This window comes from Lissotriton helveticus, chromosome 1_2 (genome assembly GCF_964261635.1).
Source record: "Lissotriton helveticus chromosome 1_2, aLisHel1.1, whole genome shotgun sequence".
Lineage (NCBI taxonomy): Eukaryota > Metazoa > Chordata > Amphibia > Caudata > Salamandridae > Lissotriton > Lissotriton helveticus.
This window is the reverse complement of record NC_136058.1, coordinates 324,920,364-325,147,720: the sequence shown is the minus strand read 5'-3', so window position 1 is coordinate 325,147,720 and position 227,357 is coordinate 324,920,364. Positions and strand designations below refer to the sequence as shown.

Genomic DNA, 227,357 nt, shown 5'->3' with positions numbered 1-227,357 from the left:
TCTTCCTGCACTACACCAACGGGAAGCCCAGCAGCCTGAGATGCTTCTTGCTGCACTACACCACCGGGAAACCCAGCAGGCCCAGATGCCTCTTGCCGCTCTACACCAATGGGAAGCCTAACAGCCCCAGATGCCTCTTGCTGCACTACACCAGCAGGAAGACGAAAAGCACCAGATGCCCCTTTGCGCACCACAGCAATGTGAAGCCTTTTGGGTGCAGGCTCCAGCCCACATGCCTCTTGCCGACGTAAAAAGAAAGGAAACCTTGCGGCCCTAGGCAGCAGCACAGGTGCCTCTTGGCCCACTACCGGCAACACAATGTCCTCCTGTACCATAGGCCCTTCATCAGCACTAGAAGAAGAGTCATCATCCGATGATGATGATTCCATTCGAAGAGAAAACTCACTGCCTGAATCTTCTGCCGCTTCCTGGGAGTCCGAATCGGACTCAGACTCTGAACCATGGTCCGAGGAAGACTCAAAAAGCAAACCAAGAACCTGCTGAGCAGCAATCCTGCGACTAGCCATTATCCTTACAAAGCAAGAAGACTGCACACACAAGTGAACAACAACCTACACTGTGCAAAGTAAGAAGTAAACAAGGTAAGGCTTTCACTAAAAGATAACTACAATCCAAAACATTTTCACTCTTACAAAATATAGCTACACTCACCAGCACCTACTCTGTTGAGACACAGCGAAAAGAAATGAAATCCCACTAGAAAGAAAAAAAGAAATGACATTAGAAAACAAAGTGCACATCAAACACTAATGCTGAAAAAAAAACACAGAGCCACACAAACTGCTAGAAGTACAACCTTTTTCAAAAAGACAAACATCAAGGGGAAGTAGTACAAAATACATTCACTTACCAAGCACAAGCAACTACACAAGCTGCAAACAGACACGCAACCTACAACAATCCAAACAGCAAAAGCCTGGAACAAGACAAAAATAGAGAAGAAAAAAAAATTACTACCACATTTCACAAACAATATAACAATTAAAAAAATAACACACAAATTTGCCCCCCAAATAAAAATTCGGCCAGATGGGCCATCAATTAGGGCTTAGACCAAATGAGATTAGATGAGGTTTAACATCAAGACACTGGATAATTTTTTGAATTTTTTTAAAGTGCCTGACCACTTTGGTGCCAGTCAGTCTTTTGCTACTACCAGTACCCATATCACACAGGGGCAGTAAGGACATTCATACACCTTTTGTACGTGTGACACATACAAAACATTCACACCGCCAGCCGCCCATCACTTTCACACACCCACATATCTGACACAGCAACTACAGAAAATGATGGACTGCGTAGAGTGTCACTCAACTAGCAGTGTGTGTAGTGACCAACAGAAAGTAACTACTCACACACCGCCAGCAGAGTTCCAGTCCACCCACACCACCATCCAAGCACCAGACCATGCACACCGCCAGCCAAACCCCACTCAGCGCACACCGACAGCCAAGTACCACTCCACGCACACCATCCAGCCAAGTACCACTCCCCACACACCACCAGCCAAACACCACTCCCCACACACCGCCAGCCAAACACCACTCCACACACACCACGAGCCAAACACCACTCCGTGCACAGACAACCAAGCAGCACTCCACGCACACCACCAGCCAAGCGCCACTCAACACACACCGCCAGCCAAGCAGCACTCCGTGCACAGACAGCAAAGTAGCACTCCACGCACACCACCAGCCAAGCGCCACTCCACACACACCGCCAGCCAAGCAGCACTCCGTGCACAGACAGCAAAGTAGCACTCCACGCACACCACCAGCCAAGCGCAACTCCACACACACCGCCAGCCAAGCAGCACTCCGTGCACAGACAGCAAAATAGCACTCCACGCACACTAACAGCCAAGCGCCACTCCACACACACCGCCAGCCAAGCACCACTCCGTGCACAGACAGCAAAGTAGCACTCCACGCACACCACCTGCCAAGCGCCACTCCACAAGCACCACCAGCCAAGCACCACTCACCGCCAGCCAAGCACCATCCAGCCAAGCGCCACTCCACACACACCGCCAGCCAAGCGCCACTCCACACACACCGCCAGCCAAGCAGCACTCTGTGCACAGACAGCAAAGTAGCACTCCACGCACACCACCAGCCAAGCGCCACTCCACACACACCGCCAGCCAAGCAGCACTCCGTGCACAGACAGCAAAGTAGCACTCCACGCACACCACCAGCCAAGCGCCACTCCACACACACCGCCAGCCAAGCAGCACTCCGTGCACAGACAGCAAAGTAGCACTCCACGCACACCACCAGCCAAGCGCCACTCCACACACACCGCCAGCCAAGCAGCACTCCGTGCATAGACAGCAAAGTAGCACTCCACACACACCACCAGCCAAGCGCCACTCAACACACACCGCCAGCCAAGCAGCACTCCGTGCACAGACAGCAAAGTAGCACTCCACGTACACCACCAGCCAAGCGCCACTCCACACACACCGCCAGCCAAGCAGCACTCCGTGCACAGACAGCAAAGTAGCACTCCACGCACACCACCAGCCAAGCGCCACTCCACACACACCGCCAGCCAAGCAGCACTCCGTGCACAGACAGCAAAGTAGCACTCCACGCACACCACCAGCCAAGCGCCACTCCACACACACCGCCAGCCAAGCAGCACTCCATGCACAGACAGCAAAGTAGCACTCCACGCACACCACCAGCCAAGCGCCACTCCACACACACCGCCAGCCAAGCAGCACTCCGTGCACAGACAGCAAAGTAGCACTCCACGCACACCACCAGCCAAGCGCCACTCCACACACACCGCCAGCCAAGCAGCACTCCGTGCACAGACAGCAGAGTAGCACTCCACGCACACTAACAGCCAAGCGCCACTCCACACACACCGCCAGCCAAGCACCACTCCGTGCACAGACAACAAAGTAGCACTCCACGCACACCACCTGCCAAGTGCCACTCCACAAGCACCACCAGCCAAGCACCACTCACCGCCAGCTAAGCACCATCCAGCCAAGCGCCACTCCACACACACCGCCAGCCAACCGCCACTCCACACACACCGCCAGCCAAGCAGCACTCCGTGCACAGACAGCAAAGTAGCACTCCACGCACACCACCAGCCAAGCGCCACTCCACACACACCGCCAGCCAAGCAGCACTCCGTGCACAGACAGCAAAGTAGCACTCCACGCACACCACCAGCCAAGCGCCACTCCACACACACCGCCAGCCAAGCAGCACTCCGTGCACAGACAGCAAAGTAGCACTCCACGCACACCACCAGCCAAGCGCCACTCCACACACACCAGCAGCCAAGCAGCACTCCGTGCACAGACAGCAAAGTAGCACTCCACGCACACCACCAGCCAAGCGCCACTCCACACACACCGCCAGCCAAGCACCACTCCGTGCACAGACAGCCAAGTACCACTCTACACACACCACCAGCCAAGCGCCACTCCACACACACCGCCAGCCAAGCACCACTCCGAGCATAGATAGCCAAGTACCCCTCCACGCACACCGCCAGCCAAACACCACTCAGCGCACACCGACAGCCAAGTACCACTCCACACACACCGCCAGCCAAGCACCGCTCCACGCACACCATCCAGCCAAGTACCACTCCCCACACACACCACCAGCAAACATGCCCAAGGGGTCGCTTCCTAAAAACTTTGTGTTAGTGGGCATTTTCCGCCCCCCCTGGGGGCAAAATGGCAAGAAAAACAGGCCGATTTGCCCCCAGGGTGGACAGAAAAACAAAAACACAATCATGTCCACCTGGAAGCGACCCTTACCCAAGGGGTCGCTTCCCAAAACAAACACATTGCCCCAACAAAAATCCCTGGTTCTAGTGGGTAATTTCTGCCCCCCCTGGGGGCAAAACGGCCGAAAAACGGGCCGACTTCCCCCCAGGGGGGGCAGAAAAACAAAAACATACTCAGACCCCGCCTGGAAGCGACCCTTGCCCAAGGGGTCGCTTCCTAAAAACTAAAATTACATCCCTGGTGTCTAGTGGGCATTTTCTGTCCCCCCTGGGGGCAAAACGGCAAAAAAAACGGGCCGATTTGCCCCCAGGGGGGACAGAAAAACATAAACAAAAGCAATGGCCGCCATCTTGGCTATAATCAATATCCCTGGTGCTAGTGGGGAATTTCTGCCCCCCTGGGGGCAAAACGGCCGAAAAAACGGGCCGATTTCCCCCCAGGGGAGGCAGAAAAACGAAAACATATTGCCAGCCCGCCTGGAAGCGACCCTTGCCCAAGGGGTCACTTCCTAAAAACTAAAATTATATCCCTGGTGTCTAGTGGGGGCATTTCCGCCGCACAATCGCGACGCTGTGCGCGATCGTGAGGCAGAAATGCCCTGCAAAGAGACATCAGGGGAAAGGAAAATCTCTTTCCTCTCCCCTGATGCCTCTTCGCTGCCCCAAACCCCCGCCGAAGTCCAGAAAACCTACCTTCTTCTCCGGCGCTCAGGAAGCAAATGGCTTCCCGAGCGCTGGGAATCCCTGATGATGTCAGCGCGCGCTGTGCGCGCTGACGTCATCAGGGATTACCATGGGGGGGGCGGGGATGCGGCAGCGGAAGCTCTTCCGCTGCCGCCCCCATTGAAAAAACGAAGATCAGAGAGCCTCGGGGGGAGCGCCAGCGCTTCCCCCGAGGGTGGGGCTGATGACGAGCTGGCCTTGTCATCCGCGTAGGACAGGTAAGCGCGATGACGAGCCCAGCTCGTCATTAGCCCCGAAGGGGTTAAAGGGGAAAAGGTTTTTACGGGACACCTTATCATTTGAGGATTGGTTACCACAATCACTGAGATGGTGATGAAGTATGATTGTTTTGGGCCAAATTATGGTGGAAAAACATTTCAATGTACCACTACAATTCGGTATTTGGAAGGTACACCCAAACACCCCTTTCGAATACCTTCCATTTAATACATCAGAAAAAGCCATTTTGCGTTTGCAAATGGCCTGATTCTTCAGACCAGCCTTCTTGCAACTGCAATGATAGTTCGTACATCTTGCACGTAGGCAGAGCTTTTAAGGAGAAATTAAATAGTTCCTACGTTGCACAAAAATGAAGTGCTTCAAACAAACACATACTTTGCATGCACAGAGAAGAGGTAGAATACATGTAAGACTGAAGACACAGGTGAAATGAGAAATAGATTGACTGCTTCGCTGCCAAGTTTTATACGCCATTTCTTCAGTGCAATACAAGAAAGCACCAAACAGTATAACAAAGTTGTCAATTGGTTTCATAGTCCATTCCCTTTGTTTAGTGCTGTGAAAGGAAGAGCCGAATTCCAAAATTGATCAATGATGTTTCAGAAATTTCCCAAAGGGAATACCAAGCAGAGTGTTAAAAACTGCCTTTACTCACAGGTTTTGAGCAGGAAACACTGAAATGCTATTAAAGTGCAATATCTAAGGGAACACTGACTCTGTCAAAGATGATCCAAATAGAATTGATGAAAATCCCAATTACAAACAACAGAATCAAAATAGGGTGAGGGGACACCCGGAGTTGAACCAGGGACCTCTTGATCTGCAGTCAAATGCTATACCACTGAGCTATATCCCCAGCTTTTCAGTAAAATCAGAATGACAAAATATCAGTACATCATGAAAGAGTGTGAGGATCATACTAAGTTGTGCCAGAAAGTACAACCTTGAAACTGTGGAACAGGAGAAGTAGTCCTTAATATTATTTATTAAAGGAAAACTGGATCATTTAAAAAACAGATATTTGTTTCATTGTTATTTTATTTGAATAGGCAGTCGTGCATTGGACCAATGCCTCTACATACAATGATTGTTTTGAAACATTCTTAAAGGGGAAGAGGTTTTTACGGGACAACTTATCATTTGAGGATTGGTTACCACAATCACTGAGATGGTGATGAAGTATGATTGTTTTGGGCCAAATTATGGTGGAAAAACATTTGTACGTACCACTACAATTCGGTATTTGGAAGGTACACCCAAACACCCCTTTCGAATACCTTCCATTTAATACATCAGAAAAAGCCACTTTGCGTTTGCAAATAGCCTGATTCTTCAGACCAGCCTTCTTGCAACTGCAAAGATAGTTCGTACATCTTGCACGTAGGCAGAGCTTTTAAGGAGAAATTAAATAGTTCCTAGGTTGCACAAAAAGTGAAGGGCTTCAAACAAACACATACTTTGCATGCACAGAGAAGAGGTGGAATATATGTAAGACTGAAGATAAAGGTGAAATGAGAAATAGATTGACTGCTTCGCTGCCAAGTTTTATACGCCATTTCTTCAGTGCAATACAAGAAAGCACCAAACAGTATAACAAAGTTGTCAATTGGTTTCATAGTCCATTCCCTTTGTTTAGTGCTGTGAAAGGAAGAGCCGAATTCCAAAATTTATCAATGATGTTCCAGAAATTTCCCAAAGGGAATACCAAGCCGAGTGTTAAAAACTGCATTTACTCACAGGTTTTGAGAAGCAAACACTGTAATGCCATTAAAATGCAATATCCAAGGGAACACTGACTCTGTCAAAGATGATCCAAATGGAATTGATGGAAAGTCCCAATTACAAACAACAGAATCAAAATAGGGTGAGGGGACACCAGGATTTGAACCAGGTACCTCTTGATCTGCAGTCAAATGCTCTACCACTGAGCTATATCCCCAGCTTTACAGTAAAATTAGAATGACAAAATATCAGTACATCATGAAAGAGTGAGAGGATCATACTGAGTTGTTCCGGAAAGTACAACCTTGAAACTGTGGAACAGGAGAAGTAGTCCTTAATATTATTTATTAAAGGAAAACTGGATCATTCAAAAAACAGATACTTGTTTCATTGTTATTTTATTTGAATAGGCAGTGGAACATAGGACCAATGCCTCTACATACAATGATTGTTTTGAAACATTCTTAAAGGGAAAGAGGTTTTTACGGGACACCTTATCATTTGAGGATTGGTTACCACAATCACTGAGATGGTGATGAAGTATGATTGTTTTGGGCCAAATTATGGTGAAAAAACATTTCTACGTACTACTACAATTCGGTATTTGGAAGGTACACCCAAACACCCCTTTCGAATACCTTCCATTTAATACATCAGAAAAAGCCATTTTGTGTTTGCAAATGGCCTGATTCTTCAGACCAGCCTTCTTGCAACTGCAATGATAGTTCGTACATCTTGCACGTAGGCAGAGCTTTTAAGGAAAAATTAAATAGTTCCTACGTTGCACAAAAATGAAGTGCTTCAAACAAACACATACTTTGCATGCACCGAGAAGAGGTGGAATATATGTAAGACTGAAGACACAGGTGAAATGAGAAATAGATTGACTGCTTCGCTGCCAAGTTTTATACGCCATTTCTTCAGTGCAATACAAGAAAGCACCAAACAGTATAACAAAGTTGTCAATTGGTTTCATAGTCCATTCCCTTTGTTTAGTGCTGTGAAAGGAAGAGCAGAATTCCAAAATTGATCAATGATGTTTCAGAAATTCCCCAAAGGGAATACCAAGCCGAGTGTTAAAAACTGCATTTACTCACAGGCTTTGAGCAAGAAACACTGTAATGCTATTAAAGTGCAATATCCAAGGGAACACTGACTCTGTCAAAGATGATCCAAATGGAATTGATGAAAAGTCCAAATTACAAACAACAGAATCAAAATAGGGTAAGGGGACAACCGGATTTGAACCAGGGACCTTTTTATCTGCAGTCAAATGCTCTACCACTGAGCTATATCCCCAGCTTTTCAGTAAAATCAGAATGACAAAATATCAGTACATATTGAAAGAGTGTGAGGATCATACTAAGTTGTGCCAGAAAGTACAACCTTGAAACTGTGGAACAGGAGAAGTAGCCCTTAACATTATTTATTAAAGGAAAACTGGATCATTTAAAAAACAGATTTATTTGTTTCATTGTTATTTTATTTGAATAGGCAGTGGTACATAGGACCAATGCCTCTACATACAATGATTGTTTTGAAACATTCTTAAAGTGGAAGAGGTTTTTACGGGACACCTTATCATTTGAGGATTGGTTACCACAATCACGGAGATGGTGATGGAGTATGATTGTTTTGGGCCAAATTATGGTGGAAAAACATTTCTACGTACCACTAAAATTCGGTATTTGGAAGGTGCACCCAAACACCCCTTTCGAATACCTTCCATTTAATACATCAGAAAAAGCCATTTTGCGTTTACAAATGGCCTGATTCTTCAGACCAGCCTTCTTGCAACTGCAATGATAGTTCGTACATCTTGCACGTAGGCAGAGCTTTTAAGGAGAAATTAAATAGTTCCTACATTGCACAAAAATGAAGTGCTTCAAACAAACACATACTTTGCATGCACAGAGGAGAGGTGGAATATATGTAAGCCTGAAGACACAGGTGAATTGGGAAATAGATAGACTGCTTCGCTGCCAGGTTTTATACGCCATTTCTTCAGTGCAATACAAGAAAGCACCAAACAGTATAACAAAGTTGTCAATTGGTTTCATAGTCCATTCCCTTTGTTTAGTGCTGTGAAAGGAAGAGCCGAATTCCAAAATTGATCAATGATGTTTCAGAAATTTCCCAAAGGGAATACCAAGCCGAGTGTTAAAAACTGCATTTACTCACAGGTTTTGAGCAGGAAACACTGAAGTGCTATTAAAGTGCAATATCCAAGGGAACACTGACTCTGTCAAAGATGATCCAAATTGAATTGATGAAAAGTCCCAATGACAAACAACAGAATCAAAATAGGGTGAGGGGACACCAGGATGTGAACCAGGGACCTCTTGATCTGCAGTCAATATAGCTCTACCACTGAGCTATATCCTCAACTTTACAGTAAAATCAGAATGACAAAATATCAGTACATCATGAAAGAGTGAGTGGATCATACTAAGTTGTTCCGGAAAGTACTACCTTGAAACTGTGGAACAGGAGAAGTAGTCCTTAATATTATTTATTAAAGGAAAACTGGATCATTTAAAAAACAGATATTTGTTTCATTGTTATTTTATTTGAATAGGCAGTGGAACATAGGACCAATGCCTCTACATACAATGATTGTTTTGAAACATTCTTAAAGGGGAAAAGGTTTTTACGGGACACCTTATCATTTGAGGATTGGTTACCACAATCGCTGAGATGGTGATGAAGTATGATTGTTTTGGGCCAAATTATGGTGGAAAAACATTTCCCACTACAATTCGGTATTTGGAAGGTACACCCAAACACCCCTTTCGAATACCTTCCATTTAATACATCAGAAAAAGCCATTTTGCGTTTGCAAATGGCCTGATTCTTCAGACCAGCCTTCTTGCAACTGCAATGATAGTTCGTACATCTTGCACGTAGGCAGAGCTTTTAAGGAGAAATTAAATAGTTCCTACGTTGCACAAAAATGAAGTGCTTCAAACAAACACATACTTTGCATGCACAGAGAAGAGGTGGAATACATGTAAGACTGAGGACACAGGTGAAATGAGAAATAGATTGACTGCTTCGCTGCCAAGTTTTATACGCCATTTCTTCAGTGCAATACAAGAAAGCACCAAACAGTATAACAAAGTTGTCAATTGGTTTCATAGTCCATTCCCTTTGTTTAGTGCTGTGAAAGGAAGAGCCGAATTCCAAAATTGATCAATGATGTTTCAGAAATTTCCCAAAGGGAATACCAAGCCGAGTGTTAAAAACTGCCTTTACTCACAGGTTTTGAGCAGGAAACACTGAAATGCTATTAAAGTGCAATATCTAAGGGAACACTGACTCTGTCAAAGATGATCCAAATGGAATTGATGAAAAGTCCCAATTACAAACAACAGAATCAAAATAGGGTGAGGGGACACCCTGATTCGAACCAGGGACCTCTTGATCTGCAGTCAAATGCTATACCACTGAGGTATATCCCCAGCTTTTCAGGAAAATCAGAATGACAAAATATCAGTACATCATGAAAGAGTGTGAGGATCATACTAAGTTGTGCCAGAAAGTACAACCTTGAAACTGTGGAACAGGAGAAGTAGTCCTTAATATTATTTATTAAAGGAAAACTGGATCATTTAAAAAACAGATATTTGTTTCATTGTTATTTTATTTGAATAGGCAGTCGTACATTGGACCAATGCCTCTACATACAATGATTGTTTTGAAACATTCTTAAAGGGGAAGAGGTTTTTACGGGACAACTTATCATTTGAGGATTGGTTACCACAATCACTGAGATGGTGATGAAGTATGATTGTTTTGGGCCAAATTATGGTGGAAAAACATTTGTACGTACCACTACAATTCGGTATTTGGAAGGTACACCCAAACACCCCTTTCGAATACCTTCCATTTAATACATCAGAAAAAGCCACTTTGCGTTTGCAAATAGCCTGATTCTTCAGACCAGCCTTCTTGCAACTGCAAAGATAGTTCGTACATCTTGCACGTAGGCAGAGCTTTTAAGGAGAAATTAAATAGTTCCTAGGTTGCACAAAAAGTGAAGTGCTTCAAACAAACACATACTTTGCATGCACAGAGAAGAGGTGGAATATATGTAAGACTGAAGATAAAGGTGAAATGAGAAATAGATTGACTGCTTCGCTGCCAAGTTTTATACGCCATTTCTTCAGTGCAATATAAGAAAGCACCAAACAGTATAACAAAGTTGTCAATTGGTTTCATAGTCCATTCCCTTTGTTTAGTGCTGTGAAAGGAAGAGCCGAATTCCAAAATTTATCAATGATGTTCCAGAAATTTCCCAAAGGGAATACCAAGCCGAGTGTTAAAAACTGCATTTACTCACAGGTTTTGAGAAGCAAACACTGTAATGCCATTAAAATGCAATATCCAAGGGAACACTGACTCTGTCAAAGATGATCCAAATGGAATTGATGGAAAGTCCCAATTACAAACAACAGAATCAAAATAGGGTGAGGGGACAGCAGGATTTGAACCAGGTACCTCTTGATCTGCAGTCAAATGCTTTACCACTGAGCTATATCCCCAGCTTTACAGTAAAATTAGAATGACAAAATATCAGTACATCATGAAAGAGTGAGAGGATCATAATGAGTTGTTCCGGAAAGTACAACCTTGAAACTGTGGAACAGGAGAAGTAGTCCTTAATATTATTTATTAAAGGAAAACTGGATCATTCAAAAAACAGATACTTGTTTCATTGTTATTTTATTTGAATAGGCAGTGGAACATAGGACCAATGCCTCTACATACAATGATTGTTTTGAAACATTCTTAAAGGGGAAGAGGTTTTTACGGGACACCTTATCATTTGAGGATTGGTTACCACAATCACTGAGATGGTGATGCAGTATGATTGTTTTGGGCCAAATTATGGTGAAAAAACATTTCTACGTACTACTACAATTCGGTATTTGGAAGGTACACCCAAACACCCCTTTCGAATACCTTCCATTTAATACATCAGAAAAAGCCATTTTGTGTTTGCAAATGGCCTGATTCTTCAGACCAGCCTTCTTGCAACTGCAATGATAGTTCGTACATCTTGCACGTAGGCAGAGCTTTTAAGGAAAAATTAAATAGTTCCTACGTTGCACAAAAATGAAGTGCTTCAAACAAACACATACTTTGCATGCACCGAGAAGAGGTGGAATATATGTAAGACTGAAGACACAGGTGAAATGAGAAATAGATTGACTGCTTCGCTGCCAAGTTTTATACGCCATTTCTTCAGGGCAATACAAGAAAGCACCAAACAGTATAACAAAGTTGTCAATTGGTTTCATAGTCCATTCCCTTTGTTTAGTGCTGTGAAAGGAAGAGCAGAATTCCAAAATTGATCAATGATGTTTCAGAAATTTCCCAAAGGGAATACCAAGCCGAGTGTTAAAAACTGCATTTACTCACAGGCTTTGAGCAGGAAACACTGTAATGCTATTAAAGTGCAATATCCAAGGGAACACTGACTCTGTCAAAGATGATCCAAATGGAATTGATGAAAAGTCCAAATTACAAACAACAGAATCAAAATAGGGTAAGGGGACAACCGGATTTGAACCAGGGACCTTTTGATCTGCAGTCAAATGCTCTACCACTGAGCTATATCCCCAGCTTTTCAGTAAAATCAGAATGACAAAATATCAGTACATATTGAAAGAGTGTGAGGATCATACTAAGTTGTGCCAGAAAGTACAACCTTGAAACTGTGGAACAGGAGAAGTAGCCCTTAACATTATTTATTAAAGGAAAACTGGATCATTTAAAAAACAGATTTATTTGTTTCATTGTTATTTTATTTGAATAGGCAGTGGTACATAGGACCAATGCCTCTACATACAATGATTGTTTTGAAACATTCTTAAAGTAGAAGAGGTTTTTACGGGACACCTTATCATTTGAGGATTGGTTACCACAATCACGGAGATGGTGATGGAGTATGATTGTTTTGGGCCAAATTATGGTGGAAAAACATTTCTACGTACCACTAAAATTCGGTATTTGGAAGGTGCACCCAAACACCCCTTTCGATTACCTTCCATTTAATACATCAGAAAAAGCCATTTTGCGTTTATCAATGGCCTGATTCTTCAGACCAGCCTTCTTGCAACTGCAATGATAGTTCGTACATCTTGCACGTAGGCAGAGCTTTTAAGGAGAAATTAAATAGTTCCTACATTGCACAAAAATGAAGTGCTTCAAACAAACACATACTTTGCATGCACAGAGAAGAGGTGGAATATATGTAAGACTGAAGACACAGGTGAATTGAGAAATAGATAGACTGCTTCGCTGCCAGGTTTTATACGCCATTTCTTCAGTGCAATACAAGAAAGCACCAAACAGTATAACAAAGTTGTCAATTGGTTTCATAGTCCATTCCCTTTGTTTAGTGCTGTGAAAGGAAGAGCCGAATTCCAAAATTGATCAATGATGTTTCAGAAATTTCCCAAAGGGAATACCAAGCAGAGTGTTAAAAACTGCATTTACTCACAGGTTTTGAGCAGGAAACACTGAAATGCTATTAAAGTGCAATATCCAAGGGAACACTGACTCTGTCAAAGATGATCCAAATTGAATTGATGAAAAGTCCCAATGACAAACAACAGAATCAAAATAGGGTGAGGGGACACCAGGATGTGAACCAGGGACCTCTTGATCTGCAGTCAATATAGCTCTACCACTGAGCTATATCCCCAACTTTACAGTAAAATCAGAATGACAAAATATCAGTACATCATGAAAGAGTGTGAGGATCATACTAAGTTGTGCCAGAAAGTACAACCTTGAAACTGTGGAACAGGAGAAGTAGTCCTTAATATTATTTATTAAAGGAAAACTGGATCATTTAAAAAACAGATATTTGTTTCATTGTTATTTTATTTGAATAGGCAGTCGTACATTGGACCAATGCCTCTACATACAATGATTGTTTTGAAACATTCTTAAAGGGGAAGAGGTTTTTACGGGACAACTTATCATTTGAGGATTGGTTACCACAATCACTGAGATGGTGATGAAGTATGATTGTTTTGGGCCAAATTATGGTGGAAAAACATTTGTACGTACCACTACAATTCGGTATTTGGAAGGTACACCCAAACACCCCTTTCGAATACCTTCCATTTAATACATCAGAAAAAGCCACTTTGCGTTTGCAAATAGCCTGATTCTTCAGACCAGCCTTCTTGCAACTGCAAAGATAGTTCGTACATCTTGCACGTAGGCAGAGCTTTTAAGGAGAAATTAAATAGTTCCTAGGTTGCACAAAAAGTGAAGTGCTTCAAACAAACACATACTTTGCATGCACAGAGAAGAGGTGGAATATATGTAAGACTGAAGATAAAGGTGAAATGAGAAATAGATTGACTGCTTCGCTGCCAAGTTTTATACGCCATTTCTTCAGTGCAATACAAGAAAGCACCAAACAGTATAACAAAGTTGTCAATTGGTTTCATAGTCCATTCCCTTTGTTTAGTGCTGTGAAAGGAAGAGCCGAATTCCAAAATTTATCAATGATGTTCCAGAAATTTCCCAAAGGGAATACCAAGCCGAGTGTTAAAAACTGCATTTACTCACAGGTTTTGAGAAGCAAACACTGTAATGCCATTAAAATGCAATATCCAAGGGAACACTGACTCTGTCAAAGATGATCCAAATGGAATTGATGGAAAGTCCCAATTACAAACAACAGAATCAAAATAGGGTGAGGGGACACCAGGATTTGAACCAGGTACCTCTTGATCTGCAGTCAAATGCTCTACCACTGAGCTATATCCCCAGCTTTACAGTAAAATTAGAATGACAAAATATCAGTACATCATGAAAGAGTGAGAGGATCATAATGAGTTGTTCCGGAAAGTACAACCTTGAAACTGTGGAACAGGAGAAGTAGTCCTTAATATTATTTATTAAAGGAAAACTGGATCATTCAAAAAACAGATACTTGTTTCATTGTTATTTTATTTGAATAGGCAGTGGAACATAGGACCAATGCCTCTACATACAATGATTGTTTTGAAACATTCTTAAAGGGGAAGAGGTTTTTACGGGACACCCTATCATTTGAGGATTGGTTACCACAATCACTGAGATGGTGATGCAGTATGATTGTTTTGGGCCAAATTATGGTGAAAAAACATTTCTACGTACTACTACAATTCGGTATTTGGAAGGTACACCCAAACACCCCTTTCGAATACCTTCCATTTAATACATCAGAAAAAGCCATTTTGTGTTTGCAAATGGCCTGATTCTTCAGACCAGCCTTCTTGCAACTGCAATGATAGTTCGTACATCTTGCACGTAGGCAGAGCTTTTAAGGAAAAATTAAATAGTTCCTACGTTGCACAAAAATGAAGTGCTTCAAACAAACACATACTTTGCATGCACCGAGAAGAGGTGGAATATATGTAAGACTGAAGACACAGGTGAAATGAGAAATAGATTGACTGCTTCGCTGCCAAGTTTTATACGCCATTTCTTCAGGGCAATACAAGAAAGCACCAAACAGTATAACAAAGTTGTCAATTGGTTTCATAGTCCATTCCCTTTGTTTAGTGCTGTGAAAGGAAGAGCAGAATTCCAAAATTGATCAATGATGTTTCAGAAATTTCCCAAAGGGAATACCAAGCCGAGTGTTAAAAACTGCATTTACTCACAGGCTTTGAGCAGGAAACACTGTAATGCTATTAAAGTGCAATATCCAAGGGAACACTGACTCTGTCAAAGATGATCCAAATGGAATTGATGAAAAGTCCAAATTACAAACAACAGAATCAAAATAGGGTAAGGGGACAACCGGATTTGAACCAGGGACCTTTTGATCTGCAGTCAAATGCTCTACCACTGAGCTATATCCCCAGCTTTTCAGTAAAATCAGAATGACAAAATATCAGTACATATTGAAAGAGTGTGAGGATCATACTAAGTTGTGCCAGAAAGTACAACCTTGAAACTGTGGAACAGGAGAAGTAGCCCTTAACATTATTTATTAAAGGAAAACTGGATCATTTAAAAAACAGATTTATTTGTTTCATTGTTATTTTATTTGAATAGGCAGTGGTACATAGGACCAATGCCTCTACATACAATGATTGTTTTGAAACATTCTTAAAGTAGAAGAGGTTTTTACGGGACACCTTATCATTTGAGGATTGGTTACCACAATCACGGAGATGGTGATGGAGTATGATTGTTTTGGGCCAAATTATGGTGGAAAAACATTTCTACGTACCACTAAAATTCGGTATTTGGAAGGTGCACCCAAACACCCCTTTCGAATACCTTCCATTTAATACATCAGAAAAAGCCATTTTGCGTTTATCAATGGCCTGATTCTTCAGACCAGCCTTCTTGCAACTGCAATGATAGTTCGTACATCTTGCACGTAGGCAGAGCTTTTAAGGAGAAATTAAATAGTTCCTACATTGCACAAAAATGAAGTGCTTCAAACAAACACATACTTTGCATGCACAGAGAAGAGGTGGAATATATGTAAGACTGAAGACACAGGTGAATTGAGAAATAGATAGACTGCTTCGCTGCCAGGTTTTATACGCCATTTCTTCAGTGCAATACAAGAAAGCACCAAACAGTATAACAAAGTTGGCAATTGGTTTCATAGTCCATTCCCTTTGTTTAGTGCTGTGAAAGGAAGAGCCGAATTCCAAAATTGATCAATGATGTATCAGAAATTTCCCAAAGGGAATACCAAGCCGAGTGTTAAAAACTGCATTTACTCACAGGTTTTGAGCAGGAAACACTGAAATGCTATTAAAGTGCAATATCCAAGGGAACACTGACTCTGTCAAAGATGATCCAAATTGAATTGATGAAAAGTCCCAATGACAAACAACAGAATCAAAATAGGGTGAGGGGACACCAGGATGTGAACCAGGGACCTCTTGATCTGCAGTCAATATAGCTCTACCACTGAGCTATATCCCCAACTTTACAGTAAAATCAGAATGACAAAATATCAGTACATCATGAAAGAGTGAGTGGATCATACTAAGTTGTTCCGGAAAGTACTACCTTGAAACTGTGGAACAGGAGAAGTAGTCCTTAATATTATTTATTAAAGGAAAACTGGATCATTTAAAAAACAGATATTTGTTTCATTGTTATTTTATTTGAATAGGCAGTGGAACATAGGACCAATGCCTCTACATACAATGATTGTTTTGAAACATTCTTAAAGGCGAAAAGGTTTTTACGGGACACCTTATCATTTGAGGATTGGTTACCACAATCGCTGAGATGGTGATGAAGTATGATTGTTTTGGGCCAAATTATGGTGGAAAAACATTTCAATGTACCACTAAAATTCGGTATTTGGAAGGTACACCCAAACACCCCTTTCGAATACCTTCCATTTAATACATCAGAAAAAGCCATTTTGCTTTTGCAAATGGCCTGATTCTTCAGACCAGCCTTCTTGCAACTGCAATGATAGTTCGTACATCTTGCACGTAGGCAGAGCTTTTAAGGAGAAATTAAATAGTTCCTACGTTGCACAAAAATGAAGTGCTTCAAACAAACACATACTTTGCATGCACAGAGAAGAGGTGGAATACATGTAAGACTGAGGACACAGGTGAAATGAGAAATAGATTGACTGCTTCGTTGCCAAGTTTTATACGCCATTTCTTCAGTGCAATACAAGAAAGCACCAAACAGTATAACAAAGTTGTCAATTGGTGTCATAGTCCATTCCCTTTGTTTAGTGCTGTGAAAGGAAGAGCCGAATTCCAAAATTGATCAATGATGTTTCAGAAATTTCCCAAAGGGAATACCAAGCCGAGTGTTAAAAACTGCCTTTACTCACAGGTTTTGAGCAGGAAACACTGAAATGCTATTAAAGTGCAATATCTAAGGGAACACTGACTCTGTCAAAGATGATCCAAATGGAATTGATGAAAAGTCCCAATTACAAACAACAGAATCAAAATAGGGTGAGGGGACACCCAGATTCGAACCAGGGACCTTTTGATCTGCAGTCAAATGCTCTACCACTGAGCTATATCCCCAGCTTTTCAGTAAAATCAGAATGACAAAATATCAGTACATCATGAAAGAGTGTGAGGATCATACTAAGTTGTGCCAGAAAGTACAACCTTGAAACTGTGGAACAGGAGAAGTAGTCCTTAATATTATTTATTAAAGGAAAACTGGATCATTTAAAAAACAGATATTTGTTTCATTGTTATTTTATTTGAATAGGCAGTCGTACATTGGACCAATGCCTCTACATACAATGATTGTTTTGAAACATTCTTAAAGGGGAAGAGGTTTTTACGGGACAACTTATCATTTGAGGATTGGTTACCACAATCACTGAGATGGTGATGAAGTATGATTGTTTTGGCCAAATTATGGTGGAAAAACATTTCTACGTACCACTACAATTCGGTATTTGGAAGGTACACCCAAACACCCCTTTCGAATACCTTCCATTTAATACATCAGAAAAAGCCATTTTGCGTTTGCAAATGGCCTGATTCTTCAGACCAGCCTTCTTGCAACTGCAATGATAGTTCGTACATCTTGCACGTAGGCAGAGCATTTAAGGAGAAATTAAATAGTTCCTACGTTGCCCAAAAATGAAGTGCTTCAAACAAACACATACTTTGCATGCACAGAGACGAGGTGGAATATATGTAAGACTGAAGACACAGGTGAAATGAGAAATAGATTGACTGCTTCGCTGCCAAGTTTTATACGCCATTTCTTCAGTGCAATACAAGAAAGCACCAAACAGTATAACAAAGTTGTCAATTGGTTTCATAGTCCATTCTCTTTGTTTAGTGCTGTGAAAGGAAGAGCCGAATTCCAAAATTGATCAATGATGTTTCAGAAATTTCCCAAAGGGAATACCAAGCCGAGTGTTTAAAACTGCATTTACTCACAAGTTTTGAGCAGGAAACACTGAAATGCTATTAAAGTGCAATATCCAAGGGAACACTGACTCTGTCAAAGATGATCCAAATGGAATTGATGAAAAGTACCAATTACAAACAACAGAATCAAAATAGGGTGAGGGGACACCCGGATTTGAACCAGCGACCTCTTGATCTGTAGTCAAATGCTCTACCACTGAGCTATATCCCCAGCTTTTCAGTAAAATCAGAATGATAAAATATCAGTACATCATGAAAGAGTGTGAGGATCATACTAAGTTGTGCCAGAAAGTACAACCTTGAAACTGTGGAACAGGAGAAGTAGTCCTTAATATTATTTATTAAAGGAAAACTGGATCATTTAAAAACAGATTTATTTGTTTCATTGTTATTTGATTTGAATAGGCAGTAGTACATAGGACCAATGCCTCTACATACAATGATTGTTTTGAAACATTCTTAAAGGGGAAGAGGTTTTTACGGGACACCTTATCATTTGAGGATTGGTTACCACAATCACTGACATGGTGATGAAGTATGATTGTTTTGGGCCAAATTATGGTGGAAAAACATTTCTACGTACCACTACAATTCGGTATTTGGAAGGTACACCCAAACACCCCTTTCGAATACCTTGCATTTAATACATCAGAAAAAAGCCATTTTGCGTTTGCAAATGGCCTGATTCTTCAGACCAGCCTTCTTGCAACTGCAATGATAGTTCGTGCATCTTGCACGTAGGCAGAGCTTTAAAGGAGAAATTAAATAGTTCCTATGTTGCACAAAAATGAAGTGCTTCAAACAAACACATACTTTGCATGCACAGAGAAGAGGTGGAATATATGTAAGACTGAAGACACAGGTGAAATGAGAAATAGATTGACTGCTTCGCTGCCAAGTTTTATACGCCATTTCTTCAGTGTAATACAAGAAAGCACCAAACAGTATAACAAAGTTGTCAATTGGTTTCATAGTCCATTCCCTTTGTTTAGTGCTGTGAAAGGAAGAGCCGAATTCCAAAATTGATCAATGATGTTTCAGAAATTTCCCAAAGGGAATACCAAGCCGAGTGTTAAAAACTGCATTTACTCACAGGTTTTGAGCAGGAAACACTGAAATGCTATTAAAGTGCAATATCCAAGGGAACACTGACTCTGTCAAAGATGATCCAAATGGAATTGATGAAAAGTCCCAATTACAAACAACAGAATCAAAATATGGTGAGGGGACGCCCGGAGTTGAACCAGGGACCTCTTGATCTGCAGTCAAATGCTCTACCACTGAGCTATATCCCCAACTTTTCAGTAAAATCAGAATGACAAAATATCAGTACATCATGAAAGAGTGTGAGGATCAATCTAAGTTGTGCCACAAAGTACAACCTTGAAACTGTGGAACAGGAGAAGTAGTCCTTAATATTATTTATTAAAGGAAAACTGGATCATTTAAAAAATAGATATTTGTTTCATTGTTATTTTATTTGAATAGGCAGTCGTACATTGGACCAATGCTACTACATACAATGATTGTTTTGAAACATTCTTAAAGGGGAAGAGGTTTTTACGGGACAACTTATCATTTGAGGATTGGTTACCACAATCACTGAGATGGTGATGAAGTATGATTGTGTTTGCCAAATTATGGTGGAAAAACATTTCTACGTACCACTACAATTCGGTATTTGGAAGGTACACCCAAACACCCCTTTCGAATACCTTCCATTTAATACATCAGAAAAAGCCATTTTGCGTTTGCAAATGGCCTGATTCTTCAGACCAGCCTTCTTGCAACTGCAATGATAGTTCGTACATCTTGCACGTAGGCAGAGCATTTAAGGAGAAATTAAATAGTTCCTACGTTGCCCAAAAATGAAGTGCTTCAAACAAACACATACTTTGCATGCACAGAGACGAGGTGGAATATATGTAAGACTGAAGACACAGGTGAAAGGAGAAATAGATTGACTGCTTCGCTGCCAAGTTTTATACGCCATTTCTTCAGTGCAATACAAGAAAGCACCAAACAGTATAACAAAGTTGTCAATTGGTTTCATAGTCCATTCTCTTTGTTTAGTGCTGTGAAAGGAAGAGCCGAATTCCAAAATTGATCAATGATGTTTCAGAAATTTCCCAAAGGGAATACCAAGCCGAGTGTTTAAAACTGCATTTACTCACAAGTTTTGAGCAGGAAACACTGAAATGCTATTAAAGTGCAATATCCAAGGGAACACTGACTCTGTCAAAGATGATCCAAATGGAATTGTTGAAAAGTACCAATTACAAACAACAGAATCAAAATAGGGTGAGGGGACACCCGGATTTGAACCAGCGACCTCTTGATCTGTAGTCAAATGCTCTACCACTGAGCTATATCCCCAGCTTTTCAGTAAAATCAGAATGACAAAATATCAGTACATCATGAAAGAGTGTGAGGATCATACTAAGTTGTGCCAGAAAGTACAAACTTGAAACTGTGGAACAGGAGAAGTAGTCCTTAATATTATTTATTAAAGGAAAACTGGATCATTTAAAAACAGATTTATTTGTTTCATTGTTATTTGATTTGAATAGGCAGTGGTACATAGGACCAATGCCTCTACATACAATGATTGTTTTGAAACATTCTTAAAGGGGAAGAGGTTTTTACGGGACACCTTATCATTTGAGGATTGGTTACCACAATCACTGACATGGTGATGAAGTATGATTGTTTTGGGCCAAATTATGGTGGAAAAACATTTCTACGTACCACTACAATTCGGTATTTGGAAGGTACACCCAAACACCCCTTTCGAATACCTTGCATTTAATACATCAGAAAAAAGCCATTTTGCGTTTGCAAATGGCCTGATTCTTCAGACCAGCCTTCTTGCAACTGCAATGATAGTTTGTGCATCTTGCACGTAGGCAGAGCTTTAAAGGAGAAATTAAATAGTTCCTATGTTGCACAAAAATGAAGTGCTTCAAACAAACACATACTTTGCATGCACAGAGAAGAGGTGGAATATATGTAAGACTGAAGACACAGGTGAAATGAGAAATAGATTTGTAGTGTAGCTCCTATTTTCCCAATAGGCTCTGCGCATTGGAATAGTACCTACAGCAGTAAAGGCCTAGGCCAGACGTTAACTAGGTCTACTACTGTCGATGCTAGACTTAATTTTTGGGTTTGCCAGCTAAGCTCAGAGTTCGCTAGAAACTTTCTCGAATGTTCAAGGAAGGATTAACTCCCCTGATTAGACAAGAAGGGATTTAGTTTCTGACAACCATAGAACATGACAACTTTGCTCTCCCCTAATCAAGAGTCAATCTCAAGAGTCATGTGAGCACAAGGCAATTATTTTACTCAGTCAGTACGTGCATTCTTAGTCTCATCAGAATGTAGAGAAAAGGAAGAGACGGGCGTGTTCAATAAAAGATGTTATTTATTGATCAGTCTCTTTTCTCGTACAAGAGAAATGGATCGATATTATTGCAATACTTATAGTTAAGTAAAGTGCATACATTAAAAGCAATAGTATAAAATAATACTGTAAAAACATTGATATGGTTTCTGAGCCATATGATGTTTTAAAATGATTAAAATATATTTACATACACATATACATTTGACTAAACGTGCTCAACTGGTGTTTCTAAATACGCCTACCCCGTGTACCTGACCTAAGTCTAATACGTGGGCGGGAATAGAAAGTTACAGTTTAAGTTAAGTTTGTTTTTGCCAAGTGAATAACTAAAGAATTCTCTAAGAGGGGTTATTCAGTTCTGTACCTGGAATTTAGGATGAATGAGGAATGGTATCTCTTTCTCTGCTCTCGATATTCCAGGCTGCCTGCGAGGGCTGCCCAGAAGCGCCGGTGCTGGGTCTCTCGGCTTGAGATAGCAGCGCGTCTCTCAGCGCGTCAGGAAGGCGGGGCTGCTGCCTGCGGGGTCTGCTTCTGCTCTCGGCTTCGGCAAGTATGGCTGCTCCGTCTTGTCACCACGCGTGTGTTTTGCATAGGGCAAGGTCGGCAATATTTATACCTTAAAGGTGCCGGGATTGACGTAAGGATGGACATAGGTACGTCAATAAAGATGTCATACGACTTGCTCGTTAGCACATTCTTTACTAAAGTTCTCTGTGAAATCAAAACAATGGCCGCACGGATTATCCAGGTTGTCATAGGTTTGATTTGTTATGAGAACGTCGTATGCCTTATCAGGGGCTGGAGGAATGTCGCTTGTCTAATTAGATCTCAAGCGTTATGACCTAATCAGATAACACGTTCCTGTGCCGTAGTGTGACTGCGTCAGATAACGGTATCTGCATCATGGGGGATTTCTTGCCTCATGGGCTGACTGTTAGTTAACTAGCTAGGTAGTTTAACCAGAATAGGGTCAGGAATAGGGGGATCGATTCAGAACCTATAGAAATACACGACACCCACTCCACGCTAACTATGGTCATATCTACTAATCTATGCATAGTATAACATAGTACAACATACTATAGAGTATAGTGTATACCTTACCACCCCAAAATACATAAATGCATTTTGAAATTTTCAAATATACTGAAAAATTGCAGTCATATATATTGTATGCACTTAAGCTATGAATTAAATGCAAAAGTAAACACGCATTGTTATGCATTATTGCTTGTTGGTATATGAGAAATACACATGAAATGGCTCTTAATATGGCTATACAGAAAAAAAGTCGAAACCATTTCATCACATAAAATATAGTGTGAACATACCAGCGGGCAGCTAAAGTCTATATAAAGTCTATAAAGTATCTAAAAAAATAGAAATCTTAGTTCTCTAGGAATAGTTTCTTACTTTAAGCAGAAGGTCAGTGTCCCGGGGAAAAAATATATAGAAAAATATTTTAAGGGCTTGCTGAAAAAGGTTGCTGTCCGTGAACTGGATTGTAATTGTTCATGTGACTTTATTTTTTAAGTTGAAGGCCGGATTCAGGGAACGCCGTGTGCGAGTTTACTCAAAAGTCTCTATTTCTGTTCCGGAGAGAACATCATATCATTCAGGCTTTCGAAAAAACTGTCAACAGCTTCATGGGAAAGTTCCACTAAGTCGGAAATAGGGGTAACCATGCATTCATGCGCATGATTGTCTGCATTGACATTCTGATTTGCATTGCTGACAGAAGGTCGTACCTGTTCGATGTTGCTTTCATCTTGAACTTCACTACTCTTCAATCGCAGTGGTGAAGATTCCAGGAATGCCGTCATCAGAATTGGCAGCCTTTGAGGGCAGCACAAAGCGTGAACCTTGGTAGGAACCAGCAGTGTATCTGCATCCACCGGCGCATCCGATTGTAGTGTCAGACAGGTGTCTAACACGCATTCTTCTCCGCATAGCAGACACCTTAGTACAGGTAAAACACACCTTTGCCACATTGGTCGAAATGATAGAAACCAAGTCATGTTCAGGTCTCTAAGCCGGGAGAGTCCCAGGATTTTTGATATCCGGTCCCGGTATCCAATGGCTAGGATCGTATCTTCCATTGTCGCGAGAGTTTGATCTGTGACATGGGTTGCCATAACGAAAAATAAGGACTAGGAATAGGATTCCTGCAATTAGTCCCAGGATCAAGGGAAGTCCGCCAAAAATCGAATGGACGAAATCTGGAAAAATACCCAGTATGGCTTTGAATGGTGTTAATGCCATCGAAAATACTGTCTTAAATACCTTTGAGACCCCAGTGGTATCAGAAATATTTAAGATTTCGCTCAGGATTTCCGCGAAATGTACGGGGGAATTGGTTGATAATAATGTATGTATCTCTGCAGTCGTCCTTGCGACTTGTAGATCATACGTTTCTTTTGATGACGTGAGCCTTGTAGGCGTCTGAAGAAGCACTGTTTTCATTCTGCTTAAAGTGTCTATTCGAATAGAAGTAATTTTCAAACCGGGCCATGCCCTTGCCTCCCTGTCTGGAAAGGAGCTGGGGAACAAAGAACGTCCACAGCACTTGACCTTCGCCGTCGTAGTGACGAGATAAGGAGTCCCGGGCATAAGACTACAACATCTGCGGTCTACAATAAGAATGTAACTCCCATTATAGAGTCTTTGAAAGAATGGTTCTATTTCAGTTGCAGGTGCGCCTTGCTGGTGACATGAAAGGTTGTATGAATTCCCTTCACAGGCTCCGTGCAAACTAATACCGTTACACAGAAGCGTGCCGCTTAGTGACATAGCACAATTGTTGCCACTAAGAAACACTTTCTGTCCTTTGTTACTGACACATGCATGTGAATAGGGCAGGTTCCAAGTTGTTTTAAGGTACCCCTTTCCCAATTTCTCGTACATGCCAGCCTGTATATATTTTTGGCAGTATTGAAACCTGAAGGTTGAGATTGGAATATTTATGATTCCGTGGATTATCCATTCACTGACAGGTCGTTCTGACATTGTCAACGGTAATCTTTCTAGTTTTTCAATGCTCAAGATTGTATAATCAGCACCCTTCTGCGCCATACCGATTTGTCTATCAGTAAGGTTAAAGATTTGGAATAGTGACGTAGTGTTGATTAAACGCCAAGGCACATAGCCTGAACGCAGATTTTGTAACGTCCAGCCAAGCTGTACGATAGAACGCAATTGTGACTGACCATGTTGTAATAACAGTAAGTCTTGCGATAATATATCGATTGCTGAAGACACAATGCTGTCCAATGAAAATATTCTGGAGGACAGAGTCATTAACCCATTGTCCACTACAGAAAGTGATTTTTCCAAATTAATACGATCAATTTCACGTATTCTCTCTGCTGTTTCAATTTGAGTAACCTTCCAGGCCTCATTGTATGCTGCATATACAGAGGCTGCTATGAAACGCTTTTGACGCTGTTTGCGTGGTCCCATTATGAAATCACGCAAGTCAGCACCATCAGTAAGTAAAGTTAGGTGTTGCTTAATTTCAGGCAGTGTGGAAGACTGTAGCCATTGAAGGCATAATTTGCCCACACTGTAGGTTGTTATTATCCCTGGGTGATGTCTTTGGGGATATCTAGGGTCTGGCCTGGTCATTTTGAAACCCTGTGTTTTATTCAGGAATCTATCTTGACAGTTATTAGTATCTGTGGGCCAGATCAACCATTGTTTCCAATCAGGATGTGTTCTGTTTTGGTTAAGTATATGGTTTATGTCTATTCCTTCATCTGTATCAGAGTTATTGCTAAACATTGTTGGCTTTGGAATAGACGGGTTATTTAAATCTTTGATTTTGGCTAAGCCAAGACAGGTGGTTTGTTGAACAGTGTCATTTAAAAATATCATTTGTTCTGGGATCATGCAGGCTCTAAACAAAGCTTCTATACCCTGTACTTGCCATTCTTTTGTACCCCAAACACTTTTCAAATCAACATTTTTGTCCCAATAATCGAATCCAAAAGTATTCATTTTTTCAAAGAATGAATCAGAATAAATCAATTTTGTGTTGGTTATCATGGTTTTGGTCCCTGTCTTGTTTGACAATTTATAATAAAATGTTTCAGCATTACTAGTGTTAAAACCTTGAAAGTATGAATATTTGTCATAAACGGTTCTAGAGCTCCCTTTTGGAGGTGTAGCACAATGTTCCCATTGATTAAAATTTAAAACATTTCTAGGTTGTGCAGATTTATGCAAGAAATGGTTACCATAGTGGTTATAGCAATACATACTATCATAATTTGTAGAACCTTGCAAATAATCATGTTTTGTAAATTTAGCAGACATTACTAAGTCAGACATCATATTGTTTATACTTTCAAAGTCCCAATCATCAGCAAATGAGTTTGGTTTTGCAAAGTCACTCAAAGAGATCTTAATTTGGTGTGGATATTTCAGGATCTCGACCGGACCATAAATTTCATAGTCAGTGTTGTCCCAGGCTACCCCACCAGGTATTGGAATTGCTGTGAAGTTGGCTGAAGAAAGTTCTGAAGAAAGTTCTCGTTTCTCGACGTGTGAAGATGTGTGTGGTTTGAGGACCAAGTTGATGTTCTGACTTGCTGTGTCCATTTTAGCATATTTTCCCTCAATGAAGCGTCCCAAAGTAAATACCATGATGAGCCAAAGTATGAGGATAAATGCACCAAAACCCACCCAAAATTCAATCCATGGGGAAACCAGATATGTTTCTTTTAGTTGTTTCAAAAGTTCCTTCGCTTTGTCTTTAAAGGATTTTGATGATGGCTGTGTCTTTTGTTCGCTGAAGCCTTCAGAGGAATCATCGAAGTTGATGAAGTAACCGGATGCAGTTCTGTCAATTGTTCCAATTGGTTCAGGATTTTTGTTTCTTGCATTTTCACTTGGTACTTCAGTATAGATTGGTGTGTCTCTGCTAAATGTCTTTATTTGGGTTTTCAGAGGTCTAAGTTCTATTGCATTGTTGCATAGTCCTTGTTGTTCTTCTGTAGGCGTTTCGAATGTGATGAGCCTCTTTGTTAGGACCTCTGTACTGGTAGCAAACCTTGGTGTTCTGCTACTTATTGGGAGTCCACTTGGCCTACTGTTTGTTATCAGCCACATGTTGTGGTTTTACCAGGTCGATGGATACAACTCGGTTCTCCTTTTTTCCAGCAAGTGGCGGTAGTACAACTGATCTTGTCCCGTTGACAGACAAGACAGGAACTGCTTTTCTGTAAGAAGGCCCAAATTCCTTCTTTACCGCGATCTTCTCCCTGACTAGATCCCCGACTTTTGGAATCCAGACAGGTCTTGCTGGGACAGGTGGTGATTCTTCAGTGGTTGTTGGCTGTTGTTTCAACTGTATGTTGCTCAAGTCTTTCCTTTTTTTGGTTAAGTCCTGCAAAATAGCCAAACGGTCTTTGACATCAAAGCTTTTTTCTGTTACCACTGAAGTCTGACTATCAAGGTCAGAGATCAACATCCTAGTTCCGAATAATAATTTGTACGGACTGAATCCCTTCAGAGAATTTCTTGGCAAGTTATTTAGACTACGTTGGACACTTATTAGATGTTTGACCCACCCAGCTCCCGAACCTAATATCCTTTCTATTATAGATTGCTTTCTGTCTTGGTTTTTTCTTTACACCATCCCATACCCTCAGGAAGGAAGTGAGAAGATTCCCGCTGGGCTGTGCTCATTTGGCCATTCTTTCCCCCCCCAGGCTGGATTGCCTGAGAAAAAGAAAAAAAAATGGTCGAACGTAGCATGCTCTTAGCGTATATGCCATTTAGACTCGCAAATCTTGTATAACAGTCCGGACGTCAGCTGAGTGCTGTGGATCTACATTATAAGTGGGAACTAGCCTGTATATGTTAATCGCAAGCCATTCTTTTTGCTGGTAATATTATCTGCCTTGATACGACGAGGTATTAAATTGCTTCTCTCCCCACTGCGATCTCTGTTGCAGTTTGGGCAGTTTTTTACAAAGATGGTAAGATGGAGGCTCATGCCTGGCCACCAGTACCGTGATTGTAAATCTTCCAGAGAATCTTTTAATTTAAGGTGTCTGTGACCCTCGCCCATGTGTGCGTCTGCGATTAACAAGTTTCTCCTGTCCATGTTTGGAATCACTCTATCCCCCACTCCAGGGATTCGAGCAAAAGGGACGGAGTTTGCATCGATTATGTATGTATAATTGAGTGGATAGTTGATCGGTAACGCTGAGCAGTCGCCTTTTGATGACGTTTTCACCGCCAGCAATGTTTCACCGTCAATATATTTTAATGTACGCTTTTTTCGATCTACGGGAGCCGATTTAGTGGCTGCCGCTGCGGCTGTCTCAGCCAATGAATTCCCCACAACGTGAACGCCATCACGTTGATGACTCAGTGAGTGAGTCACGTGAGTCTTTGGTAGTTCTTTCTTCAAAAGAGCTACTTGTTCCCAGAGAAGTCTCTGCTTTATTGGTGCATCTGTGTCATCTTTGTAACCGTTCTGAATCCATGTCTGCAAATCCTTGTTATATGCTTTGACGCAGAAATATGAATCTGACACTATAAGTGTCGGGAATTCGCGATCCGCATTATCTAGCGCCATTATCAAAGCTATTATTTCAGTTTGCAGTTCTGAATTTGTTTCTACTGAGTGTGATTTTGTTAATAGAGGTCTTAGTTTACCTCCGCGCCACACTTCTTTTGTGATCTCACATGTGGGATTGTATGCATGTTCTCCCCAAACGGAGGGTTGAGCATGTCCGTCTGTATAGATTACACAGGCGTAATGTCGTAGAGGCAGAATGTCGATTGGCAGAGGGTACGTCCTTTCATATTTTAGATTTTTTAATTCTTCTAGTTCTGGATCAAAGAAGTAGTGTACTTTGTCCGTTGTGATTGAATTTACCCATTGTAACCATTCTGGATCCAATGTTGTTGTTGGTAAATTACACGGTGTTGTTAATGCCTCAAAGGCTGATTCAGCTGTTCTGACTGTGATATGTCTACCGTCAGCTATGTCTTTTTCTCTAGCTATTGCGGTTTGAACTGCTTGAACAATTTTTCCTTTGTTGCTGAATCTCTGTTCAGCTTTTGTGTACAAGTGTGATCTGAATGCAATTGGTACCTTTTCTCCCTCATTAGAGGTCAGGTATGTGAATCCGCATCTCCCTGGGATGACTCGGATCACAAGGTTGCGTGTATTATCACGTGTTTCTAATTTTGTCTTAATTAGCATGTCTGTTTGTAAGGATCTCAAAATTTCTGTGTGTGTTTGAGTCCAATTGGATCTTTTAAAGTCTGGTTTAATTAGATCATAAAGGGGTTTGACCCTTTCTGCGTAATTTGCAATGTAAGTTCTTCCGAAATTTAGGAAGCCTAGAATTGACTGTAGGTTTTTTAGTGTTTTAGGAGCTTGGATTACGGCACATTTCTCTAGGAAATTGTCTGCCAGGCTTTTGCCTTCACTTGATAACTCATATCCTAAGAATAGGACTGTCAGATGGGCAATTCTGGACTTTTTAAAGTTGAATTTGTAACCCTCTGCTGCGAACCCAAGTATTATGGTGTTCACTCTTTTCAAGTGAGTCTCCAAGTCATCATCTGTTAAGTAAATGTCATCGACCTAAGATAATGCTTCATCATCATATAGTTGTAGTAATTCTGTTACTCTTGCTGAGAATACCCCCGGGCTGTTCTTGTACCCCTGGGCTAACCGACAGAATTGTTTTTGAGTGCCATTTACTGAGAAAGCTGTTAAATATCTGCTCTCTGGTGCTATGTTTTGACAAAAGAATCCGTTGGAGATGTCCAAGGTAGTTTTGTATTTTTTGCGCACTATGTTATTCATTAATGCAGCACTGTGTGAGTTTTGCACTGCAAAAGTTTTGCAACATGTGTTAAGGTGTCGGTAATCCAAAACTAGACGATATGAATTGTCTGGTTTGGAGACCGGAAACAAAGGATTGTTCATTTGTGAGGTGCAAGTTTCAATCACCCCCTGGTATTCTAGCTGATCTAGTATTTCATTTACTTGTTTTTTAGCTTCTTGCTTAATTGGGTACTGCCTTTGTGCAGTTGGTTGTGATTTTAACTGGACTTTGTGAGGAGGAGAATCCTCATCCCATCCTACATGATTTTTATATAAAGCAGGTGCTAAGGCCACTGCCCACTTTCTAGCAAGTGTGTATTTTTTATGAATCGGGATTTGATTCGAGAAGGCAGGCATAATTACTTCTTCGCCATGAGGGCACTCCCTGACAAACTCTGGTGGCCAGTCTTTTTCAGCTAAAAGGATGTCATAACCCTTTGAGAGGTTATCCCAAAATAGTCCCCTTATTTTCCTAGTCTTATCTCCCTCTATACGTAATGTTATCTCGTATATTTTGTGGGGCTTGCTAACTCTGGTATCTGCAGTTTCCACTTGAAGGTATTCATTCGTGTCCACTGTCTCCAGATGATTCATAAGGACTTTGCGAGCTATGCTCACCTCTGCTGCGCTGTCTAGCATTGTCTGAGCCCACTCTCCGTTTTTCAGTTGTGTCCTCAGTATTCTCGGCATTGTTAACTACCTTGATACTGGCTACCTTCTTTTTTGGAAATTGTGATTTCTTTTTCAGTTGAGCAGGTTCCTTGTCTTTGGACTTGGCGTGCTCTTCTGATCGTCCTCTTCTTTCCGATTTCTGCAAGGAATTCTGAAAAGATTGAGAGGGACGTGTATCAATGTCTTGATATCTATCAGGTTTTTTAATATTATCCCTATTTCTAAGGTTATATCTATTCCCAGAGGGTTCACTCTGGGGTGACCTTTGTCTCGGGTTTGGAGATTTCTCTCTTCGCCTAGGAGACCTTCCTCTGGACTGGAATTTCTTTTCTTTGGGATTGGATTGTTTGTTCCCATCCCAGTTCTTTTTTGGTGAATTATTATTATTATTAAAAAACATTTTTTCTGGACTTGTAGTCAGTTGCGGTTTTACTGGTATTCCACCTAGACTATCTCTGCCTAGTTCTTCATAGGATTTTTCTATGATTCTGGCAATTTCAGCTGGTTGGTCTGCTATATCTGTCTCTTTTAACCTCTGGCGGATCGCCACGTTTGCTGCTTCACCCTTTATGTTGGCTAGTAATATAGCCGAGACCTGCTTGAAGTCTTTTAGTAATTTCATACCAAGAGTTAAAGCAGGTTCTGGACCGTATTCATCTTGAATTTGTTTTAGCACATCTGGTATTACCGAAATGGATGGAACACCGTGCGTTTTTGTGTAGATGGAAGCAAAGACTGTACCCCAAGTGTCACAGTCCTCAATGTGTGGTGCGATTCCCATTGGGAGACATATAGTCAGAATCCTGTGTTTTTCCAGCGGGGTGGTGTCAGGAAACACCGCCTCTATTTGGGTAATTTTCTGTGCCAACCAGAATGGTATCTGTTCCCGTTTAGCTGGAACTTTACCTAGGCAGGATTGGATGTTCTGTGGTGTAATTTTATTTGTGTTCCCCTGGTGAGGGGTCAGCTGTGGAAGTTTAATCGCTGGCTGAATTGTTGAAGTCCGCATTACATACTGAACTAATTGTCTGTGAATTTTTAGTAGTTGTTTTAGCTGTATTAACAGCTCTGCTGCAGGCATTCTTTCGATGTCTGGATATGGTGTGTATCCGGCTAGGACCGGCCACGTTGCTCCTGGTCTTCCTAAAGGACCGAGCCTTGTAATGTGATTATTATGTTTTAGGGCGCCATCAAATAAGAGCAAATGCTCTTGGAATTTGAGTGGTACTTCCACCTCCTCGAAAGGAGTGTACTCATTAGGAGGTTCCTCTACTTTGTAATAGTGGAAGTACTTTGTTATAGTATTAGCTGCTGGAAAATGTATCCATGTATAGTATACCTCTGTCTGCCGATATTCGTGTGCCTCGATTACGAATATGACTGTGCCACCTCTAGGTGTCAGTCCATTTTCTATAAGTTTTAAGGTTATAGATCTCCTTTTGGCGACCGTAATGAGTATTATATCCGCGTCTGCTGCTTGCATGGTAGCATCAGCATCTGCTATTTCAGTAGCTAATCTAGTAACCTCTCGTTCTTCATCGCTGTCCATTTTGCTGACAGGATGGTATTATGTTTATTTGCAGATCAGGTTTCTTTATGGAAACAGAGATTAGATGCACAATATTTTGGAACTGTTTTATCCTTCAACGTTGACTAGACCAAGAACCATACATAGGAGTTCCATCCTGCGAGGTTTTGGAGGATATTATAACCTTTCACCCACTCCAGACGTCTTTGGAGTATTTGGGAAAAGGGGTCTGAGTGAGAAAGCACGACTGAGTTACTCTAAATGTCTTACGTTAGTTTTATCGCCCTTTCCAAACGCGTTGGGCGCCATGTAGTGTAGCTCCTATTTTCCCAATAGGCTCTGCGCATTGGAATAGTACCTACAGCAGTAAAGGCCTAGGCCAGACGTTAACTAGGTCTACTACTGTCGATGCTAGACTTAATTTTTGGGTTTGCCAGCTAAGCTCAGAGTTCGCTAGAAACTTTCTCGAATGTTCAAGGAAGGATTAACTCCCCTGATTAGACAAGAAGGGATTTAGTTTCTGACAACCATAGAACATGACAACTTTGCTCTCCCCTAATCAAGAGTCAATCTCAAGAGTCGTGTGAGCACAAGGCAATTATTTTACTCAGTCAGTACGTGCATTCTTAGTCTCATCAGAATGTAGAGAAAAGGAAGAGACGGGCGTGTTCAATAAAAGATGTTATTTATTGATCAGTCTCTTTTCTCGTACAAGAGAAATGGATCGATATTATTGCAATACTTATAGTTAAGTAAAGTGCATACATTAAAAGCAATAGTATAAAATAATACTGTAAAAACATTGATATGGTTTCTGAGCCATATGATGTTTTAAAATGATTAAAATATATTTACATACACATATACATTTGACTAAACGTGCTCAACTGGTGTTTCTAAATACGCCTACCCCGTGTACCTGACCTAAGTCTAATACGTGGGCGGGAATAGAAAGTTACAGTTTAAGTTAAGTTTGTTTTTGCCAAGTGAATAACTAAAGAATTCTCTAGGAGGGGTTATTCAGTTCTGTACCTGGAATTTAGGATGAATGAGGAATGGTATCTCTTTCTCTGCTCTCGATATTCCAGGCTGCCTGCGAGGGCTGCCCAGAAGCGCCGGTGCTGGGTCTCTCGGCTTGAGATAGCAGCGCGTCTCTCAGCGCGTCAGGAAGGCGGGGCTGCTGCCTGCGGGGTCTGCTTCTGCTCTCGGCTTCGGCAAGTATGGCTGCTCCGTCTTGTCACCACGCGTGTGTTTTGCATAGGGCAAGGTCGGCAATATTTATACCTTAAAGGTGCCGGGATTGACGTAAGGATGGACATAGGTACGTCAATAAAGATGTCATACGACTTGCTCGTTAGCACATTCTTTACTAAAGTTCTCTGTGAAATCAAAACAATGGCCGCACGGATTATCCAGGTTGTCATAGGTTTGATTTGTTATGAGAACGTCGTATGCCTTATCAGGGGCTGGAGGAATGTCGCTTGTCTAATTAGATCTCAAGCGTTATGACCTAATCAGATAACACGTTCCTGTGCCGTAGTGTGACTGCGTCAGATAACGGTATCTGCATCATGGGGGATTTCTTGCCTCATGGGCTGACTGTTAGTTAACTAGCTAGGTAGTTTAACCAGAATAGGGTCAGGAATAGGGGGATCGATTCAGAACCTATAGAAATACACGACAGATTGGCTGCTTCGCTGCCAAGTTTTATACGCCATTTCTTCAGTGTAATACAAGAAAGCACCAAACAGTATAACAAAGTTGTCAATTGGTTTCATAGTCCATTCCCTTTGTTTAGTGCTGTGAAAGGAAGAGCCGAATTCCAAAATTGATCAATGATGTTTCAGAAATTTCCCAAAGGGAATACCAAGCCGAGTGTTAAAAACTGCATTTCCTCACAGGTTTTGAGCAGGAAACACTGAAATGCTATTAAAGTGCAATATCCAAGGGAACACTGACTCTGTCAAAGATGATCCAAATGGAATTGATGAAAGGTCCCAATTACAAACAACAGAATCAAAATAGGGTGAGGGGACGCCCGGAGTTGAACCAGGGACCTCTTGATCTGCAGTCAAATGCTCTACCACTGAGCTAAATCCCCAACTTTTCAGTAAAATCAGAATGACAAAATATCAGTACATCATGAAAGAGTGTGAGGATCATACTAAGTTGTGCCAGAAAGTACAACCTTGAAACTGTGGAACAGGAGAAGTAGTCCTTAATATTATTTATTAAAGGAAAACTGGATCATTTAAAAAACAGATATTTGTTTCATTGTTATTTTATTTGAATAGGCAGTCGTACATTGGACCAATGCCACTACATACAATGATTGTTTTGAAACATTCTTAAAGGGGAAGAGGTTTTTACGGGACAACTTATCATTTGAGGATTGGTTACCACAATCACTGAGATGGTGATGAAGTATGATTGTTTTGGCCAAATTATGGTGGAAAAACATTTCTACGTACCACTACAATTCGGTATTTGGAAGGTACACCCAAACACCCCTTTCGAATACCTTCCATTTAATACATCAGAAAAAGCCATTTTGCGTTTGCAAATGGCCTGATTCTTCAGACCAGCCTTCTTGCAACTGCAATGATAGTTCGTACATCTTGCACGTAGGCAGAGCATTTAAGGAGAAATTAAATAGTTCCTACGTTGCCCAAAAATGAAGTGCTTCAAACAAACACATACTTTGCATGCACAGAGACGAGGTGGAATATATGTAAGACTGAAGACACAGGTGAAATGAGAAATAGATTGACTGCTTCGCTGCCAAGTTTTATACGCCATTTCTTCAGTGCAATACAAGAAAGCACCAAACAGTATAACAAAGTTGTCAATTGGTTTCATAGTCCATTCTCTTTGTTTAGTGCTGTGAAAGGAAGAGCCGAATTCCAAAATTGATCAATGATGTTTCAGAAATTTCCCAAAGGGAATACCAAGCCGAGTGTTTAAAACTGCATTTACTCACAAGTTTTGAGCAGGAAACACTGAAATGCTATTAAAGTGCAATATCCAAGGGAACACTGACTCTGTCAAAGATGATCCAAATGGAATTGATGAAAAGTACCAATTACAAACAACAGAATCAAAATAGGGTGAGGGGACACCTGGATTTGAACCAGCGACCTCTTGATCTGTAGTCAAATGCTCTACCACTGAGCTATACCCCCAGCTTTTCAGTAAAATCAGAATGACAAAATATCAGTACATCATGAAAGAGTGTGAGGATCATACTAAGTTGTGCCAGAAAGTACAACCTTGAAACTGTGGAACAGGAGAAGTAGTCCTTAATATTATTTATTAAAGGAAAACTGGATCATTTAAAAACAGATTTATTTGTTTCATTGTTATTTGATTTGAATAGGCAGTGGTACATAGGACCAATGCCTCTACATACAATGATTGTTTTGAAACATTCTTAAAGGGGAAGAGGTTTTTACGGGACACCTTATCATTTGAGGATTGGTTACCACAATCAATGACATGGTGATGAAGTATGATTGTTTTGGGCCAAATTATGGTGGAAAAACATTTCTACGTACCACTACAATTCGGTATTTGGAAGGTACACCCAAACACCCCTTTCGAATACCTTGCATTTAATACATCAGAAAAAAGCCATTTTGCGTTTGCAAATGGCCTGATTCTTCAGACCAGCCTTCTTGCAACTGCAATGATAGTTCGTGCATCTTGCACGTAGGCAGAGCTTTAAAGGAGAAATTAAATAGTTCCTATGTTGCACAAAAATGAAGTGCTTCAAACAAACACATACTTTGCATGCACAGAGAAGAGGTGGAATATATGTAAGACTGAAGACACAGGTGAAATGAGAAATAGATTGACTGCTTCGCTGCCAAGTTTTATACGCCATTTCTTCAGTGTAATACAAGAAAGCACCATACAGTATAACAAAGTTGTCAATTGGTTTCATAGTCCATTCCCTTTGTTTAGTGCTGTGAAAGGAAGAGCCGAATTCCAAAATTGATCAATGATGTTTCAGAAATTTCCCAAAGGGAATACCAAGCCGAGTGTTAAAAACTGCATTTACTCACAGGTTTTGAGCAGGAAACACTGAAATGCTATTAAAGTGCAATATCCAAGGGAACACTGACTCTGTCAAAGATGATCCAAATGGAATTGATGAAAAGTCCCAATTACAAACAACAGAATCAAAATAGGGTGAGGGGACACCCGGAGTTGAACCAGGGACCTCTTGATCTGCAGTCAAATGCTCTACCACTGAGCTATATCCCCAACTTTTCAGTAAAATCAGAATGACAAAATATCAGTACATCATGAAAGAGTGTGAGGATCATACTAAGTTGTGCCAGAAAGTACAACCTTGAAACTGTGGAACAGGAGAAGTAGTCCTTAATATTATTTATTAAAGGAAAACTGGATCATTTAAAAAACAGATATTTGTTTAATTGTTATTTTATTTGAATAGGCAGTCGTACATTGGACCAATGCCACTACATACAATGATTGTTTTGAAACATTCTTAAAGGGGAAGAGGTTTTTACGGGACAACTTATCATTTGAGGATTGGTTACCACAATCACTGAGATGGTGATGAAGTATGATTGATTTGGGCCAAATTATGGTGGAAAAACATTTGTACGTACCACTACAATTCGGTATTTGGAAGGTACACACAAACACCCCTTTCGAATACCTTCCATTTAATACATCAGAAAAAGCCACTTTGCGTTTGCAAATAGCCTGATTCTTCAGACCAGCCTTCTTGCAACTGCAAAGATAGTTCGTACATCTTGCACGGAGGCAGAGCTTTTAAGGAGAAATTAAATAGTTCCTAGGTTGCACAAAAAGTGAAGTGCTTCAAACAAACACATACTTTGCATGCACAGAGAAGAGGTGGAATATATGTAAGACTGAAGACAAAGGTGAAATGAGAAATAGATTGACTGCTTCGCTGCCAAGTTTTATACGTCATTTCTTCAGTGCAATACAAGAAAGCACCAAACAGTATAACAAAGTTGTCAATTGGTTTCATAGTCCATTCCCTTTGTTTAGTGCTGTGAAAGGAAGAGCCGAATTCCAAAATTGATCAATGTTTCAGAAATTTCCCAAAGGGAATACCAAGCCGAGTGTTAAAAACTGCATTTACTCACAGGCTTTGAGCAGGAAACACTGAAATGCTATTAATATCCAAGGGAACACTGACTCTGTCAAAGATGATCCAAATGGAATGATGAAACGTCCCAATTACGAACAACAGAATCAAAATAGGGTGAGGGGACACCCGGATTAGAACCAGGGACCTCTCGATCTGCAGTCAATTGCTCTACCACTGAGCTATATCCCCAGATTATCAGTATAATCAGAATGACAAAATATCAGTACATCATGAAAGAGTGTGAGGATCATACTAAGTTGTGCCAGAAAGTACAACCTTGAAACTGTGGAACAGGAGAAGTAGTCCTTAATATTATTTATTAAAGGAAAACTGGATCATTTAAAAACAGATTTATTTGTTTCATTGTTATTTTATTTGAATAGGCAGTGGTACATAGGACCAATGCCTCTACATACAATGATTGTTTTGAAACATTCTTAAAGGGGAAGAGGTTTTTACGGGACACCTTATCATTTGAGGATTGGTTACCACAATCACAGAGATGGTGATGAAGTATGATTGTTTTGGCCAAAATATGGTGGAAAAACATTTCTACGTACCACTACAATTCGGTATTTGGAAGGTACACCAAAACACCCCTTTCGAATACCTTCCATTTAATACATCAGAAAAAGCCATTTTGCGTTTGCAAATGGCCTGATTCTTCAGACCAGCCTTCTTGCAACTGCAATGATAGTTCGTACATCTTGCACGTAGGCAGAGCTTTTAAGGAGAAATTAAATAGTTCCTACGTTGCACAAAAATGAAGTGCTTCAAACAAACACATACTTTGCATGCACAGAGAAGAGGTGGAATATATGTAAGACTGAAGACACAGGTGAAATGAGAAATAGATTGACTGCTTCGCTGCCAAGTTTCATACGCCATTTCTTCAGTGCAATACAAGAAAGCACCAAACAGTATAACAAAGTTGTCAATTGGTTTCATAGTCCATTCCCTTTGTTTAGTGCTGTGAAAGGAAGAGCCGAATTCCAAAATTGATCAATGATGTTTCAGAAATTTCCCAAAGGGAATACCAAGCCGAGTGTTAAAAACTGCATTTACTCACAGGCTTTGAGCAGGAAACACTGAAATGCTATTAAAGTGCAATATCCAAGGGAACACTGACTCTGTCAAAGATGATCCAAATGGAATTGATGAAAAGTCCCAATTACAAACAACAGAATCAAAATAGGGTGAGGGGACACCCGGATTTGAACCAGGGACCTCTTGATCTGCAGTCAAATGCTCTACCACTGAGCTATATCCCCAGCTTTTCACTAAAATAAGAATGACAAAATATCAGTACATCATGAAAGAGTGTGAGGATCATACTAAGTTGTGCCAGAAAGTACAACCTTGAAACTGTGGAACAGGAGAAGTAGTCCTTAATATTATTTATTAAAGGAAAACTGGATCAGTTAAAAAACAGATTTATTTGTTTCATTGTTATTTTATTTGAATAGGCAGTGGTACATATGACCAATGCCTCTACATACAATGATTGTTTTGAAACATTCTTAAAGGGGAAGAGGTTTTTACGGGACACCTTATTATTTGAGGATTGGTTACCACAATAACAGAGATGGTGATGAAGTATGATTGTTTTGGCCAAAATATGGTGGAAAAACATTTCTACTTACCACTACAATTCGGTATTTGGAAGGTACACCAAAACACCCCTTTCGAATACCTTCCATTCAATACATCAGAAAAAGCCATTTTGCGTTTGCAAATGGCCTGATTCTTCAGACCAGCCTTCTTGCAACTGCAATGATAGTTCGTACATCTTGCACGTAGGCAGAGCTTTTAAGGAGAAATTAAATAGTTCCTACATTGCACAAAAATGAAGTGCTTCAAACAAACACATACTTTGCATGCACAGAGAAGAGGTGGAATATATGTAAGACTGAAGACACAGGTGAATTGAGAAATAAATAGACTGCTTCGCTGCCAGGTTTTATACGCCATTTCTTCAGTGCAATACAAGAAAGCACCAAACAGTATAACAAAGTTGTCAATTGGTTTCATAGTCCATTCCCTTTGTTTAGTGCTGTGAAAGGAAGAGCCGAATTCCAAAATTGATCAATGATGTTTCAGAAATTTCCCAAAGGGAATACCAAGCCGAGTGTTAAAAACTGCATTTACTCACAGGTTTTGAGCAGGAAACACTGAAATGCTATTAAAGTGCAATATCCAAGGGAACACTGACTCTGTCAAAGATGATCCAAATTGAATTGATGAAAAGTCCCAATTACAAACAACAGAATCAAAATAGGGTGAGGGGACACCCGGATTCGAACCAGGGACCTCTAGATCTGCAGTCAAATGCTATACCACTGAGCTATATCCCCAGATTTTCAGTAAAATCAGAATGACAAAATATCAGTACATCATGAAAGAGTGTGAGGATCATACTAAGTTGTGCCAGAAAGTACAACCTTGAAACTGTGGAACAGGAGAAGTAGTCCTTAATATTATTTATTAAAGGAAAACTGGATCATTTAAAAAACAGATATTTGTTTCATTGTTATTTTATTTGAATAGGCAGTGGTACATAGGACCAATGCCTCTACATACAATGATTGTTTTGAAACATTCTTAAAGGGGAAGAGGTTTTTACGGGACACCTTATCATTTGAGGATTGGTTACCACAATCACGGAGATGGTGATGAAGTATGATTGTTTTGGCCAAATTATGGTGGAAAAACATTTCTACGTACCACTACAATTCGGTATTTGGAAGGTACACCCAAACACCCCTTTCGAATACCTTCCATTTAATACATCAGAAAAAGCCATTTTGCGTTTGCAAATGGCCTGATTCTTCAGACCAGCCTTCTTGCAACTGCAATGATAGTTCGTACATCTTGCACATAGGCAGAGCATTTAAGGAGAAATTAAATAGTTCCTACTTTGCACAAAAATGAAGTGCTTCAAACAAACACATACTTTGCATGCACAGAGACGAGGTGGAATATATGTAAGACTGAAGACACAGGTGAAATGAGAAATAGATTGACTGCTTCGCTGCCAAGTTTTATACGCCATTTCTTCAGTGCAATACAAGAAAGCACCAAACAGTATAACAAAGTTGTCAATTGGTTTCATAGTCCATTCTCTTTGTTTAGTGCTGTGAAAGGAAGAGCCGAATTCCAAAATTGATCAATGATGTTTCAGAAATTTCCCAAAGGGAATACCAAGCCGAGTGTTTAAAACTGCATTTACTCACAAGTTTTGAGCAGGAAACACTGAAATGCTATTAAAGTGCAATATCCAAGGGAACACTGACTCTGTCAAAGATGATCCAAATGGAATTGATGAAAAGTACCAATTACAAACAACAGAATCAAAATAGGGTGAGGGGACACCCGGATTTGAACCAGCGACCTCTTGATGTGTAGTCAAATGCTCTACCACTGAGCTATATCCCCAGCTTTTCAGTAAAATCAGAATGACAAAATATCAGTACATCATGAAAGAGTGTGAGGATCATACTAAGTTGTGCCAGAAAGTACAACCTTGAAACTGTGGAACAGGAGAAGTAGTCCTTAATATTATTTATTAAAGGAAAACTGGATCATTTAAAAACAGATTTATTTGTTTCATTGTTATTTGATTTGAATAGGCAGTGGTACATAGGACCAATGCCTCTACATACAATGATTGTTTTGAAACATTCTTAAAGGGGAAGAGGTTTTTACGGGACACCTTATCATTTGAGGATTGGTTACCACAATCACTGACATGGTGATGAAGTATGATTGTTTTGGGCCAAATTATGGTGGAAAAACATTTCTACGTACCACTACAATTCGGTATTTGGAAGGTACACCCAAACACCCCTTTCGAATACCTTGCATTTAATTCATCAGAAAAAAGCCATTTTGCGTTTGCAAATGGCCTGATTCTTCAGACCAGCCTTCTTGCAACTGCAATGATAGTTCATGCATCTTGCACGTAGGCAGAGCTTTAAAGGAGAAATTAAATAGTTCCTATGTTGCACAAAAATGAAGTGCTTCAAACAAACACATACTTTGCATGCACAGAGAAGAGGTGGAATATATGTAAGACTGAAGACACAGGTGAAATGAGAAATAGATTGACTGCTTCGCTGCCAAGTTTTATACGCCATTTCTTCAGTGTAATACAAGAAAGCACCAAACAGTATAACAAAGTTGTCAATTGGTTTCATAGTCCATTCCCTTTGTTTAGTGCTGTGAAAGGAAGAGCCGAATTCCAAAATTGATCAATGATGTTTCAGAAATTTCCCAAAGGGAATACCAAGCCGAGTGTTAAAAACTGCATTTACTCACAGGTTTTGAGCAGGAAACACTGAAATGCTATTAAAGTGCAATATCCAAGGGAACACTGACTCTGTCAAAGATGATCCAAATGGAATTGATGAAAAGTCCCAATTACAAACAACAGAATCAAAATAGGGTGAGGGGACGCCCGGAGTTGAACCAGGGACCTCTTGATATGCAGTCAAATGCTCTACCACTGAGCTATATCCCCAGCTTTTCAGTAAAATCAGAATGACAAAATATCAGTACATCATGAAAGAGTGTGAGGATCATACTAAGTTGTGCCAGAAAGTACAACCTTGAAACTGTGGAACAGGAGAAGTAGTCCTTAATATTATTTATTAAAGGAAAACTGGATCATTTAAAAAACAGATATTTGTTTCATTGTTATTTTATTTGAATAGGCAGTCGTACATTGGACCAATGCCACTACATACAATGATTGTTTTGAAACATTCTTAAAGGGGAAGAGGTTTTTACGGGACAACTTATCATTTGAGGATTGGTTACCACAATCACTGAGATGGTGATGAAGTATGATTGATTTGGGCCAAATTATGGTGGAAAAACATTTGTACGTACCACTACAATTCGGTATTTGGAAGGTACACACAAACACCCCTTTCGAATACCTTCCATTTAATACATCAGAAAAAGCCACTTTGCGTTTGCAAATAGCCTGATTCTTCAGACCAGCCTTCTTGCAACTGCAAAGATAGTTCGTACATCTTGCACGTAGGCAGAGCTTTTAAGGAGAAATTAAATAGTTCCTAGGTTGCACAAAAAGTGAAGTGCTTCAAACAAACACATACTTTGCATGCACAGAGAAGAGGTGGAATATATGTAAGACTGAAGACAAAGGTGAAATGAGAAATAGATTGACTGCTTCGCTGCCAAGTTTTATACGTCATTTCTTCAGTGCAATACAAGAAAGCACCAAACAGTATAACAAAGTTGTCAATTGGTTTCATAGTCCATTCCCTTTGTTTAGTGCTGTGAAAGGAAGAGCCGAATTCCAAAATTGATCAATGTTTCAGAAATTTCCCAAAGGGAATACCAAGCCGAGTGTTAAAAACTGCATTTACTCACAGGCTTTGAGCAGGAAACACTGAAATGCTATTAATATCCAAGGGAACACTGACTCTGTCAAAGATGATCCAAATGGAATGATGAAACGTCCCAATTACGAACAACAGAATCAAAATAGGGTGAGGGGACACACGGATTAGAACCAGGGACCTCTCGATCTGCAGTCAAATGCTCTACCACTGAGCTATATCCCCAGATTATCAGTATAATCAGAATGACAAAATATCAGTACATCATGAAAGAGTGTGAGGATCATACTAAGTTGTGCCAGAAAGTACAACCTTGAAACTGTGGAACAGGAGAAGTAGTCCTTAATATTATTTATTAAAGGAAAACTGGATCATTTAAAAACAGATTTATTTGTTTCATTGTTATTTTATTTGAATAGGCAGTGGTACATAGGACCAATGCCTCTACATACAATGATTGTTTTGAAACATTCTTAAAGGGGAAGAGGTTTTTACGGGACACCTTATTATTTGAGGATTGGTTACCACAATCACAGAGATGGTGATGAAGTATGATTGTTTTGGCCAAAATATGGTGGAAAAACATTTCTACGTACCACTACAATTCGGTATTTGGAAGGTACACCAAAACACCCCTTTCAAATACCTTCCATTTAATACATCAGAAAAAGCCATTTTGCGTTTGCAAATGGCCTGATTCTTCAGACCAGCCTTCTTGCAACTGCAATGATAGTTCGTACATCTTGCACGTAGGCAGCGCTTTTAAGGAGAAATTAAATAGTTCCTACGTTGCACAAAAATGAAGTGCTTCAAACAAACACATACTTTGCATGCACAGAGAAGAGGTGGAATATATGTAAGACTGAAGACACAGGTGAAATGAGAAATAGATTGACTGCTTCGCTGCCAAGTTTTGTACGTCATTTCTTCAGTGCAATACAAGAAAGCACCAAACAGTATAACAAAGTTGTCAATTGGTTTCATAGTCCATTCCCTTTGTTTAGTGATGTGAAAGGAAGAGCCGAATTCCAAAATTGATCAATGATGTTTCAGAAATTTCCCAAAGGGAATACCAAGCCGAGTGTTAAAAACTGCATTTACTCACAGGTTTTGAGCAGGAAACACTGAAATGCTATTAAAGTGCAATATCCAAGGGAACACTGACTCTGTCAAAGATGATCCAAATGGAATTGATGAAAAGTACCAATTACAAACAACAGAATCAACATAGGGTGAGGGGAGACCCGTATTTGAACCAGGGACCTCTTGATCTGCAGTCAAATGCTCTACCACTGAGCTATATCCCCAGCTTTTCAGTAAAATCAGAATGACAAAATATCAGTACATCATGAAAGAGTGTGAGGATCATACTAAGTTGTGCCAGAAAGTACAATCTTGAAACTGTGGAACAGGAGAAGTAGTCCTTAATATTATTTATTAAACGAAAACTGGATCATTTAAAAACAGATTTATTTGTTTCATTGTTATTTTATTTGAATAGGCAGTGGTACATAGGACCAATGCCTCTACATACAATGATTGTTTTGAAACATTCTTAAAGGGGAAGAGGTTTTTACGGGACACCTTATCATTTGAGGATTGGTTACCACAATCACGGAGATGGTGATGAAGTATGATTGTTTTGGCCAAATTATGGTGGAAAAACATTTCTACGTACCACTACAATTCGGTATTTGGAAGGTACACCCAAACACCCCTTTCGAATACCTTCCATTTAACCCATCAGAAAAAGCCATTTTGCGTTTGCAAATGGCCTGATTCTTCAGATGAGCCTTCTTGCAACTGCAATGATAGTTCGTACATCTTGCAAGTAGGCAGAGCTTTTCAGGAGAAATTAAATAGTTCCTACGTTGCACAAAAATGAAGTGCTTCAAACAAACACATACTTTGCATGCACAGAGAAGAGGTGAAATATATGTAAGACTGAAGACAGAGGTGAAATGAGAAATAGATTGACTGCTTCGCTGCCAAGTTTTATACGCCATTTCTTCAGTGCAATACAAGAAAGCACCAAACAGTATAACAAAGTTGTCAATTTGTTTCATAGTCCATTCCCTTTGTTTAGTGCTGTGAAAGGAAGAGCCGAATTCCAAAATTGATCAATGATGTTACAGAAATTTCCCAAAGGGAATACCAAGCCGAGTGTTAAAAACTGCATTTACTCACAGGTTTTGAGCAGGAAACACTGAAATGCTATTAAAGTGCAATATCCAAGGGAACACTGACTCTGTCAAAGATGATCCAAATGGATTTTATGAAAAGTCCCAATTACAAACAACAGAATCAAAATAGGGTGAGGGGACACCCGGATTTGAACCAGGGACATCTTGATCTGCAGTCAAATGCTCTACCACTGAGCTATATCCCCAGCTTTTCAGTAAAATAAGAATGAAAAAATATCAGTACATCATGAAAGAGTGTGAGGATCATACTAAGTTGTGCCAGAAAGTACATCCTTGAAACTGGGGAACAGGAGAAGTAGTCCTTAATATTATTTATTAAAGGAAAACTGGATCAGTTAAAAAACAGATGTATTTGTTTCATTGTTATTTTATTTGAATAGGCAGTGGTACATAGGACCAATGCCTCTACATACAATGATTGTTTTGAAACATTCTTAAAGGGGAAGAGGTTTTTACGGGACACCTTATTATTTGAGGATTGGTTACCACAATCACAGAGATGGTGATGAAGTATGATTGTTTTGGCCAAAATATGGTGGAAAAACATTTCTACGTACCACTACAATTCGGTATTTGGAAGGTACACCAAAACACCCCTTTCGAATACCTTCCATTTAATACATCAGAAAAAGCCATTTTGCGTTTGCAAATGGCCTGATTCTTCAGACCAGCCTTCTTGCAACTGCAATAATAGTTCGTACATCTTGCACGTAGGCAGAGCTTTTAAGGAGAAATTAAATAGTTCCTACGTTGCACAAAAATGAAGTGCTTCAAACAAACACATACTTTGCATGCACAGAGAAGAGGTGGAATATATGTAAGACTGAAGACACAGGTGAAATGAGAAATAGATTGACTGCTTCGCTGCCAAGTTTTATACGCCATTTCTTCAGTGCAATACAAGAAAGCACCAAACAGTATAACAAAGTTGTCAATTGGTTTCATAGTCCATTCCCTTTGTTTAGTGCTGTGAAAGGAAGAGCCGAATTCCAAAATTGATCAATGATGTTTCAGAAATTTCCCAAAGGGAATACCAAGCCGAGTGTTAAAAACTGCATTTACTCACAGGCTTTGAGCAGGAAACACTGAAATGCTATTAAAGTGCAATATCCAAGGGAACACTGACTCTGTCAAAGATGATCCAAATGGAATTCATGAAAAGTCCCAATTACAAACAACAGAATCAAAATAGGGTGAGGGGACACCCGGATTTGAACCAGGGACCTCTTGATCTGCAGTCAAATGCTCTACCACTGAGCTATATCCCCAGCTTTTCACTAAAATAAGAATGACAAAATATCAGTACATCATGAAAGAGTGTGAGGATCATACTAAGTTGTGCCAGAAAGTACAACCTTGAAACTGTGGAACAGGAGAAGTAGTCCTTAATATTATTTATTAAAGGAAAACTGGATCAGTTAAAAAACAGATTTATTTGTTTCATTGTTATTTTATTTGAATATGCAGTGGTACATAGGACCAATGCCTGATTGTTTTGAAACATTCTTAAAGGGGAAGAGGTTTTTACGGGACACCTTATTATTTGAGGATTGGTTACCACAATCACAGAGATGGTGATGAAGTATGATTGTTTTGGGCAAAATATGGTGGAAAAACATTTCTACGTACCACTACAATTCGGTATTTGGAAGGTACACCAAAACACCCCTTTCGAATACCTTCCATTTAATACATCAGAAAAAGCCATTTTGCGTTTGCAAATGGCCTGATTCTTCAGACCAGCCTTCTTGCAACTGCAATGATAGTTCGTACATCTTGCACGTAGGCAGAGCTTTTAAGGAGAAATTAAATAGTTCCTACGTTGCACAAAAATGAAGTGCTTCAAACAAAAACATACTTTGCATGCACAGAGAAGAGGTGGAATATATGTAAGACTGAAGACACAGGTGAAATGAGAAATAGATTGACTGCTTCGCTGCCAAGTTTTGTACGTCATTTCTTCAGTGCAATACAAGAAAGCACCAAACAGTATAACAAAGTTGTCAATTGGTTTCATAGTCCATTCCCTTTGTTTAGTGCTGTGAAAGGAAGAGCCGAATTCCAAAATTGATCAATGATGTTTCAGAAATTTCCCAAAGGGAATACCAAGCCGAGTGTTAAAAACTGCATTTACTCACAGGTTTTGAGCAGGAAACACTGAAATGCTATTAAAGTGCAATATCCAAGGGAACACTGACTCTGTCAAAGATGATCCAAATGGAATTGATGAAAAGTACCAATTACAAACAACAGAATCAAAATAGGGTGAGGGGACACCCGGATTTGAACCAGGGACCTCTTGATCTGCAGTCAAATGCTCTACCACTGAGCTATATCCCCAGCTTTTCAGTAAAATCAGAATTACAAAATATCAGTACATCATGAAAGAGTGTGAGGATCATACTAAGTTGTGCCAGAAAGTACAACCTTGAAACTGTGGAACAGGAGAAGTAGTCCTTAATATTATTTATTAAAGGAAAACTGGATCATTTAAAAACAGATTTATTTCTTTCATTGTTATTTTATTTGAATAGGCAGTGGTACATAGGACCAATGACTCTACATACAATGATTGTTTTGAAACATTCTTAAAGGGGAAGAGGTTTTTACGGGACACCTTATCATTTGAGGATTGGTTACCACAATCACGGAGATGGTGATGAAGTATGATTGTTTTGGCCAAATTATGGTGGAAAAACATTTCTACGTACCACTACAATTCGGTATTTGGAAGGTACACCCAAACACCCCTTTCGAATACCTTCCATTTAATACATCAGAAAAAGCCATTTTGCGTTTGCAAATGGCCTGATTCTTCAGACCAGCCTTCTTGCAACTGCAATGATAGTTCGTACATCTTGCATGTAGGCAGAGCTTTTAAGGAGAAATTAAATAGTTCCTACGTTGCACAAAAATGAAGTGCTTCAAACAAACACATACTTTGCATGCACAGAGAAGAGGTGAAATATATGTAAGACTGAAGACAGAGGTGAAATGAGAAATAGATTGACTGCTTCGCTGCCAAGTTTTATACTCCATTTCTTCAGTGCAATACAAGAAAGCACCAAACAGTATAACAAAGATGTCAATTTGTTTCATAGTCCATTCCCTTTGTTTAGTGCTGTGAAAGGAAGAGCCGAATTCAAAATTGATCAATGATGTTACAGAAATTTCCCAAAGGGAATACCAAGCCGAGTGTTAAAAACTGCATTTACTCACAGGTTTTGAGCAGGAAACACTGAAATGCTATTAAAGTGCAATATCCAAGGGAACACTGACTCTGTCAAAGATGATCCAAATGGATTTTATGAAAAGTCCCAATTACAAACAACAGAACCAAAATAGGGTGAGGGGACACCCGGATTTGAACCAGGGACCTCTTGATCTGCAGTCAAATGCTCTACCACTGAGCTATATCCCTAGCTTTTCAGTAAAATAAGAATGACAAAATATCAGTACATCATGAAAGAGTGTGAGGATAATACTAAGTTGTGCCAGAAAGTACATCCTTGAAACTGTGGAACAGGAGAAGTAGTCCTTAATATTATTTATTAAAGGAAAACTGGATCAGTTAAAAAACTGATTTATTTGTTTCATTGTTATTTTATTTGAATAGGCAGTAGTACATAGGACCAATGCCTCTACATACAATGATTGTTTTGAAACATTCTTAAAGGGGAAGTGGTTTTTACGGGACACCTTATCATTTGAGGATTGGTTACCACAATCACTGACATGGTGATGAAGTATGATTGTTTTGGGCCAAATTATGGTGGAAAAACATTTCTACGTACCACTACAATTCGGTATTTGGAAGGTACACCCAAACACCCCTTTCGAATACCTTGCATTTCATACATCAGAAAAAAGCCATTTTGCGTTTGCAAATGGCCTGATTCTTCAGACCAGCCTTCTTGCAACTGCAATGATAGTTTGTGCATCTTGCACGTAGGCAGAGCTTTAAAGGAGAAATTAAATTGTTCCTATGTTGCACAAAAATGAAGTGCTTCAAACAAACACATACTTTGCATGCACAGAGAAGAGGTGGAATATATGTAAGACTGAAGACACAGGTGAAATGAGAAATAGATTGACTGCTTCGCTGCCAAGTTTTATACGCCATTTCTTCAGTGTAATACAAGAAAGCACCAAACAGTATAACAAAGTTGTCAATTGGTTTCATAGTCCATTCCCTTTGTTTAGTGCTGTGAAAGGAAGAGCCGAATTCCAAAATTGATCAATGATGTTTCAGAAATTTCCCAAAGGGAATACCAAGCCGAGTGTTAAAAACTGCATTTACTCACAGGCTTTGAGCAGGAAACACTGAAATGCTATTAAAGTGCAATATCCAAGGGAACACTGACTATGTCAAAGATGATCCAAATGGAATTCATGAAAAGTCCCAATTACAAACAACAGAATCTAAATACGGTGAGGGGACACCCGGATTTGAACCAGGGACCTCTTGATCTGCAGTCAAATGCTCTACCACTGAGCTATATCCCCAGCTTATCAGTAAAATCAGAATGACTAAATATCAGTACATCATGAAAGAGTGTGAGGATCATACTAAGTTGTGCCAGAAAGTACAACCTTGAAACTGTGGAACAGGAGAAGTAGTCCTTAATATTATTTATTAAAGGAAAACTGGATCAGTTAAAAAACAGATTTATTTGTTTCATTGTTATTTTATTTGAATAGGCAGTGGTACATAGGACCAATGCCTCTACATACAATGATTGTTTTGAAACATTCTTAAAGGGGAAGAGGTTTTTACTGGACACCTTATCATTTGAGGATTGGTTACCACAATCACTGAGATGGTGATGAAGTATGATTGATTTGGGCCAAATTATGGTGGAAAAACGTTTGTACGTACCACTACAATTCGGTATTTGGAAGGTACACACAAACACCCCTTTCGAATACCTTCCATTTAATACATCAGAAAAAGCCACTTTGCGTTTGCAAATAGCCTGATTCTTCGGACCAGCCTTCTTGCAACTGCAAAGATAGTTCGTACATCTTGCACGTAGGCAGAGCTTTTAAGGAGAAATTAAATAGTTCCTAGGTTGCACAAAAAGTGAAGTGCTTCAAACAAACACATACTTTGCATGCACAGAGAAGAGGTGGAATATATGTAACACTGAAGACAAAGGTGAAATGAGAAATAGATTGACTGCTTCGCTGCCAAGTTTTATACGTCATTTCTTCAGTGCAATACAAGAAAGCACCAAACAGTATAACAAAGTTGTCAATTGGTTTCATAGTCCATTCCCTTTGTTTAGTGCTGTGAAAGGAAGAGCCGAATTCCAAAATTGATCAATGATGTTTCAGAAATTTCCCAAAGGGAATACCAAGCGGAGTGTTAAAAACTGCATTTACTCACAGGCTTTGAGCAGGAAACACTGAAATGCTATTAAAGTGCAATATCCAAGGGAACACTGACTCAGTCAAAGATGATCCAAATGGAATTGATGAAAAGTCCCAATTACAAACAACAGAATCATAATTGGTGTGAGGGGACACCCGGATTTGACCCAGGGACCTCTTGATCTGCAGTCAAATGCTCTACCACTGAGCTTTATCCCCAGCTTTTCAGTAAAATAAGAATGACAAAATATCAGTACATCATGAAAGAGTGTGAGGATCATACTAAGTTGTGCCAGAAAGTACAACCTTGAAACTGTGGAACAGGAGAAGTAGTCCTTAATATTATTTATTAAAGGAAAACTGGATCAGTTAAAAAACAGATTTATTTGTTTCATTGTTATTTTATTTGAATAGTCAGTGGTACATAGGACCAATGCCTCTACATACAATGATTGTTTTGAAACATTCTTAAAGGGGAAGAGGTTTTTACGGGACACCTTATTATTTGAGGATTGGTTACCACAATCACAGAGATGGTGATGAAGTATGATTGTTTTGGCCAAAATATGGTGGAAAAACATTTCTACGTACCACTACAATTCGGTATTTGGAAGGTACACCAAAACACCCCTTTCGAATACCTTCCGTTTAATACATCAGAAAAAGCCATTTTGCGTTTGCAAATGGCCTGATTCTTCAGACCAGCCTTCTTGCAACTGCAATGATAGTTCGTACATCTTGCACGTAGGCAGAGCTTTTAAGAAGAAATTAAATAGTTCCTACGTTGCACAAAAATGAAGTGCTTCAAACAAACACATACTTTGCATGCACAGAGAAGAGGTGGAATATATGTAAGTCTGAAGACACAGGTGAAATGAGAAATAGATTGACTGCTTCGCTGCCAAGTTTTATACGCCATTTCTTCAGTGCAATACAATAAAGCACCAAACAGTATAACAAAGTTGTCAATTGGTTTCATAGTCCATTCCCTTTGTTTAGTGCTGTGAAAGGAAGAGCCGAATTCCAAAATTGATCAATAATGTTTCAGAAATTTCCCAAAGGGAATACCAAGCCGAGTGTTAAAAACTGCATTTACTCACAGGTTTTGAGCAGGAAACACTGAAATGCTATTAAAGTGCAATATCCAAGGGAACACTGACTCTGTCAAAGATGATCCAAATGGAATTGATGAAAAGTACCAATTACAAACAACAGAATCAAAATAGGATTGAGGGGACACCCGGATTTGAACCAGGGACCTCTTGATCTGCAGTCAAATGCTCTACCACTGAGCTATATCCCCAGCTTTTCAGTAAAATCAGAATGACAAAATATCAGTACATCATGAAAGAGTGTGAGGATCATACTAAGTTGTGCCAGAAAGTACAACCTTGAAACTGTGGAACAGGAGAAGTAGTCCTTAATATTATTTATTAAAGGAAAACTGGATCATTTAAAAACAGATTTATTTGTTTCATTGTTATTTTATTTGAATAGGCAGTGGTACATAGGACCAATGCCTCTACATACAATGATTGTTTTGAAACATTCTTAAAGGGGAAGAGGTTTTTACGGGACACCTTATTATTTGAGGATTGGTTACCACAATCACAGAGATGGTGATGAAGTATGATTGTTTTGGCCAAAATATGGTGGAAAAACATTTCTACGTACCACTACAATTCGGTATTTGGAAGGTACACCAAAACACCCCTTTCAAATACCTTCCATTTAATACATCAGAAAAAGCCATTTTGCGTTTGCAAATGGCCTGATTCTTCAGACCAGCCTTCTTGCAACTGCAATGATAGTTCGTACATCTTGCACGTAGGCAGCGCTTTTAAGGAGAAATTAAATAGTTCCTACGTTGCACAAAAATGAAGTGCTTCAAACAAACACATACTTTGCATGCACAGAGAAGAGGTGGAATATATGTAAGACTGAAGACACAGGTGAAATGAGAAATAGATTGACTGCTTCGCTGCCAAGTTTTGTACGTCATTTCTTCAGTGCAATACAAGAAAGCACCAAACAGTATAACAAAGTTGTCAATTGGTTTCATAGTCCATTCCCTTTGTTTAGTGATGTGAAAGGAAGAGCCGAATTCCAAATTTGATCAATGATGTTTCAGAAATTTCCCAAAGGGAATACCAAGCCGAGTGTTAAAAACTGCATTTACTCACAGGTTTTGAGCAGGAAACACTGAAATGCTATTAAAGTGCAATATCCAAGGGAACACTGACTCTGTCAAAGATGATCCAAATGGAATTGATGAAAAGTACCAATTACAAACAACAGAATCAACATAGGGTGAGGGGACACCCGTATTTGAACCAGGGACCTCTTGATCTGCAGTCAAATGCTCTACCACTGAGCTATATCCCCAGCTTTTCAGTAAAATCAGAATGACAAAATATCAGTACATCATGAAAGAGTGTGAGGATCATACTAAGTTGTGCCAGAAAGTACAACCTTGAAACTGTGGAACAGGAGAAGTAGTCCTTAATATTATTTATTAAAGGAAAACTGGATCATTTAAAAACAGATTTATTTGTTTCATTGTTATTTTATTTGAATAGGCAGTGGTACATAGGACCAATGCCTCTACATACAATGATTGTTTTGAAACATTCTTAAAGGGGAAGAGGTTTTTACGGGACACCTTATCATTTGAGGATTGGTTACCACAATCACGGAGATGGTGATGAAGTATGATTGTTTTGGCCAAATTATGGTGGAAAAACATTTCTACGTACCACTACAATTCGGTATTTGGAAGGTACACCCAAACACCCCTTTCGAATACCTTCCATTTAACCCATCAGAAAAAGCCATTTTGCGTTTGCAAATGGCCTGATTCTTCAGATGAGCCTTCTTGCAACTGCAATGATAGTTCGTACATCTTGCAAGTAGGCAGAGCTTTTCAGGAGAAATTAAATAGTTCCTACGTTGCACAAAAATGAAGTGCTTCAAACAAACACATACTTTGCATGCACAGAGAAGAGGTGAAATATATGTAAGACTGAAGACAGAGGTGAAATGAGAAATAGATTGACTGCTTCGCTGCCAAGTTTTATACGCCATTTCTTCAGTGCAATACAAGAAAGCACCAAACAGTATAACAAAGTTGTCAATTTGTTTCATAGTCCATTCCCTTTGTTTAGTGCTGTGAAAGGAAGAGCCGAATTCCAAAATTGATCAATGATGTTACAGAAATTTCCCAAAGGGAATACCAAGCCGAGTGTTAAAAACTGCATTTACTCACAGGTTTTGAGCAGGAAACACTGAAATGCTATTAAAGTGCAATATCCAAGGGAACACTGACTCTGTCAAAGATGATCCAAATGGATTTTATGAAAAGTCCCAATTACAAACAACAGAATCAAAATAGGGTGAGGGGACACCCGGATTTGAACCAGGGACCTCTTGATCTGCAGTCAAATGCTCTACCACTGAGCTATATCCCCAGCTTTTCAGTAAAATAAGAATGAAAAAATATCAGTACATCATGAAAGAGTGTGAGGATCATACTAAGTTGTGCCAGAAAGTACATCCTTGAAACTGGGGAAAAGGAGAAGTAGTCCTTAATATTATTTATTAAAGGAAAACTGGATCAGTTAAAAAACAGATTTATTTGTTTCATTGTTATTTTATTTGAATAGGCAGTGGTACATAGGACCAATGCCTCTACATACAATGATTGTTTTGAAACATTCTTAAAGGGGAAGAGGTTTTTACGGGACACCTTATTATTTGAGGATTGGTTACCACAATCACAGAGATGGTGATGAAGTATGATTGTTTTGGCCAAAATATGGTGGAAAAACATTTCTACGTACCACTACAATTCGGTATTTGGAAGGTACACCAAAACACCCCTTTCGAATACCTTCCATTTAATACATCAGAAAAAGCCATTTTGCGTTTGCAAATGGCCTGATTCTTCAGACCAGCCTTCTTGCAACTGCAATAATAGTTCGTACATCTTGCACGTAGGCAGAGCTTTTAAGGAGAAATTAAATAGTTCCTACGTTGCACAAAAATGAAGTGCTTCAAACAAACACATACTTTGCATGCAGAGAGAAGAGGTGGAATATATGTAAGACTGAAGACACAGGTGAAATGAGAAATAGATTGACTGCTTCGCTGCCAAGTTTCATACGCCATTTCTTCAGTGCAATACAAGAAAGCACCAAACAGTATAACAAAGTTGTCAATTGGTTTCATAGTCCATTCCCTTTGTTTAGTGCTGTGAAAGGAAGAGCCGAATTCCAAAATTGATCAATGATGTTTCAGAAATTTCCCAAAGGGAATACCAAGCCGAGTGTTAAAAACTGCATTTACTCACAGGCTTTGAGCAGGAAACACTGAAATGCTATTAAAGTGCAATATCCAAGGGAACACTGACTCTGTCAAAGATGATCCAAATGGAATTGATGAAAAGTCCCAATTACAAACAACAGAATCAAAATAGGGTGAGGGGACACCCGGATTTGAACCAGGGACCTCTTGATCTGCAGTCAAATGCTCTACCACTGAGCTATATCCCCAGCTTTTCACTAAAATAAGAATGACAAAATATCAGTACATCATGAAAGAGTGTGAGGATCATACTAAGTTGTGCCAGAAAGTACAACCTTGAAACTGTGGAACAGGAGAAGTAGTCCTTAATATTATTTATTAAAGGAAAACTGGATCAGTTAAAAAACAGATTTATTTGTTTCATTGTTATTTTATTTGAATATGCAGTGGTACATAGGACCAATGCCTGATTGTTTTGAAACATTCTTAAAGGGGAAGAGGTTTTTACGGGACACCTTATTATTTGAGGATTGGTTACCACAATCACAGAGATGGTGATGAAGTATGATTGTTTTGGCCAAAATATGGTGGAAAAACATTTCTACGTACCACTACAATTCGGTATTTGGAAGGTACACCAAAACACCCCTTTCGAATACCTTCCATTTAATACATCAGAAAAAGCCATTTTGCATTTGCAAATGGCCTGATTCTTCAGACCAGCCTTCTTGCAACTGCAATGATAGTTCGTACATCTTGCACGTAGGCAGAGCTTTTAAGGAGAAATTAAATAGTTCCTACGTTGCACAAAAATGAAGTGCTTCAAACAAAAACATACTTTGCATGCACAGAGAAGAGGTGGAATATATGTAAGACTGAAGACACAGGTGAAATGAGAAATAGATTGACTGCTTCGCTGCCAAGTTTTGTACGTCATTTCTTCAGTGCAATACAAGAAAGCACCAAACAGTATAACAAAGTTGTCAATTGGTTTCATAGTCCATTCCCTTTGTTTAGTGCTGTGAAAGGAAGAGCCGAATTCCAAAATTGATCAATGATGTTTCAGAAATTTCCCAAAGGGAATACCAAGCCGAGTGTTAAAAACTGCATTTACTCACAGGTTTTGAGCAGGAAACACTGAAATGCTATTAAAGTGCAATATCCAAGGGAACACTGACTCTGTCAAAGATGATCCAAATGGAATTGATGAAAAGTACCAATTACAAACAACAGAATCAAAATAGGGTGAGGGGACACCCGGATTTGAACCAGGGACCTCTTGATCTGCAGTCAAATGCTCTACCACTGAGCTATATCCCCAGCTTTTCAGTAAAATCAGAATTACAAAATATCAGTACATCATGAAAGAGTGTGAGGATCATACTAAGTTGTGCCAGAAAGTACAACCTTGAAACTGTGGAACAGGAGAAGTAGTCCTTAATATTATTTATTAAAGGAAAACTGGATCATTTAAAAACAGATTTATTTGTTTCATTGTTATTTTATTTGAATAGGCAGTGGTACATAGGACCAATGCCTCTACATACAATGATTGTTTTGAAACATTCTTAAAGGGGAAGAGGTTTTTACGGGACACCTTATCATTTGAGGATTGGTTACCACAATCACGGAGATGGTGATGAAGTATGATTGTTTTGGCCAAATTATGGTGGAAAAACATTTCTACGTACCACTACAATTCGGTATTTGGAAGGTACACCCAAACACCCCTTTCGAATACCTTCCATTTAATACATCAGAAAAAGCCATTTTGCGTTTGCAAATGGCCTGATTCTTCAGACCAGCCTTCTTGCAACTGCAATGATAGTTCGTACATCTTGCACGTAGGCAGAGCTTTTAAGGAGAAATTAAATAGTTCCTACGTTGCACAAAAATGAAGTGCTTCAAACAAACACATACTTTGCATGCACAGAGAAGAGGTGAAATATATGTAAGACTGAAGACAGAGGTGAAATGAGAAATAGATTGACTGCTTCGCTGCCAAGTTTTATACTCCATTTCTTCAGTGCAATACAAGAAAGCACCAAACAGTATAACAAAGATGTCAATTTGTTTCATAGTCCATTCCCTTTGTTTAGTGCTGTGAAAGGAAGAGCCGAATTCAAAATTGATCAATGATGTTACAGAAATTTCCCAAAGGGAATAACAAGCCGAGTGTTAAAAACTGCATTTACTCACAGGTTTTGAGCAGGAAACACTGAAATGCTATTAAAGTGCAATATCCAAGGGAACACTGACTCTGTCAAAGATGATCCAAATGGATTTTATGAAAAGTCCCAATTACAAACAACAGAATCAAAATAGGGTGAGGGGACACCCGGATTTGAACCAGGGACCTCTTGATCTGCAGTCAAATACTCTACCACTGAGCTATATCCCTAGCTTTTCAGTAAAATAAGAATGACAAAATATCAGTACATCATGAAAGAGTGTGAGGATAATACTAAGTTGTGCCAGAAAGTACATCCTTGAAACTGTGGAACAGGAGAAGTAGTCCTTAATATTATTTATTAAAGGAAAACTGGATCAGTTAAAAAACAGATTTATTTGTTTCATTGTTATTTTATTTGAATAGGCAGTAGTACATAGGACCAATGCCTCTACATACAATGATTGTTTTGAAACATTCTTAAAGGGGAAGTGGTTTTTACGGGACACCTTATCATTTGAGGATTGGTTACCACAATCACTGACATGGTGATGAAGTATGATTGTTTTGGGCCAAATTATGGTGGAAAAACATTTCTACGTACCACTACAATTCGGTATTTGGAAGGTACACCCAAACACCCCTTTCGAATACCTTGCATTTAATACATCAGAAAAAAGCCATTTTGCGTTTGCAAATGGCCTGATTCTTCAGACCAGCCTTCTTGCAACTGCAATGATAGTTTGTGCATCTTGCACGTAGGCAGAGCTTTAAAGGAGAAATTAAATTGTTCCTATGTTGCACAAAAATGAAGTGCTTCAAACAAACACATACTTTGCATGCACAGAGAAGAGGTGGAATATATGTAAGACTGAAGACACAGGTGAAATGAGAAATAGATTGACTGCTTCGCTGCCAAGTTTTATACGCCATTTCTTCAGTGTAATACAAGAAAGCACCAAACAGTATAACAAAGTTGTCAATTGGTTTCATAGTCCATTCCCTTTGTTTAGTGCTGTGAAAGGAAGAGCCGAATTCCAAAATTGATCAATGATGTTTCAGAAATTTCCCAAAGGGAATACCAAGCCGAGTGTTAAAAACTGCATTTACTCACAGGCTTTGAGCAGGAAACACTGAAATGCTATTAAAGTGCAATATCCAAGGGAACACTGACTATCTCAAAGATGATCCAAATGGAATTCATGAAAAGTCCCAATTACAAACAACAGAATCTAAATACGGTGAGGGGACACCCGGATTTGAACCAGGGACCTCTTGATCTGCAGTCAAATGCTCTACCACTGAGCTATATCCCCAGCTTATCAGTAAAATCAGAATGACTAAATATCAGTACATCATGAAAGAGTGTGAGGATCATACTAAGTTGTGCCAGAAAGTACAACCTTGAAACTGTAGAACAGGAGAAGTAGTCCTTAATATTATTTATTAAAGGAAAACTGGATCAGTTAAAAAACAGATTTATTTGTTTCATTGTTATTTTATTTGAATAGGCAGTGGTACATAGGACCAATGCCTCTACATACAATGATTGTTTTGAAACATTCTTAAAGGGGAAGAGGTTTTTACTGGACACCTTATCATTTGAGGATTGGTTACCACAATCACTGAGATGGTGATGAAGTATGATTGATTTGGGCCAAATTATGGTGGAAAAACGTTTGTACGTACCACTACAATTCGGTATTTGGAAGGTACACACAAACACCCCTTTCGAATACCTTCCATTTAATACATCAGAAAAAGCCACTTTGCGTTTGCAAATAGCCTGATTCTTCGGACCAGCCTTCTTGCAACTGCAAAGATAGTTCGTACATCTTGCACGTAGGCAGAGCTTTTAAGGAGAAATTAAATAGTTCCTAGGTTGCACAAAAAGTGAAGTGCTTCAAACAAACACATACTTTGCATGCACAGAGAAGAGGTGGAATATATGTAAGACTGAAGACAAAGGTGAAATGAGAAATAGATTGACTGCTTCGCTGCCAAGTTTTATACGTCATTTCTTCAGTGCAATACAAGAAAGCACCAAACAGTATAACAAAGTTGTCAATTGGTTTCATAGTCCATTCCCTTTGTTTAGTGCTGTGAAAGGAAGAGCCGAATTCCAAAATTGATCAATGATGTTTCAGAAATTTCCCAAAGGGAATACCAAGCGGAGTGTTAAAAACTGCATTTACTCACAGGCTTTGAGCAGGAAACACTGAAATGCTATTAAAGTGCAATATCCAAGGGAACACTGACTCAGTCAAAGATGATCCAAATGGAATTGATGAAAAGTCCCAATTACAAACAACAGAATCATAATTGGTGTGAGGGGACACCCGGATTTGACCCAGGGACCTCTTGATCTGCAGTCAAATGCTCTACCACTGAGCTTTATCCCCAGCTTTTCAGTAAAATAAGAATGACAAAATATCAGTACATCATGAAAGAGTGTGAGGATCATACTAAGTTGTGCCAGAAAGTACAACCTTGAAACTGTGGAACAGGAGAAGTAGTCCTTAATATTATTTATTAAAGGAAAACTGGATCAGTTAAAAAACAGATTTATTTGTTTCATTGTTATTTTATTTGAATAGTCAGTGGTACATAGGACCAATGCCTCTACATACAATGATTGTTTTGAAACATTCTTAAAGGGGAAGAGGTTTTTACGGGACACCTTATTATTTGAGGATTGGTTACCACAATCACAGAGATGGTGATGAAGTATGATTGTTTTGGCCAAAATATGGTGGAAAAACATTTCTACGTACCACTACAATTCGGTATTTGGAAGGTACACCAAAACACCCCTTTCGAATACCTTCCGTTTAATACATCAGAAAAAGCCATTTTGAGTTTGCAAATGGCCTGATTCTTCAGACCAGCCTTCTTGCAACTGCAATGATAGTTCGTACATCTTGCACGTAGGCAGAGCTTTTAAGGAGAAATTAAATAGTTCCTACGTTGCACAAAAATGAAGTGCTTCAAACAAACACATACTTTGCATGCACAGAGAAGAGGTGAAATATATGTAAGACTGAAGACAGAGGTGAAATGAGAAATAGATTGACTGCTTCGCTGCCAAGTTTTATACTCCATTTCTTCAGTGCAATACAAGAAAGCACCAAACAGTATAACAAAGATGTCAATTTGTTTCATAGTCCATTCCCTTTGTTTAGTGCTGTGAAAGGAAGAGCCGAATTCAAAATTGATCAATGATGTTACAGAAATTTCCCAAAGGGAATAACAAGCCGAGTGTTAAAAACTGCATTTACTCACAGGTTTTGAGCAGGAAACACTGAAATGCTATTAAAGTGCAATATCCAAGGGAACACTGACTCTGTCAAAGATGATCCAAATGGATTTTATGAAAAGTCCCAATTACAAACAACAGAATCAAAATAGGGTGAGGGGACACCCGGATTTGAACCAGGGACCTCTTGATCTGCAGTCAAATGCTCTACCACTGAGCTATATCCCTAGCTTTTCAGTAAAATAAGAATGACAAAATATCAGTACATCATGAAAGAGTGTGAGGATAATACTAAGTTGTGCCAGAAAGTACATCCTTGAAACTGTGGAACAGGAGAAGTAGTCCTTAATATTATTTATTAAAGGAAAACTGGATCAGTTAAAAAACAGATTTATTTGTTTCATTGTTATTTTATTTGAATAGGCAGTAGTACATAGGACCAATGCCTCTACATACAATGATTGTTTTGAAACATTCTTAAAGGGGAAGTGGTTTTTACGGGACACCTTATCATTTGAGGATTGGTTACCACAATCACTGACATGGTGATGAAGTATGATTGTTTTGGGCCAAATTATGGTGGAAAAACATTTCTACGTACCACTACAATTCGGTATTTGGAAGGTACACCCAAACACCCCTTTCGAATACCTTGCATTTAATACATCAGAAAAAAGCCATTTTGCGTTTGCAAATGGCCTGATTCTTCAGACCAGCCTTCTTGCAACTGCAATGATAGTTTGTGCATCTTGCACGTAGGCAGAGCTTTAAAGGAGAAATTAAATTGTTCCTATGTTGCACAAAAATGAAGTGCTTCAAACAAACACATACTTTGCATGCACAGAGAAGAGGTGGAATATATGTAAGACTGAAGACACAGGTGAAATGAGAAATAGATTGACTGCTTCGCTGCCAAGTTTTATACGCCATTTCTTCAGTGTAATACAAGAAAGCACCAAACAGTATAACAAAGTTGTCAATTGGTTTCATAGTCCATTCCCTTTGTTTAGTGCTGTGAAAGGAAGAGCCGAATTCCAAAATTGATCAATGATGTTTCAGAAATTTCCCAAAGGGAATACCAAGCCGAGTGTTAAAAACTGCATTTACTCACAGGCTTTGAGCAGGAAACACTGAAATGCTATTAAAGTGCAATATCCAAGGGAACACTGACTATCTCAAAGATGATCCAAATGGAATTCATGAAAAGTCCCAATTACAAACAACAGAATCTAAATACGGTGAGGGGACACCCGGATTTGAACCAGGGACCTCTTGATCTGCAGTCAAATGCTCTACCACTGAGCTATATCCCCAGCTTATCAGTAAAATCAGAATGACTAAATATCAGTACATCATGAAAGAGTGTGAGGATCATACTAAGTTGTGCCAGAAAGTACAACCTTGAAACTGTAGAACAGGAGAAGTAGTCCTTAATATTATTTATTAAAGGAAAACTGGATCAGTTAAAAAACAGATTTATTTGTTTCATTGTTATTTTATTTGAATAGGCAGTGGTACATAGGACCAATGCCTCTACATACAATGATTGTTTTGAAACATTCTTAAAGGGGAAGAGGTTTTTACTGGACACCTTATCATTTGAGGATTGGTTACCACAATCACTGAGATGGTGATGAAGTATGATTGATTTGGGCCAAATTATGGTGGAAAAACGTTTGTACGTACCACTACAATTCGGTATTTGGAAGGTACACACAAACACCCCTTTCGAATACCTTCCATTTAATACATCAGAAAAAGCCACTTTGCGTTTGCAAATAGCCTGATTCTTCGGACCAGCCTTCTTGCAACTGCAAAGATAGTTCGTACATCTTGCACGTAGGCAGAGCTTTTGAGGAGAAATTAAATAGTTCCTAGGTTGCACAAAAAGTGAAGTGCTTCAAACAAACACATACTTTGCATGCACAGAGAAGAGGTGGAATATATGTAAGACTGAAGACAAAGGTGAAATGAGAAATAGATTGACTGCTTCGCTGCCAAGTTTTATACGTCATTTCTTCAGTGCAATACAAGAAAGCACCAAACAGTATAACAAAGTTGTCAATTGGTTTCATAGTCCATTCCCTTTGTTTAGTGCTGTGAAAGGAAGAGCCGAATTCCAAAATTGATCAATGATGTTTCAGAAATTTCCCAAAGGGAATACCAAGCGGAGTGTTAAAAACTGCATTTACTCACAGGCTTTGAGCAGGAAACACTGAAATGCTATTAAAGTGCAATATCCAAGGGAACACTGACTCAGTCAAAGATGATCCAAATGGAATTGATGAAAAGTCCCAATTACAAACAACAGAATCATAATTGGTGTGAGGGGACACCCGGATTTGACCCAGGGACCTCTTGATCTGCAGTCAAATGCTCTACCACTGAGCTTTATCCCCAGCTTTTCAGTAAAATAAGAATGACAAAATATCAGTACATCATGAAAGAGTGTGAGGATCATACTAAGTTGTGCCAGAAAGTACAACCTTGAAACTGTGGAACAGGAGAAGTAGTCCTTAATATTATTTATTAAAGGAAAACTGGATCAGTTAAAAAACAGATTTATTTGTTTCATTGTTATTTTATTTGAATAGTCAGTGGTACATAGGACCAATGCCTCTACATACAATGATTGTTTTGAAACATTCTTAAAGGGGAAGAGGTTTTTACGGGACACCTTATTATTTGAGGATTGGTTACCACAATCACAGAGATGGTGATGAAGTATGATTGTTTTGGCCAAAATATGGTGGAAAAACATTTCTAGGTACCACTACAATTCGGTATTTGGAAGGTACACCAAAACACCCCTTTCGAATACCTTCCGTTTAATACATCAGAAAAAGCCATTTTGAGTTTGCAAATGGCCTGATTCTTCAGACCAGCCTTCTTGCAACTGCAATGATAGTTCGTACATCTTGCACGTAGGCAGAGCTTTTAAGGAGAAATTAAATAGTTCCTACGTTGCACAAAAATGAAGTGCTTCAAACAAACACATACTTTGCATGCACAGAGAAGAGGTGGAATATATGTAAGTCTGAAGACACAGGTGAAATGAGAAATAGATTGACTGCTTCGCTGCCAAGTTTTATACGCCATTTCTTCAGTGCAATACAAGAAAGCACCAAACAGTATAACAAAGTTGTCAATTGGTTTCATAGTCCATTCCCTTTGTTTAGTGCTGTGAAAGGAAGAGCCGAATTCCAAAATTGATCAATGATGTTTCAGAAGTTTCCCAAAGGGAATACCAAGCCGAGTGTTAAAAACTGCATTTACTCACAGGTTTTGAGCAGGAAACACTGAAATGCTATTAAAGTGCAATATCCAAGGGAACACTGACTCTGTCAAAGATGATCCAAATGGAATTGATGAAAAGTACCAATTACAAACAACAGAATCAAAATAGGGTTGAGGGGACACCCGGATTTGAACCAGGGACCTCTTGATCTGCAGTCAAATGCTCTACCACTGAGCTATATCCCCAGCTTTTCAGTAAAATTAGAATGACAAAATATCAGTACATCATGAAAGAGTGTGAGGATCATACTAAGTTGTGCCAGAAAGTACAACCTTGAAACTGTGGAACAGGAGAAGTAGTCCTTAATATTATTTATTAAAGGAAAACTGGATCATTTAAAAACAGATTTATTTGTTTCATTGTTATTTTATTTGAATAGGCAGTGGTACATAGGACCAATGCCTCTACATACAATGATTGTTTTGAAACATTCTTAAAGGGGAAGAGGTTTTTACGGGACACCTTATTCTTTGAGGATTGGTTACCACAATCACGGAGATGGTGATGAAGTATGATTGTTTTGGCCAAGTTATGGTGGAAAAACATTTCTACGTACCACTACAATTCGGTATTTGGAAGGTACACCCAAACACCCCTTTCGAATACCTTCCATTTAACACATCAGAAAAAGCCATTTTGCGTTTGCAAATGGCCTGATTCTTCAGATCAGCCTTCTTGCAACTGCAATGATAGTTCGTACATCTTGCAAGTAGGCAGAGGTTTTCAGGAGAAATTAAATAGTTCCTACGTTGCACAAAAATGAAGTGCTTCAAACAAACACATACTTTGCATGCACAGAGAAGAGGTGAAATATATGTAAGACTGAAGACAGAGGTGAAATGAGAAATAGATTGACTGCTTCGCTGCCAAGTTTTATACGCCATTTCTTCAGTGCAATACAAGAAAGCACCAAACAGTATAACAAAGTTGTCAATTGGTTTCATAGTCCATTCCCTTTGTTTAGTGCTGTGAAAGGAAGAGCCGAATTCCAAAATTGATCAATGATGTTACAGAAATTTCCCAAAGGGAATACCAAGCCGAGAGTTAAAATCTGCATTTACTCACAGGTTTTGAGCAGGAATCACTGAAATGCTATTAAAGTGCAATATCCAAGGGAACACTGACTCTGTCAAAGATGATCCAAATGGAATTGATGAAAAGTCCCAATTACAAACAACAGAATCAAAATAGGGTGAGTGGACACCCGGATTTGAACCAGGGACCCCTTGATCTGCAGTCAAATGCTCTACCACTGAGCTATATCCCCAGCTTTTCAGTAAAATAAGAATGACAAAATATCAGTACATCATGAAAGAGTGTGAGGATCATACTAAGTTGTGCCAGAAAGTACAACCTTGAAACTGTGGAACAGGAGAAGTAGTCCTTAATATTATTTATTAAAGGAAAACTGGATCAGTTAAAAAACAGATTTATTTGTTTCAATGTTATTTTATTTGAATAGGGAGTGGTACATAGGACCAATGCCTCTACATACAATGATTGTTTTGAAACATTCTTAAAGGGGAAGAGGTTTTTACGGGACACCTTATGATTTGAGGATTGGTTACCACAATCACTGACATGGTGATGAAGTATGATTGTTTTGGGCCAAATTATGGTGGAAAAACATTTCTACGTACCACTACAATTCGGTATTTGGAAGGTACACCCAAACACCCCTTTGGAATACCTTGCATTTAATACATCAGAAAAAAGCCATTTTGCGTTTGCAAATGGCCTGATTCTTCAGACCAGCCTTCTTGCAACTGCAATGATAGTTCGTGCATCTTGCACGTAGGCAGAGCTTTAAAGGAGAAATTAAATAGTTCCTATGTTGCACAAAAATGAAGTGCTTCAAACAAACACATACTTTGCATGCACAGAGAAGAGGTGGAATATATGTAAGACTGAAGACACAGGTGAAATGAGAAATAGAGTGATTGCTTCGCTGCCAAGTTTTATACGCCATTTCTTCAGTGTAATACAAGAAAGCACCAAACAGTATAACAAAGTTGTCAATTGGTTTCATAGTCCATTCCCTTTGTTTAGTGCAGTGAAAGGAAGAGCCGAATTCCAAAATTGATCAATGATGTTTCAGAAATTTCCCAAAGGGAATACCAAGCCGAGTGTTAAAAACTGCATTTACTCACAGGCTTTGAGCAGGAAACACTGAAATGCTATTAAAGTGCAATATCCAAGGGAACACTGACTCTGTCAAAGATGATCCAAATGGAATTGATGAAAAGTCCCAATTACAAACAACAGAATCAAAATAGGGTAAGGGGACACCCGGATTTGAACCAGGGACCTCTTGATCTGCAGTCAAATGCTCTACCACTGAGCTATATCCCCAGCTTATCAGTAAAATCAGAATGACTAAATATCAGTACATCATGAAAGAGTGTGAGGATCATACTAAGTTATGCCAGAAAGTACAACCTTGAAACTGTGGAACAGGAGAAGTAGTCCTTAATATTATTTATTAAAGGAAAACTGGATCAGTTAAAAAACAGATTTATTTGTTTCATTGTTATTTTATTTGAATAGGCAGTGGTACATAGGACCAATGCCTCTACATACAATGATTGTTTTGAAACATTCTTAAAGGGGAAGAGGTTTTTACGGGACACCTTATCATTTGAGGATTGGTTACCACAATCACGGAGATGGTGATGAAGTATGATTGTTTGGCCAAATTATGGTGGAAAAACATTTCTACGTACCACTACAATTCGGTATTTGGAAGGTACACCCAAACACCCCTTTCGAATACCTTCCATTTAATACATCAGAAAAAGTCATTTTGCGTTTGCAAATGGCCTGATTCTTCAGACCAGCCTTCTTGCAACTGCAATGATAGTTCGTAGATCTTGCACGTAGGCAGAGCTTTTAAGGAGAAATTAAATAGTTCCTACGTTGCACAAAAATGAAGTGCTTCAAACAAACACATACTTTGCATGCACAGAGAAGAGGTGGAATATATGTAAGACTGAAGACACAGGTGAAATGAGAAATAGATTGACTGCTTCGCTGCCAAGTTTTATACGCCATTTCTTCAGTGCAATACAAGAAAGCACCAAACAGTATAACAAAGTTGTCAATTGGTTTCATAGTCCATTCCCTTTGTTTAGTGCTGTGAAAGGAAGAGCCGAATTCCAAAATTGATCAATGATGTTACAGAAATTTCCCAAAGGGAATACCAAGCCGAGAGTTAAAATCTGCATTTACTCACAGGTTTTGAGCAGGAAACACTGAAATGCTATTAAAGTGCAATATCCAAGGGAACACTGACTCTGTCAAAGATGATCCAAATGGAATTGATGAAAAGTCCCAATTACAAACAACAGAATCAAAATAGGGTGAGTGGACACCCGGATTTGAACCAGGGACCTCTTGATCTGCAGTCAAATGCTCTACCACTGAGCTATATCCCCAGCTTTTCAGTAAAATCAGAATGACAAAATATCAGTACATCATGAAAGAGTGTGAGGATCATACTAAGTTGTGCCAGAAAGTACAACCTTGAAACTGTGGAACAGGAGAAGTAGTCCTTAATATTATTTATTAAAGGAAAACTGGATCAGTTAAAAAACAGATTTATTTGTTTCATTGTTATTTTATTTGAATAGGCAGTGGTACATAGGACCAATGCCTCTACATAAAATGATTGTTTTGAAACATTCTTAAAGGGGAAGAGGTTTTTACGGGACACCTTATCATTTGAGGATTGGTTACCACAATCACTGACATGGTGATGAAGTATGATTGTTTTGGGCCAAATTATGGTGGAAAAACATTTCTACGTACCACTACAATTCGGTATTTGGAAGGTACACCCAAACACCCCTTTCGAATACCTTGCATTTAATACATCAGAAAAAAGCCATTTTGCGTTTGCAAATGGCCTGATTCTTCAGACCAGCCTTCTTGCAACTGCAATGATAGTTCGTGCATCTTGCACGTAGGCAGAGCTTTAAAGGAGAAATTAAATAGTTCCTATGTTGCACAAAAATGAAGTGCTTCAAACAAACACATACTTTGCATGCACAGAGAAGAGGTGGAATATATGGAAGACTGAAGACACAGGTGAAATGAGAAATAGATTGACTGCTTCGCTGCCAAGTTTTATACGCCATTTCTTCAGTGTAATACAAGAAAGCACCAAACAGTATAACAAAGTTGTCAATTGGTTTCATAGTCCATTCCCTTTGTTTAGTGCTGTGAAAGGAAGAGCCGAATTCCAAAATTGATCAATGATGTTTCAGAAATTTCCCAAAGGGAATACCAAGCCGAGTGTTAAAAACTGCATTTACTCACAGGCTTTGAGCAGGAAACACTGAAATGCTATTAAAGTGCAATATCCAAGGGAACACTGACTCTATCAAAGATGATCCAAATGGAATTGATGAAAAGTCCCAATTACAAACAACAGAATCAAAATAGGGTGAGGGGACACCCATATTTGAACCAGGGACCTCTTGATCTGCAGTCAAATGCTCTACCACTGAGCTATATCGCCAGCTTATCAGTAAAATCAGAATGACTAAATATCAGTACATCATGAAAGAGTGTGAGGAGCATACTAAGTTATGCCAAAAAGTACAACCTTGAAACTGTGGAACAGGAGAAGTAGTCCTTAATATTATTTATTAAAGGAAAACTGGATAAGTTAAAAAACAGATTTATTTGTTTCATTGTTATTTTATTTGAATAGGCAGTGGTACATAGGACCAATGCCTATACATACAATGATTGTTTTGAAACATTCTTAAAGGGGAAGAGGTTTTTACGGGACACCTTATCATTTGAGGATTGGTTACCACAATCACGGAGATGGTGATGAAGTATGATTGTTTTGGCCAAATTATGGTGGAAAAACATTTCTACGTACCACTACAATTCGGTATTTGGAAGGTACACCCAAACACCCCTTTCGAATACCCTCCATTTAATACATCAGAAAAAGTCATTTTGCGTTTGCAAATGGCCTGATTCTTCAGACCAGCCTTCTTGCAACTGCAATGATAGTTCGTACATCTTGCACGTAGGCAGAGCTTTTAAGGATAAATTAAATAGTTCCTACGTTGCACAAAAATGAAGTGCTTCAAACAAACACATACTTTGCATGCACAGAGAAGAGGTGGAATATATGTAAGACTGAAGACACAGGTGAAATGAGAAATAGATTGACTGCTTCGCTGCCAAGTTTTATACGCCATTTCTTCAGTGCAATACAAGAAAGCACCAAACAGTATAACAAAGTTGTCAATTGGTTTCATAGTCCATTCCCTTTGTTTAGTGCTGTGAAAGGAAGAGCCGAATTCCTAAATTGATCAATGAGGTTTCAGAAATTTCCCAAAGGGTATACCATGCCGAGTGTTAAAAACTGCATTTACTCACAGGTTTTGAGCAGGAAACACTGAAATGCTATTAAAGTGCAATATCCAAGGGAACACTGACTCTGTCAAAGATGATCCAAATGGAATTGATGAAAAGTCCCAATTACAAACAACAGAATCAAAAAAGGGTGAGGGGGCACCCGGATTTGAACCAGGGACCTCTTGATCTGCAGTCAAATGCTCTACCACTGAGCTATATCCCCAGCTTTTCAGTAAAATCAGAATGACAAAATATCAGTACATATTGAAAGAGTGTGAGGATCATACTAAGTTGTGCCAGAAAGTACAACCTTGAAACTGTGGAACAGGAGAAGTAGTCCTTAATATTATTTAATAAAGGAAAACTGGATCATTTAAAAAACAGATATTTGTTTCATTGTTATTTTATTTGAATAGGCAGTCGTACATTGGACGAATGCCTCTACATACAATGATTGTTTTGAAACATTCTAAAAGGGGAAGAGGTTTTTATGGGACAACTTATCATTTGAGGATTGGTTACCACAATCACTGAGATGGTGATGAAGTATGATTGATTTGGGCCAAATTATGGTGGAAAAACATTTGCACGTACCACTACAATTCGGTATTTGGAAGGTACACACAAACACCCCTTTCGAATACCTTCCATTTAATACATCAGAAAAAGCCACTTTGCGTTTGCAAATAGCCTGATTCTTCAGACCAGCCTTCTTGCAACTGCAAAGATAGTTCGTACATCTTGCACGTAGGCAGAGCTTTTAAGGAGAAATTAAATAGTTCCTAGGTTGCACAAAAAGTGAAGTGCTTCAAACAAACACATACTTTCCATGCACAGAGAAGAGGTGGAATATATGTAAGACTGAAGACAAAGGTGAAATGAGAAATAGATTGACTGCTTCGCTGCCAAGTTTTATACGTCATTTCTTCAGTGCAATACAAGAAAGCACCAAACAGTATAACAAAGTTGTCAATTGGTTTCATAGTCCATTCCCTTTGTTTAGTGCTGTGAAAGGAAGAGCCGAATTCCAAAATTGATCAATGTTTCAGAAATTTCCCAAAGGGAATACCAAGCCGAGTGTTAAAAACTGCCTTTACTCACAGGCTTTGAGCAGGAAACACTGAAATGCTATTAATATCCAAGGGAACACTGACTCTGTCAAAGATGATCCAAATGGAATTGATGAAACGTCCCAATTACAAACAACAGAATCAAAATAGGGTGAGGGGACACCCGGATTAGAACCAGGGACCTCTCGATCTGCAGTCAAATGCTCTACCACTGAGCTATATCCCCAGCTTTTCAGTAAAATCAGAATGACAAAATATCAGTACATCATGAAAGAGTGTGAGGATCATACTAAGTTGTGCCAGAAAGTACAACCTTGAAACTGTGGAACAGGAGAAGTAGTCCTTAATATTATTTATTAAAGGAAAACTGGATCATTTAAAAACAGATTTATTTGTTTCATTGTTATTTTATTTGAATAGGCAGTGGTACATAGGACCAATGCCTCTACATACAATGATTGTTTTGAAACATTCTTAAAGGGGAAGAGGTTTTTACTGGACACCTTATCATTTGAGGATTGGTTAACACAATCACTGAGATGGTGATGAAGTATGATTGATTTGGGCCAAATTATGGTGGAAAAACGTTTGTACGTACCACTACAATTCGGTATTTGGAAGGTACACACAAACACCCCTTTCGAATACCTTCCATTTAATACATCAGAAAAAGCCACTTTGCGTTTGCAAATAGCCTGATTCTTCGGACCAGCCTTCTTGCAACTGCAAAGATAGTTCGTACATCTTGCACGTAGGCAGAGCTTTTAAGGATAAATTAAATAGTTCCTACGTTGCACAAAAATGAAGTGCTTCAAACAAACACATACTTTGCATGCACAGAGAAGAGGTGGAATATATGTAAGACTGAAGACACAGGTGAAATGAGAAATAGATTGACTGCTTCGCTGCCAAGTTTTATACGCCATTTCTTCAGTGCAATACAAGAAAGCACCAAACAGTATAACAAAGTTGTCAATTGGTTTCATAGTCCATTCCCTTTGTTTAGTGCTGTGAAAGGAAGAGCCGAATTCCTAAATTGATCAATGAGGTTTCAGAAATTTCCCAAAGGGTATACCATGCCGAGTGTTAAAAACTGCATTTACTCACAGGTTTTGAGCAGGAAACACTGAAATGCTATTAAAGTGCAATATCCAAGGGAACACTGACTCTGTCAAAGATGATCCAAATGGAATTGATGAAAAGTCCCAATTACAAACAACATAATCAAAATAGGGTGAGGGGACACCCGGATTTGAACCAGGGACCTCTTGATCTGCAGTCAAATGCTCTACCACTGAGCTATATCCCCAGCTTTTCAGTAAAATCAGAATGACAAAATATCAGTACATATTGAAAGAGTGTGAGGATCATACTAAGTTGTGCCAGAAAGTACAACCTTGAAACTGTGGAACAGGAGAAGTAGTCCTTAATATTATTTAATAAAGGAAAACTGGATCATTTAAAAAACAGATATTTGTTTCATTGTTATTTTATTTGAATAGGCAGTCGTACATTGGACGAATGCCTCTACATACAATGATTGTTTTGAAACATTCTAAAAGGGAAAGAGGTTTTTATGGGACAACTTATCATTTGAGGATTGGTTACCACAATCACTGAGATGGTGATGAAGTATGATTGATTTGGGCCAAATTATGGTGGAAAAACATTTGCACGTACCACTACAATTCGGTATTTGGAAGGTACACACAAACACCCCTTTCGAATACCTTCCATTTAATACATCAGAAAAAGCCACTTTGCGTTTGCAAATAGCCTGATTCTTCAGACCAGCCTTCTTGCAACTGCAAAGATAGTTCGTACATCTTGCACGTAGGCAGAGCTTTTAAGGAGAAATTAAATAGTTCCTAGGTTGCACAAAAAGTGAAGTGCTTCAAACAAACACATACTTTGCATGCACAGAGAAGAGGTGGAATATATGTAAGACTGAAGACAAAGGTGAAATGAGAAATAGATTGACTGCTTCGCTGCCAAGTTTTATACGTCATTTCTTCAGTGCAATACAAGAAAGCACCAAACAGTATAACAAAGTTGTCAATTGGTTTCATAGTCCATTCCCTTTGTTTAGTGCTGTGAAAGGAAGAGCCGAATTCCAAAATTGATCAATGTTTCAGAAATTTCCCAAAGGGAATACCAAGCCGAGTGTTAAAAACTGCCTTTACTCACAGATTTTGAGCAGGAAACACTGAAATGCTATTAATATCCAAGGGAACACTGACTCTGTCAAAGATGATCCAAATGGAATTGATGAAACGTCCCAATTACAAACAACAGAATCAAAATAGGGTGAGGGGACACCCGGATTAGAACCAGGGACCTCTCGATTTGCAGTCAAATGCTCTACCACTGAGCTATATCCCCAGCTTTTCAGTAAAATAAGAATGACAAAATATCAGTACATCATGAAAGAGTGTGAGGATCATACTAAGTTGTGCCAGAAAGTACAACCTTGAAACTGTGGAACAGGAGAAGTAGTCCTTAATATTATTTATTAAAGGAAAACTGGATCACTTAAAAAACAGATTTATTTGTTTCAATGTTATTTTATTTGAATAGGCAGTGGTACATTGGACCAATGCCTCTACATACAATGATTGTTTTGAAACATTCTTAAAGGGGAAGAGGTTTTTACGGGACACCTTATTATTTGAGGATTGGTTACCACAATCACAGAGATGGTGATGAAGTATGATTGTTTTGGCCAAAATATGGTGGAAAAACATTTCTACGTACCACTACAATTCGGTATTTGGAAGGTACACCAAAACACCCCTTTCGAATACCTTCCATTTAATACATCAGAAAAAGCCATTTTGCGTTTGCAAATGGCCTGATTCTTCAGACCAGCCTTCTTGCAACTGCAATGATAGTTCGTACATCTTGCACGTAGGCAGAGCTTTTAAGGAGAAATTAAATAGTTCCTACGTTGCACAAAAATGAAGTGCTTCAAACAAACACATACTTTGCATGCACAGAGAAGAGGTGGAATATATGTAAGTCTGAAGACACAGGTGAAATGAGAAATAGATTGACTGCTTCGCTGCCAAGTTTTATACGCCATTTCTTCAGTGCAATACAAGAAAGCACCAAACAGTATAACAAAGTTGTCAATTGGTTTCATAGTGCATTCCCTTTGTTTAGTGCTGTGAAAGGAAGAGCCGAATTCCAAAATTGATCAATGATGTTTCAGAAATTTCCCAAAGGGAATACCAAGCCGAGTGTTAAAAACTGCATTTACTCACAGGTTTTGAGCAGGAAACACTGACATGCTATTAAAGTGCAATATCCAAGGGAACACTGACTCTGTCAAAGATGATCCAAATGGAATTGATGAAAAGTACCAATTACAAACAACAGAATCAAAATAGGGTTGAGGGGACACCCGGATTTGAACCAGGGACCTCTTGATCTGCAGTCAAATGCTCTACCACTGAGCTATATCCCCAGCTTTTCAGTAAAATCAGAATGACAAAATATCAGTACATCATGAAAGAGTGTGAGGATCATACTAAGTTGTGCCAGAAAGTACAACCTTGAAACTGTGGAACAGGAGAAGTAGTCCTTAATATTATTTATTAAAGGAAAACTGGATCATTTAAAAACAGATTTATTTGTTTCATTGTTATTTTATTTGATTAGGCAGTCGTACATTGGACCAATGCCTCTACATACAATGATTGTTTTGAAACATTCTTAAAGGGGAAGAGGTTTTTACGGGACACCTTATCCTTTGAGGATTGGTTACCACAATCACGGAGATGGTGATGAAGTATGATTGTTTTGGCCAAGTTATGGTGGAAAAACATTTCTACGTACCACTACAATTCGGTATTTGGAAGGTACACCCAAACACCCCTTTCGAATACCTTCCATTTAACACATCAGAAAAAGCCATTTTGCGTTTGCAAATGGCCTGATTCTTCAGATCAGCCTTCTTGCAACTGCAATGATAGTTCGTACATCTTGCAAGTAGGCAGAGGTTTTCAGGAGAAATTAAATAGTTCCTACGTTGCACAAAAATGAAGTGCTTCAAACAAACACATACTTTGCATGCACAGAGAAGAGGTGAAATATATGTAAGACTGAAGACAGAGGTGAAATGAGAAATAGATTGACTGCTTCGCTGCCAAGTTTTATACGCCATTTCTTCAGTGCAATACAAGAAAGCACCAAACAGTATAACAAAGTTGTCAATTGGTTTCATAGTCCATTCCCTTTGTTTAGTGCTGTGACAGGAAGAGCCGAATTCCAAAATTGATCAATGATGTTACAGAAATTTCCCAAAGGGAATACCAAGCCGAGAGTTAAAATCTGCATTTACTCACAGGTTTTGAGCAGGAATCACTGAAATGCTATTAAAGTGCAATATCCAAGGGAACACTGACTCTGTCAAAGATGATCCAAATGGAATTGATGAAAAGTCCCAATTACAAACAACAGAATCAAAATAGGGTGAGTGGACACCCGGATTTGAACCAGGGACCCCTTGATCTGCAGTCAAATGCTCTACCACTGAGCTATATCCCCAGCTTTTCAGTAAAATAAGAATGACAAAATATCAGTACATCATGAAAGAGTGTGAGGATCATACTAAGTTGTGCCAGAAAGTACAACCTTGAAACTGTGGAACAGGAGAAGTAGTCCTTAATATTATTTATTAAAGGAAAACTGGATCAGTTAAAAAACAGATTTATTTGTTTCAATGTTATTTTATTTGAATAGGGAGTGGTACATAGGACCAATGCCTCTACATACAATGATTGTTTTGAAACATTCTTAAAGGGGAAGAGGTTTTTACGGGACACCTTATGATTTGAGGATAGGTTACCACAATCACTGACATGGTGATGAAGTATGATTGTTTTGGGCCAAATTATGGTGGAAAAACATTTCTACGTACCACTACAATTCGGTATTTGGAAGGTACACCCAAACACCCCTTTGGAATACCTTGCATTTAATACATCAGAAAAAAGCCATTTTGCGTTTGCAAATGGCCTGATTCTTCAGACCAGCCTTCTTGCAACTGCAATGATAGTTCGTGCATCTTGCACGTAGGCAGAGCTTTAAAGGAGAAATTAAATAGTTCCTATGTTGCACAAAAATGAAGTGCTTCAAACAAACACATACTTTGCATGCACAGAGAAGAGGTGGAATATATGTAAGACTGAAGACACAGGTGAAATGAGAAATAGATTGATTGCTTCGCTGCCAAGTTTTATACGCCATTTCTTCAGTGTAATACAAGAAAGCACCAAACAGTATAACAAAGTTGTCAATTGGTTTCATAGTCCATTCCCTTTGTTTAGTGCAGTGAAAGGAAGAGCCGAATTCCAAAATTGATCAATGATGTTTCAGAAATTTCCCAAAGGGAATACCAAGCCGAGTGTTAAAAACTGCATTTACTCACAGGCTTTGAGCAGGAAACACTGAAATGCTATTAAAGTGCAATATCCAAGGGAACACTGACTCTGTCAAAGATGATCCAAATGGAATTGATGAAAAGTCCCAATTACAAACAACAGAATCAAAATAGGGTAAGGTGACACCCGGATTTGAACCAGGGACCTCTTGATCTGCAGTCAAATGCTCTACCACTGAGCTATATCCCCAGCTTATCAGTAAAATCAGAATGACTAAATATCAGTACATCATGAAAGAGTGTGAGGATCATACTAAGTTATGCCAGAAAGTACAACCTTGAAACGGTGGAACAGGAGAAGTAGTCCTTAATATTATTTATTAAAGGAAAACTGGATCAGTTAAAAAACAGATTTATTTGTTTCATTGTTATTTTATTTGAATAGGCAGTGGTACATAGGACCAATGCCTCTACATACAATGATTGTTTTGAAACATTCTTAAAGGGGAAGAGGTTTTTACGGGACACCTTATCATTTGAGGATTGGTTACCACAATCACGGAGATGGTGATGAAGTATGATTGTTTTGGCCAAATTATGGTGGAAAAACATTTCTACGTACCACTACAATTCGGTATTTGGAAGGTACACCCAAACACCCCTTTCGCATACCTTCCATTTAATACATCAGAAAAAGTCATTTTGCGTTTGCAAATGGCCTGATTCTTCAGACCAGCCTTCTTGCAACTGCAATGATAGTTCGTACATCTTGCACGTAGGCAGAGCTTTTAAGGAGAAATTAAATAGTTCCTACGTTGCACAAAAATGAAGTGCTTCAAACAAACACATACTTTGCATGCACAGAGAAGAGGTGGAATATATGTAAGACTGAAGACACAGGTGAAATGAGAAATAGATTGACTGCTTCGCTGCCAAGTTTTATACGCCATTTCTTCAGTGCAATACAAGAAAGCACCAAACAGTATAACAAAGTTGTCAATTGGTTTCATAGTCCATTCCCTTTGTTTAGTGCTGTGAAAGGAAGAGCCGAATTCCAAAATTGATCAATGATGTTACAGAAATTTCCCAAAGGGAATACCAAGCCGAGAGTTAAAATCTGCATTTACTCACAGGTTTTGAGCAGGAAACACTGAAATGCTATTAAAGTGCAATATCCAAGGGAACACTGACTCTGTCAAAGATGATCCAAATGGAATTGATGAAAAGTCCCAATTACAAACAACAGAATCAAAATAGGGTGAGGGGACACCCGGATTTGAACCAGGGACCTCTTGATCTGCAGTCAAATGCTCTACCACTGAGCTATATCCCCAGCTTTTCAGTAAAATCAGAATGACAAAATATCAGTACATCATGAAAGAGTGTGAGGATCATACTAAGTTGTGCCAGAAAGTACAACCTTGAAACTGTGGAACAGGAGAAGTAGTCCTTAATATTATTTATTAAAGGAAAACTGGATCAGTTAAAAAACAGATTTATTTGTTTCATTGTTATTTTATTTGAATAGGCAGTGGTACATAGGACCAATGCCTCTACATAAAATGATTGTTTTGAAACATTCTTAAAGGGGAAGAGGTTTTTACGGGACACCTTATCATTTGAGGATTGGTTACCACAATCACTGACATGGTGATGAAGTATGATTGTTTTGGGCCAAATTATGGTGGAAAAACATTTCTACGTACCACTACAATTCGGTATTTGGAAGGTACACCCAAACACCCCTTTCGAATACCTTGCATTTAATACATCAGAAAAAAGCCATTTTGCGTTTGCAAATGGCCTGATTCTTCAGACCAGCCTTCTTGCAACTGCAATGATAGTTCGTGCATCTTGCACGTAGGCAGAGCTTTAAAGGAGAAATTAAATAGTTCCTATGTTGCACAAAAATGAAGTGCTTCAAACAAACACATACTTTGCATGCACAGAGAAGAGGTGGAATATATGGAAGACTGAAGACACAGGTGAAATGAGAAAAAGATTGACTGCTTCGCTGCCAAGTTTTATACGCCATTTCTTCAGTGTAATACAAGAAAGCACCAAACAGTATAACAAAGTTGTCAATTGGTTTCATAGTCCATTCCCTTTGTTTAGTGCTGTGAAAGGAAGAGCCGAATTCCAAAATTGATCAATGATGTTTCAGAAATTTCCCAAAGGGAATACCAAGCCGAGTGTTAAAAACTGCATTTACTCACAGGCTTTGAGCAGGAAACACTGAAATGCTATTAAAGTGCAATATCCAAGGGAACACTGACTCTATCAAAGATGATCCAAATGGAATTGATGAAAAGTCCCAATTACAAACAACAGAATCAAAATAGGGTGAGGGGACACCCATATTTGAACCAGGGACCTCTTGATCTGCAGTCAAATGCTCTACCACTGAGCTATATCGCCAGCTTATCAGTAAAATCAGAATGACTAAATATCAGTACATCATGAAAGAGTGTGAGGAGCATACTAAGTTATGCCAAAAAGTACAACCTTGAAACTGTGGAACAGGAGAAGTAGTCCTTAATATTATTTATTAAAGGAAAACTGGATCAGTTAAAAAACAGATTTATTTGTTTCATTGTTATTTTATTTGAATAGGCAGTGGTACATAGGACCAATGCCTATACATACAATGATTGTTTTGAAACATTCTTAAAGGGGAAGAGGTTTTTACGGGACACCTTATCATTTGAGGATTGGTTACCACAATCACGGAGATGGTGATGAAGTATGATTGTTTTGGCCAAATTATGGTGGAAAAACATTTCTACGTACCACTACAATTCGGTATTTGGAAGGTACACCCAAACACCCCTTTCGAATACCCTCCATTTAATACATCAGAAAAAGTCATTTTGCGTTTGCAAATGGCCTGATTCTTCAGACCAGCCTTCTTGCAACTGCAATGATAGTTCGTACATCTTGCACGTAGGCAGAGCTTTTAAGGATAAATTAAATAGTTCCTACGTTGCACAAAAATGAAGTGCTTCAAACAAACACATACTTTGCATGCACAGAGAAGAGGTGGAATATATGTAAGACTGAAGACACAGGTGAAATGAGAAATAGATTGACTGCTTCGCTGCCAAGTTTTATACGCCATTTCTTCAGTGCAATACAAGAAAGCACCAAACAGTATAACAAAGTTGTCAATTGGTTTCATAGTCCATTCCCTTTGTTTAGTGCTGTGAAAGGAAGAGCCGAATTCCTAAATTGATCAATGAGGTTTCAGAAATTTCCCAAAGGGTATACCATGCCGAGTGTTAAAAACTGCATTTACTCACAGGTTTTGAGCAGGAAACACTGAAATGCTATTAAAGTGCAATATCCAAGGGAACACTGACTCTGTCAAAGATGATCCAAATGGAATTGATGAAAAGTCCCAATTACAAACAACAGAATCAAAATAGGGTGAGGGGACACCCGGATTTGAACCAGCGACCTCTTGATCTGCAGTCAAATGCTCTACCACTGAGCTATATCCCCAGCTTTTCAGTAAAATCAGAATGACAAAATATCAGTACATATTGAAAGAGTGTGAGGATCATACTAAGTTGTGCCAGAAAGTACAACCTTGAAACTGTGGAACAGGAGAAGTAGTCCTTAATATTATTTAATAAAGGAAAACTGGATCATTTAAAAAACAGATATTTGTTTCATTGTTATTTTATTTGAATAGGCAGTCGTACATTGGACGAATGCCTCTACATACAATGATTGTTTTGAAACATTCTAAAAGGGAAAGAGGTTTTTATGGGACAACTTATCATTTGAGGATTGGTTACCACAATCACTGAGATGGTGATGAAGTATGATTGATTTGGGCCAAATTATGGTGGAAAAACATTTGCACGTACCACTACAATTCGGTATTTGGAAGGTACACACAAACACCCCTTTCGAATACCTTCCATTTAATACATCAGAAAAAGCCACTTTGCGTTTGCAAATAGCCTGATTCTCCAGACCAGCCTTCTTGCAACTGCAAAGATAGTTCGTACATCTTGCACGTAGGCAGAGCTATTAAGGAGAAATTAAATAGTTCCTAGGTTGCACAAAAAGTGAAGTGCTTCAAACAAACACATACTCTGCATGCACAGAGAAGAGGTGGAATATATGTAAGACTGAAGACAAAGGTGAAATGAGAAATAGATTGACTGCTTCGCTGCCAAGTTTTATACGTCATTTCTTCAGTGCAATACAAGAAAGCACCAAACAGTATAACAAAGTTGTCAATTGGTTTCATAGTCCATTCCCTTTGTTTAGTGCTGTGACAGGAAGAGCCGAATTCCAAAATTGATCAATGATGTTACAGAAATTTCCCAAAGGGAATACCAAGCCGAGAGTTAAAATCTGCATTTACTCACAGGTTTTGAGCAGGAATCACTGAAATGCTATTAAAGTGCAATATCCAAGGGAACACTGACTCTGTCAAAGATGATCCAAATGGAATTGATGAAAAGTCCCAATTACAAACAACAGAATCAAAATAGGGTGAGGGGACACCCGGTTTTTAACCAGGGACCTCTTGATCTGCAGTCAAATGCTCTACCACTGAGCTATATCCCCAGCTTTTCAGTATAATAAGAATGACAAAATATCAGTACATCATGAAAGAGTGTGAGGATCATACTAAGTTGTGCCAGAAAGTACAACCTTGAAACTGTGGAACAGGAGAAGTAGTCCTTAATATTATTTATTAAAGGAAAACTGGATCAGTTAAAAAACAGATTTATTTGTTTCATTGTTATTTTATTTGAATAGGGAGTGGTACATAGGACCAATGCCTCTACATACAATGATTGTTTTGAAACATTCTTAAAGGGGAAGAGGTTTTTACGGGACACCTTATGATTTGAGGATTGGTTACCACGATCACTGACATGGTGATGAAGTATGATTGTTTTGGGCCAAATTATGGTGGAAAAACATTTCTACGTACCACTACAATTCGGTATTTGGAAGGTACACCCAAACACCCCTTTCGAATACCTTGCATTTAATACATCAGAAAAAAGCCATTTTGCGTTTGCAAATGGCCTGATTCTTCAGACCAGCCTTCTTGCAACTGCAATGATAGTTCGTGCATCTTGCACGTAGGCAGAGCTTTAAAGGAGAAATTAAATAGTTCCTATGTTGCACAAAAATGAAGTGCTTCAAACAAACACATACTTTGCATGCACAGAGAAGAGGTGGAATATATGTAAGACTGAAGACACAGGTGAAATGAGAAATAGATTGACTGCTTCGCTGCCAAGTTTTATACGCCATTTCTTCAGTGTAATACAAGAAAGCACCAAACAGTATAACAAAGTTGTCAATTGGTTTCATAGTCCATTCCCTTTGTTTAGTGCAGTGAAAGGAAGAGCCGAATTCCAAAATTGATCAATGATGTTTCAGAAATTTCCCAAAGGGAATATCAAGCCGAGTGTTAAAAACTGCATTTACTCACAGGCTTTGAGCAGGAAACACTGAAATGCTATTAAAGTGCAATATCCAAGGGAACACTGACTCTGTCAAAGATGATCCAAATGGAATTGATGAAAAGTCCCAATTACAAACAACAGAATCAAAATAGGGTAAGGGGACACCCGGATTTGAACCAGGGACCTCTTGATCTGCAGTCAAATGCTCTACCACTGAGCTATATCCCCAGCTTATCAGTAAAATCAGAATTACTAAATATCAGTACATCATGAAAGAGTGTGAGGATCATACTAAGTTATGCCAGAAAGTACAACCTTGAAACTGTGGAACAGGAGAAGTAGTCCTTAATATTATTTATTAAAGGAAAACTGGATCAGTTAAAAAACAGATTTATTTGTTTCATTGTTATTTTATTTGAATAGGCAGTGGTACATAGGACCAATGCCTCTACATACAATGATTGTTTTGAAACATTCTTAAAGGGGAAGAGGTTTTTACGGGACACCTTATCATTTGAGGATTGGTTACCACAATCACGGAGATGGTGATGAAGTATGATTGTTTTGGCCAAATTATGGTGGAAAAACATTTCTACGTACCACTACAATTCGGTATTTGGAAGGTACACCCAAACACCCCTTTCGAATACCTTGCATTTAATACATCAGAAAAAAGCCATTTTGCGTTTGCAAATGGCCTGATTCTTCAGACCAGCCTTCTTGCAACTGCAATGATAGTTCGTGCATCTTGCACGTAGGCAGAGCTTTAAAGGAGAAATTAAATAGTTCCTATGTTGCACAAAAATGAAGTGCTTCAAACAAACACATACTTTGCATGCACAGAGAAGAGGTGGAATATATGGAAGACTGAAGACACAGGTGAAATGAGAAATAGATTGACTGCTTCGCTGCCAAGTTTTATACGCCATTTCTTCAGTGTAATACAAGAAAGCACCAAACAGTATAACAAAGTTGTCAATTGGTTTCATAGTCCATTCCCTTTGTTTAGTGCTGTGAAAGGAAGAGCCGAATTCCAAAATTGATCAATGATGTTTCAGAAATTTCCCAAAGGGAATACCAAGCGGAGTGTTAAAAACTGCATTTACTCACAGGCTTTGAGCAGGAAACACTGAAATGCTATTAAAGTGCAATATCCAAGGGAACACTGACTCAGTCAAAGATGATCCAAATGGAATTGATGAAACGTCCCAATTACAAACAACAGAATCAAAATAGGGTGAGGGGACACCCGGATTAGAACCAGGGACCTCTCGATCTGCAGTCAAATGCTCTACCACTGAGCTATATCCCCAGCTTTTCAGTAAAATCAGAATGACAAAATATCAGTACATCATGAAAGAGTGTGAGGATCATACTAAGTTGTGCCAGAAAGTACAACCTTGAAACTGTGGAACAGGAGAAGTAGTCCTTAATATTATTTATTAAAGGAAAACTGGATCATTTAAAAACAGTTTAATTTGTTTCATTGTTATTTTATTTGAATAGTCAGTGGTACATAGGACCAATGCCTCTACATACAATGATTGTTTTGAAACATTCTTAAAGGGGAAGAGGTTTTTACGGGACACCTTATTATTTGAGGATTGGTTACCACAATCACAGAGATGGTGATGAAGTATGATTGTTTTGGCCAAAATATGGTGGAAAAACATTTCTACGTACCACTACAATTCGGTATTTGGAAGGTACACCAAAACACCCCTTTCGAATACCTTCCATTTAACACATCAGAAAAAGCCATTTTGCGTTTGCAAATGGCCTGATTCTTCAGATCAGCCTTCTTGCAACTGCAATGATAGTTCGTACATCTTGCAAGTAGGCAGAGGTTTTCAGGAGAAATTAAATAGTTCCTACGTTGCACAAAAATGAAGTGCTTCAAACAAACACATACTTTGCATGCACAGAGAAGAGGTGAAATATATGTAAGACTGAAGACAGAGGTGAAATGAGAAATAGATTGACTGCTTCGCTGCCAAGTTTTATACGCCATTTCTTCAGTGCAATACAAGAAAGCACCAAACAGTATAACAAAGTTGTCAATTGGTTTCATAGTCCATTCCCTTTGTTTAGTGCAGTGACAGGAAGAGCCGAATTCCAAAATTGATCAATGATGTTACACAAATTTCCCAAAGGGAATACCAAGCCGAGAGTTAAAATCTGCATTTACTCACAGGTTTTGAGCAGGAATCACTGAAATGCTATTAAAGTGCAATATCCAAGGGAACACTGACTCTGTCAAAGATGATCCAAATGGAATTGATGAAAAGTCCCAATTACAAACAACAGAATCAAAATAGGGTGAGGGGACACCCGGTTTTGAACCAGGGACCTCTTGACCTGCAGTCAAATGCTCTACCACTGAGCTATATCCCCAGCTTTTCAGTAAAATAAGAATGACAAAATATCAGTACATCATGAAAGAGTGTGAGGATCATACTAAGTTGTGCCAGAAAGTACAACCTTGAAACTGTGGAACAGGAGAAGTAGTCCTTAATATTATTTATTAAAGGAAAACTGGATCAGTTAAAAAACAGATTTATTTGTTTCATTGTTATTTTATTTGAATAGGGAGTGGTACATAGGACCAATGCCTCTACATACAATGATTGTTTTGAAACATTCTTAAAGGGGAAGAGGTTTTTACGGGACACCTTATGATTTGAGGATTGGTTACCACAATCACTGACATGGTGATGAAGTATGATTGTTTTGGGCCAAATTATGGTGGAAAAACATTTCTACGTACCACTACAATTCGGTATTTGGAAGGTACACCCAAACACCCCTTTCGAATACCTTGCATTTAATACATCAGAAAAAAGCCATTTTGCGTTTGCAAATGGCCTGATTCTTCAGACCAGCTTTCTTGCAACTGCAATGATAGTTCGTGCATCTTGCACGTAGGCAGAGCTTTAAAGGAGAAATTAAATAGTTCCTATGTTGCACAAAAATGAAGTGCTTCAAACAAACACATACTTTGCATGCACAGAGAAGAGGTGGAATATATGTAAGACTGAAGACACAGGTGAAATGAGAAATAGATTGACTGCTTCGCTGCCAAGTTTTATACGCCATTTCTTCAGTGTAATACAAGAAAGCACCAAACAGTATAACAAAGTTGTCAATTGGTTTCATAGTCCATTCCCTTTGTTTAGTGCAGTGAAAGGAAGAGCCGAATTCCAAAATTGATCAATGATGTTTCAGAAATTTCCCAAAGGGAATACCAAGCCGAGTGTTAAAAACTGCATTTACTCACAGGCTTTGAGTAGGAAACACTGAAATGCTATTAAAGTGCAATATCCAAGGGAACACTGACTCTGTCAAAGATGATCCAAATGGAATTGATGAAAAGTCCCAATTACAAACAACAGAATCAAAATAGGGTAAGGGGACACACGGATTTGAACCAGAGACCTCTTGATCTGCAGTCAAATGCTCTACCACTGAGCTATATCCCCAGCTTATCAGTAAAATCAGAATGACTAAATATCAGTACATCATGAAAGAGTGTGAGGATCATACTAAGTTATGCCAGAAAGTACAACCTTGAAACTGTGGAACAGGAGAAGTAGTCCTTAATATTATTTATTAAAGGAAAACTGGATCAGTTAAAAAACAGATTTATTTGTTTCATTGTTATTTTATTTGAATAGGCAGTGGTACATAGGACCAATGCCTCTACATACAATGATTGTTTTGAAACATTCTTAAAGGGGAAGAGGTTTTTACGGGACACCTTATCATTTGAGGATTGGTTACCACAATCACGGAGATGGTGATGAAGTATGATTGTTTTGGCCAAATTATGGTGGAAAAACATTTCTACGTACCACTACAATTCGGTATTTGGAAGGTACACCCAGACACCCCTTTTGAATACCTTCCATTTAATACATCAGAAAAAGTCATTTTGCGTTTGCAAATGGCCTGATTCTTCAGACCAGCCTTCTTGCAACTGCAATGATAGTTCGTACATCTTGCACGTAGGCAGAGCTTTTAAGGAGAAATTAAATAGTTCCTACGTTGCACAAAAATGAAGTGCTTCAAACAAACACATACTTTGCATGCACAGAGAAGAGGTGGAATATATGTAAGACTGAAGACACAGGTGAAATGAGAAATAGATTGACTGCTTCGCTGCCAAGTTTTATACGCCATTTCTTCAGTGCAATACAAGAAAGCACCAAACAGTATAACAAAGTTGTCAATTGGTTTCATAGTCCATTCCCTTTGTTTAGTGCTGTGAAAGGAAGAGCCGAATTCCAAAATTGATCAATGATGTTACAGAAATTTCCCAAAGGGAATACCAAGCCGAGAGTTAAAATCTGCATTTACTCACAGGTTTTGAGCAGGAAACACTGAAATGCTATTAAAGTGCAATATCCAAGGGAACACTGACTCTGTCAAAGATGATCCAAATGGAATTGATGAAAAGTCCCAATTACAAACAACAGAATCAAAATAGGGTGAGGGGACACCCGGATTTGAACCAGGGACCTCTTGATCTGCAGTCAAATGCTCTACCACTGAGCTATATCCCCAGCTTTTCAGTAAAATCAGAATGACAAAATATCAGTACATTGTTATTGTTATTGTTAGTTCCGGCTTTTATAGCGCCAACTCACCGGCAGGTCTCAGGGCGCTTGTGACCGAAGGGCAACAACTACATCATTATCGGAAAGAAGGGAGCAACAGGAAGTTTAAGCTGAGCTTAGCGCATCCCTAAACAGGAAGGTTTTCAAACTTTTTCTGAAGCGAAGGAGATTACCTTCTTTTCGGAGGGTCTCAGGAAGTTTATTCCAAAATTTTGGGATCAGAGCAGAAAAGGATCTCCCCCCTTTTGTGGCCAGCCTAAACCGGGGGCACACCAACAGCTGTGCGTCTGAAGACCTTAATCTCCGTTCTGGTTTGTATATCTCCAACCTTTCCTTTATGTAAGCGGGAGCTTGCCCGTAGATTGCCTTATGGGCTATACACAAACTTTTAAAAACAGATCTTTGCCCAATAGGCAACCAATGAAGGTTCTGCAGCAATGGAGAAGCATGAGATCTTCTTGGAAGTTTAAAAATAAGACGTGCGGCGTCATTTAGGACCACCTGCAATCTACTGATCAAGGACTTTGGAAGGCCCAAGTAAAGGGCATTTCCGTAGTCCAGCCTTGAGATTATCGTGGCAGAGACTACAGTGCAAAGCATAGACTGGGATAGGAGAGGGACTAACTTTCGCAGTTGTCTAATTAGCCCATTGCAGGTGCCGACTATAGAGGAGATCTGGCTACACATTGACAGTTCGCTGTCAATCTTAATCCCCAGGCTTTTCACCTTGTCCACTGGTGTAGGTGTTGGACCTAATTCCTGGGGCCAGTACAAATCACTCCATGGGGAACCTATAGATGATACAACTAGAACCTCTGTTTTTTCAGGGTTGATTTTCAGAAGGTTCATAGTCATCCAATTCACTGTGAATCTTAGAACATCTTGCGCATAAGTCTGCGCCAGCGCTGTGTTCTCTATGCTCAGCAACAGTTGGGTGTCGTCAGCGTAATTGAATACGCGACATCCCATCTTTGCCAAGGAGCTTATCAGTGGTTGCAGGTATAGGTTGAAGAGGAGTGGAGACAATGCGGAGCCTTGAGGGACCCCGCATGTCAGATTTCCCACCTCCGATACCTTATCCCCCAACTGAATCCTCTGTGTTCTCCCTACTAAGAAAGATTCCAGCCACCTATAGGCCGTGTCTCGAATCCCGAAACTAGCCAATCTATCCAGGAGCAGGGTATGGCTGACAGTATCGAACGCCGCCGACAGATCTAAAAGTATCAGGGCGCTCGGTTTCTTACTGTCAGCCATCCTTCTAAGCTCATCCAGCACCGAGAGCATCACCAGCTCGGTGCTGTGATGTGCACGAAACCCCGCCTGCAGATCGTGGAGAGAATGATGTGACTCCAGGAACGCGGACAGGGACTTCAGTACATGTTGCTCAAGGATTTTTGCCAGGAACGGGAGTTGAGAGATGGGCCTATAATTTTTCAGAATCTTAGGGTTTGCTCCTGACTTCTTCACTAGCGGCTTCACTCGAGCTTCTTTGAAGTTAGCTGGTAGCCGTCCTGTGTTTAGTGAGTTATTCAGGAGAGAGAGGATGTGGTCTTCCAAGGTAGGGCGTGCTAAACGAAAGACACTAGGGGGGCAGGGGTCCGCCGGGGAGCCAGATTTAACTTTATTCATGAGTTGCTCAAGACTCATCGCATCCATCGATGGAAAATTTGAGATGTGGGTTTGGATTTCCATAGAAATCTGGACATCCTGCGGCTTGATGGACTCAGTCACAGTACCATTCCCAATGTCCTGTAAGATGGTCTCTACCTTCTCTAGAAAGTAGTTTTGGAAAGTATCGCAGCTGATTGCTACTTCCATATTTTCGGATTTTTTGCTCAGTTCAGTTAATATTTTGAAGGTTTCCTTCTGGACATTTTCAGCTTGTTTTATACGCTTTTCGTAGTATTTAGCTTTAGTGTCCAGGATGAGCTTTTTATGGATGTTGAGCAAGGATTTATATTGCTCTCGACTTTCCTCATTTTTCTGTCTCCGCCAATTTCGTTCTATATTTCTAAGTTTCCGCCTATGCTCCCTTAGGTCAGATGTAAACCATGGAGCTCCCCTTCCAGCTTCTTTTACCCTTTGCTGCTTTTCTGGTACAATCCGATCAATTGCTCTGATCAGATTGCTAGTAATGTCCCCATACTCCTGGTCGAGGTCAGTATTAGGGGCAATTGGGTAAGCCAGTGCCGAAAGGGTAGAGGACAAAGTTTGTAAGTCAACTTTCTTCCATTGACGGACCTTCTTCATTTTGGGTGGCAGTTGTATCGGCTTTGCATTGATGGGTACCTCACAGTAGATTAGGTGGTGGTCTGACCAAATGCAGGGTGAAACCCTCAGGAGTGCTACTTTGGGATCTAGCGTCCAAATGAGATCAAGGATATGTCCTTTTATATGTGTAGGGGTTTCTATCAGCTGTCGAAAACCCAATGAGAACATGAAAGAGTGTAAGGATCATACTAAGTTGTTCCGGAAAGTACAACCTTGAAACTGTGGAACAGGAGAAATAGTCCTTAATATTATTTATTAAAGGAAAACTGGATCAGTTAAAAAACAGATGTATTTGTTTCATTGTTATTTTATTTGAATAGGCAGTGGTACATAGGACCAATGCCTCTACATAAAATGATTGTTTTGAAACATTCTTAAAGGGGAAGAGGTTTTTACGGGACACCTTATCATTTGAGGATTGGTTACCACAATCACTGACATGGTGATGAAGTATGATTGTTTTGGGTCAAATTATGGTGGAAAAACATTTCTACGTACCACTACAATTCGGTATTTGGAAGGTACACCCAAACACCCCTTTCGAATACCTTGCATTTAATACATCAGAAAAAAGCCATTTTGCGTTTGCAAATGGCCTGATTCTTCAGACCAGCCTTCTTGCAACTGCAATGATAGTTCGTGCATCTTGCACGTAGGCAGAGCTTTAAAGGAGAAATTAAATAGTTCCTATGTTGCACAAAAATGAAGTGCTTCAAACAAACACATACTTTGCATGCACAGAGAAGAGGTGGAATATATGGAAGACTGAAGACACAGGTGAAATGAGAAATAGATTGACTGCTTCGCTGCCAAGTTTTATACGCCATTTCTTCAGTGTAATACAAGAAAGCACCAAACAGTATAACAAAGTTGTCAATTGGTTTCATAGTCCATTCTCTTTGTTTAGTGCTGTGAAAGGAAGAGCCGAATTCCAAAATTGATCAATGATGTTTCAGAAATTTCCCAAAGGGAATACCAAGCCGAGTGTTAAAAACTGCATTTACTCACAGGCTTTGAGCAGGAAACACTGAAATGCTATTAAAGTGCAATATCCAAGGGAACACTGACTCTATCAAAGATGATCCAAATGGAATTGAAGAAAAGTCCCAATTACAAACAACAGAATCAAAATAGGGTGAGGGGACACCCATATTTGAACCAGGGACCTCTTGATCTGCAGTCAAATGCTCTACCACTGAGCTATATCCCCAGCTTATCAGTAAAATCAGAATGACTAAATATCAGTACATCATGAAAGAGTGTGAGGATCATACTAAGTTATGCCAAAAAGTACAACCTTGAAACTGTGGAACAGGAGAAGTAGTCCTTAATATTATTTATTAAAGGAAAACTGGATCAGTTAAAAAACAGATTTATTTGTTTCATTGTTATTTTATTTGAATAGGCAGTGGTACATAGGACCAATGCCTATACATACAATGATTGTTTTGAAACATTCTTAAAGGGGAAGAGGTTTTTACGGGACACCTTATCATTTGAGGATTGGTTACCACAATCACGGAGATGGTGATGAAGTATGATTGTTTTGGCCAAATTATGGTGGAAAAACATTTCTACGTACCACTACAATTCGGTATTTGGAAGGTACACCCAAACACCCCTTTCGAATACCCTCCATTTAATACATCAGAAAAAGTCATTTTGCGTTTGCAAATGGCCTGATTCTTCAGACCAGCCTTCTTGCAACTGCAATGATAGTTCATACATCTTGCACGTAGGCAGAGCTTTTAAGGAGAAATTAAATAGTTCCTACGTTGCACAAAAATGAAGTGCTTCAAACAAACACATACTTTGCATGCACAGAGAAGAGGTGGAATATATGTAAGACTGAAGACACAGGTGAAATGAGAAATAGATTGACTGCTTTGCTGCCAAGTTTTATACGCCATTTCTTCAGTGCAATACAAGAAAGCACCAAACAGTATAACAAAGTTGTCAATTGGTTTCATAGTCCATTCCCTTTGTTTAGTGCTGTGAAAGGAAGAGCCGAATTCCTAAATTGATCAATGAGGTTTCAGAAATTTCCCAAAGGGTATACCATGCCGAGTGTTAAAAACTGCATTTACTCACAGGTTTTGAGCAGGAAACACTGAAATGCTATTAAAGTGCAATATCCAAGGGAACACTGACTCTGTCAAAGATGATCCAAATGGAATTGATGAAAAGTCCCAATTACAAACAACAGAATCAAAATAGGGTGAGGGGACACCCGGATTTGAACCAGGGACCTCTTGATCTGCAGTCAAACGCTCTACCACTGAGCTATATCCCCAGCTTTTCAGTAAAATCAGAATGACAAAATATCAGTACATCATGAAAGAGTGTGAGGATCATACTAAGTTGTGCCAGAAAGTACAACCTTGAAACTGTGGAACAGGAGAAGTAGTCCTTAATATTATTTAATAAAGGAAAACTGGATCATTTAAAAAACAGATATTTGTTTCATTGTTATTTTATTTGAATAGGCAGTCGTACATTGGACGAATGCCTCTACATACAATGATTGTTTTGAAACATTCTAAAAGGGGAAGAGGTTTTTATGGGACAACTTATCATTTGAGGATTGGTTACCACAATCACTGAGATGGTGATGAAGTATGATTGATTTGGGCCAAATTATGGTGGAAAAACATTTGCACGTACCACTACAATTCGGTATTTGGAAGGTACACACAAACACCCCTTTCGAATACCTTCCATTTAATACATCAGAAAAAGCCACTTTGCGTTTGCAAATAGCCTGATTCTTCAGACCAGCCTTCTTGCAACTGCAAAGATAGTTCGTACATCTTGCACGTAGGCAGAGCTTTTAAGGAGAAATTAAATAGTTCCTAGGTTGCACAAAAAGTGAAGTGCTTCAAACAAACACATACTTTGCATGCACAGAGAAGAGGTGGAATATATGTAAGACTGAAGACAAAGGTGAAATGAGAAATAGATTGACTGCTTCGCTGCCAAGTTTTATACGTCATTTCTTCAGTGCAATACAAGAAAGCACCAAACAGTATAACAAAGTTGTCAATTGGTTTCATAGTCCATTCCCTTTGTTTAGTGCTGTGAAAGGAAGAGCCGAATTCCAAAATTGATCAATGTTTCAGAAATTTCCCAAAGGGAATACCAAGCCGAGTGTTAAAAACTGCCTTTACTCACAGGCTTTGAGCAGGAAACACTGAAATGCTATTAATATCCAAGGGAACACTGACTCTGTCAAAGATGATCCAAATGGAATTGATGAAACGTCCCAATTACAAACAACAGAATCAAAATAGGGTGAGGGGACACCCGGATTAGAACCAGGGACCTCTCGATCTGCAGTCAAATGCTCTACCACTGAGCTATATCCCCAGCTTTTCAGTAAAATCAGAATGACAAAATATCAGTACATCATGAAAGAGTGTGAGGATCATACTAAGTTGTGCCAGAAAGTACAACCTTGAAACTGTGGAACAGGAGAAGTAGTCCTTAATATTATTTATTAAAGGAAAACTGGATCATTTAAAAACAGTTTAATTTGTTTCATTGTTATTTTATTTGAATAGGCAGTGGTACATAGGACCAATGCCTCTACATACAATGATTGTTTTGAAACATTCTTAAAGGGGAAGAGGTTTTTACGGGACACCTTATCATTTGAGGATTGGTTACCACAATCACGGAGATGGTGATGAAGTATGATTGTTTTGGCCAAATTATGGTGGAAAAACATTTCTACGTACCACTACAATTCAGTATTTGGAAGGTACACCCAAACACCCCTTTCGAATACCTTCCATTTAATACATCAGAAAAAGCCATTTTGCGTTTGCAAATGGCCTGATTCTTCAGACCAGCCTTCTTGCAACTGCAATGATAGTTCGTACATCTTGCACGTAGGCAGAGCTTTTAAGGAGAAATTAAATAGTTCCTACGTTGCACAAAAATGAAGTGCTTCAAACAAACACATACTTTGCATGCACAGAGAAGAGGTGGAATATATGTAAGACTGAAGACACAGGTGAAATGAGAAATAGATTGACTGCTCCGCTGCCAAGTTTTATACGCCATTTCTTCAGTGCAATACAAGAAAGCACCAAACAGTATAACAACGTTGTCAATTGGTTTCATAGTCCATTCCCTTTGTTTAGTGCTGTGAAAGGAAGAGCCGAATTCCAAAATTGATCAATGATGTTTCAGAAATTTCCCAAAGGGAATACCAAGCCGAGTGTTAAAAACTGCATTTACTCACAGGTTTTGAGCAGGAAACACTGAAATGCTATTAAAGTGCAATATCCAAGGGAACACTGACTCTGTCAAAGATAATCCAAATGGAATTGATGAAAAGTCCAAATTACAAACAACAGAATCAAAATAGGGTAAGGGGACAACCGGATTTGAACCAGGGACCTCTTGATCTGCAGTCAAATGCTCTACCACTGAGCTATATCCCCAGCTTTGCAGTAAAATCAGAATGACAAAATATCAGTACATATTGAAAGAGTGTGAGGATCATACTAAGTTGTGCCAGAAAGTACAACCTTGAAACTGTGGAACAGGAGAAGTAGTCCTTAACATTATTTATTAAAGGAAAACTGGATCATTTAAATAACAGATTTATTTGTTTCATTGTTATTTTATTTGAATAGGCAGTGGTACATAGGACCAATGCCTCTACATACAATGATTGTTTTGAAACATTCTTAAAGGGGTAGAGGTTTTTACGGGACACCTTATCATTTGAGGATTTGTTACCACAATCACGGAGATGGTGATGAAGTATGATTGTTTTGGCCAAATTATGGTGGAAAAACATTTCTACGTACCACTACAATTCAGTATTTGGAAGGTACACCCAAACACCCCTTTCGAATACCTTCCATTTAATACATCAGAAAAAGCCATTTTGCATTTGCAAATGGCCTGATTCTTCAGACCAGCCTTCTTGCAACTGCAATGGTAGTTCGTACATCTTGCACGTAGGCAGAGCTTTTAAGGAGGAATTAAATAGTTCCGACTTTGCACAAAAATGAAGTGCTTCAAACAAACACATACTTTGCATGCACAGAGAAGAGGTGAAATAGATGTAAGACTGAAGACAGAGGTGAAATAAGAAATAGATTGACTGCTTCGCTGCCAAGTTTTATACACCATTTCTTCAGTGCAATACAAGAAAGCACCAAACAGTATAACAAAGTTGTCAATTGGTTTCATAGTCCATTCCCTTTGTTTAGTGCTGTGAAAGGAAGAGCCGAATTCCAAAATTGATCAATGATGTTTCAGAAATTTCCCAAAGGGAATACCAAGCCGAGTGTTAAAAACTGCATTTACTCACAGGCCTTGAGCAGGAAACACTGAAATGCTATTAAAGTGCAATATCCAAGGGAACACTGACTCTGTCAAAGATGATCCAAATGGAATTGATGAAAACTCCCAATTACAAACAACAGAATCAAAATAGGGTGAGGGGACACACAGATTTGAACCAGGGACCTCTTGATCTGCAGTCAAATGCTCTACCACTGAGCTATATCCCCAGCTTATCAGTAAAATCAGAATGACTAAATATCAGGACATCATGAAAGAGTGTGAGGATCATACTAAGTTATGCCAAAAAGTACAACCTTGAAACTGTGGAACAGGAGAAGTAGTCCTTAATATTATTTATTAAAGGAAAACTGGATCAGTTAAAAAACAGATTTATTTGTTTCATTGTTATTTTATTTGAATAGGCAGTGGTACATAGGACCAATGCCTATACATACAATGATTGTTTTGAAACATTCTTAAAGGGGAAGAGGTTTTTACGGGACACCTTATCATTTGAGGATTGGTTACCACAATCACTGAGATGGTGATGAAGTATGATTGTTTTGGCCAAATTATGGTGGAAAAACATTTCTACGTACCACTACAATTCGGTATTTGGAAGGTACACCCAAACACCCCTTTCGAATACCTTCCATTTAATACATCAGAAAAAGTCATTTTGCGTTTGCAAATGGCCTGATTCTTCAGACCAGCCTTCTTGCAACTGCAATGATAGTTCGTACATCTTGCACGTAGGCAGAGCTTTTAAGGAGAAATTAAATAGTTCCTACGTTGCACAAAAATGAAGTGCTTCAAACAAACACATACTTTGAATGAACAGAGAAGAGGTGGAATATATGTGAGACTGAAGACACAGGTGAAATGAGAAATAGATTGACTGCTTCGCTGCCAAGTTTTATACACCATTTCTTCAGTGCAATACAAGAAAGCACCAAACAGTATAACAAAGTTGTCAATTGGTTTCATAGTCCATTCCCTTTGTTTAGTGCTGTGAAAGGAAGAGCCGAATTCCAAAATTGATCAATGATGTTTCAGAAATTTCCCAAAGGGTATACCAAGCCGAGTGTTAAAAACCGCATTTACTCACAGGTTTTGAGAAGGAAACACTGAAATGCTATTAAAGTGCAATATCCAAGGGAACACTGACTCTGTCAAAGATGATCCAAATGGAATTGATGAAACGTCCCAATTACAAACAACAGAATCAAAATAGGGTGAGGGGACACCCGGATTAGAACCAGGGACCTCTCGAACTGCAGTCAAATGCTCTACCACTGAGCTATATCCCCAGCTTTTCAGTAAAATCAGAATGACAAAATATCAGTACATCATGAAAGAGTGTGAGGATCATACTAAGTTGTGCCAGAAAGTACAACCTTGAAACTGTGGAACAGGAGAAGTAGTCCTTAATATTATTTATTAAAGGAAAACTGGATCAGTTAAAAACAGATTTATTTGTTTCATTGTTATTTTATTTGAATAGGCAGTGGTACATAGGACCAATGCCTCTACATACAATGATTGTTTTGAAACATTCTTAAAGGGGAAGAGGTTTTTACGGGACACCTTATCATTTGAGGATTGGTTACCACAATCACGGAGATGGTGATGAAGTATGATTGTTTTGGCCAAATTATGGTGGAAAAACATTTCTACGTACCACTACAATTCGGTATTTGGAAGGTACACCAAAACACCCCTTTCGAATACCTTCCATTTAATACATCAGAAAAAGCCATTTTGCGTTTGCAAATGGCCTGATTCTTCAGACCAGCCTTCTTGCAACTGCAATGATAGTTCGTACATCTTGCACGTAGGCAGAGCTTTTAAGGAGAAATTAAATAGTTCCTATGTTGCACAAAAATGAAGTGCTTCAAACAAACACATACTTTGCATGCACAGAGAAGAGGTGGAATATATGTAAGACTGAAGACACAGGTGAAATGAGAAATAGATTGACTGCTTCGCTGCCAAGTTTTATACGCCATTTCTTCAGTGTAATACAAGAAAGCACCAAACAGTATAACAAAGTTGTCAATTGGTTTCATAGTCCATTCCCTTTGTTTAGTGCTGTGAAAGGAAGAGCCGAATTCCAAAATTGATCAATGATGTTTCAGAAATTTCCCAAAGGGAATACCAAGCCGAGTGTTAAAAACTGCATTTACTCACAGGCTTTGAGCAGGAAACACTGAAATGCTATTAAAGTGCAATATCCAAGGGAACACTGACTCAGTCAAAGATGATCCAAATGGAATTGATGAAAAGTCCCAATTACAAACAACAGAATCAAAATAGGGTGAGGGGACAACCGGATTTGAACCAGGGACCTCTTGATCTGCAGTCAAATGCTCTACTACTGAGCTATATCCCCAGCTTTTCAGTAAAATAAGAATGACAAAATATCAGTACATCATGAAAGAGTGTGAGGATCATACTAAGTTGTGCCAGAAAGTACAACCTTGAAACTGTGGAACAGGAGAAGTAGTCCTTAATATTATGTATTAAAGGAAAACTGGATCAGTTAAAAAACAGATTTATTTGTTTCATTGTTATTTTATTTGAATAGGCAGACCAATGCCTCTACATACAATGATTGTTTTGAAACATTCTTAAAGGGGAAGAGGTTTTTACGGGACACCTTATTGAGGATTGGTTACCACAATCACAGAGATGGTGATGAAGTATGATTGTTTTGGCCAAAATATGGTGGAAAAACATTTCTACGTACCACTACAATTCGGTATTTGGAAGGTACACCAAAACACCCCTTTCGAATACCTTCCATTTAATACATCAGAAAAAGCCATTTTGCGTTTGCAAATGGCCTGATTCTTCAGACCAGCCTTCTTGCAACTGCAATGATAGTTCGTACATCTTGCACGTAGGCAGAGCTTTTAAGGAGAAATTAAATAGTTCCTACGTTGCACAAAAATGAAGTGCTTCAAACAAACACATACTTTGCATGAACAGAGAAGAGGTGGAATATATGTAAGACTGAAGACACAGGTGAAATGAGAAATAGATTGACTGCTTCGCTGCCAAGTTTTATACGCCATTTCTTCAGTGCAATACAAGAAAGCACCAAACAGTATAACAAAGTTGTCAATTGGTTTCATAGTCCATTCCCTTTGTTTAGTGCTGTGAAAGGAAGAGCCGAATTCCAAAATTGATCAATGATGTTTCAGAAATTTCCCAAAGGGAATACCAACCCGAGTGTTAAAACTGCATTTACTCACAGGTTTTGAGCAGGAAACACTGAAATGCTATTAAAGTGCAATATCCAAGGGAACACTGACTCTGTCAAAGATGATCCAAATGGAATTTATGAAAAGTACCAATTACAAACAACAGAATCAAAATAGGGCGAGGGGACACCCGGATTTGAACCAGGGACCTCTTGATCTGCAGTCAAATGCTCTACCACTGAGCTATATCCCCAGCTTTTCAGTAAAATCAGAATGACAAAATATCAGTACATCATGAAAGAGTGTGAGGATCATACTAAGTTGTGCCAGAAAGTACAACCTTGAAACTGTGGAACAGGAGAAGTAGTCCTTAATATTATTTATTAAAGGAAAACTGGATCATTTAAAAACAGATTTATTTGTTTCATTGTTATTTTATTTGAATAGGCAGTGGTACATAGGACCAATGCCTCTACATACAATGATTGTTTTGAAACACTCTTAAAGGGGAAGAGGTTTTTACGGGACACCTTATCATTTGAGGATTGGTTACCACAATCACGGAGATGGTGATGAAGTATGATTGTTTTGGCCAAATTATGGTGGAAAAACATTTCTACGTACCACTACAATTCGGTATTTGGAAGGTACACCCAAACACCCCTTTCGAATACCTTCCATTTTACACATCAGAAAAAGCCATTTTGCGTTTGCAAATGGCCTGATTCTTCAGATCAGCCTTCTTGCAACTGCAATGATAGTTCGTACATCTTGCAAGTAGGCAGAGCTTTTCAGGAGAAATTAAATAGTTCCTACTTTGCACAAAAATGAAGTGCTTCAAACAAACACATACTTTGCATGCACAGAGAAGAGGTGGAATATATGTAAGACTGAAGACACAGGTGAAATGAAAAATAGATTGACTGCTTCGCTGCCAAGTTTTATACGCCATTTCTTCAGTGTAATACAAGAAAGCACCAAACAGTATAACAAAGTTGTCAATTGGTTTCATAGTCCATTCCCTTTGTTTAGTGCTGTGAAAGGAAGAGCCGAATTCCAAAATTGATCAATGATGTTTCAGAAATTTCCCAAAGGGAATACCAAGCCGAGTGTTAAAAACTGCATTTACTCACAGGCTTTGAGCAGGAAACACTGAAATGCTATTAAAGTGCAATATCCAAGGGAACACTGACTCAGTCAAAGATGATCCAAAGAGAATTGATGAAAAGTCCCAATTACAAACAACAGAATCAAAATAGGGTGAGGGGACACCCGGATTTGAACCAGGGACCTCTTGATCTGCAGTCAAATGCTCTACCACTGAGCTACATCCCCAGCTTTACAGTAAAATCAGAATGACAAAATATCAGTACATCATGAAAGAGTGAGTGGATCATACTAAGTTGTTCCGGAAAGTACAACCTTGAAACTGTGGAACAGGAGAAATAGTCCTTAATATTATTTATTAAAGGAAAACTGGATCATTTAAAAAACAGATTTATTTGTTTCATTGTTATTTTAGTTGAATAGGCAGTGGTACATAGGACTAATGCCTCTACATACAATGATTGTTTTGAAACATTCTTAAAGGGGAAGAGGTTTTTACGGGACACCTTATCATTTGAGGATTGGTTACCACAATCACTGAGATGGTGATGAAGTATGATTGTTTTGGGCCAAATTATGGTGGAAAAACATTTCTACGTACCACTACAATTCAGTATTTGGAAGGTACACCCAAACACCCCTTTCGAATACCTTCCATTTAATACATCAGAAAAAGCCATTTTGCGTTTGCAAATTTCCTGATTCTTCAGACCAGCCTTCTTGCAACTGCAATGATAGTTCGTACATCTTGCACGTAGGCAGAGCTTTTAAGGAGAAATTAAATAGTTCCTACGTTGCACAAAAATGAAGTGCTTCAAACAAACACATACTTTGCATGCACAGAGAAGAGGTGGAATATATGTAAGACTGAAGACACAGGTGAAATGAGAAATAGATTGACTGCTCCGCTGCCAAGTTTTATACGCCATTTCTTCAGTGCAATACAAGAAAGCACCAAACAGTATAACAACGTTGTCAATTGGTTTCATAGTCCATTCCCTTTGTTTAGTGCTGTGAAAGGAAGAGCCGAATTCCAAAATTGATCAATGATGTTTCAGAAATTTCCCAAAGGGAATACCAAGCCGAGTGTTAAAAACTGCATTTACTCACAGGTTTTGAGCAGGAAACACTGAAATGCTATTAAAGTGCAATATCCAAGGGAACACTGACTCTGTCAAAGATAATCCAAATGGAATTGATGAAAAGTCCAAATTACAAACAACAGAATCAAAAGAGGGTAAGGGGACAACCGGATTTGAACCAGGGACCTCTTGATCTGCAGTCAAATGCTCTACCACTGAACTATATCCCCAGCTTCTCAGTAAAATCAGAATGACAAAATATCAGTACATATTGAAAGAGTGTGAGGATCATACTAAGTTGTGCCAGAAAGTACAACCATGAAACTGTGGAACAGGAGAAGTAGTCCTTAACATTATTTATTAAAGGAAAACTGGATCATTTAAATAACAGATGTATTTGTTTCATTGTTATTTTATTTGAATAGGCAGTGGTACATAGGACCAATGCCTCTACATACAATGATTGTTTTGAAACATTCTTAAAGGGGTAGAGGTTTTTACGGGACACCTTATCATTTGAGGATTTGTTACCACAATCACGGAGATGGTGATGAAGTATGATTGTTTTGGCCAAATAATGGTGGAAAAACATTTCTACGTACCACTACAATTCAGTATTTGGAAGGTACACCCAAACACCCCTTTCGAATACCTTCCATTTAATACATCAGAAAAAGCCATTTTGCATTTGCAAATGGCCTGATTCTTCAGACCAGCCTTCTTGCAACTGCAATGGTAGTTCGTACATCTTGCACGTAGGCAGAGCTTTTAAGGAGAAATTAAATAGTTCCGACGTTGCACAAAAATGAAGTGCTTCAAACAAACACATACTTTGCATGCACAGAGAAGAGGTGAAATAGATGTAAGACTGAAGACAGAGGTGAAATAAGAAATAGATTGACTGCTTCGCCGCCAAGTTTTATACGCCATTTCTTCAGTGCAATACAAGAAAGCACCAAACAGTATAACAAAGTTGTCAATTGGTTTCATAGTCCATTCCCTTTGTTTAGTGATGTGAAAAGAAGAGCCGAATTCCAAAATTTATCAATGATGTTTCAGAAATTTCCCAAAGGGAATACCAAGCCGAGTGTTAAAAACTGCATTTACTCACAGGCTTTGAGCAGGAAACACTGAAATGCTATTAAAGTGCAATATCCAAGGGAACACTGACTCTGTCAAAGATGATCCAAATGGAATTGATGAAAAGTCCCAATTACAAACAACAGAATCAAAATAGGGTGAGGGGACACCCGGATTTGAACCAGGGACCTCTTGATCTGCAGTCAAATGCTCTACCACTGAGCTATATCCCCAGCTTATCAGTAAAATCAGAATGACTAAATATCAGTACATCATGAAAGAGTGTGAGGATCATACTAAGTTGTGCCAGAAAGTACAACCTTGAAACTGTGGAACAGGAGAAGTAGTCCTTAATATTATTTATTAAAGGAAAACTGGATCAGTTAAAAAACAGATTTATTTGTTTCATTGTTATTTTATTTGAATAGGCAGTGGTACATAGGACCAATGCCTCTACATACAATGATTGTTTTGAAACATTCTTAAAGGGGAAGAGGTTTTTACGGGACACCTTATTATTTGAGGATTGGTTACCACAATCACAGAGATGGTGATGAAGTATGATTGTTTTGGCCAAAATATGGTGGAAAAACATTTCTACGTACCACTACAATTCGGTATTTGGAAGGTACACCAAAACACCCCTTTCGAATACCTTCCATTTAATACATCAGAAAAAGCCATTTTGCGTTTGCAAATGGCCTGATTCTTCAGACCAGCCTTCTTGCAACTGCAATGATAGTTCGTACATCTTGCACGTAGGCAGAGCTTTTAAGGAGAAATTAAATAGTTCCTACGTTGCACAAAAATGAAGTGCTTCAAACAAACACATACTTTGCATGCACAGAGAAGAGGTGGAATATATGTAAGACTGAAGACACAGGTGAAATGAGAAATAGATTGACTGCTTCGCTGCCAAGTTTTATACGCCATTTCTTCAGTGCAATACAAGAAAGCACCAAACAGTATAACAAAGTTGTCAATTGGTTTCATAGTCCATTCCCTTTGTTTAGTGCTGTGAAAGGAAGAGCCGAATTCCTAAATTGATCAATGAGGTTTCAGAAATTTCCCAAAGGGTTTACCATGCTGAGTGTTAAAAACTGCATTTACTCACAGGTTTTGAGCAGGAAACACTGAAATGCTATTAAAGTGCAATATCCAAGGGAACACTGACTCTGTCAAAGATGATCCAAATGGAATTGATGAAAAGTCCCAATTACAAACAACAGAATCAAAATAGGGTGAGGGGACACCCGGATTTGAACCAGGGACCTCTTGATCTGCAGTCAAATGCTCTACCACTGAGCTATATCCCCAGCTTTTCAGTAAAATCAGAATGACAAAATATCAGTACATCATGAAAGAGTGTGAGGATCATACTAAGTTGTGCCAGAAAGTACAACCTTGAAACTGTGGAACAGGAGAAGTAGTCCTTAATATTATTTAATAAAGGAAAACTGGATCATTTAAAAAACAGATATTTGTTTCATTGTTATTTTATTTGAATAGGCAGTCGTACATTGGACGAATGCCTCTACATACAATGATTGTTTTGAAACATTCTAAAAGGGGAAGAGGTTTTTATGGGACAACTTATCATTTGAGGATTGGTTACCACAATCACTGAGATGGTGATGAAGTATGATTGATTTGGGCCAAATTATGGTGGAAAAACATTTGCACGTACCACTACAATTCGGTATTTGGAAGGTACACACAAACACCCCTTTCGAATACCTTCCATTTAATACATCAGAAAAAGCCACTTTGCGTTTGCAAATAGCCTGATTCTTCAGACCAGCCTTCTTGCAACTGCAAAGATAGTTCGTACATCTTGCACGTAGGCAGAGCTTTTAAGGAGAAATTAAATAGTTCCTAGGTTGCACAAAAAGTGAAGTGCTTCAAACAAACACATACTTTGCATGCACAGAGAAGAGGTGGAATATATGTAAGACTGAAGACAAAGGTGAAATGAGAAATAGATTGACTGCTTCGCTGCCAAGTTTTATACGTCATTTCTTCAGTGCAATACAAGAAAGCACCAAACAGTATAACAAAGTTGTCAATTGGTTTCATAGTCCATTCCCTTTGTTTAGTGCTGTGAAAGGAAGAGCCGAATTCCAAAATTGATCAATGTTTCAGAAATTTCCCAAAGGGAATACCAAGCCGAGTGTTAAAAACTGCCTTTACTCACAGGCTTTGAGCAGGAAACACTGAAATGCTATTAATATCCAAGGGAACACTGACTCTGTCAAAGATGATCCAAATGGAATTGATGAAACGTCCCAATTACAAACAACAGAATCAAAATAGGGTGAGGGGACACCCGGATTAGAACCAGGGACCTCTCGATCTGCAGTCAAATGCTCTACCACTGAGCTATATCCCCAGCTTTTCAGTAAAATCAGAATGACAAAATATCAGTACATCATGAAAGAGTGTGAGGATCATACTAAGTTGTGCCAGAAAGTACAACCTTGAAACTGTGGAACAGGAGAAGTAGTCCTTAATATTATTTATTAAAGGAAAACTGGATCATTTAAAAACAGATTTATTTGTTTCATTGTTATTTTATTTGAATAGGCAGTGGTACATAGGACCAATGCCTCTACATACAATGATTGTTTTGAAACATTCTTAAAGGGGAAGAGGTTTTTACGGGACACCTTATCATTTGAGGATTGGTTACCACAATCACGGAGATGGTGATGAAGTATGATTGTTTTGGCCAAATTATGGTGGAAAAACATTTCTACGTACCACTACAATTCAGTATTTGGAAGGTACACCCAAACACCCCTTTCGAATACCTTCCATTTAATACATCAGAAAAAGCCATTTTGCGTTTGCAAATGGCCTGATTCTTCAGACCAGCCTTCTTGCAACTGCAATGATAGTTCGTACATCTTGCACGTAGGCAGAGCTTTTAAGGAGAAATTAAATAGTTCCTACGTTGCACAAAAATGAAGTGCTTCAAACAAACACATACTTTGCATGCACAGAGAAGAGGTGGAATATATGTAAGACTGAAGACACAGGTGAAATGAGAAATAGATTGACTGCTCCGCTGCCAAGTTTTATACGCCATTTCTTCAGTGCAATACAAGAAAGCACCAAACAGTATAACAACGTTGTCAATTGGTTTCATAGTCCATTCCCTTTGTTTAGTGCTGTGAAAGGAAGAGCCGAATTCCAAAATTGATCAATGATGTTTCAGAAATTTCCCAAAGGGAATACCAAGCCGAGTGTTAAAAACTGCATTTACTCACAGGTTTTGAGCAGGAAACACTGAAATGCTATTAAAGTGCAATATCCAAGGGAACACTGACTCTGTCAAAGATAATCCAAATGGAATTGATGAAAAGTTCAAATTACAAACAACAGAATCAAAATAGGGTAAGGGGACAACCGGATTTGAACCAGGGACCTCTTGATCTGCAGTCAAATGCTCTACCACTGAGCTATATCCCCAGCTTTGCAGTAAAATCAGAATGACAAAATATCAGTACATATTGAAAGAGTGTGAGGATCATACTAAGTTGTGCCAGAAAGTACAACCTTGAAACTGTGGAACAGGAGAAGTAGTCCTTAACATTATTTATTAAAGGAAAACTGGATCATTTAAATAACAGATTTATTTGTTTCATTGTTATTTTATTTGAATAGGCAGTGGTACATAGGACCAATGCCTCTACATACAATGATTGTTTTGAAACATTCTTAAAGGGGTAGAGGTTTTTACGGGACACCTTATCATTTGAGGATTTGTTACCACAATCACGGAGATGGTGATGAAGTATGATTGTTTTGGCCAAATTATGGTGGAAAAACATTTCTACGTACCACTACAATTCAGTATTTGGAAGGTACACCCAAACACCCCTTTCGAATACCTTCCATTTAATACATCAGAAAAAGCCATTTTGCATTTGCAAATGGCCTGATTCTTCAGACCAGCCTTCTTGCAACTGCAATGGTAGTTCGTACATCTTGCACGTAGGCAGAGCTTTTAAGGAGGAATTAAATAGTTCCGACTTTGCACAAAAATGAAGTGCTTCAAACAAACACATACTTTGCATGCACAGAGAAGAGGTGAAATAGATGTAAGACTGAAGACAGAGGTGAAATAAGAAATAGATTGACTGCTTCGCCGCCAAGTTTTATACGCCATTTCTTCAGTGCAATACAAGAAAGCACCAAACAGTATAACAAAGTTGTCAATTGGTTTCATAGTCCATTCCCTTTGTTTAGTGCTGTGAAAGGAAGAGCCGAATTCCAAAATTGATCAATGATGTTTCAGAAATTTCCCAAAGGGAATACCAAGCCGAGTGTTAAAAACTGCATTTACTCACAGGCCTTGAGCAGGAAACACTGAAATGCTATTAAAGTGCAATATCCAAGGGAACACTGACTCTGTCAAAGATGATCCAAATGGAATTGATGAAAACTCCCAATTACAAACAACAGAATCAAAATAGGGTGAGGGGACACCCAGATTTGAACCAGGGACCGCTTGATCTGCAGTCAAATGCTCTACCACTGAGCTATATCCCCAGCTTATCAGTAAAATCAGAATGACTAAATATCAGGACATCATGAAAGAGTGTGAGGATCATACTAAGTTATGCCAAAAAGTACAACCTTGAAACTGTGGAACAGGAGAAGTAGTCCTTAATATTATTTATTAAAGGAAAACTGGATCAGTTAAAAAACAGATTTATTTGTTTCATTGTTATTTTATTTGAATAGGCAGTGGTACATAGGACCAATGCCTATACATACAATGATTGTTTTGAAACATTCTTAAAGGGGAAGAGGTTTTTACGGGACACCTTATCATTTGAGGATTGGTTACCACAATCACGGAGATGGTGATGAAGTATGATTGTTTTGGCCAAATTATGGTGGAAAAACATTTCTACGTACCACTACAATTCGGTATTTGGAAGGTACACCCAAACACCCCTTTCGAATACCTTCCATTTAATACATCAGAAAAAGTCATTTTGCGTTTGCAAATGGCCTGATTCTTCAGACCAGCCTTCTTGCAACTGCAATGATAGTTCGTACATCTTGCACGTAGGCAGAGCTTTTAAGGAGAAATTAAATAGTTCCTACGTTGCACAAAAATGAAGTGCTTCAAACAAACACATACTTTGAATGAACAGAGAAGAGGTGGAATATATGTGAGACTGAAGACACAGGTGAAATGAGAAATAGATTGACTGCTTCGCTGCCAAGTTTTATACACCATTTCTTCAGTGCAATACAAGAAAGCACCAAACAGTATAACAAAGTTGTCAATTGGTTTCATAGTCCATTCCCTTTGTTTAGTGCTGTGAAAGGAAGAGCCGAATTCCAAAATTGATCAATGATGTTTCAGAAATTTCCCAAAGGGTATACCAAGCCGAGTGTTAAAAACCGCATTTACTCACAGGTTTTGAGCAGGAAACACTGAAATGCTATTAAAGTGCAATATCCAAGGGAACACTGACTCTGTCAAAGATGATCCAAATGGAATTGATGAAACGTCCCAATTACAAACAACAGAATCAAAATAGGGTGAAGGGACACCCGGATTAGAACCAGGGACCTCTCGAACTGCAGTCAAATGCTCTATCACTGAGCTATATCCCCAGCTTTTCAGTAAAATCAGAATGACAAAATATCAGTACATCATGAAAGAGTGTGAGGATCATACTAAGTTGTGCCAGAAAGTACAACCTTGAAACTGTGGAACAGGAGAAGTAGTCCTTAATATTATTTATTAAAGGAAAACTGGATCAGTTAAAAACAGATTTATTTGTTTCATTGTTATTTTATTTGAATAGGCAGTGGTACATAGGACCAATGCCTCTACATACAATGATTGTTTTGAAACATTCTTAAAGGGGAAGAGGTTTTTACGGGACACCTTATCATTTGAGGATTGGTTACCACAATCACGGAGATGGTGATGAAGTATGATTGTTTTGGCCAAATTATGGTGGAAAAACATTTCTACGTACCACTACAATTCGGTATTTGGAAGGTACACCCAAACACCCCTTTCGAATACCTTCCATTTAATACATCAGAAAAAGCCATTTTGCGTTTGCAAATGGCCTGATTCTTCAGACCAGCCTTCTTGCAACTGCAATGATAGTTCGTACATCTTGCACGTAGGCAGAGCTTTTAAGGAGAAATTAAATAGTTCCTATGTTGCACCAAAATGAAGTGCTTCAAACAAACACATACTTTGCATGCACAGAGAAGAGGTGGAATATATGTAAGACTGAAGACACAGGTGAAATGAGAAATAGATTGACTGCTTCGCTGCCAAGTTTTATACGCCATTTCTTCAGTGTAATACAAGAAAGCACCAAACAGTATAACAAAGTTGTCAATTGGTTTCATAGTCCATTCCCTTTGTTTAGTGCTGTGAAAGGAAGAGCCAAATTCCAAAATTGATCAATGATGTTTCAGAAATTTCCCAAAGGGAATACCAAGCCGAGTGTTAAAAACTGCATTTACTCATAGGCTTTGAGCAGGAAACACTGAAATGCTATTAAAGTGCAATATCCAAGGGAACACTGACTCAGTCAAAGATGATCCAAATGGAATTGATGAAAAGTCCCAATTACAAACAACAGAATCAAAATAGGGTGAGGGGACAACCGGATTTGAACCAGGGACCTCTTGATCTGCAGTCAAATGCTCTACTACTGAGCTATATCCCCAGCTTTTCAGTAAAATAAGAATGACAAAATATCAGTACATCATGAAAGAGTGTGAGGATCATACTAAGTTGTGCCAGAAAGTACAACCTTGAAACTGTGGAACAGGAGAAGTAGTCCTTAATATTATTTATTAAAGGAAAACTGGATCAGTTAAAAAACAGATTTATTTGTTTCATTGTTATTTTATTTGAATAGGCAGTGGTACATAGGACCAATGCCTCTACATACAATGATTGTTTTGAAACATTTTTAAAGGGGAAGAGGTTTTTACGGGACACCTTATTATTTGAGGATTGGTTACCACAATCACAGAGATGGTGATGAAGTATGATTGTTTTGGCCAAAATATGGTGGAAAAACATTTCTACGTACCACTACAATTCGGTATTTGGAAGGTACACCAAAACACCCCTTTCGAATACCTTCCATTTAATACATCAGAAAAAGCCATTTTGCGTTTGCAAATGGCCTGATTCTTCAGACCAGCCTTCTTGCAACTGCAATGATAGTTCGTACATCTTGCACGTAGGCAGAGCTTTTAAGGAGAAATTAAATAGTTCCTACGTTGCACAAAAATGAAGTGCTTCAAACAAACACATACTTTGCATGCACAGAGAAGAGGTGGAATATATGTAAGACTGAAGACACAGGTGAAATGAGAAATAGATTGACTGCTTCGCTGCCAAGTTTTATACGCCATTTCTTCAGTGCAATACAAGAAAGCACCAAACAGTATAACAAAGTTGTCAATTGGTTTCATAGTCCATTCCCTTTGTTTAGTGCTGTGAAAGGAAGAGCCGAATTCCAAAATTGATCAATGATGTTTCAGAAATTTCCCAAAGGGAATACCAACCCGAGTGTTAAAACTGCATTTACTCACAGGTTTTGAGCAGGAAACACTGAAATGCTATTAAAGTGCAATATCCAAGGGAACACTGACTCTGTCAAAGATGATCCAAATGGAATTTATGAAAAGTACCAATTACAAACAACAGAATCAAAATAGGGCGAGGGGACACCCGGATTTGAACCAGGGACCTCTTGATCTGCAGTCAAATGCTCTACCACTGAGCTATATCCCCAGCTTTTCAGTAAAATCAGAATGACAAAATATCAGTACATCATGAAAGAGTGTGAGGATCATACTAAGTTGTGCCAGAAAGTACAACCTTGAAACTGTGGAACAGGAGAAGTAGTCCTTAATATTATTTATTAAAGGAAAACTGGATCATTTAAAAACAGATTTATTTGTTTCATTGTTATTTTATTTGAATAGGCAGTGGTACATAGGACCAATGCCTCTACATACAATGATTGTTTTGAAACATTCTTAAAGGGGAAGAGGTTTTTACGGGACACCTTATCATTTGAGGATTGGTTACCACAATCACGGAGATGGTGATGAAGTATGATTGTTTTGGCCAAATTATGGTGGAAAAACATTTCTACGTACCACTACAATTCGGTATTTGGAAGGTACACCCAAACACCCCTTTCGAATACCTTCCATTTAACACATCAGAAAAAGCCATTTTGCGTTTGCAAATGGCCTGATTCTTCAGATCAGCCTTCTTGCAACTGCAATGATAGTTCGTACATCTTGCAAGTAGGCAGAGCTTTTCAGGAGAAATTAAATAGTTCCTACTTTGCACAAAAATGAAGTGCTTCAAACAAACACATACTTTGCATGCACAGAGAAGAGGTGGAATATATGTAAGACTGAAGACACAGGTGAAATGAGAAATAGATTGACTGCTTCGCTGCCAAGTTTTATACGCCATTTCTTCAGTGTAATACAAGAAAGCACCAAACAGTATAACAAAGTTGTCAATTGGTTTCATAGTCCATTCCCTTTGTTTAGTGCTGTGAAAGGAAGAGCCGAATTCCAAAATTGATCAATGATGTTTCAGAAATTTCCCAAAGGGAATACCAAGCCGAGTGTTAAAAACTGCATTTACTCACAGGCTTTGAGCAGGAAACACTGAAATGCTATTAAAGTGCAATATCCAAGGGAACACTGACTCAGTCAAAGATGATCCAAATGGAATTGATGAAAAGTCCCAATTACAAACAACAGAATCAAAATAGGGTGAGGGGACACCCGGATTTGAACCAGGGACCTCTTGATCTGCAGTCAAATGCTCTACCACTGAGCTACATCCCCAGCTTTACAGTAAAATCAGAATGACAAAATATCAGTACATCATGAAAGAGTGAGTGGATCATACTAAGTTGTTCCGGAAAGTACAACCTTGAAACTGTGGAACAGGAGAAATAGTCCTTAATATTATTTATTAAAGGAAAACTGGATCATTTAAAAAACAGATTTATTTGTTTCATTGTTATTTTAGTTGAATAGGCAGTGGTACATAGGACTAATGCCTCTACATACAATGATTGTTTTGAAACATTCTTAAAGGGGAAGAGGTTTTTACGGGACACCTTATCATTTGAGGATTGGTTACCACAATCACTGAGATGGTGATGAAGTATGATTGTTTTGGCCAAATTATGGTGGAAAAACATTTCTACTTACCACTACAATTCGGTATTTGGAAGGTACACCCAAACACCCCTTTCGAATACCTTCCATTTAATACATCAGAAAAAGTCATTTTGCGTTTGCAAATGGCCTGATTCTTCAGACCAGCCTTCTTGCAACGGCAATGATAGTTCGTACATCTTGCACGTAGGCAGAGCTTTTAAGGAGAAATTAAATAGTTCCTACGTTGCACAAAAATGAAGTGCTTCAAACAAACACATACTTTGCATGCACAGAGAAGAGGTGGAATATATGTAAGACTGAAGACACAGGTGAAATGAGAAATAGATTGACTGCTTCGCTGCAAAGTTTTATACGCCATTTCTTCAGTGCAATACAAGAAAGCACCAAACAGTATAACAAAGTTGTCAATTGGTTTCATAGTCCATTCCCTTTGTTTAGTGCTGTGAAAGGAATAGCCGAATTCCAAAATTGATCAATGATGTTTCAGAAATTTCCCAAAGGGAATACCAAGCCGAGTGTTAAAAACTGCATTTACTCAACGGTTTTGAGCAGGAAACACTGAAATGCTATTAAAGTGCAATATCCAAGGGAACACTGACTCTGTCAAAGATGATCCAAATGGAATTGATGAAAAGTCCCAATTACAAACAACAGAATCAAAATAGGGTGAGGGGACACCCGGATTTGAACTAGGGACCTCTTGATCTGCAGTCAAATGCTCTACCACTGAGCTATATCCCCAGCTTTTCAGTAAAATCGGAATGACAAAATATCAGTACATCATGAAAGAGTGTGAGGATCATACTAAGTTGTGCCAGAAAGTACAACCTTGAAACTGTGGAACAGGAGAAGTAGTCCTTAATATTATTTAATAAAGGAAAACTGAATCTTTTAAAAAACAGATATTTGTTTCATTGTTATTTTATTTGAATAGGCAGTCGTACATTGGACCAATGCCTCTACATACAATGATTGTTTTGAAACATTCTTAAAGGGGAAGAGGTTTTTACGGGACAACTTATCATTTGAGGATTGGTTACCACAATCACTGAGATGGTGATGAAGTATGATTGATTTGGGCCAAATTATGGTGGAAAAACATTTGTACGTACCACTACAATTCGGTATTTGGAAGGTACACACAAACACTCCTTTCGAATACCTTCCATTTAATACATCAGAAAAAGCCATTTTGCGTTTGCAAATGGCCTGATTCTTCAGACCAGCCTTCTTGCAACTGCAATGATAGTTCGTACATCTTGCACGTAGGCAGAGCTTTTAAGGAGAAATTAAATAGTTCCTACGTTGCACAAAAATGAAGTGCTTCAAACAAACACATACTTTGCATGCACAGAGAAGAGGTGGAATATATGTAAGACTGAAGACACAGGTGAAATGAGAAATAGATTGACTGCTCCGCTGCCAAGTTTTATACGCCATTTCTTCAGTGCAATACAAGAAAGCACCAAACAGTATAAAAACGTTGTCAATTGGTTTCATAGTCCATTCCCTTTGTTTAGTGCTGTGAAAGGAAGAGCCGAATTCCAAAATTGATCAATGATGTTTCAGAAATTTCCCAAAGGGCATACCAAGCCGAGTGTTAAAAACTGCATTTACTCACAGGTTTTGAGCAGGAAACACTGAAATGCTATTAAAGTGCAATATGCAAGGGAACACTGACTCTGTCAAAGATAATCCAAATGGAATTGATGAAAAGTCCAAATTACAAACAACAGAATCAAAATAGGGTAAGGGGACAACCGGATTTGAACCAGGGACCTCTTGATCTGCAGTCAAATGCTCTACCACTGAGCTATATCCCCAGCTTTTCAGTAAAATCAGAATGGCAAAATATCAGTGCATATTGAAAGAGTGTGAGGCTCATACTAAGTTGTGCCAGAAAGTACAACCTTGAAACTGTGGAACAGGAGAAGTAGTCCTTAACATTATTTATTAAAGGAAAACTGGATCATTTAAAAAACAGATTTATTTGTTTCATTGTTATTTTATTTGAATAGGCAGTGGTACATAGGACCAATGCCTCTACATACAATGATTGTTTTGAAACATTCTTAAAGGGGTAGAGGTTTTTACGGGACACCTTATCATTTGAGGATTTGTTACCACAATCACGGAGATGGTGATGAAGTATGATTCTTTTGGCCAAATTATGGTGGAAAAACATTTCTCCGTACCACTACAATTCGGTATTTGGAAGGTACACCCAAACACCCCTTTCGAATACCTTCCATTTAATACATCAGAAAAAGCCATTTTGCATTTGCAAATGGCCTGATTCTTCAGACCAGCCTTCTTGCAACTGCAATGGTAGTTCGTACATCTTGCACGTAGGCAGAGCTTCTAAGGAGAAATTAAATAGTTCCGACGTTGCACAAAAATGAAGTGCTTCAAACAAACACATACTTTGCATGCACAGAGAAGAGGTGAAATATATGTAAGACTGAAGACAGAGGTGAAATAAGAAATAGATTGACTGCTTCGCCGCCAAGTTTTATACGCCATTTCTTCAGTGCAATACAAGAAAGCACCAAACAGTATAACAAAGTTGTCAATTGGTTTCATAGTCCATTCCCTTTGTTTAGTGCTGTGAAAGGAAGAGCCGAATTCCAAAATTTATCAATGATGTTCCAGAAATTTCCCAAAGGGAATACCAAGCCGAGTGTTAAAAACTGCATTTACTCACAGGTTTTGAGAAGCAAACACTGTAATGCCATTAAAATGCAATATCCAAGGGAACACTGACTCTGTCAAAGATGATCCAAATGGAATTGATGGAAAGTCCCAATTACAAACAACAGAATCAAAATAGGGTGAGGGGACACCAGGATTTGAACCAGGTACCTCTTGATCTGCAGTCAAATGCTCTACCACTGAGCTATATCCCCAGCTTTACAGTAAAATTAGAATGACAAAATATCAGTACATCATGAAAGAGTGTGAGGATCATACTAAGTTATGCCAGAAAGTACAACCTTGAAACTGTGGAACAGGAAAAGTAGTCCTTAATATTATTTATTAAAGGAAAACTGGATCAGTTAAAAAACAGATGTATTTGTTTCATTGTTATTTTATTTGAATAGGCAGTGGTACATAGGACCAATGCCTCTACATACAATGATTGTTTTGAAACATTCTTAAAGGGGAAGAGGTTTTTACGGGACACCTTATCATTTGAGGATTTGTTACCACAATCACGGAGATGGTGATGAAGTATGATTGTTTTGGCCAAATAATGGTGGAAAAACATTTCTACGTACCACTACAATTCAGTATTTGGAAGGTACACCCAAACACCCCTTTCGAATACCTTCCATTTAATACATCAGAAAAAGCCATTTTGCATTTGCAAATGGCCTGATTCTTCAGACCAGCCTTCTTGCAACTGCAATGGTAGTTCGTACATCTTGCACGTAGGCAGAGCTTTTAAGGAGAAATTAAATAGTTCCGACGTTGCACAAAAATGAAGTGCTTCAAACAAACACATACTTTGCATGCACAGAGAAGAGGTGAAATAGATGTAAGACTGAAGACAGAGGTGAAATAAGAAATAGATTGACTGCTTCGCCGCCAAGTTTTATACGCCATTTCTTCAGTGCAATACAAGAAAGCACCAAACAGTATAACAAAGTTGTCAATTGGTTTCATAGTCCATTCCCTTTGTTTAGTGATGTGAAAAGAAGAGCCGAATTCCAAAATTTATCAATGATGTTTCAGAAATTTCCCAAAGGGAATACCAAGCCGAGTGTTAAAAACTGCATTTACTCACAGGTTTTGAGAAGCAAACACTGTAATGCCATTAAAATGCAATATCCAAGGGAACACTGACTCTGTCAAAGATGATCCAAATGGAATTGATGGAAAGTCCAAATTACAAACAACAGAATCAAAATAGGGTGAGGGGACTCCAGGATTTGAACCAGGTACCTCTTGATCTGCAGTCAAATGCTCTACCACTGAGCTATATCCCCAGCTTTACAGTAAAATTAGAATGACAAAATATCAGTACATCATGAAAGAGTGAGAGGATCATACTGAGTTGTTCCGGAAAGTACAACCTTGAAACTGTGGAACAGGAGAAGTAGTCGTTAATATTATTTATTAAAGGAAAACTGGATCATTTAAAAAACAGATATTTGTTTCATTGTTATTTTATTTGAATAGGCAGTGGAACATAGGACCAATGCCTCTACATACAATGATTGTTTTGAAACATTCTTAAAGGGGAAAAGGTTTTTACGGGACACCTTATCATTTGAGGATTGGTTACCACAATCACTGAGATGGTGATGAAGTATGATTGTTTTGGCCAAATTATGGTGGAAAAACATTTCTACGTACCACTACAATTCGGTATTTGGAAGGTACACCCAAACGTCCCTTTCGAATACCTTGCATTTAATACATCAGAAAAAAGCCATTTTGCGTTTGCAAATGGCCTGATTCTTCAGACCAGCCTTCTTGCAACTGCAATGATAGTTCGTGCATCTTGCACGTAGGCAGAGCTTTAAAGGAGAAATTAAATAGTTCCTATGTTGCACAAAAATGAAGTGCTTCAAACAAACACATACTTTGCATGCACAGAGAAGAGGTGGAATATATGTAAGACTGAAGACACAGGTGAAATGAGAAATAGATTGACTGCTTCGCTGCCAAGTTTTATACGCCATTTCTTCAGTGCAATACAAGAAAGCACCAAACAGTATAACAAAGTTGTCAATTGGTTTCATAGTCCATTCCCTTTGTTTAGTGCTGTGAAAGGAAGAGCCGAATTCCAAAATTGATCAATGATGTTTCAGAAATTTCCCAAAGGGAATACCAAGCCGAGTGTTAAAAACTGCATTTACTCACAGGCTTTGAGCAGGAAACACTGAAATGCTATTAAAGTGCAATATCCAAGGGAACACTGACTCTGTCAAAGATGATCCAAATGGAATTGATGAAAAGTCCCAATTACAAACAACAGAATCAAAATAGGGTGAGGGGACACCCGGATTTGAACCAGGGACCTCTTGATCTGCAGTCAAATGCTCTACCACTGAGCTATATCCCCAGCTTATCAGTAAAATCAGAATGACTAAATATCAGTACATCATGAAAGAGTGTGAGGATCATACTAAGTTGTGCCAGAAAGTACAACCTTGAAACTGTGGAACAGGAGAAGTAGTCCTTAATATTATTTATTAAAGGAAAACTGGATCAGTTAAAAAACAGATTTCTTTGTTTCATTGTTATTTTATTTGAATAGGCAGTGGTACATAGGACCAATGCCTCTACATACAATGATTGTTTTGAAACATTCTTAAAGGGGAAGAGGTTTTTACGGGACACCTTATCATTTGAGGATTGGTTACCACAATCACGGAGATGGTGATGAAGTATGATTGTTTTGGCCAAATTATGGTGGAAAAACATTTCTACGTGCCACTACAATTCGGTATTTGGAAGGTACACCCAAACACCCCTTTCGAATACCTTCCATTTAATACATCAGAAAAAGTCATTTTGCGTTTGCAAATGGCCTGATTCTTCAGACCAGCCTTCTTGCAACGGCAATGATAGTTCGTACATCTTGCACGTAGGCAGAGCTTTTAAGGAGAAATTAAATAGTTCCTACGTTGCACAAAAATGAAGTGCTTCAAACAAACACATACTTTGCATGCACAGAGAAGAGGTGGAATATATGTAAGACTGAAGACACAGGTGAAATGAGAAATAGATTGACTGCTTCGCTGCAAAGTTTTATACGCCATTTCTTCAGTGCAATACAAGAAAGCACCAAACAGTATAACAACGTTGTCAATTGGTTTCATAGTCCATTCCCTTTGTTTAGTGCTGTGAAAGGAATAGCCGAATTCCAAAATTGATCAATGATGTTTCAGAAATTTCCCAAAGGGAATACCAAGCCGAGTGTTAAAAACTGCATTTACTCAACGGTTTTGAGCAGGAAACACTGAAATGCTATTAAAGTGCAATATCCAAGGGAACACTGACTCTGTCAAAGATGATCCAAATGGAATTGATGAAAAGTCCCAATTACTAACAACAGAATCAAAATAGGGTGAGGGGACACCCGGATTTTAACTAGGGACCTCTTGATCTGCAGTCAAATGCTCTACCACTGAGCTATATCCCCAGCTTTACAGTAAAATCAGAATGACAAAATATCAGTACATCATGAAAGAGTGAGTGGATCATACTAAGTTGTTCCGGAAAGTAGTACCTTGAAACTGTGGAACAGGAGAAGTAGTCCTTAATATTATTTATTAAAGGAAAACTGGATCATTTAAAAAACAGATATTTGTTTCATTGTTATTTTATTTGAATAGGCAGTGGAACATAGGACCAATGCCTCTACATACAATGATTGTTTTGAAACATTCTTAAAGGGGAAAATGTTTTTACGGGACACCTTATCATTTGATGATTGGTTACCACAATCACTGAGATGGTGATGAAGTATGATTGTTTTGGGCCAAATTATGGTGGAAAAACATTTCTATGTACCACTACAATTCGGTATTTGGAAGGTACACCCAAACACCCCTTTCGAATACCTTCCATTTAATACATCAGAAAAAGCCATTTTGCGTTTGCAAATGGCCTGATTCTTCAGACCAGCCTTCTTGCAACTGCAATGATAGTTCGTACATCTTGCAAGTAGGCAGAGCTTTTAAGGAGAAATTAAATAGTTCCTACGTTGCACAAAAATGAAGTCCTTCAAACAAACACATACTTTGCATGCACAGAGAAGAGGTGAAATATATGTAAGACTGAAGACAGAGGTGAAATGAGAAATAGATTGACTGCTTCGCTGCCAAGTTTTATACGCCATTTCTTCAGTGCAATACAAGAAAGCACCAAACAGTATAACAAAGTTGTCAATTGGTTTCATAGTCCATTCCCTTTGTTTAGTGCTGTGAAAGGAAGAGGCGAATTCCAAAATTGATCAATGATGTTACAGAAATTTCCCAAAGGGAATACCAAGCCGAGTGTTAAAAACTGCATTTACTCATAGGTTTTGAGCAGGAAACACTGAAATGCTATTAAAGTGCAATATCCAAGGGAACACTGACTCTGTCAAAGATGATCCAAATGGAATTGATGAAAAGTCCCAATTACAAACAACAGAATCAAAATAGAGTGAGGTGACACACGGATTTGAACCAGGGACCTCTTGATCTGCAGTCAAATGCTCTACCACTGAGCTATAACCCCCGGCTTTATAGTAAAATCAGAATGACAAAATATCAGTACATCATGAAAGAGTGAGTGGATCATACTAAGTTGTTCCGGAAAGTACAACCTTGAAACTGTGGAACAGGAGAAATAGTCCTTAATATTATTTATTAAAGGAAAACTGGATCATTTAAAAAACAGATATTTGTTTCATTGTTATTTTATTTGAATAGGCAGTGGTACATAGGACCAATGCCTCTACATACAATGATTGTTTTGAAACATTCTTAAAGGGGAAGAGGTTTTTACGGGACACCTTATCATTTGAGGATTGGTTACCACAATCAGTGAGATGGTGATGAAGTATGATTGTTTTGGGCCAAATTATGGTGAATGAATGAATGAATGATGGGAATCTTATATCGCGCAACTTAGCCCAAGGGCATCAAGGCGCCTATTGTATTTTGTAATTTGTACTAATGTATTAAATTTCAAATAAAGATAGTTTTAAGCAGTTAAAAAGGTTTGATTTTGAGGGATAATACTATATCTGTAGTAAAATGGAAAGTGTAGAGGGAAGTTGAGAGGAGAGAATGAAGAGCTACATGGATAAAAAGTTTGGGGGGATGTCAGCATCTCTTGAAAAAAAAAAAAAAAACAGTTTAGAAAAATCTATGCAAAGGAGACAAAGGTCTGGCGAAGAGGAGAACTTCTGGACCACTGAGGAAAGGAATGTGGTTGCAGGAGGATCTAGCCAGGGGAAGAAAAGAACTCAGAAAAGAAAGTATATTGACACAGTAAAGAAAGGAAAAGAACGTAAGGTTCTGAAGGAGTCCGCAACAAAGGCGAAAGAGAGCTCAATAAAGGCGCTTTAAGTTAAGCACACAGCGGTGGCCTGTGATTCAAGTTTATCTAGTGGTGATGTTGAACTTACTTGTAGCTCAAGTATAGTTGAGTCAGATGTGGAGGAGGTTCCACTTAAGAGGAGAAAGGTGAGAGAGAGGGAGATTAAGATTGAGGAAAATGACACTGTTGATCCGCAAGGGGAAGAAATGTTCAACCCTCTTATGATACAACATCCACTTTCTCCGCAATGGTCTCCGGTGGAGCACGTAGCAACATACGTTAGGTATTGGATTAGAAGGGAAATACCGAAGGATGTGAGGACTAGGATGAGGAGCGAATGTCCTAGACCAAGTCTGAAAAGCAAGGTTGCATATACACCTGAGCTGGACCAGAAATGATGGCATTTATAAACAAGTCTGGGAAAGACCCTAGAAGAGGTCTTGAAAAAGGAATGAAGGGGTGTCAGGATAGACTTCTGGACGTTTAGGGGCCACTGACAAACATTTTTGACATGTGCGAAGAGGCGCATTCAAACAATACAGGAATTGACGTATCTGAAATGCGTCAATGGGTCCAAAGGGCTATATGCCTTCTAGGTAATTCAAACACTGCGCTATGCATAGAAAGAAGGAAAAGTATTCTTTTTAAAATAGATTTGAAGTTGGCAGATCTTGCACGTAAGGAGCCAGGGGAACAGTGATAGATTACTTTTTGGTGGAAAAACATTTCTATGTACCACTACAATTCAGTATTTGGAAGGTACACCCAAACACCCCTTTCGAATACCTTCCATTTAATACATCAGAAAAAGCCATTTTGAGTTTGCAAATGGCCTGATTCTTCAGACCAGCCTTCTTGCAACTGCAATGATAGTTCGTACATCTTGCACGTAGGCAGAGCTTTTAAGGAGAAATTAAATAGTTCCTACGTTGCACAAAAATGAAGTGCTTCAAACAAACACATACTTTGCATGCACAGAGAAGAGGTGGAATATATGTAAGACTGAAGACACAGGTGAAATGAGAAATAGATTGACTGCTCCGCTGCCAAGTTTTATACACCATTTCTTCAGTGCAATACAAGAAAGCACCAAACAGTATAACAACGTTGTCAATTGGTTTCATAGTCCATTCCCTTTGTTTAGCGCTGTGAAAGGAAGAGCCGAATTCCAAAATTGATCAATGATGTTTCAGAAATTTCCCAAAGGGAATACCAAGCCGAGTGTTAAAAACTGCATTTACTCAGAGGTTTTGAGCAGGAAACACTTAAATGCTATTAAAGTGCAATATCCAAGGGAACACTGACTCTGTCAAAGATAATCCAAATGGAATTGATGAAAAGTCCAAATTACAAACAACAGAATCAAAATAGGGTAAGGGGACAACCGGATTTGAACCAGGGACCTCTTGATCTGCAGTCAAATGCTCTACCACTGAGCTATATCCCCAGCTTTTCAGTAAAATCAGAATGACAAAATATCAGTACATATTGAAAGCGTGTGAGGATCATACTAAGTTGTGCCAGAAAGTACAACCTTGAAACTGTGGAACAGGAGAAGTAGTCCTTAACATTATTTATTAAAGGAAAACTGGATCATTTAAAAAACAGATTTATTTGTTTCATTGTTATTTTATTTGAATAGGCAGTGGTACATAGGACCAATGCCTCTACATACAATGATTGTTTTGAAACATTCTTAAAGGGGTAGAGGTTTTTACGGGACACCTTATCATTTGAGGATTTGTTACCACAATCACGGAGATGGTGATGAAGTATGATTGTTTTGGGCCAAATTATGGTGGAAAAACATTTCTACGTACCACTACAATTCGGTATTTGGAAGGTACACCCAAACACCCCTTTCGAATACCTTCCATTTAATACATCAGAAAAAGCCATTTTGCATTTGCAAATGGCCTGATTCTTCAGACCAGCCTTCTTGCAACTGCAATGGTAGTTCGTACATCTTGCACGTAGGCAGATCTTTTAAGGAGAAATTAAATAGTTCCGACGTTGCACAAAAATGAAGTGCTTCAAACAAACACATACTTTGCATGCACAGAGAAGAGGTGAAATATATGTAAGACTGAAGACAGAGGTGAAATAAGAAATAGATTGACTGCTTCGCCGCCAAGTTGTATACGCCATTTCTTCAGTGCAATACAAGAAAGCACCAAACAGTATAACAAAGTTGTCAATTGGTTTCATAGTCCATTCCCTTTGTTTAGTGCTGTGAAAGGAAGAGCCGAATTCCAAAATTTATCAAAGATGTTTCAGAAATTTCCCAAAGGGAATACCAAGCCGAGTGTTAAAAACTGCATTTACTCACAGGTTTTGAGCAGGAAACACTGAAATGCTATTAAAGTGCAATATCCAAGGGAACACTGACTCTGTCAAAGATGATCCAAATGGAATTGATGAAAAGTCCCAATTACAAACAACAGAATCAAAATAGATTGAGGTGACACACGGATTTGAACCAGGGACCTCTTGATCTGCAGTCAAATGCTCTACCACTTAGCTATATCCCCAGCTTTACATTAAAATCAGAATGACAAAATATCAGTACATCATGAAAGAGTGAGTGGATCATACTAAGTTGTTCCGGAAAGTACAACCTTGAAACTGTGGAACAGGAGAAATAGTCCTTAATATTATTTATTAAAGGAACACTGGATCATTTAAAAAACAGATATTTGTTTCATTGTTATTTTATTTGAACAGGCAGTGGTACATAGGACCAATGCCTCTACATACAATGATTGTTTTGAAACATTCTTAAAGGGGAAGAGGTTTTTACGGGACACCTTATCATTTGAGGATTGGTTACCACAATCAGTGAAATGGTGATGAAGTATGATTGTTTTGGGCCAAATTATGGTGGAAAAACATTTCTACGTACCACTACAATTCAGTATTTGGAAGGTACACCCAAACACCCCTTTCGAATACCTTCCATTTAATACATCAGAAAAAGCCATTTTGAGTTTGCAAATGGCCTGATTCTTCAGACCAGCCTTCTTGCAACTGCAATGATAGTTCGTACATCTTGCACGTAGGCAGAGCTTTTAAGGAGAAATTAAATAGTTCCTACGTTGCACAAAAATGAAGTGCTTCAAATGTGGTAAATAAATAAATATTACCAGATCTATTTTTGACTGGATTCAATATAAACAGGTAGCTCAATAAATAAGAGTCAAGATTCGAGGTAGCTGAAGTTTACAGGCTTTAATCAGGCATAAAGGACAGGAACAGGACAGCCTGCATGGGAATAGGATGGCAAGGCCCGGCAGCTGCCGGGGACAGGATCTGGGAATGATGCGCATAACTTTTAATAACAGTGCATTAGTATTTATAGTTAAACAAAATACATTTCATTCAATACAGTAGGCGTAGCAGTAGGCGTGGTTTGTAACAGTCGCGAAAGATAAGGGCAAAATGGGTGTAACAAAAGGCGTATACATAGACATGTGATGCAAACGTAACAGAATATGTCATAAACGGGGCGGAAACATGGAGGGGGCTACCTGAGCAGCTGGGACCTCTAACCTAGTGGTGCGCGCAAACTGGCAATGACGTGTTACCAGGGAGAACTGGGGGCTATGACTTCTGCGCTAGAAGAGGAGACTAAAGTCTGGAGTGTCAGAGCGACATGTACCCAGGCATATCTAGTATCTGATGTTTAGAGAACATGTTGATAGAATCCAAAAGTTATCAGGGCAAAGGCTAACAGACGCTAAGACTGGTGCATGCATTATTCCATATGTAGTGCGGGTGCGAGGAATATTCTATGAATATTAATACAGTATTTCTCTTACATGGAGACATAAAGGCTAGACCATGACGGAAACTTTGATGCGATTCAGTAGCTTAGGAATGCAGAGAAGGAGGGCTGGACTGATAACTAGAAACATAACATACTCTTGGCAGACTGGGAGGCAGAGCCAGGCCGAGCCGGGCACTGCGAGGCAGGAAGTAAGTGAAGGGTCAGGGATACAGGTGGGGGCTGTATCGCTCCTCGGAGAGGGTTCAGAAGACAGGAGCTGAATCTGAGTCCGGGCCCTTTTGAGGCCTAGAAACGGGGACAATTCAATGAATTAACGTGCACACTGTAAAATGTGGCAACGTAGGTTTACATAGGCCTAATATTCGTTGCTTTCACGAGAACTGGAAACTGGCATACTAGAGATGGACACAACTGTAATTGCGTCTTTAATCGATCAGAGGGGAATACATGCATATCGATCATGCACATATAACATAAGATGGGGAACACGTAGGCACATATAACATGGCAAAATTTACTTTTCCACATTCCCTCCTTGTGCCCTACGTTTCCATCAGGAAACATCAATATTCATGATACCATCTATCATTTCATATAGCATCATTTGCTCGTCTCGAATTGTCTTGGAACGGGATTTAGGACTAGGAATACAAGAGGTAGCGCAAATGCCGCAAATCGCAGGGCCACATTGTATACAGAGGCAGCAACTGAATATGATCATTACTGCAATACCTAGGAATGACAATACTTTCCATCCCCAGGCAGATATAATACTCCAGAGCCAACCGGACCATGTCCAGGTGCCTGGATTCTGGTGTAACTGATGGGCAATTTTATGAAGTCTGGTTATAGCTGAATAAACAGACGGCGCGTTATTAGGAATGAAAATGCAGCAACTAGATCCGATGACTCTACATGCTCCTCCTCTATCGGCCAGTATGACGTCAAGAACGAGACGATTTTGGAGCACGACAAATCTCATAGCAGATTGCTCTTCGGTTAAGTTACCTAGAGCACAAGTAGTCTCATTCACTACTGCTTCAAGGGTTCTGGTTAACCTACGTATTAACTTACTATTCTGGACAGGTCCTATAAAGAAGAAAAAACCTTTATTGAAGTCTTGATACTGTTCTAGAGTAGTTTCAGTTTGATCGACAATTGGGGACTCGATCTCCCTTCTATGTCTGACGTGTACTAGATGTGTGTTTCTGTGATAATCAGATGGGGCTAGAAAAACTGGTGGCAGTAGGAAGGCAATGTAACATGTTCCATCCCAATCGAGGGGCAGACGAACATATGCGGTCTGACCACAAATAAAATAAGAATGACGTGAGGCTTTGAAAATAGACTTCCTACTGTCCCTATACTCGACAGTAGTAGTACAATCACTATGTCCTACATGTGCGGAACCATTCTTTCTGACACATAATTCGCCTTTGACTGGTAGTACTGAAATAGCAGGTAAATCCGGAGTAGTATCAGACTGAACATTCAGGACCATAAAATTCGAAGAATAATTACCTAAATTGTAAACTTCATTTTATAGATCTGACCCTGTTCTATGGGAGAGACCTTGCTTGTCTGTAAAACATGTCCTATTCAGAAGGGACATATCATTGGAAGATGACGTTAACGTGGACCATGCTCCACATGAACCATTATGTGAAAATGGATAAGGAAAGAGTGGCAGAACTCCCTTCGGTGTCTGGAAAGGGGGGAGTCGACCACACACCCAACAATTAGTAGCATTGCTGGTCTGGTGTGAATAGTGTAACATTCTAATGAATGTATTGTTGCGCATAGCAAGACGATAGGATAGCTCGTGAGGAGGCAGATCACTAAACGTGTGCTCTACTGTAGCATTAGAAAACTTATTTACATGAGAAATTGGAAAACATTAATGTAATGCATAACTTGTGCAGGTAACCATTAAACTTACATATAAGACAAAACTTAGAATGATGATACATCGTATAGAGTTGTGACTAACTCTCTCACTATGGGGGTCTATCTCATACATGTCAGAAACCTGTCTAACCGTTTCACCCGAGAGGGACTTAGACAATTAAACTGGCTGACTTATTTTACTAGACCGGAGCTTCAACTTATACTCCTGTTGCGGAGTTTTCTCTAACAGAGGAACTTTCAGTTCCAAATCAATTTCAGAGTCTGGTTTCAGGCAGTCTTTAAAATTTTGGCAGTCCTTTTCGAATGTCTTTTCACGAAGTCCATGGAATTTTTTGACGGTAGTGGTACATAGGACCAATGCCTCTACATACAATGATTGTTTTGAAACATTCTTAAAGGGGAAGAGGTTTTTACGGGACACCTTATCATTTGAGGATTGGTTACCACAATCACGGAGATGGTGATGAAGTATGATTGTTTAGGCCAAATTATGGTGGAAAAACATTTCTACGTACCACTACAATTCGGTATTTGGAAGGTACACCCAAACACCCCTTTCGAATACCTTCCATTTAATACTTCAGAAAAAGCCATTTTGCGTTTGCAAATGGCCTGATTCTTCAGACCAGCCTTCTTGCAACTGCAATGATAGTTCGTACATCTTGCAAGTAGGCAGAGCTTTTAAGGAGAAATTAAATAGTTCCTACGTTGCACAAAAATGAAGTCCTTCAAACAAACACATACTTTGCATGCACAGAGAAGAGGTGAAATATATGTAAGACTGAAGACAGAGGTGAAATGAGAAATAGATTGACTGCTTCGCTGCCAAGTTTTATACGCCATTTCTTCAGTGCAATACAAGAAAGCACCAAACAGTATAACAAAGTTGTCAATTGGTTTCATAGTCCATTCCCTTTGTTTAGTGCTGTGAAAGGAAGAGGCGAATTCCAAAATTGATCAATGATGTTACAGAAATTTCCCAAAGGGAATACCAAGCCGAGTGTTAAAAACTGCATTTACTCATAGGTTTTGAGCAGGAAACACTGAAATGCTATTAAAGTGCAATATCCAAGGGAACACTGACTCTGTCAAAGATGATCCAAATGGAATTGATGAAAAGTCCCAATTACAAACAACAGAATCAAAATAGAGTGAGGTGACACACGGATTTGAACCAGGGACCTCTTGATCTGCAGTCAAATGCTCTACCACTGAGCTATAACCCCCGGCTTTATAGTAAAATCAGAATGACAAAATATCAGTACATCATGAAAGAGTGAGTGGATCATACTAAGTTGTTCCGGAAAGTACAACCTTGAAACTGTGGAACAGGAGAAATAGTCCTTAATATTATTTATTAAAGGAAAACTGGATCATTTAAAAAACAGATATTTGTTTCATTGTTATTTTATTTGAATAGGCAGTGGTACATAGGACCAATGCCTCTACATACAATGATTGTTTTGAAACATTCTTAAAGGGGAAGAGGTTTTTACGGGACACCTTATCATTTGAGGATTGGTTACCACAATCAGTGAGATGGTGATGAAGTATGATTGTTTTGGGCCAAATTATGGTGAATGAATGAATGAATGATGGGAATCTTATATCGCGCAACTTAGCCCAAGGGCATCAAGGCGCCTATTGTATTTTGTAATTTGTACTAATGTATTAAATTTCAAATAAAGATAGTTTTAAGCAGTTAAAAAGGTTTGATTTTGAGGGATAATACTATATCTGTAGTAAAATGGAAAGTGTAGAGGGAAGTTGAGAGGAGAGAATGAAGAGCTACATGGATAAAAAGTTTGGGGGGATGTCAGCATCTCTTGAAAAAAAAATAAAAAACAGTTTAGAAAAATCTATGCAAAGGAGACAAAGGTCTGGCGAAGAGGAGAACTTCTGGACCACTGAGGAAAGGGATGTGGTTGCAGGAGGATCTAGCCAGGGGAAGAAAAGAACTCAGAAAAGAAAGTATATTGACACAGTAAAGAAAGGAAAAGAACGTAAGGTTCTGAAGGAGTCCGCAACAAAGGCGAAAGAGAGCTCAATAAAGGCGCTTTAAGTTAAGCACACAGCGGTGGCCTGTGATTCAAGTTTATCTAGTGGTGATGTTGAACTTACTTGTAGCTCAAGTATAGTTGAGTCAGATGTGGAGGAGGTTCCACTTAAGAGGAGAAAGGTGAGAGAGAGGGAGATTAAGATTGAGGAAAATGACACTGTTGATCCGCAAGGGGAAGAAATGTTCAACCCTCTTATGATACAACATCCACTTTCTCCGCAATGGTCTCCGGTGGAGCACGTAGCAACATACGTTAGGTATTGGATTAGAAGGGAAATACCGAAGGATGTGAGGACTAGGATGAGGAGCGAATGTCCTAGACCAAGTCTGAAAAGCAAGGTTGCATATACACCTGAGCTGGACCAGAAATGATGGCATTTATAAACAAGTCTGGGAAAGACCCTAGAAGAGGTCTTGAAAAAGGAATGAAGGGGTGTCAGGATAGACTTCTGGACGTTTAGGGGCCACTGACAAACATTTTTGACATGTGCGAAGAGGCGCATTCAAACAATACAGGAATTGACGTATCTGAAATGCGTCAATGGGTCCAAAGGGCTATATGCCTTCTAGGTAATTCAAACACTGCGCTATGCATAGAAAGAAGGAAAAGTATTCTTTTTAAAATAGATTTGAAGTTGGCAGATCTTGCACGTAAGGAGCCAGGGGAACAGTGATAGATTACTTTTTGGTGGAAAAACATTTCTATGTACCACTACAATTCAGTATTTGGAAGGTACACCCAAACACCCCTTTCGAATACCTTCCATTTAATACATCAGAAAAAGCCATTTTGAGTTTGCAAATGGCCTGATTCTTCAGACCAGCCTTCTTGCAACTGCAATGATAGTTCGTACATCTTGCACGTAGGCAGAGCTTTTAAGGAGAAATTAAATAGTTCCTACGTTGCACAAAAATGAAGTGCTTCAAACAAACACATACTTTGCATGCACAGAGAAGAGGTGGAATATATGTAAGACTGAAGACACAGGTGAAATGAGAAATAGATTGACTGCTCCGCTGCCAAGTTTTATACGCCATTTCTTCAGTGCAATACAAGAAAGCACCAAACAGTATAACAACGTTGTCAATTGGTTTCATAGTCCATTCCCTTTGTTTAGCGCTGTGAAAGGAAGAGCCGAATTCCAAAATTGATCAATGATGTTTCAGAAATTTCCCAAAGGGAATACCAAGCCGAGTGTTAAAAACTGCATTTACTCAGAGGTTTTGAGCAGGAAACACTGAAATGCTATTAAAGTGCAATATCCAAGGGAACACTGACTCTGTCAAAGATAATCCAAATGGAATTGATGAAAAGTCCAAATTACAAACAACAGAATCAAAATAGGGTAAGGGGACAACCGGATTTGAACCAGGGACCTCTTGATCTGCAGTCAAATGCTCTACCACTGAGCTATATCCCCAGCTTTTCAGTAAAATCAGAATGACAAAATATCAGTACATATTGAAAGCGTGTGAGGATCATACTAAGTTGTGCCAGAAAGTACAACCTTGAAACTGTGGAACAGGAGAAGTAGTCCTTAACATTATTTATTAAAGGAAAACTGGATCATTTAAAAAACAGATTTATTTGTTTCATTGTTATTTTATTTGAATAGGCAGTGGTACATAGGACCAATGCCTCTACATACAATGATTGTTTTGAAACATTCTTAAAGGGGTAGAGGTTTTTACGGGACACCTTATCATTTGAGGATTTGTTACCACAATCACGGAGATGGTGATGAAGTATGATTGTTTTGGGCCAAATTATGGTGGAAAAACATTTCTACGTACCACTACAATTCGGTATTTGGAAGGTACACCCAAACACCCCTTTCGAATACCTTCCATTTAATACATCAGAAAAAGCCATTTTGCATTTGCAAATGGCCTGATTCTTCAGACCAGCCTTCTTGCAACTGCAATGGTAGTTCGTACATCTTGCACGTAGGCAGAGCTTTTAAGGAGAAATTAAATAGTTCCGACGTTGCACAAAAATGAAGTGCTTCAAACAAACACATACTTTGCATGCACAGAGAAGAGGTGAAATATATGTAAGACTGAAGACAGAGGTGAAATAAGAAATAGATTGACTGCTTCGCCGCCAAGTTTTATACGCCATTTCTTCAGTGCAATACAAGAAAGCACCAAACAGTATAACAAAGTTGTCAATTGGTTTCATAGTCCATTCCCTTTGTTTAGTGCTGTGAAAGGAAGAGCCGAATTCCAAAATTTATCAAAGATGTTTCAGAAATTTCCCAAAGGGAATACCAAGCCGAGTGTTAAAAACTGCATTTACTCACAGGTTTTGAGCAGGAAACACTGAAATGCTATTAAAGTGCAATATCCAAGGGAACACTGACTCTGTCAAAGATGATCCAAATGGAATTGATGAAAAGTCCCAATTACAAACAACAGAATCAAAATAGATTGAGGTGACACACGGATTCGAACCAGGGACCTCTTGATCTGCAGTCAAATGCTCTACCACTTAGCTATATCCCCAGCTTTACATTAAAATCAGAATGACAAAATATCAGTACATCATGAAAGAGTGAGTGGATCATACTAAGTTGTTCCGGAAAGTACAACCTTGAAACTGTGGAACAGGAGAAATAGTCCTTAATATTATGTATTAAAGGAACACTGGATCATTTAAAAAACAGATATTTGTTTCATTGTTATTTTATTTGAATAGGCAGTGGTACATAGGACCAATGCCTCTACATACAATTATTGTTTTGAAACATTCTTAAAGGGGAAGAGGTTTTTACGGGACACCTTATCATTTGAGGATTGGTTACCACAATCAGTGAAATGGTGATGAAGTATGATTGTTTTGGGCCAAATTATGGTGGAAAAACATTTCTACGTACCACTACAATTCAGTATTTGGAAGGTACACCCAAACACCCCTTTCGAATACCTTCCATTTAATACATCAGAAAAAGCCATTTTGAGTTTGCAAATGGCCTGATTCTTCAGACCAGCCTTCTTGCAACTGCAATGATAGTTCGTACATCTTGCACGTAGGCAGAGCTTTTAAGGAGAAATTAAATAGTTCCTACGTTGCACAAAAATGAAGTGCTTCAAATGTGGTAAATAAATAAATATTACCGGATCTATTTTTGACTGGATTCAATATAAACAGGTAGCTCAATAAATAAGAGTCAAGATTCGAGGTAGCTGAAGTTTACAGGCTTTAATCAGGCATAAAGGACAGGAACAGGACAGCCTGCATGGGAATAGGATGGCAAGGCCCGGCAGCTGCCGGGGACAGGATCTGGGAATGATGCGCATAACTTTTAATAACAGTGCATTAGTATTTATAGTTAAACAAAATGCATTTCATTCAATACAGTAGGCGTAGCAGTAGGCGTGGTTTGTAACAGTCGCGAAAGATAAGGGCAAAATGGGTGTAACAAAAGGCGTATACATAGACATGTGATGCAAACGTAACAGAATATGTCATAAACGGGGCGGAAACATGGAGGGGGCTACCTGAGCAGCTGGGACCTCTAACCTAGTGGTGCGCGCAAACTGGCAATGACGTGTTACCAGGGAGAACTGGGGGCTATGACTTCTGCGCTAGAAGAGGAGACTAAAGTCTGGAGTGTCAGAGCGACATGTACCCAGGCATATCTAGTATCTGATGTTTAGAGAACATGTTGATAGAATCCAAAAATTATCAGGGCAAAGGCTAACAGACGCTAAGACTGGTGCATGCATTATTCCATATGTAGTGCGGGTGCGAGGAATATTCTATGAATATTAATACAGTATTTCTCTTACATGGAGACATAAAGGCTAGACCATGACGGAAACTTTGATGCGATTCAGTAGCTTAGGAATGCAGAGAAGGAGGGCTGGACTGATCAGTAGAAACATAACATACTCTTGGCAGACTGGGAGGCAGAGCCAGGCCGAGCCGGGCACTGCGAGGCAGGAAGTAAGTGAAGGGTCAGGGATACAGGTGGGGGCTGTATCGCTCCTCGGAGAGGGTTCAGAAGACAGGAGCTGAATCTGAGTCCGGGCCCTTTTGAGGCCTAGAAACGGGGACAATTCAATGAATTAACGTGCACACTGTAAAATGTGGCAACGTAGGTTTACATAGGCCTAATATTCGTTGCTTTCACGAGAACTGGAAACTGGCATACTAGAGATGGACACAACTGTAATTGCGTCTTTAATCGATCAGAGGGGAATACATGCATATCGATCATGCACATATAACATAAGATGGGGAACACGTAGGCACATATAACATGGCAAAATGTACTTTTCCACACAAACAAACACATACTTTGCATGCACAGAGAAGAGGTGGAATAAATGTAAGACTGAAGACACAGGTGAAATGAGAAATAGATTGACTGCTCCGCTGCCAAGTTTTATACGCCATTTCTTCAGTGCAATACAAGAAAGCACCAAACAGTATAACAACGTTGTCAATTGGTTTCATAGTCCATTCCCTTTGTTTAGTGCTGTGAAAGGAAGAGCCGAATTCCAAAATTGATCAATGATGTTTCAGAAATTTCCCAAAGGGAATACCAAGCCGAGTGTTAAAAACTGCATTTACTCACAGGTTTTGAGCAGGAAACACTGAAATGCTATTAAAGTGCAATATCCAAGGGAACACTGACTCTGTCAAAGATAATCCAAATGGAATTGATGAAAAGTCCAAATTACAAACAACAGAATCAAATTACGGTAAGGGGACACCCGGATTTGAACCAGGGACCTCTTGATCTGCAGTCAAATGCTCTACCACTGAGCTATATCCCCAGCTTTTCAGTACAATCAGAATGACAAAATATCAGTACATATTGAAAGAGTGTGAGGATCATACTAAGTTGTGCCAGAAAGTACAACCTTGAAACTGTGGAACAGGAGAAGTAGTCCTTAACATTATTTATTAAAGGAAAACTGGATCATTTAAAAAACAGATTTATTTGTTTCATTGTTATTTTATTTGAATAGGCAGTGGTACATAGGACCAATGCCTCTACATACAATGATTGTTTTGAAACATTCTTAAAGGGGTAGAGGTTTTTACGGGACACCTTATCATTTGAGGATTTGTTACCACAATCACGGAGATGGTGATGAAGTATGATTGTTTTGGCCAAATTATGGTGGAAAAACATTTCTACGTACGACTACAATTCGGTATTTGGAAGGTACACCCAAACACCCCTTTCGAATACCTTCCATTTAATACATCAGAAAAATCCATTTTGCATTTGCAAATGGCCTGATTCTTCAGACCAGCCTTCTTGCAACTGCAATGGTAGTTCGTACATCTTGCACGTAGGCAGAGCTTTTAAGGAGAAATTAAATAGTTCCGACGTTGCACAAAAATGAAGTGCTTCAAACAAACACATACTTTGCATGCACAGAGAAGAGGTGGAATACATGTAAGACTAAAGACACAGGTGAAATGAGAAATAGATTGACTGCTTCGCTGCCAAGTTTTATACGCCATTTCTTCAGTGCAATACAAGAAAGCACCAAACAGTACAACAAAGTTGTCAATTGGTTTCATAGTCCATTCCTTTTGTTTAGTGCTGTGAAAGGAAGAGCCGAATTCCAAAATTTATCAATGATGTTTCAGAAATTTCCCAAAGGGAATACCAAGCCGAGTGTTAAAAACTGCATTTACTCACAGGTTTTGAGAAGCAAACACTGTAATGCCATTAAAATGCAATATCCAAGGGAACACTGACTCTGTCAAAGATGATCCAAATTGAATTGATGGAAAGTCCCAATTACAAACAACAGAATCAAAATAGGGTGAGGGGACTCCAGGATTTGAACCAGGTACCTCTTGATCTGCAGTCAAATGCTCTACCACTGAGCTATATCCCCAGCTTTACAGTAAAATTAGAATGACAAAATATCAGTACATCATGAAAGAGTGAGAGGATCATACTGAGTTGTTCCGGAAAGTACAACCTTGAAACTGTGGAACAGGAGAAGTAGTCCTTAATATTATTTATTAAAGGAAAACTGGATCATTTAAAAAACAGATATTTGTTTCATTGTTATTTTATTTGAATAGGCAGTGGAACATAGGACCAATTCCTCTACATACAATGATTGTTTTGAAACATTCTTAAAGGGGAAATGGTTTTTACGGGACACCTTATCATTTGAGTATTGGTTACCAAAATCACTGAGATGGTGATGAAGTATGATTGTTTTGGGCCAAATTATGGTGGAAAAACATTTCTATGTACCACTACAATTCGGTATTTGGAAGGTACACCCAAACACCCCTTTCGAATACCTTCCATTTAATACATCAGAAAAAGCCACTTTGCGTTTGCAAATAGCCTGATTCTTCAGACCAGCCTTCTTGCAACTGCAAAGATAGTTCGTACATCTTGCACGTAGGCAGAGCTTTTAAGGAGAAATTAAATAGTTCCTAGGTTGCACAAAAAGTGAAGTGCTTCAAACAAACACATACTTTGCATGCACAGAGAAGAGGTGGAATATATGTAAGACTGAAGACAAAGGTGAAATGAGAAATAGATTGACTGCTTCGCTGCCAAGTTTTATACGCCATTTCTTCAGTGCAATACAAGAAAGCACCAAACAGTATAACAAAGTTGTCAATTGGTTTCATAGTCCATTCCCTTTGGTTAGTGCTGTGAAAGGAAGAGCCGAATTCCAAAATTGATCAATGTTTCAGAAATTTCCCAAAGGGAATACCAAGCCGAGTGTTAAAAACTGCATTTACTCACAGGCTTTGAGCAGGAAACACTGAAATGCTATTAAAGTGCAATATCCAAGGGAACACTGACTCAGTCAAAGATGATCCAAATGGAATTGATGAAAAGTCCCAATTACAAACAACAGAATCAATATAGGGTGAGGGGACACCCAGATTTGAACCAGGGACCTCTTGATCTGCAGTCAAATGCTCTACCACTGAGCTATATCCCCAGCTTTGCAGTAAAATAAGAATGACAAAATATCAGTACATCATGAAAGAGTGTGAGGATCATACTAAGTTGTGCCAGAAAGTACAACCTTGAAACTGTGGAACAGGAGAAGTAGTCCTTAATATTATTTATTAAAGGAAAACTGGATCATTTAAAAAACAGATTTATTTGTTTCATTGTTATTTTATTTGAATAGGCAGTGGTACATAGGACCAATGCCTCTACATACAATGATTGTTTTGAAACATTCTTAAAGGGGAAGAGGTTTTTAAGGGACACCTTATCATTTGAGGATTGGTTACCACAATCACGGAGATGGTGATGAAGTATGATTGTTTTGGGCCAAATTATGGTGGAAAAACATTCCTACGTACCACTACAATTCAGTATTTGGAAGGTACACCCAAACACCCCTTTCGAATACCTTCCATTTAATACATCAGAAAAAGCCATTTTGCGTTTGCAAATGGCCTGATTCTTCAGACCAGCCTTCTTGCAACTGCAATGATAGTTCGTACCTCTTGCACGTAGGCAGAGCTTTTAAGAAGAAATTAAATAGTTCCTACGTTGCACAAAAATGAAGTGCTTCAAACAAACACATACTTTGCATGCACAGAGAAGAGGTGGAATATATGTAAGACTGAAGACACAGGTGAAATGAGAAATAGATTGACTGCTCCACTGCCAAGTTTTATACGCCATTTCTTCAGTGCAATACAAGAAAGCACCAAACAGTATAACAACATTGTCAATTGGTTTCATAGTCCATTCCCTTTGTTTAGTGCTGTGAAAGGAAGAGCCGAATTCCAAAATTGATCAATGATGTTTCAGAAATTTCCCAAAGGGAATACCAAGCAGAGTGTTAAAAACTGCATTTACTTACAGGTTTTGAGCAGGAAACACTGAAATGCTATTAAAGTGAAATATCCAAGGCAACACTGACTCTGTCAAAGATAATCCAAATGGAATTGATGAAAAGTCCAAATTACAAACAACAGAATCAAAATAGGGTAAGGGGACAACCTGATTTGAACCAGGGACCTCTTGATCTGCAGTCAAATACTCTACCACTGAGCTATATCCCCAGCTTTTCAGTAAAATCAGAATGACAAAATATCAGTACATATTGAAAGAGTGTGAGGATCATACTAAGTTGTGCCAGAAAGTACAACCTTGAAACGGTGGAACAGGAGAAGTAGTCCTTAACATTATTTATTAAAGGAAAACTTGATCATTTAAAAAACAGATTTATTTGTTTCATTGTTATTTTATTTGAATAGGCAGTGGTACATAGGACCAATGCCTCTACATACAATGATTGTTTTGAAACATTCTTAAAGGGGTAGAGGTTTTTACGGGACACCTTATCATTTGAGGATTTGTTACCACAATCACGGAGATGGTGATGAAGTATGATTGTTTTGGCCAAATTATGGTGGAAAAACATTTCTACGTACCACTACAATTCGGTATTTGGAAGGTACACCCAAACACCCCTTTCGAATACCTTCCATTTAATACATCAGAAAAAGTCATTTTGCGTTTGCAAATGGCCTGATTCTTCAGACCAGCCTTCTTGCAACTGCAATGATAGTTCGTACATCTTGCACGTAGGCAGAGCTTTGAAGGAGAAATTAAATAGTTCCTACGTTGCACAAAAATGAAGTGCTTCAAACAAACACATACTTTGCATGCACAGAGAAGAGGTGGAATATATGTAAGACTGAAGACACAGGTGAAATGAGAAATAGATTGACTGCTTCGCTGCCAAGTTTTATACGCCATTTCTTCAGTGCAATACAAGAAAGCACCAAACAGTATAACAAAGTTGTCAATTGGTTTCCTAGTCCATTCCCTTTGTTTAGTGCTGTGAAAGGAAGAGCCGAATTCCAAAATTGATCAATGATGTTTCAGAAATTTCCCAAAGGGAATACCAAGCCGAGTGTTAAAAACTGCATTTACTTACAGGTTTTGAGCAGGAAACACTGAAATGCTATTAAAGTGCAATATCCAAGGGAACACTGACTCTGTCAAAGATAATCCAAATGGAATTGATGAAAAGTCCAAATTACAAACAACAGAATCAAAATAGGGTAAGGGGACAACCTGATTTGAACCAGGGACCTCTTGATCTGCAGTCAAATGCTCTATCACTGAGCTATATCCCCAGCTTTTCAGTAAAATCAGAATGACAAAATATCAGTACATATTGAAAGAGTGTGAGGATCATACTAAGTTGTGCCAGAAAGTACAACCTTGAAACGGTGGAACAGGAGAAGTAGTCCTTAACATTATTTATTAAAGGAAAACTGGATCATTTAAAAAACAGATTTATTTGTTTCATTGTTATTTTATTTGAATAGGCAGTGGTACATAGGACCAATGCCTCTACATACAATGATTGTTTTGAAACATTCTTAAAGGGGTAGAGGTTTTTACGGGACACCTTATCATTTGAGGATTTGTTACCACAATCACGGAGATGGTGATGAAGTATGATTGTTTTGGCCAAATTATGGTGGAAAAACATTTGTACGTACCACTACAATTCGGTATTTGGAAGGTACACCCAAACACCCCTTTCGAATACCTTCCATTTAATACATCAGAAAAAGTCATTTTGCGTTTGCAAATGGCCTGATTCTTCAGACCAGCCTTCTTGCAACTGCAATGATAGTTCGTACATCTTGCACGTAGGCAGAGCTTTTAAGGAGAAATTAAATAGTTCCTACGTTGCACAAAAATGAAGTGCTTCAAACAAACACATACTTTGCATGCACAGAGAAGAGGTGGAATATATGTAAGACTGAAGACACAGGTGAAATGAGAAATAGATTGACTGCTTCGCTGCCAAGTTTTATACGCCATTTCTTCAGTGCAATACAAGAAAGCACCAAACAGTATAACAAAGTTGTCAATTGGTTTCATAGTCCATTCCCTTTGTTTAGTGCTGTGAAAGGAAGAGCCGAATTCCAAAATTGATCAATGATGTTTCAGAAATTTCCCAAAGGGAATACCAAACCGAGTGTTAAAAACTGCATTTACTCACAGGTTTTGAGCAGGAAACACTGAAATGCTATTAAAGTGCAATATCCAAGGGAAAACTGACTCTGTCAAAGATGATCCAAATGCAATTGATGAAAAGTCCCAATTACAAACAACAGAATCAAAATAGGGTGAGGGGCCACCTGGATTTGAACCAGGGACCTCTTGATCTGCAGTCAAATGCTCTACCACTGAGCTATATCCCCAGCTTTTCAGTAAAATCAGAATGACAAAATATCAGTACATCATGAAAGAGTGTGAGGATCATACTAAGTTGTGCCAGAAAGTACAACCTTGAAACTGTGGAACAGGAGAAGTAGTCCTTAATATTATTTAATAAAGGAAAACTGGATCACTTAAAAAAACAGATATTTGTTTCATTGTTATTTTATTTGAATAGGCAGTCGTACATTGGACCAATGCCTCTACATACATGGATTGTTTTGAAACATTTTTAAAGGGGAAGAGGTTTTTACGGGACAACTTATCATTTGAGGATTGGTTACCACAATCACTGAGATGGTGATGAAGTATGATTGATTTGGGCCAAATTATGGTGGAAAAACATTTGTACGTACCACTACAATTCGGTATTTATAAGGTACACACAAACACCCCTTTCGAATACCTTCCATTTAATACATCAGAAAAAGCCACTTTGCGTTTGCAAATAGCCTGATTCTTCAGACCAGCCTTCTTGCAACTGCAAAGATAGTTCGTACATCTTGCATGTAGGCAGAGCTTTTAAGGAGAAATTAAATAGTTCCTAGGTTGCACAAAAAGTGAAGTGCTTCAAACAAACACATACTTTGCATGCACAGAGAAGAGGTGGAATATATGTAAGACTGAAGACAAAGGTGAAATGAGAAATAGATTGACTGCTTCCATGCCAAGTTTTATACGTCATTTCTTCAGTGCAATACAAGAAAGCACCAAACAGTATAACAAAGTTGTCAATTGGTTTCATAGTCCACTCCCTTTGTTTAGTGCGGTGAAAGGAAGAGCCGAATTCCAAAATTGATCAATGTTTCAGAAATTTCCCAAAGGGAATACCAAGCCGAGTGTTAAAAACTGCATTTACTCACAGGCTTTGAGCAGGAAACACTGAAATGCTATTAATATCCAAGGGAACACTGACTCTGTCAAAGATGATCCAAATGGAATTGATGAAACGTCCCAATTACAAACAACAGAATCAAAATAGGGTGAGCGTACACCCGGATTAGAACCAGGGACCTCTCGATCTGCAGTCAAATGCTCTACCACTGAGCTATATCCCCAGCTTTTCAGTAAAATCAGAATGACAAAATATCAGTACATCATGAAAGAGTGTGAAGATCATACTAAGTTGTGCCAGAAAGTACAACCTTGAAACTGTGGAACAGGAGAAGTAGTCCTTAATATTATTTATTAAAGGAAAACTGGATCATTTAAAAACAGATTTATTTGTTTCATTGTTATTTAATTTGAATAGGCAGTGGTACATAGGACCAATGCCTCTACATACAATGATTGTTTTGAAACATTCTTAAAGGGGAAGAGGTTTTTACGGGACACCTTATCATTTGAGAATTGGTTACCACAATCACGGAGATGGTGATGAAGTATGATTGTTTTGGCCAAATTATGGTGGAAAAACATTTCTACGTACCACTACAATTCGGTATTTGGAAGGTACACCCAAACACCCCTTTCGAATACCTTCCATTTAATACATCAGAAAAAGCCATTTTGCGTTTGCAAATGGCCTGATTCTTCAGACCAGCCTTCTTGCAACTGCAATGATAGTTCGTACATCTTGCACGTAGGCAGAGCTTTTAAGGAGAAATTAAATAGTTCCTATGTTGCACAAAAATGAAGTGCTTCAAACAAACACATAATTTGCATGCACAGAGAAGAGGTGGAATATATGTAAGACTGAAGACACAGGTGAAATGAGAAATAGATTGACTGCTTCGCTGCCAAGTTTTATACGCCATTTATTCAGTGTAATACAAGAAAGCACCAAACAGTATAACAAAGTTGTCAATTGGTTTCATAGTCCATTCCCTTTGTTTAGTGCTGTGAAAGGAAGAGCCGAATTCCAAAATTGATCAATGATGTTTCAGAAATTTCCCAAAGGGAATACCAAGCCGAGTGTTAAAAACTGCATTTACTCACAGGCTTTGAGCAGGAAACACTGAAATGCTATTAAAGTGCAATATCGAAGGGAACACTGACTCAGTCAAAGATGATCCAAATGGAATTGATGAAAAGTCCCAATTACAAACAACAGATTCAAAATAGGGTGAGGGGACACCCGGATTTGAACCAGGGACCTCTTGATCTGCAGTCAAATGCTCTACCACTGAGCTATATCCCCAGCTTTTCAGTAAAATAAGAATGACAAAATATCAGTACATCATGAAAGAGTGTGAGGATCATACTAAGTTGTGCCAGAAAGTACAACCTTGAAACTGTGGAACAGGAGAAGTAGTCCTTAATATTATTTATTAAAGGAAAACTGGATCATTTAAAAACAGATTTATTTGTTTCATTGTTATTTTATTTGAATAGGCAGTGGTACATAGGACCAATGCCTCTACATACAATGATTGTTTTGAAACATTCTTAAAGTGGAAGAGGTTTTTACGGGACACCTTATCATTTGAGGATTGGTTACCACAATCACGGAGATGGTGATGAAGTATGATTGTTTTGGCCAAATTATGGTGGAAAAACATTTCTACGTACCACTACAATTCGGTATTTGGAAGGTACACCCAAACACCCCTTTTGAATACCTTCCATTTAATACATCAGAAAAAGCCATTTTGCGTTTGCAAATGGCCTGATTCTTCAGATCAGCCTTCTTGCAACTGCAATGATAGTTCGTACATCTTGCAAGTAGGCAGACCTTTTCAGGAGAAATTAAATAGTTCCTACGTTTCACAAAAATGAAGTGCTTCAAACAAACACATACTTTGCATGCACAGAGAAGAGGTGAAATATATCTAAGACTGAATACAGAGGTGAAATGAGAAATAGATTGACTGCTTCGCTGCCAAGTTTTATACGCCATTTCTTCAGTGCAATACAAGAAAGCACCAAACAGTATAAGAAAGTTGTCAATTGGTTTCATAGTCCATTCCCTTTGTTTAGTGCTGTGAAAGGAAGAGCCGAATTCCAAAATTGATCAATGATTTTACAGAAATTTCCCATAGGGAATACCAAGCCGAGTGTTAAAAACTGCATTTACTCACAGGTTTTGAGCAGGAAACACTGAAATGCTATTAAAGTGCAATATCCAAGTGAACACTGACTCTGTCAAAGATGATCCAAATGGAATTGATGAAAAGTCCCAATTACAAACAACAGAATCAAAATAGGGTGAGGGGACACCCGGATTTGAACCAGGGACCTCTTGATCTGCAGTCAAATGCTCTACCACTGAGCTATATCCCCAGCTTTACAGTAAAATCAGAATGACAAAATATCAGTACATCATGAAAGAGTGAGTGGATCATACTGAGTTGTTCCGGAAAGTACAACCTTGAAACTGTGGAACAGGAGAAGTAGTCCTTAATATTATTTATTAAAGGAAAACTGGATCATTTAAAAAACAGATATTTGTTTCATTGTTATTTTATTTGAATAGGCAGTGGAACATAGGACCAATGCCTCTACATACAATGATTGTTTTGAAACATTCTTAAAGGGGAAGAGGTTTTTACGGGACACCTTATCATTTGAGGATTGGTTACCACAATCACTGAGATGGTGATGAAGTATGATTGTTTTGGGCCAAATTATGGTGAAAAAACATTTCTACGTACTACTACAATTCGGTATTTGGAAGGTACACCCAAACACCCCTTTCGAATACCTTCCATTTAATACATCAGAAAAAGGCATTTTGGGTTTGCAAATGGCCTGATTCTTCAGACCAGCCTTCTTGCAACTGCAATGATAGTTCGTACATCTTGCACGTAGGCAGAGCTTTTAAGGAGAAATTAAATAGTTCCTACGTTGCACAAAAATGAAGTGCTTCAAACAAACACATACTTTGCATGCACAGAGAAGAGGTGAAATATATCTAAGACTGAATACAGAGGTGAAATGAGAAATAGATTGACTGCTTCGCTGCCAAGTTTTATACGCCATTTCTTCAGTGCAATACAAGAAAGCACCAAACAGTATAAGAAAGTTGTCAATTGGTTTCATAGTCCATTCCCTTTGTTTAGTGCTGTGAAAGGAAGAGCCGAATTCCAAAATTGATCAATGATTTTACAGAAATTTCCCATAGGGAATACCAAGCCGAGTGTTAAAAACTGCATTTACTCACAGGTTTTGAGCAGGAAACACTGAAATGCTATTAAAGTGCAATATCCAAGTGAACACTGACTCTGTCAAAGATGATCCAAATGGAATTGATGAAAAGTCCCAATTACAAACAACAGAATCAAAATAGGGTGAGGGGACACCCGGATTTGAACCAGGGACCTCTTGATCTGCAGTCAAATGCTCTACCACTGAGCTATATCCCCAGCTTTACAGTAAAATCAGAATGACAAAATATCAGTACATCATGAAAGAGTGAGTGGATCATACTGAGTTGTTCCGGAAAGTACAACCTTGAAACTGTGGAACAGGAGAAGTAGTCCTTAATATTATTTATTAAAGGAAAACTGGATCATTTAAAAAACAGATATTTGTTTCATTGTTATTTTATTTGAATAGGCAGTGGAACATAGGACCAATGCCTCTACATACAATGATTGTTTTGAAACATTCTTAAAGGGGAAGAGGTTTTTACGGGACACCTTATCATTTGAGGATTGGTTACCACAATCACTGAGATGGTGATGAAGTATGATTGTTTTGGGCCAAATTATGGTGAAAAAACATTTCTACGTACTACTACAATTCGGTATTTGGAAGGTACACCCAAACACCCCTTTCGAATACCTTCCATTTAATACATCAGAAAAAGGCATTTTGGGTTTGCAAATGGCCTGATTCTTCAGACCAGCCTTCTTGCAACTGCAATGATAGTTCGTACATCTTGCACGTAGGCAGAGCTTTTAAGGAGAAATTAAATAGTTCCTACGTTGCACAAAAATGAAGTGCTTCAAACAAACACATACTTTGCATGCACAGAGAAGAGGTGGAATATATGTAAGACTGAAGACACAGGTGAATTGAGAAATAGATAGACTGCTTCGCTGCCAAGTTTTATACGCCATTTCTTCAGTGCAATACAAGAAAGCACCAAACAGTATAACAAAGTTGTCAATTGGTTTCAAAGTCCATTCCCTTTGTTTAGTGCTGTGAAAAGAAGAGCCGAATTCCAAAATTGATCAATGATGTTTCAGAAATTTCCCAAAGGGAATATGTTATGTTATGTTATGTTAAAATGGTTTTTATAGAGCGCACGGCTACTCAAAAAGAGTGTCCCGGCGCTTTTATTTGAGGTAGGCTGCAGTAAACTAACATAACACATTAAGAGAAAAAGTGTCATAGACAGAAAGAAAACAACAAACTAAAAAAGACCTACTGGGTAAACAACCAGGTTTTGAGGTCCTTTCTAAAAGCTAGTAGGCTAGTGGCTCCCCGAAGAATAAGAGGCAGAGAGTTCCACAATTGTGGCGCCAGTAGTCCAAAGGAGCGACCTCCCAAGCGCGCTCTCTTCACTCGTGGAACAGTCGCCAAAAATAAAGATTCTGACCTCAGAGAACGAGCCGGTCGGTAGAAGGCAAGTCTCCTTTGGAGGTACTTTGCTCCCGTCGCGTGGAGGGCCTTGTATGTCAGGGTCAAAGCCTTAAAGGCGATCCGCTTGCGGATTGGGAGCCAGTGCAAGGTCTGGAGCAAGCCCGCAGCACTGGCGCGTCTGTTCAATCCATAAATCGCTCTCGCCGCAGCATTCTGCACAACTTGGAGCCGCTGTAACAGGTACCCTGGCAGGCCCAGGTATAGAACGTTGGAATAATCCAACCTAGAGCCTATTAGGGCCTGCACAGTCAGCTTCCTGTGCTCCTCCGATAATAGGGGAAGGAACCTCCGAAGCATCCGGAGGAGGCCGAAGCACATGCCCGACACCCCCAGGATCTGGGACTTCATGGTCAACCCCTTGTCCATCTTAACACCCAAGTTCTTAGCCATTTGGGATGAACACGTTGGGGGGAACATGTTGGTAGGCCACCAAGCCTGCCAGTCTGGCTCTGTGTCACACCCAAAGAAGAGTACCTCGGACTTATCGGAATTGCACTTGAGGCTGTTCAGTTGGAACCATTGAAACACAGCCCCAAGGCAATCCCGGATACTCTCCCCCTCAAAGTCTCCTCCTCTCTTACACGAGAAGAGGAGCTGGGTGTCATCTGCGTAGGATACGATCCGGGCCCCAAACGACTCCGCCAACGCCGCCAAAGGGGTCATGAAGATATTAAAGAGGGTCGGGCTCAATACCAAGCCGAGTGTTAAAAACTGCATTTACTCACAGGTTTTAAGCAGGAAACACTGAAATGCTATTAAAGTGCAATATCCAAGGGAACACTGACTCTGTCAAAGATGATCCAAATGGAATTGATGAAAAGTCCCAATGACAAACAACAGAATCAAAATAGGGTGAGGGGACACCAGGATGTGAACCAGGGACCTCTTGATCTGCAGTCAATATAGCTCTACCCCTGAGCTATATCGCCAGCTTTACAGTAAAATCAGAATGACAAAATATCAGTACATCATGAAAGAGTGAGTGGATCATACTAAGTTGTTCCGGAAAGTACTACCTTGAAACTGTGGAACAGGAGAAGTAGTCCTTAATATTATTTATTAAAGGAAAACTGGATCATTTAAAAAACAGATATTTGTTTCATTGTTATTTTATTTGAATAGGCAGTGGAACATAGGACCAATGCCTCTACATACATTGATTGTTTTGAAACATTCTTAAAGGGGAAAATGTTTTTACGGGACACCTTATCATTTGAGGATTGGTTACCACAATCACTGAGATGGTTATGAAGTATGATTGTTTTGGGCCAAATTATGGTGGAAAAACATTTCTATGTACCACTACAATTCGGTATTTGGAAGGTACACCCAAACACCCCTTTCGAATACCTTCCATTTAATACATCAGAAAAAGCCATTTTGCGTTTGCAAATGGCCTGATTCTTCAGACCAGCCTTCTTGCAACTGCAATGATAGTTCGTACATCTTGCACGTAGGCAGAGCTTTTAAGGAGAAATTAAATAGTTCCTACGTTGCACAAAAATGAAGTGCTTCAAGCAAACACATACTTTGCATGCACAGAGAAGAGGTGGAATATATGTAAGACTGAAGACACAGGTGAAATGAGAAATAGATTGACTGCTTCGCTGCCAAGTTTTATACGCCATTTCTTCAGTGCAATACAAGAAAGCACCAAACAGTATAACAAAGTTGTCAATTGGTTTCATAGTCCATTCCCTTTGTTTAGTGCTGTGAAAGGAAGAGCCGAATTCCAAAATTGATCAATGATGTTTCAGAAATTTCCCGAAGGGAATACCAAGCCGAGTGTTAAAAACTGCCTTTACTCACAGGTTTTGAGCAGGAAACACTGAAATGCTATTAAAGTGCAATATCTAAGGGAACACTGACTCTGTCAAAGATGATCCAAATGGAATTGATGAAAAGTCCCAATTACAAACAACAGAATCAAAATAGGGTGAGGGGACACCCAGATTCGAACCAGGGACCTCTTGATCTGCAGGCAAATGCTCTACCACTGAGCTATATCCCCAGCTTTTGTGTAAGATCAGAATGACAAAATATCAGTACATCATGAAAGAGTGTGAGGATCATACTAAGTTGTGCCAGAGAGTACAACCTTGAAACTGTGGAACAGGAGAAGTAGTCCTTAATATTATTTATTAAAGGAAAACTAGATCATTTAAAAAACAGATATTTGTTTCATTGTTATTTTATTTGAATAGGCAGTGGTACATAGGACCAATGCCTCTACATACAATGATTGTTTTGAAACATTCTTAAAGGGGAAGAGGTTTTTACGGGACACCTTATCATTTGAGGATTGGTTACCACAATCACGGAGATGGTGATGAAGTATGATTGTTTTGGCCAAATTATGGTGGAAAAACATTTCTACGTACCACTACAATTCGGTATTTGGAAGGTACACCCAAACACCCCTTTTGAATACCTTCCATTTAATACATCAGAAAAAGCCATTTTGCGTTTGCAAATGGCCTGATTCTTCAGATCAGCCTTCTTGCAACTGCAATGATAGTTCGTACATCTTGCAAGTAGGCAGACCTTTTCAGGAGAAATTAAATAGTTCCTACGTTTCACAAAAATGAAGTGCTTCAAACAAACACATACTTTGCATGCACAGAGAAGAGGTGAAATATATCTAAGACTGAATACAGAGGTGAAATGAGAAATAGATTGACTGCTTCGCTGCCAAGTTTTATACGCCATTTCTTCAGTGCAATACAAGAAAGCACCAAACAGTATAAGAAAGTTGTCAATTGGTTTCATAGTCCATTCCCTTTGTTTAGTGCTGTGAAAGGAAGAGCCGAATTCCAAAATTGATCAATGATTTTACAGAAATTTCCCATAGGGAATACCAAGCCGAGTGTTAAAAACTGCATTTACTCACAGGTTTTGAGCAGGAAACACTGAAATGCTATTAAAGTGCAATATCCAAGTGAACACTGACTCTGTCAAAGATGATCCAAATGGAATTGATGAAAAGTCCCAATTACAAACAACAGAATCAAAATAGGGTGAGGGGACACCCGGATTTGAACCAGGGACCTCTTGATCTGCAGTCAAATGCTCTACCACTGAGCTATATCCCCAGCTTTACAGTAAAATCAGAATGACAAAATATCAGTACATCATGAAAGAGTGAGTGGATCATACTGAGTTGTTCCGGAAAGTACAACCTTGAAACTGTGGAACAGGAGAAGTAGTCCTTAATATTATTTATTAAAGGAAAACTGGATCATTTAAAAAACAGATATTTGTTTCATTGTTATTTTATTTGAATAGGCAGTGGAACATAGGACCAATGCCTCTACATACAATGATTGTTTTGAAACATTCTTAAAGGGGAAGAGGTTTTTACGGGACACCTTATCATTTGAGGATTGGTTACCACAATCACTGAGATGGTGATGAAGTATGATTGTTTTGGGCCAAATTATGGTGAAAAAACATTTCTACGTACTACTACAATTCGGTATTTGGAAGGTACACCCAAACACCCCTTTCGAATACCTTCCATTTAATACATCAGAAAAAGGCATTTTGGGTTTGCAAATGGCCTGATTCTTCAGACCAGCCTTCTTGCAACTGCAATGATAGTTCGTACATCTTGCACGTAGGCAGAGCTTTTAAGGAGAAATTAAATAGTTCCTACGTTGCACAAAAATGAAGTGCTTCAAACAAACACATACTTTGCATGCACAGAGAAGAGGTGGAATATATGTAAGACTGAAGACACAGGTGAATTGAGAAATAGATAGACTGCTTCGCTGCCAAGTTTTATACGCCATTTCTTCAGTGCAATACAAGAAAGCACCAAACAGTATAACAAAGTTGTCAATTGGTTTCAAAGTCCATTCCCTTTGTTTAGTGCTGTGAAAAGAAGAGCCGAATTCCAAAATTGATCAATGATGTTTCAGAAATTTCCCAAAGGGAATATGTTATGTTATGTTATGTTAAAATGGTTTTTATAGAGCGCACGGCTACTCAAAAAGAGTGTCCCGGCGCTTTTATTTGAGGTAGGCTGCAGTAAACTAACATAACACATTAAGAGAAAAAGTGTCATAGACAGAAAGAAAACAACAAACTAAAAAAGACCTACTGGGTAAACAACCAGGTTTTGAGGTCCTTTCTAAAAGCTAGTAGGCTAGTGGCTCCCCGAAGAATAAGAGGCAGAGAGTTCCACAATTGTGGCGCCAGTAGTCCAAAGGAGCGACCTCCCAAGCGCGCTCTCTTCACTCGTGGAACAGTCGCCAAAAATAAAGATTCTGACCTCAGAGAACGAGCCGGTCGGTAGAAGGCAAGTCTCCTTTGGAGGTACTTTGCTCCCGTCGCGTGGAGGGCCTTGTATGTCAGGGTCAAAGCCTTAAAGGCGATCCGCTTGCGGATTGGGAGCCAGTGCAAGGTCTGGAGCAAGCCCGCAGCACTGGCGCGTCTGTTCAATCCATAAATCGCTCTCGCCGCAGCATTCTGCACAACTTGGAGCCGCTGTAACAGGTACCCTGGCAGGCCCAGGTATAGAACGTTGGAATAATCCAACCTAGAGCCTATTAGGGCCTGCACAGTCAGCTTCCTGTGCTCCTCCGATAATAGGGGAAGGAACCTCCGAAGCATCCGGAGGAGGCCGAAGCACATGCCCGACACCCCCAGGATCTGGGACTTCATGGTCAACCCCTTGTCCATCTTAACACCCAAGTTCTTAGCCATTTGGGATGAACACGTTGGGGGGAACATGTTGGTAGGCCACCAAGCCTGCCAGTCTGGCTCTGTGTCACACCCAAAGAAGAGTACCTCGGACTTATCGGAATTGCACTTGAGGCTGTTCAGTTGGAACCATTGAAACACAGCCCCAAGGCAATCCCGGATACTCTCCCCCTCAAAGTCTCCTCCTCTCTTACACGAGAAGAGGAGCTGGGTGTCATCTGCGTAGGATACGATCCGGGCCCCAAACGACTCCGCCAACGCCGCCAAAGGGGTCATGAAGATATTAAAGAGGGTCGGGCTCAATACCAAGCCGAGTGTTAAAAACTGCATTTACTCACAGGTTTTAAGCAGGAAACACTGAAATGCTATTAAAGTGCAATATCCAAGGGAACACTGACTCTGTCAAAGATGATCCAAATGGAATTGATGAAAAGTCCCAATGACAAACAACAGAATCAAAATAGGGTGAGGGGACACCAGGATGTGAACCAGGGACCTCTTGATCTGCAGTCAATATAGCTCTACCCCTGAGCTATATCGCCAGCTTTACAGTAAAATCAGAATGACAAAATATCAGTACATCATGAAAGAGTGAGTGGATCATACTAAGTTGTTCCGGAAAGTACTACCTTGAAACTGTGGAACAGGAGAAGTAGTCCTTAATATTATTTATTAAAGGAAAACTGGATCATTTAAAAAACAGATATTTGTTTCATTGTTATTTTATTTGAATAGGCAGTGGAACATAGGACCAATGCCTCTACATACATTGATTGTTTTGAAACATTCTTAAAGGGGAAAATGTTTTTACGGGACACCTTATCATTTGAGGATTGGTTACCACAATCACTGAGATGGTTATGAAGTATGATTGTTTTGGGCCAAATTATGGTGGAAAAACATTTCTATGTACCACTACAATTCGGTATTTGGAAGGTACACCCAAACACCCCTTTCGAATACCTTCCATTTAATACATCAGAAAAAGCCATTTTGCGTTTGCAAATGGCCTGATTCTTCAGACCAGCCTTCTTGCAACTGCAATGATAGTTCGTACATCTTGCACGTAGGCAGAGCTTTTAAGGAGAAATTAAATAGTTCCTACGTTGCACAAAAATGAAGTGCTTCAAGCAAACACATACTTTGCATGCACAGAGAAGAGGTGGAATATATGTAAGACTGAAGACACAGGTGAAATGAGAAATAGATTGACTGCTTCGCTGCCAAGTTTTATACGCCATTTCTTCAGTGCAATACAAGAAAGCACCAAACAGTATAACAAAGTTGTCAATTGGTTTCATAGTCCATTCCCTTTGTTTAGTGCTGTGAAAGGAAGAGCCGAATTCCAAAATTGATCAATGATGTTTCAGAAATTTCCCGAAGGGAATACCAAGCCGAGTGTTAAAAACTGCCTTTACTCACAGGTTTTGAGCAGGAAACACTGAAATGCTATTAAAGTGCAATATCTAAGGGAACACTGACTCTGTCAAAGATGATCCAAATGGAATTGATGAAAAGTCCCAATTACAAACAACAGAATCAAAATAGGGTGAGGGGACACCCAGATTCGAACCAGGGACCTCTTGATCTGCAGGCAAATGCTCTACCACTGAGCTATATCCCCAGCTTTTGTGTAAGATCAGAATGACAAAATATCAGTACATCATGAAAGAGTGTGAGGATCATACTAAGTTGTGCCAGAGAGTACAACCTTGAAACTGTGGAACAGGAGAAGTAGTCCTTAATATTATTTATTAAAGGAAAACTAGATCATTTAAAAAACAGATATTTGTTTCATTGTTATTTTATTTGAATAGGCAGTCGTACATTGGACCAATGCCTCTACATACAATGATTGTTTTGAAACATTCTTAAAGGGGAAGAGGTTTTTACGGGACAACTTATCATTTGAGGATTGGTTACCACAATCATTGAGATGGTGATGAAGTATGATTGTTTTGGGCCAAATTATGGTGGAAAAACATTTGTACGTACCACTACAATTCGGTATTTGGAAGGTACACCCAAACACCCCTTTCGAATACCTTTCCGATTTGCAAATAGCCTGACTTCAGACCAGCCTTGCTTGCAACTGCAATGATAGTTCGTACCAACTTGCAACTGCAATGATAGTCTACAACTTGCCGTAGCAGGTTAGAAATTAAATAGTTCCTACGTAGCACAAAAATTAAGTGCTTCAAACAAACACATACTTTGCATGCACAGAGAAGAGGTGGAATATATGTTAGACTGAAGACACAGGTGAAATGAGAAATAGATTGACTGCTTCGCTGCCAAGTTTTATACGCCATTTCTTCAGTGCAATACAAGAAAGCACCAAACAGTATAACAAAGTTGTCAATTGGTTTCATAGTCCATTCCCTTTGTTTAGTGCTGTGAAAGGAAGAGCTGAATTCCAAAATTGATCAATGATGTTGCAGAAATTTCCCAAAGGGAATACCAAGCCGAGTGTTAAAATCTCCATTTACTCACAGGTTTTGAGCAGGAAACACTGAAATGCTATTAAAGTGCAATATCCAAGGGAACACTGACTCTGTCAAAGATGATCCAAGTGGAATTGATGAAAAGTACCAATTACAAACAACAGAATCAAAATAGGGTGAGGGGACACCCGGATTTGAACCAGGGACCTCTTGATCTGCAGTCAAATGCTCTACCACTGAGCTATATCCCCAGCTTTTCAGTAAAATCAGAATGACAAAATATCAGTACATCATGAAAGAGTGAGAGGATCATACTAAGTTTGCCAGAAAGTACAACCTTGAAACTGTGGAACAGGAGAAGTAGTCCTTAATATTATTTATTAAAGGAAAACTGGATCATTTAAAAACAGATTTATTTGTTTCATTGTTATTTTATTTGAATAGGCAGTGGTACATAGGACCAATGCCTCTACATACAATGATTGTTTTGAAACATTCTTAAAGGGGAAGAGGTTTTTACGGGACACCTTATCGTTTGAGGATTGGTTACTACAATCACGGAGATGGTGATGAAGTATGATTGTTTTGGCCAAATTATGGTGGAAAAACATTTCTACGTACCGCTACAATTCGGTATTTGGAAGGTACACCCAAACACCCCTTTCGAATACCTTCCATTTAATACTTCAGAAAAATCCATTTTGCGTTTGCAAATGGCCTGATTCTTCAGACCAGCCTTCTTGCAACTGCAATGATAGTTCGTACATCTTGCAAGTAGGCAGAGCTTTTAAGGAGAAATTAAATAGTTCCTACGTTGCACAAAAATGAAGTGCTTCAAACAAACACATACTTTGCATGCACAGAGAAGAGGTGAAATATATGTAAGACTGAAGACAGAGGTGAAATGAGAAATAGATTGACTGCTTCGCTGCCAAGTTTTATACGCCATTTCTTCAGTGCAATACAAGAAAGCACCAAACAGTATAACAAAGTTGTCAATTGGTTTCATAGTCCATTCCCTTTGTTTAGTGCTGTGAAAGGAAGAGCCGAATTCCAAAATAGATCAATGATGTTACAGAAATTTCCCAAAGGGAATACCAAGCCGAGTGTTAAAAACTGCATTTACTCAAAGGTTTTGAGCAGGAAACACTGAAATGCTATTAAAGTGCAATATCCAAGGGAACACTGACTCTGTCAAAGATGATCCAAATGGAATTGATGAAAAGTCCCAATTACAAACAACAGAATCAAAATAGAGTGAGGTGACACCCCGATTTGAACCAGGTACCTCTTGATCTGCAGTCAAATGCTCTACCACTGAGCTATATCCCCAGCTTTACAGTAAAATCAGAATGACAAAATATCAGTACATCATGAAAGAGTGAGTGGATCATACTAAGTTGTTCTGGAATTGTTCTGGAAAGTACAACCTTGAAACTGTGGAACAGGAGAAATAGTCCTTAATATTATTTATTAAAGGAAAACTGGATCATTTAAAAAACAGATATTTGTTTCATTGTTATTTTATTTAAATAGACAGTGGTACATAGGACCAATGCCTCTACATACAATGATTGTTTTGAAACATTCTTAAAGGGGAAGAGGTTTTTACGGGACACCTCATCATTTGAGGATTGGTTACCACAATCAGTGAGATGGTGATGAAGTATGATTGTTTTGGGCCAAATTATGGTGGAAAAACATTTCTACGTACCACTACAATTCAGTATTTGGAAGGTACACCCAAACACCCCTTTCGAATACCTTCCATTTAATACATCAGAAAAAGCCATTTTGCGTTTGCAAATGGCCTGATTCTTCAGACCAGCCTTCTTGCAACTGCAATGATAGTTCGTACATCTTGCACGTAGGCAGAGCTTTTAAGGAGAAATTAAATAGTTCCTACGTTGCACAAAAATGAAGTGCTTCAAACAAACACATACTTTGCATGCACAGAGAAGAGGTGGAATATATGTAAGACTGAAGACACAGGTGAAATGAGAAATAGATTGACTGCTCCGCTGCCAAGTTTTATACGCCATTTCTTCAGTGCAATACAAGAAAGCACCAAACAGTATAACAACGTTGTCAATTGGTTTCATAGTCCATTCCCTTTGTTTAGTGCTGTGAAAGGAAGAGCCGAATTCCAAAATTGATCAATGATGTTTCAGAAATTTCCCAAAGGGAATACCAAGCCGAGTGTTAAAAACTGCATTTACTCACAGGTTTTGAGCAGGAAACACTGAAATGCTATTAAAGTGCAATATCCAAGGGAACACTGACTCTGTCAAAGATAATCCAAATGGAATTGATGAAAAGTCCAAATTACAAACAACAGAATCAAAATAGGGTAAGGGGACAACCGGATTTGAACCAGGGACCTCTTGATCTGCAGTCAAATGCTCTACCACTGAGCTATATCTCCTGCTTTTCAGTAAAAATCAGAATGACAAAATATCAGTACATATTGAAAGAGTGTGAGGATCAAACTACGTTCTGCCAGAAAGTACAACCTTGAAACTGTGGAACAGGAGAAGTAGTCCTTAACATTATTTATTAAAGGAAAACTGGATCATTTAAAAAACAGATTTATTTGTTTCATTGTTATTTTATTTGAATAGGCAGTGGTACATAGGACCAATGCCTCTACATACAATGATTATTTTGAAACATTCTTAAAGGGGTAGAGGTTTTTACCGGACACCTTATCATTTGAGGATTTGTTACCACAATCACGGAGATGGTGATGAAGTATGATTGTTTTGGCCAAATTATGGTGGAAAAACATTTCTACGTACCACTACAATTCGGTATTTGGAAGGTACACCCAAACACCCCTTTCGAATACCTTCCATTTAATACATCAGAAAAAGACATTTTGCATTTGCAAATGGCCTGATTCTTCAGACCAGCCTTCTTGCAACTCCAATGGTAGTTCGTACATCTTGCACGTAGGCAGAGCTTTTAAGGAGAAATTAAATAGTTCCGACGTTGCACAAAAATGAAGTGCTTCAAACAAACACATACTTTGCATGCACAGAGAAGAGGTGAAATATATGTAAGACTGAAGACAGAGGTGAAATAAGAAATAGATTGACTGCTTCGCCGCCAAGTTTTATCGCCATTTCTTCAGTGCAATACAAGAAAGCACCAAACAGTATAACAAAGTTGTCAATTGGTTTCATAGTCCATTCCCTTTGTTTAGTGCTGTGAAAGGAAGAGCCGAATTCCAAAATCTATCAATGATGTTTCAGAAATTTCCCAACGGGAATACCAAGCCGAGTGTTAAAAACTGCATTTACTCACAGGTTTTGAGAAGCAAACACTGTAATGCCATTAAAATGCAATATCCAAGGGAACACTGACTCTGTCAAAGATGATCCAAATGGAATTGATGGAAAGTCCCAATTACAAACAACAGAATCAAAATATGGTGAGGGGACTCCAGGATTTGAACCAGAGACCTCTTGATCTGCAGTCAAATGCTCTACCACTGAGCTATATCCCCAGCTTTACAGTAAAACTAGAGTGACAAAATATCAGTACATCATGAAAGAGTGAGAGGATCATACTGAGTTGTTCCGAAAGTACAACCTTGAAACTGTGGAACAGGAGAAGTAGTCCTTAATAGTATTTATTAAAGGAAAACTGGATCATTTAAAAAACAGATATTTGTTTCATTGTTATTTTATTTGAATAGGCAGTGGAACATAGGACCAATGCCTCTACATACAATGATTGTTTTGAAACATTCTTAAAGGGGAAGAGGTTTTTACGGGACACCTTATCATTTGAGGATTGGTTACCACAATCACTGAGATGGTGATGAAGTATGATTGTTTTGGGCCAAATTATGGTGGAAAAATATTCCTACGTACCACTACAATTCAGTATTTGGAAGGTACACCCAAACACCCCTTTCGAATACCTTCCATTTAATACATCAGAAAAAGCCATTTTGCGATTGACAATGGCCTGATTCTTCAGACCATCCTTCTTGCAACTGCAATGATAGTTTGTACATCTTGCACGTAGGCAGAGCTTTTAAGGAGAAATTAAATAGTTCCTATGTTGCACAAAATTGAAGTGCTTCAAACAAACACATACTTTGCATGCACAGAGAAGAGGTGGAATATATGTAAGACTGAAGACACAGGTGAAATGACAAATAGATTGACTGCTTCGCTGCCAAATTTTATACGCCATTTCTTCAGTGTAATACAAGAAAGCACCAAACAGTATAACAAAGTTGTCAATTGGTTTAATAGTCCATTCCCTTTGTTAAGTGCTGTGAAAGGAAGAGCCGAATTCCAAAATTGATCAATGATGTTTCAGAAATTTCCCAAAGGGAATAACAAGCCGACTGTTAAAAATTGCATTCACTCACAGGTTTTGAGCAGGAAACACTGAAATGCTATTAAAGTGCAATATCCAAGGGAACACTGACTCTGTCAAAGATGATCCAAATAGAATTGATGAAAAGTCCCAATTACAAACAACAGAATCAAAATAGGGTGAGAGGACACCCGGATTTGAACCAGGGACCTCTTGATCTGCAGTCAAATGCTCTACCACTGAGCTATATCCCCAGCTTTGCAGTAAAATCAGAATGACAAAATATCAGTACATCATGAAAGAGTGTGAGGATCATACTAAGTTGTTCCGGAAAGTACAACCTTGAAACTGTGGAACAGGAGAAGTAGTCCTTAATATTATTTATTAAAGGAAAACTGGATCATTTAAAAAACAGATTTATTTGTTTCATTGTTATTTTATTTGCATAGGCAGTGGTACATAGGACCAATGCCTCTACATACAATGATTGTTTTGAAACATTCTTAAAGGGGAAGAGGTTTTTACGGGACACCTTATCATTTGAGGATTGGTTACCACAATCACGGAGATGATGATGAAGTATGATTGTTTTGGGCCAAATTATGGTGGAAAAACATTTCTACGTACCACTACAATTTGGTATTTGGAAGGTACACCCAAACACCCCTTTCGAATACCTTCCATTTAATACATCAGAAAAAGCCATTTTGCGTTTGCAAATGGCCTGATTCTTCAGACCAGCCTTCTTGCAACTGCAATGCTAGTTCGTACATCTTGCACGTAGGAAGAGCTTTTGAGGAGAATTTAAATAGTTCCTACGTTGCACAAAAATGAAGTGCTTCAAACAAACACATACTTTGCATGCACAGAGAAGAGGTGGAATATATGTAAGACTGAAGACACAGGTGAAATGAGAAATAGATTGACCGCTTCGCTGCCAAGTTTTATACGCCATTTCTTCAGCGCAATACAAGAAAGCACCAAACAGTATAACGAAGTTGTCAATTGGTTTCATAGTCCATTCCCTTTGTTTAGTGCTGTGAAAGGAAGAGCCGAATTCCAAAATTGATCAATGATGTTTCAGAAATTTCCCAAAGGGAATACTAAGCCGAGTGTTAAAAACTGCATTTACTCACAGGCTTTGAGCAGGAAACACTGAAATGCTATTAAAGTGCAATATCCAAGGGAACACTGACTCTGTCAAAGATGATCCAAATGGAATTGATGAAAAGTCCAAATTGCAAACAACAGAATCAAAATAGGGTGAGGGGACACCCGGATTTGAACCAGGGACCACTTCATCTGCAGTCAAATGCTCTACCACTGAGCTATATCCCCAGCCTTTCAGTAAAATCAGAATGACAACATATCGGTATATCATGAAAGAGTATGAGGATCATACTAAGTTGTGCCAGAAAGTACAACCTTGAAACTGTGGAACAGGAGAAGTAGTCCTTAATATTATTTATTAAAGGAAAACTAGATCATATAAAAAACAGATTTATTTGTTTCATTGTTATTTTATTTGAATATGCAGTGGTACATAGGACCAATGCCTCTACATACAATGATTGTTTTGAACCATTCTTAAAGGGGAAGAGGTTTTTATGGGACACCTTATCATTTGAGGATTGGTTACCACAATCACGGAGATGGTGATGAAGTATGATTGTTTTGGGCCAAATTATGGTGGAAAAACATTTCGACTTACCACTACAATTCGGTATTTGGAAGGTACACCCAAACACCCCTTTCGAATACCTTCCATTTAATACATCAGAAAAAGCCATTTTGCGTTTGCAAATGGCCTGATTCTTCAGACCAGCCTTCTTGCAACTGCAATGCTAGTTCGTACATCTTGCACGTAGGCAGAGCTTTTAAGGAGAAATTAAATAGTTCCTACGTTGCACAAAAATGAAGTGCTTCAAACAAACACATACTTTGCATGCACAGAGAAGAGGTGGAATATATGTAAGACTGAAGACACAGGTGAAATGAGAAATAGATTGACTGCTTCGCTGCCAAGTTTTATACGCCATTTCTTCAGTGCAATACAAGAAAGCACCAAACAGTATAACAAAGTTGTCAATTGGTTTCATAGTCCATTCCCTTTGTTTAGTGCTGTGAAAGGAAGAGCCGAATTCCAAAATTGATCAATGATGTTTCAGAAATTTCCCAAAGGGAATAACAAGCCGAGTGTTAAAAACTGCATTTACTCACAGGTTTTGAGCAGGAAACACTGAAATGCTATTAAAGTGCAATATCCAAGGGAATACTGACTCTGTCAAAGATGATCCAAATGGAATTGATGAAAAGTCCCAATTACAAACAACAGAATCAAAATAGGGTGAGGGTACACCCGGATTTGAACCAGGGACCTCTTGATCTGCAGTCAAATGCTCTACCACTGAGCTATATCCCCAGGTTGTCAGTAAAATCAGAATGACAAAATATCAGTACATCATGAAAGAGTGTGAGGATCATTCTAAGTTGTGCCAGAAAGTACAACCTTGAAACTGTGGAACAGGAGAAGTAGTCCTTAATATTATGTATTAAAGGAAAACTGGATCATTTAAAAAACATATATTTGTTTCATTGTTATTTTATTTGAATAGGCAGTGGTACATAGGACCAATGCCTCTACATACAATGATTATTTTGAAACATTCTTAAAGGGGAAGAGGTTTTTACGGGACACCTTATCATTTGAGGATTGGTTACCACAATCACAGAGATGATGATGAAGTATGATTATTTTGGGCCAAATTATGGTCGTAAAACATTTCTAAGTACCACTACAATTCGGTATTTGGAAGGTACACCCAAACACCCCTTTCGAATACCTTCCATTTAATACATCAGAAAAAGCCATTTTGCGTTTGCAAATGGCCTGATTCTTCAGACCAGCCTTCTTGCAACTGCAATGCTAGTTCGTACATCTTGCACGTAGGCAGAGCTTTTAAGGAGAAATTAAATAGTTCCTACGTTGCACAAAAATGAAGTGCTTCAAACAAACACATACTTTGCATGCACAGAGAAGAGGTGGAATATATGTAAGACTGAAGACACAGGTGAAATGAGAAATAGATTGACTGCTTCGCTGCCAAGTTTTATACGCCATTTCTTCAGTGCAATACAAGAAAGCACCAAACAGTATAACAAAGTTGTCAATTGGTTTCATAGTCCATTCCCTTTGTTTAGTGCTGTGAAAGGAAGAGCCGAATTCCAAAATTGATCAATGATGTTTCAGAAATTTCCCAAAGGGAATAACAAGCCGAGTGTTAAAAACTGCATTTACTCACAGGTTTTGAGCAGGAAACACTGAAATGCTATTAAAGTGCAATATCCAAGGGAATACTGACTCTGTCAAAGATTATCCAAATGGAATTGATGAAAAGTCCCAATTACAAACAACAGAATCAAAATAGGGTGAGGGTACACCCGGATTTGAACCAGGGACCTCTTGATCTGCAGTCAAATGCTCTACCACTGAGCTATATCCCCAGGTTGTCAGTAAAATCAGAATGACAAAATATCAGTACATCATGAAAGAGTGTGAGGATCATTCTAAGTTGTGCCAGAAAGTACAACCTTGAAACTGTGGAACAGGAGAAGTAGTCCTTAATATTATGTATTAAAGGAAAACTGGATCATTTAAAAAACATATATTTGTTTCATTGTTATTTTATTTGAATAGGCAGTGGTACATAGGACCAATGCCTCTACATACAATGATTATTTTGAAACATTCTTAAAGGGGAAGAGGTTTTTACGGGACACCTTATCATTTGAGGATTGGTTACCACAATCACAGAGATGATGATGAAGTATGATTATTTTGGGCCAAATTATGGTCGTAAAACATTTCTAAGTACCACTACAATTCGGTATTTGGAAGGTACACCCAAACACCCCTTTCGAATACCTTCCATTTAATACATCAGAAAAAGCCATTTTGCGTTTGCAAATGGCCTGATTCTTCAGACCAGCCTTCTTGCAACTGCAATGATAGTTCGTACATCTTGCACGTAGGCAGAGCTTTTAAGGAGAAATTAAATAGTTCCTACGTTGCACAAAAATGAAGTGCTTCAAACAAACACATACTTTGCATGCACAGAGAAGAGGTGGAATATATGTAAGACTGAAGACACAGGTGAAATGAAAAATAGATTGACTGCTTCGCTGCCAAGTTTTATATGCCATTTCTTCAGAGCAATACAAGAAAGCACCAAACAGTATAACAAAGTTGTCAATTGGTTTCATAGTCCATTCCCTTTGTTTAGTGCTGTGAAAGGAAGAGCCGAATTCCAAAATTGATCAATGATGTTCCAGACATTTCCCAAAGGGAATAACAAGCCCAGTGTTAAAAACTGCATTTACTCACAGGTTTTGAGAAGCAAACACTGTAATGCCATTAAAGTGCAATATCCAAGGGAACACTGACTGTTAAAGATGATCCAAATGGAATTGATGGAAAGTCCCAATTACAAACAACAGAATCCAAACAGGGTGAGGGGACACCAGGATTTGAACCAGGGACCTCTTGATCTGCAGTCAAATGCTCTACCACTGAGCTATATCCCCAGCTTTAAAGTACAACCAGAATGACAAAATATCAGTACATCATGAAAGAGTGAGAGGATCATACTAAGTTGTTCCGGAAAGTACAACCTTGAAACTGTGGATGAGGAGAAGTAGTCCTTAATATTATTTATTAAAGGAAAACTGGATCATTTAAAAAACAGATATTTGTTTCATTGTTATTTTATTTGAATAGGCAGTGGTACATAGGACCAATGCCTCTACATACAATGATTGTTTTGAAACATTCTTAAAGGGGAAGAGGTTTTTACGGGACACCTTATCATTTGAGGATTGGTTACCACAATCACTGAGATGGTGATGAAGTATGATTGTTTTCGGCCAAATTATGGTGGAAAAACATTTCTACGTACCACTACAATTCGGTATTTGGAAGGTACACCCAAACACCCCTTTCGAATACCTTCCATTTAATACATCAGAAAAAGCCATTTTGCGTTTGCAAATGGCCTGATTCTTCAGACCAGCCTTCTTGCAACTGCAATGATAGTTCGTACATCTTGCATGTAGGCAGAGCTTTTAAGGAAAAATTAAATAGTTCCTACGTTGCACAAAAATGAAGTGCTTCAAACAAACACATACTTTGCATGCACAGACAAGAGGTGGAATATATGTAAGACTGAAGACACAGGTGAAATGAGAAATAGATTGACTGCTTCGCTGCCAAGTTTTATACGCCATTTCTTCAGTGCAATACAAGAAAGAACCAAACAGTATAACAAAGTTGTCAATTGGTTTAATAGTCCATTCCCTTTGTTTAGTGCTGTGAAAGGAAGAGCCGAATTCCAAAATTGATCAATGATGTTTCAGAAATTTCCCAAAGGGAATAACAAGCCCAGTGTTAAAAACTGCACTTACTCACAGGTTTTGAGCAGGAAACACTGAAATGCTATTAAAGTGCAATATCCAAGGGAACACTGACTCTGTCAAATATGATCCAAATGGAATGGTGAAAAGTCCCAATTACAAACAACAGAATCAAAATAGGGTGAGGGGACACCCGGATTTGAACCAGGGACCTCTTGATCTGCAGTCAAATGCTCTACCACTGAGCTATACCCCAGCTTTTCAGTAAAATCAGAATGACAAAATATCAGTACATCATGAAAGAGTGTGAGGCTCATACTAAGTTGTGCCAGAAAGTACAACCTTGAAACTGTGGAGCAGGAGAAGTAGTCCTTAATATTATTTATTAAAGGAAAACTGGATCATTTGAAAAACAGATTTATTTGTTTCATTGTTATTTTATTTGAATAGGCAGTGGTACATAGGACCAATGCCTCTACATACAATGATTGTTTTGAAACATTCTTAAAGTTGAAGAGGTTTTTATGGGACACCTTATCATTTGAGGATTGGTTACCACAATCACAGAGATGATGATGAAGTAAGATTGTTTTGGGCCAAATTATGGTGGAAAAACATTTCTACGTACCACTACAATTCGGTATTTGGAAGGTACACCCAAACACCCCTTTCGAATACCTTCCATTTAATACATCAGAAAAAGCCATTTTGCGTTTGCAAATGGCCTGATTCTTCAGACCAGCCTTCTTGCAACTGCAATGAGAGTTCGTACATCTTGCACGTAGGCAGAGCTTTTAAGGAGAAATTAAATAGTTCCTACGTTGCACAAAAATGAAGTGCTTCAAACAAACACATACTTTGCATGCACAGAGAAGAGGTGGAATATATGTAAGACTGAAGACACAGGTGAAATGAGAAATAGATTGACTGCTTCGCTGCCAAGTTTTATATGCCATTTCTTCAGTGCAATACAAGAAAGCACCAAACAGTATAACAAAGTTGTCAATTGGTTTCATAGTCCATTCCCTTTGTTTAGTGCTGTGAAAGGAAGAGCCGAATTCCAAAATCTATCAATGATGTTTCAGAAATTTCCCAACGGGAATACCAAGCCGAGTGTTAAAAACTGCATTTACTCACAGGTTTTGAGAAGCAAACACTGTAATGCCATTAAAATGCAATATCCAAGGGAACACTGACTCTGTCAAAGATGATCCAAATGGAATTGATGGAAAGTCCCAATTACAAACAACAGAATCAAAATATGGTGAGGGGACTCCAGGATTTGAACCAGAGACCTCTTGATCTGCAGTCAAATGCTCTACCACTGAGCTATATCCCCAGCTTTACAGTAAAACTAGAGTGACAAAATATCAGTACATCATGAAAGAGTGAGAGGATCATACTGAGTTGTTCCGAAAGTACAACCTTGAAACTGTGGAACAGGAGAAGTAGTCCTTAATAGTATTTATTAAAGGAAAACTGGATCATTTAAAAAACAGATATTTGTTTCATTGTTATTTTATTTGAATAGGCAGTGGAACATAGGACCAATGCCTCTACATACAATGATTGTTTTGAAACATTCTTAAAGGGGAAGAGGTTTTTACGGGACACCTTATCATTTGAGGATTGGTTACCACAATCACTGAGATGGTGATGAAGTATGATTGTTTTGGGCCAAATTATGGTGGAAAAATATTCCTACGTACCACTACAATTCAGTATTTGGAAGGTACACCCAAACACCCCTTTCGAATACCTTCCATTTAATACATCAGAAAAAGCCATTTTGCGATTGACAATGGCCTGATTCTTCAGACCATCCTTCTTGCAACTGCAATGATAGTTTGTACATCTTGCACGTAGGCAGAGCTTTTAAGGAGAAATTAAATAGTTCCTATGTTGCACAAAATTGAAGTGCTTCAAACAAACACATACTTTGCATGCACAGAGAAGAGGTGGAATATATGTAAGACTGAAGACACAGGTGAAATGACAAATAGATTGACTGCTTCGCTGCCAAATTTTATACGCCATTTCTTCAGTGTAATACAAGAAAGCACCAAACAGTATAACAAAGTTGTCAATTGGTTTAATAGTCCATTCCCTGTGTTAAGTGCTGTGAAAGGAAGAGCCGAATTCCAAAATTGATCAATGATGTTTCAGAAATTTCCCAAAGGGAATAACAAGCCGACTGTTAAAAATTGCATTCACTCACAGGTTTTGAGCAGGAAACACTGAAATGCTATTAAAGTGCAATATCCAAGGGAACACTGACTCTGTCAAAGATGATCCAAATAGAATTGATGAAAAGTCCCAATTACAAACAACAGAATCAAAATAGGGTGAGAGGACACCCGGATTTGAACCAGGGACCTCTTGATCTGCAGTCAAATGCTCTACCACTGAGCTATATCCCCAGCTTTGCAGTAAAATCAGAATGACAAAATATCAGTACATCATGAAAGAGTGTGAGGATCATACTAAGTTGTTCCGGAAAGTACAACCTTGAAACTGTGGAACAGGAGAAGTAGTCCTTAATATTATTTATTAAAGGAAAACTGGATCATTTAAAAAACAGATTTATTTGTTTCATTGTTATTTTATTTGCATAGGCAGTGGTACATAGGACCAATGCCTCTACATACAATGATTGTTTTGAAACATTCTTAAAGGGGAAGAGGTTTTTACGGGACACCTTATCATTTGAGGATTGGTTACCACAATCACGGAGATGATGATGAAGTATGATTGTTTTGGGCCAAATTATGGTGGAAAAACATTTCTACGTACCACTACAATTTGGTATTTGGAAGGTACACCCAAACACCCCTTTCGAATACCTTCCATTTAATACATCAGAAAAAGCCATTTTGCGTTTGCAAATGGCCTGATTCTTCAGACCAGCCTTCTTGCAACTGCAATGCTAGTTCGTACATCTTGCACGTAGGAAGAGCTTTTGAGGAGAATTTAAATAGTTCCTACGTTGCACAAAAATGAAGTGCTTCAAACAAACACATACTTTGCATGCACAGAGAAGAGGTGGAATATATGTAAGACTGAAGACACAGGTGAAATGAGAAATAGATTGACCGCTTCGCTGCCAAGTTTTATACGCCATTTCTTCAGCGCAATACAAGAAAGCACCAAACAGTATAACGAAGTTGTCAATTGGTTTCATAGTCCATTCCCTTTGTTTAGTGCTGTGAAAGGAAGAGCCGAATTCCAAAATTGATCAATGATGTTTCAGAAATTTCCCAAAGGGAATACTAAGCCGAGTGTTAAAAACTGCATTTACTCACAGGCTTTGAGCAGGAAACACTGAAATGCTATTAAAGTGCAATATCCAAGGGAACACTGACTCTGTCAAAGATGATCCAAATGGAATTGATGAAAAGTCCAAATTGCAAACAACAGAATCAAAATAGGGTGAGGGGACACCCGGATTTGAACCAGGGACCACTTCATCTGCAGTCAAATGCTCTACCACTGAGCTATATCCCCAGCCTTTCAGTAAAATCAGAATGACAACATATCGGTATATCATGAAAGAGTATGAGGATCATACTAAGTTGTGCCAGAAAGTACAACCTTGAAACTGTGGAACAGGAGAAGTAGTCCTTAATATTATTTATTAAAGGAAAACTAGATCATATAAAAAACAGATTTATTTGTTTCATTGTTATTTTATTTGAATATGCAGTGGTACATAGGACCAATGCCTCTACATACAATGATTGTTTTGAACCATTCTTAAAGGGGAAGAGGTTTTTATGGGACACCTTATCATTTGAGGATTGGTTACCACAATCACGGAGATGGTGATGAAGTATGATTGTTTTGGGCCAAATTATGGTGGAAAAACATTTCGACTTACCACTACAATTCGGTATTTGGAAGGTACACCCAAACACCCCTTTCGAATACCTTCCATTTAATACATCAGAAAAAGCCATTTTGCGTTTGCAAATGGCCTGATTCTTCAGACCAGCCTTCTTGCAACTGCAATGCTAGTTCGTACATCTTGCACGTAGGCAGAGCTTTTAAGGAGAAATTAAATAGTTCCTACGTTGCACAAAAATGAAGTGCTTCAAACAAACACATACTTTGCATGCACAGAGAAGAGGTGGAATATATGTAAGACTGAAGACACAGGTGAAATGAGAAATAGATTGACTGCTTCGCTGCCAAGTTTTATACGCCATTTCTTCAGTGCAATACAAGAAAGCACCAAACAGTATAACAAAGTTGTCAATTGGTTTCATAGTCCATTCCCTTTGTTTAGTGCTGTGAAAGGAAGAGCCGAATTCCAAAATTGATCAATGATGTTTCAGAAATTTCCCAAAGGGAATAACAAGCCGAGTGTTAAAAACTGCATTTACTCACAGGTTTTGAGCAGGAAACACTGAAATGCTATTAAAGTGCAATATCCAAGGGAATACTGACTCTGTCAAAGATGATCCAAATGGAATTGATGAAAAGTCCCAATTACAAACAACAGAATCAAAATAGGGTGAGGGTACACCCGGATTTGAACCAGGGACCTCTTGATCTGCAGTCAAATGCTCTACCACTGAGCTATATCCCCAGGTTGTCAGTAAAATCAGAATGACAAAATATCAGTACATCATGAAAGAGTGTGAGGATCATTCTAAGTTGTGCCAGAAAGTACAACCTTGAAACTGTGGAACAGGAGAAGTAGTCCTTAATATTATGTATTAAAGGAAAACTGGATCATTTAAAAAACATATATTTGTTTCATTGTTATTTTATTTGAATAGGCAGTGGTACATAGGACCAATGCCTCTACATACAATGATTATTTTGAAACATTCTTAAAGGGGAAGAGGTTTTTACGGGACACCTTATCATTTGAGGATTGGTTACCACAATCACAGAGATGATGATGAAGTATGATTATTTTGGGCCAAATTATGGTCGTAAAACATTTCTAAGTACCACTACAATTCGGTATTTGGAAGGTACACCCAAACACCCCTTTCGAATACCTTCCATTTAATACATCAGAAAAAGCCATTTTGCGTTTGCAAATGGCCTGATTCTTCAGACCAGCCTTCTTGCAACTGCAATGATAGTTCGTACATCTTGCACGTAGGCAGAGCTTTTAAGGAGAAATTAAATAGTTCCTACGTTGCACAAAAATGAAGTGCTTCAAACAAACACATACTTTGCATGCACAGAGAAGAGGTGGAATATATGTAAGACTGAAGACACAGGTGAAATGAAAAATAGATTGACTGCTTCGCTGCCAAGTTTTATATGCCATTTCTTCAGAGCAATACAAGAAAGCACCAAACAGTATAACAAAGTTGTCAATTGGTTTCATAGTCCATTCCCTTTGTTTAGTGCTGTGAAAGGAAGAGCCGAATTCCAAAATTGATCAATGATGTTCCAGACATTTCCCAAAGGGAATAACAAGCCCAGTGTTAAAAACTGCATTTACTCACAGGTTTTGAGAAGCAAACACTGTAATGCCATTAAAGTGCAATATCCAAGGGAACACTGACTGTTAAAGATGATCCAAATGGAATTGATGGAAAGTCCCAATTACAAACAACAGAATCCAAACAGGGTGAGGGGACACCAGGATTTGAACCAGGGACCTCTTGATCTGCAGTCAAATGCTCTACCACTGAGCTATATCCCCAGCTTTAAAGTACAACCAGAATGACAAAATATCAGTACATCATGAAAGAGTGAGAGGATCATACTAAGTTGTTCCGGAAAGTACAACCTTGAAACTGTGGATGAGGAGAAGTAGTCCTTAATATTATTTATTAAAGGAAAACTGGATCATTTAAAAAACAGATATTTGTTTCATTGTTATTTTATTTGAATAGGCAGTGGTACATAGGACCAATGCCTCTACATACAATGATTGTTTTGAAACATTCTTAAAGGGGAAGAGGTTTTTACGGGACACCTTATCATTTGAGGATTGGTTACCACAATCACTGAGATGGTGATGAAGTATGATTGTTTTCGGCCAAATTATGGTGGAAAAACATTTCTACGTACCACTACAATTCGGTATTTGGAAGGTACACCCAAACACCCCTTCGAATACCTTCCATTTAATACATCAGAAAAAGCCATTTTGCGTTTGCAAATGGCCTGATTCTTCAGACCAGCCTTCTTGCAACTGCAATGATAGTTCGTACATCTTGCATGTAGGCAGAGCTTTTAAGGAAAAATTAAATAGTTCCTACGTTGCACAAAAATGAAGTGCTTCAAACAAACACATACTTTGCATGCACAGACAAGAGGTGGAATATATGTAAGACTGAAGACACAGGTGAAATGAGAAATAGATTGACTGCTTCGCTGCCAAGTTTTATACGCCATTTCTTCAGTGCAATACAAGAAAGAACCAAACAGTATAACAAAGTTGTCAATTGGTTTAATAGTCCATTCCCTTTGTTTAGTGCTGTGAAAGGAAGAGCCGAATTCCAAAATTGATCAATGATGTTTCAGAAATTTCCCAAAGGGAATAACAAGCCCAGTGTTAAAAACTGCACTTACTCACAGGTTTTGAGCAGGAAACACTGAAATGCTATTAAAGTGCAATATCCAAGGGAACACTGACTCTGTCAAATATGATCCAAATGGAATGGTGAAAAGTCCCAATTACAAACAACAGAATCAAAATAGGGTGAGGGGACACCCGGATTTGAACCAGGGACCTCTTGATCTGCAGTCAAATGCTCTACCACTGAGCTATACCCCAGCTTTTCAGTAAAATCAGAATGACAAAATATCAGTACATCATGAAAGAGTGTGAGGCTCATACTAAGTTGTGCCAGAAAGTACAACCTTGAAACTGTGGAGCAGGAGAAGTAGTCCTTAATATTATTTATTAAAGGAAAACTGGATCATTTGAAAAACAGATTTATTTGTTTCATTGTTATTTTATTTGAATAGGCAGTGGTACATAGGACCAATGCCTCTACATACAATGATTGTTTTGAAACATTCTTAAAGTTGAAGAGGTTTTTATGGGACACCTTATCATTTGAGGATTGGTTACCACAATCACAGAGATGATGATGAAGTAAGATTGTTTTGGGCCAAATTATGGTGGAAAAACATTTCTACGTACCACTACAATTCGGTATTTGGAAGGTACACCCAAACACCCCTTTCGAATACCTTCCATTTAATACATCAGAAAAAGCCATTTTGCGTTTGCAAATGGCCTGATTCTTCAGACCAGCCTTCTTGCAACTGCAATGAGAGTTCGTACATCTTGCACGTAGGCAGAGCTTTTAAGGAGAAATTAAATAGTTCCTACGTTGCACAAAAATGAAGTGCTTCAAACAAACACATACTTTGCATGCACAGAGAAGAGGTGGAATATATGTAAGACTGAAGACACAGGTGAAATGAGAAATAGATTGACTGCTTCGCTGCCAAGTTTTATATGCCATTTCTTCAGTGCAATACAAGAAAGCACCAAACAGTATAACAAAGTTGTCAATTGGTTTAATAGTCCATTCCCTTTGTTTAGTGCTGTGAAAGGAAGAGCCGAATTCCAAAATTGATCAATGATGTTTCAGAAATTTCCCAAAGGGAATACCAAGCCGAGTGTTAAAAACTGCATTTACTCACAGGTTTTGAGAAGCAAACACTGTAATGCCATTAAAGTGCAATATCCAAGGGAACACTGACTCTGTCAAAGATGATCCAAATGGAATTGATGGAACGTCCCAATTACAAACAACAGAATCAAAATAGGGTGAGGGGACACCAGGATTTGAACCAGGGACCTCTTGATCTGCAGTCAAATGCTCTACCACTGAGCTATATCCCCAGCTTTAAAGTACCACCAGAATGACAAAATATCAGTAAATCATGAAAGAGTGAGAGGATCATACTAAGTTGTTCCGGAAAGTACAACCTTGAAACTGTGGAACAGGAGAAGTCGTCCTTAATATTATTTATTAAAGGAAAACTGGATCATTTAAAAAACAGATATTTGTTTCATTGTTATTTTATTTGAATAGGCAGTGGTACATAGGACCAATGCCTCTACATACAATGATTGTTTTGAAACATTCTTAAAGGGGAAGAGGTTTTTACGGGACACCTTATCATTTGAGGATTGCTTACCACAATCACTGAGATGGTGATGAAGTATGATTGTTTTGGGCCAAATTATGGTGGAAAAACATTTCTACGTACCACTACAATTCGGTATTTGGAAGGTACACCCAAACACCCCTTTCGAATACCTTCCATTTAATACATCAGAAAAAGCCATTTTGCGTTTGCAAATGGCCTGATTCTTCAGACCAGCCTTCTTGCAACTGCAATGATAGTTCGTACATCTTGCACGTAGGCAGAGCTTTTAAGGAAAAATTAAATAGTTCCTACGTTGCACAAAAATGAAGTGCTTCAAACAAACACATACTTTGCATGCATAGAGAAGAGGTGGAATATATGTAAGACTGAAGACACAGGTGAAATGAGAAATAGATTTACTGCTTCGCTGCCAAGTTTTATACGCCATTTCTTCAGTGCAATACAAGAAAGCACCAAACAGTATAACAAAGTTGTCAATTGGTTTAATAGTCCATTCCCTTTGTTTAGTGCTGTGAAAGGAAGAGCCGAATTCCAAAATTGATCAATGATGTTTCAGAAATTTCCCAAAGGGAATAACAAGCCGACTGTTAAAAACTGCATTCACTCACAGGTTTTGGGCAGGAAACACTGAAATGCTATTAAAGTGCAATATCCAAGGGAACACTGACTCTGTCAAAGATGATCCAAATAGAATTGATGAAAAGTCCCAATTACAAACAACAGAATCAAAATAGGGTGAGAGGACACGCGGATTTGAATCAGGGAACTCTTGATCTGCAGTCTAATGCTCTACCACTGAGCTATATCCCCAGGTTGTCAGTAAAATCAGAATGACAAAATATCAGTACATCATGAAAGAGTGTGAGGATCATTCTAAGTTGTGCCAGAAAGTACAACCTTGAAACTGTGGAACAGGAGAAGTAGTCCTTAATATTATTTATTAAAGGAAAACTGGATCATTTAAAAAACAGATTTATTTGTTTCATTGTTATTTTATTTGAATAGGCAGTGGTACATAGGACCAATGCCTCTACATACAATGATTGTTTTGAAACATTCCTAAAGGGGAAGATGTTTTTACGGGACACCTTATCATTTGAGGATTGGTTACCACAATCACGGAGATGATGATGAAGTATGATTGTTTTGGGCCAAATTATGGTGGAAAAACATTTCTACGTACCACTACAATTTGGTATTTGGAAGGTACACCCAAACACCCCTTTCGAATACCTTCCATTTAATACATCAGAAAAAGCCATTTTGCGTTTGCAAATGGCCTGATTCTTCAGACCAGCCTTCTTGCAACTGCAATGATAGTGCGTACATCTTGCACGTAGGAAGAGCTTTTAAGGAGAAATTAAATAGTTCCTACGTTGCACAAAAATGAAGTGCTTCAAACAAACACATACTTTGCATGCACAGAGAAGAGGTGGAATATATGTAAGACTGAAGACACAGGTGAAATGAGAAATAGATTGACTGCTTCGCTGCCAAGTTTTATACGCAATTTGTTCAGCGCAATACAAGAAAGCACCAAACAGTATAACGAAGTTGTCAATTGGTTTCATAGTCCATTCCCTTTGTTTAGTGCTGTGAAAGGAAGAGCTGAATTCCAAAATTGATCAATGATGTTTCAGAAATTTCCCAAAGTGAATACCAAGCCGAGTGTTAAAAACTGCATTTACTCACAGGCTTTGAGCAGGAAACACTGAAATGCTATTAAAGTGCAATATCCAAGGGAACACTGACTCTGTCAAAGATGATCCAAATGGAATTGATGAAAAGTCCAAATTACAAACAACAGAATCAAAATAGGGTGATGGGACACCCGGATTTGAACCAGGGACCACTTCATCTGTAGTCAAATGCTCTACCACTGAGCTATATCCCCAGCCTTTCAGTAAAATCAGAATGACAACATATCGGTATATCATGAAAGAGTGTGAGGATCATACTAAGTTGTGCCAGAAAGTACAACCTTGAAACTGTGGAACAGGAGAAGTAGTCCTTAATATTATTTATTAAAGGAAAACTGGATCATTTAATAAACAGATTTATTTGTTTCATTGTTATTTTATTTGAATAGGCAGTGGTACATAGGACCAATCCCTCTACATACAATGATTGTTTTGAAACATTCTTAAAGGGGAAGAGGTTTTTACGGGACACCTTATCATTTGAGGATTGGTTACCACAATCACAGAGATGATGATGAAGTATGATTGTTTTGGGCCAAATTATTGTGGAAAAACATTTCTACGTACCACTACAATTCGAGAATTTGGAAGGTACACACAAACACCCCTTTCGAATACCTTCCATTTAATACATCAGAAAAAGCCATTTTGCGTTTGCAAATGGCCTGATTCTTCAGACCAGCCTTCTTGCAACTGCAATGATAGTTCGTACATCTTGCCCGTAGGCAGAGCTTTTAAGGAGAAATTAAATAGTTCCTACGTTGCACAAAAATGAAGTGCTTCAAACAAACACATCCTTTGCATGCACAGAGAAGAGGTGGAATATATGTAAGACTGAAGACACAGGTGAAATGAGAAATAGATTGACTGCTTCGCTGCCAAGTTTTATATGCCATTTCTTCAGTGCAATACAAGAAAGCACCAAACAGTATAACAAAGTTGTCAATTGGTTTAATAGTCCATTCCCTTTGTTTAGTGCTTTGAAAGGAAGAGCCGAATTCCAAAATTGATCAATGATGTTTCAGAAATTTCCCAAAGGGAATACCAAGCCGAGTGTTAAAAACTGCATTTACTCACAGGTTTTGAGAAGCAAACACTGTAATGCCATTAAAGTGCAATATCCAAGGGAACACTGACTCTGTCAAAGATGATCCAAATGGAATTGATGGAACGTCCCAATTACAAACAACAGAATCAAAATAGGGTGAGGGGACACCAGGATTTGAACCAGGGACCTCTTGATCTGCAGTCAAATGCTCTACCACTGAGCTATATCCCCAGCTTTAAAGTACCACCAGAATGACAAAATATCAGTAAATCATGAAAGAGTGAGAGGATCATACTAAGTTGTTCCGGAAAGTACAACCTTGAAACTGTGGAACAGGAGAAGTCGTCCTTAATATTATTTATTAAAGGAAAACTGGATCATTTAAAAAACAGATATTTGTTTCATTGTTATTTTATTTGAATAGGCAGTGGTACATAGGACCAATGCCTCTACATACAATGATTGTTTTGAAACATTCTTAAAGGGGAAGAGGTTTTTACGGGACACCTTATCATTTGAGGATTGCTTACCACAATCACTGAGATGGTGATGAAGTATGATTGTTTTGGGCCAAATTATGGTGGAAAAACATTTCTACGTACCACTACAATTCGGTATTTGGAAGGTACACCCAAACACCCCTTTCGAATACCTTCCATTTAATACATCAGAAAATGCCACTTTGCGTTTGCAAATGGCCTGATTCTTCAAACCAGCCTTCTTGCAACTGCAATAATAGTTCGTACATCTTGCAGAGCTTTTAAGGAAAAATTAAATAGTTCCTACGTTGCACAAAAATGAAGTGCTTCAAACAAACACATACTTTGCATGCACAGAGAAGAGGTGGAATATATGTAAGACTGAAGACACAGGTGAAATGAGAAATAGATTGACTGCTTCGCTGCCAAGTTTTATACGCCATTTCTTCAGTGCAATACAAGAAAGCACCAAACAGTATAACAAAGTTGTCAATTGGTTTAATAGTCCATTCCCTTTGTTTAGTGCTGTGAAAGGAAGAGCCGAATTCCAAAATTGATCAATGATGTTTCAGAAATTTCCCAAAGGGAATAACAAGCCGACTGTTAAAAACTGCATTCGCTCACAGGTTTTGAGCAGGAAACACTGAAATGCTATTAAAGTGCAATATCCAAGGGAACACTGACTCTGTCAAAGATGATCCAAATAGAATTGATGAAAAGTCCCAATTACAAACAACAGTATCAAAATAGGGTGAGAGGACACCCGGATTTGAACCAGGGAACTCTTGATCTGCAGTCAAATGCTCTACCACTGAGCTATATCCCCAGCTTTTCTGTAAAATCAGAATGACAAAATATCAGTACATCATGAAAGAGTGTGAGGATCATACTAAGTTGTGCTAGAAAGTACAACCTTGAAACTGTGGAACAGGAGAAGTAGTCCTTAATATTATTTATTAAAGGAAAACTGGATCATTTAAAAAACAGATTTATTTGTTTCATTGTTATTTAATTTGAATAGGCAGTGGTACATAGGACCAATGCCTCTACATACAATGATTGTTTTGAAACATTCTTAAAGGGGAGAGGTTTTTACGGGACACCTTATCATTTGAGGATTGGTTACCACAATCACAGAGATGATGATGAAGTATGATTGTTTTGGGCCAAATTAAGGTGGAAAAACATTTCTACGTACCACTACAATTCGGTATTTGGAAGGTACACCCAAACACCCCTTTCGAATACCTTCCATTTAATACATCAGAAAAAGCCATTTTGCGTTTGCAAATGGCCTGATTCTTCAGGCCAGCCATCTTGCAACTGCAATGATAGTTCGTACATCTTGCACGTAGGCAGAGCTTTTAAGGAGAAATTAAATAGTTCCTACGTTGCACAAAAATGAAGTGCTTCAAACAAACACATACTTTGCATGCACAGAGAAGAGGTGGAATATATGTAAGACTGAAGACACAGGTGAATTGAGAAATAGATTGACTGCTTCGCTGCCAAGTTTTATATGCCATTTCTTCAGTGCAATACAAGAAAGCACCAAACAGTATAACAAAGTTGTCAATTGGTTTAATAGTCCATTCCCTTTGTGTAGTGCTGTGAAAGGAAGAGCCGAATTCCAAAATTGATCAATGATGTTTCAGAAATTTCCCAAAGGGAATAAAAGCCGACTGTTAAAAATTGCATTCACTCACAGGTTTTGAGCAGGAAACACTGAAATGCTATTAAAGTGCAATATCCAAGGGAACACTGACTCTGTCAAAGATGATCCAAATAGAATTGATGAAAAGTCCCAATTACAAACAACAGAATCAAAATAGGGTGAGAGGACACCCGGATTTGAACCAGGGACCCCTTGATCTGCAGTCAAATGCTCTACCACTGAGCTATATGCCCAGCTTTGCAGTAAAATCAGAATGACAAAATATCAGTACATCATGAAAGTGTGTGAGGTTTATACTAAGTTGTGCCAGAAAGTACAACCTTGAAATTGTGGAACAGGAGAAGTAGTCCTTAATATTATTTATTAAAGGAAAACTGGATCATTTAAAAAACAGATTTATTTGTTTCATTGTTATTTTATTTGAATAGGCAGTGGTACATAGGACCAATGCTTCTACATACAATGATTGTTTTGAAACATTCTTAAAGGGGAAGAGGTTTTTTCGGGACACCATATCATTTGAGGATTGGTTACCATAATCACAGAGATGATGATGAAGTATGATTGTTTTGGGCCAAATTATGGTGGAAAAACATTTCTACGTACCACTACAATTCGGTATTTGGAAGGTACACCCAAACACCCCTTTCGAATACCTTCCATTTAATACATCAGAAAAAGCCATTTTGCATTTGCAAATGGCCTGATTCTTCAGACCAGCCTTCTTGCAACTGCAATGATAGTTCGTACATCTTGCACGTAGGCAGAGCTTTTAAGGAGAAATTAAATAGTTCCAACGTTGCACAAAAATGAAGTGCTTCAAACAAACACATACTTTGCATGCACAGAGAAGAGGTGGAATATATGTAAGACTGAAGACACAGGTGAAATGAGAAATAGATTGACTGCTTCGCTGCCAAGTTTTATACGCCATTTCTTCAGTGCAATACAAGAAAGCACCAAACAGTATAACAAAGTTGTCAATTGGTTTAATAGTCCATTCCCTTTGTTTAGTGCTGTGAAAGGAAGAGCCGAATTCCAAAATTGATCAATGATGTTTCAGAAATTTCCCAAAGGGAATAACAAGCCGACTGTTAAAAACTGCATTCGCTCACAGGTTTTGAGCAGGAAACACTGAAATGCTATTAAAGTGCAATATCCAAGGGAACACTGACTCTGTCAAAGATGATCCAAATAGAATTGATGAAAAGTCCCAATTACAAACAACAGTATCAAAATAGGGTGAGAGGACACCCGGATTTGAACCAGGGAACTCTTGATCTGCAGTCAAATGCTCTACCACTGAGCTATATCCCCAGCTTTTCTGTAAAATCAGAATGACAAAATATCAGTACATCATGAAAGAGTGTGAGGATCATACTAAGTTGTGCTAGAAAGTACAACCTTGAAACTGTGGAACAGGAGAAGTAGTCCTTAATATTATTTATTAAAGGAAAACTGGATCATTTAAAAAACAGATTTATTTGTTTCATTGTTATTTTATTTGAATAGGCAGTGGTACATAGGACCAATGCCTCTACATACAATGATTGTTTTGAAACATTCTTAAAGGGGAGAGGTTTTTACGGGACACCTTATCATTTGAGGATTGGTTACCACAATCACAGAGATGATGATGAAGTATGATTGTTTTGGGCCAAATTAAGGTGGAAAAACATTTCTACGTACCACTACAATTCGGTATTTGGAAGGTACACCCAAACACCCCTTTCGAATACCTTCCATTTAATACATCAGAAAAAGCCATTTTGCGTTTGCAAATGGCCTGATTCTTCAGGCCAGCCATCTTGCAACTGCAATGATAGTTCGTACATCTTGCACGTAGGCAGAGCTTTTAAGGAGAAATTAAATAGTTCCTACGTTGCACAAAAATGAAGTGCTTCAAACAAACACATACTTTGCATGCACAGAGAAGAGGTGGAATATATGTAAGACTGAAGACACAGGTGAATTGAGAAATAGATTGACTGCTTCGCTGCCAAGTTTTATATGCCATTTCTTCAGTGCAATACAAGAAAGCACCAAACAGTATAACAAAGTTGTCAATTGGTTTAATAGTCCATTCCCTTTGTGTAGTGCTGTGAAAGGAAGAGCCGAATTCCAAAATTGATCAATGATGTTTCAGAAATTTCCCAAAGGGAATAAAAGCCGACTGTTAAAAATTGCATTCACTCACAGGTTTTGAGCAGGAAACACTGAAATGCTATTAAAGTGCAATATCCAAGGGAACACTGACTCTGTCAAAGATGATCCAAATAGAATTGATGAAAAGTCCCAATTACAAACAACAGAATCAAAATAGGGTGAGAGGACACCCGGATTTGAACCAGGGACCCCTTGATCTGCAGTCAAATGCTCTACCACTGAGCTATATCCCCAGCTTTGCAGTAAAATCAGAATGACAAAATATCAGTACATCATGAAAGTGTGTGAGGTTTATACTAAGTTGTGCCAGAAAGTACAACCTTGAAATTGTGGAACAGGAGAAGTAGTCCTTAATATTATTTATTAAAGGAAAACTGGATCATTTAAAAAACAGATTTATTTGTTTCATTGTTATTTTATTTGAATAGGCAGTGGTACATAGGACCAATGCTTCTACATACAATGATTGTTTTGAAACATTCTTAAAGGGGAAGAGGTTTTTACGGGACACCATATCATTTGAGGATTGGTTACCATAATCACAGAGATGATGATGAAGTATGATTGTTTTGGGCCAAATTATGGTGGAAAAACATTTCTACGTACCACTACAATTCGGTATTTGGAAGGTACACCCAAACACCCCTTTCGAATACCTTCCATTTAATACATCAGAAAAAGCCATTTTGCATTTGCAAATGGCCTGATTCTTCAGACCAGCCTTCTTGCAACTGCAATGATAGTTCGTACATCTTGCACGTAGGCAGAGCTTTTAAGGAGAAATTAAATAGTTCCAACGTTGCACAAAAATGAAGTGCTTCAAACAAACACATACTTAGCATGCACAGAGTAGAGGTGGAATATATGTAAGACTGAAGACACAGGTGAAATGAGAAATAGATTGACTGCTTCGCTGCCAAGTTTTACATGCCATTTTTTCAGTGCAATACAAGAAAGCACCAAAGAGTATAACAAAGTTGTCAATTGGTTTAATAGTCCATTCCTTTTGTTTAGTGCTGTGAAAGGAAGAGCCGAATTCCAAAATTGATCAATGATGTTTCAGAAATTTCCCAAAGGGAATACCAAGCCGAGTGTTAAAAACTGCATTTACTCACAGGTTTTGAGAAGCAAACACTGTAATGCCATTAAAGTGCAATATCCAAGGGAACACTGACTCTGTCAAAGATGATCCAAATGGAATTGATGGAAAGTCCCAATTACAAACAACAGAATCAAAATAGGGTGAGGGGACACCAGGATTTGAACAAGTGACCTCTTGATCTGCAGTTAAATGCTCTACCACTGAGCTATATCCCCAGCTTTAAAGTACAACCAGAATGACAAAATATCAGTACATCATGAAAGAGTGAGAGGATCATACTAAGTTGTTCCGGAAAGTACAACCTTGAAACTGTGGAATAGGAGAAGTAGTCCTTAATATTATTTATTAAAGGAAAACTGGATCATTTAAAAAACAGATATTTGTTTCATTGTTATTTTATTTGAATAGGCAGTGGTACATAGGACCAATGCCTCTACATACAATGATTGTTTTGAAACATTCTTAAAGGGGAAGAGGTTTTTACGGGACACCTTATCATTTGAGGATTGGTTACCACAATCACGGAGATGGTGATGAAGTATGATTGTTTTGGGCCAAATTATGGTGGAAAAACATTTCTACATACCACTACAATTCGGTATTTGGAAGGTACACCCAAACACCCCTTTCGAATACCTTCCATTTAATACATCAGAAAAAGCCATTTTGCGTTTGAAAATGGCCTGATTCTTCAAACCAGCCTTCTTGCAACTGCAATAATAGTTTGTACATCTTGCACGTAGGCAGAGCTTTTAAGGAAAAATTAAATAGTTCCTACGTTGCACAAAAATGAAGTGCTTCAAACAAACACATACTTTGCATGCACAGAGAAGAGGTGGAATATATGTAAGACTGAATACACAGGTGAAATGAGAAATAGATTGACTGCTTCGCTGCCAAGTTTTATACGCCATTTCTTCAGTGCAATACAAGAAAGCACCAAACAGTATAACAAAGTTGTCAATTGGTTTAATAGTCCATTCCCTTTGTTTAGTGCTGTGAAAGGAAGAGCCGAATTCCAAAATTGATCAATGATGTTTCAGAAATTTCCCAAAGGGAATAACAAGCCGACTGTTAAAAACTGCATTCACTCACAGGTTTTGAGCAGGAAACACTGAAATGCTATGAAAGTGCAATATCCAAGGGAACACTGACTCTGCCAAAGATGATCCAAATAGAATTGATGAAAAGTCCCAATTACAAACAACAGTATCAAAATAGGGTGAGAGGACACCCGGATTTGAACCAGGGAACTCTTGATCTGCAGTCAGATGCTCTACCACTGAGCTATATCCCCAGCTTTTCTGTAAAATCAGAATGACAAAATATCAGTACATCATGAAAGAGTGTGAGGATCATACTAAGTTGTGCCAGAAAGTACAACCTTGAAACTGTGGAACAGGAGAAGTAGTCCTTAATATTATTTATTAAAGGAAAACTGGATCATTTAAAAAACAGATTTATTTGTTTCATTGTTATTTTATTTGAATATGCAGTGGTACATAGGACCAATGCCTCTACATACAATGATTGTTTTGAAACATTCTTAAAGGGGAAGAGGTTTTTACGGGACACCTTATCATTTGAGGATTGGTTACCACAATCACAGAGATGATGATGAAGTATGATTGTTTTGGGCCAAATTATGGTGGAAAAACATTTCTACGTACCACTACAATTCGGTATTTGGAAGGTACACCCAAACACCCCTTTCGAATACCTTCCATTTAATACATCAGAAAAAGCCATTTTGCGTTTGCAAATGGCCTGATTCTTCAGACCAGCCTTCTTGCAACTGCAATGATAGTTCATACATCTTGCACGTAGGCAGAGCTTTTAAGGAGAAATTAAATAGTTCCTACGTTGCACAAAAATGAAGTGCTTCAAACAAACACATACTTTGCATGCACAGAGAAGAGGTGGAATATATGTAAGACTGAAGACACAGGTGAAATGAGAAATAGATTGACTGCTTCGCTGCCAAGTTTTATACGCCATTTCTTCAGTGCAATACAAGAAAGCACCAAACAGTATAACAAAGTTGTCAATTGGTTTAATAGTCCATTCCCTTTGTTTAGTGCTGTGAAAGGAAGAGCCGAATTCCTAAATTGATCAATGATGTTTCAGAAATTTCCCAAAAGGAATACCAAGCCGAGTGTTAAAAACTGCATTTACTCACAGGTTTTGAGAAGCAAACACTGTAATGCCATTAAAGTGCAATATCCAAGGGCACACTGACTCTGTCAAAGATGATCCAAATGGAATTGATGGAAAGTTCCAATTAGATACAACAGAATCAAAATAGGGTGAGGGGACACCAGGATTTGAACCAGGGACCTCTTGATCTGCAGTCAAATGCTCTACCACTGAGCTATATCCCCAGCTTTAACCACCTCGATGCTATGCATTTTCCCCTCCTGTGCTGAGATTTACTTATTCCCATGTTTCATGACGAGCTGGGCTCGTCATGAGCGTGCGAGGAGGCTACCTCATGACGAGCCCAGCTCGTCATGAGCGTGGAAGGGGTTAAAGTACAACCAGAATGACAAAATATCAGTACATCATGAAAGAGTGAGAGGATCATACTAAATTGTTCCGGAAAGTACAACCTTGAAACTGTGGTTGAGGAGAAGTAGTCCTTAATATTATTTATTAAAGGAAAACTGGATCATTTAAAAAACAGATATTTGTTTCATTGTTATATGGCCGGGATGCCCGCCACCCCCTCCCAACACACATCCCCAAGGATGGGAAGTCGGACAATCGTTGAACTTTTGGAAGACGGGAGGGAGTCACCCTCACGCTCGTATTTATTAAAATATGAAACAAAATTTAAAACATTAAATTAAAAGTTTCATCATTATGCATTATGTACAATTTGACATTTATTACATTTCGATGCAGTCATGTACTTTTGGCTAACATCCTGAAAATGCATACACTCTAATTCAAATTGTACATCCTAGCATTAAGGGCCAACGGCAAGGTCTTAACCGGTGTCAGATCCCTACTACCAAACTCCCGCCCTCACCGTGTGAGCGGCGCATGCGCAGAGGGCTCTACCCTCATTGCCAACTGTAACTTCCCTTGTCGTGGTGGGGGCCCCTTTTCTACTCGACGCCATCTTAAGGGTCGTCCGAGTTCCCGTATGAGGTCTCTGTAGGAAGGACAGCGTGGACTCCCCCCCCACCCCATACTCTCTATCCGCCGTCGCGGATATCCGGCCCCCGGGAAATTAGTCAGGAGGGGCATTTAACCGCCTCCCCCCCTGGGAGGGGCCCATGGCCATCTCCCCCTAGGCGCCCCATCCTTAGTGGGTGCCGCCTCCCCGTGGAAGGGGCCAATGGCCGTCTTCCCCCAGGCGCTCCCATCCATTGTGGGTGGCGCCCCACTCTAGGGACCTTTAAATTCCTGCTCACCGATCATGACCTTACCGCCACAGACCGGATAGTTGACCGACTATCCGGTCCCCCCAACTCCTCCTATAGGTCATACTTCCTCAAACCTCTCAGCCATGCAACCAAATCTCCTATTAGTAAATCATTCCCCTCCCTGGACAGGTGAACCCCATCGTACAGATACATATGGTCACCCCGGATACACCCATGAGGAATGACATGCAACTGTGCAGAACGGAACAGTCTATTAATCTTATTATTGACCGGTTTAACTGAATGGTTCAGAGCTGACACCGAAAGGCCCCCCTGCCACCTCCTTCTAGGAATCATGTGGGACCAGGCAATCGTGCACCCCGGGACTCTTTTAGCCAACCAGCTAACAGCCGACAAGATTCGTTCAAGTAACACTCGTCTACCCAGTGTCACCAAATCGTTGCCACCCAGGTGTACTATGACTATAGATGGCGGTGACCTATGCCGCCCTAAGAGTCCCTCGAAAAATGACTCAAATTTGTCAAAAACGAGCCCACCTTTCCCATGGAAAGCCACTCTGAACCCGTATTCCCCAGGTGCGTGAATGGCGTCACCTTCCTTGAATACGTCACCGGCGCGCCTCACGTATGAGTGGCCCACGACCCATACCATCCTCTCCCCAGTCGGTGATCTCTGACCGCTGGTCTCTTGATGTAGGGTCGACCTCCAATTCCGCCCTGCATGGCAGGCCCGCGAAACTGCAAAGTAAACAAAAGACAGAAAACGTGAGTGCATGTCAATTGATCACTTACAACATGTGCAATCGCACATACCTCTTAAAGCAATTCGAGGATCAACGGCCCAATTGTTTCACTTCCTCGGCACTCTGACCCCTGGCTGTAGCCTCAGTAGCAGCCCCTATCCTAAAGGAGTGGGTCCCAAAACCGCACGGGTCCATGCCCGCGTTAGCGATTGCCAGTGCCAGCACCCTCTGAAACTGGAATCTCGTCAGTGGGGGGCTATCCTTGTGTCAGAGCAAGCTCCCCCCCAAGCGGCCGATCTCAGCGCCAAATTGTCTTCCACACACTTCAACGGGCAGACGGGGGACCCTCGCTTGCGCTGTACGACCACACTATCTCCCATAGCCCCCTGGTCGGTCTTGGACCTGGCTATCATGATTACCATCGAATCACCCCTTATCTGGATGTGATCCCTGCACAAACCTCCCTCCATATCTCTCTTGTTCCTTGCGACAAGCTCGCTCACCCTCATGGCCCCATGGAATGCCAATGTGAACGCTGCCCGGAACAGAACTGCTTCGTAATGGGAGGAACACGTCTCGTCCAGCTTTGCTAAAAGCAGAGACAGTCTGTCTAAGCCAATCGGGTGCCTCGTATCTCTCTTGCAACCCTCAAGGCGCTGCCAGCCGCGAAGGGCTTTCTTCACCAAAAAAGAACCTGTAGGGTCTTTTATGCCGTGTACCTGGGCCATGAATGAAATGGCCGCCCTATGCCTACCGGCCGTTGCCACTGATCGGCCCTCCCTGTGTAGTGCAACCAGGTACCCCAGGAAGAATTCCTCCTGCCCCCAATGCAGACTCCCCACAGGACCCAAATATGTGCAATAAGAACGAAACGCTCCTTCGTATGCTTTCCTTGTCCTGGGGGCTAGACTCGCTGCCACGAGGTCTTGTAATCCGAGGCACCGATTAGCCACATTGCTTCTGGGAATGGTGCTGCCTCTAAGTCTGCTGTGGGCAGATAACCCCTGAATGCCTGCATACGTGAACGAGAGAGTGCATCAGCCGCATGATTCAGTACACCTGGCACATGTTTCGCCCTGAACAGTACATTCAATCTCATGCACAGCAGCACAATCTCTTTCAACAATCTCAACATCATTTTGCAGCGTGCTGCCTGTCGGTTAATGCAATCTACGACAGTCATATTGTCGGACCAAAACACCACTGAGCGGCCCCTGAAGTCATCGGCCCATGTCATCAGAGCAACCCAGATGGGGAATAACTCCAGGAACCCAATGTTACCTGTGAGGCCGTCGGAGTACCACCATGTTGGCCATGTTTGTGCCGACCATCGATCACCCAAGATGGCGCCAAAACCCACGCTCCCTGCCGAGTCGGTCCATAGACCCAATTCCTCCGAAGACTCTGGCGGGGAGCTCCAGACGACTCGACCGTTGAAGTCCGCCAGAAATGCCAACCAGATACGCATATCCTGGCGAACCTCTCCAGACAGTCTCGTACGGTGGTGAGCCTCTTTGAGACCACCCATAGCCTGCGCGATAGAGCGCGAAAACGGGCGGGCCATAGGAATCACCCTTAAGGCAAAATTAAGCTGACCCACTGTTCGTTGTAACTAGTGCAGGGTCACTTTCTCCCCACCCAGGCATTGCCTCAAGGAAGCCCGGAACTTGGTCACTTTGTCTACTGGTAGTCGGAAACACCCCTCCCCAGAATCGAGCTCAATACCCAGAAACTCCAGTGAAGTAGATGGTCCAACCGTCTTACCTGGTGCCAATGGGACACCGAATTCATTCATGAGGATGCAGAAATCATACAGCGCCTGTGCGCAATTCATATCATCGGCTGCCCCCAAAAACAGAAAATCATCCAGATAATGCATAACATGTCTATGCCCTGTGGCCTCTGTAAATGCCCAATCCAAAAAACAGCTAAACATCTCAAAATATGCACATGAAATGGAACAACCCATGGGCATGCATTTGTCCATGTAATAATTTCCCTGAAATGCAAAACCTAACAGGCTCTGATCCTGCGGGTGCACCGGAAGCAACCGGAATGCTGATTCGATATCACATTTCGCCATCAGTGCCCCAGGGCCTAGGTGGTTCAACATGGCCACGGCATCGTCGAACGATGCGTATCGTACGAACAAACTTCTGGGTCTATGGCATCATTCACCGAGGAACCCCTGGGAGCAGAAAGGTTATGTATGAGTCTAAACTCCCCCGGATCTTTCTTCGGGACAACCCCTTACGGGGAACATATGAAATCGGCCAACGGCGGGCAGGAAAAGGGGCCAGCCACTCGTCCGAAACTGGCTTCTTTTGCTATTTTCTTTTCTGCCACGCTTGGGTTGTGCTGTACCGATAACTGGTTTCTATAAAAGGAATTCCCCCGAACTTCCCCCACCGGGATGTGGAGGCCATGTAAGAATCCCTTCCTCAACACCCCAGCGGACACATGATCAGGGTATTTGTTTAACCACGGAATCATAACCATTAGATCAACTGGTGTAGGCAATCGGTTACAAAGGTCCATCTCACTCCTGCTTAGGTCCTCCTTTTCCAACCGTCCCGCCATTCTTTGATCTACATGCACTTTCCGGGTGTGAGGAATTCCCACAGCCGGCACACACATGCTTAAACTTGCATGTCCCCTGTGGTCTGTTACAATTGCCTCGATTGAAGCCCCAACAGACCCCTCCTTGTCCGCCCTTCCCGCCAACTCTAGGCTGATAGCCCCCACCTGTGCCTGCTCGAAAGGGCACCCCGGGCTTTTGGCGGACAACTCCGGACCTGCTCCCGCCTGGCGAGGACGTACCTGTCGCCCCTGGCAGGAGTTGCTTGTGCCATGACACCGAGTCCAAACAATCCCAAGACAGAGAAGCATCATATTCCTTTGCTTTACGGAACTTCATGTCATAGCCTTTCCATTCTTCCCCCTCATACATTGAATAAAAATCCATAATGCGATTCTGATAGCAAACCAACTCAGTCATAACATCAGGTTTACGTTCCCCCATAACTGCGGTAAATAAAGAGAAGGCCTTAACCCAGTTCGTCACTGTCTCTTCCACCCTGAACTCGGCCATCTTGGCGCGCCATACACTAGGGTGCCACAAATCTTTCTGCGTTTTAGCATACTCCATCTCACGATGGTCCGTTAACAATGAAAACATGTTGACATACTTGTCTCCCCATATTAACTCTTTCGTGGCCAAGGGAACGTGCTGTGCAACCTTTTCCCGCCTAGAGGGTATCGAGCCCTCCCCCACCATTGGCAATGCGAGCTTACCCGGATCGGCTATTGTTGCCGCCACCTTCTCTTGACCAGCTGCTGGTACTCCTGGCGCCACCTGTGGGGGAACAAGAGGAACACTCGCTTTCGCGACATCTCTCGATTGCCGCAACTGCTTCATTAACACTCTGGCCTCTTCGGCCGGATCTCCCGGGGTCGCTGTGCCCCCCACCTTTGTTTTAAGCCATGCGGTCAACTGAGCGGCCAATTCTGGGGGCATTTCATCATCCTCGGTCGAGGTGATCACCACTGGGATAGGCTGGCCTAAAACTGGTTCCTGAACCGGGTTACCAGCCGGTACTAGGGGGACGATGGGCGGCACCACTGGTGCCGGGACCCCTCCCCCGAGACTGCCCTTTCTTTGACCCGCTTCCCTCTTAACCCGGGAACCACTCCCGGCAAGGCCGGGCCTATTACCTTTTTCGGCTGACCTGGGTCGTCCATTGTAGCCAATTGCTTCTTTACCTCCGCCAAACCTCTACCGAGCGATTGGACTTGACCGAGCTTTCGGTCCATACACGCCATCCGGTTCGACAACAGGCGTAACATCTTCTCCATCTCGGAACCCTTTCCTGCTTGCTTGCTAGGCATGGTTTCGAGTCCTCCGCCTTTGGTCGATCCACGAGGTCCTGAAATCTGTGTCGAAACTGAAAGATAAAAACAGGATTACCACGTTCAAAATTGCTGCTTGTTCCGTCGAGGGCTCACGAGCAACGAGTGGGTGCAGCCTTCCGATCCGAGGAACAAGAGGACGATCTTCTGGGTTCCCGCTCCTTTATCCTTCTGCGGGAGGGCGTATACCCGTCCCTGATACGCCTACTGGGCGTGGTCTTCCTTCGAGGTGTCTAGGACAACCCCTCTCGGGCGGGGGAAGGCGCGCTCCGGCTATGCCGCTTTGGGCATACCGAGAAAAACAAAGTGAAAATGCCAGTACTGATGCAAAAGAATAATTAACAAATGTTTAAACACAGAACCTGAAGGAGTAATTCAAGACTGGGAGCTGATTAGTAGCTTTTATTATTTTGTTCAAAAGAACAGCTATATTTTAGAAAAACTTGTTCAAAAAGGTAGACAATATTACATGCTAAGTACAAAAATAAGAGATAAGGGCATCTTTCATCATATCAAACATGTCACAAGCATACGACATTCAACCATTCAGGAACAACAGGAAATTATAACGTGTGCAATATATTACAGTGACCAATATTTACAGTGGACGAACAGGCACAAGAATGCTGGAGAAGGCCACGGTCTGCAAAGTAATTTGGAGGGTATTACTGGAAAATTATATATACGAAAAGTACATTCCTTTAAACAAATTCAGATATTCTCAGTTTTTTTGTTAAAGAAAAAATGAACAAAGTAATGTACAAAGAGTAGTGATAAGCAACAGGGCGATTCAGATGAGCTTATCACCCATGCAGACTCGAGAGTGGCAATGGGCCTACGCGTTTCGAATCCTACTGGTCTATGAGGATTCTCTTCAGGGCCTTTGGTTATATCTAAAAGAAGAAAAGAAAGATTGAGGGGGAAAGTTATACAAGATGTGCATTCAGTGAATCAGCATCAGATTCCTCACTCAGGTCTCACCCCCTCCTCCACAGCTTACCCAAATGGTGAAATTACATCCAGATAATCAAATTCACAGCATCATGGCTGGGGGGAAAAAAACCTGTACCTGAAAATGATCAAGGCAGACTAGAGTTACCTACGTGACCTAATCAGGGTGGCTGAAGAATGAAAGAATTGGAAAACTTATAGTCTTACCTGCCTTGATAGTAGGCGGGAATGCTATGCTAGAGGCAGAGTCACTTGGAAGAACGATTGTGGTACCTATAAATCAGTGGACACATATATAATCAGGGCAGGTTTCTCGCTGGTAAAGAGCTAGAAGTTCTAAAATAGCTGCAACAGTCCTTACCTATTATTATTGAGCCTTTATTTTAGAGTGCAACCGCCGTCGGAATGAGAGTAGAACAAAGCATGATGTCTATAAAAAAGTAATGGAGCAAAAGCTTCAGTTAACTGCAACCGCCTCAGGATACTAACGTATCAATGTGTAACTGCTGACATATCTTACCAGAAGGACTGAACATTCAATGTTGAAATTACTGTAGCCGACACTTTATTTAGAGTAGTTTGGGGAACCTGGGGGAGAACCAACATTGCGCCCGTCAGTACATTTGGAATGCTACCCACCAGTAGTTCAATAAGGCTCGAAGGAAGCAACGCGGCTTACCGTAGTTAATTGCGAAGGGCGTGGTCCGCCAAACGCGGCTCGCTGATTACAAACGAATCACAGGCCCTGCAAAATATAACATGGCAAATGTCAGGGGACCGTTGGAACGGGTATGACTAAATTTAAAAAGGTTGTAGGCGTGTTACCGTAAACGCGGCGCTGCACGCTGAGGGCATTTTGAAGATAATTACTGCGGTAGAAACAACGGGGTAAGAGTTAGTTACGAGGCGGTAAAGTGTAAATGGCTAACACTGCGAGACATGCGTCTAGTAATACTCACAAATGAATCACTAGTCCAAAACCTCAGGCGACGGCGTAGCGGGAGGCAGCACTCTGGCACAAGCGCCTTAGCTAGCTGGGCTGCCGTGCGACCGCCCATATATACAGGTCAATAATTGGTATACGCCCACTACGTTTCCCGGTAGTCAGTTTGGAAACAGAAAACCAGGGCCGGATTAGCAGGTCCGCAAAGGTTTCCAGTGGTCTACTAGAAAAAAACGGAATTTGCATGCATAGGAGGAGTGAATGATAGTGAAACAAACCTGCTTATAATTTAAATATTTCACTTAGTTCATTCAGCCCAGACACAGCAGTGTCAAATTTGACTATTAAAAAAGCTTCCCGTTTCGACAATGCAAGATTTTGATCGCCACCACGGGGATTTTTTTCCACTTTGGAAATCACAGTCCATTTAAGGTCACTGACAGCATGTTGCATCCGCGTCCAGTGGAGCACCAGAGGGGCGTTTTCGACCTTCCTTTTGATTCTCGATTTATGTTGCGAGATCCGGTGACGGATCTCCTGGTTGGTTTTACCTATGTACAGTAGGTGGCAAGGGCATGTAATGCCATAAACGACAAACTTGCTCTTACAGTTACTGAAGGATTCGTGTTTCCAGAAGATACCGTTATGCTGGAACAATGAACCCTCAATAGAAGATTCACAACACAGGCACGTGCCACATCTGTGGTGTCCGAGAATGGGGGGCATCCCCATCATTTGGCGCAGTGTCGCAGGTTTAGATGCTGGCATAGCAGCCCGAACAATGTGGTTGGCAATGTTATTTTCCTTTTTAAAAGCAAATAGAGGCATATCTACAAGACTGTCATCCAGATCTTTCACTAGGTGCCAATTCTGCTTTATGACTTTTTTCAGATGATTGGCATTAGGGCAGTATGTCGTGACACAAACCTGTCGTTTCAGTTCAGGTTTAGTTTTGCGTTCTAGGGTGGTCTCACGTGGTGTCCATTGTGCTCTCCTCATACAGCTCTTCACGAGTTTCTTAGGGTAACCCCTATCACACAATTTAGATGTTAATTTTGCTGAGTGATGTTGAAAATCTTCCTTGAATGTGCAGTTCCTGCGAACTCGCAGGAACTGCCCATATGGGAGATTTTCTTTGAGGTTCCTAGGATGATTACTTGAAAACATCAGGGACTTGTTTCTGTCAGTGGGCTTGCTGTATAGAGTAGTGGCCAATTTCCCTTCACAAGGGAAGACTTCCACGTCTAAGAATGCAATCCTCCTAGTCGAACTGGAAATACTGAATTTTATATCAGCAGTTCTATCATTCAACCATTGGTGGAACTGGTCAAGAGTGTCACTATCACCCGTCCAAGTCATGAAAACATCATCAATAAACCGGAGCCACGCTCCGATGTATTGAATGAAAGGGTTGTTCTGATAGATGTATGCCTCTTCAAACATTGCCATAAATAATACCGCCAATTCTGGTGCGAAGGGGCAGCCCATGGCTACTCCTTTGACTTGGTAGTAGTATTCGCCATTAAAGCAGAAGTAGTTCTTCTTTAAGGCGAAAGCTGCCAAGTCCACAATGAATTTGGTGGGCACCTGCGTCGGTCTAGGTCTGGAATCAAGATAATGTGTGAGTACTGCTATCGCCTCATCTTGAGGGATCTGGGTATATAGAGCAGTTACGTCCAAAGTAACTAGTCTGTCTCTGTTTTCACAGAACTCAATACTTTCTAATTTGTTGATAAAATCAGTTGTATCCTGAAGGTAGGATTTTACACTGATCATGAATTCTTTTAAAAAACAGTCTACATATTTGGCTGCTGGCTCTAGCACAGAACCACACCCTGCAACGATAGGTCTGCCAGGCGGATGGTCAGGATCTTTATGTATCTTAGGCAATACGTAAAACATCGGCACTTTCGGATGTAGAATTTTAAGATATTCGAGTTCTTTTGGTCCAACGAAGCCTAGGTCAGAACCTTCTTGTATGATGGCAAAAAGTTCATTTTGAAGGTCTATAGTTGGGTCTTTATTTATTTTACGATAACAGCTACTGTCTGCCAGCTGTCTCATGACTTCGGTAGTATAGTCGTTGATATCCCACACTACAATCGCTCCGCCTTTGTCGGCCTGCTTTATTATGACCGTACTGTCAGTTTTAAGATTATTTAGAGCTGTCATCTGTGCCTTGGTGGTATTATATTTTACATATTTCCTCTCTTTTTCCATAGCCGATATAGCCGACAAAACACTTTTTTCGAAGGTCAAAAGGCTTTTTGGAACTTTACTTGCTGGGGGACAGAAGGTGGATTTATTCCTAAGGCCAGTAACCTCCATTGGCTGATTGCTGGGGGCTTCCTTAAAGAACAAGGTTAATCTTAATTTCCTACAGAATTCAATGAATTCTGACTTCATTTTAACGAAGTCTGTTCTTTTAGAGGGGACAAATGACAGGCCTTTTGCCAACACGCTTTCCTCGTCAGATGTTAAAACTTTTTTAGATAAATTGAAAATAGGCGACGCATCTAGTTTTTGTAATGCTGCCGTCTGGTTTTCATTTCCCACGGGGTGTTGGTTCTCACTCGACCCCTGGGTAGTGTTTGGCCTCTCCCTAAAAAATGGGGGTTTGACGATTGGTTTTGTTGTTGTTGGTTAGCGTTCCAGTTCCTATTCCTATTAGGACGGTTGTAATTGCTGGTGGAATCCCTGTCAGTTCCTGATGACGATGTATCACTGAAGGAAATAAACTGCTTTCGTGATCTTCCCTGGTTTCCTGGAAGGAAACGTCTCGATTCCGCCTTGGAATAAAAGTCGGCCTGCAAGTATGGGTATATGTTATCTAGCGAAAAGCCTTTTTTATCCTTCTCAAATTGGTTGGATTTTTGGGTTATCGTGTAGTCTTTGAATTCTTGGACTTCTTTGTTAACTTTATCCAAAAGTGCCTTGGCGTCTGCTATGGTAGGGTTAATGCTTATTTCTGACTCTAGTTTAGAGATTTCGGCTAGTTCTTCTTTTGATATTCGGGCAGCTGTCTCAACTGTTAGAACCATCAAATCTCTACTGCATTTAGTTTCTATCATGGAAAAACCTTTCTTAAATATCGGGTCCTCTGTAAAAATTACAGGTATATTCTTAATTTGTAAACCAGCAGGAATGGTGCCTTCCCGGAGGTGTTGCAACAAGAAGTGACCATGGAGGTCTGTCCTTATCTGCTTCTTCTTAAGACGGATTAGTTTATCCGATTCGTTAGACGTAGTAGCTGTCTCACTTAGGGTAACTGAGGAGAAGACAGGTGGGTCACTGAGGAAGTTTCTGATATGATCCTCTGTATAGGCGAAGGTGTCTTTTTCTGCCATTACTCTAAGAAATCAATGAAAAGAAAAGAAAAGTTTAAAGACCTAAAAAAGGGGAAAGATTAAAGAATAGCATGTACATGGGACACAATCGCACAATTAATGCAATGTAAAAGGATAGCGTAAAGTCTATCCTTGCTTCAAATGGATGAACAACAGAACCTCGCGGGCCTGCGCCCGCTATTCTAACCAAAAAACTACAAAGGGGGGGCTCTAATCAGTATGGCTGAGCCAATATCCAGAAAAACAAAGTGAAAATGCCAGTACTGATGCAAAAGAATAATTAACAAATGTTTAAACACAGAACCTGAAGGAGTAATTCAAGACTGGGAGCTGATTAGTAGCTTTTATTATTTTGTTCAAAAGAACAGCTATATTTTAGAAAAACTTGTTCAAAAAGGTAGACAATATTACATGCTAAGTACAAAAATAAGAGATAAAGGCAGGTAAGACTATAAGTTTTCCAATTCTTTCATTCTTCAGCTACCCTGATTAGGTCACGTAGGTAACTCTAGTCTGCCTTGATCATTTTCAGGTACAGGTTTTTTTCCCCCCAGCCATGATGCTGTGAATTTGATTATCTGGATGTAATTTCACCATTTGGGTAAGCTGTGGAGGAGGGGGTGAGACCTGAGTGAGGAATCTGATGCTGATTCACTGAATGCACATCTTGTATAACTTTCCCCCTCAATCTTTCTTTTCTTCTTTTAGATATAACCAAAGGCCCTGAAGAGAATCCTCATAGACCAGTAGGATTCGAAACGCGTAGGCCCATTGCCACTCTCGAGTCTGCATGGGTGATAAGCTCATCTGAATCGCCCTGTTGCTTATCACTACTCTTTGTACATTACTTTGTTCATTTTTTCTTTAACAAAAAAACTGAGAATATCTGAATTTGTTTAAAGGAATGTACTTTTCGTATATATAATTTTCCAGTAATACCCTCCAAAATACTTTGCAGACCGTGGCCTTCTCCAGCATTCTTGTGCCTGTTCGTCCACTGTAAATATTGGTCACTGTAATATATTGCACACGTTATAATTTCCTGTTGTTCCTGAATGGTTGAATGTCGTATGCTTGTGACATGTTTGATATGATGAAAGATGCCCTTATCTCTTATTTTTGTACTTAGCATGTAATATTGTCTACCTTTTTGAACAAGTTTTTCTAAAATATAGCTGTTCTTTTGAACAAAATAATAAAAGCTACTAATCAGCTCCCAGTCTTGAATTACTCCTTCAGGTTCTGTGTTTAAACATTTGTTAATTATTCTTTTGCATCAGTACTGGCATTTTCACTTTGTTTTTCTGGATATTGGCTCAGCCATACTGATTAGAGCCCCCCCTTTGTAGTTTTTGGGCTTTGGGCATACCAGCCGGGCCACGCCCACCCCGCCCAAATTGGCTTCCTGGGAGGTTCGGGCCCCCATCCATACGTTCGGGGGGACCGAGCGGTCCCCCCTTTCCATTTTATTTGAATAGGCAGTGGTACATAGGACCAATGCCTCTACATACAATGATTGTTTTGAAACATTCTTAAAGGGGAAGAGGTTTTTACGGGACACCTTATCATTTGAGGATTGGTTACCACGATCACTGAGATGGTGATGAAGTATGATTGTTTTGGGCCAAATTATGGTGGAAAAACATTTCTACGTACCACTACAATTCGGTATTTGGAAGGTACAACCAAACACCCCTTTCGAATACCTTCCATTTAATACATCAGAAAAAGCCATTTTGCGTTTGCAAATGGCCTGATTCTTCAGACCAGCCTTCTTGCAACTGCAATGATAGTTCGTACATCTTGCACGTAGGCAGAGCTTTTAAGGAAAAATTAAATAGTTCCTACGCCAAGTTTTATACGCCATTTCTTCAGTGCAATACAAGAAAGCACCAAACAGTATAACAAAGTTGTCAATTGGTTTAATAGTCCATTCCCTTTGTTTAGTGCTGTGAAAGGAAGAGCCGAATTCCAAAATTGATCAATGATGTTTCAGAAATTTCCCAAAGGGAATAACAAGCCGAGTGTTAAAAACTGCATTTACTCACAGGTTTTGAGCAGGAAACACTGTGCTTCAAACAAACACATACTTTGCATGCACAGAGAAGAGGTGGAATATATGTAAGACTGAAGACACAGGTGAAATGAGAAATAGATTGACTGCTTCGCTGCCAAGTTTTATACGCCATTTCTTCAGTTAAATACAAGAAAGCACCAAACAGTATAACAAAGTTGTCAATTGGTTTAATAGTCCATTCCCTTTGTTTAGTGCTGTGAAAGGAAGAGCCGAATTCCAAAATTGATCAACGATGTTTCAGAAATTTCCCAAAGGGAATAACAAGCCGAGTGTTAAAAACTGCATTTACTCACAGGTTTTGAGCAGGAAACACTGAAATGCTATTAAAGTGCAATATCCAAGGGAGCACTGACTCTGTCAAAGATGATCCAAATGGAATTGATGAAAAGTCCCAATTACAAACAACAGAATCAAAATAGGGAGTGGGGACACCCGGATTTGAACCAGGGACCTCTTGATCTGCATTCAAATGCTCTAGCACTGAGCTATATCCCCAGCTTTAAAGTACTACCAGAATGACAAAATATCAGTACATCATGAAAGAGTGAGAGGATAATGCTAAGTTGTTCCGGAAAGTACAACCTTGAAACTGTGGAACAAGAGAAGTAGTCCTTAATATTATTTATTAAAAGAAAACTGGATCATTTAAAAATAAGATATTTGTTTCATTGTTATTTTATTTGAATAGGCAGTGGTACATAGGACCAATGCCTCTAAATACAATGATTGTTTTGAAACATTCTTAAAGGGGAAGAGGTTTTTACGGGACACCTTATCATTTGAGGATTGGTTACCACAATCACTGAGATGGTGATGAAGTATGATTGTTTTGGGCCAAATTATGGTGGAAAAACATTTCTACGTACCACTACAATTCGGTATTTGGAAGGTACACCCAAACACCCCTTTCGAATACTTTCCATTTAATACATCAGAAAAAGCCATTTTGCGTTTGCAAATGGCCTGATTCTTCAGACCAGCCGTCTTGCAACTGCAATGATAGTTCGTACATCTTGCACGTAGGCAGAGCTTTTAAGGAAAAATTAAATAGTTCCTACGTTGCACAAAAATGAAGTGCTTCAAACAAACACATACTTTGCATGCACAGAGAAGAGGTGGAATATATGTAAGACTGAAGACACAGGTGAAATGAGAAATAGATTGACTGCTTCGCTGCCAAGTTTTATATGCCATTTCTTCAGTGCAATACAAGAAAGCACCAAACAGTATAACAAAGTTGTCAATTGGTTTAATAGTCCATTCCCTTTGTTTAGTGCTGTGAAAGGAAGAGCCGAATTCCAAAATTGATCAATGATGTTTCAGAAATTTCCCAAAGGGAATACCAAGCCGAGTGTTAAAAACTGCATTTACTCACAGGTTTTGAGAAGCAAACACTGTAATGCCATTAAAGTGCACTATCCAAGGGAACACTGACTCTGTCAAAGATGATTTAAATAGAATTGATGAAAAGTCCCAATTACAAACAACAGAATCAAAATAGGGTGAGAGGACACCCGGATTTGAACCAGGGAACTCTTGATCTGCAGTCAAATGCTCTACCACTGAGCTATATCCCCAGCTTTTCAGTAAAATCAGAATGACAAAATATCAGTACATCATGAAAGAGTGTGAGGATCATACTAAGTTGTGCCAGAAAGTACAACCTTGAAACTGTGGAACAGGAGAAGTAGTCCTTAATATTATTTATTAAAGGAAAACTGAATCATTTAAAAAACAGATTTATTTGTTTCATTGTTATGTTATTTGAATAGGCAGTGGTACATAGGACCAATGCCTCTACATACAATGATTGTTTTGAAACATTCTTAAAGGGGAAGAGGTTTTTACGGGACACCTTATCGTTTGAGGATTGGTTACCACAATCACGGAGATGATGATGAAGTATGATTGTTTTGGGCCAAATTATGGTGGAAAAACATTTCTACGTACCACTACAATTTGGTATTTGGAAGGTACACCCAAACACCCCTTTCGAATACCATCCATTTAATACATCAGAAAAAGCCATTTTGCGTTTGCAAATGGCCTGATTCTTCAGACCAGCCTTCTTGCAACTGCAATGATAGTTCGTACATCTTGCACGTAGGCAGAGCTTTTAAGGAGAAATTAAATAGTTCCTACGTTGCACAAAAATGAAGTGCTTCAAACAAACACATCCTTTGCATGCACAGAGAAGAGGTGGAATATATGTAAGACTGTAGACACAGGTGAAATGAGAAATAGATTGACTGCTTCGCTGCCAAGTTTTATATGCTATTTCTTCAGTGCAATACAAGAAAGCACCAAACAGTATAACAAAGTTGTCAATTGGTTTAATAGTCCATTCCCTTTGTTTAGTGCTGTGAAAGGAAGAGCCGAATTCCAAAATTGATCAATGATGTTTCAGAAATGTCCCAAAGGGAATACCAAGCCGAGTGTTAAAAACTGCATTTACTCACAGGTTTTAAGAAGCAAACACTGTAATGCCATTAAAGTGCAATATACAAGGGAACACTGACTCTGTCAAAGATGATCCAAATGGAATTGATGGAAAGTCCCAATTACAAACAACAGAATCAAAATATGGTGAGGGGACACCAGGATTTGAACCAGGTACCTCTTGATCTGCAGTCAAATGCTCTACCACTGAGCTATATCCCCAGCTTTAAAGTACTACCAGAATGACAAAATATCAGTACATCATGAAAGAGTGAGAGGATCATACTAAGTTGTTCTGGAAAGTACAACCTTGAAACTGTGGAACAAGAGAAGTAGTCCTTAATATTATTTATTAAAGGAAAACTGTATCATTTAAAAAACAGATATTTGTTTCATTGTTATTTTATTTGAATATGCAGTGGTACATAGGACCAATGCCTCTACATACAATGATTGTTTTGAAACATTCTTAAAGGGGAAGAGGTTTTTACGGGACACCTTATCATTTGAGGATTGGTTACCACAATCACTGAGATGGTGATGAAGTATGATTGTTTTGGGCCAAATTATGGTGGAAAAACATTTCTACGTACCACTACAATTCGGTATTTGGAAGGTACACCCAAACACCCCTTTCGAATACTTTCCATTTAATACATCAGAAAAAGCCATTTTGCGTTTGCAAATGGCCTGATTCTTCAGACCAGCCTTCTTGCAACTGCAATGATAGTTCGTACATCTTGCACGTAGGCAGAGCTTTTAAGGAAAAATTAAATAGTTCCTACGTTGCACAAAAATGAAGTGCTTCAAACAGACACATACTTTGCATGCACAGAGAAGAGGTGGAATATATGTAAGACTGAAGACACAGGTGAAATGAGAAATAGATTGACTGCTTCGCTGCCAAGTTTTATATGCCATTTCTTCAGTGCAATACAAGAAAGCACCAAACAGTATAACAAAGTTGTCAATTGGTTTAATAGTCCATTCCCTTTGTTTAGTGCTGTGAAAGGAAGAGCCGAATTCCAAAATTGATCAATGATGTTTCAGAAATTTCCCAAAGGGAATACCAAGTCGAGTGTTAAAAACTGCATTTACTCACAGGTTTTGAGAAGCAAACACTGTAATACCATTAAAGTGCACTATCCAAAGGGAACACTGACTCTGTCAAAGATGATTTAAATAGAATTGATGAAAAGTCCCAATTACAAACAACAGAATCAAAATAGGGTGAGAGGACACCCGGATTTGAACCAGGGAACTCTTGATCTGCAGTCAAATGCTCTACCACTGAGCTATATCCCCAGCTTTTCAGTAAAATCAGAATGACAAAATATCAGTACATCATGAAAGAGTGTGAGGATCATACTAAGTTGTGCCAGAAAGTACAACCTTGAAACTGTGGAACAGGAGAAGTAGTCCTTAATATTATTTATTAAAGGAAAACTGAATCATTTAAAAAACAGATTTATTTGTTTCATTGTTATTTTATTTGAATAGGCAGTGGTACATAGGACCAATGCCTCTACATACAATGATTGTTTTGAAACATTCTTAAAGGGGAAGAGGTTTTTACGGGACACCTTATCGTTTGAGGATTGGTTACCACAATCACGGAGATGATGATGAAGTATGATTGTTTTGGGCCAAATTATGGTGGAAAAACATTTCTACGTACCACTACAATTTGGTATTTGGAAGGTACACCCAAACACCCCTTTCGAATACCTTCCATTTAATACATCAGAAAAAGCCATTTTACGTTTGCAAATGGCCTGATTCTTCAGACCAGCCGTCTTGCAACTGCAATGATAGTTCGTACATCTTGCACGTAGGCAGAGCTTTTAAGGAGAAATTAAATAGTTCCTACGTTGCACAAAAATGAAGTGCTTCAAACAAACACATCCTTTGCATGCACAGAGAAGAGGTGGAATATATGTAAGACTGAAGACACAGGTGAAATGAGAAATAGATTGACTGCTTCGCTGCCAAGTTTTATATGCCATTTCTTCAGTGCAATACAAGAAAGCACCAAACAGTATAACAAAGTTGTCAATTGGTTTAATAGTCCATTCCCTTTGTTTAGTGCTGTGAAAGGAAGAGCCGAATTCCAAAATTGATCAATGATGTTTCAGAAATGTCCCAAAGGGAATACCAAGCCGAGTGTTAAAAACTGCATTTACTCACAGGTTTTAAGAAGCAAACACTGTAATGCCATTAAAGTGCAATATCCAAGGGAACACTGACTCTGTCAAAGATGATCCAAATGGAATTGATGGAAAGTCCCAATTACAAACAACAGAATCAAAATATGGTGAGGGGACACCAGGATTTGAACCAGGTACCTCTTGATCTGCAGTCAAATGCTCTACCACTGAGCTATATCCCCAGCTTTAAAGTACTACCAGAATGACAAAATATCAGTACATCATGAAAGAGTGAGAGGATCATACTAAGTTGTTCTGGAAAGTACAACCTTGAAACTGTGGTGAAGAGAAGTAGTCCTTAATATTATTTATTAAAGGAAAACTGTATCATTTAAAAAACAGATATTTGTTTCATTGTTATTTTATTTGAATAGGCAGTGGTACATAGGACCAATGCCTCTACATACAATGATTGTTTTGAAACATTCTTAAAGGGGAAGAGGTTTTTACGGGACACCTTATCATTTGAGGATTGGTTACCACAATCACTGAGATGGTGATGAAGTATGATTGTTTTGGGCCAAATTATGGTGGAAAAACATTTCTACGTACCACTACAATTCGGTATTTGGAAGGTACACCCAAACACCCCTTTCGAATACCTTCCATTTAATACATCAGAAAAAGCCATTTTGCGTTTGCAAATGGCCTGATTCTTCAGACCAGCCTTCTTGCAACTGCAATGATAGTTCGTACATCTTGCACGTAGGCAGAGCTTTTAAGGAGAAATTAAATAGTTCCTACGTTGCGCAAAATTGAAGTGCTTCAAACAAACACATACTTTGCATGCACAGAGAAGAGGTGGAATATATGTAAGACTGAAGACACAGGTGAAATGAGAAATAGATTGACTGCTTCGCTGCCAAGTTTTATATGCCCTTTCTTCAGTGCAATACAAGAAAGCACCAAACAGTATAACAAAGTTGTCAATTGGTTTAATAGTCCATTCCCTTTGTTTAATGCTGTGAAAGGAAGAGCCGAATTCCAAAATTGATTAATGATGTTTCAGAAATTTCCCAAAGGGAATACCAAGCCATCGGGAGGCAAGATGGAGCCTGCATGTCAGGCGTGTTTGTGAGAGCGCCAGGAAACCTCCGGTGTCAGTGCGCTCTATAAATTTAGCCTAACATTAACATTAACATTAACAGAGCTCCGTTTGGGCGGCCTGACGAATCCTACCTGAGCTTTGGCGGTGTCGTTTCTAGCGATTACAGAGGATGTCTGTTATGCGTTCCTGATTCTTGATCTGCTGTTGCTTTCACCGACTTTCCAGTGTCCTCGCTGTGGGGTGCTGTGCAGCGGAGCCCCTTGAGAGCTTGAGCTGCCGGGTTTTCGGACGGCGAGTGTCGGAGCCGTCTGCTCCGTATTTGGGACACATGCTGGGCTGGACGGGCAGGGCAGCTGCAGTTTAGCTTTTTTTTGGACGCTCCCAGGGAAGGATTGCACGCAGACTTTCGGTGCAGCGGGGCTGCTCGGCTGTTCGGCTCCCCTGCTGGGAGACGCCTGTTTCGGATACGCTGGTTTGGTGCAGTGGGCCCACCCGACCGCTGCAGCACCTGGGGAGAGGCTGCACGCCGGTTTGGTGCAGCGGGGCTGCTCTGCTGGGAGTTGGGAGCTGGGCGTAGGTGCCACGGCACCTGGGGAGAATTACACGCTGAGTTTGGTGCATCAGAGACTGAGCAGAATCCACGGAATAGTGCCCTTCTGGGGGGAAGAAAAGCAGAAAAGAACGTCGAATAATTGCCAAGTAAGAATTATTTTATAACCTCTATATTCTCATAGACTGATATACAAGTAGACTTAAGTCATTGGAGATTAAACACCTGCATAATCATTTACTTTTTTGGATTTGGAAGGACCAAGTGACTTAAGGAAGCCTTAGAAGGCTTTAGGCTCAAAGACTTGACAAGTGGAATTTCTCAACATGCCCCCAAAAGTTGCACGTGGTGGGAAAACCAGACCCAGCGGTGACAATCCAATCAGGACTCGTGCAGCACTCGCAGCAAAGTCAAGGCAAGATAACAGCAATAATGACCTAGATAACATCCAACTGGGCACCCCAAAAATTCCACAAATGTTCTCCAAGGGAAAAGCAACAACAGTGATTATTTATACTGATTCTCAGAATAATGGAGGGAGTCAGGGGAAGGGCGGCGGATCATCGGTCAACAGCCAAGTCCAAGATGAGACGATAGTAGCTGCATTGGAACACCTGATTGTTTCTCCAACAACACCTTTGACAATCTCATCCACAAGCGCCTCATTACCTGACGCTCCTGTATTATCAGAAATACAAAATGATGCCACTCTTAATGGTAATGATGGAGGGGTTATAGAATCGGCTTTACCTCGATTTGAAGGGGCAGAAGGCGACGGCGATGGTGACCCCACAGGCAGCAAAGACAGCGAATGTTATTCTCTATCTGAACACTCAGTAGATTCTGACGTGGAAGAGGATCTGGACGAGGACATTGAAAATGCGAGTAATGAGAATTTATGTAAGGAAGCACATGCTAGTGTTACAGATGAATTGAGAACAACTAGGTCTTGGAGTGAGGAAACTTCAGAAGGAGATCCAACTGTTATAGATCAAGAAATAGAGTTGGATCTAGCAGAACCTATTCAACAAACTAGTTCTAGCCCTAGCCCTGAACTTCCTAATCTAATGCCTATTGATATAATACTGAAAGCTATATCGGAGCAACGCCTAGAGGCAAAAGCAGAGCACTTGAAAACGCATAATGCGTGCAAAAAACTACAGAATATGGTACGACGCTTAGCTAAATCATGCAATGATTTTACGGACAGGATGGCAGCAGCAGAAGGACGCATATCCTCATTGGAGGATCAAGTAACTCATATAAAGGCCAGCTTTGACGATTCAAAAGGGCTGAGAGAAGATGTGAACTCTAAATTGGTCGATTTAGAGAATAGACTTCGCCGTAATAATTTACGCGTTTTGGGTGTTCCTGAAGGAAGTGAGGGGCGTGATGTACGACAGTTTGTTATAGAACTCTTTGAGGAAGCCTTTCCCGATGTCAAGGATTGGGATTGGTCCATGGAGATCCAGAGGGCACACCGATTCCCTTTTCGCAAACAAACGGCACGGAACACCGAAATAAGGCAATATCCTCGTGCCATCTTGATATCCTTGAATAACTTCTTGGCGAGACAGAAATTGTATGATCTGGCTAGGCCGGACAAGAAGCGCTCTGGGAAGGATATAGAATTTTTTGTACGCCTTGACTACTGTCATTCTACGGTAGAAAATCGTTGGAGAATGCGTCAAATGATCGAACCATTCCAGAAAAAGGGAGCACAAGCTTTTCTGCTTCAACCTTCCACGCTTAAAATCGTGTATAAAGGTCAAAATAGATTCTTTACCGCCGAAGCTTTAGCAAAGGCATATCTGAATACATTAGAGTGAGAAGTAGGACTTGAAGATTAGTACACCAAGTGTATAGTACGGGGATTGTTTGCCTTAGCTGACCGGCGTTTGAAGCCTCGTGTGCCCATTGTGCGAGTCAATGCCTTGCCGGACCCGCTGCGCGGGCGCAGCTGCGTTGTGCGACTCCCTTTGCCCAGGAAGAGAGGGGGAGCCTGTCTTCATCGTTATCACCTTTACCATCGGACCTTGGACGCCGGCGGGGCTGCGAGCTGCCTAGCAGGGACTCCAGTGACCAGGAGTCCCTGCGTGCACCACCTGTGGCCGCTCTCCCGGCCGGCTCCGCCTCTGGCAAGTTGAAATTAAAAGTCAGCGCCTCCCTTGCCTGGTGGGATTGTTTGCCTTAGCTGACCGGCGTTTGAAGCCTCGTGTGCCCATTGTGCGAGTCAACGCCTTGCCGGACCCGCTGCGCGGGTCCCGCTGCGTTGTGCGACTCCCTTTGCCCAGGAAGAGAGGGGGAGCCTGTCTTCATCGTTATCACCTTTACCATCGGACCTTGGACGCCGGCGGGGCTGCGAGCTGCATAGCAGGGACTCCAGTGACCAGGAGTCCCTGCGTGCACCACCTGTGTCCGCTCTCCCTGCCGGCTCTGCCTACTGCCCTCCCCTATTTACATAGGGTGGAGAACCCGCTGTGCGGGAGCGCGCGGGAGCGACCGGGGCGAAGACCGGGCAAAGAGCGGGCCGTTTGAGGCCGTTCGAGTAAGGCAGAGTCCGGCCCAGGCCTACCCCCCCTGACCGATTGGAGGCTTACTAGCTAGGTGGCGGTTGTCGCTACACCAGCCCCTGCCCTCTGTTGCATCTAGGTTGGACTGAATCTTATTTCTAAATTAAATTGTACGAGTCCCTTACAATGCCTTTAAGATCAGACAAAGAACGAACAGTACAAATCCATACCAGTAAGGGAGTCGTATCAGGCCCACTTGATGCATTTATCACACGGGCTACGGGGATCCTGGAAAAGGAAATCACTATGGTAGAAAAAAGACTCTCACTTGACCTTATTAGCGGTAAACGCTCATCTTTGGGGGGATTAGCCACCATTACCTCCCCTGCACCACATGCTGCCTTTAATTGTGTTCAAATTTCTCCCACGGACGTTATCGTCCATTTAGAAAGTGTGGGGGGGAGTCCAACTGTCACTACCCAGGTTGAAGAAGGGTATAGTCTTGATAATTCTCAAGCCAGCCAGGGGGGTGCTTCCCGGATTAGTGGGGGGCTTGAACCTAGCCAGTTATCTGGACATTTCCCCCTCAATAACTCTGATTTAGCTGAAACTACAAAACACCCGGAGTCCATTAGTGACCCTAACATTAAAAAGAGAAAGTCGGATTCTCGACTGTCAGGGGGTAGAGAACGAAAGATCCCTAAAACTAATGATGCCACAGATAAAGTGAGCCAGGGACACCAGCATCCCCCTGACATTCAAAAACCCTCCGAATTTGCCAACTTGCTGTGCCCCTCCCTCTTGTCCTTGGGTTCTTCTAGTACTTGCCCCATGTGTCTTAACAGCGATGATGTTTTGCTAGCAAAAATGGAGGCCATGTTTAAAACTTTATTACTACCTGTCCTAGAGCGGACTGGGCTCATGACCTCAAAAATTGACAGTCTGGAGGCTATAACTAATTCTAACCACGCCATCCTTCAAAAATCTACTTGGCACTAGCCATACGAGTGTCAGCAAAACTCAATTAGTCACCAAGGACCCCGCTAGTACTACCCAGGCCAGGTGTAAACCTCCCCATATTAAAACTTCAGGGCCAAATTCTAACACGCCAAAGGGGGGGTGAAGCAAAACGCTCCACCATTTAAACCAGCTATGGATAAGCAAAATCCTGGTGGGCAGCAAAGCACGGGATTACTTTTACCATCTAAAACAAATCTTGCCCCCCCCAGTTCTCATAGAGACCCTGTGACCCAACGCAACACCAATATCAACCGTAGAGAGGGGAATCGCAAAAGATTAACCACCCCTAGTGTTGACCTCCCGCTTGAAGCTGCCAAACACACCATAGTCTTGACAGGTGTTGCCCCACTAAATCCAGGCAGTAAGGAGTCATTTGGGGATCTCCGCAATAAAGTAATCTTCTGGCTAAACAAAAACCGCCCTCTACCTCCCTCATCTCCTACGGAGATACTATATGTAAGAAGAGTAGACTGGGTGGGCCATGAGTCTAAAGACCTGGAGGGAGATTGCATTTTGATTTCGTTTAAGGATGCATGGGTGGTAGACGCCATTAGAAGAAAACCTATATTTGCAAGACAGGGGGATGTACAAACTCTAGCCCTATCTTATTTCTACCCCCACAGGCAAACACTCCCCCTACCCCGTCCCATCATTCGCCAGGCCCCTCCTATAAGACTCCCCTTGCCACTAACTCCACTTGACCATCAGCGCCCTTTCCTTTTTAATCATTTTGGCCCCCTTTCCGACCTTGAGGCCATTGACTGACTCCATGTTCCAACTAGCGAGTCTCCCATGGTTAAACCTGTTGGCTATGAGTCTATTGGGCACTGCATGACGAGTCCACACAAAACCAGCAATTTAGCTGCTGCGGGGGTAGGCCTAGAGCCTAGGGCACCTAATCCACCCGTATACAGGGTTGTCCAAAAGGCCATGATAACTAATGATCCTATAAATAACTCCAAGCTTATAAATACTACGTACGACAGAGGCCACAAACAGGCAGCCACCCCAGCTCCACCTTTTAAACCTCCTCGTGTGGTGGCACTGATTGAAAATCTGAAAATCTTGTCTTGGAACATCGCAGGAATCAAGGCCCGCTTCTCCTCCGTAGACTGGCTGAACTTTGTTGATAATTACGACATCATTTTGCTCCAAGAAACCTGGGCAACTGACCCAGTCTTCAAGCTGGGCTATATCAACTTTTTTAAACCTGCGGTCAAAGGGGTTAAGGGGCGTGCCTCAGGCGGCCTAACGATTTGGGTGAAGCAGACATTGGGTCTTCATCCGACTGAGCTCCTTGCCCAGCATCCGGATCTCCTATCAATCAAACTAAGCAAAGCTAACCAGCGGGATGTGTACATTTTCAATATCTATGCCAGAGGACTACCTGGTGGTCGCAGCCAGCCTCTGTTGAACCTCATCGACCACAAAATTGCTGAAATGGGTAGTGGGAATGTTACCATCCTTGCTGGGGACTTGAATTGCACCATAGAGCCTTTGTTCGGCATTGGGGATAGCTGGAGCACGGCTGAGGACACCGCTTGGAATATCCCTGATCTAATTGTCGACAAAAGGGCCAAAGCAACAGAGGCGGCAGTGAATTGGATGGCATTCTGCCTAAACAGAGGTTTCCGAGCGTGCAATGGCCGCACTACCTCGGATAAACTAGCCAACTGTACTTTCGATAATGGGCTAAGGCAGAGCCGCATTGACTATTTTTTGCTAAAATTGGAATATTGGCCTTTATTAATTGACATGGCAGTGATACAGCGTCCGGAAAGCGACCACAATCCGCTGTTACTATCATTAAATCTGCCAGACCTAAAGAGGCAAGAGGAGCCTACCACCTCACATACAGGGGACCTTTTGCTAACCAATGATAGGAGGAGATTGAAATGGTCCCGGGTCTTGGAGGATAAATCACTATGGGACAATGTTAATACAATGGCCTACAGTGTGTATAATGAGATGGTGAAAATTGATCTGCTGGGGGCAAACCCGGGCTTGGCAAACCATGTTATGAACCTCCATACTGGATGTTTTGACCAGTTAAAGTCCCTTCTCTCCCTCCCGTGCCGTAGCGCTCCTACCAAAGTAAACCCCCTGCCACATAAATGGTACAACAAAAAATGTAGGGAGACACATTCGGATCTTATTTCAGCTATTAAAACCAGGGACATGGTCGCAGTTAAGGCAGCTAGGCTCCAGTACAGAAAAATCCTTTGGGAATCTAAACGGGAGTGGGAGGATAAGTTTTGGACAGATCTTCTGGAGGCGTCCACCTCAAACAACCAAAAGAAGTTCTGGGATCTAGTTAAATGGGGGAAGGACCCAGCTTCATCCACTCCGGCCAACCATGTTCCCCTGGATGAATGGGTAACATTTTATTCCACCCAGTTTAGAGCTGACGACCCTAAAGCTATAAAACCCCTGGTTAGGTCATCTTCAATAAGCTCCCTCGGAGAGAATCTAATTTTCTCGGCGTCAGAGGCCGAGTTGGCCCTGGGCCTGACCCTGCGAGGAAAAGCTCCTGGTATGGATCTGATACCGGCAGACTTATTTAAATCCAATCTAGCCTTATGGATTCCATACATAACCATGATTGCTAACTCTTTGGCTAATGGAGCTACGATCCCGAAATCTTGGAAGGGCGCCGACATAATTCCGATATATAAAAAGGGCGACAAGTCCAAGCCAGGGAATTACCGTCCCATTAGTTTAATCAATTCTATACAAAAGATCGTCGCACGTATGGTCTTGGGACGGGTCCAGGACTGGATTGAAACAAATGACATCTTATCTCCAATGCAGGCGGGCTTTAGATCGGGAATAAGTACCATAGAGCAGGTGTTTAGACTCTGCCTGATCTATTGGAAGGTGGTCTGGCTAGGCGGCGGCACCATCTTTGCTGCATTCATTGATCTAAGGTCCGCCTTCGATTTGGTGCCTAGGGACAAATTGTGGGGCGTGTTGGCAAAGTTGGGCTGTCCTTCAGTACTTCTGGATCTCATCATTAGATTCCATGAAGATAACTACGCGAGGGTGAGGTGGGGAGGCCACTGACAAGTGACGGAATCATTTCCCGTAACCAGAGGTGTCCGTCAGGGGTGCGTCCTTGCACCCACACTTTTCCTTTTATTTATCAACCAGGTGGTAAAATTCTTCATGGATATCCCCACTGACGCCCCAATGTTGGCGGGGATGAGATTCCCGCTCCTCATCTTCGCCGACGACACCCTACTCCTCTCTAGAACTCGCAGCGGTCTCCAGCGGGCTCTGGACCGCTTTGAGGAGTTTTGTGCCATTAACAACTTGGAGGTAAACGTGGGGAAAACGAAATTTATGGTTTTTACCAGAAACCATCCAGTGCGGAGCTCTGTGAGGTTAAATGGAGTTGATCTCGAGCAAGTCGAGACCATGACCTACCTGGGGATTACCCTTGACAGCCGCTTGAGATGGAAAGATCAAATCAACATCCAACATCTCAAGCTGGCACGTTTGTCTGGCTGTCTTATAAAAGAGCAAAGAGGATCATCCACCAAGCGGGTTCTTCCTGCCCTTAGGATCTATGACGCAAAAATCACCACTGCTATTCTTTATGGCGCAGATCTTTGGGGCTACATGGACCTGCTCAACCTTTTTAGAACACAATGTAAGTTCCTTCGGAACTTAATAGGTCTCCCACAATCGACCCCCTTGATCCCTCTATGTCTGGACTTAGGCTGCCCTCCGATCAATGAGATGGCTAGTTTTAGGTTGGTGGCCCTGTGGAGACGGATATGGACCTCCCCTGAATTGTCTCGCTTCGCTAAAGAATTAGCCGAAGTTAGGTCAATCAGTGGGTCTGGAAAAATCCCATGGTTCTTAGCTGTGAAAACTATCCTCACTGACATGGGCTTGGAACAACTCTGGTTATCCCCCTCATCCAATGTTTTTCCCTCTAAACAAGAGTCAAATCCCTGTACTGGGCCTCGATTCGTCTAAAAAGAGTTTTACTCTCTAGCAACATCAGCCTCACAGGCAGGTTCTTAACCTTTAAGCTAGATCTATCGCGAGAGCCCTATTGGGATGTAATAACTAAACCATTAGACAAGAAATTGTACCACCAATTCAGAGTGGGGTCATTGCCTTTGAACCCTTTTCTTAACAAATGGTCCACAGGGACATCGATCTATTGTAAAGGTTGTCCGGGTCACAGAGAATCAGAGGGACATTTTCTTTTTGTTTGCCCGAGATATACTGTACCCCGAAAGAAATGGCTCAAACCATTGTTCCAGAGACTGCCGTTTAAAACATCTGTTGAAGCCATCTGGGCTCTAAAGACCAACACTTCCGAGCTTTTTGTTGTAAGCCTGGCCAAATATCTGGGCTGGGCCTGGTTTTTAAGGTTAAGTCATAAGCCTCAGTTGCCTGAGCCCAGTGACAAACCATGTATTGTGTTGAATCCAGCCCTTACTAGATTTTTTGCATCTGTATCCATCAGCCAAGAAATGGTTTTATGTTAATTGATTCGTATTGCACTGCTAAAACACCATGTGTCCTTTGCTTATTTACTCAGGTTTCCTTTTCATTGATATTTAATGCTTTTTTAAATGTATCTAGTTTTGAGGTTTTTGAATTTTCCCTTTTTCCTTTTTTCTTTAAATAGTCTCCTTTTTTAAATATTTATGTGTGACCTATTTCTGTATTTTATTGTGTCTTTTATGATTTGTGAAAAATCGAAATAAAGACTTGAAACCTGAACCTGTATAGTATGGCATAGACTCACTCTATCTAATGTTTGGACTTTTGGTCCCGCCCAAACATCTGTGGCGCTCTTACATACATCACCGGGGCAATAGGCCCCTTTGCCTTAATGAAGGGGAAGGGTCACGGGGGGGGTAGCAGTGTTGGGGGAGGGGTCTGGGGTGGGAGGGTTGTTCACGGGGGGTGTGCGTGGGGGGAAAAAGGGGGAAAAAACTCAGTCAAAGTCATGGAACATTATGTTGAATTGAATAGCTTTTCTGATGTTGATGGAATGGCACAATGCTATAAATTAATATTTGCAAGGAACTTCTATTATTTTCATGGCAAATTCTAATTTTCGAATATGTTCTTTTAATGTATGTGGTCTCAATAATGTACAAAAGCGTAAACGTGTGATGCATGAAATTCGGTTAATACAACCTGATATAATTTGTCTACAAGAGACGCATATACCATGGGTGAAAAGACAAGTATTAACCGATCTTGGATTTATGGTGCTTGCTGCCTCACAACAATCAACTACGAATAGAGGGGTGGCTATCTTAGGTCAACGCTCTGTAATTATGACGGGGAAGGTCAAAGTAGATAGCGTAGGTCGGTGGGCAATCGTGGAATGTATATTCGGCAACGTTGTGACAACGATTTGTACAGTATATGGATCCAATGTGGATGACATCTCAGTTATAGAATATTTAAATGTAGAACTAGCCCTGTGGAGTACTCCATTATTTGTACTGGGTGATTTCAATATTCATGGGGAATTGAATACATGGGACCCAAACTTTACCAGATATTTAGGTAGGAAACCCAAGGTTTTCAAAGCTCTACGTCAATTTTTATCCCAACATGGGTTGATTGATGGATGGCCTGTGACCCATATGAAAGATCCTGGATATACTTTTTTTTCTTCATCACATAAGAAATTTGTTCGAATAGATTATATTTTCATACCTAGAAATATGGCACAAGGATCCAATATGTTTGTTAAACCACGTATTACCTCAGATCATGCTCCAATTGTTATGGAGTTACCTATATCTAATACACATAGAACACATAGACCTTTCACTTTTAATAAGAAATTGTTATTAGACGAAACATATGTGAATCAAATTATGGATTGGGCCCTGCAATTTTTTGATCATAACAGAGCCTCTACATCTTATGCAATGGTATGGGATTGCTTTAAGGCAGGGCTACGCGGTAAAACCTCTAGTTATAGCTGGAGTATACAAAAGAAAAGGAAAGATATAATGATAGAATTAATACGAGATTTAGCTAATGCAGAGTTTGATTTAATCCGTGATATTAGATTACAACGTAATAGTGAAACATCACAAAATGAAGTCGCGAAACATAAGGCGAAGATAAACGGTATTTGGAGTCAGGACATAGCATTACAATATAAGGTGTTCCGCGCAGAGAGATATGAATATGGGGAAAATGTAGGCAGATGTTTAGCACAAAGAATGCGCGGGAGACAGAATATGCAGCGCATAAATTCTATAGAAAATAATCAGGGAATTTGTGTAGAATCACCAGAAGGGATACTTCAAGTCTTTTATGAATAATATACAAATCTTTATACTCAAGAAGATTCCTCTCCTGATTCACTTAATCAATACATAGATAATTTGGAATTGCCTCATCTAAATTTAGCACAGCAGGAACAATTAGAGCTTCCCATTACAATTGAAGAACTTGAGATCTCCTTGAAAGAATTAGCTCTCGGGAAGGCCTCTGGTCCTGATAAACTTCCATTAGAAATTTACAAAATCCTATTCCCTATAATAAAAACAGACATGCTTGCAACGTTTTTAGAAGCTCAAAAGGGCCACCCTCCACCATCATGGGAAGATGCTAGCATAGTTGTATTTCATAAAAAAGACAAACCGCTGCATCTACCTGGGTCGTACCGCCCAATCTCCCTCATAAATGCGGACGCAAAACTATATTCTAAAATCTTCGCTAATCGACTAAGCCAAATTGTTCCAACCTTAGTTTCTCAACAACAACACGGCTTTCTTCCAGAACGCGGCACTATTAATCATATACATCGGGTAATTGCAACACTAGATTATGCCACTGCGCAACATAAAGACGTCGGATTGGTACTTTTAGATGCTGAAAAAGCATTTGACCGCGTTTCATGGGCATTTTTGTGGGCAGTTATGGGGAAAATGGGATTCGGTTCACGACTTATATCTTCGCTACAAATTATGTATAGGCACCCGGGGGCTAAGATCTGTATATCTGGACAAGAATCTATGGCGGTTAGTATCACGCGGGGTACACGACAGGGGTGTCCCTGTTCACCATTATTATTTGCTATTTATATAGAACCCCTGTTAAAGGCACTAATGTCATCTCAACAAATCCAATCTATGGTTTTACCAGGAGGTGATATAAAGGTGTTAGCTTACGCTGACGATATTGCAGTGGTAACTTCTGATCCGGAATCTGCACTAATTGAAATAGAAAACCTTACAGGCTTGTTCGGCAGTGTGTCCGGATACAAACTTAATAGCCAAAAAACTCAGGTTATATGTTCACCAGGCCTATGCACTAACGATAACAAGGTTGCTATAGAGGCCAAATACTTAGGTATTAAAATTAGACTCATGCCTCAACAATTAGTCTCGTCAAACTGGGCTGATATATTAGTGTCAGTAAAAAATCAACTCGATAAAATAGAATGTCTGCACTTATCGTTGGTAGGGAGACGTAATGTCCTTAAAATGACTATTCTTCCGAAAGTTTTATATTATTTCCGAGCAATACCACTGGAAATACCGGCCCACATTAGAATTAAAAAAATTGAAATCTATAACTGATCGATGTCTTTGGAGTGGGAAAGCAACACGGAGAGCATCTAAATTTATGACTTTACCAATCTTAAGGGGGGGCTGGGGAGTCCCGAACTTTGCACTCTATTATTTGGCATGTCTTATACAAAATCTTAAATATTTCTCAATTGGCGGAACTCCACCCGTATGTGAAAGCCCTGATATTTTCTCGCTTTTATTAGGTCCACAAACTCGTCAAATGTTACTTCGTTTTACAGAACCTAGCTATTACAAGAGAACGAGATTCAAACTTATATGGTCCGCTTTCAAAGGATGGCGTTCTATCCGGAAACTCATCTCATTGGGTCGTGTTAATTTTTACACTCCGTGTAATTCTATAGAACTTCTTCCGGCAATCTTCAGGGATCACACTATGGGTACTTGGTGTGAGAAGGGTATAATAGCTATTGGCGACATGGTTAAAAATGGCATCATTGCCTCATTTCAGGAGTTAAGAGACCAATTTAGTCTTTCTAAAAATGATTTCTTTAAGTACTTGCAAATAAGGGATTTCTTACATTCACATCCATATATTGTACCATTATGTTCCAATGAATTTATGGAAATATTAAAAAAACCAACACGTATAGGGACTATTTATAATTATCTGTTAAACATACATCAGGATGATATGGACCAACAAGCATCAAAATGGTGCACGAGACTAGGCACATCAGTAGCTCCATTTCAAGAATCAATAGTCATTGCTGATAAAATTATTCTTTCTGCCAGTTTATATTCTCAACATTACAAAACTTTATTTAATCTTTATCACACACCACTTAAAATGTTAAAATGGAGTAATGCATATAACGGGAAATGTTATAGGTGTCAATGCGATTTGGCAGATATTATACATATATTTTCAGACTGCCTTATATTAAAACCATTTTTTGTATCCATAGAAATCTTTTTAGCACATATTACAAAATGTGATGTGAAAATCTCTAGAGAGATGATTATTTTTGGTTTATCGAATGATAATGAATTGTTTTCAGGTTATCAAGAGAATAGATATATTATATTCATGGCCATGGCTGTAGCTCGCCTTTGTATATCATCGATGTGGTTAAAACCTGAGGCACCTACATATGAAATGTGGCGAGCAAAATTTTATAATATCTTTAATTTGGAGTTTAACCTTTATCGCGTCAAATCAATTAGGAAAAAGAGAAGAGGGTACAAAATCTGGCAGACTTTGATAGATTATTTGGATCATTAGTTATTATTATTTATGCTATTTAAGAATTTGAAGATGTTGCCTTTACTGTACATATCTGATGTTAAGACCATTTCATGAATCTCTATCTTTATGTATGTGGAATATTTTTTTTTTATTTTTTTTTATTGTATACATGACTTTGAACTGAATCAATAAAAAAGATAAAAAAAAAAAAAAAAAAAGGGAATACCAAGCCGAGTGTTAAAAACTGCATTTACTCACAGGTTTTGAGAAGCAAACACTGTAATCCCATTAAAGTGCAATATCCAAGGGAACACTGACTCTGTCAAAGATGATCCAAATGGAATTGATGGAAAGTCCCAATTACAAACAACAGAATCAAAATAGGGTGAGGGGACACCAGGATTTGAACCAGGGACCTCTTGATCTGCAGTCAAATGCTCTAGCGCTGAGCTATATCCCCAGCTTTAAAGTACAACCAGAATGACAAAATATCAGTACATCATGAAAGAGTGAGAGGATCATACTAAGTTGTTCCGGAAAGTACAACCTTGAAACTGTGGATGAGGAGAAGTAGTCCTTAATATTATTTATTAAAGGAAAACTGGATCATTTAAAAAAACAGATATTTGTTTCATTGTTATTTTATTTGAATAGGCAGTGGTACATAGGACCAATGCCTCTACATACAATGATTGTTTTGAAACATTCTTAAAGGGGAAGAGGTTTTTACGGGACACCTTATCATTTGAGGATTGGTTACCACAATCACGGAGATGGTGATGAAGTATGATTGTTTGGGGCCAAATTATGGTGGAAAAACATTTCTACTTACCACTACAATTCGGTATTTGGAAGGTACACCCAAACACCCCTTTCGAATACCTTCCATTTAATACATCAGAAAAAGCCATTTTGCGTTTGCAAATGGCCTGATTCTTCAGACCAGCCTTCTTGCAACTGCAATGATAGTTCGTACATCTTGCACGTAGGCAGAGCTTTTAAGGAGAAATTAAATAGTTCCTACGTTGCACAAAAATGAAGTGCTTCAAACAAACACATACTTTGCATGCACAGAGAAGAGGTGGAATATATGTAAGACTGAAGACACAGGTGAAATGAGAAATAGATTGACTGCTTCGCTGCCAAGTTTTATAAGCCATTTCTTCAGTGCAATACAAGAAAGCACCAAACAGTATAACAAAGTTGTCAATTGGTTTCATAGTCCATTCCCTTTGTTTAGTGCTGTGAAAGGAAGAGCCGAATTCCGAAATTGATCAATGATGTTTCAGAAATTTCCCAAAGGGAATAACAAGCCAAGTGTTAAAAACTGCATTTACTCACAGGTTTTGAGCAGGAAACACTGAAATGCTATTAAAGTGCAATATCCAAGGGAACACTGACTCTGTCAAAGATGATCCAAATGGAATTGATGAAAAGTCCCAATTACAAACAACAGAATCAAAACAGGGTGAGAGGACACCCGGATTTGAACCAGGGACCTCTTGATCTGCAGTCAAATGCTCTACCACTGAGCTATATCCCCAGCTTTTTAGTAAAATCAGAATGACAAAATATCAGTACATCATGAAAGAGTGTGAGGTTCATACTAAGTTGTGCCAGAAAGTACAACCTTGAAACTGTGGAACAGGAGAAGTAGTCCTTAATATTATTTATCAAAGGAAAACTGGATCATTTAAAAAACAGATTTATTTGTTTAATTGGTATTTTATTTGAATAGGCAGTGGTACATAGGACCAATACCTCTACATACAATGATTGTTTTGAAACATTCTTAAAGGGGAAGAGGTTTTTATGGGACACCTTATCATTTGAGGATTGGTTACCACAATCACAGAGATGATGATGAGGTATGATTGTTTTGGGTCAAATTATGGTGGAAAAACATTTCTACGTACCACTACAATTCGGTATTTGGAAGGTACACCCAAACACCCCTTTCGAATACCTTCCATTTAATACATCAGAAAAAGCCATTTTGCGTTTGCAAATGGCCTGATTCTTCAGACCAGCCTTCTTGCAACTGCAATGATAGTTCGTACATCTTGCACGTAGGCAGAGCTTTTAAGGAGAAATTAAATAGTTCCTACGTTGCACAAAAATGAAGTGCTTCAAACAAACACATACTTTGCATGCACAGAGAAGAGGTGGAATATATGTAAGACTGAAGACACAGGTGAAATGAGAAATAGATTGACTGCTTCGCTGCCAAGTTTTATATGCCATTTCTTCAGTGCAATACAAGAAAGCACCAAACAGTATAACAAAGTTGTCAATTGGTTTAATAGTCCATTCCCTTTGTTTAGTGCTGTGAAAGGAAGAGCCGAATTCCAAAATTGATCAATGATGTTTCAGAAATTTCCCAAAGGGAATACCAAGCCGAGTGTTAAAAACTGCATTTACTCACAGGTTTTGAGAAGCAAACACTGTATTGCCATTAAAGTGCAATATCCAAGGGAACACTGACTCTGTCAAAGATGATCCAAATGGAATTGATGTAAAGTCCCAATTACAAACAACAGAATCAAAATAGGGTGAGGGGACACCAGGATTTGAACCAGGGACCTCTTGATCTGCAGTCAAATGCTCTACCACTGAGCTATATCCCAAGCTTTAAAGTACAACCAGAATGACAAAATATCAGTACATCATGAAAGAGTGAGAGGATCATACTAAGTTGCTCCGGAAAGTACAACCTTGAAACTGTGGATGAGGAGAAGTAGTCCTTAATATTATTTATTAAAGGAAAACTGGATCATTTAAAAAACAGATATTTGTTTCATTGTTATTTTATTTGAATAGGCAGTGGTACATAGGACCAATGCCTCTACATACAATGATTGTTTTGAAACATTCTTAAAGGGGAAGAGGTTTTTACGGGATACCTTATCATTTGAGGATTGGTTACCACAATCACGGAGATGGTGATGAAGTATGATTGTTTGGGGCCAAATTATGGTGGAAAAACATTTCTACTTACCACTACAATTCGGTATTTGGAAGGTACACCCAAACACCCCTTTCGAATACCTTCCATTTAATACATCAGAAAAAGCCATTTTGCGTTTGCAAATGGCCTGATTCTTCAGACCAGCCTTCTTGCAACTGCAATGATAGTTCGTACATCTTGCACGTAGGCAGAGCTTTTAAGGAGAAATTAAATAGTTCCTACGTTGCACAAAAATGAAGTGCTTCAAACAAACACATACTTTGCATGCACAGAGAAGAGGTGGAATATATGTAAGACTGAAGACACAGGTGAAATGAGAAATAGATTGACTGCTTCGCTGCCAAGTTTTATACGCCATTTCTTCAGTGCAATACAAGAAAGCACCAAACAGTATAACAAAGTTGTCAATTGGTTTCATAGTCCATTCCCTTTGTTTAGTGCTGTGAAAGGAAGAGCCGAATTCCGAAATTGATCAATGATGTTTCAGAAATTTCCCAAAGGGAATAACAAGCCGAGTGTTAAAAACTGCATTTACTCACAGGTTTTGAGCAGGAAACACTGAAATGCTATTAAAGTGCAATATCCAAGTGAACACTGACTCTGTCAAAGATGATCCAAATGGAATTGATGAAAAGTCCCAATTACAAACAACAGAATCAAAATAGGGTGAGAGGACACCCGGATTTGAACCAGGGACCTCTTGATCTGCAGTCAAATGCTCTACCACTGAGCTATATCCCCAGCTTTTTAGTAAAATCAGAATGACAAAATATCAGTACATCATGAAAGAGTGTGAGGTTCATACTAAGTTGTGCCAGAAAGTACAACCTTGAAACTGTGGAACAGGAGAAGTAGTCCTTAATATTATTTATCAAAGGAAAACTGGATCATTTAAAAAACAGATTTATTTGTTTAATTGGTATTTTATTTGAATAGGCAGTGGTACATAGGACCAATACCTCTACATACAATGATTGTTTTGAAACATTCTTAAAGGGGAAGAGGTTTTTATGGGACACCTTATTATTTGAGGATTGGTTACCACAATCACAGAGATGATGATGAGGTATGATTGTTTTGGGTCAAATTATGGTGGAAAAACATTTCTACGTACCACTACAATTCGGTATTTGGAAGGTACACCCAAACACCCCTTTCGAATACCTTCCATTTAATACATCAGAAAAAGCCATTTTGCGTTTGCAAATGGCCTGATTCTTCAGACCAGCCTTCTTGCAACTGCAATGATAGTTCGTACATCTTGCACGTAGGCAGAGCTTTTAAGGAGAAATTAAATAGTTCCTACGTTGCACAAAAATGAAGTGCTTCAAACAAACACATACTTTGCATGCACAGAGAAGAGGTGGAATATATGTAAGACTGAAGACACAGGTGAAATGAGAAATAGATTGACTGCTTCGCTGCCAAGTTTTATATGCCATTTCTTCAGTGCAATACAAGAAAGCACCAAACAGTATAACAAAGTTGTCAATTGGTTTAATAGTCCATTCCCTTTGTTTAGTGCTGTGAAAGGAAGAGCCGAATTCCAAAATTGATCAATGATGTTTCAGAAATTTCCCAAAGGGAATACCAAGCCGAGTGTTAAAAACTGCATTTACTCACAGGTTTTGAGAAGCAAACACTGTAATGCCATTAAAGTGCAATATCCAAGGGAACACTGACTCTGTCAAAGATGATCCAAATGGAATTGATGTAAAGTCCCAATTACAAACAACAGAATCAAAATAGGGTGAGGGGATACCAGGATTTGAACCAGGGACCTCTTGATCTGCAGTCAAATGCTCTACCACTGAGCAATATCCCAAGCTTTAAACTACAACCAGAATGACAAAATATCAGTACATCATGAAAGAGTGAGAGGATCATACTAAGCTGCTCCGGAAAGTACAACCTTGAAACTGTGGATGAGGAGAAGTAGTCCTTAATATTATTTATTAAAGGAAAACTGGATCATTTAAAAAACAGATATTTGTTTCATTGTTATTTTATTTGAATAGGCAGTGGTACATAGGACCAATACCTCTACATACAATGATTGTTTTGAAACATTCTTAAAGGGGAAGAGGTTTTTACGGGACACCTTATCATTTGAGGATTGGTTACCACAATCCCTGAGATGGTGATGAAGTATGATTGTTTTGGGCCAAATTATGGTGGAAAAACATTTCTACGTACCACTACAATTCGGTATTTGGAAGGTACACCCAAAGACCCCTTTCGAATACCTTCCATTTAATACATCAGAAAAAGCCATTTTGCGTTTGCAAATGGCCTGATTCTTCAGACCAGCCTTCTTGCAACTGCAATGATAGTTCGTACATCTTGCACGTAGGCAGAGCTTTTAAGGAAAAATTAAATAGTTCCTACGTTGCACAAAAATGAAGTGCTTCAAACAAACACATACTTTGCATGCACAGAGAAGAGGTGGAATATATGTAAGACTGAAGACACAGGTGAAATGAGAAATAGATTGACTGCTTCGCTGCCAAGTTTTATACGCCATTTCTTCAGTGCAATACAAGAAAGCACCAAACAGTATTACAAAGTTGTCAATTGGTTTAATAGTCCATTCCCTTTGTTTAGTGCTGTGAAAGGAAGAGCCGAATTCCAAAATTGATCAATGATGTTTCAGAAATTTCCCAAAGGGAATAACAAGCCGAGTGTTAAAAACTGCATTTACTCACAGGTTTTGAGCAGGAACTGAAATGCTGTTAAAGTGCAATATCCAAGGGAACACTGACTCTGTCAAAGATGATCCAAATGGAATTGATGAAAAGTCCCAATTACAAACAACAGAATCAAAATAGGGTGAGGGGACACACGGATTTGAACCAGGGACCTCTTGATCTGCAGTCAAATGCTCTACCACTGAGCTATATCCCCAGCTTTCCAGTAAAATCAGAATGACAAAATATCAGTACATCATGAAAGAGTGTGAGGCTCATACTAAGTTGTGCCAGAAAGTACAACCTTGAAACTGTGGAGCAGGAGAAGCAGTCCTTAATATTATTTATTAAAGGAAAACTGGATCATTTAAAAAACAGATTTGTTTTATTGTTATTTTATTTGAATAGGCAGAGGTACATAGGACCAATGCCTCTACATACAATGATTGTTTTGAAACATTCTTAAAGGGGAAGAGGTTTTTACGGGACACCTTATCATTTGAGGATTGGTTACCATAATCACAGAGATGATGATGAAGTATGATTGTTTTGGGCCAAATTATGGTGGAAAAACATTTCTACGTACCACTACAATTCGGTATTTGGAAGGTACACCCAAACACCCCTTTCGAATACCTTCCATTTAATACATCAGAAAATGCCATTTTGCATTTGCAAATGGCCTGATTCTTCAGACCAGCCTTCTTGCAACTGCAATGATAGTTCGTACATCTTGCACGTAGGCAGAGCTTTTAAGGAGAAATTAAATAGTTCCTATGTTGCACAAAAATGAAGTGCTTCAAACAAACACATACTTTGCATGCACAGAGAAGAGGTGGAATATATGTAAGACTGAAGACACAGGTGAAATGAGAAATAGATTGACTGCTTCGCTGCCAAGTTTTATATGCCATTTCTTCAGTGCAATACAAGAAAGCACCAAACAGTATAACAAAGTTGTCAATTGGTTTAATAGTCCATTCTCTTTGTTTAGTGCTGTGAAAGGAAGAGCCGAATTCCAAAATTGATCAATGATGTTTCAGAAATTTCCCAAAGGGAATACCAAGCCGAGTGTTAAAAACAGCATTTACTCACAGGTTTTGAGAAGCAAACACTGTTATGCCAATAAAGTGCAATATCCAAGGGAACACTGACTCTGTCAAAGATGATCCAAATGGAATTGATGGAAAGTCCCAATTACAAACAACAGAATCAAAATAGGGTGAGGGGACACCAGGAACCTCTTGATCTTCAGTCAAATGCTCTACCACTGAGCTATATCCCCAGCTTTAAAGTGCAACCAGAATGACAAAATATCAGTACATCATGAAAGAGTGAGAGGATCATACTAAGTTGTTCCGGAAAGTACAACCTTGAAACTGTGGAACAGGAGAAGTAGTCCTTAATATTATTTATTAAAGGAAAACTGGATCATTTAAAAAACAGATATTTGTTTCATTGTTATTTTATTTGAATAGGCAGTGGTACATAGGACCAATGCCTCTACATACAATGATTGTTTTGAAACATTCTTAAAGGGGAAGAGGTTTTTACGGGACACCTTATCATTTGAGGATTGGTTACCACAATCACTGAGATGGTGATGAAGTATGATTGTTTTGGGCCAAATTATGGTGGAAAAACATTTCTACGTACCACTACAATTCGGTATTTGGAAGGTACACCCAAACACCCCTTTCGAATACCTTCCATTTAATACATCAGAAAAAGCCATTTTGCGTTTGCAAATGGCCTGATTCTTCAGACCAGCCTTCTTGCAACTGCAATGATAGTTCGTACATCTTGCACGTAGGCAGAGCTTTTAAGGAAAAATTAAATAGTTCCTACGTTGCACAAAAATGAAGTGCTTCAAACAAACACATACTTTGCATGCACAGAGAAGAGGTGGAATATATGTAAGACTGAAGACACAGGTGAAATGAGAAATAGATTGACTGCTTCGCTGCCAAGTTTTATACGCCATTTCTTCAGTGCAATACAAGAAAGCACCAAACAGTATTACAAAGTTGTCAATTGGTTTAATAGTCCATTCCCTTTGTTTAGTGCTGTGAAAGGAAGAGCCGAATTCCAAAATTGATCAATGATGTTTCAGAAATTTCCCAAAGGGAATAACAAGCCGAGTGTTAAAAACTGCATTTACTCACAGGTTTTGAGCAGGAACTGAAATGCTGTTAAAGTGCAATATCCAAGGGAACACTGACTCTGTCAAAGATGATCCAAATGGAATTGATGAAAAGTCCCAATTACAAACAACAGAATCAAAATAGGGTGAGGGGACACGCGGATTTAAACCAGGGACCTCTTGATCTGCAGTCAAATGCTCTACCACTGAGTTATATCCCCAGCTTTCCAGTAAAATCAGAATGACAAAATATCAGTACATCATGAAAGAGTGTGAGGCTCATACTAAGTTGTGCCAGAAAGTACAACCTTGAAACTGTGGAACAGGAGAAGTAGTCCTTAATATTATTTATTAAAGGAAAACTGGATCACTTAAAAAACAGATTTATTTGTTTCAATGTTATTTTATTTGAATAGGCAGTGGTACATAGGACCAATGCCTCTACATACAATGATTGTTTTGAAACATTCTTAAAGGGGAAGAGGTTTTTACGGGACACCTTATCATTTGAGGATTGGTTACCACAATCACAGAGATGATGATGAAGTATGATTGTTTTGGGCCAAATTATGGTGGAAAAACATTTCTACGTACCACTACAATTCGGTATTTGGAAGGTACACCCAAACACCCCTTTCGAATACCTTCCATTTAATACATCAGAAAAAGCCATTTTGCGTTTGCAAATGGCCTGATTCTTCAGACCAGCCTTCTTGCAACTGCAATGATAGTTCGTACATCTTGCACGTAGGCAGAGCTTTTAAGGAGAAATTAAATAGTTCCTACGTTGCACAAAAATGAAGTGCTTCAAACAAACACATACTTTGCATGCACAGAGAAGAGGTGGAATACATGTAAGACTGAAGACACATGTGAAATGAGAAATAGATTGACTGCTTCGCTGCTAAGTTTTATATGCCATTTCTTCAGTGCAATACAACAAAGCGCCAAACAGTATAACAAAGTTGTCAATTGGTTTAATAGTCCATTCCCTTTGTTCAGTGCTGTGAAAGGAAGAGCCGAATTCCAAAATTGATCAATGATGTTTCAGAAATTTCCCAAAGGGAATACCAAGCCGAGTGTTAAAAACTGCATTTACTCACAGGTTTTGAGAAGCAAACACTGTAATGCCATTAAAGTGCAATATCCAAGGGAACACTGACTCTGTCAAAGATGATCCAAATGGAATTGATGGAAAGTCCCAATTACAAACAACAGAATCAAAATAGGGAGAGAGGGACACCAGGATTTGAACCAGGGACCTCTTGATCTGCAGTCAAATGCTCTACCACTGAGCTATAACCCCAGCTTTAAAGTACAACCAGAATGACAAAATATCAGTACATCATGAAAGAGTGAGAGGATCATTCTAAGTTGTTCCGGAAAGTACAACCTTGAAACTGTGGAACAGGAGAAGTAGTCCTTAATATGATTTATTAAAGGAAAACTGGATCATTTAAAAAACAGATATTTGTTTCATTGTTATTTTATTTGAATAGGCAGTGGTACATAGGACCAATGCCTCTACATACAATGATTGTTTTGAAACATTCTTAAAGGGGAAGAGGTTTTTACGGGACACCTTATCATTTGAGGATTGGTTACCACAATCACTGAGATGGTGATGAAGTATGATTGTTTTGGGCCAAATTATGGTGGAAAAACATTTCTACGTACCACTACAATTCGGTATTTGGAAGGTACACCCAAACACCCCTTTCGAATACCTTCCATTTAATACATCAGAAAAAAGCAATTTTGCGTTTGCAAATGGCCTGATTCTTCAGACCAGCCTTCTTGCAACTGCAACGATAGTTCGTACATCTTGCACGTAGGCATAGCTTTTAAGGAAAAATTAAATAGTTCCTACGTTGCACAAAAATGAAGTGCTTCAAACAAACACATACTTTGCATGCACAGAGAAGAGGTGGAATATATGTAAGACTGAAGACACAGGTGAAATGAGAAATAGATTGACTGCTTCGCTGCCAAGTTTTATAAGCCATTTCTTCAGTGCAATACAAGAAAGCACCAAACAGTATAACAAAGTTGTCAATTGGTTTAATAGTCCATTCCCTTTGTTTAGTGCTGTGAAAGGAAGAGCCGAATTCCAAAATTGATCAATGATGTTTCAGAAATTTCCCAAAGGGAATACCAAGCCGAGTGTTAAAAACTGCATTTACTCACAGGTTTTGAGAAGCAAACACTGTAATACCATTAAAGTGCAATATCCAAGGGAACACTGACTCTGTCAAAGATGATCCAAATGGAATTGATGGAAAGTCCCAATTACAAACAACAGAATCAAAATAGGGTGAGGGGACACCAGGATTTGAACCAGGGACCTCTTGATCTGCAGTCAAATGCTCTACCACTGAGCTATATCCCCAGCTTTAAAATACAGCCAGAATGACAAAATATCAGTACATCATGAAAGAGTGAGAGGATCATACTAAGTTGTTCCGGAAAGTACAACCTTGAAACTGTGGAACAGGAGAAGTAGTCCTTAATATTATTTATTAAAGGAAAACTGGATCATTTAAAAAACAGATATTTGTTTCATTGTTATTTTATTTGAATAGGCAGTGGTACATAGGACCAATGCCTCTGCATACAATGATTGTTTTGAAACATTCTTAAAGGGGAAGAGGTTTTTACGGGACACCTTATCATTTGAGGATTGGTTACCACAATCACTGAGATGGTGATGAAGTATGATTGTTTTGGGCCAAATTATGGTGGAAAAACATTTCTAAGTACCACTACAATTCGGTATTTGGAAGGTACACCCAAACACCCCTTTCGAATACCTTCCATTTAATACATCAGAAAAAGCCATTTTGCGTTTGCAAATGGCCTGATTCTTCAGACCAGCCTTCTTGCAACTGCAATGATAGTTCGTACATCTTGCACGTAGGCAGAGCTTTTAAGGAAAAATTAAATAGTTCCTACGTTGCACAAAAATGAAGTGCTTCAAACAAACACATACTTTGCATGCACAGAGAAGAGGTGGAATATATGTAAGACTGAAGACACAGGTGAAATGAGAAATAGATTGACTGCTTCGCTGCCAAGTTTTATACGCCATTTCTTCAGTGCAATACAAGAAAGCACCAAACAGTATAACAAAGTTGTCAATTGGTTTAATAGTCCATTCCCTTTGTTTAGTGCTGTGAAAGGAAGAGCCGAATTCCAAAATTGATCAATGATGTTTCAGAAATTTCCCAAAGGGAATAACAAGCAAAGTGTTAAAAACTGCATTTACTCACAGGTTTTGAGCAGGAACTGAAACGCTGTTGAAGTGCAATATCCAAGGGAACACTGACTCTGTCAAAGATGATCCAAATGGAATTGATGAAAAGTCCCAATTACAAACAACAGAATCAAAATAGGGTGAGAGGTCACCCGGATTTGAACCAGAGAACTCTTGATCTGCAGTCAAATGCTCTACCACTGAGCTATATCCCCAGCTTTTCTGTAAAATCAGAATGACAAAATATCAGTACATCATGAAAGAGTGTGAGGATCATACTAAGTTGTGCCAGAAAGTACAACCTTGAAACTGTGGAACAGGAGAAGTAGTCCTTAATATTATTTATTAAAGGAAAACTGGGTCATTTAAAAAACAGATTTATTTGTTTCATTGTTATTTTATTTGAATAGGCAGTGGTACATAGGACCAATGCCTCTACATACAATGATTGTTTTGAAACATTCTTAAAGGGGAAGAGGTTTTTACGGGACACCTTATCATTTGAGGATTGGTTACCACAATCACGGAGATGATGATGAAGTATGATTGTTTTGGGCCAAATTATGGTGGCAAAACATTTCTACGTACCACTACAATTTGGTATTTGGAAGGTACACCCAAACACCCCTTTCGAATACCTTCCATTTAATACATCAGAAAAAGCCATTTTGCGTTTGCAAATGGCCTGATTCTTCAGACCAGCCTTCTTGCAACTGCAATGATAGTTCGTACATCTTGCACGTAGGAAGAGCTTTTAAGGAGAAATTAAATAGTTCCTACGTTGCACAAAAATGAAGTGCTTCAAACAAACACATACTTTGCATGCACAGAGAAGAGGTGGAATATATGTAAGACTGAAGACACAGGTGAAATGAGAAATAGATTGACTGCTTCGCTGCCAAGTTTTATACGCCATTTCTTCAGTGCAATACAAGAAAGCACCAAACAGTATAACAAAGTTGTCAATTGGTTTCATAGTCCATTCCCTTTGTTTAGTGCTGTGAAAGGAAGAGCCGAATTCCAAAATTGATCAATGATGTTTCAGAAATTTCCCAAAGGGAATAACAAGCGGAGTGTTAAAAACTGCATTTACTCACAAGTTTTGAGCAGGAAACACTGAAATGCTATTAAAGTGCAATATCCAAGGGAACACTGACTCTGTCAAAGATGATCCAAATGGAATTGATGAAAAGTCCCAATTACAAACAACAGAATCAAAATAGGGTGAGGGGACACCCGGATTTGAACCAGGGACCTCTTGATCTGCAGTCAAACGCTCTACCACTGAGCTATATCCCCAGCTTTTCAGTAAAATCAGAATGACAAAATATCAGTACATCATGAAAGAGTGTGAGGCTCATACTAAGTTGTGCCAGAAAGTACAACCTTGAAACTGTGGAACAGGAGAAGTAGTCCTTAATATTATTTATTAAAGGAAAACTGGATCACTTAAAAAACAGATTTATTTGTTTCAATGTTATTTTATTTGAATAGGCAGTGGTACATAGGACCAATGCCTCTACATACAATGATTGTTTTGAAACATTCTTAAAGGGGAAGAGGTTTTTACGGGACACCTTATCATTTGAGGATTGGTTACCACAATCACAGAGATGATGATGAAGTATGATTGTTTTGGGCCAAATTATGGTGGAAAAACATTTCTACGTACCACTACAATTCGGTATTTGGAAGGTACACCCAAACACCCCTTTCGAATACCTTCCATTTAATACATCAGAAAAAGCCATTTTGCGTTTGCAAATGGCCTGATTCTTCAGACCAGCCTTCCTGCAACTGCAACGATAGTTCGTACATCTTGCACGTAGGCAGAGCTTTTAAGGAGAAATTAAATAGTTCCTACGTTGCACAAAAATGAAGTGCTTCAAACAAACACATACTTTGCATGCACAGAGAAGAGGTGGAATACATGTAAGACTGAAGACACAGGTGAAATGAGAAATAGATTGACTGCTTCGCTGCCAAGTTTTATATGCCATTTCTTCAGTGCAATACAACAAAGCACCAAACAGTATAACAACGTTGTCACTTGGTTTAATAGTACATTCCCTTTGTTTAGTGCTGTGATAGGAAGAGCCGAATTCCAAAATTGATCAATGATGTTTCAGAAATTTCCCAAAGGGAATACCAAGCCGAGTGTTAAAAACTGCATTTACTCACAGGTTTTGAGAAGCAAACACTGTAATGCCATTAAAGTGCAATATCCAAGGGAACACTGACTCTGTCAAAGATGATCCAAATGGAATTGATAGAAAGTCCCAATTACAAACAACAGAATCAAAATAGGGTGAGGGGACACCAGGATTTGAACCAGGGACCTCTTGATCTGCAATCAAATGCTCTACCACTGAGCTATATCCCCAGCTTTAAAGTACAACCAGAATGACAAAATATCAGTACATCATGAAAGAGTGAGAGGATCATACTAAGTTGTTCCGGAAAGTTCAACCTTGAAACTGTGGAACAGGAGAAGTAGTCCTTAATATGATTTATTAAAGGAAAACTGGATCATTTAAAAAACAGATATTTGTTTCATTGTTATTTTATTTGAATAGGCAGTTGTACATAGGACCAATGCCTCTACATACAATGATTGTTTTGAAACATTCTTAAAGGGGAAGAGGTTTTTACGGGACACCTTATCATTTGAGGATTGGTTACCACAATCACTGAGATGGTGATGAAGTATGATTGTTTTGGGCCAAATTATGGTGGAAAAACATTTCTACGTACCACTACAATTCGGTATTTGGAAGGTACACCCAAACACCCCTTTCGAATACCTTCCATTTAATACATCAGAAAAAGCCATTTTGCGTTTGCAAATGGCCTGATTCTTCAGACCAGCTTTCTTGCAACTGCAATGATAGTTCGTACATCTTGCACGTAGGCAGACCTTTTAAGGAAAAATTAAATAGTTCCTACGTTGCACAAAAATGAAGTGCTTCAAACAAACACATACTTTGCATGCACAGAGAAGAGGTGGAATATATGTAAGACTGAAGACACAGGTGAAATGAGAAATAGATTGACTGCTTCGCTGCCAAGTTTTATAAGCCATTTCTTCAGTGCAATACAAGAAAGCACCAAACAGTATAACAAAGTTGTCAATTGGTTTAATAGTCCATTCCCTTTGTTTAGTGCTGTGAAAGGAAGAGCCGAATTCCAAAATTGATCAATGATGTTTCAGAAATTTCCCAAAGGGAATACCAAGCCGAGTGTTAAAAACTGCATTTACTCACAGGTTTTGAGAAGCAAACACTGTAATGCCATTAAAGTGCAATATCCAAGGGAACACTGACTCTGTCAAAGATGATCCAAATGGAATTGATGGAAAGTCCCAATTACAAACAACAGAATCAAAATAGGGTGAGGGGACACCAGGATTTGAACCAGGGACCTCTTGATCTGCAGTCAAATGCTCTACCACTGAGCTATATCCCCAGCTTTAAAATACAACCAGAATGACAAAATATCAGTACATCATGAAAGAGTGAGAGGATCATACTAAGTTGTTCCGGAAAGTACAACCTTGAAACTGTGGAACAGGAGAAGTAGTCCTTAATATTATTTATTAAAGGAAAACTGGATCATTTAAAAAACAGATATTTGTTTCATTGTTATTTTATTTGAATAGGCAGTGGTACATAGGACCAATGCCTCTACATACAATGATTGTTTTGAAACATTCTTAAAGGGGAAGAGGTTTTTACGGGACACCTTATCATTTGAGGATTGGTTACCACAATCACTGAGATGGTGATGAAGTATGATTGTTTTGGGCCAAATTATGGTGGAAAAACATTTCTAAGTACCACTACAATTCGGTATTTGGAAGGTACACCAAAACACCCCTTTCGAATACCTTCCATTTAATACATCAGAAAAAGCCATTTTGCGTTTGCAAATGGCCTGATTCTTCAGACCAGCCTTCTTGCAACTGCAATGATAGTTCGTACATCTTGCACGTAGGCAGAGCTTTTAAGGAAAAATTAAATAGTTCCTACGTTGCACAAAAATGAAGTGCTTCAAACAAACACATACTTTGCATGCACAGAGAAGAGGTGGAATATATGTAAGACTGAAGACACAGGTGAAATGAGAAATAGATTGACTGCTTCGCTGCCAAGTTTTATACGCCATTTCTTCAGTGCAATACAAGAAAGCACCAAACAGTATAACAAAGTTGTCAATTGGTTTAATAGTCCATTCCCTTTGTTTAGTGCTGTGAAAGGAAGAGCCGAATTCCAAAATTGATCAATGATGTTTCAGAAATTTCCCAAAGGGAATAACAAGCAAAGTGTTAAAAACTGCATTTACTCACAGGTTTTGAGCAGGAACTGAAATGCTGTTGAAGTGCAATATCCAAGGGAACACTGACTCTGTCAAAGATGATCCAAATGGAATTGATGAAAAGTCCCAATTACAAACAACAGAATCAAAATAGGGTGAGAGGACACCCGGATTTGAACCAGAGAACTCTTGATCTGCAGTCAAATGCTCTACCACTGAGCTATATCCCCAGCTTTTCTGTAAAATCAGAATGACAAAATATCAGTACATCATGAAAGAGTGTGAGGATCATACTAAGTTGTGCCAGAAAGTACAACCTTGAAACTGTGGAACAGGAGAAGTAGTCCTTAATATTATTTATTAAAGGAAAACTGGATCATTTAAAAAACAGATTTATTTGTTTCATTGTTATTTTATTTGAATAGGCAGTGGTACATAGGACCAATGCCTCTACATACAATGATTGTTTTGAAACATTCTTAAAGGGGAAGAGGTTTTTACGGGACACCTTATCATTTGAGGATTGGTTACCACAATCACGGAGATGATGATGAAGTATGATTGTTTTGGGCCAAATTATGGTGGCAAAACATTTCTACGTACCACTACAATTTGGTATTTGGAAGGTACACCCAAACACCCCTTTTGAATACCTTCCATTTAATACATCAGAAAAAGCCATTTTGCGTTTGCAAATGGCCTGATTCTTCAGACCAGCCTTCTTGCAACTGCAATGATAGTTCGTACATCTTGCACGTAGGAAGAGCTTTTAAGGAGAAATTAAATAGTTCCTACGTTGCACAAAAATGAAGTGCTTCAAACAAACACATACTTTGCATGCACAGAGAAGAGGTGGAATATATGTAAGACTGAAGACACAGGTGAAATGAGAAATAGATTGACTGCTTCGCTGCCAAGTTTTATACGCCATTTCTTCAGTGCAATACAAGAAAGCACCAAACAGTATAACAAAGTTGTCAATTGGTTTCATAGTCCATTCCCTTTGTTTAGTGCTGTGAAAGGAAGAGCCGAATTCCAAAATTGATCAATGATGTTTCAGAAATTTCCCAAAGGGAATAACAAGCGGAGTGTTAAAAACTGCATTTACTCACAAGTTTTGAGCAGGAAACACTGAAATGCTATTAAAGTGCAATATCCAAGGGAACACTGACTCTGTCAAAGATGATCCAAATGGAATTGATGAAAAGTCCCAATTACAAACAACAGAATCAAAATAGGGTGAGGGGACACCCGGATTTGAACCAGGGACCTCTTGATCTGCAGTCAAACGCTCTACCACTGAGCTATATCCCCAGCTTTTCAGTAAAATCAGAATGACAAAATATCAGTACATCATGAAAGAGTGTGAGGCTCATACTAAGTTGTGCCAGAAAGTACAACCTTGAAACTGTGGAACAGGAGAAGTAGTCCTTAATATTATTTATTAAAGGAAAACTGGATCACTTAAAAAACAGATTTATTTGTTTCAATGTTATTTTATTTGAATAGGCAGTGGTACATAGGACCAATGCCTCTACATACAATGATTGTTTTGAAACATTCTTAAAGGGGAAGAGGTTTTTACGGGACACCTTATCATTTGAGGATTGGTTACCACAATCACAGAGATGATGATGAAGTATGATTGTTTTGGGCCAAATTATGGTGGAAAAACATTTCTACGTACCACTACAATTCGGTATTTGGAAGGTACACCCAAACACCCCTTTCGAATACCTTCCATTTAATACATCAGAAAAAGCCATTTTGCGTTTGCAAATGGCCTGATTCTTCAGACCAGCCTTCTTGCAACTGCAACGATAGTTCGTACATCTTGCACGTAGGCAGAGCTTTTAAGGAGAAATTAAATAGTTCCTACGTTGCACAAAAATGAAGTGCTTCAAACAAACACATACTTTGCATGCACAGAGAAGAGGTGGAATACATGTAAGACTGAAGACACAGGTGAAATGAGAAATAGATTGACTGCTTCGCTGCCAAGTTTTATATGCCATTTCTTCAGTGCAATACAACAAAGCACCAAACAGTATAACAAAGTTGTCACTTGGTTTAATAGTACATTCCCTTTGTTTAGTGCTGTGATAGGAAGAGCCGAATTCCAAAATTGATCAATGATGTTTCAGAAATTTCCCAAAGGGAATACCAAGCCGAGTGTTAAAAACTGCATTTACTCACAGGTTTTGAGAAGCAAACACTGTAATGCCATTAAAGTGCAATATCCAAGGGAACACTGACTCTGTCAAAGATGATCCAAATGGAATTGATAGAAAGTCCCAATTACAAACAACAGAATCAAAATAGGGTGAGGGGACACCAGGATTTGAACCAGGGACCTCTTGATCTGCAATCAAATGCTCTACCACTGAGCTATATCCCCAGCTTTAAAGTACAACCAGAATGACAAAATATCAGTACATCATGAAAGAGTGAGAGGATCATACTAAGTGGTTCCGGAAAGTACAACCTTGAAACTGTGGAACAGGAGAAGTAGTCCTTAATATGATTTATTAAAGGAAAACTGGATCATTTAAAAAACAGATATTTGTTTCATTGTTATTTTATTTGAATAGGCAGTGGTACATAGGACCAATGCCTCTACATACAATGATTGTTTTGAAACATTCTTAAAGGGGAAGAGGTTTTTACGGGACACCTTATCATTTGAGGATTGGTTACCACAATCACTGAGATGGTGATGAAGTATGATTGTTTTGGGCCAAATTATGGTGGAAAAACATTTCTACGTACCACTACAATTCGGTATTTGGAAGGTACACCCAAACACCCCTTTCGAATACCTTCCATTTAATACATCAGAAAAAGCCATTTTGCGTTTGCAAATGGCCTGATTCTTCAGACCAGCCTTCTTGCAACTGCAATGATAGTTCGTACATCTTGCACGTAGGCAGACCTTTTAAGGAAAATTTTATAGTTCCTACGTTGCACAAAAATGAAGTGCTTCAAACAAACACATACTTTGCATGCACAGAGAAGAGGTGGAATATATGTAAGACTGAAGACACAGGTGAAATGAGAAATAGATTGACTGCTTCGCTGCCAAGTTTTATACGCCATTTCTTCAGTGCAATACAAGAAAGCACCAAACAGTATAACAAAGTTGTCAATTGGTTTAATAGTCCATTCCCTTTGTTTAGTGCTGTGAAAGGAAGAGCCGAATTCCAAAATTGATCAATGATGTTTCAGAAATTTCCCAAAGGGAATAACAAGCCGAGTGTTAAAAACTGCATTTACTCACATGTTTTGAGCAGGAACTGAAATGCTGTTAAAGTGCAATATCTAAGGGAACACTGACTCTGTCAAAGATGATCCAAATGGAATTGATGAAAAGTCCCAATTACAAACAACAGAATCAAAATAGGGTGAGGCGACACCCGGATTTGAACCAGGGACCTCTTGATCTGCAGTCAAATGCTCTACCACTGAGCTATATCCCCAGTTTTCCAGTAAAATCAGAATGACAAAATATCAGTACATCATGAAAGAGTGTGAGGCTCATACTAAGTTGTGCCAGAAAGTACAACCTTGAAACTGTGGAGCAGGAGAAGCAGTCCTTAATATTATTAATTAAAGGAAAACTGGATCATTTAAAAAACAGATTTATTTGTTTTATTGTTATTTTATTTGAATAGGCAGAGGTACATAGGACCAATGCCTCTACATACAATGATTGTTTTGAAACATTCTTAAAGGGGAAGAGGTTTTTACAGGACACCTTATCATTTGAGGATTGGTTACCACAATCACAGAGATGATGATGAAGTATGATTGTTTTGGGCCAAATTATGGTGGAAAAACATTTCTACGTACCACTACAATTCGGTATTTGGAAGGTACACCCAAACACCCCTTTCGAATACCTTCCATTTAATACATCAGAAAAAGCCATTTTGCATCTGCAAATGGCCTGATTCTTCAGACCAGCCTTCTTGCAACTGCAATGATAGTTCGTACATCTTGCACGTAGGCAGAGCTTTTAAGGAGAAATTAAATAGTTCCTATGTTGCACAAAAATGAAGTGCTTCAAACAAACACATACTTTGCATGCACAGAGAAGAGGTGGAATATATGTAAGACTGAAGACACAGGTGATATGAGAAATAGATTGACTGCTTCGCTGCCAAGTTTTATATGCCATTTCTTCAGTGCAATACAAGAAAGCACCAAACAGTATAACAAAGTTGTCAATTGGTTTAATAGTCCATTCCCTTTGTTTAGTGCTGTGAAAGGAAGAGCCGAATTCCAAAATTGATCAATGATGTTTCAGAAATTTCCCAAAGGGAATACCAAGCCGAGTGTTAAAAACTGCATTTACTCACAGGTTTTGAGAAGCAAACACTGTAATGCCATTAAAGTGCAATATCCAAGGGAACACTGACTCTGTCAAAGATGATCCAAATGGAATTGATGGAAAGTCCCAATTACAAACAACAGAATCAAAATAGGGTGAGGGGACACCAGGAACCTCTTGATCTTCAGTCAAATGCTCTACCACTGAGCTATATCCCCAGCTTTAAAGTGCAACCAGAATGACAAAATATCAGTACATCATGAAAGAGTGAGAGGATCATACTAAGTTGTTCCGGAAAGTACAACCTTGAAACTGTGGAACAGGAGAAGTAGTCCTTAATATTATTTATTACTGGAAAACTGGATCATTTAAAAAACAGATATTTGTTTCATTGTTATTTTATTTGAATAGGCAGTGGTACATAGGACCAATGCCTCTACATACAATGATTGTTTTGAAACATTCTTAAAGGGGAAGAGGTTTTTACGGGACACCTTATCATTTGAGGATTGGTTACCACAATCACTGAGATGGTGATGAAGTATGATTGTTTTGGGCCAAATTATGGTGGAAAAACATTTCTACGTACCACTACAATTCGGTATTTGGAAGGTACACCCAAACACCCCTTTCGAATACCTTCCATTTAATACATCAGAAAAAGCCATTTTGCGTTTGCAAATGGCCTGATTCTTCAGACCAGCCTTCTTGCAACTGCAATGATAGTTCGTACATCTTGCACGTAGGCAGAGCTTTTAAGGAGAAATTAAATAGTTCCTATGTTGCACAAAAATGAAGTGCTTCAAACAAACACATACTTTGCATGCACAGAGAAGAGGTGGAATATATGTAAGACTGAAGACACAGGTGAAATGAGAAATAGATTGACTGCTTCGCTGCCAAGTTTTATATGCC

The 227,357-nt window shown here is 39.4% G+C and overlaps 78 non-coding genes across 78 annotated transcripts; all 78 read right to left on the bottom strand.

Annotated features, from left to right (window-relative positions):
* Nucleotides 1–12,025: 12,025 nt before the first annotated feature.
* TRNAC-GCA (transfer RNA cysteine (anticodon GCA)) lies at nucleotides 12,026–12,097 on the bottom strand. The gene has a single exon. It is a non-coding gene; the product is annotated as a tRNA-Cys (tRNA).
* A 3,179-nt stretch (nucleotides 12,098–15,276) lies between these two features.
* TRNAC-GCA (transfer RNA cysteine (anticodon GCA)) lies at nucleotides 15,277–15,348 on the bottom strand. Its single transcript has one exon. It is a non-coding gene; the product is annotated as a tRNA-Cys (tRNA).
* Nucleotides 15,349–17,444: 2,096 nt separating this feature from the next.
* On the bottom strand, nucleotides 17,445–17,516 carry TRNAC-GCA (transfer RNA cysteine (anticodon GCA)). Its single transcript has one exon. It is a non-coding gene; the product is annotated as a tRNA-Cys (tRNA).
* Nucleotides 17,517–18,525: 1,009 nt separating this feature from the next.
* On the bottom strand, nucleotides 18,526–18,597 carry TRNAC-ACA (transfer RNA cysteine (anticodon ACA)). Its single transcript has one exon. It is a non-coding gene; the product is annotated as a tRNA-Cys (tRNA).
* A 2,093-nt stretch (nucleotides 18,598–20,690) lies between these two features.
* TRNAC-ACA (transfer RNA cysteine (anticodon ACA)) lies at nucleotides 20,691–20,762 on the bottom strand. Its single transcript has one exon. It is a non-coding gene; the product is annotated as a tRNA-Cys (tRNA).
* Nucleotides 20,763–34,954: 14,192 nt separating this feature from the next.
* Nucleotides 34,955–35,026, bottom strand: TRNAC-ACA (transfer RNA cysteine (anticodon ACA)). The gene has a single exon. It is a non-coding gene; the product is annotated as a tRNA-Cys (tRNA).
* A 1,012-nt stretch (nucleotides 35,027–36,038) lies between these two features.
* Nucleotides 36,039–36,110, bottom strand: TRNAC-GCA (transfer RNA cysteine (anticodon GCA)). The gene has a single exon. It is a non-coding gene; the product is annotated as a tRNA-Cys (tRNA).
* Nucleotides 36,111–38,192: 2,082 nt separating this feature from the next.
* TRNAC-GCA (transfer RNA cysteine (anticodon GCA)) lies at nucleotides 38,193–38,264 on the bottom strand. The gene has a single exon. It is a non-coding gene; the product is annotated as a tRNA-Cys (tRNA).
* A 2,092-nt stretch (nucleotides 38,265–40,356) lies between these two features.
* On the bottom strand, nucleotides 40,357–40,428 carry TRNAC-ACA (transfer RNA cysteine (anticodon ACA)). Its single transcript has one exon. It is a non-coding gene; the product is annotated as a tRNA-Cys (tRNA).
* A 4,248-nt stretch (nucleotides 40,429–44,676) lies between these two features.
* Nucleotides 44,677–44,748, bottom strand: TRNAC-GCA (transfer RNA cysteine (anticodon GCA)). The gene has a single exon. It is a non-coding gene; the product is annotated as a tRNA-Cys (tRNA).
* Nucleotides 44,749–45,759: 1,011 nt separating this feature from the next.
* Nucleotides 45,760–45,831, bottom strand: TRNAC-GCA (transfer RNA cysteine (anticodon GCA)). Its single transcript has one exon. It is a non-coding gene; the product is annotated as a tRNA-Cys (tRNA).
* A 1,000-nt stretch (nucleotides 45,832–46,831) lies between these two features.
* TRNAC-GCA (transfer RNA cysteine (anticodon GCA)) lies at nucleotides 46,832–46,903 on the bottom strand. The gene has a single exon. It is a non-coding gene; the product is annotated as a tRNA-Cys (tRNA).
* A 1,009-nt stretch (nucleotides 46,904–47,912) lies between these two features.
* TRNAC-GCA (transfer RNA cysteine (anticodon GCA)) lies at nucleotides 47,913–47,984 on the bottom strand. Its single transcript has one exon. It is a non-coding gene; the product is annotated as a tRNA-Cys (tRNA).
* Nucleotides 47,985–48,997: 1,013 nt separating this feature from the next.
* On the bottom strand, nucleotides 48,998–49,069 carry TRNAC-GCA (transfer RNA cysteine (anticodon GCA)). Its single transcript has one exon. It is a non-coding gene; the product is annotated as a tRNA-Cys (tRNA).
* Nucleotides 49,070–51,167: 2,098 nt separating this feature from the next.
* TRNAC-GCA (transfer RNA cysteine (anticodon GCA)) lies at nucleotides 51,168–51,239 on the bottom strand. The gene has a single exon. It is a non-coding gene; the product is annotated as a tRNA-Cys (tRNA).
* A 2,092-nt stretch (nucleotides 51,240–53,331) lies between these two features.
* On the bottom strand, nucleotides 53,332–53,403 carry TRNAC-GCA (transfer RNA cysteine (anticodon GCA)). The gene has a single exon. It is a non-coding gene; the product is annotated as a tRNA-Cys (tRNA).
* A 1,011-nt stretch (nucleotides 53,404–54,414) lies between these two features.
* TRNAC-GCA (transfer RNA cysteine (anticodon GCA)) lies at nucleotides 54,415–54,486 on the bottom strand. The gene has a single exon. It is a non-coding gene; the product is annotated as a tRNA-Cys (tRNA).
* A 1,000-nt stretch (nucleotides 54,487–55,486) lies between these two features.
* On the bottom strand, nucleotides 55,487–55,558 carry TRNAC-GCA (transfer RNA cysteine (anticodon GCA)). Its single transcript has one exon. It is a non-coding gene; the product is annotated as a tRNA-Cys (tRNA).
* A 2,094-nt stretch (nucleotides 55,559–57,652) lies between these two features.
* TRNAC-GCA (transfer RNA cysteine (anticodon GCA)) lies at nucleotides 57,653–57,724 on the bottom strand. Its single transcript has one exon. It is a non-coding gene; the product is annotated as a tRNA-Cys (tRNA).
* A 2,096-nt stretch (nucleotides 57,725–59,820) lies between these two features.
* TRNAC-GCA (transfer RNA cysteine (anticodon GCA)) lies at nucleotides 59,821–59,892 on the bottom strand. The gene has a single exon. It is a non-coding gene; the product is annotated as a tRNA-Cys (tRNA).
* Nucleotides 59,893–60,905: 1,013 nt separating this feature from the next.
* TRNAC-GCA (transfer RNA cysteine (anticodon GCA)) lies at nucleotides 60,906–60,977 on the bottom strand. Its single transcript has one exon. It is a non-coding gene; the product is annotated as a tRNA-Cys (tRNA).
* A 2,098-nt stretch (nucleotides 60,978–63,075) lies between these two features.
* On the bottom strand, nucleotides 63,076–63,147 carry TRNAC-GCA (transfer RNA cysteine (anticodon GCA)). Its single transcript has one exon. It is a non-coding gene; the product is annotated as a tRNA-Cys (tRNA).
* A 2,095-nt stretch (nucleotides 63,148–65,242) lies between these two features.
* TRNAC-GCA (transfer RNA cysteine (anticodon GCA)) lies at nucleotides 65,243–65,314 on the bottom strand. Its single transcript has one exon. It is a non-coding gene; the product is annotated as a tRNA-Cys (tRNA).
* Nucleotides 65,315–66,324: 1,010 nt separating this feature from the next.
* TRNAC-GCA (transfer RNA cysteine (anticodon GCA)) lies at nucleotides 66,325–66,396 on the bottom strand. The gene has a single exon. It is a non-coding gene; the product is annotated as a tRNA-Cys (tRNA).
* Nucleotides 66,397–68,492: 2,096 nt separating this feature from the next.
* TRNAC-GCA (transfer RNA cysteine (anticodon GCA)) lies at nucleotides 68,493–68,564 on the bottom strand. The gene has a single exon. It is a non-coding gene; the product is annotated as a tRNA-Cys (tRNA).
* A 2,084-nt stretch (nucleotides 68,565–70,648) lies between these two features.
* On the bottom strand, nucleotides 70,649–70,720 carry TRNAC-GCA (transfer RNA cysteine (anticodon GCA)). Its single transcript has one exon. It is a non-coding gene; the product is annotated as a tRNA-Cys (tRNA).
* Nucleotides 70,721–72,805: 2,085 nt separating this feature from the next.
* TRNAC-GCA (transfer RNA cysteine (anticodon GCA)) lies at nucleotides 72,806–72,877 on the bottom strand. The gene has a single exon. It is a non-coding gene; the product is annotated as a tRNA-Cys (tRNA).
* A 2,095-nt stretch (nucleotides 72,878–74,972) lies between these two features.
* Nucleotides 74,973–75,044, bottom strand: TRNAC-GCA (transfer RNA cysteine (anticodon GCA)). The gene has a single exon. It is a non-coding gene; the product is annotated as a tRNA-Cys (tRNA).
* Nucleotides 75,045–76,055: 1,011 nt separating this feature from the next.
* TRNAC-GCA (transfer RNA cysteine (anticodon GCA)) lies at nucleotides 76,056–76,127 on the bottom strand. Its single transcript has one exon. It is a non-coding gene; the product is annotated as a tRNA-Cys (tRNA).
* Nucleotides 76,128–80,391: 4,264 nt separating this feature from the next.
* TRNAC-GCA (transfer RNA cysteine (anticodon GCA)) lies at nucleotides 80,392–80,463 on the bottom strand. The gene has a single exon. It is a non-coding gene; the product is annotated as a tRNA-Cys (tRNA).
* Nucleotides 80,464–84,725: 4,262 nt separating this feature from the next.
* TRNAC-GCA (transfer RNA cysteine (anticodon GCA)) lies at nucleotides 84,726–84,797 on the bottom strand. Its single transcript has one exon. It is a non-coding gene; the product is annotated as a tRNA-Cys (tRNA).
* A 4,546-nt stretch (nucleotides 84,798–89,343) lies between these two features.
* On the bottom strand, nucleotides 89,344–89,415 carry TRNAC-GCA (transfer RNA cysteine (anticodon GCA)). Its single transcript has one exon. It is a non-coding gene; the product is annotated as a tRNA-Cys (tRNA).
* A 2,083-nt stretch (nucleotides 89,416–91,498) lies between these two features.
* TRNAC-GCA (transfer RNA cysteine (anticodon GCA)) lies at nucleotides 91,499–91,570 on the bottom strand. The gene has a single exon. It is a non-coding gene; the product is annotated as a tRNA-Cys (tRNA).
* A 4,243-nt stretch (nucleotides 91,571–95,813) lies between these two features.
* On the bottom strand, nucleotides 95,814–95,885 carry TRNAC-GCA (transfer RNA cysteine (anticodon GCA)). The gene has a single exon. It is a non-coding gene; the product is annotated as a tRNA-Cys (tRNA).
* Nucleotides 95,886–96,895: 1,010 nt separating this feature from the next.
* Nucleotides 96,896–96,967, bottom strand: TRNAC-GCA (transfer RNA cysteine (anticodon GCA)). Its single transcript has one exon. It is a non-coding gene; the product is annotated as a tRNA-Cys (tRNA).
* A 2,095-nt stretch (nucleotides 96,968–99,062) lies between these two features.
* TRNAC-GCA (transfer RNA cysteine (anticodon GCA)) lies at nucleotides 99,063–99,134 on the bottom strand. The gene has a single exon. It is a non-coding gene; the product is annotated as a tRNA-Cys (tRNA).
* A 1,011-nt stretch (nucleotides 99,135–100,145) lies between these two features.
* Nucleotides 100,146–100,217, bottom strand: TRNAC-GCA (transfer RNA cysteine (anticodon GCA)). Its single transcript has one exon. It is a non-coding gene; the product is annotated as a tRNA-Cys (tRNA).
* A 2,083-nt stretch (nucleotides 100,218–102,300) lies between these two features.
* Nucleotides 102,301–102,372, bottom strand: TRNAC-GCA (transfer RNA cysteine (anticodon GCA)). Its single transcript has one exon. It is a non-coding gene; the product is annotated as a tRNA-Cys (tRNA).
* Nucleotides 102,373–106,630: 4,258 nt separating this feature from the next.
* Nucleotides 106,631–106,702, bottom strand: TRNAC-GCA (transfer RNA cysteine (anticodon GCA)). The gene has a single exon. It is a non-coding gene; the product is annotated as a tRNA-Cys (tRNA).
* Nucleotides 106,703–107,712: 1,010 nt separating this feature from the next.
* Nucleotides 107,713–107,784, bottom strand: TRNAC-GCA (transfer RNA cysteine (anticodon GCA)). The gene has a single exon. It is a non-coding gene; the product is annotated as a tRNA-Cys (tRNA).
* A 1,011-nt stretch (nucleotides 107,785–108,795) lies between these two features.
* Nucleotides 108,796–108,867, bottom strand: TRNAC-GCA (transfer RNA cysteine (anticodon GCA)). The gene has a single exon. It is a non-coding gene; the product is annotated as a tRNA-Cys (tRNA).
* A 1,010-nt stretch (nucleotides 108,868–109,877) lies between these two features.
* TRNAC-GCA (transfer RNA cysteine (anticodon GCA)) lies at nucleotides 109,878–109,949 on the bottom strand. Its single transcript has one exon. It is a non-coding gene; the product is annotated as a tRNA-Cys (tRNA).
* Nucleotides 109,950–113,125: 3,176 nt separating this feature from the next.
* Nucleotides 113,126–113,197, bottom strand: TRNAC-GCA (transfer RNA cysteine (anticodon GCA)). The gene has a single exon. It is a non-coding gene; the product is annotated as a tRNA-Cys (tRNA).
* A 4,347-nt stretch (nucleotides 113,198–117,544) lies between these two features.
* TRNAC-GCA (transfer RNA cysteine (anticodon GCA)) lies at nucleotides 117,545–117,616 on the bottom strand. Its single transcript has one exon. It is a non-coding gene; the product is annotated as a tRNA-Cys (tRNA).
* Nucleotides 117,617–125,272: 7,656 nt separating this feature from the next.
* On the bottom strand, nucleotides 125,273–125,344 carry TRNAC-GCA (transfer RNA cysteine (anticodon GCA)). Its single transcript has one exon. It is a non-coding gene; the product is annotated as a tRNA-Cys (tRNA).
* A 3,292-nt stretch (nucleotides 125,345–128,636) lies between these two features.
* TRNAC-GCA (transfer RNA cysteine (anticodon GCA)) lies at nucleotides 128,637–128,708 on the bottom strand. Its single transcript has one exon. It is a non-coding gene; the product is annotated as a tRNA-Cys (tRNA).
* A 2,091-nt stretch (nucleotides 128,709–130,799) lies between these two features.
* Nucleotides 130,800–130,871, bottom strand: TRNAC-GCA (transfer RNA cysteine (anticodon GCA)). Its single transcript has one exon. It is a non-coding gene; the product is annotated as a tRNA-Cys (tRNA).
* Nucleotides 130,872–134,049: 3,178 nt separating this feature from the next.
* Nucleotides 134,050–134,121, bottom strand: TRNAC-GCA (transfer RNA cysteine (anticodon GCA)). The gene has a single exon. It is a non-coding gene; the product is annotated as a tRNA-Cys (tRNA).
* Nucleotides 134,122–136,205: 2,084 nt separating this feature from the next.
* On the bottom strand, nucleotides 136,206–136,277 carry TRNAC-GCA (transfer RNA cysteine (anticodon GCA)). The gene has a single exon. It is a non-coding gene; the product is annotated as a tRNA-Cys (tRNA).
* A 1,010-nt stretch (nucleotides 136,278–137,287) lies between these two features.
* On the bottom strand, nucleotides 137,288–137,359 carry TRNAC-GCA (transfer RNA cysteine (anticodon GCA)). The gene has a single exon. It is a non-coding gene; the product is annotated as a tRNA-Cys (tRNA).
* A 1,010-nt stretch (nucleotides 137,360–138,369) lies between these two features.
* TRNAC-GCA (transfer RNA cysteine (anticodon GCA)) lies at nucleotides 138,370–138,441 on the bottom strand. The gene has a single exon. It is a non-coding gene; the product is annotated as a tRNA-Cys (tRNA).
* A 4,245-nt stretch (nucleotides 138,442–142,686) lies between these two features.
* TRNAC-GCA (transfer RNA cysteine (anticodon GCA)) lies at nucleotides 142,687–142,758 on the bottom strand. Its single transcript has one exon. It is a non-coding gene; the product is annotated as a tRNA-Cys (tRNA).
* A 4,235-nt stretch (nucleotides 142,759–146,993) lies between these two features.
* On the bottom strand, nucleotides 146,994–147,065 carry TRNAC-GCA (transfer RNA cysteine (anticodon GCA)). Its single transcript has one exon. It is a non-coding gene; the product is annotated as a tRNA-Cys (tRNA).
* Nucleotides 147,066–151,331: 4,266 nt separating this feature from the next.
* On the bottom strand, nucleotides 151,332–151,403 carry TRNAC-GCA (transfer RNA cysteine (anticodon GCA)). The gene has a single exon. It is a non-coding gene; the product is annotated as a tRNA-Cys (tRNA).
* Nucleotides 151,404–153,499: 2,096 nt separating this feature from the next.
* Nucleotides 153,500–153,571, bottom strand: TRNAC-GCA (transfer RNA cysteine (anticodon GCA)). The gene has a single exon. It is a non-coding gene; the product is annotated as a tRNA-Cys (tRNA).
* Nucleotides 153,572–154,581: 1,010 nt separating this feature from the next.
* On the bottom strand, nucleotides 154,582–154,653 carry TRNAC-GCA (transfer RNA cysteine (anticodon GCA)). The gene has a single exon. It is a non-coding gene; the product is annotated as a tRNA-Cys (tRNA).
* A 1,008-nt stretch (nucleotides 154,654–155,661) lies between these two features.
* Nucleotides 155,662–155,733, bottom strand: TRNAC-GCA (transfer RNA cysteine (anticodon GCA)). Its single transcript has one exon. It is a non-coding gene; the product is annotated as a tRNA-Cys (tRNA).
* A 3,173-nt stretch (nucleotides 155,734–158,906) lies between these two features.
* On the bottom strand, nucleotides 158,907–158,978 carry TRNAC-GCA (transfer RNA cysteine (anticodon GCA)). The gene has a single exon. It is a non-coding gene; the product is annotated as a tRNA-Cys (tRNA).
* Nucleotides 158,979–161,074: 2,096 nt separating this feature from the next.
* On the bottom strand, nucleotides 161,075–161,146 carry TRNAC-GCA (transfer RNA cysteine (anticodon GCA)). Its single transcript has one exon. It is a non-coding gene; the product is annotated as a tRNA-Cys (tRNA).
* A 1,008-nt stretch (nucleotides 161,147–162,154) lies between these two features.
* Nucleotides 162,155–162,226, bottom strand: TRNAC-GCA (transfer RNA cysteine (anticodon GCA)). The gene has a single exon. It is a non-coding gene; the product is annotated as a tRNA-Cys (tRNA).
* Nucleotides 162,227–164,317: 2,091 nt separating this feature from the next.
* TRNAC-GCA (transfer RNA cysteine (anticodon GCA)) lies at nucleotides 164,318–164,389 on the bottom strand. Its single transcript has one exon. It is a non-coding gene; the product is annotated as a tRNA-Cys (tRNA).
* Nucleotides 164,390–166,481: 2,092 nt separating this feature from the next.
* TRNAC-ACA (transfer RNA cysteine (anticodon ACA)) lies at nucleotides 166,482–166,555 on the bottom strand. The gene has a single exon. It is a non-coding gene; the product is annotated as a tRNA-Cys (tRNA).
* A 1,013-nt stretch (nucleotides 166,556–167,568) lies between these two features.
* On the bottom strand, nucleotides 167,569–167,640 carry TRNAC-GCA (transfer RNA cysteine (anticodon GCA)). The gene has a single exon. It is a non-coding gene; the product is annotated as a tRNA-Cys (tRNA).
* Nucleotides 167,641–168,642: 1,002 nt separating this feature from the next.
* TRNAC-GCA (transfer RNA cysteine (anticodon GCA)) lies at nucleotides 168,643–168,714 on the bottom strand. The gene has a single exon. It is a non-coding gene; the product is annotated as a tRNA-Cys (tRNA).
* A 2,094-nt stretch (nucleotides 168,715–170,808) lies between these two features.
* Nucleotides 170,809–170,880, bottom strand: TRNAC-GCA (transfer RNA cysteine (anticodon GCA)). The gene has a single exon. It is a non-coding gene; the product is annotated as a tRNA-Cys (tRNA).
* Nucleotides 170,881–171,890: 1,010 nt separating this feature from the next.
* On the bottom strand, nucleotides 171,891–171,962 carry TRNAC-GCA (transfer RNA cysteine (anticodon GCA)). Its single transcript has one exon. It is a non-coding gene; the product is annotated as a tRNA-Cys (tRNA).
* Nucleotides 171,963–175,140: 3,178 nt separating this feature from the next.
* Nucleotides 175,141–175,212, bottom strand: TRNAC-GCA (transfer RNA cysteine (anticodon GCA)). The gene has a single exon. It is a non-coding gene; the product is annotated as a tRNA-Cys (tRNA).
* A 14,485-nt stretch (nucleotides 175,213–189,697) lies between these two features.
* Nucleotides 189,698–189,769, bottom strand: TRNAC-GCA (transfer RNA cysteine (anticodon GCA)). The gene has a single exon. It is a non-coding gene; the product is annotated as a tRNA-Cys (tRNA).
* Nucleotides 189,770–191,864: 2,095 nt separating this feature from the next.
* On the bottom strand, nucleotides 191,865–191,936 carry TRNAC-GCA (transfer RNA cysteine (anticodon GCA)). The gene has a single exon. It is a non-coding gene; the product is annotated as a tRNA-Cys (tRNA).
* A 16,282-nt stretch (nucleotides 191,937–208,218) lies between these two features.
* Nucleotides 208,219–208,290, bottom strand: TRNAC-GCA (transfer RNA cysteine (anticodon GCA)). Its single transcript has one exon. It is a non-coding gene; the product is annotated as a tRNA-Cys (tRNA).
* A 2,094-nt stretch (nucleotides 208,291–210,384) lies between these two features.
* On the bottom strand, nucleotides 210,385–210,456 carry TRNAC-GCA (transfer RNA cysteine (anticodon GCA)). Its single transcript has one exon. It is a non-coding gene; the product is annotated as a tRNA-Cys (tRNA).
* A 6,406-nt stretch (nucleotides 210,457–216,862) lies between these two features.
* TRNAC-GCA (transfer RNA cysteine (anticodon GCA)) lies at nucleotides 216,863–216,934 on the bottom strand. The gene has a single exon. It is a non-coding gene; the product is annotated as a tRNA-Cys (tRNA).
* A 2,091-nt stretch (nucleotides 216,935–219,025) lies between these two features.
* Nucleotides 219,026–219,097, bottom strand: TRNAC-GCA (transfer RNA cysteine (anticodon GCA)). Its single transcript has one exon. It is a non-coding gene; the product is annotated as a tRNA-Cys (tRNA).
* Nucleotides 219,098–220,109: 1,012 nt separating this feature from the next.
* On the bottom strand, nucleotides 220,110–220,181 carry TRNAC-GCA (transfer RNA cysteine (anticodon GCA)). The gene has a single exon. It is a non-coding gene; the product is annotated as a tRNA-Cys (tRNA).
* Nucleotides 220,182–221,191: 1,010 nt separating this feature from the next.
* On the bottom strand, nucleotides 221,192–221,263 carry TRNAC-GCA (transfer RNA cysteine (anticodon GCA)). Its single transcript has one exon. It is a non-coding gene; the product is annotated as a tRNA-Cys (tRNA).
* A 2,091-nt stretch (nucleotides 221,264–223,354) lies between these two features.
* On the bottom strand, nucleotides 223,355–223,426 carry TRNAC-GCA (transfer RNA cysteine (anticodon GCA)). Its single transcript has one exon. It is a non-coding gene; the product is annotated as a tRNA-Cys (tRNA).
* Nucleotides 223,427–224,438: 1,012 nt separating this feature from the next.
* TRNAC-GCA (transfer RNA cysteine (anticodon GCA)) lies at nucleotides 224,439–224,510 on the bottom strand. The gene has a single exon. It is a non-coding gene; the product is annotated as a tRNA-Cys (tRNA).
* A 1,006-nt stretch (nucleotides 224,511–225,516) lies between these two features.
* TRNAC-GCA (transfer RNA cysteine (anticodon GCA)) lies at nucleotides 225,517–225,588 on the bottom strand. Its single transcript has one exon. It is a non-coding gene; the product is annotated as a tRNA-Cys (tRNA).
* Nucleotides 225,589–227,357: the final 1,769 nt, after the last annotated feature.